The sequence below is a fragment of the Tenrec ecaudatus genome, chromosome 10 (genome assembly GCF_050624435.1).
Source record: "Tenrec ecaudatus isolate mTenEca1 chromosome 10, mTenEca1.hap1, whole genome shotgun sequence".
NCBI classification, from domain to species: domain Eukaryota; kingdom Metazoa; phylum Chordata; class Mammalia; order Afrosoricida; family Tenrecidae; genus Tenrec; species Tenrec ecaudatus.
In genome coordinates, this window is record NC_134539.1 from 42,107,232 (window position 1) to 42,395,589 (window position 288,358).

General features: G+C 45.3%; 2 protein-coding genes, 1 non-coding gene and 1 pseudogene across 4 annotated transcripts; 3 read left to right on the top strand and 1 right to left on the bottom strand.

Annotated features, from left to right (window-relative positions):
- The first annotated feature begins 19,011 nt into the window (after nucleotides 1-19,011).
- NIPSNAP3A (nipsnap homolog 3A) lies at nucleotides 19,012-31,540 on the top strand. Its single transcript, XM_075560257.1, has 6 exons — nucleotides 19,012-19,178; nucleotides 20,942-21,152; nucleotides 24,139-24,297; nucleotides 25,533-25,682; nucleotides 30,053-30,139; nucleotides 30,226-31,540. The coding sequence occupies exons 1-6, from the start codon at nucleotides 19,119-19,121 to the stop codon at nucleotides 30,300-30,302; spliced, it is 744 nt and encodes a 247-aa protein (XP_075416372.1). The 5' UTR covers nucleotides 19,012-19,118; the 3' UTR covers nucleotides 30,303-31,540.
- A 3,162-nt stretch (nucleotides 31,541-34,702) lies between these two features.
- ABCA1 (ATP binding cassette subfamily A member 1) lies at nucleotides 34,703-162,652 on the bottom strand. 2 transcript variants are annotated; one of them, XM_075560258.1, is made up of 50 exons: nucleotides 162,369-162,652; nucleotides 138,259-138,422; nucleotides 127,467-127,560; nucleotides 122,092-122,233; nucleotides 120,737-120,855; nucleotides 104,807-104,928; nucleotides 102,953-103,129; nucleotides 93,706-93,798; nucleotides 90,114-90,354; nucleotides 89,184-89,323; nucleotides 88,752-88,868; nucleotides 84,272-84,469; nucleotides 82,938-83,143; nucleotides 81,773-81,949; nucleotides 79,925-80,147; nucleotides 77,961-78,182; nucleotides 76,907-77,111; nucleotides 75,824-75,937; nucleotides 74,040-74,211; nucleotides 72,704-72,835; nucleotides 71,648-71,790; nucleotides 71,275-71,412; nucleotides 70,242-70,462; nucleotides 69,375-69,447; nucleotides 68,262-68,464; nucleotides 66,854-66,902; nucleotides 66,536-66,649; nucleotides 65,225-65,373; nucleotides 63,545-63,669; nucleotides 62,631-62,729; nucleotides 59,628-59,817; nucleotides 58,172-58,266; nucleotides 56,957-56,989; nucleotides 55,678-55,783; nucleotides 54,816-54,890; nucleotides 54,033-54,202; nucleotides 51,605-51,782; nucleotides 49,608-49,723; nucleotides 49,355-49,499; nucleotides 47,431-47,554; nucleotides 46,066-46,195; nucleotides 45,688-45,808; nucleotides 44,776-44,838; nucleotides 43,014-43,120; nucleotides 41,957-42,098; nucleotides 41,187-41,321; nucleotides 39,973-40,076; nucleotides 39,264-39,356; nucleotides 38,080-38,323; nucleotides 34,703-37,510 (listed from the first exon to the last, which is right to left on the bottom strand). In XM_075560258.1, exons 2-50 carry the CDS (start codon nucleotides 138,322-138,324, stop codon nucleotides 37,370-37,372), a joined length of 6,786 nt encoding a protein of 2,261 aa, XP_075416373.1. In that variant the 5' UTR covers nucleotides 138,325-138,422; nucleotides 162,369-162,652; the 3' UTR covers nucleotides 34,703-37,369. The 2 variants fall into 2 exon arrangements, with proteins under 2 accessions (XP_075416373.1, XP_075416374.1); XM_075560259.1 differs by lacking the exon at nucleotides 69,375-69,447 and adding an exon at nucleotides 69,269-69,347 and having other exon boundaries at nucleotides 162,369-162,626.
- Nucleotides 162,653-174,893: 12,241 nt separating this feature from the next.
- On the top strand, nucleotides 174,894-176,823 carry LOC142458501 (heat shock protein HSP 90-alpha pseudogene; annotated as a pseudogene).
- A 655-nt stretch (nucleotides 176,824-177,478) lies between these two features.
- Nucleotides 177,479-177,612, top strand: LOC142460607 (small nucleolar RNA SNORA51). Its single transcript, XR_012786782.1, has one exon. It is a non-coding gene; the product is annotated as a small nucleolar RNA SNORA51 (small nucleolar RNA).
- Nucleotides 177,613-288,358: the final 110,746 nt, after the last annotated feature.

Genomic DNA, 288,358 nt, shown 5'->3' on the forward strand with positions numbered 1-288,358 from the left:
GTAGTGGGGACTGTGGGGAGGAAGCATTAAAGAACTAGAGGAAGGCTGTATGTTTCATCGGTGCTATACTGCACCCTGAGTGTCTGCCCAAGTTTCTGATTGAACCACACATACATAGACAAATTTAAACTAGCCCATAAAGGTAAATTAATTCAACTGAGATTTGAGACAGAATTAACCAAATAAATCACTTTCTAAATCAAAACCACCAAAAGTTGTCAGAAAAATATAGCCAACTCTAAAATCATGACAATCCATTGTCACAGTGCTCGACACATAATCCAAACGAGCTCTCTATCCTCTATTTTGCTGGTTGCACATAAGAAGGCTTAGCAGCTGCTTTAGTTTTATTTTCTAGGCCCTACATCAGGATTCATCCTCTCGCCATACTCATTCCATTTATGTGCTCAGGAAATAATCAGAGAAGCTGGATTATATGGAAAAGAATTCAGCATTAGGATTGGAGGAAGGCTGATTACCAACCTATAACAAGTACATGACACAACCTGGCTCACTGCAAGTGAAGAGGCTTAAAGTACTTGTTGCTGAAGAGCAAAGACTGTGCCCTGCAGTATGGAGCACTACTCAAGGTAAAGAAGGCAACAGTCCTGCACCTGGACCAACAGGGAACACCAGGTAAATGGAGGAAAGATTGAGGCTATCCAGGATTTCCTCTTGTTTGATCCATAATCAAAGCTCTCAGGTTTTCCTTTTTTTTTTAACTAATAAATAATTTTATTTGGAGCTTTTATAACAATCCATACACCAATTGTATCAAGCTCATTTGTACGTACGTTGCCATCATCATTTTCAAAACATTTTCTTTCTGCTTGTGCACTTGGTATTAGCTCCTCTTTTTTCCCTCCCTCCCCAGCCTCCCACCATCATGGACCCCTGATAAAGTATAAATTATTATTCTTTTCATATCTTACAGCATCCACTGTCCCCCTCCATCCTCATTTCTGTTGATCATCCTCCTGGGGGTGGGTTAGATGTCCATCATTGTAAGTGGTCCCCCGTCTCTCCCCTCATGCTCCTGGGATCACTACTCCCATTACTCTTCCTGAGGGGTTCGTCTGCCCTGGATTCCATGGGTTGAGCGCTCTTATCTGTAACATTGTTCATGTTCTGGTTTAGCCATATTTGTAAGATAGAACTGTGGTCATGACAGTGGAGGAGGGTGGGGAGAGAAGCATTAAAGAGTTAAAGGAATGTTGTGTGTTCCATCGTTGCGATGCTGCACCCTGGCTGACTCATTCCTTCCTTGTGACCCTTCTCTGAGGGAATGTCCAATTGTCTACAGATAGATTTTGAGTCTCCTCTCTGACTCCCATCATTTACATCAATATATTCGTTTGTTAATTCTGTATCTTAAGAACCAAGGAAATACTTCTCAGTCTTAAGAGGAAAAAAAAAAAGCAATCACCTGAAACTATCTCTGAAATTACCCAGATTGTTAGAGCAACTATTTATAACTATGTTTAATGAGATAAAGGAAAACATGTTCACAATGGTTCACAATGAATAAATAACATAGAAAAGTTTAGAAAGAAAATATAAATGCAGAATATAACAAGGTAGCATTATGAAAGTAAAAAATATATATCTGAAAAGTTTCATAGTATACTGTTAGAAAAACTGTACTAGGAAAAATATTTCAGAGATTTAGCTGCTGAATGAATGCTGTACCAGTAAATGAAGTACAGGGAGAGAATGGGACCAAGATGATGTCACTACAATTTCCCTGAAACTTCATTAAGGAAAAAGTTCTATTTTTAAAAGGCAAAACTTTTTAATAGGTTATTTACTACTCCTACAAGAGGTAAATTTTCCAAATAAATTTTAATGGTCCCTGTGAAACGTCATTGTCTATATTGAACTCTTGTCAAGGTGTCAGTTGCTATTCCCGAGGGAAGGGTGCAAGCGGAGACGGGGAGGGAGAAAAAGGAAATGCACCAAGAGACGTGCCGTAATCACGTTTCTCTGATGGTGAAGAGAAAGGGAACAGCGCGCTCCTTTGGCCCTGCAGGTGTCTGCGGTATGTTTTGCCTGTTGTTCAGGTACTTGTGAGACAAACACGAACATTCTCTCATTCCACAGAGTGCAGACTTCAGCCAAAGAAGTCTACTTTTTCTGACAGCAATTTCTTCCCTGCAATCCAGATTTTTCAGACTAGTAAAGTTATAAAGAAGTTTCTGATAATGAAACCATACAGTCACACGATAATCACATATGTGTCTTGTAATAGTCCTATTCTTAAAGCAACCTAGTTAAATAATGATTCACATTTCCCAGGGATTTTTCTGATCTGAAACTTTAATGAACATTAAGAAGTTGAAAAGCAATTCAAATAATAAAAGTATGATTTTGCTGAATGGTTTCATTTCTTATATAGCTCATATCCTCACACCAGATTTGGAAGAAACAACCATTTTAAATATGAGAAAATATAAGGCAAAAATGACATAAATTAATAGTGGTTGAGCTATAATAAAGATTCCGTTGTAAAATATAGTATTAGGATGTACACTGTCATGCACAAGAATGTTTAAAAGGAAGAATAATAGTTGAGTCGCTATAATGAACACTAGTGAACATTCATGTTACATGGCTTTCAATCCAGAGCCGCATCCATACAAGGTAGCCATCCTAGGGAAATAAGAACCGTGACACAAATAGACATGCTAAACCAAAGGAATTCACTGCCCTCAAGTCAACACCAACTTCACACTGACATCAGCACACTCAGCCCACAGAACATTCACCATAGCAAAAAAATAGAGATCATCGAAATGCTCTTGGACAGACAAATAGAAAAACAAACTAGAGTACATACACACAGTGGAATACTTACTAAACCATGCTGAAAAATAACAAATCTGTACAACACCTCATAATGAGGATGAATCTAGGGGACGTAATGCTGAGGGAAATTAGTGAATCACAAAAGGACAAATTATATATGAGGCCACTATTGTGAAAAGCCAAGGAAAAGTGGACACACAGAAAGAAACATTCTCTGAAGGTGGCCAGCGGTGAGAGGAAGGTGCCCTGGTGGTGGAAACGTGATGTGTCCAGCTGCGTCCAAAGGTCAGCAATTTGAAACCACTGCCTCTCCAAGAAGAAAGGCAGGGCTTTCTACTCCCATAAACAGCTAATCTCAGAAACTCTAGGGGGCACTTCTACCTTATCCTACAGGGTCACTATGAATCAGCATCAACTTGATGGCAGTGAGTTTGGGGGTTTTTTTGTTGTTGTTTAGCTTGTTTATTATTTTTGGAGGGGTGAGAGGGGAAAGGAGAAGTCACTAACTAGAGGGTAGCTGTGTATTCGTTTGGGTGAAAGGAATCACAATATATAACAAAGAAGACAACACTAAATGACCAAGGCATAGGAAGGCACGATGAGGAGCATGGTAGGCAAAGGCATCAAGAGTAAATCTTAATGCATACTCAACCTGTAATACCATCTGTAATGCAAATGTAAACATAATCTTGCAATAATACCCTTGAGCTGTGTCCCTGACAGAGGAGGCAAATAGTATTTAATCAGTAATAATGTATTTTCATCGATAATATTATTATTAATCAGCAAAATTCTAGACAGATAAGTAAATCAACAGTTTGAGAGTGTTTAGGAAAAAAATAGGTCAATGTGAGTTTTATGTCTAGTTCTGAAACATATCAAACTGTTTCTGAATCAAAATATTTTAAATACATAATGATATTTAGAATAAAGCAAATCTATTTTAAAAGCAATATTTAATAAGCATATATGCCATGTTAGGCTGAGTTCTCTAGTAAAGCAAAAGTAGTGACACTGTTAGTATATAGAGATTTAGACCAAGAAGTGGCTCACACCATTGTAGAAGCAGGTAGGGCCATTCTCATTCAGCCGATGGGTCAGATGTAAGCTGAAGGCTTCTCCTGGCTCCTGTTCTGTACCTCCTGTTGCTGCTGATGAAGTGGAAACAGGAAGATGAAGCAGGAAGACCACAGGCTAGTGGATGCTGTGATAAATGAATCCACAGCTCTCAGGCCACTTATGGTCTCTGGGATCAGCAAGCAACATAACCAGAGCTCCATGAATCAGATGCAGCATCCAAATCCAAGTAGGAATCAGCTAGATTCTACCGACTGTCAATTTCTACTGAATAGGCCACACACTGAATGAAGTCTCCCTCCATCATATCAAACCTGTGACCAGACTAAGGAGGTCTATGCTCCCCCTAGCTGCTTGGCTGCTTCACAAAATATCCCATCATGGAGTTGACCACACTAGGTCAGAGCATATCATAGGAGAATCCTGGCCCACCAAAGTTGACATAAAGCCTAACAATCCCATATGCATATTTCTAACTAAAAAATATATAATGGTGAAAATAAGTGCCAAATGGGAACCATGGTCTAAGAATGTTGTGATGCTTTCCGCACAGAATAGTTATTGCGGCTCAAAAAGATGAAGCATATAATAATAATGCTTTTAATGATAAATAATTCTATCTTATTTTATATCAGACACTATTTTTTCTGTCAAATTCTTCCAAATGAAACAATACATAGGAATTATAACAGGGAGAAAATGAGATTTTACCATACAGACAACCCGCATGGGGTGTGGGGAGACTGTACCTTGATAGGAATGGGATAAAAGAAACCAATGGAAATATTTTTTTTAGTAAATGGTTGTGCAAACCTGGATGATACCAGTTTTGAAAAGACAGAGAAAGCTTGAGAGCAAGAGAAAGAGAAAAATTGAAGGACTTTTAAATAAGATCAAATGAAATTTGAGATATTAGAGACATGGAAACTGTTGGAAGTGCTTAGAAATCAAAGGCAAACATTTCAAAGTTTAAATTCTATTAGGAAAGATTATAAAGCTACTAAATAGGGCTAAGTCTAAAAGATGGTTCTGTTTTTTAAAAGTATCTTAAAATGTCACATTTATTACAAAATCAATAAAAACATGATATGGAACTTCTAAGTCAGTTGAAAGAATAAGAGAATGCAAAGAACATTCAATAGAAAAGAATCCATCAATTCAATAGAAAGCAATAAACTTGGAGAGGAATGCAACAAGCTAAACAACAACCAAAAAAACCAAACTCACTGCCACCAAGTTGATGCTGATTCATAGTGACCCTCTGAGATTAGCTGTTTATGGGAGTAGAAAGCCCTGCCTTTCTTCCTTGGAGAGGCAGTGGTTTTAAATTGCTGACCTTTGGACGCAGCTGGACACATCACCTCTCCACCACCAGAATGCCAAAATAAATAAAAAGAGGCACAGTATTATTCCCATTAATCAATATTATGAAGAATTACATGAGCAGATTTTCTAAGGCTAAAAATTGTTGGCACCACTAGGCTAAATCTAATTAATGTAACTATATTCTATTTTCAAAAGAAAATCCAAAACCATAACACAGAAAAGTTGCAAATAGTGTGATGAACAAAACTACACCACATACATACTAAAGCCAAAAATGAGCTACTCCTTTAGCCATGTCAGGTACATTAGAACTCGAAACCAAAGGACTAAAGAAGCCATTATTCGGTGGAAAATATTCTTAAGGATTTTGCTATACAGTTTCAAAATGAAGACTACACAACTGAGTTTTTAGAATTCTGAAAGACAAGTTTTTAATGAAAAAGGAAAAATCTAATATTCCTTTGTCAAATTAATAGGTTAGGTAAAAAATAAATATTAAAATATATAATTTGAATAGCAAATAAGATTATGTGTGTGTGACTTTGAGTTCAAAAATTGGAAAATATCTGTATATCTGATGATATATTTACAATAATGGATGCTACCTTAGTTAAGAAAGTAAATTTCAATGACTACTAAAAATTAATGTCATTCAAACTTCAATATATGACCTTAACAGCATTAGAAATCAATACTGGAAAGATTATAAAGATTTCTCACAGCAATAGAATTTCAAGGGTCTGTTTTAGGAAGTAATTGCACATATTGATGAGATGTTTTAAAATGTCTTTAACACTTATTTTTGAATGCCTACCCACTCACTGCGACCAAGTCAATTCTTACTCATAGTGATCACAGGGTTTCTGAGTCTGAATCTTTCCTCAAAGGAAAGGCTGCTAACAGTCCAACAGGTTACCCAACAGAGTCACCAGTACTCCATATTCATTCAGCATTTAAAGGGAGATTTCCTTACCTTTTAGATATTCTAAATGCATACAAATGATGAGCCCTGACTGCTCACCACAAGGTGAGCAGTTCAAAGCCACCAGTCATTCCTCCAGAGAAAGATCAGGCTAGTAAGGATGTACAGCCTCAGAAACCGGAGGAAGGGGTCTTCGGGAAGATGGTGACTGAGTAACACATACCAGAGGGACTACGCAGAAATAAGCCCAGGAGAGTTGCTTAGAGGGACATTCAACACTGCTGGGATGCAGGAAGAACATCATAAGGATAAGTAGGCACAGACCCACAAGATTTTGAGGGGCTGGGGGCTTCTGCTTACCACAGTGGAGGCCTGCTAGGGCTTGACCTAAGCACCACCATAGTCTCTGCCAGAGCCAGTATCATTTTGAGCCCGAGCAAGGGCTTAATCTCAACACAGCCACAGCTTGCCGCAGCCTGCCTCTGGGAAGGGACTAAACCCTTGCAGCCCCATGGGCAGGGATTGGGACTCAGCTACATTGTTACTTTTGTTTCCCTCTCTTCTCTCTATGCCTCCACAGTCTCAGCTGGCTAACTTTTGAATTTTTTTCTCCTCTTTGCCTTTTTCCTATTCTCTCACACTCCACTGTCCTCCAGACCACTCCTCTTAGACTAGGGCACTTGTGTCTGCCCCACACCCGGCTAAGTAGCTCCAACCTGTGCAGTTAGCCTGAGGCTGGGGAAAGCCCTGCCAATACTCCACCCAAATTCTTACCGGGGAATTCCTGCCTGTGTGCCTGGGGGAGCAGCTCTGTTGTCCCACGTCACTGAGGGAACGTCCTTCCAGGCCTAAGGCACCTTGGAAAACACTTGTCAACTTTCCAAGCTGCTGCAGGAACCTCTGTTCAACCTCTGCAACACCAAAGCAAGCAACCCACCAGCCTTCTGGAGCACTCACCTGAGAGGGAAGCCACAGGAGGATAAAGTGGTAGGTTAATTCCATAGTGAAATTAGCTGTAGGCAGTTCAAAGAAGCATTCCTACAAGTCTCTCAGAGAGAGCCAGTACTCTTCGACTCCCTGGAAAATGGCATCTGGCTCCTCGAAAACAATGCAATGCAAACAGCCATCAGCCCCAACGACCTCAACGACAAAACAGGAGAAACAAAAGGCAATGGCAGAAGATGTCCTGAACATAATGACATATATAGAAGAAGCAGCCATTGAGCTGCCACAGAAAGAAATTTTCAGAATGCTCCTTGGAGTCATACAGTATATGAGGAAAACAATACAGAAAAAGGATGAAATGACAGAGGAGATAAAGTCAATACACCAAAAGGAAATACAAGAGCTTAGGGAGGAGATTTAAAAAACAAGTAGCAGACACACAGACCTCAAGTATCAACTTGTGGAAGCACAGAAGTGACTTGGAGGACAGTCAAGCAGACTTTAACAAATGCGAACAAACATCTAATAAGATCATCGGAGAAGCTGAAGAAAACTTAAGAGCTATGTCTGATGCTATGAAGCAGAACAACATTAGAATTATTGGATTACCAGAGGAAGATGCAACAAAGAATTCATCTGCAACAATAGTAAGAGAATTCTTGGAAGAAAATTCCCCAGCTAAATGAATGAAAACCAGGTAACCATTCACGAGGCTGAAATAACACAAGCAAGACTGAATCCCAGGAAGCCACCAACGCACATAATAGTTCAACTATCCAACTTTGAGGAAAAGGAGAAAATCATGACAGCAACTAGGAAAAAACAATCACATATAAAAGTTCCCAAATAAGAATATGCTCAGACCTATCTGCAGAAACTATGAAGAAGAGAGAGTGGAGTAACATATTCCAAAAATGAAAGGAAAACAACATGAACCTGAGAATATTCTACCCAGCCAAATTATTGATCAAGATAGATGGAGAAGTAAGAGTCTTCCGAGACAAGGAAAAACTCAAAGAATACATAAGAAGAAAACCAGCCCTACAAAATATCCTTGCCGACCCAGTATGGGCAGAAGAACAACACTCACCAAGCATAAATAAAGAAACCGCCACATAGAAAAACCTCACCCAGAGGGCAACAAATAGAAAACAGGCCCCAAGATAGCATTGGCTTAAGGATGGAAAAAAGTCAAGAATGATACACACACAGACATGCACAACACATTAATGAGAAAGGAAGGTAGGAAAACACCCAACACAAAAGGTATTAGATGACATCACAGAGTCTGCAGATGGAGATAATTACCCTGATTATCAATGGCCTGAAATCAAGCATGAAAAGACTGAGGCTAGCAGACTGGCTTAGCAAGCACAACCCATTAATCTGCTGCCTATAGGAGACACATCTCAAGGCCACAGACGAAAATAGGCTGAGAATCAAAGGCTGGGGAAAGGCATATCAAGCAAAGAGCAATTAAAAAAAAAGGCACGGGTTGCAATCCTAATCTCAGAGTAAATTAACCTCAAAGTGCAAACCATAATAAGAGATAAGGAGGGACACTATATAATGCTCAAGGGAATGGTAGACAAAGAACCACTTAAGCATTGCAAACATATATTCCTGAATGAGAGACCCATTGAATACGTCAACCAAACACTCCAAAAGATGAAAAAAAGAAATCACAACCTCAATAATTATAGTGGGTGACTTCAATACACCGTTCTCTGAGAAAGATAGATCACAGGGAAAGAAACTCAACAAGGAGGGTGGAGATCTGAACACTACAATTAAACGATTTGACCTGAAGATATTTACACAGCTATTCATCCAAATACAAAAAATTCACATTCTTTTCAAGTCTGCATGGCACATATTCAAAGGTAGGCAACATGCTGGGGCATAAGGCGAATCTATATAAATTTAAGTACATTGATATCATGCAAACCTCTCTCTCTGACCACTGTGCCATAAGGCTGGAAATCAACAAAAGAAAGATGAAGAAAACAAGAGCAAACAATTGGAGCATGAATAACTCTCTACTGCAAAAGGAGTGCATACTTCCACATATGGGATATGAAATTAGGAAATTTCTAGAAACCAACGAGAATGAGAACACAACATACCAAAATTTATGGGACACAGCAAAGGGAGTTATCAGAGAAAGTTTCATAGCAATACATGCACACCTGAGAAAGGAAGAGAGACTCATGATTGATATGCTGGCACATTATTTACACAACTAGAGCAGAATCAGCAGACAATCCTACTAATAGCAAAAGAAAAGAAATTATAAAAAATCAGGGCAGAAATTCAGGAGAGGGAAGATAAGAAAACTGTGGGAAAAATTAATGCTGGTTCTTTGAAAGGATAAACAGAATCGAGAGACCAATGGTAAATCTAACCAAAGAAAGGAGGAAGCAATTTTCAATTGCAAGAATAAGGAATGAAAGAGGGGACATTACAATAGACCCTAATGAAATCAAAAGGACAATTACACAGTACTACGAAGTATTGTACTCCAATGAATTTAACAACTTGGAAGACACGGACAAATTTGTGGAAAAACAATCCCTCCCTAGAGTATCCCCGATGGATGTCAAGAATCTCAACAGACCCACAGCAATAGAAGAAATATACAAGGTTATCGAGGGATTACCAACAAACGACTAATCCCCTGGGTCAGATGGCTTCACTGGAGAATTCTACCAAGCATTTAGGGAAGAACTAACACCAAGCCTACACAAACTCTTCCAGAACGTAGAAAAAGACGACAAACTCCCAAACACCTTCTATGAAGCTAGTATAACTATGATACTCAAACCAGGCAAGGATCCCACAAGAATCGAGAACTACAGAACAATATCCCTAATGAACATCAATGCAAAGATCCTTAACAAAATATTGGCCAATAGAATACAAAAGTATATCAAACAAATAATTCACCATGACCAAGTGGGATTCATACCAGGGATGCAGGAATGGTTCAACATAAGAAAGACCATTAATATGATTCATCACATTGACATGAAAAACTATAAGAACCATATGATAATATTGATAGATGCAGAAAAAGCATTCGACAACATCCAACACCAATTCCTATTTAAGACACTTGAGAAGATAGGAATGGAAGGAAAGTTCCGCAAGACAATACAAGCTACATATGAAAAACTAACAGCCAAGTGATAGTCAATGGAGAAAAGACTAACAAAATCCCACTGAAAAAGGGGACCAGACAAGGATGCCCCTTGTCCCCACTTCTATTTAATATCATGCTGGAGGTTTTAGCTAACAGCATAAGGCAAAGAAAAGACATCAAAGGTATTTGTCTGGGGAAGGAAGAGGTGAAACTATCATAATTTGCAGATGATATGATTTTATATATGGAAAATCCCTAAAGCTCCACAAGGGGAGTACTGGAAGCAATAGAGGAGTTTGGCAGAGTGGCAGGATACAAGATCAACAAACAGAAGTCCATCGGACTGTTAGACACATCAGATAAGACCACAGAAGAAGAGATCAAAAAGGTGGTACCCTTCACAATAGCCAAACACAAATTGAAATATCTGGGAATATACCTGACTGAACAAAAGATCTATATGGGGAAACTACAGAACACTATTATAAGAAACCAAGAGTGACCTCAACAAATGGATGAATATCCCATGCTCAATATAGTCAGGATGTCAGTTCTGCCTAAGGCACTATATAAGTTTAATGCAATCCCAATACAATTACCCTCATCTTTCTTCAAAGAAATGGAAAAATTGATTACCAACTTCATATGGAGAGGGAAGAAGCCCAGAATTAGCAAAGAACTCCTCAAGAAGAAGGACACAGTCAGGGTGCAGTGTAACAATGAGGAAACATACAACTTTCCTCTAGTTCTCGAATGTTTTCTCCACCCCACTATCATGATCCCAATTCTACCTGACAAATCAGGCTGGATCAGAGGATGCACACTGGTACAGATAGGAACTGGAAACACAGGGAATCCAGGACAGATGAACCCCTCAGGACCAGTGGTGAGAGTGGCAATACTGGGAGGGTGGAGGGAGGATGGAGTGGAAAGAGGGCACACATTACAAGGAGCTACATATAACTTCCTTCCTGGGGGGACGGACTGCGGAGAAGTGGGTGAAGGCAGACGTCAGATGGTATAAGATATCACAAAATAATAATAATTTATAAATTATCAAGAGTTCATGGGGGAGGGGGAGCAAGGAGGGAGGAGAAAATGAGGAGCTGATGCTAAGGGCTCAAGCAGAAAGCATATGTTTTGAGAATGATGAGGGCAATGAATGTACAAATGTGCTTGACACAATGGATGGATGGATGGATGGATTGAGATAAGAGTTGTATGAACCCACAATAAAATGATTTTTAAAGTAATTCATGCATGTCTTCAAAACCAAAATAACAAACTCACTGCCATCAATTTGATTTCGACACTTATAGGGCAGAGCAGACAACAATTCTTTCAGGTAACGGTGAGAGTCCACTCCACTTCTAGGTGTATACACTCTTGAAATCCAGGACACAGACCTCAAAGGGATCTATAGATAGAATTCAGGGACTATGGTAACTTAGTTGAAGTTACCCACTTCTAACTGAAATTAAGCATTTTCTTTCATTATCATTGTAGAAAACAAGTACCAATGCCTATTATTAGCAGGACCTGTGATTCTTTTTGACCAATAAAAATAAAACTCTCACTGTCATCGAGTGACTCATTGAAACCCTATAGGGCAAGGTAGAATTACCCTTGTGAATTTCCAAGACTGTAACTCTTTATGAGAATAGAAAGCCTGTTTTTCTCCCACTGCATGGCTAGTGGTTTTTAACTGCTGACCCTGTGGTTAGCAGCCCAACATATAACCACTATACCACCAGGGCTCCTAATAAAAATCAAAGTTATCGTTAACTTCCAGGGCAGTTTTTGCAAATATATTTAAATATTTTATACACATCACTACTTCAAAATTATTATATCGTTATGCCCCCATTATATCTTGTTACTTAGTACTTTAACAACATGCCTATTTCTTTATGGAGCATTTGATTTTATATTTTGATGTAAATTTGTTGCTGTTTTTATTGTTGTTGTGTACCCTTGAATCAATTCGGGCTCAGAGTGATCTTATATGGCTGAAGAGATCTACTCCTATAATGTTTCCTAGGCTGCAATCTTTGTGAAACTGCTGGTGGGTTTAAACCATGGACCATTTAATTAGCAGCTGAATATTTAACCCTCGACCCACCAAGACTCCTTTCTATGATGCTAGTTCAATATAACTGATTTTCTTTGTAACCATATATATTAATTAAACACTTTTAAAATGCAGGGCAACTGATGATTGTATAGCCCACCTGATGGGATGAACAACATAACTGTATGGGAAAGGAGGGGTATATTGGAATGAGTAAGCTATATAAATAAAAAGGTTATTTTTAAGGGAAAATGAAATTCTGTAGTAGATCAGAAGGGAGATACCAGTACTACTGCCATGCCATCTTAGAGAACAACTATTCCAAAAAGAGAAAACAGAAAATTACATAAAGGATACCTCTAGAATTGCCTAAAAGTTTTCATTCTATTGTGAGAAAATATATACCATACTTTGGGGCAAAGAATTTGGTGACTGATAGTAATTTGGTGACATTAAGCCATAAAATAGCCTATGTTAGAGTTCTCCAGAGAAACAAAACCAGGACACTTATGATTATATGTATATACAAAAAAAGAGGATAGATATATACAGCATGAAGGAATATAACAGCTAATTAGTCCACACGGCAGTACAGAAGACTCACTTCAACTCACTTCCATGGAACAGTTAATATACTGGAAGTCCTCCAACTCAGGAGGGCCACTGGGTCCAAGGCCAAGGAAGCAGACAGGTGAATCTTCCATAGAGCAATGCAGGCAGTCCAGCCACAGCAGGGCTGGTCACCAAAAGTCACAAGATGACAAGATCTGACAGTCCCAAGCTCAAGCGATATATACACCAGCAGCGTGGTGAAGCAGGTCTCGAAGGAACCTCAAGCTCTAGCGACACAATCCATGGGTTGGCAGTCCCACAGGTAGGGTAGCTTACAAATTGAGGCAGAGAACTAGCAGCCGCATGCCGGTTCAATTACCAGAGAGTAAGAGACAGAGAGAGACGTGGGGCTTGCCGAGACATTTTTCTCTGTGCCCTCCAGTCAAACTGTGACCTTATGAGTCCCAGATGCTCCTATTGGCTAGGTTGAAACAATAAACCTACCTATCACATAGCCCTAGTGACACCATAGGGCTGTTGAACTGCCAACCAAAAGTTTGAACCCCTGCAGGGGAAAGATGAGGCAGTCTGTTCAATAAAGATTTAACAATAAAAAGAGATTTACAGGCTCAGGGATTCTGGGGGATAGTTCTACTTTGTCCTATAGGATTGCTATCGTTAGAGTTGGCTCAATATCTCCTAAAAGGAACAACAACAAATGTTCGGTATAAAAAAAATATTTAAATAAACTAAAAAGGAATGGAAGAAAAAACATATTACTTAAGATTATAGAGTTAAGTCAAATAACAGTGGCCAAACTAGAAGATGATTTCTTGTGTATAAGACGTCCAATGATGGGCAAGCAAGGCCTACAGGTATTCCAGGTATTGCACTTCCTGTAAGAAACCTAGACTTATCTCTCGTTCACATAAGTCACTTTATAGTCCAGTACATCCACATGCACACAAGCAGAAAGGAGGAAGAGACAAAGATGGAACTAATTCTTTAATACTTATCATATAAATATATATACATAGATCTATTTCCCTATCATTGTTATGAATATGTTTACATATGTACATGCCTGTATTTAGACCTCTATAAACGTCCTTTGCCTCCTTGTTCTTTCCTCTGTTTCCTTTTCCTTTCCTTTGTCCCACTATCATGTTTGCCCTTCATTCGGGTTTCAGTAATTCCTCTCAGCTACATTGCCCTTGATCAAGCCCTACCGGGCATCCTACACCCTCCTCCCATCGATTTTAGATCACCTGCTCTTTCCTTGTCCTTGGGTTTGTTGGCACTCCCCTTCCTTTCCCACACCTTTCCCTCTCCCATGTTCTCCTGGAATAGTCGGTCCCATTGTTTTCTTCTCCAGATCGGTTATCCCATCTATCTTATCTAGATAGATATTCAGGGAGAACAATAAGCACAAAAACAAGACAAAGAAAACAAAAAACTAAATATCAACAGCAAAAAAAGAAAAGCCAATGAATAGTTCCAGGTCTGTTTGTTGACCTTTGTGAGTGTTCTCTGGCTGAGTTAGATGGGGTGCTACAACCAGGCCCCAAAGGATATTTTTGGTATTTCTCGGGGACTTCATGGCTTTTCTGCCCTTGCTGCTCTGTTGCATGCCTTTAGTGTTTTGCCCCCTATGGTGGGGTCAGATCAGGCACAATTATCTCTAGTATTTTCCCCAGTAGTGCTATGGGTCAGTGAGGGACATCATGTCTCATGGTGGGGCCTCTACTCAAGTACTCCCTCAATGCAAGAACACTTTGTTCTAATAACCTGGCATTCTGTGATGCTTACCTTCCTGACACATTCACTGAAGACAAAATGGGTACATAAGCACATGTGGTGAAGAAAGCTGATGGTGTTCGACTATCAAAAGCTATAGCATCTGGGGTCTTAAAGGCTTGAAGACAAGCAAGAGGCCATCTAGCTGAGAAGCAATAAAACCACATGGAAGAAGCACACCAGCCTGCATGAGGTGTTTTGGGATCAGGTATCAGCCATCAAAGACCCAATACAAAAATTCATATTGATGTGAATTGGGGGGAGGGGGGCCGAGTGGGGACTCAAATCCCATCTGTAGACAAATGAACATATCCTTACAGGGGTTCACAAGGAAGAGATGAGCCAGTCAGAGTGCAGTAAAGCACTGACGAAACATACAATTTTCCTCTAGTTCTTTAATGCTTCCTTTCCCCCACTATCATGACCCCAATTCTACCTTACAAATCTGATTAGACCAGAGGATGTACACTGGTAGAGATAAGAGCTAGCAACACTGGGAATCCAGGAAAGATAAACTCCTCAGGACCAATAATGAGAGGAGGGACACCAGGAGGGGATGGGGAGGGGAGAAAGAGGGAACTGATCACAATAATAGACATATAACCCCCTCCCAAGAGGACGGACAACAGAAAAGTAGGTGAAGGGAGACAGTGGTTGGTGTAAGACATGAAAAAATAATAATTCATAAATTTATCAAGGGTTCATGAGTGAGGAAGGGTGGAGCGGGGTGGGAATGAGCTGATAGCAAGGGCTCAAGTAGAAAAAAAATGTTTTGAAAACTATGATGGCAACATATTACAAAAGTGCTTGACACAATGGATGTATGTATGGATTGTGATAAAAGCTCTCAGAGCCTCCAATAAAATTATTTTTTAAGTGGGGGACTAATTCCTCCACCACTTTAAGGTCACTTATGGGAAGTCACAAATGCATTGGCACTTGCAGCCCATTGGACATGACTTAGTCCCACGGCCACATCAAACAAGACAAGAACTTTCCCTACTGAAAAACAACAACAAAAAAGGAACTTTAAGAATGCATAGTGAGAAACAGTTAACAACTTCTGCTACTGCACATTACTTCTTTCATTCTCCCCTATCCTACTGCATTTTTCTGCATTGCATGTCCAGCCCCTGGTCTATCTCCTGAGTCCTGGGTGGGTATAGGCAGCACCCTCAACTGCTAACCAAGAGGTCCACTCATAGGGGTTACAGGATAGACGACCTGGGGCTCTATTCCCCAAAGTCAGCCATTGGAGACCCTATGAAACAGAGTTCTGCTCAAACACATGTGGGGGAATCAGAATGGACACCCCAACAATGGAGGAGATCTTGGGTTGTGATTTTTTTCTCTCTTCTTTAATTCTTTTTTTCACCAACTTAAATGATAAATTTCAAGAGGTGAAGGACTTTGTCTTTTGTTCACCATTGTACACAGTTTCTGGAAAAGTGCCTGGTGATGACAAAAACAATTGATGTGTTGAATTTGTGAAGAAATCGTTAATCTCAGGGAAACAAACAAAAAGCCCAAAGCGTATAAAAAAAATCATCGTTTAGCTTTACTTGATTAGGGATAGATGAGACGTCTCTGGAAAAACTGGTGCATCCCTTCTGAAATTACCAACTTTAAAAGGATTCCCTTCCCTTCTTTTGAAGAGATAGATTTAGGTGAAGTATTGTAATAATCACTTATGCCTAATAATGGAAGCAATATTACTTCAAGGGTTTCTATCACATCATTATTTTGTTCGTCTGGGATGACTAGAGAAACAAATCCAGAGAGACTCATATTTATATGTGGAAGAGCTTTATATACAAGAGCAACTGAATATTGAGAAAACATCCCAGTCTAGTCCCCATTAAGTCCATAAGTCTGAGATTAGCTAATATGTCTGATACCAATCTATAAAATCCTTTTCTGACTCACAAAACACATGCAATGACACTGAATGCAGGAAGATCACATGCCAGTGGGTGCAAAGTCTTTTGGATCCAGTGGCAATAGAACCATCTCAGAGCTGGCAGGGTTTTCCCCATGGCTCCCATAGGGCTTCTCCAGCTGCCAGGGCATAGCGTCATGTGTCCTGTCAGTAGAACTTTTCTCAGGGAGTGAGCAGGGAGAGAGAAGTGTCTCCCACCTCCAAGGAGATACTGCAGTTCCCAGAATCCTCAAGAGAAGACCATGCCCATACAGAGACCTCATTGGTTATATATTGATTGAATGGCCAGACACCACCCCTTCATTCACAATCCTCTGAAATTGACATCAGATTATGTAACTACCACAAGTATTAATTAGAATAGTAAAACATTGAGACTATATGTCAGTAATGTGACTAACAAAGAATGTGACAAATGATGTAACCATTGTTAGATGTGGGAAGGGAAGTGTATTTGGGGGGAATGGTACGCAAGACACTGAAATCCTAGAACTTAGTAGATACTCAATATAACTGAAAAAAATCAAGAAGAAGAATGAGTCTATTATTTAGGATTATAAAATTTTTAAAAATACTTTAAATATATTGAACGTAGTTATTCTAAGGACCAGGAATCAGGGATAGGAAGTATTGTATCAAATTTCTGCTGTTTTGCTTTAAGACTTAGAAAATGACATCATTTCAAACTATGCATGTTTACATCTGGCTTTTAAATTTTTCACTTGGGGCCCTCATTCCTTTGAGTTCCTGGTATATTTAAGCTTTATTAGGAGCATTCTTAGGAGCTTTTCAAAGTCATGCTGGAATTGGCAATGGGATTTGAGAATGCACTTAATACAAATAATGAAGGCCGAGTTGGTTGGCATTTGCCACATGTACACAAGCTGTCCAGTCCCTGGACTATATCCTCCAAAAATCCAAACTCACTGGTAGCCAATCCATTCTGACTCAGAGCAACCTTACTTGACCTTTAAACCGGTCCTGCCATGACCCACAAAGCAAAACGGTAAAGAACCCCAGATTTTACAATTTCTGCACACTACCCTGGGCAGGAAAATTCCAGGTTGAAGCACTGGTATGGCAGACTTGAAAGAGGCAGAGAGGACCTTCGAGGAGCCTCCTGCATTAGACGGGACTACTGATGGGGCTGTGGCACCTTCACACAGCATTCAAAGCAACCTGCTCTGAGGCCATCTTTGCACGGGGAGCCACTGTCTTTGAGTGGGACTCCAAGGACAAGACGCTTGGTTGCTATACAGTACACTGGCATCCTTCTGGAACAGGGAGATTGTGTTTCTGGCAAGTCTTTGACCCATTGTGTTCTCCTGTTTGGGTTCCCTTTCCGATTCACTGGAACTTTAAAAAATTCGAATCTTTTCCAGTGACACTTACATGCCAGGACTGAGTCAGGCAGAATCAGTTCAAAGTCCTGCCAAATTCCTACACACGTGAACAGGATCTTGTTTGCAATCCATTTGTTATCTAGGGACTGCCTGTATTACACCCTATCTCACTTATTCACATTCACACACAAAAATACCAAGCTCGTCGTTATTGCCGTGAGGTTGATTCTAATTTACCGAGGCCGCATTTGCTACAGAGTAGACTTCAGCCCTATGGGTTTCCTTGGCTACACAGCAACCAGCCAGACCTTTCTCCCCGGGGCCTGCTGATGGAAGTGGATCCTTTCATCAAAAAGCAACCCATTTGTACCATTCAACTTCCCTACGAGTCAGTTAGTTCTGACTCAGAGTCATCCTATAGGACAGAGTAGAGCTACCTCTGTGGATTTCAGAGATTAACTCCATGCAGGTAGAAAGTCTTATCTTTCTTCCACAGAGAATCTGGTGGTTTTGAACTGCTGACCCTGTGGTTAGCAACCAACGAGTAACCCACTTGGCCAAAGGGGAATGGAGTCACAATGAATCCGCAGTGACTCCATGGCAGTGAGTTTGCACCAGCCAGCATGCAGGATCCCTGTCCAGGACAACCACCAGGGATTACAAATCATCCTCCCTCCAAAACACTCCCTAGTTTTGTGTGCACACATCCAATCTCCAGACACCCACCCCTCTCCATGGACATACAAACATGCATGGACTCCCACACAGCAACCCATTTTAGGCAACTGCCGCTGAAGCACATGCGGTGGTGGCTGCATAACGGGACGGATCTCAGCATTTGAGTGAATTCTGATACCCTTTCGGACACAGGAGGCAACGAATCTGGAGCAACTGAAAGGTGACCAGCAGGTCCCGTGACACAAAAACGCTCTTCACTCAGGTCCTAGAAGCCAACAGGTCTGGTCTTGAGGCCACGCCTCCTCGGTCGGGGGCGGGGCTCCCTCCTCGAGGCCCCACCCACAGGTCCTAGAAGCCAACGGCAAGTCTGGTCTTGAGGCCACGCCTCCCAGGTCATGGGCGGGGCTCCCTCCTCGAGGCCCCGCCCGCAGGCTGCGTCCGCGGCGAGTGCAGTCGCGGTCCAGGAGTCCGGGAAAGGCCGCTGGCGGGCTGCCCGTGTCCGCAGCGCTGGAAGCTTCGCCATGCTCGCCCTCCGAAGCCGCCTGAGCAGGGTTCTGGCCGCGCGGCCGGCCGCGCTTCAGGTAGGAGCCTCTGGGGCGTCTCGCCGGGCGCTGGGGTGGGGTGGGGTTCGGGGCCCGCGCACCCTGACGCATGCGCTCTCCGCGCGGCGGTCTTCCGGCTGAGGGGACCCCGCGGCTTCGGTGAGGAGCACGGCTTGTCAAATGCCTCCTTTTCGGCCGGCCGCAGTGGACTGCGCGCTTCTCCGGCTTAGGTGCCGGGCCCTTGCGGCACGGGGCGCCCTGCTGGGTCGCCGGCCCGGGGAACCCTCTTTTGGCGGTTCCCCTATTGATTTCCGGTTTACGGGGCACCGTCCCCTGCTGCGCTGGCGGAAAGGGAATTGCAGCGGTCGTGCCCGAACCAACGACCCTCAAAGAGCGGCGCCGTGCCGAGCATCTGCAGAGAACCCCGAAGGGGAGGCCCGGGGTCCGGCTGGGGAAGAACCGGGGTCGGGAACCTGCTAGCAAACCCGAAACCGCTGCGTGGTTTAGCCTGGGCCGTCCATCTGCTCTAGGCTGATGCAGCCGAGAGGTGTTTGATTGATTGTTTCCGTTTCTGCGTACCTCGAGGTGCATTCAGACTTTTACCTGAAAGAGCAACTCCTCTGGGAGCAGATGCTCCGAAGACGAGCGGTTGGCAGCACTGTCTCCAAGGCAGGGCTTTGTTCCTGTGATGAGGGTGCCCCAGGACTGGGCCGTGTTTCCTTCCTTGTCTGTCGGGTCGCCGTGAATCGCAGGTGACTCGATGGCACCTCCTATCCTTCCAGAAACCTAGTCCTCAGAATTTAAGTGCTAAAACAGGTTGAGCCCGTTGTCGCCGCCATGGCGTCGATCCATCTGGTTGAGGATTTTACCTTCTCTTCTACAATGTCAAGCATGGAGGTCCATCTTCCATGGCTGGTCCCGCCTGACAACATGTCCAAAGTACAGGAGACAAAGCCTTACTAGCCTCGTTTTTTTTTAAATCATTTTATTGGGGGCTTGTACAACTCTTTATCATAATCCATACATACATCCATTGTGTCAAGCACATGTGTACATTTGTTGCCATCATCATGCTCAAAACATTTGCTTTCTGCTTGAGCCCTTGGTATCAGCTCCTCAGCTTCCCCTCACTTCTTCCTCCTCTCCCCTCCCTCATGAACCCTTGATAATTTATAAATTATTATTTTGTCATATCTTACACTCTTTTCTAAGGAGTGTTCTGACTGGATTTCAAGATGGATTTGCTCTTCTCACAGTCCATGGTATTCAATATTCATCAATACCAGAAATCAGAGAAATCCATTCATTTATTCATTGCCCAACGTACTCATGACAGAATTGATTTATGGTGTTGGTGAAGAATATTGAAATACCATGGCTTGGATCAGGTGCACCTTAGGCCTCCAAGTGACAGGTTTGTTTTTTAGCTTTTTTACAGAGATCTTTTGCAGTAACTCAACTCACTACCATCGTGACTCATCGCGATGCGGGATGGGATGCCAATTGGTAACATGGGTTACATTCTATTGAGTGGCCCTCGTATCCAGATTCAAACTTGGTTGTTACATATTGTAATAAATCCTACTTCACCAATAAAGCCTCTGGGTGGCACAGGTGGCTTGCAGTGAGCTACAATCATAGAGGTCGGTGGCTCACACCCACCTAGTTTCTGTAAACATCACAGCCAAGTCGACCCCTTGGAGTGGTTCTCCTCACTAACACACTGGGTGGAGACAATGTGTTTACGTTTGTTTGTCACATATCCCAAATTATTTAAATGTGTCTTGTCTTCCTTCCTTCAGGTGTGTTCATCGTTTGCCTCAGGCCCCAGACAGTCCGATGGGACATTCTATGAATTTCGTTCTTACTACCTTAAACCCTCAAAGATGAATGAGTTCCTAGAAAATATGAAGAAATACATTCATCTTCGGACAGCTCACTCTGAACTGATTGGCTACTGGAGCGTAGAATTCGGAGGCAGAACAAATAAAGTATTTCATATTTGGAAGTACGGTATGAATCATCCAGTCTTAGGGTTCTATACAGATTTTAATTCTGTTAGCTATAACATGAGATTTATCTCTTAAATTTCTACTTTGTAAATACATACAGGTAAAGTAAAACTTGTAGTACACCTTTAATAAGCTCCCGCTCAACCCATTATGTTATCAAAAAGAGGAAAATATGGATTCTTTTAGCTCAAATCACAATGTTATGAACTAAACTTAGTCCTCAAGTTTTAAGAATGGTTTATTATAACAATGGCTTATGAGAACTGAAGCAAGGCTTGTAAGAACCCAAGTGTGGTAGTATCACAAAAGGGAAAAAAAGAAGTTATTTCTTCTCATTGTACTTTTGATTGGATCTCTCAAGGTCTTAGTAAAGTAATTCAGGTCATAGAGCTTTGGAGAAGTAGAAAATGATAAGAGGATTGCTGTTTACTTGTAAGGTCTCACCCAATTCTGAGACTAAATCGTTCTGTCATGTTTAGGGGAGCACTTTTATCTCATTTCTATGCCCAAAGCTGCAGAAAATTCACTGTCGTTAGACTTAGGAGATGAAGACAAAGGAATCAGATATTCTGCCCACATTAAAACTGACCTACTTCTAGCTTAGTAGTAGAACAAGTGACAGGAAGGCCTAGAATATTTAGTACTTTAGTCTCTGCCTGGCAATCAATATGACTTGGTATTTTCCGGAGAACTTTTAATTTCATTTAATATTTGGTGATCATATCCAAAGTTAATAGACTTACATACTTTAGTATTAAAAATACTCGTTCTACTATGGGATACCAAAAAAAAAAAATCCCCTGGATTTCCCTTTACCCACCCAAAGCTATGTATTTACATTTTTTTATGAAACAACAACCTTATCACCTTCAATGTATTCTCCAGTATACATAATACATTTGTCAAATCCATTCCTGGAAACATTTTCTAAACTCATGATGACACGTCGTCTGTGTCATCAAATTGCTGTCCTTTCATGTCCCTCTTCATTCGCAGAAACAAAAAAGTTGCATGGAGCAAGGTCAGGTGAGTAAAGAGTGTGTGGCAACGGGCATGCTGTGTTTTGCCAAAAACAGATGGCTGCATGAGCAGGTGCTTTGTTGGAGTGGCAAAACCAGTCCCCATCTGCCACAAATCAGGCCTTTTTTGTTACACACTGTTATACAATCTTTTCAGAACCTCTAAATAGAAAGTTTCATTAACAGCCTGACTTTGGGGGATGAACTCCAAATGCCCTGTCCCTCTCACAACAAAAATACATATGAAATCGTCTTGGTCTTTGATTTCACTTGGCAAAGTGGCAATGGAATCTTCCACTGGCTTGATTGATGTTTGGGCTCAGGGTCATAAGAATAGCATCATGTCTCTTCACCAATGTGACCTTGGACAGAAACGCTGTTTGGAGCTGTTCATTCAAAGAATGGCTTGTTTCTAGTCGACGCTGTTTTTCCTGGTCAGTCAGAACCCGAGGCACAAATCTCACAGCAACTCTTCTCATTCCCAAATCTGCTCAGATTCACTGAACCGAACTCCAAGATAGTTCAGATAACTTCCCCATCTCTTCAGTTGTCTGTCGTCGTCAGTCTTGGAGCAGAAGTGCACGAATTTTGTCGACATTTTTGTCCATTTGGGAAGTTGATGGACATCTAGAACAAGCTTTGTCATCAATCGACATTTCACACATGCACTTGAGTTTTTCCCATAGTGCTGTCTTTACAAGTTGTGCTCAACATCACAACAGTTTGTGGCATTTTTCCCAAGCAGGAAAAAATTTTTCACAGCCACACACTGTTCTCTTAAATTGGCCATCACAAGAAACGAGGTTCAAGCAAAACTGCTTTTATGAAAAAACTCAGTAACCAGAGAGAACTTTCCCAGGCAATGCCACTGGGTGCACTAACTCCATGCTCTCCTAGCATGACAAATGCATGCATTAAAAGTTTTGTTCCATCCAGTGCAACTCCTTTTTTTGGAGGACTACCCATCATATCCTTAACATGAATAGCTCAATCTCTAAGGTATATACCTGATCCCTCACATAAACACTTCTATTCATCTTATGAGGATCTAATAGTAGTTCAGCCTTTAGGCATTTGCATTTTTATATACCTGTTTGTATAATGTAAACAATAAAATGGGGAAATGGGTGACAGTAAGAGGTGGCCTTATGATAAATACTTGAGTATAACCTGACCCAAATATCAGCCGAGGCACCTAATTTTACCACAAAAACTGCATTAAAAACATGCTGGAAAACTACATATGGTATTTGGAAAGAATGTGGTGAAAGGAGAAGAGGCCTAAAGTGTGCCATCATTTATGCTACATTTGATTCAAAGTGTGCCTTAATCAGACTATTCCCCAGAACTAGCGCCAAAAGAGAAAACAGCCTGGTCTCTAATCTGGCACTATAAATTTCATGCATCTATTAAATTAATTTAAAAATTGAGGACTAACTAGCTATCAAGTACTGTTTTCAATTCATTTAATTATAGCAACTCTGGAGATGAACATTGTATTATTTCCCCAATTCACAGATTAGGGAACTGGGACACACAGAGTCATAACTTGAGTGTTAGAGGCTAAAATATTCATTATCTGGCCTGCTAATTAATAGTATACATTTGTATTCTCCTGTTAGACACTGAGCAACCTCAGGGCGAATAACACATCTTTAATCTTAATCTGTCTGGGATACAGTGAACTCTGAAGGCCAGAGTGGGGTAGAACTGCCTTATTTCTCAGGGTCTTGGAAGTTTTCTGACTGGGAGAGTCTCGCCATTCTATCCGGTCTCAGTGGAAGTTACTGGGTTTTCCTTTGCTGACAGGTTTCTGCTTTCTGCAGGTTCTAGCTTTTTCTGGTTTTACTGTACAGTACAAAGTCCTTGAATGTCTGATCTATGTATGTTTACTGAATTTAACGAACTTCTCAAAACAGGACATTTTTTAAATCGAAGATTTTTATTTTTCTCTTTTTATTTACATAGACAATTTTGCTCATCGAGCTGAAGTTCGGAAAGCTTTGGCCAAAGATAAGGAATGGCAAGAAAAATTCCTCATTCCCAATTTGCTTCATATGGATAAACAAGTGTGTGACATTACTTACCTGGTACCATGGTGCAAAATAGAAAAGCCTCCAAAAGAAGGTAGATAGTTCCTTCGTCACTGTCTATTGATGAGTAAAATATCTAAAGATCTTAACCTATGAAAAGTAAAGGTCCACTAGAAAAAAAGTTTGGGGAGATGGTCAGACTTGAAAATTTGCAGTTCACCTGCATTTGTGGGGTCGCTGTGAGTAAGAATCAACTCAGTACCAATTTGCAACAAGAATGTGGCCATTGTTGAGATAAAAATAGTTTTGACCCCTTCTAACCAAACGTGGACCCAGTACTGTCGAGTCTGTTACAATTCATGGGAACTCTAGGTCAGTCAACTGCCTCATAAGGTGTTCATGGATGTCAATCTTTACAGAAGCAGACTGAAGTGTCTCCTAGTGAGCAGCTGATGGGGGTGAACATCAAATTTTTGGTGATCAGCTGATTACTTTCCACACTAGGGCATCTCTTAAAATACTATGCATCAAATAGTGAAATATTTTTCCAAATGGGATCGTACTGATTTTTTTGAAGCTTAAAAAAATTCCACACTTATTGTCATGGAGTCAATGCGGACTCACAGTGACCCCCTGTGAGTTTCTGAGATTGACTGTTTATAGGAGTAGAAAGCCAGTTTTTTCTCCGGAATGCTTATGGTGATTTCAGACTGGACCATGGGATCGCAGACCAATGTGTAACCACTACACTACTCGGACTCCTCTATTTAGCTGTGTTTTATAAAGTTGAAAGGATGAGGAAGGTTGAGAAGTTGGAATTGGGAGCAGCGAAAATGTGTAGGTAGGTGGAAAATGGTGTATTGACGGGACAAAAGCATAGGAAGCCGCTGGGTGAGGCAGAGAATTCATGCTCAACTACTAAAGGTTAGTAGTCCCAACACACCCATAGGTACCCTGAAAAACAGTCTTAGAAGATCTGCTTCCAAAGATGTCGCAGCCTTGTAACACTGCACAGAGGTTCTCTTGCATTGGGATCAACAGCAAACAACATAAATATGAGTGAATCCAGAGGTGAAAATGTTGATGCACTTGGCTTCTGACTGAAAGATTAGAGGTGCCAATGGTCCCAGAGGTACCTGAGAAGAAAGTCCTAGCACTGTACCTCTGAAAACCAGCCCTCAGAAACACTGGGGAACACAATTCTCTGATGCACAGGGGGGTTTTGGAAAAACTTCTGCTTATGTTGGTTCACCTTCCACTGGCATCAGACTAAACGTGATTAGAAGGTGCTTGATTATTTTCTGAAAAATATTTTTCTCCCTACTTTAGGAGTCTACGAACTGGTTACTTTTCAGATGAAACCTGGTGGACCAGCTCTGTGGGCTGATGCATTTCACAAGGCAGTTCATTGCCATGTGAATCTGCAGTATAACAAACTAATTGGAGTTTTCCACACAGAATATGGAGAACTCAACAGAGGTAAAATTTCTTTTCTCATCTGATAACTGAAAAGTATGTTATTACCTGCTAATCAGCTTTTATATTTGTTTCTCGTTATGATATAGGCCCCAATTTTTGGCTCTTTGTAATTGTGAAGACTCCAAAACTCTTTTTGACATCTCATTTTTTTACATATTATGAAGCCTTTTTCAAATGCTTAACTGCTTTCCCTGGTGCATCAAAATGATGGTACATTTTTTAAAGCTAGAAGGAATCCAAAGAATCTACCCTTTTCTTTGTATTTTTCTCTGAATGTACTTTTATTGATTCGGAACAAAACAGAACATGTTTCTGAAGCAGCGGTACTGTAAACTCTCTAGCTGTTAAAAATAGACAAGCACAAGGGAAAAATACTCATTTCCCACTGCAGTACTAAGAGACAATTCTTTAATGTTTTGGTCTGTTTCTTCCTAATTTACTTATCTATGAAGAGGCTTCAAAAACGTGTGATCCAATTGTTCTCCAAATGCATAGAGGCCCAGGTAGGATCTGATGGCATTTGTAACCTGGAACTTCCTTATATGTCTGTGTTCTCATTTAGTCATACTGTAGGGCAAGAAAAGGCTGGGAACCTTTTTAATGATGTAAAAGCTGCACATGCACTAAGTGAAGGTACTTGGGTTGAAGAATTTGTTGTGAGCAAGGGTTGGTTCAAGGAGCCCTGGTGGCATTTTCAGATAAACTTTGATGTGCTAACTGCAAGGTCAGCAATTCAAACCCACTGTAGGAGGCTACCTGGTCCTATCAAGATTTAGAGGCTCGGAAACCCCTGTGTTGGGTTGCTATGAGTCAGAATGGTCTTGATGGCAGTAGATTTGGTTTTGGAGTAGGGGTTGGTTCAGTCATTTGAAAGTGGGGGCAAATTTACATAATGCTCAACGATGACAGTCGACTGTGCTGCCTGAATGTGTGTGGCCCCTAAAAAGTCTCACTGTGCCTCTTCGGTGAGTCTCCCTTCCTAGCACTTCGACCTGTGATTTCCCCTTTCCAGTTAGTTTTGAGTCACCCAGACTGTTAAAAATGCTGCTCTGGGGCCGTTTCGCTTCATCAGCCATGGTGGAACTGATAAAGCCCTGTCCTAAAGAGCCAATAGGAGTTGTCCGTAAGGCGGACATTCCTAACTTGGGGACTGCCTCTATGTGAGTGTGTGTGTGTGTGTGTGTGTGTGTGTGTGTGTATGTATGTGTGTATGTATATATATAAAAATGTATATGTATATATGAAGTAGCTTCAAAAAGTTCATGGGGAAAAATGTTAATTATTTTTAACCTAGAAAAGATATAGAGATAGAGATAGAGAGACGCATGTAAATATAGTATTAGAAGATCAAGAAAAATGAGTAATCATATACTTCCTAGGTTCATATGGGCTTAATTTTTTTCCCCAGAAAAATTTGGCAATATAAACAAAAACCTTCATTTTTGTGTGTTTTTTGCCATTGTCTTCCCCAGCAACATTACTTCTAGAAAATATGTATTATGGTGTACATGTATAGATAAGGAAAATTTCAAAGAAAAAATATTTAGTGCTACCTATGTATTTGTAAGCTTCTATAAGGACAAATTAATTGTCATTAAAAATTAATAGTATTGACAGAAAATACATTGTTTAGTAGATGCTTTTACCAACACATCGTACAATATTACTCACTGTAATCTGAATGGAACACAGACACTCAAGTTGAAGTGAAGGGGAATGGAACTACACAGTAATTTTTATAGGTTTGCTAAAGGATATTTTTATATGTGAGGCTGTCTTCCAAAAATTCATAGAATAATAGAATCAAAGATTAACATATAAGCCTTATTTCTCGACAGAAGCTCCATCAAGTCACGTATTGTAGCTATTACCAGCCACGCAGTCCATTCTAAGAACTGAGGGTCTTGGGAATTTGACTACATCAATGGTTGTATATTTGTCCATTATATTTTTGCACATTGTTAACTGAAGATGAACGGCGGGTGCCCTTTAAAGATTTTCTAAGGTTAGGACACAAAAAGAAGGCAGGAAGAGCCAAGCAAGGACTATAAAGTGGATGTCTACTGATTCCCATTGAAACTCTTGCAATAGTGCCCTTGTTTGATGAGAGAAATGCGTGGAAAAGGTGAAGGCCTTTCGATGAGGTTCTCCTGGATGTGTTTTCTTCAATGGCCTTGGCCAAATTACTAAAAACACTCAATGAGCAAACTCTTACCATTCTTCAGCCTTCCAGAAAGTCAGCAAACAAAATGCCTTGAGAATTCCAAGGACCGTTGCCATGATCTTTGCTCCTAACGAGTCTGCTTTTGCTTTCACTAGACAATTTCCACCTCTTGCTAGACCTTGCTTTGTCTTCAGAATCATGCTGCTAAGGCCATGATCAATCTACTGTTAAATTTTTCCAAAGAAAATCTTCAGGATCTTGATCCCTCTTGTTTAAAAATGTTATTGAAAGCTCTGCTATCATCTGCAGCTGATCTGGGCACAACAGTTTTGTTGCCCAGTGAGCAGAGAGTTTAATTTTCAGTCAGGGTTGTGTGAGCTGGACCAGTTGGCCTGTCTATGATGCTGGCTATTGTGTCTGCTGTGAATTGCCACACTTCCTGCAGTGGACTTCATCTTCAGGATCGTCTAGTCTCTTTTTAAAACCAGTTATCCACTTGGAAACTAGATTTCTTTGGGACCTTTCCTCATAAATTTTTTCATAAAGCACCAGTGATTTCACCATTCTTCCACCCAAGCATCACTATAAATTTGGTGTTTATTCTTGATCCAATTTAGCATAATTCAGGTTGCTCTTCTAGAGGATTTTTTTTTCAAACTGAGGTCTTACCCTTCTTAGTGCTTTAAACAAGATCCTGTTCAGAGGTATTATAACAAGTTAGTATGAGTTTATTTTGGCCTCCAAATATTTTGAAATCCATGCCTGGTTTTTGAGCTGTTTGATGACCCCTGGTATAACCAAGCATAGAGCAGAGCATACAGGGGACAAGTCTTGGGAAAGCGCCCTGGCTTTACCCAAACACCAGGAGGTAATGAGTTGCTAGGCCTAGGAGTTCACGACCTTCAGCTCAGAGGACACTAGGGTCAATTGGCATAGAAACTCCAAAGGCAGTGATCTCAATCTTACTTGTGTGTGAGTAGCAATTGAGGCCATCAACGCTGATAAGTGGCCACACGAGGTGCAGCTATTAGTCTTTTCCTAGCCAGTGCAGAGGTAAAAAAAAAAAAAATTAAAACAAGGAAACAATTATTCCAAAGGATTTATAGGCCAGGTGAACCCTCGCCTACACAACTCTGCAAACCAAAGATTCCGTTGTCAACCGTGTTACTTTACTTCGACTTCCTTGGCCTTCACTTCATCAGTAAAACCAGTTTGATGGTGCCTGGTTACCACTGTTGACCGCTCTCATCACAATAGGAGATTCTGGATAGAATGGGAGGAAAATGTGGACCAAAACTCAAAATCATAAAAGATATCAGACCTACTGGTCTGGTAGAGTCCAGTGAGACCCCAAGAGTGTGGCCCTTCGACATCCTTTAAGCCTGGAGGTGTATGTTCCTCTGTGACTCCATCTGTACTGAAACAGTAGGTTAACCCGTAATGTGAGCAGTGACATTCGGAAGGCACCCACCAGAGGACAAGCAGCCACAGGATCAAAAGGGCAGCATCTGCCCAGGGACACCAAACAGAAGGGATGAGAAAGAAGAAGGGAAATGTCAACACAAGGACGAAAGTAGAATGACCACACGAGGTACAACTATTTGCTCTTTTCCCGTCCAGTGCAAAGGTGAAAAAAAATCAGTGAAACAAGGAAACAGCAATCAATGTCATAAAACAAAAATAAGTATGAATTGCTGAATGGAAAACTGGTTTGCTCTGTAAACATGCACCCAAATCTCCATTTTAAAATTAGTTTTTAAAAAGTAAAAAAATAAAAATCTTGTTACTAAGAATAGTATTAGTATAACCGTAAACTGATTTTATGCTTTTTAAAGAAAATAGATTATTGAGATGTCTTCTCTGAGAGGTTAAGATTATGCGTATTTTTACTTTCTCTTTGTATCTAAATTGTTCTACAGTGAACCCAATCTCTTTATAATCTTGCTTTTTATAATAGAGTAGAAAGTTATAAAACTTGAGGTTAGCTTTGATTATGCTTTCAGCTGTTACTTTATTTACCTTCCCAGCCTACTCTTCATCAATAAAACCAGTTTAATTTATAAATTTATTTCCCAAATCTCTGACAATTGCTCTCAAATCTTGACAGTAAGATATTTTTTACTTAAATAACAAGACTTACCATCTTTGATGTATTTTTCTGTAGTTCGTATCTTCTTTAGAATCTATTTTTGGCTTATTTCTGCAGTTCATGTTCTCTGGTGGAATGAGAGTCCAGATAGCCGTGCAGCTGGGAGGCATCAATCTCACGAGGACCCCCGAGTCGTTGCAGCTGGTAAGCTAGTTGACTAAGCATGCATTATTTTTAGAACATACTTGATTAAGTCATCAATTTTACGTGTCGTATGATTTTTTTTCTAGTCCGGGAAAGTGCCAACTACCTCGAATCACAGCAGAATATGCTCCTGATTCCTACATCCTTTTCACCGTTGAAATAGTTCGCTACTGAAATGAGACATGTCACTAACCCTTGTCTGAGCTATGTGCTAATGGTGCTTAAACTCTTCCAGGAGATAATCTCTTTCCTTTGGAGTAGGTGGTAAGTTAATTGGCTACGTCCCTTGCATTACTGAAGGCTACCCGTCCTTGTGATTAACACTTCAGGACATCGGTCTTTTCATTTCTTCTGTGGCATTTCAATATCTGTTCTACATTAGAAATAGCTATCTCACAACATATGTATTAACTCCCAAGGTACAGCAAATTAAAAAAAATTTTTAAAGCATAGATCCAGGAATGGGTTTGGGGCTCTCACTAAATCCCACCTCCAATTATAGAATAATTAGTTCTTAACATCATGGCCCTGCTCAATACTGTCCCCCGGGAAGGGAACACAGAAGATACGGGTGTTAATAGTAAAAAGTGGCAAAGAATTTAGATGGTGCCCAGCTATCAGATAAAAATAGTGTCTGGGGTCTTAAATGCTTGTCTCCAAACGAGCAGCGATCTAAGGGAGATGTCAACTAAGTCCACATGGAGGAAGCACACCATCATCAGTCACTGGAGGATTAGAATCCATATAACCGGAAGTCAAAGGAGGGATCAGTGTCAGAGTCTAAACTGAGAATCCAGGTGCAGGAGGCAATGGAGGACAGTGGGAGCCCAAGATTCACTGGTGGAACTAGCAGGGACTAAATTTCCAGAGAACTCCACACCCCCCCCCCCCCCGGTCTAAAATTGAGGGATGGGAGGAAAGTGGTCACTTAATGAGTGCGTGGGGGAGAGGAGTTTAGAAGATGAAAGGCATACATCTGACCTGAACAATTAAAACTTTGTCATTAGATCCCCCTTTAATGCAGGCAGAGCTGATGTGGTTTTCAAAGTGTTCTGTATTTTTGGTTTGTATTCAGTTTTTGATTTTGCATATTGGAATGTATCTCAGAGGTTTATGTAAATGGAGGTTGTGCTCATGAAGCTGTATTATATGCTTTCCCGTTTTTCAGTCTATGAAACCCAGGATTGATGAATCGATAGGGACAGCAAGCAGACTGAGGGCGTGGGGGAAGAAGAGCTCAGTGGTGTTGGGAGGTCAAAGGGAGACGATGGCAAGGAATCCGTGTAGAAAAAGATTGTTTGGAAACTGATTGTGGGAACAATTGTACAATTCTACTTGACATGATTTAAATACAGAATTATATATGTATTGGATCCCAACTAATAAAAATTTAAAAAAATAGCTACCACGGCTTTGTGATCTTGATTTTGCCTCTATTTTAAAATATTGCTTTTATATTTTCATAACTTCCTTGATGAAATATTTTCTTACAATGCTTTCATGCTTGGGACAACTTTCAGAATTACTTATATACAGTCTCTACCTTTTCAGGGTCTTTGTTTATCTGAGATTTTTTTTTAATTCTTTGTTCAGTGAAGTTTGATGTATAGTATCAAATAAGATTCACAAGAATAGTAGATGAAATAAATTTCTTTACATTAGGGAAGTGCTTATCATTTGAGGCATCTGTATTCATTGTGGTTTTCACATTAGTCACGCTAATGAAAAGTATGTAATTGGATCTTTGTATTAAGAAAACTTTTCAAAGGCTTGTTGGTGCATATGCTGAAATGTGTATATTTATAATAAATTTTACTAAGTTTTACTTCATTTTGAATCACTATTTAGCAAAGATTCTTCGGACATTTACGCATTTCAAAGAGATTTTTACGGTTATGGACATGCTTACTCATGCTAATTACTTTTGTGCTGTGCGCTTTATCTTCTTTTCTAGAGCTGCTGCTATAAGCCACCGGCAGTCATAAGCTACCGTTGTTAGTCTGCATGATAAGTTACATCAAGCAAGTCGTAGGCCTAGACAGCGGGCCAGTTTCTTCAGCACCATCACAGGTCCAGTGGAGCTTCCTGTGAAACCTCTCTGATGTCTATTTCGCTTGTTTCGTTTCTTCGAGAATTCGTTTGAGTATCTCCATGTTTCCCTGTTAGTCTCTATTTACAGCTGTATTCTATTTTGAAGCATAATTAGCTATGTGTAGAAATCTTGGAAAAGCAAAGTTTATCACCTCACTTACGGGTTCTCCAGGACTCTGGCTTCTCTGAGCCGTGATGCAGTGTGAGCCTGCTGGTGGATGCGCTAGCTGGACAGGCTCCAGGCTAAGGCTGGCTCCTCCCTCTGTACACTTGCTTTCTCAGGGCGTCGCTTCAGTAGCTCTTTCCTGTTTCCTGAAGCCACAGCTTTCCCTGCTCTCTGGTCCTTCTGGCTATTCTCCCCAATGATAAAAATAAACACGCGTTTCTCACCAGCTCCTGCTCCATTTTTCCTTGGCCGTTAGAGGAGGCTTCAAAGAGTTAATGAAAAGTTCTGATTTTCCAGGAATATTTTGAAGCCACCTTGTGTGTAATTCAAAAATATAAATGCAATTCTATTTTCTCACATTTTCTACTGAACTTTAATTACTCCATCAGGCAACTTGCTCATCAGCTCCTTTCTCAATCCTCTCTTTACAATTGACCTTTCTTTTAGAAGCACTTTACTCGTTTTGTCCTCCAAAACATTACCCAAAGCTTTCTTTTCTTAGCTGCTTCTTCGTCTCCTTTGTCCTGACCATTGGAAACACTGTGGGTAACCAGAAGGTTACCAGTTTGAAACCACTAGCTGGCTCAGGGGAGAAAGGCAGCTGTCCATTCCTGTAAAAAGGTAGTCTCAGAAAGGGTCACTCTGAGTTGGAATCAACTTAGGTTTTGCCTTGACTTCCTAGGCTAGGGTATTCCAGGACCAAATCCCGTGACCGTGTTTTCCATTGTATTCACTTTGTAGGTCACGTTTAAATCCAACCTAGGTGCTGGCAACTCCTCCCTCTACACCTTATCCAAGAACTTCCTTAACGTCTTCACCTGAACGTTTAATAGACATCTCAAACTTCAGATGTCTAAAACTGAATTTCTGGTCATTATCCAGACACCCTGTCTCAGTTAATGGCAACTCTCCATTTGCACAGATCAAAATAACTTCTGGGTCATTTTGACTCTTTACTCTCTGACTTCATTACATTATTTGTTGGCAAATCCCAAAGATCCAGAATTTGATTATTCATGAAGCCAATCACCATTCCTCACCTGGACTATTGGGACTAGTCTCTCCGTCCCCTACCCACCTATGGGTAACCTCAGCAGCCAGCGATCTAAAACAAGCCAGGCCAGGCCCCTCCTCTACTTAAAACTTCCCAGTAACTTTGTTATTTATAATGACCAAGCCCTGTGGTGACTTTAAGTTCCAAACTGTCTCCTCTCACCTTTCACTATACTTTCGACTGACTCTCTTCTCAGCATCTGATCTGGCCTTGAATATACGTGCACATTTGCTTCAGGGTCAGTTCCCTGCCCCCCACCCCGACATCTGCATCAAACACTTCCTCTCCGCTTTGAAGTCTGCTTCACGAGGACTTTCCTGCGCACACTGCTCAAAATCACATCACACAGCCACGGCAGCATCCATCATGGTCCCTTGCCTTATTTTTTCTCTTACTTAGAATATTTTAATCGGATGACGACTGGAATGTACATTTCACGACTGGTGATATTCCTAAGTATTTGCTGATTAAATCAACATGAGATTTACACTTGAGTTTAAACAATAAAAACACTGTAATTCCTCCACATTTCATGTTACACAGTTATAACAAGGCCAGTACATGACATGGCTGTTTTAGCAGTACCTCACGATCCAGGCTGGACAGTATCGCTGGAAGACATAGTAAATGCCTCAGTAGAAATTTTGCTGTAGCACATTGGTTATGAAGATAATTCCATTCATTTGGCTTCAATATGAAGGTATTTGAACTTTTCTTTTTTGAGGACGAGAAATAGATTTGCAACCACTGTCTTAGCCCCTGCCACGTAATTTCCAGGGCATAAGCAAACGTGTTCCTTACAGACTCAAAGCCAGAACTCCAATATCAGCCCCACGTTTTAGCCCTCTGAAATGCCTTCTGTAGGTCACCAGGCATCACTCTGTCAGAATATTCGAAGATCAGTTCTCTACCTTACTCTTGTTGTCAGCACTGTTGGGCACAATTAACCATGTCTGCCTTCTTCAAAGGAGCCTTGGTGGTTAGTGGGTTCGATGTTGGGCTAAAAACCTCTTAAAGGTGCTTAACTCCAGTTACTCGATATCATAACCAAATCACCCAGATGCAAAACGTCCTTTTTACTGTCAGGGAGTTTCCACCGTTCATTGTAGTGATTAAACGGTCAATTAAGCCTTTTCTAACGTTTTGATCCAAACTGCTTCCCCTGGTCGGGTTCCTACTGTGATAGCCTTCTGACACTCGAACAGCAGGTGGCGCTACGAATGCGCGAAAGTGAATCTGGACCAGCAGAACGGACACCGCTTTATTTCATGACTCATTACAACGTAGAAATAGGCCTTTTTAATACTTCATATAAAGTTATTGACAATACAAAATTGTTTCCTTTTTTCGTTTTTAATGAAAATGATTTAACTTAGAAATCTATTGTGATACCTTTGTCTAGTTTTGCAATCCTTAGATATTCCAGTGCAAAAATAGACCGCATAAAGTGCTTTGAATGAAGGACCACTGGGAAAGAAAAAGCACAAAAATAGAGCTTGATCCTGGGGTTTAAGAAGAGAAAATCGCATACTTCATCCTTATTGGAAATATAACCATTCTATAAAACAGGATGCAACGATTTCAAAAGGAAAAAACGAGAACATGTGACTATAGTACTCCATTACCAGGAAAAGAAGCCCTAGGGCAGAGTGCTTCAACACGCCACCACCACGGGAAAGGGCAGTTTCAAGCCCACCCCTGGCTCCTGGCACAATACCCCCGGACAGATCCCAGCCTAAGAAAGCCTATGGGGCAGATCTGTGAGTCACACGCGGTCACTGCGAGTCAGAGTCGACTCAATGGCACCTACATAACAAGAGCATCTTTAATTGTAACAAGGGTACAAATCTCAATATCAAAGTGGTTCAGTATTAATGACACATGGCTCTTTGGAACAATTTTACCTGATATATACAACCACGAGAAGAAAATGTAGACCCACCCCTTTAGTCAGTGATTGCAGTGACTGAGTGGAATACAACATTTAATAGTTACAAAGCTTACGCTTTCATAGTGAAACAGTAGTCTGAGGTTTCGTTGTTAACAACGAAGTGTGCTGGGCATTTGATCTACGGAGGGCTTTTTCGTTGTTATTGTCTCATGTTTTTCTCATATTCACAGTTGTTAAAACAAGGCTCCCAAAATGTCCCAAAGAAGGTACAGCAGAAATCTTTTGAACGCTATTTTAGAATTTCTGAAACTCATAGTTCTATGTCCACAGGAAGTATGAAAAATTGTACTTGATTGTGCTAGCAATAATAAAAGCCTACCATAATCAGGTTTACACAGAAAAATTTTAAAGGTTACCATCAGGATAGTCTAGAGCATAGGTTTCCAAACTCATTTATGATAGAGTAATGCTAACTGAAGAAATAAAATTTTTGAGATTGTCAAGGGGTTTTAATGGGTTGTCTTAACATCTGCAAAACCATTTACACAGAGCTACTGTAATAGCATAATCACGTCTCCGTGCTGCCACACTCTGAAAGAATGCACTGTGTCGCTTGCACTTTCTTGGTATTTGCAGTTGTTGCTATTTTCACAAAATGGGCTCCTGCCCAAGACCTTTATAAACAACCAATATCTGTAAACCGGTTAACTGAATCCCGTGGCACAGAAATCTACCAAGATCCCCTCACTCCAAACACCACCCGTACTCCCTTAGCGACAGCTTACTCAGAAATCCTTGCTTAACAGACGGAGGTTAAGAGTAGTGTAAATGGCTTTAGGGAAACCTCAATCTAACAGTCCTGCGATCTTGACCATCACTTTGCTTTCAGCCTATGCTCTGATGAGGAAATCGAGGGCAGCAGCATGGCCATACACCTCTGTGTCGCCAGGTTCTACAGAGGTTTCGGGAGTCACTGACAAGTCAAAACTCCCAATAATACTAAAAGTACAATTATTTCATCAGAATACAACTCCACCTTTCCGTGTTCTACATTAATTCAAAAAGCCAGACACAATACTACACTTGACTTAAACCAAGGTCTTGAGATGCAGTGTACCGTGTTATGAGACATAATCAGGACAGATGGGCACACGCCGCCCTGGGCCTGAAAGCTGTCCTTCAATCCCGTGCCCTGGCCCCAGCAGCCCGCAGCTCCAAGAGTTGACCTGCGGAGTCTTTCTTTCTTACTAGGATCTAAGTATCCATAAGAGCTCCAGAAAGCCCTAGAGACCCAGGGCCCCAAGCAAGGGGCAACCTAACAGTGGGACCAAGTCTCGGTGTCCAGAGATGGTCACATCTTTGCATGCTGCCACCATCAGAGCAGCTCATCGAAGAGGAAGGTGGAGCAGGACTTCCCCACACATGGCACCATTTTGTCACCTGATATTTAAATGTCGACAGGCTCTGAGCAGAACAGCTTTCCCAACAGTGTGCGTGGACACACCGTGGTGCTGCAGCCTTTCTGGACAACTTGGCACGAGTGATTCTGGCACACTCACTGCCAGCAATGGCTGCGTCGCCAGGAAGCCAATCTCATGGCACGGCATGGCTTAAGGAATGAGGATGTGCATGCCTTTAGATTTTGATAAATAACCACTGGCCAGCATTACTCGTTGAGGGTGGTTGCGATCGCAGTGAGAATGCACAAAGGAACGAAAGGGGGTGACCTCAAACCCACGTGTCCGCTGGGTTCCATACGAGAGTTTCACATAAGTGTAAGGTAACAAGCTAAGTTCAAGTCTTTTTCACTTGAGGGCCATACAAACACAGGCTACAAAGGCACTGCCCCTGTAATGGAATTTTGTTTTCATTGCATTGAATTGCATTGCATTGAACAGTCTCAGTACAGTATCCAGTTTACTTCTTCCCACAGAAACGGCTGGCTTGGTCCCCTCTGGGACACGCCACATGTCTGCAAAGAAGGTCTGGTGCCTCCTTTCTGCCGGCTGCTCTGGATGAGCAGATTCTTCACACATAACTTTCCTTCACTTTCTCATCTTGTAGAAAGGACGTCAGCACTGCGACGTCCACCACTGTCTGGTTTTTGTGTAACGACAGGTCTTTTAAGTGGTCATCATCACTTTGGTCCTTGGCAAAGTTCACAAATACCTGTCAAAAGAAAGATGACTCTCTATAAAGACCCATCAACCCGCTTTTTATCCTAACGGCAAATTTCCTCTATGTTGAAATTAGGTCAAGTAGGAGAGCATATGATGACACAGGTTAAATTTGAAAGCCTTGTAGGGGGAGGGCCGACGCTTGAAAAGGCTTTAGTCACTTAAATTGGCCTCCTATTTTGTTCCTTGTGTCATCAATCATGAATTGACTGTGGGGCACACGGGCTTGACTGGGGAGAAGGAAGAAGCGAACCTTTACTGAATGCCAACTAAGGACCAGCTCTGTTTGGCATTTTATGTCATCTAATTTAAATGGGTTAAGACACCTGGCAAAATGCCTAGCCCATGGTAGGTGCTCAATAATGTTAGTTTTATGATGATGATTATTATTAATTTTCAACAGCAATCCTAAAAATACCACAGCGCCATCTCTCTCCAGGCCGTAGAGGCTTGGTAAAAATCCTAGGTAACACCCAAGGGAGAGGTCAAGTGCAGGCCAGCTAACTGGTTCCACACTAGGGGCCTAAACAAGGACGTCTCCTTTGGACGCTCAAAGCTTACTTGGTCTAGCGTTGTCTGAGAAACAGAGTAGTCTTCTATGTGGAGTTGTTTTTTGCTCTGAGAGAGGATGCTGAATATCCTGGCCAGTGAAGATAAGGAAGACGGAAGCTGGTATTGCAGCATATTCCGGTGTTTCTCCTTTAGGACACTTCCTGGGAAGGCGAGCCCAAAGAATTCCTGGACAGGCTTCAGGTCTGGGTTTGAGCCTGCTATCCGTACAACTATGGTGTAACCATCTCCAAACCTGAAATTGGGAGAAGTCCAAATGAACGATGATCCCCAGGAAACCTGACAAAAGCGTTTTTGAACACTGAGAGCCCAGCGTGCCAAGACCAAGGGAGGTCCCTTACAGAACCCGAAAGGTTTCTGAAGAGGAGCTGGGACCACAGATTGAGTGCCAGTGTGACGTGAGGGGTAGTGTGAGGACTTTAAATACGCGGTCTCTCTCTGACCCACGAAGCGCGATACTACAAACCCACTGAAGCCCAGGGAGTCCGGCACCACCACAAAACTCACAAGGGGAAGGGTGAGGAGATCAACTCATTGGTGTGCAGCTCCAAACTCTGTTTCTAACCACAGTGGCGCATAGAAATCGCTCTATTCTGTCTACCTAGTAAAGTTAAACCAACTCGCTCCCACTGAGTCAGAGCTGACTCACAGTGGCCCTACAGGAGAGAGTGGAACTGCCCCTGTGGGATTCCAAGGCTGTAACTCTTTACAGGAGTAGAAAGCACAACAGCTAGTGGTTTCCAACTGCTAACCTCAAAACGCAACCCACCACGCCCACCCCCAGAGCTCCTTGCCAGAGAGAAAGTTTCCCAAACCAAACGCACTGCCATCGAGTCAATTCCGATTCCTGGCGACCCTAACTGTAACACTTTATAGGAGTAGAAAGCCTCATCTTTCTCCACAGAGCAGCTAGTGGTTTCAAACTGCTGACCTTGAGGTTCCTAGGAAACAGTCTCAGAGGCATGAAGCAATTTTTCCCAGGGTGCACAACCAGTAAATGGTAAAGACAGAATTTGCACCCGGCTCAGTTTGTTGTCAAAGCCTTTTCTGTTTGCACTCTACCGTTTTGCCAGTTTTACTTCCCTGTAGTTTAGCTCTCCTGCCTGGACCCTCGTGGAAGATTAACCATCAAGCTTTCTCAGTAGGAGTGATCCCAAAGAAATTATCTTTGTTACCTGTTTTTGAGATGCTGAACACTGCCAAGACACCTGAACTTCCCGTTGACCATGATGGCCATCCTAGTGCAAAGAGCTTCACACTCTTCCATACTGTGGGGAACAAAGCAAGGCCTTAGTTAGAAAGATGCTCCTATAACATCAGGACATCACCATGACAGGTGGCGTTTCAAAGAAACCGGTCCCTCGCTTCCCAGGGCATAAGAGCATCCTATTACAAATCCATGTAGATGTCGAGATGACTCCATTTGTTTACTGCAGTGCTGTTTACAACTGGGGGGTGGGGGTGATGCTGGAAGCAATCCAAATGTCTGAAAAGGGAACTATTAAATATGCGGTATCTCCATCTAATGCTATCCAGGTACAAGACCTTAGACATCCATCCACATTTACTGACATGAAAGTGTTCACAAGAATCGCTAATTTAAAAGCAGTATGCAAATATTCATTTACAAATGTACATATGCTTATTTATATTTCTGTTTGGAAAAAAAAGGCTCTACAGGTACACCCATCTGGGGATGTATATCTGCATTAAAAAACCTCTACAAAGACAGACCATCCAATGGGAATAACAGTTTCGTCCATGTGGTGCCAATTCACGTGATTTTAATTGTTTTTCTCTTTGCCTTTCTGTATTTCCTAACTGTTCTTAATTTATATTACTTGACACATTTAACAATGGCACCACACCGAAGCTGAACCAGACCTGTGAGATGTCAGCACCACTGATCGCCCCTCCTTGACGATGCTCAAGGCGCAGTTCCACAAGAACCGCCGGGCTTTGGGGTCCATGCCTGTGGTCGGTTCATCCTGTAAAAGAATAAAAGATGTGTGTCTTTTTACTATTTTCTGGTGAAAAACTTCAAAGATTTATTTTATTTTTTGGTTGTGACAGCATCTTGGATATTTTCTATATTTTAACTTACTATTAACATCTAGTTATATTTGTATGAAACCAAGAACCAGGCCTTATACACAAGGATAAGTTTCATACTTGTTTATACACAGTTCACATGTCCAGATTTCTGATTAAAGCAGGAAACTATTCTGAATGAATATTTATGAAATGAACAGATCTCCCAAAATGGGGGCAAAAAAAAAAAAGAAAAGAGCGGAGGTCATTTCATCTTTGCATGACTTAAATAAGCTTACACTAAAAAACAAGGTCTGCATGTCTGAAATCTCTACTTCAGTGAGCATAAGACTTGGGAAAAATTCTGATTCCTCCCTTTTCATTCTAGTTCACTCACCTACTGCTCTAAACGAAGCAAGTCTCAAACTCATGAACTCTGGATTATATGAAAGTCTAGCCCTGACTTATTCTAACTTGCATGCTCTGCCGCTCTAGAGAAAAATAAAAGGTCAAGGGGCTGCTGAATGGCTCCATCCCCCCTTTTTCACCATGAGTAACACAATGGCAACATCAGCAGTTTGAAACCACCCGCCACTCCAAGGGAGAAAGACGAAGTTTTCCACTCCCGTCAAGATGTAGTCTTGACACTGCACAAGGGCAGTTCTGCTCTGCCCTATAGGATGGCCCTGAGTTGGAACGGACTCAATGGCAGTGAGAACGTCTAAGAGCCAGTAACTCAGGTACTACCTTAGGGGACTTGAAACAATGTCTACACCCTCCACCCTCAAGGGGTGAAGAGGGAGAATGTTCTAGAACTAGCTCAAATCATCTATCCTGCCTCAGCAACCTCAGCGATGCGCTGCTTGGAGTGTCTCTATTTGGGATTATCTAAGGGCCACCAGGTGTGTGTGGAGAGAAACGAACAAGGGACTGTCCCTTGGTTTCTCTGCTGTTTGGGGCGAGGCTTGCCATTGCCAAGTACCTACTGGCGGAACCTACGGGTCTTAAAGAAAAGTGACGTTTCCCATTTGTCCCAGAGCAATCGTTTCCTTCCCAGCCACACTCACCAGAAACACCACGGGAGGCCCGCCAATCAGAGCCATGGCCGTGGACAGCTTGCGCTTGTTGCCGCCGCTATAATTACCAGCATATTTTTCTCCGTATTTCAGAAGGCCTAGTTTCCGAATTGCCCATTCACCAACCTAGAGTGATAAAAAAAAACTCGTCTCTTGTCTGGCTTGGGAAATTATTTATTTTATTTATTTACGTTAAGGGGGGGGGGGGCGGGGATGTGGCAGTCTGCCTCAGAAACTCTTGGGGGCAGTTCGACTTTGTCATGTAGGATCGGTCGCTAGGAGTCAGAATCGACTCAATGGCAGTGTTCTCAGAATGAGGAGGGCAATGAAGGTACAAATGTGCTTTACACAATTGATGTATATATGAATTGTGAGAAGAGCTGTATGAGCACCTAATAAAATGATTTTAAAATTTTTGTTTGTTTGTTTGTTTGTTTTTAACGGAGTAGGAGTGGATTCTATAATTCACTTTATAACCCCAGCCTGGCAGCTGCTGTGGAACCAAAAAGAGGGATTGTGTGTGGGGAGGGGGGAAGGGGTGACATTCCCTATTTACCCCAAAGCACATGCCTGCCCAGACACCTTTACCAGACACCCCCCCCCACCAGAGAGGCCCATCCCAGAAGTAGGTGCAAGGAACCAGCCACCCATCATGCTGCATCCAAGGGGAAGCGAGGCCACAGTCAATGTTTGCGGGTGAAAGCCAAACCACATCATCAGGTTGCCCGAGTAGGCAGGCTGGCACTCCGAGCCCACCATACCTTGCCAACTTCTTTCTCCGGGACTCCTCTCAAGAGAGCGAAGAACTCCACGTGTTCTCTGCCCGTCAGCAGCTCCGTGATGGCATCAAACTGCGGACAGTAGCCCATGTTCTGATGGACCTCGTGGATGTCGGATAAGATACTGCAGGGCAGAGTAAACCCGGTCAGGTGGTAAGCATTTACAGATCCTTCTGCTTGGGCAGTCTGGCCTGGGCGCCTGTAAAGTGCGCTGGTGCGGGGTGGAAATGTTAGCGAGCACACCTGCTGCCATTTAAAGGCGTGCTGAGTGCTGCCTCCTGTCCTCAGAGGCAAAGGGAGACTTCCTGGTCGTCTGGGTGGCCTGTCTATCCTTCCCAAACCTTGCACGTGGTTCCCACAACATCCCCATTTGCGGACTGGGCCACATTTCCACATTTTCGAACCCCCTCCACTGCAGTACCAGCTTTACCAACAAAGTGATCATATACCATCCGTGAAGCTTTAGCCCCCGGCTCCAGCTCAGACCTTGGCTCTGTGGCCCAGTCATAGCATCACCTGTTCTTGCTGCAGCCAAGTGTTCTTTCTGTGCGGTCATTCAGACCCAAATGACACGGAGGGCGCTCTCTGGTTTCCTGCCCCCCACACACCACCTCAGTGATGATGGTGTCCTCCAGTCCAAGTGTCCTCTGGTTCTTAAGGTTTCTTTCTGTTTTATTTTAAAGACCCTTTGGGAATTGCTGGCATGCAAAATTACAGCTACAAGCACAACTGTCCACATTCACAGGACATAGACGTTGCTGTCGCTGGCACGCTGCCGGCAGTGGCTGCGTGGGCTCAGGAGTGCCGCACTCCACCGGCTGGGCACTGGCAGTTCTACTCTGTCCTAGTGGGGAAATAGCGATTTTTGCTAGTAGCAGAGTTATGGGTGATTTTTATTTTCTTCCTTAGACTTTGCTTCATTCCAATATTTTGATGAACTCTACGAAATATGGTTCTAAATAGAATAATAAACAATATCTCCATTTAAAGAAAATTTTAAAAGGTATCGTGGCAAAAGGCCAGCCCCTCCTTTTCTCACCTATTTTTGTTAAGAAAAGCGTCGCCTCTGGTAACCGTGGTGTCTCCAGTTAACATCTTGAACGTTGATGATTTCCCAGCCCCGTTCACTCCCAGAAGGCCAAAACACTGAAAACACAAAATTGGGTAACTTGTAAAGGTACACTACTAAGAACCGGACTATAAATGACCTTTCTAAGGGAGAGACCGCAACTCAATTTTTATGTCATTTTCCTAAAAATTATTCTGTGTTTTATAGGCTATGTAAAAGAATTAGGCCCTGTGGGTCATTAAAAGACATGGTGGATAAGACTGTGAGCAATGGGGATTCCGGAACATTTCATTGTGTTCCTGTGAAACTGCTACAAAGACCAGGAGGCAGTCATTTGAACAGAACAAATCAGGGCAAATGTGTGCCGGGTTGTATCATCTGACCATATTTACTTAATCTGTTTGCTGAACAAATAATCTGAGGAACTGGACCTTGTGAGAAAGAACATGGTATCAGGATTGTAGCAAGACTCATTAACAGCCTGCAATACATGGATGACACAACTCTGTTTGCTGAAAGTGAAGACTTGAGGCACTTACTAATGAGGTTCAAAAACTGCACCTCGATAGAAGGAAAACCAGACTCCTCACAACTGGACCGATAAACACAGCCTGATAAACGAGAGAATACTGACGGTCTTAAGGACTTCATTTTACTTGAAGCTACAATCGATGCCGATAGAAGTGGGGACGAAGACTTCAACTGATGCATTGCTTTGGGAAAATCTGCATCCAAAGACCTCTCTGACGTCTTACAAACAAAGCGCTGTCACTCAAAGAACTCCGCACACCAACCCAAGCTCTGCTATTTTCAGTCACCTCATAAGCAAATGAAAGCCAGACAATAAATAAGGAGGAGCAAAGAATAACGGATTGTTTGAAACTATGGTGTCGGTGAAGAACACTGCATCCTGAAACTATGGAGAAACAGTCTATCTGTCTTAGAAAACAACAGAACCAGAGCATTTCTACCCAAGGGTGGCAGGCCTCTGTCTCGCGTATGCCAGACATGCTTTCAGCAGAGCCCAGTCCCCGGGAAGGGGCGTCAGGCTTTGCAAAGCACAGGGTCAGTTACAAAGAGGAAGAGCCCGCAACGGGATGGACTGGCACAGAGGCTCCCACACTGGGCTCACACAGCAGTGACCATGAGGCTGGTGCAGGAGCGGGGCACATTCTGTCGGGATCCCTAACGTCGCCACTGAGTTAGAATGGACCGAAGGGCACCTGCCCACAACCACAAAGCTGTGCGCACATATCCATGAAGAGTGCAATATTTTCAATGAAACCATGCAGCTTATTAAACATATTTTACAATGGGTCCACTTCAAGAGTAAGCATATTTGTAAGTGTGAATGTTCACGATGAGGCCACAGTTCATATGTAAAAGAAGGTCATGAGCGCTAACCAGCCAAATGTCACCATTTACCTGGTTGAAGGGCATCAACTAGCACACACACGGGCAGGTAGCTTTTAAACTGATCTCAATTCTATCATAATGAACAGATCACAGGAGCGCATTGTGGAGGTTCAGGCTTTTCTTAAACTGCTGTAAATTACTCCGAAATCATTCTTGTTTGACACCAGGGTCCCCGCGCTCTCACTGGCTGCCTATGCCATGCGACATACTAGCCAAGGCTTTTAAGGGCCGCTTTGCCCTCCCGAGACGTTCTTGTTTTGATTCGGAGAGTGAGCGGTTAAATGCAGAGAAACACAACTTGCACCAAGGCCTTTACCTCGCCACGAGGAATCCCAACGCAAATCCTGTCCACGGCAGGCTTCCTCTTCCTTCTGTAGATCTGCAACAAACCAGAGGCAAGAATTCAGGAGCCTCAGTTGCTCACAGTTATCCCAGGGACAACAGAAGAGGAGCGTGTCACTCAAACACACCGGGAAAGAAGGCTCACAGCCAGTCACAAGTGCTCAGAGCCTGGGCGAGCTGTGTCAGTTAAACCACAGACGTCCTCCTGGGTAGAGCTTTGCCACCCAAATACGATTTATACGTAGGCAGAAAGAGATTATTGGAATCCTGTCCCGGAGGGAGATGTGAACCCGCCCTGCTGCCGCGTGTCAGAGAGAGTTCAGCTAGAGATCAGCAGAGTTCGGCTTTCGGGACTCACGGTCATCCAGTTACATGCTGACTCATAGGGACCCTATAGAATGGAACAGAACCACCCCTGTGGGTTTCTGAGACTTTTAACTTGTTATGGGAGCAAAAGGGCCTCATCTTTTCCCTGTGCAGTAGCTGGTGGTTTCAAACTGGGAACCTTGTTGTTTAACCACATCACAGGGGCCTCTGGTGTTTGGACTGAGGCTCAAACCCAACCAACTACCCTCCTTACCGCTGCTTTGATGAGGCAACAATATTAGTGTTTTCTTTATTAACAGACACATAAATGTAAATGCTCGAGACAAATATATTTGAGATGGGGAATTCACATTACTGAAGCATTCTCAGTAGGCTAGCTTTAATTAAAGAGTCTCCACGGTACACTTTAGATCAAATTTAATTGACAGCAGCTTGGTATACACACACATTTGGGGAAGCAAACTCATTTCCTGCAGCAAGTCAGCAAAGTGCTAGTTTCTGAAGTAGAACACAGGAAAAATTCAACACCAGCACCCGGAGCCCTCACGCACGACCTCACCTTCGTCAACTCTTTGATTTCTAAGATGTCATTCTGGCCTCCTCCATCGAGAATTCTCTGTCTTTCTCGCCTCACATCTTCATCCTCATCATTCATTGGAAGGAGCTTTGTCTTTACAGCTCTTAGAGGGGGAAATGGTAAGAAACAGAAACATTTTGAGCCATTTTCCAAGATATAATCTCTCAAGGAAATTCTGTAAGGTCTGTTCTCTACAATTTCCAGGATCTGTAGAATGCTCACATTAGTAAAGTTGGTTTGATTTAACTAGTTTTAAGTTCAGAACAATCCAACCACCACTGCGGGGTATTTCCCAGTGTTGCTCTCTGAAGCCTTCAACCCGGCTGAACTCTCTCTTGAGCTCCGAGGGACAAAACTTACCTGGGTCTAATGAAGAACCTGTACTGGATCAGAACAGTGATGAGGAAGAACACCACCCCTTCCACGGCCATAGCAAAGAGGTTTCGGCCCACCAGGTCCCAAGAGAGGGGCGAGATGAAGCGATTCTCCCCTGTACAAACAATGCAGACAACTAATCAGCACGGAGGTTTCGCAGACCCGGGACCTTCCTCAAACTCGGGGCCAAATTCACCTAGCTCCCTAGAAACGCTGGTGGACAGGCTCCAGGGCAAAGACAGAAAATAACGACGCCCGTCACTCTCCAAAGCTGATGTGGACCAGGGACTGGGCAAACACTGAGCCCAGCCTCCATCAGTATTTCAGAACCAACATGCAATAGACCAGGAACTTCCTCTAAGCTTCCGACTGTTTCCTTTTAAGGAGACATGCTAAAAATCCTTTAAGAAAAGGCACATAAGTTCCTCCAATTCAGATAACCCTTGAGTTGATATTTTAATAAATGCTAATTTTCATTAATAAAGAAAAAAACTATTCAAAAACACTTGGACTAAACGATGTCTCTTTCCAGAACATCATGTCATCCAGTGACTCAATTAAGGAACCCTGGGAGTGTTGTTGCTTCAGTTGAGCTGCTCACCACAAGGTCTGGGGTTCAAACCCACCAGCGGCTCTGTAGGACAATGATGAAGCCGTTGGCTTCATTGAAGACTCCCAGCCCTGAAGGCCCCAGACAGGATCCCTATGAGTTGGGGTCAACTCAATGGCAGGAGTACTGGGGACAAGTAACTCAATTAAGTGACCTCGTTAGTATGTAAGCGGTCTTCAAATTCCTTATACATCTCCTTTGTCCCCCCAAGCTAATAAAAACATTTTTTTAAGTTCTTCTAGGAGATGATATGCCCCATATAATTATATTAAGCCAGTGGATGTGTGAACAGCAATGTGGCCTCAGATAATTATTTTTAGACTCTAAAAACAGAAAGTACTGTAGTAAATTACCTTTTTTTAGACTGTATAAAAGACAATAATAAATGGACCCATCTGCAAGTTCCTTATTTATCTCGCAGAGTCAACGTTTACATATTTCCGTGATTGTCTGGTTCACATCTGACTTCCAAAGCTGTGGTTTGACTTTCCCACGGACTCTGGCGCCCGTGAGCACAGTGTTCAACTGAAACCATCACCAGTCTCCCAAACAACGCTCATTTCCCTCAGCACTAACAGAAGAGGCGGCGCCCAACTGGCTGCTCCTCAAGATGCTGACTACCTTGGCAGGTAAGCCCACGGCCAGCAGACAAGCTCATGCCAGAACAAAGGTCAGAGGGCCAAGGCCCACGCCAACTGCCATCTCCATTAAGGCACCCCACCACCTCTGTGGACACTCACCGAACCTTTCCAGGGCGTCAGCCATTGCTTGGTTTTTCACCATGTCAATGAGCCCTCGTCCCAGGCAAAAGTGTGGGAAGATCAAGAACACAGACTTCAGGATGTCGTTGATGTTGTTCAGTTTCTAAAAAATAAACAAAATCCGACATAGATCGCTATAGATCGCTGTGGGACGGAAAAAGAGAGTGCAGAAGAGAGGCCGAAGGTCTCTGAGGAGTTCGACTAAAATAATTGGCAAATGTATCCGTGTCTAAAAAGTGGTAATCAAGAGAAAAGTCGATTCCCTGGAGACAAATAAGACCTTTGAAGTTAGACACCAATAAATAGCAGCGGCCAGGGCTGGTGATCCCTGACATTTAAAATTAAAAAAAAAAAACCCAAAAACGTGCTCTTCAGAAAACTTAACATAATGCTCTGAGCAGGGAAATAAATGCACCCAGAATTTAGAAATAGGACAATGTTTAATCGGCAGCAGATCTATACTAACATGGCTGCTTAGCATTTTTTAAAAGCATGTGGTTTACATCTGCGTCCAGACTTGCATGGAGAGGACTCTGCTGGAAATATAAAAATCTGTTTTGAATATTTGAGAATGTATCAAATCCCAATACGTTGCTCATCACGGCTATCAATCACCATTAAGTCAAGTCCAACTTATAGCTGCCCCGGGTGTGTCAGGTAGAAATGTGCTTGATAGGGTTTTCGGTCACTAGGTTTTTCTGTCAAGGGGCTTCTGGATGGACTAAAACCTTCAACCCTTGGGTTGGTAACTGTTTGCACCACCTCAGGAAACCAGTGGCCACACAGTCAACAACTTTGAGAGTTGCTTTCTGTGGATGTTATACGAGGTCCCCGGAGAACCAAATGTCAATGAGAAATGGTCTCCACTCTGAGGAAAAGAGGCATGTCAATAGGAAATTGGTGCCAAATTGCACTGGAGGGGACAGGGAAAGGAGCGAGATGTCCCAAGGCCGTCAGGAAAGCATCAGATCTGAGCGGAGCAGGGCAGAGAAAGCGAGGTCCTCCCAGACCCCGTGGCAGAGGACGTGCACCCAGACCCCGTGGCAGAGGACGTGCACCCAGACCCCGTGGCAGAGGACATGCATTTGATTGGTCTGTGCGAGTGCAGTGGGTCTACGGGGCAACTGCAGCTGAAACTGAGAGTGTACTTGGAAAGGGGGTGGTGAGAACTGATGGGTAGGGGGAAGGTCATGCATCTATAAAAGGCTTTGTGTGTCAATCTAAGCGGTTTGGACCACAGGAACCAAGAGGGAAATTCTTTAAGAAATTGCTGTCACTGGAAGAATTGATAAAGTTACCAGTTAATTGCGGGTAATAAGCCAAACAAAGCATGCGAGCTACTCCTGAGGTTGAGAGCTGACATGAATGGGTGGACCACAAGGGCATCCAGGGTGCCAAGGACGACAGGGAGAATATTAAGTTCAGAGGAGGAAGACTACAGCATGTTTGGTTTGCGAGATCTATAAATGAATGGAACCAGTCAGCTAAACAGTAAGCAAGTGAGCAATGAAACTAGAGCCCAAAGGGAAGGATCAAGGCTGAAGGCGTGGATGAGAAAGGTCAACGCATTCGAAATCTAAGGAAATGTGTTACGGGTCTCCGGAATAAGTGGCATCACCTAGTGCCAGTGTCTAAAGCGGAAAGCCAAGAGGGCAGAGGGTCAAATCTTGGGAAAGGCACCATGTAAGGAGAAAGCAGAATAAACGTTGCCAAAGAGAATTGACAAGGCTGGATCAGAGCGAGCAGGAGAGAGGGGTTTCCGCGTGAATCCAGGAAAGAGAGAATTTGAAAAAGGACAGGCGTGGTCAGTGGTGACCAGGTCGTAACCAATGGAATCAACGCTGCCCCCTGGTCCTCGGAGACGCGCATCCCGACCAACAAGGCCGCTCCCTGCAGCACTCACGTTGTTGGTGAAGAGCTCGAGGACGAAAGTGGCCACACTGCCGTTGATCCCGATGAACAGGTTCACGCTGGTGAGGACCACGTAGGCCGTGCTGGGGATCTTGAACACGAAGGAGGCTGGGTACATGAGAGGTGTGATGGACCACCTGGGGAGGCACACAGACCAGCGATGACCGGGAGTCCTCCACCTTCTCTGTCACTGCGCGTCGCCTGCCTGCACCACTAAGCTCCCGCAGCCGCAGGCCCTTGCTTACCCGTACAGCAGAAGTAGCAGGGCCAGCACGGGCAGGTTGGTGGATGACACGTAGGACTTCTGCTGGAAGCAGATGAAGATGATAATGACCAGCGTGGCGGGGACCACATAGTTGCACTGAAAGTGAAAACACGGAAATAAAGTTCAGAGCTCAGTCGAACGCACCAGTCATCCCAGGTCCTCACCGAAAGGACGAGAAAGGGTGGATAAACATATCGGAGAAGAACTCGGAATTAATGAAGTCGCCTAAACTATCAATCAAAACACTGGACAATGCCCTCTGACAAGCATGTTCCCCTTGGCTGATTTTATAAACTGCATGCCCTTCCTGCCTTTCCAGCAGCGGAGCCAGCGTGTCACGCTCAGTAAACTCGCTGAACGATGGATTCCCAGAGTAATTTCCATTTCACAGGCAGCAAATAAGCTTCCATTATTGCTTGCCGAAGATGGCTGTGTCTGTTTCATCATTAATGCGATATGATAGCCTGCCCGGGCTCAGTCTCACATGTAATCTATTTATGAGACCAGCACTCACAACATGAATGTCAGAATTGTTTCATCACGCTGAGAATAATTTAAAAGTCTGTCCTGACAGGGTATCAAACATTAATATGCAGCGATAAAGACCTGACTACAGGACAATTATGAAAATTCATAGCTGGCAGAACAAAGCACAGCCAACGCAGTGATCAGTGGGTCTGTCAGCAGATAGAAGGGCCGCAGTGCTGAACCAATCCATGTGTTTATCAACGACCACGATGAAGACATCGCGAATTTCAGAGGCTCCAAAGCAGGGAGTGGCCAAGAAAACACAGGTGGACAAGCAATGTCCTTGTGCTCAGACACCACGCCTTTTATCTCTGAATCTCCTGTGCACACTGAGTACTTAGTGAGCAACCGGTCTGCGTTTGCTGAATGGATGGCTCAAGATCAAAAAGATTTTAATAACCAGGCACTAAAGATGCAGCGTAATAAGAACAAATGTGAAGTTGGGTTTTTAAGTCAATCAATTTATCAGTATTAGCATAGAATGAGAGAGAGCCGATTTAACAATCATTCATATGAAATGAAGGCTGACGATCCCTGGGTGGTTACCAGTAAGACAGCACTGCTTCCAAAGTGTGTTTGCCTTGGGCTGCAGTGTGAAACGTAGAGTGCAGACCCACACCCTCTAGACTCATAGCCTGCAGACCGTACCCTGAATGCAAGGTGCACTCTGGACTTTGCTTTCAATGGGACATTAGCAATATGGAGAATGGTCATCAAGAAGCGAACAGACCCGAAGAGTGACAAGTCTGAACACACACATCATCATCATCGTCGTGGTCGTCATCACTGCTCACACTTGGGCCGTGCTTTAGTGACGAAAAGGTGTTGTTTTAGGCCTCGTCTTATGTCTGGGGAAACTTGGCTTAAATAAGAATTATCTTCCAATATTCCAGGGATTGCCCAGTGAGAAATGAATTAGGTTCCCTCTCCATGGCTTCCGACTGAGGAAAGTCACAGGGAGATATGTTGCAGTCCCACGTTACCATAATTAGAACTTCAGAACACCTTAAGCTCTCCATATTAGTCCAAATAACATGTTACACCTGGTACAAAATATACGGAATTCTCAAACGATATAGATGGGCTTCCTATTAAGGCTAAGCATGCCCTGGTTCTGGGGATAAAAACCTCGCAGAGAAGTTAAGAGGCATTGGCTTAGAATTCTGACGAAGGCCCTTCTACCTCCACATTTCCTTTAAAAACTTTTCACTTCGGAAATGGGCTGGTTGGTGATGGCGGTCATTACAGTTAGCGTGGACACATATTGACTCTCCGGCATGCCGTCAGTGCCCTATCCTGAAAGTTTACGACTGCCTGTCTCCTCCCTCCCCACACATCTGTAGAACAAGCGGAACGCTTCCTGGCGGAGCCAGGTTCTGTTACTCCCTTGAACATCCAAGACGTGCCCTGGTGGAGACTTCCAAAGAGCCAGCAGGCCAGCGTGCTTACCATATCCCAGACAAAATTGGAGAGCCAGTAAATGACGGGCTTCACCCCGCTGATGAACTGCAGGTGCTTCGCCTTGCTGACCCGCTCTTGGATCAGGAACACGACAAAGCTGGCCGGGACGAAGGACATCGCAAAGATGACACAGATGGAAACAAGCACGTCCACTGAGGTGGTCATCCTGGAAACCGAACAAAACAGACCAAAAAGGTAGTAAGAACCGGAGGGGCCTCTGATGTCATTACAGGCTCAATCAATATAGATGCGCACACATATCCACAATCACACATATCCTCTCTCTTGGCACACCCATACACACACACATATATACATACACACATAAATACACACGAAGATCTGAAGCACAATCCAGGGAAAGTATCTGTTCATAAAATTTATTTTATTCACAGTTAAAGGATGACCACTTTCTGAAGGACTGAAAATTCAAGCACAAAACATCCTTCACGGGGATAAAACAGCATCTACCGCTAGATGTAACTGCTGAAAGAAGTCTGAGAGCAACAGAATAGCATCCACTGAGCCTGCCCACCCAGCATCCACTGAGCCTGCCCACCCAGCATCCACTGAGCCTGCCCACCCAGCATCCACTGAGCCTGCCCACCCAGCATCCACTGAGCCTGCCCACCCAGCATCCACTGAGCCTGCCCACCCAGCATCCACTGAGTCTGCCCACCCAGCATCCACTGCGCCTGCCCACCCAGCATCCACTGCGCCTGCCCACCCAGCATCCACTGAGCCTGCCCACCCAGCATCCACTGCGCCTGCCCACCCAGCATCCACTGAGCCTGCCCACCCAGCATCCACTGCGCCTGCCCACCCAGCATCCACTGCGCCTGCCCACCCAGCATCCACTGAGCCTGCCGACCCAGCATCCACTGAGTCTGCCCACCCAGCATCCACTGCGCCTGCCGACCCAGCATCCACTGAGCCTGCCCACCCAGCATCCACTGAGCCTGCCCACCCAGCATCCACTGAGTCTGCCCACCCAGCATCCACTGCGCCTGCCCACCCAGCATCCACTTAGCCTGCCCACCCAGCATCCACTGCGCCTGCCCACCCAGCATCCACTGCGCCTGCCCACCCAGCATCCACTGCGCCTGCCCACCCAGCATCCACTGCGCCTGCCCACCCAGCATCCACTGCGCCTGCCCACCCAGCATCCACTGCGCCTGCCCACCCAGCATCCACTGCGCCTGCCCACCCAGCATCCACTGAGTCTGCCCACCCAGCATCCACTGCGCCTGCCCACCCAGCATCCACTGAGTCTGCCCACCCAGCATCCACTGCGCCTGCTCTTGAAAGAGCAACAGGATGTAAATTGTCACACACAAAGGACTAATGTGACTTGGACACTTAAGAAGAGCAGAAAGATCAGAGTGAAACTTTTCCAATAACTTCACTTTTTCAGGCTGCAACAAAATTTTAAAATACAGTACGTAGCAGATCAATCTAAGCAATTAAAATTTCCTGCTTAAGAACTGTCTTCTAAGTCCATTTAGAAAGGTCTTGCTATCAAATTCCTAGTGGATCTTCTGGTATCCTCTAGAATAGCGGTTCTCAACCTTCCGAATGCCACAACCCTTTCATACAGTTCCTCATGTGGTGGTGACCCCCAACTATAAAATTTTTGCTGCTACTTCATAACTGTCAATTTGCTACTGTTATAAATCGGGCGACCCCTCAGAGGGTCGTTTGATCCCCAAAGGGGTCGCCACCCACAGGTTGAGAACTGTTGCTGTAGAAGGTAAGCAGAAGTGCTACGTGAAACTCCCGTACAGGAAAGACACCGTGTGTGTGTATCACACACTTTCATATCAGCTACGTGCCAGGCAATGGACTTGACCACTGACAGGAATTATCTCATTTAATATCATACACTATTAAGTTTTGGAGACCAGATTTATGACTCCAAAGAAGGTATGATTTATCCAAGAACATGCTGGCTTTGAACTTGACAACAAGTTTAGAATTCTTATCCAAAGAATTAGGGCTCAGGGAGTAAATTCAAGTATTAAAAATACAATTTGGCTAATAAGACATGTTTCACCAAATACAGAAGAGAGCTCTCAAAATAAACAAAGCTGATTATTATTAAACATCTGTGGTAGTGGTGAGCTAAATTGTTTCAGGGCTTTATTAAGCACGTGTTCAGTCGTTTTCTCTGAATTTACTAAGTGTAGTATTTTTACAAATTAGTGTCATTTCTCATTCTCAGTTCAAGAAGCCCCTTCAGCCAACTCAGAACCTGATCTTTTCTGCCTAGAGCCTGGGTCAACCGAGAGGCGCCAAGATGCAAACTCTCCCACCCGTGGCCATACAGCCAGCTACACACTGCTCCCTCTGCTCCCCCTCCCAACGCCCTCTCGTCTCCCTGCCCCCACACCACCCACCCGGGCAAGGCTGCACTTACAGGGCCACTTCGGAGAGCTGCTGCTTGGTGAGATTCAGAGGGTGGTTGAAAGCAGTAATCCCATACTCGCTTGGGTTCTCTCCCTTCTGCAGGTTGGCCCGGAGAATGGCATTGTTGATGACGTTCAGGAAAGAGCTGATGGCATGCCAGCCCTTGTTGTTAAACCACACCTGAAATAAAGCAAACCAATAGCATGTAACACCCAGCCTGGCTTCCAGGGGCAAGTGCACGTACAAAGTACACACAAAACAGGGAGGTAATCTCCGTCTCGTACCATGCCAACAGGAACATGGCAAAGTAAGGAGAGTGGCCAGGTAGACTGGGCGCTGACCACGTGACCCGGCACTGTGCCGAGTACTTTGTATGTTTACCTCATTTCATTCCCCCAAAACCTCTGTGAGAGCTGTGTGATTACGCACTGCCCTGGGGCTCGGCGTGACTCGTATTGATTCTCTCCTGGTTGCTGAGACTGTAATTTTTTAGGGATTAGAAAGCCTCATCTTTCTTTCTTGGGACGGCTGGAGGTTTCGAACGGTTGACCGTTCCCTATACATACCTCCTAACCTCTCTATATACCACTATACATACTTCCTAACCACTGTACCTACACTATACATACCGCTATACACTACCTACATACAATTCTACTTCCTTAGAAAAGTTTCAAGGATGCGCTCCTATCATGAACAGTCCCTTAAACGTTCTCATGGGTTGATTAAAACTTCAGGGAATGTCAGCATCATTATCCACCTAGAGTTTACTGGAAGACAGACCAGGCTTTACCTTGACGTTATTTCTGGTGTCCAGTCCCGTCATGAACCTCCCCAAGCTGCTGAGAAACCGATCTGCAGAACTGTCCTATGAACAAGAGAGAGCCGGGTTGGCTGTGATGTTCACACAAGGAAGGAGCAGTTTGAGTTTAAAATGTATCGAAAAAAAGTCAACCTCCTCCCTCATCCACTGAAATTCCATGTGAACCCAGGGCACAAATGGTCGCTGACAACCATGTGCATGTTCCGCAAGGCTCGAAGGAATCCTAGGGACACCTCATGATTCAAAGTGCCCGGATGTGGACATGCAGCGATCAGTGGTGGAAATGGCTCAGCATGGTCCCTGGGCATCATCGCCAGAGCCACCGCCACACTGCGGGTGCAGGTGAGTCAGCTACATGACAGCGCTGTGCTTTCAAGGCTGAGGCACAGAGCGCAGACCACAGCGAGGATGCTGGCGTCCGTGTCATCGGACACCCACGTGCTCACTGAAAACCAAGAACAGAGGTGCAGGGAAACGAAATGGATATTGATTCGATCTTAAAGACCAGCCCTGGCAGCTTTGAAAAACAAAAATAGCACCCAAAAAAGTGTGATCCATTTCCAGTTGAGGGAAAATATATTTGAAGTCTGTGGACTGACCCACTGACTGGATTCAGAATAAACTAGTGATTTGGAGAATGTTTAAATCTCCGAATGTGTTTCACATTTACACTTTCATGCTTTTAAATACACCCTGAGTACTCTCAGCCGGGGTCAGATCACTCAGTGCTAATGAGGCGCTGCTAGGTGGTCAGATGTACCTACTAAGTGTCCCCATCCACCTGCAGCTCTGGGGCCCATTTTTCCGGCATGCCTTAGCATGGGTACTGTACCTTGGCCAGCTTCAAGTGTTTCTTCATTTGCTCGATGGCATTATTGACTTCTTCGCTCGGAGGAAGTGCTTGGGAACGACTGGCGCCCAGGGAGAAGCCGCCGTACCTAAAGAGCAGCATGCCATTGACGCACAGGTTAGGAGGTGCACAATGATGCATCACTCGGCAGCAGGTGCCAGGCGTGTACAGGCGGCCTTTAGGAAAATCTCCTACTCAAAGGAGGGCCAGAGGTAGACTCGGGGAACTTTCTACCTCAGCCTCCTCCGCTGGGTTCCAGCAACTGCTTAACTTTAAAGGTTTCTGCCCAGGGCACTGATAGAAACTAAGGGGGGTGCCAGGAGGGGAACTTGGGCCTGATGATATACAGAGTTAAGACTTCTGAGAGACGGAGGAAAAATGATTATTGATCTTACAGATGTGCCTCCTGGCCTGGCAGCTTCATCCTGAACTTGGATCAGGAGCAAGCAGAGGTGGACTCAGGGTGAATATGTCTGTGTGTGTTGGGGACTGGAGAAGAGTGAGCCACATAGAACTAGCCAGTAAGAGCCTACTTTGGGGCTCATCCTGAGGGTAAGGGCCACTGTAGGCATCTGTGTCTGCCCTGATCAGGATTCCACAAGTCCTGGCGACTTGAGGAAAAGGCAATGAGGAAAGCTGGAAAACAGTGACAAGTGGTGAGGTCCCCCAGGGAAACTGCTTACGTGTTCTCATTGTCCAGGAGGAACAAAAGCCCTCCAAGGATTCTTCCCTCCCTCTTCCTTCCCTAGTCCCACCCGGTCCTTCCCAACCCCAAGAGACTGGTAAGTGGAATTGGAAAGCAATGGGGATAACTCCGGAGCTAGTCTTCTCGCTCCTCTGCAGGGACTCCTTGAACCGACGTCAAAGGCCTGAAAAACTGTCTCCAGGTCACTAAGATCCTCAGGGAATCCGATTTGGGGTAAGAGTTAACACTAGGTTAGGTATTCCCTTGATAATAAAATGCTTCCTGTGAAATCCCTAAGCAACACCCCCCCCCTCCCCGCCTGAGATTTCTGAACTCCTCGAGGCAACCTGTTTGCCTAATTCTTTATAGGCCTCTGAAATGACAGCTGGACACCCAGGGAAAATGCTCACACCCCGTAACAGGTGGGCCTGGGGCCTTTGTCTGCCCCACATGAGGCAGCACCTGAGAGAATGTGAATTCCAGATAGTCCCCAGTTCTCCATCCAAGATTTCTGCACCAAAATGAAACCCCCAAGCTAGAGGAAGCAAGGAAAACCAAAAGCCGAGCTCAACTTACCTAAATTCATTCACCCAGACCTTGTTCTTTAAGCTACAAACGACAAAGATGAAGAAACCAAAATCAGTTCAAAGCTTTAATCCCGCTCCTAATGAAGCAAAATGGAATAAACATCTAGCTAAGGAAACGACAATGGGACAGGCATGATCCTAGGATCGGGGGGGCTTCGTAAGTTTCTGCCAATTAAACAGAAACTAATTGGTATGACCTTTTTTTCCTGTTCATCTTAAAATTATTTATATGAGAATCATGTTTTGGATTAATTAAAACAATTTGAAAACCACCTGTCGATCAAGAGAGGGTGCACATGGCCATGAGCAGCATGTTATTGAAAATGTAACTTTTTCAAGTTGAAGGAACCCTTCCAAGATGGATGGCATGCAGAGTGGCATCACGCCTCTTTCGGTAAAACACGCTGCCATTAGCTTTAACCATACATTGGTCCTACAGGGACTCCAGGGCAGTGAGTGTAGTTTGGTGGGCGTCTGTTTACTTGTTTGTTGTCATTTAAGAAGCACAGGTCGCACTGTTGGAGAAATCCTGAGTCACTAGCGGTAAGGTTGGTGGTTCAAACCCAACTACTGCTCTGTGTGAGAAAGATGTGGCAGGCTGTCTCAGAAAGATTTATAGCCTCAGGACCCTACGGAGGGTACACGTCTGAACTGATTCTATGGCAGTGGGTTGCTTTCACTTGAAGTCATGCAGAAATCCGAATGGAAAGGCCCAACCAACCAAGTAGAATAAAAGGGCAAGTAGAACTTCAGCAGTCGACTGTGATGTTTCAGGAATCTGCATGGCTCTTCCATGAGCTCAGAGCCATGGCAGGCTGCTGATTCAGCCAAAGGATCTGCTCATGGGGTCACATAATATCGTAAATTCCATCCATGACAGACTATCCAAGACATTCGGTATTTATCATCTCATGTAAAGCTCACCACGGGATTAGCACATTTTACAACAACAAAGGGCAATCGGTTGCCCCCCTACCAAGATGCTCATCAGAGGCTGGATTCGAATCTGAACCCGGATTTGTTTGCACTCTGACCCACACTACCTTTCATCATGTCTTCTCGTTTGGGAAACTGCCGTAACCTTCTAGCACCCAGAAGCAGCTCAAAGCTGCTGCTTCCCTGACCGCTCCAGTCTACTCTTCTCAAATGCGAGTTGCTCTAAGCAGTGACGGGAAAGGTAAAACCACATGTACGGACTACTCACCTTTTGGCAATGATCTGCACATAGGTCTTCACCAGATAATCGGAAATGTTTCTTCCCGTCAGGTTCTGCAGGATGTCTGCCGTTTTCTGTTTTCTCTGTCGCCACATAAAAACCAAGCACATGCGTCTTAATGGAGCAGAATTGGGACAGAAAACAAACCAAGAACGAGAGCGGCACCTGCCCTTCACGTGTGCACCACTGTGGGACGGGAGCTCAGGCTGTGGGAAACTGAGGACCAGGAAGAGAGTGTATGTGGACGGATTCTCTGTGCCCATGATTGAGGAAGCCTGGGAGGCCAGGACTCTGAGTGGATGGGGTCTTCACATTTGTGAGTTGTAACGGAGTCCCAGTCACATTCTCCTAATTAAAAACCATTCCCACAGTCTCCTCCCATAACAGTGCCACTTTAATGATACCTCGTACAAGCCCATGGCCTTTCTCTATAGGAGCAGACGTGTTTCTTTTGTTCTCTCTGCTCAAGGACCAGACCACTCCCCTCTGCTCAATCTCTGTGTGCCCTGCTGCATTGGAAGAAGAGAGTCCTTGGATGCCTTGTCTGATGTCTGTATAATTATTCACTTCTATTACACAGCCATCCTTTAGGACCCATCCGGTTGTGAGCTGGTTCCCACACTTGGCAATGGCCTTCACTATGGCAGGCCAAGCCTTGCCCAGAAAACGATTCTAAACAACTGAGCAGCGTGCATCGAAATGTGCTTCTTTACAGTCACAAGTGGTTTTTATGGAGAAGCATCTTTGACTCTATCTAGTGAATTATTTTTTATTCCATGGAGAATCGTGATGAATAGATTACCCATTAATTCAGAGATATAATCAGGGTTTCTCTTAAATATGCTTTTTCTCTCCCTACAACCGGAAGTCTATAAAGAAACAGAGCTAACAATAATAAACCTCTTCCTGAAGTTATTCTCAGAAAACATGACTCAGAACTCCTTCCGCACTCAGCATCTGAGAAGTGGTTGAATTGACAAGACCAGAGGAGTTTTCTGGTCTAGCCTCTCCCATCCACACTTGAGGGCAAGGGTGCAGGGAGAATAAGTGGTCTGTCCAAGACCATCAGCTCATTTGTGGGAGAACCAGGAATGAAAGCCAAGTCTACCACGTTCCCGACTAGTGCTTCTGAGAGATCGCCATTGTACGAGAGGCCTTAAGCGTGTCCTCCCCAAGCCAATTACCTACAGTGGTTTGCTTCTGCTTTAATTCACACAAATATGTAAACCTAGGCTGGCTTTTCAAAATGCAGAAACACACTCCTCCAGCTGTAGAACGACCAGTCCACACTCCTGGCCCTCAAAGAACTGCATGTGTCTTCATATGCCAAAAATTAAGACCAAGGAGGAAATCAACCCCATTGGGATGATATTGCTTACATTCCTGATCCCTAAGTAGAAGCTACTGGGTCTGCAACTGCTCAGAGGCACTCTGAGAGACTCACCTGTGGAGGAGGCAGGCCCCCCGCCCCCGCAGGACACACGGGCAGCATCTTCTTAATTTTGTCACTACTACACTGGCAGACAGGCGAAGGGCTCTCCATCGTCCAGTTCCCATTCTGGAAGAGGTCCATGATGGTCTGGGGGACCGAGGCCGTGGTCCACTCCTCCTCTCCCACCAAGCAGGGCATTTCTCTGCAAAGGAATACCAAGCCGGGGGCGGGGGGGTGTCATCCAAGACTGCCAACTCTTCTCTCGTGTCTGGAGCACAGGATTAGTAAGGAACTCCCCCAAACATGCACCGATTCCCTCATGATTTGGAAAAGGCAAGCACAATCCCATTTCACTGACCCCGCCACAGCACGAGCAGTTGCAAAAGGTGTACAGAGAAAGTCCCGGAACTCAAAGAAACCCTAATTGCTCCGATATTGAACATCATTCATTCCAATGAGCCCGCACACTGCTAATCACGCATTTGTTCACTTGACATGCATTCATGGAGCATTTACTAGGTGTCAGAGGTGTGTAATTGAGAACTGGGGGCAAGCAAGATTGAGTACTTATTCTCCTCCCAGAGGAGAAAACAGACAAACAAATGAATCAAATAAACTTAAAAAACAAACAAAACAAAACCCTCCTATACCGCTGGGACTAATATAAGTGTGGACAGTCAAACACAATGCAAGGTCAGGTAAGAGCGACTGGGAAGAATTGGGGCTAATTTTGCTAGAAAATAGTTCCCGAAGGAGGCAATGCTGCAACAGAGAAGGAAGAAGCCAGGCAAAGACTTTGGAGGGAAGGAGCCTTACAAGCAGACGGTTCAGGTACAAAAGCCCAAAGAAGGAATGCGCTTTCTCTATTCAAAACCAGCAGAGAGTAGTGCGTCTGGAAGACAGTGCATTAAGAGGAAGGGTGATGAGCCGATAAGCAAGGGCCAGATCATGGAAACCAGGTCGACACTCCGAATTGTATGCTCTCTGCGTAGACTTCTGGTGGATAATTGCAAGATCCAATATATGTTTTAAAATAAGTGGCAAGCTGGGGGACTACCTCCTCTATGCCAAAATGAGTGCTTGGTGCATGAGAAACTCGGTGATTTGTAAGCATCTCAGGAAGCCAAAGCCAAGGCCTATCTCCCCTGGCTCAGGCTATGAACTCATGTGTTCTTCAGTCAGTCACTCGGCCCCTCACGACTTTTCTCAACAGGTGAAAGTATAAAACGATTTGTTTCAACAAGTCCCTTCAATTGCCTTTCCTGTTCTAAAATTCTATGATTAGAGCAAGGCTAGTCTTTGTATTATTCTTACATGTAATAAAAAAAAAATCAACTGAGCAGTGGAAGGCTGTCTAGTTCTCGCTTTCACTTGTCTCCACTAAATGAGAAGGTCACACTAAGACATGCACTAAGCCACCTGGAGCTCATCCGTAACACCTTCAAAAGCTGAGAGATGGAGACAAAAGGCTACAAGTTAAATTCCACAATTTGATGGGGGTCCCGATCAAATTTATCTTGGTCCTATCACTTTTTTAAAAACTCAAATTCGATTTTCAATTAAGGGGTTTACAGAATGCTGGGAGGCCGTTCCTTCCGGCTGCCTTTAACAAATGCCCTGTGGTGCCTCCATGCTGTGAACCCTCTGCTGCCAGGCTAGCTCTGTCGGTGCCCGCCTATCCCTGTGGGTTATAATACCTAGCCTGGCATCAATCCACGACTCCATCGGGTTCGTGGCAATCTGTGAATCCACTTACTTATATTAGTCTCTCTTGCCTCTAAAGTGTTTATATGAAACCCCATCAAAGGCACTATGAAATCCAGACAGGCGTGTCTGTGTCCTTGTCCACTGGGATCATCCTGCTGCTCGGAACCAAAGTTCACCACTCCGTACGTACTAATGAAAATTTAGTGACTACTCATTTAATAAGAATGAACCAGGGCCACCATAACTTGGAATCTCCTCCACAGCAAAGACTTTCAACAAGGGACCTCGTAAGTATACATCTGAAAATCTCCTCTGGAACTTTGCATGTCCAGTTACCACATTCCTTGCTCTGCCTTTTCCAGGACCAACCATCTTCCCCTCTTTAACAGCTGAAACTCACACGTCTTTCTCTAGTCATCCGGCAGCTCCCCAATGCTCTCAGCGATGCCTGTCGTTTAGCCGCCACAGCTGCAAAATCAGTCCTGAGACGCCTGGACCCACTCACTGCACCAGCCCTGGGCTCCCGCTTAAGCGTCTCAGTTCTCTTCACACGATGATCCCCTGGCATACCTTCAGCCACACATTTGAGGTCATTTGATATATCCCTGAATTTCTAGCATGCCAACTTAAAAAAAAAGTGAAGGTAAAGTATGTAAAAAATATGCAAATCTCAAAGTGTAAAGTGAAGGTAAGTATGTAAAAAATATGCAAATCTCAAAGTGTAAAGTGAAGTATGTAAAAAATATGCAAATCTCAAAGTGTAAAGTGAAGGTAAGTATGTAAAACATATGCAAATCTCAAAGTGTAAAGTGAAGGTAAGTATGTAAAACATATGCAAATCTCAAAGTGTAAAATGTACATTTTGTGAACATTAGTATGTCATCTTGCTGTTGAGTGAAAGGATCAAGGATCGAGGAGCTAGGCTGCAAATGTCACAGAGTGGCAGCCCGTTCCTGGTGTACGCTTACAGGGCTGCTGCGGGGGCGAGAAGGGAAAGGAGTTGACCACTAAGTGGAACGTGCTATTCAAGTTAACTATTAAGCCTCTAAAATAATGAATAATATCTATAATGATTTATTCCAAAGGACATTGGAAGACACACCAAACGCTTGTTCCTACATAGTTCGGTGAGGCTACTGTATTGTATTTCATGTGCTCTTTCCTTTAAGATAAAGAACAAGTCAAAAGAACAACTGGTAGCCGTGAAAAGGTGGCGTGCAGCAGGTCCATGCAAGGTGTGGAGATCAAGCCAGGCAACAGGCCCAGGAAGCCGGCCACGCGGGGCTCCGGGCTGAACATGGGACTTACGGAATTGGGTCCCCTGCCATGCATCGGGTTCCGAAGCCAGGGTCCTTAGTGAGGGCGTTCAAGAGCTGCTGGGTGCTCACGTCCTCAGGAGCATCATTACTGTACGGGGAGCCAGAAAATACAAAAAAGGATGAGTTTAACTCACAAACACAAAGCAAACCCGTACTCCACAAGCCTACGAGATACAGGGTCAGCAGCTTGGAAAGGAAAGTGTAAGCTATTTTCTCTGTGAAGTATAAGGAGCATGCGTGTTTAGAGAGAAAGAGACCACAACACACACACACACACACACACACACACACACACACACCTTCCCTTTAATGTCGCTGACCCATTTCCCCTCCCAAGGGAATGGGATACATAAAGATACCTGTCTAACAAGGTGCAGAAATACTTGAGGCACTGGTTTAGTAAAAGTTAGAGTATTTTTATCTAAAGAACAAATACTAGCTAGATGATAAAGACATGCATGGTACTGTGCTAAAAATGGAGCATGAACTTTTTTGAAGGTGGTATGGTTTACCAATATATGGAAATCGTTTGACTCAGCCACGAAGTTAAAACCCAATTACGAAAATCCAAATCTATTGTCGCTTAATGGTAAATTTCGTGAGAGTACATTATTCTTCCTAACCCACACCAGCCTATCCCTGACAAGATAGTATCAAGAGGAGAGGGACTCAAAGAGGCGATCAAGGACTGGCCTATTCGTCCAGGTTTGTCCACTGCTGTTCTTCACATCTGATAGGAGACTGCGGTATGTGGGAGTGGGTGTGTCTTAGCCACAGCTGACGGAACCCATTCTACTGTGTGATCCTCCAATCCAACCCCTGAGCCCCTGACCCCTGACCCTCAGCACAGGGACCACGGCCCGAGCACTGCTCTCTCTGTGGGTTCAGAGGGCACGCACACACCTGATAAACGTGTACTGCTCGTTGTACATCCAAGGCTGCAGCTCCAGGCTCGGGTACTTGCCGAAGGGCGGCACGATCAAGCTGAATACCAGGGCGATGCACACAAACACAGCTGGCAGCACAATCTATAGCGCAGGGAGAGGGGAGAAAGGAGACGATCACGGATCCGCAAGAAGGCCAAGGGACATGTCTCAACAAGTCCAGTTAGCTTCCCAGAGCCACCTGCACAGGACTGAGGAGTCAGGGCCCACAGCCAAACTCCTGCCAGGCATGTGTTACTTTCTGCATTCTGTTGTTGTTGAGTAAACAGGCAGGAAAACACCTACGAATTCCCAGTTCCTACATGTACAGGTTAGGGAAACTGACCATTGTTCAAGTTGGGCGACGAGTCACGCTCTCCCTTCGCTCTCCGTCATTAGCACGACCTCACTGCCCTACCTAAGGATGCTATCTAACCGTGTCACTTACTGTTTCCATGTTATGACACACATAATGTCTTCCCCTCAAAGAGCACGGTATTCAAGGCAGACGTTCTTACTAGCTCAGCGCGGGTCAGTTTTAAGATGACTGCGAGCAGGGAAGAGTTGTGGTGACCACTTCAAGGACAGTACACTCCACGGTCCCCGGAAGTCTCGAGTTGAAGCGCTAGACCACTCCAGTAGTGCTGACCTCTTAGCAACATTCAGTCTTCGAATGCATGACGATAGAACACCCTCCCACTTATGGAAGCCTCCTTTAATCTTTTGCAGCAGTACTGGATACATTTTCATGTCCTTGGTTAGATCAAGTTTCCGAGACATTCCTATGTCAAGTGCATCTGGCGCAACATCTTGCATTTCAGAAGTGGAATTTGCGAAGCTAGTTTTTCTAAACATTCCTAACCTGGTTACGCATCTTTCATGATCCAAACGCTAAAAAATATTTTTCAAAATCCTCAGCACAACCCTGTCACAATACTGTGATGATCGCTATTTTACAGGGGAAAATGGAAGCAGAGAGAAGTCATTTGCCAGGAAATACATGACTGGCAGGAAGCAGAACTGGGATAGGAAAGCAGAGCAACCGACCCCAACACCCATCTCTTAACAATGATGCTCTCTCCAGCCTCCGAGGGTCAGGGAGCCTGCAGCCAGCCCATAAAGCATGAGTTCCTGAGTGTGGCAGTTACATAATCTCCTGTCCACTTGCAAAGGGGGGAGTTTAGCCTGTCAATCAGGTCACAGCTTGATGACCTCATTATGGAGGCAGGACAGAGATAAATAGCTCGCTGGAGGCCAGAAACACGCTCACTCTGCTACACGTTCCAGTTGACAAACCACATGGAGTTACACGGATAGACCCAGAGCCCTGGCGCTAGGGGAGGCATGTAGAGAGCCCTGCCAGCACCGAGATGCTTCCACTGCCACTGGATCCACAAGACTGTCCACCCACCGGCCTGTGTTCGTCCTGTATTCGTCATCATTGCCTGTGTTGTGTGAGTCTGAAGAGGAATTTATACACTGGTATCGGACCTATGGGCTAATGTCAGACTTATGGACTTGAACTGGACAGGGCTGGCACGTTTCCTTAATATATATTTATTCTTTGATATAAAGTTCTCTCTTAACACATAGGAGAATTATGAATTTGTTTCTCTAGTCGACCCAGACTAACCCACTGAGCGTAACCAGCACTTCTCACCTGAGCAAAGAATCCCTTCCGACTCCTCTTGGCGATCAGCAGCCTCTTCCACAAAAGAGCCACAAACTGTTGCTGGGTAAGCTTCCAGCCCTTCACTTGGTAAGAGCCCTTGCCATCCATGCCACTGAGCAGGTCTGTTTCTCGCGATTCTGTGGAAGCCAACAGGGAAGGTCACCTGTCACCTTAGACATGTCCAACGCGGCCACGCCCCACCCTCCAACATCTTCAGCCACCTCCTTGGAGGCTCTCGTTTGAAGCTAAATGTGTCTAAGAAGTAAAGGGCTTTCATGACAAACGCATGTTCAAGAGAAAGGTATGAACCCAGGACTGAATGGCAGTAGCCTCTGCCTTTGAGTTTTTGTCTAGCCAGAGTAGAAAATCAGGGGGCACAACAGGAGTGCCACATCGCCATCCAGGGGAGCCAGTCAGCCTTAGAGTATTTTATGACACAGGCCATGTCTGTGTGCTGACCTGCTTGAGAACCTACCACAGCGATCTCTCCCCCATCCAGCACGCTTTTAGTTTTAAAAGGTGAACATGTTTCGAATGATTTCTGAGTAGTCACAATAAAGTCAAAGGAAACACAAGACATGCACACTCATGACAAGTGAGTAGGAGGGCAAGAAAGGTTTTGATTCCTAACAAAATTTACACACACATTCTTGTCTTAAGCTCATAATTGCTAACAGAAATAGCCTGGCATCTTACCAATACTTGCTAGATTTCTTGCCTCCCTACTGCATGCCAGTCAAATGCACAAGGGCACATACAGACCAAATATCTAAGTCCATAAATTCAATTCACCTCTCAGAATCTTTCAAAATCATCCCTCCCTCCAATATATATTTATTCAACCACTAAGCCTGCAATAGAGCAGCCCTGGTGGCATAGCAATTACAAGTCTCACTGTTAACCACAAGGTCGGGAGTTCAAAACCACCAGCTACTCTGAGGGAGAAAGACTATGAGCTTTCTACTCCCATAAAGAGTTACAGTCTCAGAACTCCACTGGGGCAGTTCTGCCCTAGTTCTATAGGGCTGCCATGATTCAGCATCAGTTCGATAGCAGTGACTTTGGTTTGGATTGGAACTCTGAAACACCCCCCCAAAAAAAGAAAAGAAACTCCTTGGGTCCCCAGGGGCGAGGGGACATGTGATGGAGCTGGGAGCTTTCCTTTGTACATATGCTGAAGCCGGGGAAAGACAAGTGGCTCTTCTTGTTTGCCTTCTCCCCTCGGTCCCCTGCAGGGATCTACTATCCTGGCTCTTGAGAAGAACCGAGAACAGGCCTTTCCGGCGATGGCATGCTGACCTGGGTCGATATCAGAATCATTGGGGTCCACGCCATCGTCTTCTGTGAATGGACGGAGACAGCTCTGCCTGTCCCCAAAGGCCCGTCTGTTCCGTCGTGCCGGCAAGGTGCCATCTGGAGGCCAAGGGAAGGTAGTCCACGTTTCATTTCATTTCACTTGTAACAACAGCAATAGCAAATCCTCCTTCCCCCCCCCCCCCCACCCCCTCGACTGCAAATCTATCTGCTATAAATGAGAATGGACTAAAACCATTCAAGGAGAAATGCAAAGCGCTGGTTGTATGTGGCCGCCTGTAGGGGGCTACTCGCAGAGGTTACCTGAGGTCTCCGTGTCCACTCCAGTCTCTTCAGCCACTTTGAGGAATATCTGAAAAGTAAGAGTGGGCGTGATTGTAGGTGCAGCCACGGTGACAGCATCATCAAATGGCTTGTTAGCCCTTCACGACAGAGGAACGCACGTTTATCACTGGCACTTTGCCAGAGTCACTGGGGAGAAAAGCCGCTTTTGCTGGAGACCATTTCTTCCTTGGCACCGAGAGCTATCAATCCAGATAATCACTTTCAAATTAAAGCTGCGACAGGAGGACAGCGCAGCAGCAGCAGCAGCAATTTGCTCGGAAGCCACGGGGCTTCATCCAGGTGTGGCCCCAAAGCTGCGAGCAGGTTAGCACTGGGGCAGGTAGTTAAGGTGCAATGATCAGGCGCCCACGGGGTCTCCACAGCCCAGAAATGTCAGGAGCAAATGCCATGGCCGAGAGTTCAAGACGAGAAGAGAATCTGCACCAGACCTCTCTTGTGTCTGCAGACCTTGGCAAGGCAAAGCCACGGAAGAAGCAGGACACACAGACATGGACTCCAAGCTTCTACCTTGTCATTGTCTAGATAATCCCCCAGAGGTTTCTGTTGCAACATGGGGAACCACTGGGCCAGACAATTTCCCTCTCTGCCCCCTCCAGGCCAAGGGGCTGCGATATTCTGCCTTCAAAGGAGGCCCTCATGAGCAACGAAGAGAGCGTGGGCCCCACAGCCCCACACGCCGAGCTCTGAACCCCAACATCTGAGTGCCAAATTATCTCGCCTTGTTCTGAGGATTACATGAGGTTAAAATGATTATTTTTACCATACCAACAACAAAAAACTCTAAGCTTGCACAAACATGCTCAAACCAACCTCCACCGCCAATGAGTCGATTCTCACTAATAGCAACCCTGCAGGACGGAGTAGAACTGCCTCTGTGGGGTCCTGAGACTGCACATGTTTACAGGAGCAGAAAGGCCCCATAGTGCCCTCACAGAGTGGCTGGTAGTTTTGAACTGCTGACCGTTTTGTTAGCAACCCAAGGTACAATCCATAATTACACCACCAGGGCTCCTGCAAGGGGGGTTAAGGGTTTCATGGATGGAAAAATGGAATGGAAGGATACTGAGTTTTTTTACAAACTTTTTGAAGCCCTCTGTTTTTTCCCACATATTTTCCAAGCACAAGGATCCAGTTGACAGCTGACCACGATACAACTACACCAAGAAAAAAAACATACTTTTCTCCTGTTGTCTCCTACTACCATCTTAAAGAGTAAAGGGGTTCAACATGACCAACGTCATTGACCTGAGAACTCAAGAGCCAGCTCCTTGGGACCCCTGTTCCCAGCAAGAATGCAGGCTGGGTACCTGGCCTTGGGAGTGATTGTCGGCTCTCCTCTATCCTGACATCGAGTCACGGAACTTACCTCTTCCAGGGTTGTCTCTGAGATGCCATAACTGGAGATGCCTAGGTCTGAGAGCCGGTCGTCAATCTCATGGAAGAGTTCCACGAAGGCTCCCTCTTTGGCAGCTTCATAGGGCAGCACGTAGGTCAGCTCGTGCCCAATGTCTTCCACCAGCCGGGCCTCGGCCACGTGCTTCCTGATGAGGCTGGAGATAGCAGAGACATCTGCAGGGACATGAGTGCAAGAACAGTTCAGGCAGCTCAGAGACCACAAAGCAAGGGCCAGCCGGGCCCTACCTTCTCGCTGTGCCTACTCCCCAGAAGCCTATGGCTCATACACTCCCCCACCCAGATGCTTCAGTCACGTCGCATGTCCGTGGCCTGAGAGCTCCTGAAGGCATGTATTACTTATTTATGTTTGCATCACCCAAAGCCAGGGGCACGGAAGGCACTCAATGCCCTGCAAATGGGGACAATCATGAATGACTGGTGTCGCGCGCTACCATGCTACGCATCTTCGTTGGAAAACGTGAGCAGAGAAACCTTTAAGAAGTCTTCGTTCTTACTTAAACTTTTAAAGAAAGTTCTGGCTCCCTCAAAAGAGGGCAAATCCAACAGTCCACGGAAGCAGAGGTCTTCTTGGGAACAGCCAGTCATTCAGACAGGCCAAAGATGGTTTCTGTCCAGGGTTTTTGCTCCACACATGCTACTGATGACAACACACTTGTGCTGAGGAAACCCTGTAGAATGACCCTGATCTCCTGGGCTCTCCCCCTCCTTAGGTACTCAGTTCAAATCCCTCTGCCACTGGCTTGGCCCTCAGCATCACCACTGTCTCTACACTCACTGCTTTCAAAGTTCCTCCAAAGTCCCCCTCCCACCCCCTTCCTTATCGCACCAATCCGGAAGGCTACCCTGCCAGCTCCCAGACCAAGCCCAAGCCCCAGGCGCCCCAGCAAGCAAGAAGCCAACCCCGCCACCAAGCTGCACCCGCTCCCACAGCCACCCAGCCCCAGCCCAGCAGCAAACCTTGAGTCCGCACCACCAGCCTCTGCACCTCTCCTCCTCCGCCTCCACTCTGCCCAGCTGGGTGTAGCTCAGGCACCACCTGAATAAAAAACCCCAGAGTCCTTACCGATGGTCAGCGTGTCACTTTCATGGTCGCTGCCCAGGCCAGCATCAGAACTGCTTTGAGAAACACTGTCCTCCTGATGGCAAAGAAGGAGGTGAGAATGGGTAAGGGGCCGGGCAATGGGACAGGTGCTACCACTGCTGCTGGAGGTGGCTGCTAAGGGGCTCTGGTTTGTAAGACATGGAAAAGAAAGCTTGTCTGATCGGGCATGCAACTGCACAGCATGTCTCCAGAAGCCACTATTCAACATGGTGTGCCCTGTGAACGGGCTAGCCTCCTGGAGATGGCCAGCACAGCATCACAATAGGAATATGTCCCCTGATCAACGACGGAGCCAGCCATTTGCTGACTGTCTCAGGCCTGGCATATACCTGGCCAGTGGGCTAGTTTAGTGCTTCCCTAGCTGTAACCATGGTCAGGGGCTCTTAAAGGAGATTTAAAGGATCGAGAAGGAAGAAAGGCCATGCATTCCTCGCTCTTCCTTCTCTTAGGGTGGTGGCTGCCCATTGGGATGCTAGCTCCAGGGTCAGCCATTCGAAAACATCAGCTGCCCCGAGGGAGAAAGACAAAGCTTTTCTACGCCTGCCAGCAGTTCCAGTCTTGTAGCCCACAGAGGCAGGCCCACCCTGCCCGTGAGGAGTCAGCAGCGACTCCACGACAGGGAAAAGGACCTCTTCTTTCACTCACCCCCCTGGGAGAGTCCAAAATGGGACTCAACTGAGATCACACAATGGAAATGGAAGGGCCTTCAGCCTGCCTGCTACCAGGTAGGAAGTGATGCGAGAGAGATGGGGGGACAGGGGAATGGCTGGCCTCCACAGGGCAGTGAATCCAGACTCCCTGAGCCCAGCACGGCTCTGCTGCGCTCACCTTCTTCAGGTTTGACACAGTGCTGCTGCTGTTTCTGCAGGAACCCAGGGAGGACTCCACATCCTTCTTGACCAGGGTCAGGTAGTAGCCGGTCCCCAGCTGGTTCTTCAGGAACAGGGAGGAGCCCACACAGCACAGCTTCCCATGGGAAATGATGGCGATCCTGTCCCCCAGAACGTCTGCTTCGTCCATGTGGTGTGTGGAGAGGATAATGGTGCGGCCTGCCAGGCAGACACAAGGGCAGGGTCGGATGAGGCCTGTCCACTTGCAGTGAAAGTGGTGGCAGCCGCTACAACAGTGCGCATGGGAGAAAGACCTGGAAATTCCCTTCAACACCGTGTGGCCGTGAACCCTAAAGAGCAACACCTGAGCGCAGGCAGCTAGGGCGTCCGCACAGAAACCAGAGCAGCAGCATCCACTTAGGGACTTGCTGTTTGCCAGGTGCCGGGCTAAGTGGTTGACACGCATTCCCATGTCACTTAATGAGATCCGCACGTCCTTAAGTAAGGAAAAGAAAGCAGATGAAGCGATTCTCCCAACGTCTCAGGAATACTCACACCTGGCTGCGAAGTCTACTACGCCCCAATATCTCTCACAGCAGGTAACCAATTATGTTATCTTCTGCCTTCCATTTTTCCAGCTACGCTTTTGACAAACATGACCTATCTGTGCTGCGTTAGGGATGAAGACATGAACAGAGACACAGGAGTCTCAGGCTACCGGGTGCATGATCACAATAAATGCAGACAGGTCCTATGCTGGGGTGGGCACCGGGGATCGGGGAAGCCCAAAGGGATGCCGTTTATCCTGTTGCTAATCTTGCAGCACCCAACGTAAGGAGGGTAAGATTTAGGTGCCTTGTAACTCAGGCCTCTCAGCTCCATCCCTCAGTGGGCACTGAGTGTGAAGAAAACCCTCCTGGAGAAGCGATTCCATTGCCCTAGGAGGAGCAGCCATGAGATGCAGCTGTACGTCTCAAGAGCTCCTCCCTCCCGCCCATTCCAGGACTCAGAGTAAACACCTTATCAGTTACCTTGTCGATATTTCAGCAGCAGCTCCCATATCCCTCTGCGGGAGTACGGGTCCACACCAGCTGTAGGCTCGTCAAGAATGACAACCTTGGATCCACCCACGAAAGCCAAGGCCACAGAGAGCTTCCTCTGCATTCCTCCTGCAAGAGCAAGAGAGCGAGAAACTCCAGGAGCTGGCCCAGACAGAGTGGACACCGAGGCAGGACAAGACAAACGGAGACGTCCGCCTCGGGGCGCACTGCGTCCTATTTCTGTTATCAACCCGACCACCACCCCCGAGACTGAGGGACAGCTGTTATTTTGTGTGTGTGTTTGTGTGTGTTGATGATGTAGGGAGGAGGGTGTGGGCAGCAGAAAGGCAGCCGTGGCACTCACCTGACAACTGACTTGTTTTACTTTTCAGCTTGCTAGGTGGCAGCCCGACATCCAGGGCCATCTGCTCCATCTCCACTTTCACGTGTTTCTCGGAGAGGCCTTTCAGGCAGGCGTAGAACCAGATGTGCTCTTCGACGGTCAGCCTGGGGACAGAAGAGCCATGGGCTCAGTCAGACCAGTGTCCTCTGCAGGATGTCCCACCACACAGAGCTTGTTTTACTGGATCAGCTGCTGAGAAATGACTCTCCAGAAGGGGTCAAGGTGGAACAGCAGTGAAGACCCACATGCGCTCGGGAAGCCAGAGCTGAAATGTCACAGGTCACTTCCAGTCACCTCAGAGCAAGGGCTAGGTGCATCAGGACACCATGTATCAGACACCTGCAGCTTTAAGTTGTAGCCTCAACGAGGTGGGACTCAGAGGACTCTCCCCAGAGCCCGATCAACCCAGAAGCTGCTTCAGCAGGAAGCTGGAGCAGCCCTGCTGCAATTTGAAGCACCTAAGGCTCAGAAAGCAGAGGTTCTGTGTGCAAACACGCCCGGACCCCTTAACCTTAGGGAAGAGGAAGTTGGGGCCTGGAGAAGACACAAGCTTGGCACACAACCATAGCGCTCAGGCCCTTCTCAGCTCCACCCTGAGGGCTCTGTGGAGGCCCTGCCTGCCAAAAGAGCAGCCGGAGCAGGAGCAAACTTCTTGAGCAACGTAGACAGGGCATTGATGGGAGGGTCCTGAAGTACTGCTAGGTTCGAGAGGGATGTGGGAGCTACCAATGAATGAGGAGGGCACAATGGGTAGAGGCTGGGCCAAAAGACCCCAGGAAAACAAGAAATGAAGATCACCATTTCCCCAGACCATTCGCCCAGGTAGACTAAGACAGCATGGCCCACCCGCCGCTCACCTCCTACTGTTGCTAAAGTCAAGGGGCCGCCAGATCTGCAAACGCCCAGGGAGGTGCAGCCTACCACCCCACGGTCATCTCCTGGCTGCCAAGAACCCCCGACACACACATTCATTCAGAGAGGGTCTCCTGCTCCCGGCTTGGGGCTAGTAGTACTCACATGTCAAATAGCACATTATGCTGGGGACAGACGCCCAGGTTCTGCCGGATGGTGCTCATCTCGGAGCGAATGTCTTTCCCCAGGATGTAGGCAGTGCCCGAGGTAGGAGGGAACAACCCAGTCAGGATTGACCTGAGGACAACATTTAAAAGCACAGGAGTCAGGGGGGTGCTGCTTGCTGCCCTCTGGGTGCCCTGTTCCAGGGTGCAGAGTTAGGGCAGGCAGAGCCCAGGGTGCTAACTCTCTCACTCTCGGTCCTTTCTTAATGGATTCCAGTGGGCCCTCGGGTGACGAGGATGAGGTGTAAGGGTTGGAGGTGACAACTTTAGTGCAAGTATGTCTTTAAAAGCACATTCCAATTTGCAATGGAACATGCACTTTAAAACACCTATTTCGTGGGCTTAAAAGTCATCCAGAAAAAAATGGAAACAAATTATTCGAAGCTAAAAATAATTCTTGTGTTAGATGGTAGGATCTTTGAGTAACCTTTTACATTTTTCTGCAAGGTGCTGACTCTATTGATTTTGCTTTCAAAATGCAAAAGGAAAGTGAAACAAGCCATGACGAGTGTCACTTCCAAGCACGTCCTTGGAAATGGTGTGGAGGGACCACACGAGCCGCGGAGGTGAACTCGGGTATTCTTTGGCCCTCACCGCTTCCTCAGCTGCCCGTTACAGGGGCCTGTCGGTTCCACTGAGGGCAACCAGGGGAAGCTGCCAGTTGGTCCTCACATCTGCTTAAAAGCAGAGTTCCTGTAAAATCAGCACCCCCTTCCAACAAACTTATTCTTTCCCCCTAGACCAGTGGTTCTCAACCTGTGGATCACGACCCTTTGGGGGTCAAATGACCCTTGCGCAGCGGTTACCCAATTCCTAATGGTGTAGCAAAATTACAGTTATGAATTAGCAACGAAAATAATTGTATGGTGGGGGGGGGGATGTCACCGCAACATGAGAACTGTGTGTAGCAAAGGGTGTTGGCATTGGGAAGGTTTGGAAGCACTGCCCTAGACCCTTGCTTCCCAGTTCTGACCGCATCAGCTCAAAAGGCAAACCTATCTCTGAGCTGTCCCGGACTCACTTCTAAGAACAGAGCATAATTCTGAAACCACGTGAGGAAGACAGCCACAGGCCCGCAGCCTGGGGCAGGCTGAAGAAGTCATTTGAAAGCCACTTGGAAAGCATTCTAACAATGAGGGGATATTGGGACACCCATCAAATCCGGTGTCTTCCGCCCTTGTTCCCAGCAGAGCACACAATTTCCGCAGCGGTGAATTCCTCACTGTCCCCCCTTCCTGCTCTGTGGCACATTTCGGGAGGGCACCCCATCTTCTTACATGGTAGTGGTCTTCCCCGCTCCGTTGTGGCCCAGGAAGGAGGTGATCTGGCCCTCATAGAAATTCAGTGCCAAGCCATCAACTGCCACCTTCATGCCGTCTCGGTAAACCTTCACCAGGTTCTGGATGGACACACCCAGCTTCAGATGTGTGGGCTCATCCTCCATGCAGACTGTGAGAGGAGAGCAGAAAGGAATGAACCCACAGGAACTGCTGCGCGGACGCTGGGGCGGGCTGGGTTTGCCTGCCAACCGACCTGCCTCTCTCAAGCAGGCAGCAGGCAAGTCGCCAGTGTTGGTTTCTGTCAATTAGCTGGGCACCAGTGATGGGCACCCAGTGATAAAGAAAACACAACCTCCACCCTTGGTCACTTACCACGAGCAACCAAATATAAGATGCTAAAAGCTGCTGCTGCTGCGTCTTTTGTTTTTAATTCCATCCAGCTGTGGAACAGCTGTCCCAGGGAATGCCGCACAGCGACAAAGGAGAGCAACCAATTAATGCGCAGAGCAACTAAGGTGGATCTCAAAGGAATGATGTTGTGTGAAAAAAGCCAGTCTCAAAGGTCACGTGCTCTATGGTTTCCAAAAGTTCATGGAACACTGGGGTTGAAAAATCATGGGATTTTTCTACAAACTTTTGAAACGCCTTCATATAGCTCCATTTTTAAAATCTACCCATGTTCTAAAATGCCACAGAACTAAAGGCCTAAACGAGTGCATGTCCAAGCTGGTGACATCGATAGTCTGTGGCTTATATCAGTGCCAACCCCTGGGCTTGAAATGACACCACAGCTGGGAAAGGTGTCCCTGCCGTGGAGCACTGGATGAAGTGGATAAGATGCCATGCCAGTACACATGTATGCAACTGCCTGTGGAGATAGAATCGTACAAAGCAAAAAGTTGTTCGAAATACCCTAGAATCTCCAAGAAGACACTGACCTGAGAATTTAGGGGAGCTGCTCAGGCAACAGGGGGACACTTCAATTAAATCTCGAAGAACGAGCGGGAGGTCGGAAGGGAGGGAAGTGGGATGAAGGGGCTTCCAGTCAGAGGAAACCTTACGTGCACCAAAGGCACCCGGATGTGCAAGGGCCCGGGACGTTCTGGCGACCTGGAGCAATTCTCGCTGGCCAGGCCGAAGCAGGGCAGCAAGAGGAGGAAGGGGATACGAAGGCAAAGTATCAGCAGCAGAAGCAGCTGGAGTGGTGAACAAGCAGGCTGTAAAGAGCCACGTGTGCCATGCTAGGACACCCTGCACTTTCATGGCTGGCAGCTGCGGAAAGGCACCCAAGAGGCCAGCAGAAGAGAGGATTATAAATGATTGAGGAAGCCACACTGGGCACAGAGCTAGAGCTCCTGTCCCACAGCTGGAGTAAGCAGCGCAGGGCTGAGCCACTGCTGACCTGGGGCATCTCTGCCTGCCCCCGGGAGCCAGGAGAGGGGTGGGGAGCTGGGTAATCAAGGGGAAGCCCCCAGACTGTGCTTTGACATCTGTCTAGGACTGCAGGTTATGATCCCACAATCAACCGCTCTTCCTGTAGCTCGTGGTGATAGCATGGGAATGCATGCAAAGTGAAGGTGGGGCTGACAATGGAGTGGTCAAAGCCGAATGCCCAGAAGCCAAGAAAACAAAGGAAATCGCCCTCAGAGATCAAGTCACCAGCACTGACAGGGGAGAACTGGGAACTGGGCATTCCGCATGATGTCTCTGTCCCGAGACTCTATAGGACAGCCAGTGGGGGGGGGGGGCGGCACTGGGGTTCGGGGAGAGACCACACTTACTTTCTGATGCTCCCTTCTGGCTGGAACCATGGTGGCTCTTCTCATCACTTTCCTCGCCGAACCAATAGGATTTGGTGCAAGGGAAATACCAGGGTCTGGGAATTCCATACTGGCCTGAAAGCACATCACAGAAGTGAGCCAAACTCTGCACCACGCCAGGAGATCAGGCAGACTTCCTCCCTTCTCGACACACTCTGCGTCCTTCAGAGATGAGGACTGGTAGAGAGGTTCAGGGAGACGGGAGCCAACATCTACTGACACCTTCTATGCACCGGGTACCCTCCATTTGGCGGCAGCGCTGTGGGAGGAGCCATTGAGTTGGTTCCAACCCATCGCAACCCTACGTACAACAGAACGAAACGCCGCCCGGTCCCGTCCGTTCTCCCAATTTGCCTTACGGTGGAGCCACAGCATCAACCCATCTGGTCTAGGGTCTTCCTCTCGCTAGCTGCCACCCTACTGAACCAAGCAGGCTGCCCTTCTCCAGGGAGCAGCTTCTCGCCTCAGTAAATCCTCCCAATACGTCCATGAGGCACAGGTTGTGCTCATTTTAGAAATGCACAGTGTAATGAAAGATAATTAATCTGCCAAAGTTGCTCAACCAATGTGAAGGATTTGAATGCAGGTCTGTCTGGTGCAAACGGGCACGTTCAAATGGCGGGAAGTTCAGGTAGGGCTGATGTGTACACTTGCCAGGAGGAAAATTAAACAGTGAACCATCTGGCTAAACCTCACCCATCAATGATTTGGTCTTACATGAGTCTTTATCCATGATAGATTCATCTTGGACACTACCTGCCTAGGGTTAAATTTATTAAAGTATTGAATACATTTTGCATGTACCTGGCACCTCAAGCCATCACTGCAGTACTGGTAGCCGCTCTTGTACTACCTGTGTCTCTTCAGTTCAGCTGTCTCTCCTCGTTGGTTATGGACTTGCCCTGAGTGGAGTGTAAGCCCTGGCTACTTGCCAGGGAGCCCTAAACCCTGCAGGGCGATTGCAACATAAAGGGAGGAAGGCACTGGAACTACGCATCGTATTTCCCTCACTGATGGCCTGGGCAGAGTGAAAGCTCACAGTACCTGGAAAGACAGCCTCGATGTACCACGTCATCACTCCATAGATGAAGGTGTCGAACAGCATCATGGACACGGAGGTCGTGAGGTTGAAGCCGTCTCCCTCCACCAGGCTCTCAAACAGGTTATCCCACTGCACCCCAATGCCCTGCTCCTCAAAAAGAGCAAAGTACTCGCAGCCAAACCCAAACGCCACAGGAGACAGCAGGCTCTGTGAGAAGAGGCAAGAGTCGCTCATCCATCTTCCTGACTCTCATTTCTCTCACTTCTAAGGCAAGCCTGTTGGGTACCTAGAGGTGTCCTGGCCACCTGGAGAAGCTGTTATTTATGAAAGGGATGAATTGTAGTACGTGGAAGGATTCACCTACAAGGTCCCTTTAGCGGAGTGGGATCCCTTCCAGCATATAAACTAATTCTATTTGCAACCATTCATTATGCACACACACACTTCAGAGACACATCTGTGAGGACATACAGCACTTGTATACTGCCACAGATGTCCCCAACACACACACACACACACACACACACACACACACACGAGGGCTTCCCCTCCTCTGTAGAGGGATGGGCTTGTCCGTGTTGGGGACTTGGTGAATTGAGGGGAAATGCTCTGTTAAGACTTGTTCAATTCAGAAAATTATAGTCACATCGAAGGCCAGACTGGGCACAAGGAGGGCAAGGAGCCATCCCTAACCCCAAAAGCTTTAGTTTCCCCTTGACCATGACTTTGGGGCATGATTAGCATGGCCCACAGAGCTGGTGAGACCTCGGGCAGACATGGCATTGAAAACCCAAAATAGCTCTTCCACAGTCCCCATTGCCATTTCCACAGCCAGGTCCATGATGATTCTCTGAAAAATGCCCTTCATCTCAAGCAGCGTCCACTGAGAGCACTCAACTAAGAGCACGTAGAGAATGGAAGGCCTGGCCTTCTCCAAGTCCCGCTGGGAAGAGACGCTCTCCTCTTTTGTTCGCAACTTTGCTGCCTCCCTTCATGGGGGATAGCACGGAGGCCAAGTACTTGGAGTGTTACTGTCTATGGCCCACAGGTACTCACCGCAAAGACTTTGAGGTTGAAGCCCACGTATTCCTGCCAGGCCACACACAGCACGTAGGGCAGGTAGAGAATGAAGTAGAAGATGCCCCCACAGGCTGCGGCCATGTTGGCTTTGGAGAAGAGTGTGCTGATCAGGAAGCACTGCAAGATGGTCACCACGGCGAACACGGTGAGGAAGACAAACACGATGCTGGGGTCGCTGTAGGGCAGCAGGTTCCCTAGCTGGGAAGGAAGAGACCCACTCAGTGGGTTGCCTCAGCAAGCCCCAGCATGCCCTGGCAGGACGTATGAGGGGAGAAGAATCACAACGTGGTTGTTTTTGTTTCTTTTTTTCTGATTAAAGATAAAGTAGAGGAGCGATGCTATTCACGATGAAGAAACCAAGGCCCAAAGAAAGGGAAAGACTCGCCCGGGACCACACAGCCAAACAGTGTTGGAGTTAGGAGCAGGACAGAGTCCTCGGCTTTCGATTTCATATCAGTGGCCAATTTTTTCTTTGTTTACTGAACCTGACCTGGTTTCTCCTTTTGTCAGAACTATGACCAACATGAGAGAGTTGTGGAAGATGGTACCCCACATGACTTCTCTCACCAAGGCCAAAGACAATAGGCAAGCAGCATTAATCACCTGCAGTGGATTCCGCTTTGCTCCTGCAGACATGACTCAGTTTCTGAGTTCCTTTCTGCTAGTGGAATATGGCTCAGTAGCAATCGTTGTCTCAAAGCAACTCTCTCGGGCACCAGCCACAGACCTCCCGACCCCAAATCTGAACCCTTACAGTTAGACATGAGAGACGAAGGAGGATTCGGTGTGAACAAGACCTGCTGCACTCAAACACTGGCTCTGCCACTACCTTTGGGGCTTTGGTCAAGTCTTTCGCCTCCACTAGCCTCGTTACCTCGTGCATGAGGTGCTTTCAACTATACTTGGAATTCAGTAAGCGTCCACTTATTAAGTTCACAGAGCAAATGCAGCGAGCATTGAATCAAGTGTTAGTTCCTGTCCCTCTGTACTCCCCACTCCTCAAAAGCACTGATGGTTATGCGATGCATCCTTAAATAAAATGGATAGATATACCGTATGTACTCACGTATAAGCCAAGTTTCTCAGCACATTTTTCATGCAGTTTTGTGGTAAAATTAGGTGCCTTGGCTGATATTCGGGTCGGCTTATATTTGAGTTTATACAGTGTTAACAAAATGAGGTCGGCACAGAAACATACTGCCCAGATTCCCCACCAAGTATGACTTTAGCACAGACATCTGCTCCTCTCTTTGTCACAGCCACAGAGAGGCGCCTGACCTGGGGCACACTCTTCCCAGGACAGCCCATGCCCAGTGACTGTTAAGAAGGCTGGGTAGGGAGGTTAGGGAAGAGAGCCTGATACGGAAGCAAACAGGCCCAGCCATCTCGGCTCAGTGTGGGGCAACTCCAACAAGACTTGTAACATCGCAGAGTGCTGTGCCCCTTGTAAGATTGGCCCTGCACTGCAGGTTCAACTTCTCCCTCTGCCCAAACCTGCTGTTTCTTTCTCCTTCCATCAGACTACCTTTACACCAAATTCTGCCTTAGCCTCTGCTTCCAGAAAACGTAACTGACAACAATCTGCGTCCTCTGGTCACTTACAGTTGTCAGGAAAGCTCGCAACCCTGTACATCTCAGGAAATGAAAACTCTCAGATGCGGCCATAAACCACGGCCCAGCAGGCAGTGTGGTTTACAACGTGCACTTACGCAGGAAGCGCAAGCCCTGGTTTCTGGTTCTGCTTGGCGGTCAACTAGCTGGCCTGACCTCAGGCAAGTTACTGCCCCTTTCTGCGTCTCACTTTCACCAGCTGTGAAACGAGGGCATTACAGTGCATCACCTCCAGGGCCCCTCCCCTTCCCTCTCAAGAAGTCTTCTCTTAGCCCTGCAGGCCTGTTCAGGATCTCCCCTGCAGGGAGGAGGGCGTGAAGCAGCCTTACCTTGAGGATGACCACCAGCAGGCTGGCGCTCACAAGCAGAGGGATGAGGCTGCTGATGAACCAGCTAAACCAGAGGATGCCGTTGTCCAGGCCCATGATCCTCATGGTCTCCTTCAGCCGCGCTTCCTTCTCATACACAATGCCCTTGATAATCACAGCCACTGAGTAGATCCAGGCCAGCGTCATGAACAGGGGCATGGACCGGCTCATTACCCGCAGGAAGCTGCAGGGCCCAGCAAAGGGTGGGGAGAGAATGAAGGAGAGGCGTCAACCAGGCTCATGGGCCAACCCCTCTGAGGCTGCATAGAAGAGCCAACCCTATGGACTCACACAACAGGCTGAACACAATCAATGTCACTGAATGTTAAATAGGCGAGTGATATGCTCTATGCTGTCATCACACCAAGTGGTTTTAAAATAAAGAGAAAACATCACATGCACCCTAAAGAAGGGCAGGCCCCTGGATCTCTGAAATGCCTAAGTTACAGAATGCTTTCTGTAATGTATAACATCATGATAAAAACTAGACTGCCCAAATTTTTCATTGAGGGTCCACATTAGCTCACCAGGTAACTGTGACATGCCAATAAGCTAAGTCTGGGTTCCTTTAAAATACTTTTAAAACAAACAACAAATCGCATTCTCTCATGAAAGTCAAACCTCTCCGAGGTCAGGTCACTATTAACATGCTAAGCCCAACCCGCAACACTGCTAGTGCATAAATACACACCAGGCAGCCTCATCAACAATGCAAGGGGAGGTCCAATGTTCACGGGAGCATGGAATTGAAAGACAATGGATTTTTCCCACCAACTCGTTTCAAGAATATTTCAGATTCCAACTGGAACAGGACATGCAGTGCTGGGAAGTAGGAGGAACTTAGGATTTGGACCTCGAGATTTGAGAGGTTCCCTATGCTGCTTCACCACTCACAGGGCCATGTGACAATATACAAAGCCTCTTAGAGCCTCTCCAGTCGCACTTTCGAACAAGGCTGTTGCAGTAACCCTGGGGGAGCCTTTGGCAAAGACCTCCTGAGAAAAGCCCCAGTTCTTTCTGAAGGTGAAAAGCAGGCTACTTTCTAGCCATCTGGAAAGACTGGAGGTGGTCAGGCAAGGAAGCAGACGGTTGGCTGTGGGGCAACGGGCAAACACAAGGAGAGGCTCTCCTGGCTCCTCACCCCTCTCCACACAGGGCAGCAGGAAAAGATTGTGCACATATTCCAGATGCCCACATCGAGCACACCTCTGCCACTCCTCTCTTACAAGAAACCATGCGATTCAAAGACACAGTTCCCAAGCGTACCCTGCCGCTTCGTGAATAAGCGCAACAAGAACATTTAAGGAGTCTAAGACAGAGGGGTTTTGTTCCATTTTATTTGGATTGTGCTAACATTTGGTGCATGACTTATGGAGGAAGTAGACAACATGAACACTGAGCTAGCTTTCCACGTCTACACAGTTGTGTCGGTGTCTGTGGGAGCACATGAGTACAGTTGCCGGTATTGGGCACAGAAGACTTTGAACTTGAACAATGGGCACCTTGTGACCAAAATGGAAGGCAGAAAGAAAATAATGGCGGTCGTAACCATGGAAGGAAAATGCGGATTACGGGTGTGTGCACGTGCATGAGTCTATGAGGTGGCTGGACTGTGGAGCACCCACATCTGGCATCCCACTAGCTGAAACGGTCACAGATTTCAAAAACCATTTGTTGACCAGCAGCACCCACATGAAAAATTACTACAATCCATTAATATTCCTCCCTCGGTACTTCCCCTCTCCCTCCCCCCCCACTCCACCTGGGACAGGAGTCACTGGTTAAAGACGGTCCTTAGGAAGCACTCACATGTCATCGACGTAACATGGGTAGGGCATCTGCTGCATGTAGACCCCAGTCTTCTTCTCCATGCCCGTTTGCACCCTGATGATGGCCTGTTCCACCACGTCCTGCAAGTAGGCAAAGCCTCCCCAGACATACCGCATGTCCTCGAAGGGGTCCGCCCGAGGACCCGGGTCCCAGTACCTGAATCCAAAGCACAGGTGATCCAACATTCCTTAGACACATGCAATTAAAAGAAATCAATCATTCATTCACAATCCCACTGCCTTACAGTCTGGTCTCAGCTGACAGGCATACTTATTCATCCTGTTTCTTTGGGTTTTAACTTTTTATTTTGAATTAGGTGCAGGTTTACAGAGCAGACAGGTCCTCAGTTTCCCAGGTCACCTGAGCCGGATTCCATCAGCTTTTGCCCGTCTCCCTCTTGTTGAGGCCTGGCTTCCCATTGCCAAGTTTCCTCCTGCCTACGCTCTGATCTGTGACTTCACTTGCCCTCCTCTCTCCTCCACACCTCCGCCCCGCCCCCCGGCAGCCATCAAAGTCTGTTGTTTTAGCGTGAAAACTTTCTCTGGACTCTTTATAAGAAGAAGCCCACGTTTCTAAAAATGAGTACCTGAAATGAGCACACTATTTTGGGGGGTATTTTTCCTCTTTCTCTGCCTCACAATGCATCAAGTGGCCATATTAAAAATGACTTAACCATTCCCGTTAATGGCTGGTGGCTCCTTTTCATAAAAAAACCAGAGAAAGCCCATCAAGCAAGCGCGGGACCCCTGAAGTCTGCTCTTTGCCTGTTGACATTCTTCCTGGGTGTTCATTCTCTAAGTGGAAATGTTGAATCGAAAGATCATGACATTTTATGACCTTTGAAATGCTAATAGCTTCCTGCAATGTTTTTGCACCAGTTTCACCATAACTATGTCGTTCACTGGACTTATTTTGGGTTGGAATTTCTAGCAAACTGTCTTACCAAAAGATCCATGGTTTGAACCCAGCAGCCACTCCATGGGATAAGAATGAGGCAAATCTTCCAAAAAGATGTACAGCCTCAGAAACCCAGTAGAGCAGTTCTACTTGGTGCTACAGGGAACTCTGCGGGGGAATCCGCTCCACAGTACTGGAATATGGCTGGGACCCCCAAGCCTGGCTCGGCTCCTGGGACTCAACTTACGCATCTTTGATTTTGTTTGTCCTTTCCACGTTGTCAATGTCCATTCGGATCTTATACTTGACATGAGGGGGCAACGCGACACTGTTGGGGGTGATTCCGGTGAAGACGATGCCGGCCCAGAACCTCCTCTCATCCAGCAGCCGCATGGACTGATTGATGAGCCGAACTTCCGTGGCCACCGGTTCCAGTTTGTTCAGGTTGACACACTGAAGGAAGAACAGCCTTCATGAGAACTCGGGGGGCCAGAGGAACAAACAACAGCCATGACACAGCCAACCCTGGGAGAGACGTTGCAACTCACGGCCGGCTTATTTTTCTCCTTACTCCTTTTTTATTCCTTTCCAATGGTTTTTTGGAGATAAAATTCACAGCTCAGACCCTCCCTTAGTTGGACCGTATTTCAGAAGAGATGTATATACTCCCCACAATCAGTTCCAGTGTGTCCCCCCTCACCATTAACCCTCTCTAACATAAGGTTCCAATATTCAACTGAGAAAGCATCGCTTTGGTTTTTAACAATAATTTAAAGAAAATGCTAGAAAGATTTAGAGATCAGTTTCTTGTTTTGGTAGTTTTGTGGAGACTGAAACGAGGATTATTTCTCATTTTCCTATCTTCTCAATAAATTTGAGTCATAGCAAGGAAGCAAACAAGCAAATAAACTGACTTAAAAAACAAAAAAAAACCCTCTTACTAAGTGATATAAACATTTTTTATAACGGAATTTTTTTTAATGTAACCTATCCTTCATTAGCTGTTAGATACAAACCCACTGAAACCACTGTCGCTGAGCTGATGCCCGTCCACAGCCACCCTGGAGGGCAAAGCAGAGCTGTCCTCAGGGGCTTGCATGCTGGGAGGCTTTACAGAAGCAGACTCGTTCTGGGGATGACTGGTGCATTTGAACCACCAACCTCCCATCTAGCGGCCGAGCGCTGAACCTCTGTGCTACCTGGCCTCCTAGTTCTTATGTCAGCTTCCTTACGATGCCGTTTTAAAGGAACACTTTGGAGCCCTTAGATCCCAGGCCATCAACACATAGGAAGCACTTTTAGGCCACCTTGAATCTCCAGAGGACAAAGGACAGGAACATCCTTGAATCGGGGTAAACATTAAGCCAGCATTAAGTTTTCTTTTATTGATGAACTCGGCCATTTAACTAACACGTATGGAGTGTCTTTGGTACACCAAGCCCTGTTAGGTTCGATGAGGTGCCACTATAAGTAAGACCACACGTCATTTCTAGACTTTTCTCCCACCTGGATATTAGTCCAACATCCTAGAGAACCAAAGCGAAATGATCTTTCCTAAATGACCCAGAAAGAGAGGCTCACCTCCATGAAGTGAGAGATGGTCTGGATTGCCTGATTGGTCTCGTTGAAAGCCTCTCTCCAGGTGTAAACGGAGCCATTGATGTCTTGGGCGTCCTCAGGGTGCTTGGCCAGGAATGCCACGATGTCTTGGGCCGTCCAGCCTAAGCCCTCCAACTTCTGTTCCCAGAACTGCTCATTGCCTCTGCTGTCCAACAGTGTCTGTGGCGGTCAACACCAGCAGTTAACACCAACGCCTCCCTGGTGGCGCGCGTACAGTTAATGAAACCCTGTCACACACATTGTCTCTGATTTGCACAGAAGAGTAGCAGTGGCCTCACTGGACCGGGGAGGTGGCTGAGACTGAAGACAGAGTGTAATGTTTTGGCCAAGGCCGAGTCAACACGTTCACGGCTCCCAGAGCTGTCTGAATCCACAGCCCATACACTTATCACCACAACCCGCAGCCCAGCTCTGCAGATTAACGGCAGCAAAAACCCTGTAGTGGAATGTACTCTGCACAGCTATTGTGTTGAGTGGCTTACACGCCTTTGCTCTCTTACGTCTCACACAACTCCAAAAGAAGGTCCGCTTAACATTTCCCATCGTGCAGAGGGCTCAGAGAAGTCAAGTCCGTAACACAGCTGGTAAGTAGCAGAGCCAGGAATTCAAACACAAATCCTCCCCTTCTAGTGTGCACATTCCTCATGCATCACATGGCTGCCTTCCTTTGAGACCCAGCCTGATGAGGACGCATTCTATGAACTCAATTACGACCAGCCCAGTTCTCCTGCCTCGCTTAGGAAAAGAACGATGCTGCTAAACCAGGGGAAAGACCATCGTTCCCAGTTGGAGGATCCCTGGGGCATGACAAGACAGGAGCCTGGCTGCCATTCTTGACCGTGAGCCGTTGGGTGCACTGATGGACTCAGGAGGAAAAGAGGGGCACACACGTCTGGTGGCTCAACTAGCTGATTCGGAGGTACTCGGGTAGATCGCAATGAGGGAAACTTCAAACCCTGCAGCACATGGAAAAGGAGAAGCATTTGCTACTTCTGCCACAGCTTCTGGAGGGGAACGCAAAGCCTAGCAACTGAAATCTCCAAGGTTCTTAAAATTGATATTCTTTAAATCACTTATTTTTACTAACATTAAACACTCTCTCTTTTCTCGCTCCCTCCCTCCCTCTCCCTCTCTTTATGTGGCTTTTGAATTCATTTTAATGGTAACATAATGATTTTATAAATGGTATGTATTATAATTTCATTAACCAATCCACAGAGCTAAACTTTCACATATTTTCCAGTTTCTCACAATAACAATTATCACAGTAATAACATTTCCATTCATGTAATGACTTATTTAAAATTACTTCTGGAGGACCCATCCCTGGGGGGTGGGTTGTACAAGAAAGAGAAGTACGGTTTTTTATGGTTCCTGAAATTTTCATCCCAAATTGCTTTCTAATGGGGAGCAACAATTTAGACTGCCATCAGTATGATTGTGTATGCATTTTTGTTCATGTAATCACTACCAAACTGTACCTTACGAAAAGTGTTTCTCACGGGAAGGAGGGTTAGCAATTCTGACACTATTTTCTCTAAATACTGCAAAAGAACAAATAAAAGCAAAGAGAAATGTGCCGACCAAGGAGCGACCTCGTTTGGCCCGAGTGGCACTAAAGCAATATGGCCAAAGAGGACACTGACCGCGGGGTCATTCTAGGGGACCAGGACACGCAGGCAACGCCTGGGGGCAGCAGCCAGAGGGAAAGCTTGGTCTGACATGAGGGCCAAGCACCATTCAGAAGATAGAGCAGGTGGCTGTTGGTGGGCACTGCGACTGGACAGAGGGAAACGTGGCCTGGGTCAGCGTTGTGATGCCACGCGTACAGAGTCAGTGACAGCAGAGGGAAAGGAGGGGCCACCGCAGAACCTTCTGGAATCTCCTCACGTGCCAGCAACAAGGCTGCAGGGTGCCAAGGACTGAGAACCACAAGCCTATGGAGGTAAACGCGCCCACGTGATAGAGCACAGAAGGCTGTGGGAGGGTGTGGGCCTTCCCTAGTCTGGGTCCCCAGCCTGACCACCTGCTCCTGCCCTCTAGGTGCCACTTTCCTTTGGCCTTCTGGGCATCCCCTCCATCTACCCAATCAGAAATCAGGAGTCATCCTCGCTGGCCCCTTCGCTCACTCCGCCCTGTCAAGCAGTCTCCGGCTTCACCTCCTGTCTGATGCCTTGACCAGTGTCCCGGCTCAGACCTGTGTCTCTCACTTGGGTAGCCTTCCTCCTGGTCTCTGACTTCCCTCTCTCCCTTCCTCCAGTCGTCTTCATATCAGCATCATGGGTCTCCGTCTCCCCTACTTCAAAGTGTCTCCGGACCCCCACAGCTTAAAGACAAAGGTCCTCAGCGGGGCACTGGACCCTCCAAACATGCGCTCTGACTTTTTCTTAGAACCCAGCGCCTACATTTCCTCTCCCACATCCCGAGACCTCCCAGCAGGAGGCTTCGAGAATGCCAATGCCAGTCTTACCAAGGCCTTCCCGTGAGAGTGGAGAGCACTGGGCAACGGGAGTGTCCTGCGTAAACCCTCAAGCTGAGACCAGGGAAGCATCTCTGTGCCCACAAGCCAACAACACAAGGCCATTCCCCGTGTCATCCCCTGAGACCCAGGCAGAGAGAACTGTCCAAGCCTGATCAAAACAAGTTCCAAAGAAAGAATCATCAAGAATTTATGAATTCTCAAGGGTTCATGGGGGACAGGGGAGCGGGGAGGGAGTGGGAAAAACGAGGAGCTGATACCAAGGGCTCAAGTAGAAAGCAAATGTTTTGAGGATGATGAGGGAAACAAATGTACAAAAGTGCTTGACACAAGGGACAGATGTATGGATGGTGATAAGAGTTGTATGAGGCCCAAATAAAATTATTTAAAACACAAAGAAGACGCCCAAGAGCACACCTTTGTCTGTAACACTAGCTATGGTGCACCATGCAAACCCAAGAAGAAAGAAGAGGTTGGAGCCTACACTTAAAGGCAGAAGATATAATTCTCCTATTTAATTATTCAATAATCCTGTACCCCCCTTCTAATTTTTTTGTTCATGTTTGACATACCAAAGTCCTTTTTATGACCGACCCCAATTTTAAGAATTCTGCATATGTGCCACAGAACGAGAGCCATCTTCTTCAGTAACCTCTCTCCTGGGGGACGGAGGGACTTCCCTCCATCTCAGGAATGTTCGTGCTCCCAATCCTAACTGTCACTCTGATCGGTGAGGTGTCAATAAGGAAAACAAACACACAAAAACATCCCCTCTCCTGGTTCTTCATGACAGCAGATAGAAGGAAGAGGCTGTCCTCACCAGGGGCCAAGGCAAACGTCCACCGCTTCTGTGACTCGGCCCACGGCAGGGATGGTGCGCTTCAACACGACTCAGGCTCACACTCCTCCCCTGGAATCCCATTGTCTCCAGAGCACTCATCCCTTTCAGTGGCACTGAGACACTACACACGGGTCCCCTCCACACAGAGGCCTGTGTGACATGAGGCAGGCACGGCATGTGCCCTGGGCACCACCCTGGCTGCGGGTGCCCATGCAACAAGTTACGGCGGATACCTGACAGCCCCCGTGGGTCCAGGCAGACTGCCTCGTCTCGCTCTGCTGAGTGCCGAAGAAGAAGAAACCAGGGAACATGGCTTTGAGCCCCTCACAGGTCAGCTGCCATCAGTGACAGCAAGGACAGCGCCGTAAAAGATGAAGAAGTGAAGTAAAAGATGAAGAAGCTTGACATCTACTTTTGAGCTGTTTTCATAACGAAGTTATCTACAAGATGGGTGTCGGATGTGTGGACCGAGGCTTGCCAGAGGGCCTCTTTCTGTAGACCTGCCTCCGCCTTCACATGGCGATGCCTGCTCAGTGCCCATGTGCTGCCCCGGGGAGCAGCAGGCCCCGAGCGGCCTGCACACTGAGACCAGGCTCGTGTGCCACACCTCGGGGCAAGACCTCCTGTGGTCGTTAGGTGCCAACAAATCAGTTCCTACTCCTAGTGAGAAGGAACTACGGACAGCGGGACAAAGCACCGCCCGGACCTACGCCATCCTCACAATCATTGTGGTTCTGTTCATGCCCATCGGTGACCCCTGGAACCACAGGCTGAAACTGAGACAGGGGATGAATGAACAAGATGCTGGGAGTGGCCCAACGGCTGGAGCCCAAAGTGAAAGTCGGTCGGCACTAGCCAGTGCTCACCAAACCCTGGTGTGGCCAAGCCCCAGGCCTCACTAGTTTCCTGAGGCTGCAGAGAGTTGAGCACCAGAGACAAGACACTGCTGCCGCTGCGCACAAAAGGGTGCCGCCCGTGCACCGTAAGCTAAGCCTCCGGAAAGGCGGCACCCTGTGTCTGGAGCTGCGCCCCAGATTCAATATGTCTAGATAGGTTACATCTCAGGTATTCTTATCAGTTGCATCCGGGGAAGAGATGGAAACTGACTGGGGAACACTCACCCGGACCAGGTCCATTTCCTGGCTGCTCTCCATGAAGGTCCAGATCTTGGGGCTGAGCTCTTCCCACATGCCTTCCAGATCATGGAACACAGCCAGTTCCTGGAAGGTCTTGTTCACCTGGAGACGGGTGGGGAGAAAGGGGCCGAAGAAGAGAGAGAAGAATTCGTCCCCTTCATGGAAAGATAACAGAGCCCTGCCGCAGAGCCCCTGCAGCCCCAAGAATTGCTGCTCGCAACTACGGCTCAAACGCACGAGCCAGGAGATGACTCTCTGCTGTCAGCTCTGATCCAAATACTCCAGGTTCTCACTGGGTGACAACCCCAGCAGAGCCACGGGCATGGCTGGCAATCTTCCACCTGCAGCCGCCTTTACTTCTTTGTCCCTAATCCTGAGAGGATTACAAGAGCGGTGCCGTGGGGCCAGGCATCTTACCTCAGCCATAACCTGCCTCGTGACTGGAGTGTCAGGTGTGTACAGGATCTTCCCCACGAGCAGAGGCTTGAGAGCTTTCCAGATAATTCGGGAAAGCGGACTGGACTCCAAATTCTTCATCAAATCATTGCAGTAAGGGGCTGCCGAGGGGAAGGAAAGTACATGTACTCATACAGGTGTTCACAGGAATGCCACACAGGAAGGGGAACACACACGGGGCTTTGGAGCCAGATACAGAGTCCTGGGTTTGATTTCCAACCCTATCACTTACTTACTAGTGAGTGACTTCACCTCTCTGAGCCTCAGTCTGCTCCCCTAGGAAAATGGAGCCGGGCGGATCTAGATCAGATCCCAGTACTTGCTGATTAGCCATGGTGTGACTTTGCTCAAGTCACTTAACTTCTTTGTTCCTATACAGTATGGCTCTCCAAACCTTCTCTGTAGCTTATCCTAAGAGCTAAAGGAGATCAATATAACACAGAACGTCTTGGATGTCCCGAAAGGTTTATTTTCAATACCTGAAATATATTTTTATTATAAAGCTTATTGCCTCAATGGTTGTAATAGTAATACCTTCGAAAAGATCACCATCTCATCCCCTGTGATTCTGGGGCCCACGGCTTATACCCTATAAACCAAGAAGAGTGTTTTCCAAGCATCCAATCCTTTAGTGAACATTCCCATGCACCCTGAAGATGCAGCAGGCACCTTTCAACCACAGGGGACAATCGGCTAAACAGAGAAAGACTCTTTCTTCCAGGGGTTCGGAATCTGGTGGGCAGAGAGACACGCATACATCCAATGCCACCACAGAGCTTGATAAGAGCAAGCATGAAGTCCTACGGCTAACCTTCCTGAAGAGGTGACACGGAGCTGCGTCTAGCTGTAAGGTGGGGTGTGGCCAGGGATTGGGTCCGGACAGACACTCACTCGTAGAATTGTCATAGAAGGTGCCAGCATCTTCCTCGGTGCCATTGCCCCCAAAGAGGGCTTTGTAGTTGTTGTCCTCATACCAGTTGAGGGACTTGATCTTCAGTCCCCCACCCTCGGGGTGACCACAGACAATTCGGGACACTGCTTGGTAAATCTGGGTGGAAGAGCTGGAGCTGTTCACGTTGGTCAGATATATCACCTCCCGCCGCATGTCGCTCCAGCTCCGCATGCTGAACAGCTGGTGCCAGGGATGGGAGGGAGCGGAGAGGGAGGGCGGGGAGAGAGGCAAGGGGTGGGGACAAGGAAGAGAAAGAAATAGCTTATTTATTTGATCTCACAAAAGTCACATCCCAGAACATAACTTGTCTGATGCCGGCTCCTCAAAGCCATGTGACAGGTTCTCTAGAACCTTGTACGGTCCAGGGAGCAGCAGCAGCAGCATCACATGGGAGCCTGTTTGAAATGAACATCCAGAAGCCACACTGCAGACCTGCACAATCCGCATAGGCATTGGAACAATCGGTCCAGCTGATTTCCATGCACTGTCGATTTTGAGAAGCAGAGTCTAGCAAGGAGCAGCCCCTGGGAGATGAGTTTATCTGGGAGGCGGGGAGGGGAAGGCTATCTTCTGGTTTATAGAAGAGCATTCTTTCTCCGAACAGCTCTGTCTGGCTGCACATGATGACATCAGCAACCGTTCACAACCTGGTTTGCTCAAACTCATTTCTGAAACATCTTCCAAACGTCAGCGTGGGAAGTCAGGCGCCCTCGATCCCCTGAGAGAAGGAGCTGTGTGTGAAGTCCCCCGCCACTGGTCTCAATTAAGTGTGGCTAATGAGAAAGCATTAAAGCAGGAGGGCAGAATTGGAATCTCTGCTAGGGTCCCGTTAGTTACCAGACCCACTTTCTCATCACGATGACGATGCTCCAACAGCGTGGTGAGGAGCAAATCACACAACGTTTTCTAAGCCCCGAGGATGCCTGAACTGGGGGAGGCGGAGCCTGTGGAGCCAGGCGGCCAGGCCAGGTGACTTATACGCAGAGAGCATCCATGGAGGGGCTCTGCCTCATTCGCATCTGCACTCCAGCTCCTGGGCGGGCTCTGGGCCCAGCGGCTCTTACTGTCAAGCTCTTCAGAGTAAATCATGAATAAATCCCTGTATTCCTTGAACTGCCGCTGCAGGTTCCCACCACCTGGGAAGACCCGCACTACAATGACTTCCCAACTGATGTTCTCACTTCTTATCATGGTCCCACCCTTCCCCCTCGTCTCTCTTCTCAACTCAACAGCCCGAGTGCCAACTGTGGAGAAAGTTCTAGGCCACATGATGACCAAACCCTCAGCCGGCCGGCTTCCCATCTTGCTCAGCATAAACCCCAATCCCCTCTCTGGCCTCATCTCTGACCACCCTCTCTCGCTTGTTCACTTGGGGTGGCCACTCTAGCCCCCTTCCTTAAGAGTCCGGTAGCCCCCGTCTCTTCTTGCTTGAAACGCCCTTCTCTGACCATGTTCATGTCTTCATTTCTTCAGGTCCCTGATTACCCCCCCTTATTAAAGAAAGCATCCTCAATCACTCGGCTTAGCACCCCATCACTCTCCCTCACACCAGCTCCCTGTCCTGCTCCCCACTCTGTCTAAGGTGCACTTCCTCTGCCCTTTCCACACCACTGGCAGGCCCTCGCTTCCTTCTTTCTTGGCAGGGTCTCCTTTTCATGCTAGGTAAGCGGTCGAACAGATGTGGGCAGCGAAATCATGGGCCTTGACACACAACAGTCCTGAGTGACTGTGGGCAAAATGCTTACCGTTTTCTGAACCTAAGTGCCCTTGGTAAAACGGGCACAATTCCATTCATAGCTGCACTATGCAGGAAAACAGTGTGAAATTGCCTGAACCAGACCAGCTTGTGTTTGGGTCGAAACAGCCAACTCACTTGCCAAACATGGACGGGATAACAAGCCTATTCATTATCGTTTCCTGTTTATCTATTATCCCCCACGATACAGCAAGGTGGGCAGTTGATGGCGGGTGGTTCCACTGAGATGAGCGGGTAGTCCTTGCTTGCCCTGGACTAGGGGGCAAGCAGGGCATGAGGAAGCAGCTGCCAAGGAAAATGTATACTGCGCAGCTGAAGCGTTCCTGCCACATCAGCAATGGGGCTATGACACACTTGCAATTATATTTTTTTAACCCCACACAAAAGGCAGGCCCGGTGATCTAAGAGGAAACAGATGCAGCCAGACCCCCGGGCTGAGAAGCAGCCTCCTCGGTTACAATGCCTGCTTCGCTTTCTCTAAGGCCAGAAATGAAAGGCGGACAAGGGGAGAGGGCGGGAGGCTGCGAGGTGACCTGCCAGAGCACACCCCTTTCAGCAAGCAGGGACGGGGAGCGTTTCACACTGGAGAGACAGAGCTGTCTTCTCCACGTGCAGTCAGTGTCTGTTTCTCTTTCCTCCTCCTGGAAGGAGCCCAGTTGACCCAGTGTGTCCATCTTGGGCAGGGTCACCAGCATGCAAACCTGGACCACCAAATGGCAGGCGGGAAGAAGGCTTCTCCAACTGAAAGGGGAGACCCAGAAGCCAAGCCTCTGAAGTCACAGGCACGAGAACAGAATGGAAAGAAAGAAGATACCAGAAAGAAAAGTGCTGAAATGTCAAGGGTGTTTCGCCTCTGTGAGTTCTGTCTTTTCCAAATACTTTCTACTATTCTTGCATCCCATCAAAAACATCCTGTCCATTTGGGTATATGAAAAACTCCTACCACCACCCCCAAAGAAGGTGAGTTACAAATGCAACTGGAAGAACGTCTGGCCCAAAGCTGAGGGAAAATCCCCCCGCGTGGAATTCCTGTCATAGGTCCTATACATTAAAAAGCCTGCATTGTTTCCTGAACCTGAGTCCCTGGCTCTGCTCCGTGCCCACTGACGCCGCGCACAGTGACTGCTTTCCAAGCCGACTTTATAGCAAGGCTCAGACTCAGAAAGGCAGACTGCAGGCTGGCCGAGAGGCAGAGGAAAGGTTACCTGACTTTGCAGGCACCTCAGACCCCGCCACAAAGAAGATTCTAATAGGTGTGTTCACACGGGTCTGAAAGACAAAGTCAACCTAATGTTCCCCCGAGACTCTATTCCCCAGGTTGAACCTCATTAGCCAGCTCACTGATCACAACCACCAGGTGACTTCCCCCAATGTTTAGGTGAAAGGGTGATTGAGGAGGAAATGCGGAGTAGAGGCTGGCTGCAGAGAATCAGTAAGAACACGGCAGGAGTGGGTGAAGATGGAGGACGTGCCATTATCTAGAGGAGAAAGAAATAATGGGAGAAAGTCTGAGGCTCGATATCTGGCCTGTAGCCCCTATTAGCTTTGCGAGGTGCAGATCTCGGTTTCTTTGTGTGGAAAGTAAGGAAACCAAGATAGATCCGTGACTCGGATCCCTCATGCTTCTAAAATTGCTTTTCCATTGTATCTGATATTCAAATCAACACTGCTTCTTTGGTGCCCAAATGGCTGGTTGTCTCTGATTTAGCGCAACTGCAAGAGGAGGAAACTGATGGTAGAGGCTCTTCCTTCTCATGCCCAAAGACACCACTTACCTCCTGGGCCAGAGTCCCAAGACTATGTAGCAGAGTTTTAGTGCCTTCAGCCAGCTCCTTGCTCAGGAAGAGAGATGTGGTGTTGAGTTCTGCCTGGAATGAGAAAACATGGGATGCTTTTGCTTTGGAGTTCCAGTGTACATCCAGGATCTACTGGAAGTAAACAAGGTGATTAAAGCCGCTCAGTCTTGAGTTGAAAAAAGAAGCAATTTCCCTGAACCCAAAGAGAAGATGATGCAATTATTCTGTGTATCTGCATGTGTTTCCTTCAGATAAGAATTATTAGTACTTAAATGATTGCCCTTATCTAGACATATAAATATATATTTAAAACTACATTATCCCGAAAGTCTAGAGAAAGCTACCTTGACATTTCTCTTATGCAAGACTGTTAATAGAGTTATACTGAAGAATACAGGAAAATAAACCTGAAAGCTGCTGGGAGCAGACGAAATTTGTTATCACCACTGAGAAATAGCAGCCTGGGCTGTTTCTTCTGTTAAAAATAAATAAATCACTGCACATCCACACGTTCAATCTAGGATCTCCACGATCATCATTATATCCACACAACCTTGTCATGAACATTCCTGAGCACATGTCTAAAGGTTCTATTAAAAAAAAAACTCGTGTTACCTGATACCTGATTTGCTCTTAAAACTTAATATCAGCTAAGTCCCAAAATTCCCACTCACAGTTGTGTGGCAGATGAAAAGTTTTCTTTTTCTATTTTATTAATGATTTTTTTAAATTTCCAGTAGCTGCGGGGTTCCCATTTCAGACAGACTCTGCACTCATTCAGACCACACTCACCAACCCCTTTCAAGCTCTGCCCCACCCTTCACCCTCATTTTTCTTCTCCCTCTGAAGATCCCTAGGCTCCCTTCACTCAAGTCAGCACCTGTCTGAGAGAGAGGGCTTTCTTTGAACACTGTATTCCGCTAGATCCTTATGAGGCTGACTGCAGGCAGCCTTGCATGGAGAACAATCCATGGGCAAGTTTTTTTTTTATTCAACTTGTTAAGGTGAAAAGGTGTCTATCTAAAGACACTGTAAACAGTATGGGATTTGGGGGTGGGCAAAGGATTGGAAAAATGGCCTTTTTAACAACTTAATAATAAATGGAATTGCATTTCAGTTAAGATGAATCAGGGGCCACCTAGAGCGACTTAATAAATCACAAAAACAACCCGTTCAGAGAAAAAGACACGTGTCCAATCATTGTTTATCCTTACACCAAGCGAATGCACCCAAACCCACACTACATCTTATCTACAAGGAGACGTAAGTACATTTGGTAGCGGATGGAAACAGTCAACCTCAGGGCGGTGTTGGCGTTACCTTAGGAAAGTGATATGGATGTTCAGGAGGCATCAACTGCATCTATCGAGTTTAGTTTCTTCAAGGGAAAAAAGCAAGTATAACATGATGACAAATGATTGTGTAGGGGTGTTCTTCGTGCTAGTCTCTGTATTTTTTATATCTCTTAACTATTCCATAATCTTCTCTTTACCTCAAAGGAGGAGAGAGTAGAAAGAATGTTTACTGGCATGCATGTCCATCAGCGCTAAAGGATGTCTAACTTTCTTGAGAAAATTTAACCCAAGGAAATAACTCGTGCCTTGGAACCGGCCACACAATGAAGGCTGTGAACCATGTGCCTGCACCTCTTATGAACGCTGGTTTCTTTCTCATTCTTCCTTGACAAAGGCAGGCAAAGCCTGCCAGAGCTTTCTTCCCAAAGAGCTGCAGTAAACAATCCACAACTTAGAAGCCCTACTATTTTTCCAGCCCCCCCGAAAAAAATACCTTTGGCAGGAACTCATCTAGGTCCCCACTGAGCACAGAAGCAAATGGGTTCCCTGTACACTGTAAAGGATAAGGAACAGGGAGAGAAGCAGGGGAAATCAAGGCTGCAATGAAGGACTGAACTTCCTGTACTATGCTAACCGGAATCCCGTATTATTCTGTATTTTTAGGGCATAACTGAGTGCTGTAGGATCATTCGGGGGAAAGACACAGATGCTTATTATATTGCACACATGCTTCCACCCGGTTTGACACAATGTGCTAATCAAAATATAACAGCATTCTCAAAGCCTGCACTTTGGACCAATGGCTCCCAAATGACAAAGATCATTGTACTCCATCCTAGCAGGGTCGTAGGAATGAGCCTTTCTGAGCTCACTGTCTTAACAGGTAAAGGTAAAAGACTAACAATGTGGTGAAGAAGAAGAAGAAAGGCAAACGCCCAGCCAAGTCAATTGGGTCTTACTGTTTGAGTAGGTGTTCTATTTGGGCTCAGTGCCTTATGACAGTTCTCGGCAGGTAAGACACGAAAGCCAGGTGCTGTCAAGTCAAATTCAATTTATTTGAATTTTTTTAATCACTTGAATTCAATTAAATTCAATTATTTGAAATTTTTTTGAATTATTTGGATTCAATTCAATTATTTGACCTCTGGAGTGTCGGAATAAAATTGTGCTTCATGGGGTTTTCAATGACTGATTCTTTCAAGAAGAGATCTCTGGACCGTTCTTCAAAGGCAGCTCTGCTGAACTAAACCTCTCACCTTCAGGTTAGCCCCAAGCAGGTTACCATTGATGCTGCCCAGGGACCCTACATAGTAACTAGATGCTCAATGCAAAAGAATGTGTGAGGAGGGAGAGAGGGAGAGAAAGAGAGAGAGAGAGAGAGAGAGAGAGAGAGAGAGAGAGAGAGAGAGAGAGAGGATGGTTGAAGTCTAGTTTCAAAAGTATTCACACATACATGGGTGAGAGGTCAAAAGCCTTGACAGAAACACTTTAACTACATTTTGTATTTGCCTCATCAAGCTATTTGCTCCCTGGGACCCCTCAATGGTGCCCTTTCCGCTGAGGATGAAGCCCAATAGCATACCAAGGTCATGAACGTTTCCTCTGACCTTCACCTACCGCTCCAGCCATGCCTTACCATCTCTCCCTCATCAGTCTTCCCACGGCTACATCCACTGCACTCTGAACCACCTCCTCACACACGGGTCCTCCAAATGCTACCTTCTCTCGCACCACCACACCTGCAGATGGCACGTCTTCGGCCTGAGCACTCTTCTTCTGGATCTTTACTGGCTAACTTCTATTCTTTAGGTCCCAACTCACAAACTGCTTTCTTGCCTCAAAGCCTGGGTTCCAAGGCCCTGCTGAGTCTTCATTGTGCTCAGGAGGATGGCTCTTGCCATCCTTCTCCTCCTCTCAGAAATGAAATGCATCGGAATCTGTACCTTGCTCAGCGTCTCCTCCCAGCCCAGTGTACAGTACAAGCCAGGGCCCCATAAACATCCTCTGACTAGAGAAGTTAAGTCTCTGTGTACTCTATAAAAAGGAGGCTGGAAGATAGTATTACGGATGCATTGCAATCACAGTCAAATAAAAGTAAGAGGCAAAATATCAGTGAAATTAAAAATCGCTGAAAACTCTCTTCAATGTACAAAATTCTTATCCACACTCAAGTTTTTCAGGACCTTGACTACTATATGAAGTGAGTTCTGGTGTGTAAACATTTGAGTAGTATTTTTAATATCATGTACCCTTTGGTGTTCTTCCCATGGATGCATGTTACAGAGCATTCACTAGGTCAATTCACACTTTCCTTAAGCACCCTCAAGTGGAGGAAAGTCTTGGCTTGGCTTTGACTTTACCCAAGAAACTCAGGCTCGAGTCTCGGAATAATGTGCTTCAGTTCAAACTGAAAACAAGGGAGTCATGTACCAGGTACAAAGACCATCACCGCCCAGAAGCAATCACTGGCTCCTTCCCATGAGATTTACATCACAAGGATGATTTTGCTCATCCCTTGTTCGTTTGCGCCTCAGATCAACACACAGTCCAGCTGTGAGATCGCTGGTCTTCCGGGGACATCAAGGCACGCTCACTTCACTGCAGCCTCACGAACTGAGTTCCACCTTTGCAGGAACATGCTACACCACAGACAGAACTTTCTCTTTCAGGCTGAAGGTATCAGAGGTCAAGAACATCTAACCCCAAGGCTGGGCAGGATCCAAGTTGTTAGTAAATCTGTACAAGCCTGACCTTTCCTCCTCAAGGATGGAACAGTGTTCTCTCATCACTGTGATGTTGGGGAACAAAGACGTGTGCTTGAGTCCAACCCCCTTGACCCCCCTAACATTCTACTTCAACTCATAGCTGTGGTCAAATACTGTTGGCTTGAGAGGCCATCTGAGATGTCTGGAACCCCCTAAGAATCCCTCAAATCTCCAACTTCATCATTTCAAGTATGTTCTCGGTACCCACTGCAATGAAAGCTCCACGTACATCTGGTCTTCCTCGTGCACAGTTGAATCAGTGTCCGTAGTAAATATGTTGCTTTTGTTGACTGAATGTCTCCGGTCTTCCTTTGGTAGCATGGGCCAGAGATACGGCTTATGCAGAAACACTATCCTTCCAAAGTCAAGGCTTTGGCTTGTGCATTAAATACCCTGCTGAGTAGTCTTTCTTAGAGAGTGTGAGCTGCTTTACAGAGGATGAGCATGCTGCTAGAATATGGGCAAGGAAATGAAAAGGCCTGAAGAGGACTCACTGAGAAACAAAGATCACAAGGAAACATTCCAAAGACATGGGAGATGTATCTTCCAATCAAGACAGTTGTGCGGCGGGCCTCCCGCCCCCCACAGAGGTCCACATCCGGATCCCTGGATTTTGTGACAAGTATAGTATAACTTACAGGGTGAAAATGGCCTTTGTAAATGCAATTACAGTTTTCAAAAACCCACTGCTGTTGAGTGACGCTGACTCACAGCGATGTCGAAAGAGGGACATCGTCTGGGATTATCCACAGAGGCCAGTCTACTCACAAGAGCCCTCCTGGCAGAGGGAAAAGCTGCAAAGATCTGTCTTGAAGTTGAAGCCGGAGAGCTGTGAAGCTTGGGAAGAATGGGACCAACAATTGCAGTAGAGAAGTCAGGCAAGAAGCCTCTAGGAGCCAAGGTCAACCCCCAGTTGACAGCCTGCAAGGAAAGTGCGACCTTAGCCCTAGGGCCACAAGGAACTGAGTTATCAGTAACACTTTGACAGCCTCTGGGAATGATCTCACCCCCCCCCCTGGATTTCAGCCTCATCAAGTGGACTCCATCGTATCCTGACCCCTGACCTACAGCTGTATGAACTAACACATCCATGCTCTTCAAAGCTGATCATATGCAGTATGTTGAGGACAGAAACAAGATCATTCCTCTGGCCCAAATCAGCTGATCTGCTATGAAAGCTCTGCAGGGCGACCTCGGTCTGAGGCGTGTGTACTTCAGGACAGTGGGTCCACTGCTGAACCAGCTAGTGCAGCCAAGTGCACCCCGCTGGGCAGGGAGACAGTAGAGGTCATCGCCACAGGGCCCTGACCTCCTGCGCGAGGCCATTCTTTCAACAAATACTATGAGCACCAAGTAAGCGAGCCTCCCTTCAGAATCCAGCTGTTTTTCGAGAGAGAGAGAATTGTATGCATCGGCCTATCCCTGCACTCATAACAAGCCATCGGTGTGAGGACTGCAGTGAACTATCGCTCCTACAACACAGGCACAATAATCACCGAGCACTTTTATATTAATGCCTAGCTTTTTAACGGGAAAAACAGGGAGTGCTTAATGGAAACCGCCATTAATCCCAGAGAACTTGAAAGATGCAATAACATCCGGAAACCCCAGTGTTCATTTTCACGGCGGTTACAGAGTGACAGGCCCTGGCTCTATGTGAGCAAATGTAGCTGTTCAGGGACATGTTCTTCAGGACCAGGCTGCTTGGTACAACTACGATTCCTAACACGGGTACCCAGAAGAAAACTTCGGTCTTGCAAATAACGGTTTTCAGCATATAATTTACATTACCCATATCAATTAAATTATTACTTCTGTTTATTGAGTATCAAACATGTGCCAGGCCCCAAACTAGGCTCTTCAGAGTGTAGATTATAGTTCTTAACTGTATATAATCAGGAACTAAGATTTTCAGGAGCTTAAAAGTTTATCCAAAATCACAGTCAATAAACTGCTGAGTCGGAACACGAACCCAGATTCAGCTGACTCCCGATCCATGCCCTTTCCACTCTGCCACAATTTCCCCGTGTGTTCAAAATAGACACAGCGCTCAGCGATTAACAAACTCCATTCCTGCACCCTGAAGTCAAATTTGTGGGTCAGCTGAAACAGGGGCATAATGATGGAGTACTAGTTATGCATTGGGGTGTGATCCCCATGGGTCAGAAGTTCAAAACCACCAGCAGGTCCTTGGGAGAAAGCTGGGCTTTCTGCTTCAGGAAACAGCTACAGTCTCAGAAACCCACAGGGTGGTCAGTGAGTCAACAACGACTCGATGACAGTGAGTTTGGATTTTTGTTTTATTGAGTTGAATTAATTAAACCCCACTCGTGCTGTCAGGGGAGTGTTGGACTGGTTTGTGGTTCAGAGCCACCGTCCGCTCCATCTATTCCTGGAAAGCGTGGGTGGGGAAACTTTTTGTCTCCTAAGGGTTATTTTTTGAGTGTATGTATTTAATCTTCAAAGCTTTTCTTTATCCCCATTCAAAGATAAGGGCACCTCACTTACAGACCGTAGGCACTGGAGCCCCATATCAGGCTCCTTGGGGAGTTCACCACACCGCTTCGGGGTCTCTCCTTCTAGGGGCTCGGCCAGTAATTTTCCCGGTCTGCTCACTTTGACAAATCACTCACATTGTAAAACTTAAAGTCTGTTCCTGTTTTGGGGGCCATGACAGAACTGGTTCAAGGCCCTTCATTAAAGGGCCAGCAAGACCTGTCCAGGAATCAGATTTTTCATAACCCAGGCACTGCCTTTTCTGTTATCCAGAGGTGACTAAGAAAGGCCCCAGAGAAAGGGTCAGACTATACCTTTAGCTGAAAAAAGTGAAACACTATCCCCAAAATAATGCAGAGACAAATGCGTCTCTCTTAGAACGAGACTTGGTATGGAAACACCTATTGACAAGTTTCTCTCCCCAGGATGCTGCTGCTTCTGTTACAGTTCTTGGAACAATCAATAGGCTGTGTGCAGTGGTTTCATGTGTCACACCTGTCTACCATCACAAATGTTGAAATTTCAACCAAGCAACAGGAGAAAAGGCTGCTTAATGTGAATGAAATGTCAGCCCCAGTCCTCCTACTAAGGCTCTGCTTATGTCAAAGTTTAAGAATTACATTTTGTTTAAAATCATTTTATCGGGGGCTCCTACAACTCTTATCACAATCCATACATCCATCCATCGTGTCGAACACATTTGTACATTCTCAAAATATTTGCTTTCTGCTTGAGCCCTTGGTATCAGCTCCTCATTTTTCTCCTTCCTCCCCGCCCTCCCCTCCCTCATGAACCCTTGAGAATTACACTTTTAAATGCTTAGAAGTCACTTCATCCTTAAATCACATTTACATGCAACAATCCAAATCCACTAACATTCCTAATTCTGGAACCCTATTTTCTGGCTCTCTAGAGAGAAATCTCTCAGCAGGAGCAGAATCTGAGGTATTCCACACCCCAACAGATGTGAAGGAAGACAAGTAACCATCACCTCCAACAGGTCTGGCGGTGAACCTGCGGGGCCCAAGGCACACTGCCCACCACACAAGGTGGCATGGAAAGGCGCGTTTCCACTCACCCCGCTGTGCTTCCTCTTCCCAGCCAAAGATTTCCAAGCAGAAACCTGAGCTGTCGGTTGCTCGATTACAGAGCTATTTATTAATACTCTACTTGGAGTGTGATTCAGTCATTATGTGATTTGTGGGATTTTACTGGGTTGAGCACACAATAGGTGTCTAATGAGTCGTGAAACGTGAGAGAAAATGAATGAACATCAGAATAAATTTGCCTATCATCTCCAAACACACATCATCTTTCCAACCCTTGAGCCTTTGAGAAGAAAGGGTGAGAACTTCCGCCCTTAAGTGAAGCTCAGTCATGAATCCAGCCAATCCAGCCCAAGGAAGTGGCCTGCCCTTTGCCACCTCCAATCCTCTGCATTTCACAAGGACTGTGTCATCACACTGATCTCACCGTTTAGGTCCATTACCTCGGGCTGCAGACCGAACTACATCTCACTTGAAACTATAAATGGAAAAGTATTAACTCATAAAATCACTAGTCACTGAACAAAGCAACTGCTTTTTTTTTTTAATTGAAAGAGAAAATATTTCTGGAGCTAAAAAGCCAAAAGCATTAGGCCTACGCCTCTCGCACCGGTGGCCATGCTCACCATGCACACCCCCCTGGCAGCACCCACGCACTCACAGATAGTCTCACTGCCCCCTTCGCCGCAGACAGAAGCTGCAAATGGTCCGTATCAGAGTGGAGCGGGATACAAGAAGCTCTTGAGGGTCAATGAAGACTATAAAGTGTAGTCAAGAGAATAAAACTTAGGCCACATTCTCAGGGATAATCTAGTCATGAGATCCAGAAACAGCATTGGAAGACATAGTTGCTCTGTAAAGAAATTACGCTGCATAAAGTCCCAGAGGATTCCAAATGTCTTTTCCTACAATGAGGAACATTTCTATCCAAGCAAATATTTCCTCCAGGACTCTTTTCCTTCCTGCCTTTCAGGGAACTTCCTAGCCAGAACACTGATTGTTAAATGATACTATTGGAAGGCCAGTTAGGGCCATTTCACCAGAGTTCTCAGGAACCCCTGAGAAATACCCCTTTTCGGGAACAGCCCTCCCATGACCCAAGTGCTCCTGCTTTTCCACCTTCTCTGGTTAAGATGTGTCCCGTCTCGTGGCCTGCTTCTCTAAACTTTTGTTTCCTAAGCTGATCAAACTTTGGTTAAGACTTTGTTTCTTTGAATACTTCTCTATCATTGGTGAGGTCCCACTTAGACGAAGTGCAGAGTTTTTCCTGAGTAACAGCCCACAGTGTCCCTGTTCCTGTTGGGATTTTTATCCCCATCATTGATTTTTGAGCCTTCTTTTTGTTATCAGGATAACTCTTTATTCAAATGAACTCTGACTTTTAATGAAGATCTAGGTAACACACACACACATTTTCTCTGATTGACACAAGCATAAGACATTTTAGACTTGACGCTAGAGCCACCCCCCAAAAACTGAAAGAAGTTTTAAGAATATTGAATTAAATCATGTCTCAATCACTCAACCAGTCCCGTGACTACAAAAACAAAAGCAAGCTGTCCACGGAAAATACTCACACTCCCAAAGCACACAGTCTGAGGCTTCTCCACGCAAGTCTACTCACTAGGATCGGCTTCAGGATGTCCATGTTGGAGCGAAGGATTCTCTCAGCTGCATCCAGTCTCTCCCTTGGCAGGCTGCAAAGCTTGGCAACTTCCTGGTCACTGAGTTGAACCACCTCTCCTAATTTCGATCCATTGCACAGATTGGCCAGATGTAACTGGTATCCATGCAAAAACACCTGGAAGCATTTCATCAAGAGAGAGAGAGAGAAACAAAATAGGATTGCAAAGATGGAAAACTAGGTCCTCAAAGCCCTTTGGGATTCTTTACACCAGGACACTTCTGAAGATCTTAGAATGGAAATCGCCATGATTAGCCAATGTACAGTGTCCCTTTACTGAACTTGCTGGTACAGCAAGGACATTTCAAACCTCGATGATGTGTTTGATTCATCCACCTCTCACACTCTTGTGCTCCTTAAAGGGGAAGTCCGGAACCCAATTATTTTCTCACCTTGGAAGATCTCGTATCTGGCTACCTAAAACAATTTTTATTACAGAAACAATAATACCCTCATTATTGTGGACACTATGACCTCTTAAGCTGGGAGTGGGCCAAACTATGAAAATATTTCTGCTATTTATGTGTAGGTGTTGCTACTTAACTGCTGCATAAGAACTATTTCAAGTAATTTCAGATTTTGGAATGAATCACTTTACGTGCCCCAGGGCATTTGGCCTGTCGTGGTTTCCATTAGATTTCCACCTACTGCCAAATACTCAGGCATCCTTCAACTTGACTCCTTTCTCTAGCTCTTGCTGCCAAGCGATCAGCCTTCCTTCAGCATTGACAGTTCAGAACACTGACCACAAGACTCCTTGGCCACGCAAGGACCACCTCCCCGCTTACTCACTGCCATTGTGCCAAGGACCTTGTGCTTAGGTGTCCAACTCTTGGCCCACTCTGCCACCAGAGCTCCTTCCCTCCCCACTGAGGATTCCCCTTATTTTCAGGGGAGCAGATGGGACCGAAACCAGGCAGGCAGCTTTGGGAATCTCGCTCAGCGCAATGATTTCTTTATAAAAAGCCTGTTGTCGTTGGCCCATCTCACAGCCACACAATTGGTAAACATGAGACATACTTTCCTGGTTTCATAAGGGCAAGCAGTGAGCACATTTTTCTAATTTTTAAAACTCTCTAGATCGTGTGAAGCAAAGGCCATATTTTCAGGCATAACCATTTCCATGTCTGCTTATTATGAAAACAAACTAATATGCAGACATGGCGAGGGTGGGGTGGCAGCCCTTCCTTCCTGCCAGAGAAGAAACTTGAGAAGCTTCTCTGGAAATCAATAACCTGTGTCCGCTACCTACTGCACAGGCTCTGTAGGATGACCAATGTCACCAGAGGACATGTTCTGTGAATGGAAAGACACAGAGCCTATGTAAACACTACATGAATCAAATACTAGAATTACTTCCTCATCTCAAATATTGTTTTCATGTTTTAAAAAATATTATTATTTGGTCCCTATTTAAAAGAAATGTTAAGATCCTTAACACCTCTCTTCTAAATCTCAAGGCATATCCATTCCTGCGATTCAAAATTGTGACCTACTGGAAAAATAAGGGTAAAAAATAATGTCAAATGTAACCCTTTGAGGGCAAAGTCATCACAAATATCCACTAATGGGCAGAAAATCAGTTTTATGTCAACCAGCTGAATATTCCACACACCCAGAACGGTTTGACAAGGGCCAGCTTGAGCAGAGAAGTAAATTAGGTGATAGGGAATGCGAGGTAGTAACCTCTTCTTCCACCACTGCGGGGACAGGGCTGTGTCTGTCTCGCTCCCTCTGCTCCAGCGACACAATGGCCATCAGTCGGCCCGCTGAGGCGGCGGGAGGGGTGCCTACCTTGTGGAGGCTGACAGCAGCCCCCATCACCCTGTGCACGGTCGGCCTGGGCAGAGACAGGTTGTGGTGCAGGAATCCCGAGAAGGTTTCATTTTCCACCAAGAAGTCACGAAGCTTCAAACCTATCAAGAAATCATGTTTTATTTTCATTTAATAGGTAACTCAAGAAAGTCAGCAGGATGGCGCAGGTGGAGGGAAAATATCATATTATGGATTGCCTGGCTTTCAACCAATTGATGCCCCCGGACTTCTGGCTTCAGCGCACAGAGAAATGAGGTCAGGAGGGCTTCGCCTAACCGGAGGAGCACGGGAAGATTGCTTTCGCAGAGCGTGTCGAGCGACACACCATGTGCACTCAGAGACTCAAGCTGTGCGAAGATGCTGGACACACACGCACATGCTCACACACACACGCACACAGAGTCTGGCTTCAGGCAGAATGCTGAACCTTTTAAATGATCTCACCCACCCCACCTGAGGTCTGTGACAAGGCTGCCACTTCTTCTGTGTCCCAGGCCATCTCACGTGGCTAGAGTCGAGGTGGATTTCCTCCGGAGGCACACAGTGCAGTCTAGCATCTTCTGGGTTTGCTAAAAATGCAGTAACCTGATGAGGGACCCCAAGATTGGCACGGCTAACAAGCTCGCAGGTGGTGCGGATGCACTCGCTCTGGGGGGCCACCCTTGCAGAACCAGTGGGGAGCACGAGGTGATTCAACACTCTTTCAAAGACAGGATCTCGTTTCTGTTCCAAGACACAGGTGAGAGGCAGTCCCAAGGCCCCGCACTGCTGTGTCTTCAGAAAGCACACAGCCAATAGGGAAAAAACCACTCCTACTGAACGACTGGATTGCTAACGGGTTCCTTACAAAATCCCGTTAAAGAACATGCTCTCCAAGCCGCAAAAACAAAGTAAACATGTTCTGAGAGGGTGTAGTGACGCTGACAAAGCATGGGTGTCCAAAGCGGAACCCCGATTCCCAGAGGTGGAGGCTGCGTATGGAGGGCCACTTGGGTGTCATGGGTCCTTCTACGGAACCTGTTTTGGTTTCTGAAGCAGAGAGTGTCTGACCAGAGGCTCTGCAGGGTAGCCGCTCCCCGGAAGGCAATCGCTTTCCATTTCACTCCACTGTCCACGCCATACCCTACCACCCACCCTGTGAACAACCCACTTCTCTGTAAGAACCATAAGGCCACGTGGCCAGAGGAGGCGCTGTGCCCCGCTCTTACCACTTGAAGAGCAGACAACAGGCGAGGCACTCACCAACCTCTAGGAGGCATATCTTCCAAACCCAAGTCATCCCCCGCCCCCAAAGAGATCTTGAGGTTTCATTTGAGAAGTGGCTACAGTGGGAGGCTTGAAGAGGACTGGTGCTTGTCCTGGGAGCTAGGTTGTCAGGTGCGGGGATCCATAGAAGGAGGGCCCCCAAACCCAACCTGTGCCCCAAGAATCTGAACTAGTGAGTCTAGAGCGGGGCCTGCAGGAGGCCTGGGCATCGAGGCGCTTCACTTACACCCGGGGGTTGTGCCCACTAAGGTGCCCGGGTGACATGATGGGATGCACGCAGGGCTGTGAACCGCAGGGTGGAAACTGCAGGCCATGCCGCAGAAAGGGGATGCTTTCTGCTTCCTTCAAGGGTAAAGATGTGCAGCCTAGAACTAAGAGAGTGTGTCTCTGTGACACAGAATCAGTGTTTCCTTCCTGTATTCCCGGTGCCCAGACCAGGGCCTGGCACAGACTCACTGTTCAGTCAGTGAGGGCAGCGAATACATACTAAGGGATGGACTTTACAGGAAAAAGACCGGGCTCTTTACACCCAGGAAGAGTTAATGGTCTGGGAAACCCACAGGGGCAGTTCTACAGGGTCGCTGTGAGTCAGAATTGACTTGATGGGTGGGCAAGGGGAAGTGAGCAAGGGTAGGGAAGACTCAGAAGTGTCCAAGTGGCAGCCCAGGTGGGTTCCCTTCATCTGAGCAAGTCAAGATGAGCCCAGACATGTCAGGACCATCGTGGCTGCACCGGGAGAGCCAATAAACACCCTAGTCTCTAGAAGTCTGCGGGAAGGGGGCCCCAAAGAGTTCATGGGAAATTAAAAGAAATGATCATGGACCTTTTCCATGAGGCTTTCGAAACGCCCTGGTTTTTCCGGGGATAGAACATGGCTTCCAAAGTACCCCAGTGCTTGCCCCTGTAGCAAGGTAACCGGGAAAGAGGGTATAATCACCAAGAGTTTCCATGGAGTCCTGCTTTGAGACTCGCTCTTTTGATGCAATGGAATAGGAACCACAGTGGGAGGCAGGAATCTTGCGTTCTGTAGCCATTCATTTGCATGGTCTTTCTACTTAGCCTTGCTCCAGCTGCCTTACTTGTCCAATGAGGAGGGGAAATGACCTTGCTTAACAGAATGTGTGTGTGTGTGTGTGTGTGTGTGTTCTAACCAGTTGGGCAACACACCCCTTCTGGGCAGCACCAGTCACGCGCTGGGGGACTACAGAGCAAGGGCGGGCTGTAGAAGCGTGGAAGGCCAGCCCAGGCCACACTTGCAATGTGTCCAAGTCAAGCAGCAACACTCTGGAGACCAGTGAGTGTGCTCAGTGTGTTTATAAGACTCCTCTCTTATGTCCACAATGAGAGCAGCTGATGTGAACAAACTCCAACCACCTATCAGTGAGTCCCTGGTAAGACACAAAACCCCGGGGTCAAGCAGCAACACTCTGGAGACCAGTGAGTGTGCTCAGTGTGTTTATAAGACTCCTCTCTTATGTCCACAATGAGAGCAGCTGATGTGAACAAACTCCAACCACCTATCAGTGAGTCCCTGGTAAGATACAAAACCCCGGCGGCTGATTAAACAGTCGGCAATGTTTTGAAATAATGGAATAGGTACAACACTGGGAGGAGTAGTGGGCTTACTGGGGAGGCAGAGTGGGCAACAGGGAGGGCCAAAGATCCCTGGCTACAAAGAAGATAAAATAATGATTTATAAATTAGCAAGGGTTCATGAGGGAGTGGGGAGCGGGGAGGGAGGAGGAGGGGGAAAAGGAAAATGAGGAGCTGATTCCAGGAACCCAAGCGGAAAGGGAGTTTTGAGAATGATGAGGGCAACGAATGTATAAGTGCGCTTTACACAATTGATGTATGTGTGGATTGTGATAAGAGCTGTGTGAGCCCCAATAAAATTATTTTTAAAAAGAAAGGAAAACCTGCCATCGAATCGCATGGCTATATGCGCACATGGCTTAGACCACACATCACCGTCGCCACCAACTGTAGCCAGTGCAGACGCAGCAAAGCGGCATGGCGTGGCGTATTGGTTCCCCACCTTGGCTGCTCATTAGACTTGCCTGGGCACTTTTTTAAAAGCCACACTCCCAAGCTACTAATAAGAACAAGGCATCAGGCTTTTTTAAGCTTCCTGAGTAATTACAGCCAAATTTGAGAAACAATGGTGGGGTGGAAAGATCAGAAGTAGGGAAGCAGAAAAGTCTAGGCTTAATTGTGAGCTCTGCTGCTCATTAGCCCTGTGGCGCCACCAAGAAAGCACTTGGGTTTCCTAAGCTCCTTATCCTACCTATTAAATGAGCAGCAGGAAGGCAGGAAGGTCTCCCTTTGAAAGACGTGAACATCCGAGGTATTCTTATGCACATATAGTAGGAAGCGCCTGGTACTTGGTAGGCAGGCTATCAATTGTATTGTTATTGAAAAGGTTCTTTCCCTCCACTTGACTATGGTAGCACAGCAATTTGGGGATAAGATGAGGGCACAACCACTTGAGAAAGGAGGAGGGAAGCGAAAGCCAGCCGGCAGCAGTGGATAAAAGCCCCTGGGCATTATGAGGTCTCCTTGCCTCCTGGTGGAAGTGAGGCTGAGGTCCAGTTCTTGCAAAGGTCCAAAAGGCAAACATCCCTAAACATGGCAGCTGGTGAGAAGGTAGGCCATCAAGATGGCAGGGACCAGTCACGATGCTTGCATAGAGAGGCTCTCAGGATGTGAATGCATTCACTTTGTGAATGAGCCAGCTAAATGAGCAAGAAAACAAATTGTGGGTTCCTCAAACCCACAGACCCAGGGAACAGAAAGAGAGCAGGAGTAGCTATGGTGGTGACCAGAAGAGGGTGGCTGTGCCCGCTAGCCTCAGCCATCTCCATCACGGCAGCTGACAGGGAGACACACAGAGAAGCCAAAAATCTAAAGAAATCCAGATGTCTGAAACAGCCCTTCCCTGCTCAGCTTGGCTAACTCCTACCCCTTCTTCATGGCTTAGCCATGAGTCATCTCCTCCAGGAAGCCTGTCCTGACCTCCCCACTCCTGGCTGGGCCAGGAGGCACTCCTCTGTGCCCCAACATACGCTGGTTCCCAGAGGTCCCACACAGCGCAAGCTGCCTTTGTCTGTCTTCCCAGCAGAGTGAAAGCACCTGGAGGGCCAGGATTTTGTCCATCCAGAGCCCAGCAATGGCTGGCTCAGGGAAGGCATTTGGTAAATTTTGGATGTACAAATGAATGAATAAATAACTGAACATGAATGAAAGAATGATTTCGGGAACTGATGTGATCTGGGAAACGGGCAACTGCGGAGAAGGAAACACCGTTGGCAGTGGTTGGTGCGAATGTGACTCCAGGCTGAGTGTGGAATGAGCCAGGTCAAGGTAACACTAGCGTTTCTCTCAGTGGAATGAGCAGCCTCACCTGAGGTTCAGTATAATGCCTGTTACCGTGGAATGTACTGCCAAAGGCAGGGCTAACCGCAGGGTTTCCAGGAATAACTGTACCCACTAACTTCCTGTTGACCTGATGGGAGCGGACAGGCTTTCAAAAGAGATTTAAAAACAGAGAAGGGCTTTTGCCAACTAACTCAAGATGTTGAATTTGTAATCTAGGGTATATAGAGGCATATGTGAGTGTGTGCAGGGGTGTGTGTATAAAAACACATATGTACATGTTGTTCTATGTATTTGCCTTCCTGAATTCTTGAGTCAGAATGACTGAGTTTGGGGCGCTTAATAGTGCTTATATGTAAAACGGATTGAAAGTGGTTAATGTCTGTTCAGCATGAGGCGGAGGGGTGGATAAATCTAGCGCTTTACCGAGAACGCACAGGAACAGAAACGATGAGCCAAGGTGTAACGTCAGCCGTGAGGATGACCAGGTTTGGCCAATCTATTCAGGTGGATGAGGAACAGTCAGTGAAAAGGGCAGCCCCTGGGCCCCTGAGCTTTGCCCAAGTGAGTGGACATGGACCTCAGGCTTCTTATTAGTAAAATCGGTCACTAAAACAATCGCTGCGGTCGTTGTGTGTGTGTGTGGCCTTGGAAAGCACACCGGGAGAAAAATGAAATGTGCACTAGGCTCCACATCCGAAGATGTGAATTCAAGCCGAGCTCTACAGCGTCCTCTGTCCCCCCTGAGCCCCACTTTTCCCTTCTTAGGTCCTCTGGGTCTTGGTTTCCTTGGGCATAGAATGCAGCGATAACAATCACAGAGAGTTGGGAAAACCGTCAGGAATTCGGAAGCATCTTTTACAAGGGAAACACTGACAAGCACCAAGCATTTCCTTGGGTCACCCCAGAGAGAGGAACACTGCCCAGAACAAAGCTAATAGGCATTGTGCGCAACCCTGTATCTTCCCATCTGAATTCCTGCCCTTGCGGCCCAGGCCCAAGGAGCCTGAAGGTGAAGAATCCAGCAGCAGGACTGGTCAAGGCTCCCGTTACTCATTCCGACGCAGAACAAAGTATTTTGCCTTTTGCCAGTACGAAGCAAAGAGTGCCTTGGCTATCCATGGTCAAAGAGCTCGGTTTGGGGTGCAGGGAAAAGGGGCAAAGGAAAAGAGAGAAAAAAAACAGGAGTGTTTGGGGGTTGGGGAGAGTGGGACCCATGAGCTCCCCTGACTCCCTCTGGGCCATGCCTCTGACCAAGTGAGGAAGATGCTCACTCAGCAGGTGGATGGTGTGACTGGAGGAGGCCTGCACCAAGGCAGGCTTCCAGCCCCTCCTGTTCCCTCCAGCCTGCCAGAAGTGCCCGCCAGCCTCTCTCTCCCCTGGAGCAGAGGAGGAGGGGAGAAGCTGGAGAGAAGAAGGGGGGCAGAGCAGTGGCAGGAAGGCGGAGGAGGGAAGCCCTCAGCAGGAGCCGCTGGGGTTACTCTGGGTCAGTGCCCTGCCATCCCTGATTGAGTTTCAAGATTGCTGTAGTCCCTTTTGTTCAACATGAAAAGGAACCACAGCGAACAGCTGCTTGAGAAATGGCGGAGGAAGCAAAGGGAAAAAGGAGAAAAGCGATCACATCAGCACCCCCCCCCCCCCAAGGCCCAGAGGATCTCCCAGTCTGGCCCAGTGGGCAACAGCTGAGAGGGGAGAATGAGGGAGACCTCAAGGGGTCAAATACTTTGGGGGCTTTATGCTACCTCCACTGGTCTGGCCTTACAAGCAAGCCCTAAGCCATTTCTGGATTACAGAGGGCTGGGGGCTTGTGAACAGATGGCTCACTGAGGCTTTTCTGGGGTGTTTTCCTGAGGTTAGAAGCTACTTTCTTTTGCTGTCTGCTCCATAGAGTGGCTGGACCCTCTCTAGACTGGGTTCCAGAGAAGGGGTAGGGCAGGGTGAAGAGGCAGCTCCCCGAGGGGCTCCTAAGAACACGTGTGGAGCCTCCATCTGAAACTGGGCTTTTCAGCCTAAGACGTCCCCAGAAGAGCTCAAGTTTAAGAGGCTGGTTCAAATCTCAGCTCCAGCATTTACAAGTTGTTCGATCACTCAGCCTTCCTGTGCCTGTTTTCTGTAAATGGAGGGGGCCGGTGAGGAGAGCACTGGAGATGACATTACGTGGACAGTATGCCCCTGGGAGAGTGACCTGCACACCCTGCAAGGGAACCTGCAACTGGAAAGCACACAAGCTCAAAACAAATTTAGAAAAATTCTGTAAGTAAAGACTTCACAAGGGGAAATAGAACATTGAAGATAATGTTCCCTGCAAACACCAAATAACTTAGAATCCTGTCTTGAGAACAATGGATGTACCACACTTTTCTAAAACCAAGCAAAACTCACTGCCATTGAGTCAATGCTGACCCAGAGCAACCCCCTGTGGGTTTCTGAGACTGGAACCGTTTACGTGAGTAGAAAGCTCAGTCATTCCCCCTTGGAACTGCCGGTGGTTTCGAACTGCCGACCACGAGGATTGCAGCCCAACATGAAGCCACCATACCACCAGAGCTCTGATACTTTCCGACACCAGATATTCCTTAGCTTACCTGACCCCATTATTTTTCACTTTGAGTATTTTGTTAATACCATGTATTTGCATTAAAGGATGGTTGAATCCAGGCGCATTTCTGACATTTTGTTATAAAATTTGGATTCTGACACATGTTATGTGGGGCATATCTATCCCTCTGAACCCTGGGGTAGGATTATGTAGGACATATTTGATACTCTGAACTCTGAGGTAAAATTACAAGGGATGTATGTCCCCTCTGGACCTTGACAGATACATGCAATTTAGTGCACCCGGAAATGCAGGATTTGCCTGAGTGTAAGATCATTGAGAATGGCTACTTCCAATGAGCAGAAAGGGAACCCAGAAAGACAAGAGCTATTTTTTTTTAAATCATGGAAAAATTGAATTAAAAGATAATAGAATCATAATGAGCTAAAAGACGAGGCTTAGCAGTATGAAACTAAAAAACTTTTCAAAATTACACCTCCAAGAGGTATCGCTCTATGCAAAACCCTGTGAAAACAGTACTTTTCAGCACAGACCATTTCAAACAGTTACATGGAACCCCTCCTGGCACTTGTGTGGGCTGTCCGTGGGAAAATGGGGGCCTGATAAGCCCCAGAAGAGGAAAATATAATTGGGTGCTCTCTATCCCGCAGGTCAGGAACATCTGTTTACTTAGCAATAAAATGACCAACCTGCTCGAGTTGTAGGCACCAAATATACTACTAGAATAAGAGTGCAAAACGGTATCAGCTGGGCCCACAGAGACCACTGGACAAAGTACCACTTGTAGAGGCAACACTCAAGAAAGGAAACAGCACGGTGCACTGGACAAGTCTGCTGCACAAGACCCATGGACAGTCTGAAAGAGCAAGGATCCAAACACGACCACTACGGTACCCTTGCCCCAAGCCACGGGGTTCTCAATGGCCTCATCTGCATGGACAGAGAATAAAGGAAGACCAGGGAAGAAGTGACGCTTCGGAACGAGGATGCTGGTCAAAGACATGGCCGGAAGAACAAACACATCTGTCTTGGACAAAGTGCATCCAGAATGCTCCTGAGAAGCAAAAATCTCAAGGCTTCCTCTCAGATACTTTGGACATGTCATGAGGTGGGACTAGGTGAAGGGCATCATGCTGGGCACAGGAAAGGGTCAGCCCCCAAAAAGGAGGAGTCTCAAGGACCATGGTTTGTCACAGTGGCTGCCCCCCAGGGCTCAAACATAGAACAATTGTGAGGATGGCCGCGTTTCATTCTGCTGAACACAGGGGACTCGACAGCACCTAACAACCACAAGGCTATTCTTCTGTGCTCTCGGGCAGTAACAGGGGAGGGCTGGAAATGAGAAGATTGCATGGGAACCACAGTGAATTCCCAAATTGCTCTCACCACCCACCTGGTAAATCAGTGTGATAGTGAACAAACAAAGTCTTCATGATGTTCACAGTTTGAAACCTTTCAAAGGCAGTCTGACATTGTGGGGTACATGCTGTCCTGCGATGCTTTTCCATTCCTGTCTGGGTAAAGCTGACCTTTGATTCGACGTGGGTCAAGCAGGATTTCAACACAGTGGTTCAGCATTGCATCCCCTGATAACAGCCCAGTTGGGGCCAGGCCACTTCCCTGGAAGGAACCCAGTGGCTGAGCTCCAGGACACGGCCTGGCTCTGACAGCTCAGGGAAAACCGTCGCTCGTTAAGTGAAAGGGTTTCCGAATATGAATTTCTAAGAATGTACACTGGGACTTTTACGAAGTGCCTACAGAACACGCATAGCGATCACTACAAGCTTGCAGGGAATTTCCAGTTTGATCACATAATAAAAGATGTTGTAAGGACAGAGTGTGAAAGAGTGGAATTCAAATTCTATCCCTGCCCTGACCAGCTGTGCTACCTTACCTAGGTTTCTTAACTTCTCTGATTTTGGCTGCTTCGTGCTATTGTCTGCTTTGAAGTCATAAAAATCCTTACCTCACATGACAGTTATGAAAAATTAATGAACTGAAATACAAGAATGATGTTCAGGATGCACCAGCCTATATATATAGGCTAAATATTTTTACTTTTATTTGTTCATTTATTCTCCACAGAATCCCAGAGGGAGGTCCTAAGATTATTCCTGCTTTGAAAAAGTGAGGAAACTGAGGCACAGATATGTTAGGGAGTTTTCCAAGGTCACACGATGACTAAGGAACGAAGGCAGCCCTTGAACTCACCAGCCCAATTGCCCAGTGTGTTTTCTCACCATTCAACTATATCAGCCAGGGGATGCTTACAAGCTGTAAGTCAGTCCCCTTTCCTCAACTGCCACCCAAAGCCAGGTACCTTGTCATGTCACCAAGTCCTACTCAGAAGCTCCTATCTTGATGCCTTTCAAAGACCAAAGCACAGCAAGGACTCACAAAATGAGTTCTCAGTATTATCAGTACATCAAGTGCCCAGAAATTGGGGCCCTCTTCCCTGAGCCGAAATCCAGTGTAACCCTCAGGACTTATGTCATCAAAGTCTTGGTCAGAGGTGCACTTGATTTGGGTCATGACTGTGTGGGCAATTGTAGCCATGCCATTGACTCCACATGGAATTCTGGTCAAAGAAACACCGAAGCTCAAAATTCAAGTCAGATGTCAAGATGTATCAGGTCTGCCCAAATCTCTCCTCCTAGCCCCAACCGCCCTTCCCAAACCGTGGCCTCAGGATGTAACATGTCTTCCAAAGAGACATCTCGATCCCCATAACAAAATGTCCCAAGTTCTTCTTTGTTCGTTCCTAGCCAGGCTCTCACATGCTCAGAGGCCTCTGCATCCTGGAGACACAGCATGTCCTGAGCCCCCTGAAACTGGCCCTCATTCAGGGACCAGGGAGTTTGGGTGCAGACCTCACCCTCTCTAGGGGAAGCTGAGATAGGCACCCCAGGTCACAGCAAACAGCCACAGAGGATAGGTGCCCTCCCCAAACCTCAATGCACCCACTGGGTTTCTGCAGTTAGAGGCACAGGCCGAGCGAGCTCTAACAGGGGAAAGGACCAAGGACCAAACACCTGGGGCATTAGGAGCGTGTGCGAAGACAGGAATAACTGAGTCCCATGCCTCCAGCTATAGCACTGTCCACAGCATTTGGGCCACGCCACAGCTGACAAAGGCTAGAAACTTCCATCAGGCCACTCAAGCCCAAGCATTGTCCCCGGCATCATGTACACAATGGTGAGGCTGAGGGAGCAGGTGTGGGGATGCGGCAGTGGGCAAGAAGCTAGAGGACGGTGGGCAGGGGGGCCCATGCAAGCAGTGGAGGACTTCTCGCAGAGCACATGATATGAGTCCCCGCAGGAGAGCAAGAAGTCTGGCCCACTTGTGTCCTTTTATTTTTCTACGTCCTGCCAAGCACTCAACCATTCTCCACAGGCACAAGCCCGAGGAGCCTGACCCACGGAGCCACCTAGAGATGAGGGTAAGTCTGTCGTCAAAATATCAGGACTGGGGAGAGCAACCTTTGAGTTTCAAAGTCAATCAACTGCAGGCCTCGAAGTTCAATACAGCTCTTGCTGAAAGTGCTGGGAGCTAACCTTTGTGGAAGAAAGGCAGCCAAAAAAACTTTTGCCATTACGACAAATTGAAAAAGTTTTAAAGAACTTCTGGCCCTGTTATTAATTTAGAGCCCTATTGATCTGAGTTCACACACAGGAGCCAACTCAACAATTACATGAGCCTGGGATTTTACACTTTTCAGAGCATTTTCATTTCATCGCAATGACATGCTGTTAAGTAATACGTACCACAAAGAGGTACGTATTACTTACTGTTATGGATTGACTTGTGTGATGACCCCAAATTATGCGGATGTTCTTAAGTACATGTGCACAGAGTAGGGTGGACCCTAATCCTAAATAAGTGAACACTCTGAGGTGTGATCTTTCAGAAACAATACATTTCTGTTGATTTTAAGCCACTAAATCAGTGGTTCTCACTAAATCAGCGGACCCCTTTGGGAGTTGAACGACCCTTTCACAGGAGTCGCCCGATTCATAAGAGGAGCAAAATGACAGTTATGATGTCGCAATGAAAATAATTTTATGGTTGTGGCAGGGCAGGCATGGTGTCACCACCACATGAGGAACTGTATGAAAGGGTCGGGGCATGAGGAAGGTCGAGAACCACTGCCCTAAATGACGGTACTTTGTTCCAACAACCTTGAAATAAATACGCCCAGCATTCGGCTGCTTCTTGAAGTACAGCCACAAGGAAGATTCAGTCCTGCCCTCAAGACACTTAATCCAGCGGGCAGCCAACATCACACTTAGTTCCAGGTGACCTCGAATCCAAAGACGGAGCAACTTTCTGCAATTAGGCATTTTCAGGGAGCTTCTCCAAAGTTCCAATTTAGAGGCAAGGAAACCTGAGTCCCAGAAAGTTTCAGTAAATTGGCAAAGGTCAGGCAGTGAGCCAGGGATAGAGGGGAAAGAAATCAACTCAGATGTGTTGTGTGTCAACTATGTGCCATGACCACTGATCGCTCTATCCGTCATTCACAGATGCCATTGATATGATGCTCAGGGATCCTTCAAGGCAACTAATCTCTGTTTTGCCAGGAAACCGAGAGCCAGAAATGGTTCCCAAGCAACACACCTAGTGGGGTTGCAGTGCCAGAGATTTTTCCTAAACACACCTGAATACAAAGCCCCAAACTCCTCTTATTCCCAAGCTTCCAGTGTTGGCCACACTTGGATGAGGACAACGGTGCTTATCAAATTCTTAAGAGAGCAGAAAACAAGAAGAATCAAATACAGTGAGTGGGTACACGGGAGTCAAGAATGAATTTTGGCAAGATGCAATGACATATGGAATCTACGTAGAACAGAAAAGAGGTAAGTATTCCCCCCTCTAAGTTCAAGAACCCACCTGCACAAATTAGGAGGTCGAAAGCAAGCCACTTGCAACATCACGTACTTTAAAAAAAAATGACAATTGTGGTTGATTGCACATGGCTTATGAGTCAAAAGCATGACTGATATGTCTGCTGGTAAAACCTAGCACAATCTCAGCTTGCATTAGCAGAAATCTGGTGCTCTGACACAGAAGGAAAAGTCCCTCTGTACTCGGGGCGAGCATGCTGTTGCAATTCCTGGTCCTCTTCAAGGAGGAAATGCTGCTGTGGCTAGGGGCTCCTGAGATGCCTTCCACGCAGAGCCATGCGATGCACAACAGAGCAACGTCCTCATGACCGATGTTCTGACAGAGGCAGCCACTGTGCCAAGTCACCTCACTGAGGGCCTCGCTCTTTCCTCTCTCCTTCCTCGGACCCTCAACTTTACCAAGCAAGGTGTCATTCCCCAGGGACCAGTCCTTCCTGAGATTACACCCACGACCTGACTTCTAAGGGACATTCTGGCTGTCCTTCTTCCAAGACAGATAGGACAGAGGCAGAAATTGAGAGAAAAACATTCCATCAAAGAAAGAGGAGAGAGGCTGTCTGGAAAAATCAAATTCCTAGAAAAATGAAGGAAACTGCATGAAAGCTGTCTTCGAATATTTCAACGAAATAGAACTCAATTCATTCTCTAGAAGGCATACAGCAGAGTAAAAAATATATACTTTCTGGCCATGAGGGGTTACCTACCTTCAAAATCAGTGGTTCTTAACCTTCCTCATGCTGCAACCCTTTCATACAGTTCCTCATGTTGTAGTGACCCCCCCCAACCATAAAATTATTTTCATTGCCACTTCATCACTCTCATTTTGAATCGGGCAGCCCCTCTAAAAGGGTTATTCAACCCCCAAAGGGGTCGTGACACACAGGTTGAGGACTTCTGCTCAAAATGATCTATCTTGTGAGCAGTAGGTTCCCATACTGGATCAGCAAGATAAGGCTTCAGGCTAGACCATTTCCAAGATCTTCCAGTCCTGCGAGTGACAGTGCTGGAGGGCTGAGCCTATCGTGCACTGAGTACAGGAGTTAGTGAAGATAAACGTAGGTCTCTAACTAGGGCTCCACACAGCACGTCTCAGCAATGGGTCCCTCTGAAATCTACAGTATCCTAGTCAAACTCAGACAAAGCACACCAACTTCAACTAGGAAGAAGCCGCAGTTGAGTGCATTTGTCTCTATGCCGAAGCAATCAAAGAGAGGAGGAAGCAATTTAGGGAAAGCACGTGAAGGCACTGGAAGAACCAAAAGATGTGCAACCAGTGTTGGTCTAGCACCATGGAAACAGGAGAGGCCTTCATCCTCAGAACCGTGCAGACAGAGGCTCCTCTTTGCTACGCCCACTCGTGTCTCCAGGTGCTCCAAGAGGAAAGGCAGCTCTGTTTCTAAGGGGAGACCTGACCCTGCCCGTCAGCCAGTCTGTTGCAACAGCTGAGCAAGTGGGGAGGAGGCTCAACAATACACCATCATCGAAGATCGACACCGTCTCTCATGGAGTAAGCACCTACTATGTGCCAGGTAGGAGCACGGGTGACACAGTGGTTATGAGTTGAGCTGCTAACCACGAGGTCAGCGATTTGAAACCACCAGCCGCGCCGAGGGAGAAAGATGAGGCTTTCTACTCCCACAAAGCGTTACAGGCTGGGAAACCCACAGGGACAATTTTACTTTGTCCTACAGGGCCACTTACAATGAGCTCTCCAGTTCAAAGCCATCAGCTCCTCTACCGGAGAGAGATGGGCTTTCTACTCCCGTCAACAGGTACAGTGGCACAGGGGCCAGGTCTACCCTGTCCGACAGGGTCACTAGGAGTCCGAATTGACGTGATGACAGTGCGTTTGGTTTATGTTCCAGATGCTGGGTTTTCCATCTGCATGGCAAGTCAGCTGTTACATCACAGCTGGAATAACGATGCCACAGAGAGGTCACGTGGCTTGAGCAAGATGGTACTGCCCCCCAATAGCCATATGTGTTTCCTCTGAGTCAGACGCTGCTCTGAACACAGTGAAAAGCTATATCCCAGTTCTTCCGCACAGGAGTCCAATGCACAGGCTTCTCCTAGCAGCCCCTCTTAAAGACGAGGAGAACTGGCCCAGGAGATGTGAATTAACTTAGTCGCAAAGTCCCGCAAACTATAACTCAAGTTCTGCCTCGGGTTCACCCGGCATACCATCAGCCGGTGGACCGGGGAGGGTGCATGCTTCGCTCTCTGGCTGTTGGGACCTCTCTGTGTGTGTCCTGCACTGGCTAGACTGGAGGTCCCTCAGAGCTGCTCCCATAGCCCAGTGCGTCCCCCAGGCGTGCCAACCTCCACAGTTGCTTCTCTCTCGGCCCCCAACTACACCTCCTCTGCTCCATCCTCCCCCTCCCCTAGTTGTGCTTGCCCACCCTTTGCTTCCCTGCCCAGAGAAAGCAAAGGCCCATGTGCCCAAGCAAAGCTGCAACCAGAGTCATGTTTAAACTCCTGTACTTTCGGCTTTCTCAAGTAGCTCACAAACCAGGAGGCCTTGCGATGCAGGCCAGCCTACACACAGCTCCCGAAACACAGGGGAGGGACGTCCCGCAGCCGCCGCTGCAGTCACCGCACGGGGAGGAGGACACTGCCACGGGGGCTGACAAGAACTGCTAGCGAGGGGACCAGAAAAGTCCCCCGGGTTACGGAACACGACGCGGCGTTAAAGACTAACGATGAGGCTATGAAAGGCCTCATGACACACCTGCCTGGATCTGGAGAACATTCTGTTGCGTCAAGTCAAGTCAAGTCAATCACAAAAGGACATTGCATGAGACCACTGTTATAAACAAAACACAATTAAGGAACACACTGTCACATAATTCTCCTGTTTTCACACCAAAAGAAACCGACTTCGAGGGTTAGCAGGGGGGTGGGGGGGGAAGAAGACTGGGAAATAACAGGCTAGTGGGTAGCCAGGTGTTAACTTAGGCGAAGGGGAAGAGCATGGTGGACACGAGGGGGGGACACAAACGGGGGTGAGGGGCGGGGAAGAAAGCAAGCTACTGCCAGCTTGGATACCTTGTTGGAGTTGCTGAATGTGAAAGCGCTGACCTGGCATGTAAGCCCTCACCTAACTCACAGCAAAAAGGAAAAGGACCGGGTTTTAGTAGCTTCTTTATTGCTTTCACATCTTCACAGATCATGCCCCCCAGCACGGCCTGCCCCCTCCCCCCCAGACTGCTCCCCTGGCCCTTGTGCTCCTGCTCCCCCAGAGGCCATGCACCAACATGCCTGCAGCCAGGGAACACCTCACTCGGCAAAGGGCCTGCTCGGCTGACAGGTCCTCAGTGACAAGCCACGGACTGCCTGGATGCTTACCAGATCAGAGGTGAAGATTTCACTTTGAAAAGGTCAGAGGTCAAATACCCATCAGATGAAATCAAAATTTTCCTTTTTAAAAGAAATGGGGAGCTTTCCCTTATTCACATCAAATGGCAGCTATCATTGCTCTTAGAGGCACAAAAGTACCCATTGGTAAGAAAGTTGCCCTTTGTTCACCACGGCCATGCAGCCAAATGAGGGGCGGGGGTAGGGAGCTGCCTGCAGCTCTGGTGAGAGTGTCTATGCACCTCCTCGCCAGGGGTTCTCCTGGGGCCCCAGGGAAGTCAGCTGCGTGCAGCTTCCCAGTGTCTTCTCCAAGGCCTAGTAGAAGGCCGCAGCCTAGCCCCCTAGGCAGTCGTCCCACAGGTAACAGCTAAAAGGAACACGCCCCCGGGCAGCCGCCTTGCTGGTGACAGGTTGATTTTCCAGCTGCAAACCAACATTAAAAAGGCTTTCACTCACTTGAGCTGGAGTTCTCGATCTGCTGTAACATGCTGAGAACTCTGTGTACATCCTTGATGCTGGTGTCTTTCTGGCTGTATAAAAGCAGCCTCTGAGCGTCTGAGAACAGGCGAGACACACTGCAGGGAGAGTAAAAAGAAGATGCCGTGGTTAGGCCAGCTGTCGCTCCCACTGTATTGAACCAACTAATAACGCCCGGGCTCTGAGCTCCTCCAAAGACAGGCCTGGGCCCCCTCCCACCTTTCCCTGTTTCACGGATTCCCTATATTCCAACCGTCTACCCACCATCTGGCCCTGGGCACCCTTCCTTCATGGCCACACAACCAGAGCCCACCACTCCTTCAGACCCAGCCCACTCACCTTTCTCCCAGGAAGCCCTCCCTGGCGCACACACATGCACACACGTGTACACACACGCACATGTGAGCCAGCATCCCCAGGACCAACTTATCCAGTAGGTACAGGCCTAAGACCCACAGTAGATTTAGGGGCACATGTTTTCATTTCTTTCATACTGTAAGAATGAATATATCATAATAAATCCAGCCTGGATTCTAGCGACCGTTTTACCAACACAGTTGTAATGTGCAACTTTTACTGTTTTTGCATGGATGAGGATGCCCATGAACGCTACCAAGTCTAGCCCACCGTCTGCCCTCACCGTAACTCCCTCAGATTGCCTCCGTACACTCCCACAGCCCGCAGCTCATTCTAACCCAGGGTACGGTTCTGTACATTTGAACCTTCAATGTCTCGCTTGGCAAACCTTTATTTAGTCCATATTTATGCCAAGAGCCAAGAACACAAAAGCCAAGGAGGCAGTATTTTGGCCCCCAAGGAACTCACACCCAGGTAAAGACAGACCTGCAGCCAGCAGTGACACAGCAGTCTGACAGAGGCAGTGAGGAGGGAAGAAGAGGGAGTCTGAGAGCAGAGGGGACCGATGCTCAAAGCCTCAGCTGGAAGCTCCTTGAAGGCAAGGTCACCTACGGTGCCCCTTTTGACAGCCCCAGCACCTAGATCCAGCCATTGCACATGCGTACTAAGTCTTTGCTGAGTCAACAGATGGACAGATGTCGACACATCTCCTCTCCCTATCTGCCATTCGGTTTGGGGATGAGCATCGCCAATTACATGACTTTCAGCTATATTTGATCTTTACCCCTAAAATGTAACAAAGAGAGGTCTGTGATTTTAACTCTTGGTGGCAGTTCTTCCTCCCCTCCTTCTGCAGATTTTATCACACATCTGTACAGAATCATCTTTAGTCAGAGCCACCCATTGCAATGCAGGTGAGGCGTGAAAGAAAGCATGAACCGACACATGTGGGAAAGAAAACCCCAGCTGGTACTTACATGGATTTGTTAAAGTTTCCAACAACGCCGGGAGCCTCACCAGGAGTCGGATAACGAAAGCAGGGGTTGTTGGCATTACAGATAATCCCCTGGACCCACGGAAGTGTCCCTGCAGAGGGCATGGCTTTGTTTGGAAAATGGCCTGTAAAAAGGAAAGAAACACACAGAGAAATATCACTCCAGTGCTCGCCAGCGATTGTGAGGCTTGATAGGAGTCCTTACCTCGATTGGCTCAACACACACAATGCCCGCCTCCCCACACGGACCAACTTGGCCCTGGGTTAGACACTGGGCATCGGATAGCAGGCCTCTAGGACTGCGGGCCAGGTTCTTAATCTACCTGGGTATCATCTGTAGAGCAGGGCTCATGATCCCAATGAGAGGGCAGTGCCCAAAAGAGTAGATTAGACCAGAGAATAAAGGCACTTAGGTCTTGCACATTTCTTCACCTCCGATGCCCACCCTGCTTTGCCCTTCAGAGGCACAGAAGGGCCTTGACGAGGGAGGAAACCAAGCCAAAATACAAGGACCAATGAAGAATCCCCCGGGAGCCAGCTGGCATGCCCGGGGGTTAAACCCACATTTGCATGTTCCCAGCCAACACCCCTTATCTTAAACCTGCGGTTCTCAACCTGTGGGTCACAACCCCTTTGGGGATCAAAGGACCCTTTCACAGGGGTTGCCTAAGACCATCGGAAAACACATATTTCCAATGGTCTTAGGAACCGAAACACTGCTCCTCTATCTGTCTCCAGGTGGGTCCACCCACAGGACAGGCAGATTTGCTCACATATGAGCGCCTGGCGTGAAGACTGTTAGCCATGCTGCACCATGCTTCAAGACAAGATTTCATTGATTTGTCATTAGAAATAAATATTTCACAATATATAATTACACATTGTTTTGTGATTAATTCCTATGTTTTAATTATGCTCAATTTGTATCAATGAAAATATATCCTGCGTATCAGCTATTTATATTATGATTCATAACAGTAGCAAAATGACAGTGATGAAGTAGCAATGAAAATAACGTTATTGTGGGGGGTTACTACAACATGAGGAACTGTATGAAAGGGTCGCTGCATGAGGAAGGTTCAGAACCCCTGTCTTAGACCAACAGCCTCCTTTATAACCCCACTCTGCTCAATCTCCCTTTGAACTGTTCTCTGATAGGTTCCTCTTCTCGGCCAGGCCAAAAGCTCCTTGTGGCACCCAATAAACATGCCTACTGGGGATCAGTTGTGACCTGCGGGATCCCTTCATCGGGCACCCCAACAAGGAGCCCCATCCAATAGGTCCCTGTCTCAGTGTCCTCTCACTTCAGTACAGAGGAGCTGCTTCAGACAAGGTTGATCAGATCTGGGACTTCAAAGACACAGTTTGGTGTGTGGCCGCCATTAGTGAGCACTTCTCTAAGGATCGAGATGCCTGTGCCCTCAGCCTGAAGAGGGCGATTCCTAGAGATAGGAAGGTTACCTTTCATCACACAATGGGACTTCAACAGTTTGTGGATAAGTAGAACTTTAGATAGTGGAACTTTCCCACATACTTTTTGAAGCATCTTCTTATTGGGGGTATTATCTGGGACCCCAAAAGAGTTAGGGGCCACTGAGCACTAGGGAAAGGTCCTCGACAAGATGTATCGGCACAGAGCCGCGACAACGGGCTCAACTACAGAAACGATCTTGAGGGTGGTGCAGGGACAGGCGGTGTTTTGCTCTTTGGCACATTGGTCGCTGTGCGTGTGAACCGACTTGAAGGCACCCAGCAACGAGAACTAGCGTAGATGGTAAAGAAGTGAGTCATTTCTTGGGCATTAAGGACAACTGGAATTCCTGTCCAACCTCTGCAATTCCCCAAGCAGAAATGTTGACCAAGTCACCAAATCCTCAATTTCCCAGTTGTAAAATAGTAACAGAAACATAATTTACGTTCACGGAGCTGTGGTGGTACGTGAGTGCTCAATGACAAGCACTTCAGCAAGCGCCCAACTCAGAGACACGCCTCAGTGAATGGCTTATCAGGATTCCCAAGAACAAACTCACTGCCACTGACTCACAGTGATGGTATAGGACGGATTAGCGCCCAACTCAGAGACACGCCTCAGTGAATGGCCTATCAGGATTCCCAAGAACAAACTCACTGCCACTGACTCACAGTGATGGTATAGGACAGATTAGAACTTCCTCTGTGGGTTTCCAAAGTGAAAATCTTAACAGAAGTAGAAAGCCTCATCTTTCTCTAACGGGGCAGCTGGTGGTTTTGAACTGCTGACCTTGAGGTAGCAGCCAAAGGCACAGGTCCCTATGTTACCAGGATTACCAAGTCACCCATTTGTACACAAACAATGCTAACCAGACAATGCTAGTCTCCCAAGATGTGAGCCCATCACCAGGGCTTGCCATTTTGCAGTTCAGTCCTGAAGCCCTTTTATCTGCTCTTTCTTGCAGCCAAAGTCTAACAAGAGAGGAACAAAGCAAAGATGTGACCAGATCCGATTCACTGTGGCCACCCTCTGCAGGGACTCTGTCCTGTTGAACATTTACTTAGCTAATCTCCTTATCGCCCCGGTAATAGTTCAAGGAAAACCAAACAAGGCCCTTTGCCTAAATCAGTCGCTCTTCATGGGGAGAAGATTTATGTAGCCCAACAAAATGCTTGAAGGAGGTTCTCCCCCTACATGTTGATGGCAACCTATGTACAAGGGTACTTAATACAAGTGAATGATGGATTGTTATAAGATTTGTAAGAGCCCTCCAATAAAATGATTAATTGAAAAAGAGAAAGAGAGAGATTATCTCCTGATAGCTCCAGGAGGTACTGGTATGACAGACAGACAGAGTTGTGCTGGTCAAAGGTAAGACAGAGCAATGAAGAGGGAGGTAATGGAGGTGGTACACTGCTGCAGAAAGCAAAGACACCCATAGGCTGTGCCCCGTCAAACAGAAGCAGAATAGGGACTTAAACAGGATGATAATGAAATAGCATAATGGACTCCCAGAGTCAGAACAAGTCAGCCAGGTTTTATGAAAAAGAATCAGAACAATCCTTTATTCCCAGAGCTAAGGCCCTGGGCAAGCACCACCTTAGTTCTTAGCTTTCTCCGCTCTGTCTTTCCAGTCAGCTCCCTAGGAGCAGACAGGAAATAAGGCTACCAGAGGGCATCAGTAACGAGAACCGTCTTAACTCTCTTCTGCAAGAACAAACACTTCCCGTTTCTGAGAATGCAGTCTGGAGACAAAGGGATCTGGGTTCCACACTCAAGACTTGTCCAAGATCACAGTGCTACCAAGCAATAGAGCTAGATTTCAAATACTCCCTACTTTGTCTGATGGTCACGTGCTATTTCCACGAAACCACCTTGTCTGCTTGTCATAATTCTGGAAATAAGGAACTTCCTAGCAGATGCATGTAGTTGTGTACCCCAATATGTGTACTCTGATAGGGTCTCAGAACAAAGTTTAAAGAAAATCAACCTTTACCTCAGCGATCAACAAAATCTCTTAAGGGTTCCAAAACAAGGACAATTGCTTCACACACCCATACATAAATGAAGATGCAGAGAAAAAAAATAATTTTCTACTCTTTTCCTTTTTGGTGAAATGAAAAAACTCGTATCTATTTTTAAGGCTTTATGATTCAAAACTAAACAAAAATCTTCAGTGTCTGAGTGTCAGCAGATTAGCAGGTAAATTATGGATGCTGTGTGCCATCGAGCCGATTTCAACTCCAAGTGACGCCACAGCATAAAGCAGAGACACCGCATAGGAGTGCCTCGGCTGTGCATTTAGCAGGCACACTTCACCAGGTTTTCCCACCTCAGAAAAGCTGTTGGGTTTGTACCATCAACCTTCCAGTTAGCAACCCACCCCGTAACCCTAGAAATGTGCTTGGAAGGAGTCCTGGTGGAGCCATTGCTAACGAGCTCAGCTTCTAAGTAAAGGGTCAAAGGATTATTGATTCAAACCTACCAACTGCTTTGGGGAGTAAATACCTGGTGATTTTCTCCCATTCAAATTACAGCCCAGAAACCATGCCAGGCAGCTCGACGCTGCTGGAACTGAGTTGGTGGCACACGCGTGTGCTGTGAAAGGGACAAGCCCATGAAAGGAAGGCAGCTGAAAAGTGACCCTAGATCCATCGTTACCCTAAAACAGGTTTGTGCAAGTCCACGGGGCTGCTGCAGGTGAGAGGAAAGCCGATTAGTGGTTGGGAAAGTGAGTGAAGCAATAGAACAGAGCTTGTAGATGATAACCCTGCCCCAGCCTCCCAAGCAAATGTGGGAGAACCCCCCCTGTGAATGATTCTTTAGATGGAAACAGCCCATTCAGTGATCCCACAAGGGAAAGAGACTGCCCTTGTGAACTGATAACATACACAGCGCATGTGTGAACTAGGTATACCCATCCCTGACTTATCAACAGTGTTAGGTTCCAAAGACCATGCTAGTGTGCAAAAATTAGCATTATTCAAAAAATAGAAGATAGCCACATTAGAGTACAAAATGAAGAATGACTACATTATTATGTAACTGCCAAATTAAATCATTGCATAAATGCCAAACCACTAAGAATCTTTACTGAGCCAAGTTGACACATAACTATCACTATCATAGCCACTTACTCCAATCTGGCACCTTGACATCCATTAATGCCAGACATGCGTTGTTTACACGCAAAATGAAGAATTTTTACTATTTTTGTAAATGTGAAATGTCAATGAGATAGTCAATAAGTGAAGAATGGGTGTATTACTATTTCCCTTTTAGAGACGAAGAAACTAAGGTACAAACTACATCACAGCTGTGGTGGTCATTTGCCCACGGGAGTCTAGTAAGTGTTGCAGGCCATATTCAAACCCAGGTAACCGGACAACTAGAGCTTGTGAACTTAGCCTCTTGATTACGATGTCTACGCCCATGATGAAGGACATTACCAACGGGCATGTTTGGGAGGGACATCGCCTGTGCTTTATTTCATCCCTATTACTTCCTAGCTGGGTGACTTTGAGCAAGCACGTCAAAGTATCAACCTTCCCTGTGCCCCAACTTATTTATCAAGAAATGAAAGCAAATGATGTTAATAATAATAGTCTACTACGCAAAATTGTTTGAGAATCAAATAACACAGTATCAGCCAAACTAAGAAGTTCTATTAAAATGCTTTAAAATGTTGGTTACCATTATAATTACTATTGATGCCATTCCATACTTTGGAAACTAGTCTCCCAAAAAAAAAAAGAAAGAAAGAAAAGGAAATCTTGGTGGTGCTGCTTAAGGTTAGCACCCTTGGAAAAACCAAATGTAGCTCACGTCTGTTGCGTAGACTCCCCATGCCAATGGTGGGTCTCAAACAGGGTGTCACAAATACTTACATTCTTGTTGTTCATAGGGTGGGTAGCTCTGTCGAACAGATATCAGGATCAGGAAGATAAACAGGGGCCAGGCCACCTCCAGCAACAGCTGACACTGGGAGGAAACAAGACAGGAGCACTGTGGATTAAAAATATCACCCGGATGCCTAATTCTATTGAGCTTTGGGAAATACACAGAAACGTTCATTTAAAAATTTAAAAATTGATCAACCTCTCCAGCCTCTCCTACTCGTTGCTAATAACTTAAGCTTTGTTTGCAATTCTCTGCTTCCTCTAACTCATGCCTCCACAACTCAACCAGGCACGGTTTCCTTGACTTCAATCTCGGGCTGAGCTATGAGCCTTTGTCCCCACAGGATTCCATGCCTCGCCCTCACATAGGTTTTCAACTAGTTCCCTAGAATCATCCACTTCTATCGCTGGCTTCCACCTGCGCTGTGAGTACACTGGGTCCTGGTCATTGCTGCATTTCCAGCTTTAGCACAGGGCCAGGCAGGTAATGGCCACTTACTGAAAGTAGAGGGCAGCCTGCTGTGCTACGTACACCCACCTCTGCTCCTCTACACACACTGAAGTTTGGTCCCCACCCACCCACCCCTGCCCCTTGGGCCAGGAAGGGTTCCAATGGAGAATAAACATTCCCACACAGGGCAATATTGGTCTGTGTGCTCCCTAAGTTGGAAAACTGGCAGCATTGTCAAGTCTTTCCATCTTCTCCAGTGGGTTGGAAGATCACGAATTATAATACCGTTTGATCCACCAGTAAAAGCAAACCAATGGATAAAAAGAAGAACTCACAAATATAGTCTAATTTAACCAGTGGTATTCAGACAGCTAGTTACAGGACCTCAAATCTCTTATCAATTGCATTTCTTTCAGTTCCTCATTCTAAATTTTAATCAGAACACCACAGAAGCCCAGGAAGTCATATGGCCTGTGGCTAACAGTAATTGTGATGTGCCTTCAGAGTCGCAAAGCCAATGCCGCTGCATAATTCTTCTTTTTTTTTTTTAACAATCGAGTTTTTGCTTGATCCTCAAATCCACATATTTTTTATTATAGAAAATTTGAGAATTAAGGAATATTTTAAAGGTAGAAAAATGTAAATACAAATCACCCTTACACTACTTCTTAGAAATATAATCCCTAGTAACTGAGTGAACAATGGTTCTCTGTTAATATATTTGTTTTTTTCCTATATATATTAATTTTCCCCTATGAATCCAAGATTGTACAGCACATACAATTTTGTATTATGCTTTCTCATTCAACATAACACTTGGGGCATTTTCCATGACATAAAATACCTATTAAATTTGATTTTTCAAGACTCCTTGATAGTTTATAAATAAGTAACAATGAATTTAACTCTCCTACTATGGATTGGCACTTCAGAATGCCTGAGTGTCATTTATTATATTTTGTTTACTTTGGCATTTCCAATGTTCGGAATTTCCAAAGACATTTTATGTGGTTCACATTAGGCTCTTTAAAAATAATAAAATCTTCTTTGGGGAATGAAATACAGCAAATTTATACCAATAGATATACTGATATGAAAACATGGGGGATTCTTTTCAATATTTTCCTGTGTCTTCTAAATTTCCTATAATAAGCATGTATTATTTTTCTAATGGACAGATAAATAAAGCAAGAAGCCATTGTTGCCTTACAAGGCTGGAGAATGGTTGACTACACATAACACAGAGAAGATAAAATAAGACAAGCAGGGCCCTCTCTGAAGAAAGTATGCTGACAACAAAGCCCTGAAGTTCCAAGACGCTGAGCTCGGGTCTTGCTAAATAGTTCTGTAATCATCCCAAAGAGCAGCACACACTGACCACTCCACGTCTGAAATGACATCGGGCCTGTTTTGCCAGCTGTACCCACTGCTCCCTTTGCAGGCACTCTGTGCTTCCATCAGCACGTGGCACAGCAGGAGCCCAATTTATATAGGAGCTTCTCTGGTGGTTACAATTGGGGCTGCTAACCTCAAGGTCAGCAGTTCAAAACCAACAGCCACTCCCCAAGAGAAAGATGGGGCTTTCTACTCTGTGAACGGGCTACCGTCTTAGAGACCCACAAAGGCAGTTCTATCCTGACTTACAGAGTCACTAAAGAGAGTCTGAAAGTTTTGAGTGGATCGCACCTAACGACACTGTCTTCTCACTAAAACTGCCAAAAGACGTCTGTTGGGTAAGGTTCAGAAGACATGTGTTGAGTAAGGGTAAATGAAAGGAAATTGACAAAATAATGGCGATGGAAGGGTAAATCAGTACAGCCCTTTGAGAAAACCATTTGACAACAGGTATTCAAAAGGCATGTTTATTGATCCCATTTGATTAAGTAATATTTCTGGGAATTTGTCCTGCAGAACCAAATTTAAGTCATCAACAAGCTATCTAAATGAGGTTATTCATTCTTTGAGACATTATAATTGCCAAATGTTGGAAAGAACTTAAATGGACAGCAATGGGGAAATGCCTAAATGACGGTACGTCTACTTGGCATTATGCAGTCATTACAAGAATGGTGATGTCACCAAAATCACCAACCGTGCAATATCAAGTATAAATAGGGCACAAAATTCTACGCATTCTAGGCCTACACGTAGGTAAAACTTGAGCAACCGAGGAAGGCGAGCCAGGAATAAGAAGGACGCCATGGAAAGTGTCCCCAACTGCCTTGACGAACAGCGGCCGCCTTTGTGATGAAGCCAGACGGATAACACCGGCTCCGTGACTGAACATTCTGATCACAGATTCGATCAAAGAATCTGAGCAAACTGGGGTGGGCGCTGTTTGCAGAATTTCAAGCCCCCATGCAATCCAGAATTTCTGGAACCATGAAGGCTAACTGAGTTCCCCAAACTATTGCCCGGAGGTCATCTTTAAACCTTCAGCCAATAAGAACCCTGAAGTCTTCCCCAAACCGGCCATTTCGCTTAATTCCTAAGGGTTCTCTACCTTGAGCACTGAGTTCATTTAAGAACTCCCATATCTATTCAGAATCAAGCTGATAAGAGCAAGAAGAAAGATTAGATAGGAGATTTAGAGGGTGGGGAGGAAGCAGTGAGTTTATGTTAAAGGAGGAAGTACAATTGGGGGATGAGGGAAATGAGGAACGAATACACTGGAGGAATGTAACCATGGCACCAAATTATACATGTGGACACTGTTCAATGGGTGTTTGCTCTGTGTGCATGTACTCAACCTGGCTCCTCAGGAGAAAGACGAGGTTTTTTCTGCTTCTGCAAAGAGTTAACGGTCTTGGAGACCAACAGGCGCAGTTCTCCCGTCCTACGGAGATGCTCGCTCAGCGTCAGAATGGGCTAAATGGCACCGAGTTTGGTGCTTTGGGGTATTGCTATCTCTATTATACAAGTGCAGAAACTGAGATCCAGAGAGCTGATACATTCCTTCAGGATATAAGGCTGTGAAGGGTAGAGCCAGGATCCCAGGCAGTCTAACCTAAGGGGCCTTGCTCTTAGTCCCGATATGTCAGCTTCCTGGTGTCCTCTGCCCCAGGACGACTAGAAGGCAACCTGCCTATGACCAGAGACTCTCTAATCCTCAAAGCCCTTGCCGATGTGAGACACTAAACATTCTTAATGAAGAGACCGTCTCCAGAGCTCGCATCCCCCATATTCATGAGTCAAAATGTCACCCATGTCCTGTGCCCTGTACCTTTAAAATGATTACTCTCATAAACCCAGTCACCTTCCCAAGTCAAAGAGATGTTCTGGGTAATTCTTTTCCTATTAGCCACCACCCTTTAGAAACTTGACTTGATTTCGGCCAGGAATGCCATTCTGGTTCTCTGTGAAAGTCACAATTTCCCCATCTCACAGGTTTATCACGAGGTCCTTAGCATAACAACAACACCACTGCCACTGAGCCAATTCCATCTCACAGCAACCAACCTGATATGGTAGAACGGACAGCTCCTTAACAGCCAATGGGCTTGAACCACGAAACTTACAGTTAGCAGTCCAACACTTAACTGTCTATCCCACTTGGCTTCCCAAAAAACAGCTTGGAAATAAGGCTGATGCGCTGTCATTACAAACTCCTCCTGGAAACTCTTCTAAGTCTTGCTTTAATAGCCAATGGGGTGGCCGGATACGGATGAATCAAAGGGTGTTTCTTCCCCAAGAAAACTGCAAAGCTTTCTTTAGGGGATGAACATCCATATTTAATTTCTGGTGTTTACGTGAATTGCTACACTAGTTGCTCCGGGGAGCACCGAAGGATCGCTTTGCACGTTATCCATCTTGGTATTCCTCATCTAAACCTGGGACTAAAATGATCAAACATTTCTAGAGCAGAGTTTCTCAACCTCAACGCAATTGACACTGCAGGAAAGCCCACTCTTTTGGGGGAGCCAGTCTGTGCAGCATCCCTGGGCTCTACCCATTGGATGGCAGTTGCAACTCACCCCACTCTCCGTGGTGACAATCAGATATTCCTCCAGACAGCACCGAGGCCGACACTTCCCCAGGTGATGGCCACTATTCTGGAGCTACTATAAGGAGTAGCACTGGTTGGTGTAATGGTTATAAATTGCACTGTGAACCGCATGGTCAGCAGTTCAAAACCACCAGCAGCTACAAGGGATTAAGACTGGGCTTTCCAATTTGGTAAATGCAGTCTTGGAAACCCACAGGGGGTCACCATGGGTCAATGGCAGTGAGTTTTGCATTTGAGAGCTAATTTTGAATCATTGTTGTTCATAGCTGTGGCAAAAATCTCACAGACCACTGATAGCAGCTCTCGATCTAGTATCCATGCCTGACTCCTGGCAGCGGTGGAAGGTCTTAGAGCATAATTCAATCATTCTGGGAATCTATATAATCTACCTAGCACGAAGCTATGGTGCCCTTAAAACTCTCCAAGACACAAAAAGAGGAGCTGATACCAGGGGCTCAAATAGAAAGTAAGTGTTAACCAAGATGGCAGCACATGGACAGAGATGCTTGATACAATTACTGTGCAGATTGTTATAAGAGCTGTAAGAGCCGCCAATAAAATATTTTTAAAATTTTCATGATGTATCCTTATTAACCTGAGGAAAAGGCATGAAATGAGAACAAGAAAATCAAAGGAATAAAAACTTGACTTTGGGCAAAAGTAGTCAAAAAGTCTTGCACCATCCTGAAGTAAGTTTCTGTTTCTTAGCATTGTGTTGAAAATTCTTGAGAACACAGTGAAGTATGAAAAGGAAACTAGAAGAATAAACTCTTTTTTATATGATTGAACTATTGAATTATATGTTATGTGAATTATATGTCCATTAAACTATTTTTAAAAAGAGGAGCAGAAAGGAGGAGATGTAAGTATGCTTTTCCGTTTACAGCATGGTCACAAATCTAAAAGAACCCTCCCCCCAATTCACCAAAAAGCTGCAGCTGATTTTAAAACATGATAAATTCATCAGAAACAAGATAACTTCCCCAATAGAAGAGCCATCCTGGAAGCACATGATAACCAATTCAACTAATCGAATGGGTGAATAATCCTACTTAGTAACAACAGATCCACAAAGCAGTAAACATCTTAGGCATTAATCTCATGGAAAGTATGCAATTCTTACACAAAAGAAAACCACAAAACTTTAATAAGAGCAAGCATCAAACCAAGTTCACTGCTACAGAGTCGATTCTGACTCACAGCAGCCCCCGAGGCCAGGGTCAAGGTGCCCCTGTCGGTGTTGAGCCTGTAACTTCGGGAATAGAAAGTTTCACCTTCCTCCAACAGAGCGGCTGCTGGTTTCCAGCCGTGGGGGAGCAGCCCAGTTCACAAGCACGAAACTACCGGGGCTCTGCTGAGAGGACGAACGGAAGTTGAAAGAGATTGCGAGCAAAGGCATCCTGCCATGTTCCCAGATGGCCAAGGATTACTATCCAAAGATCATCACGTTTCCCAAGAGCACGTGCAGATTGAACAAAACTTCACTTACAATAGTAGGATGCTTTTTAGAAGTTGGTATGGAAACAAGCCTCTGGGCAAGCACATAGATGAACTATCAGAGAAGATTCTGAGAGGCAAAAGGGGAGCATGGAGGACAATGAGCTCCCTCAGATCATCATCAGGGCCATCAAAGTAAAAGCCAACATGGGCTCGATCAGCCCCAAGGTGAATGCCTAGCAAATGACGAAATGACAGCCCACCGAGTCGCCTCCAACCCACCGGGACCCCCTGCACAGCAGAAGGAAACACTGTGCCCTCCTCACAACTGTCCCTATGCCTATCCCCTCTGATGCCACCACTGGATCAATCCATATGCCATCGACGGCCTTCCTCTTCTCTGGCGCCCCTCTCCCTTACCAGACACGATGTTCTGCTCCAGAGACTGGTCTCTCCTGACAATATGTCCAAAATATAAATATGACAATATGTTCAAAATAGCCCTCTACAAAAATAAGACATCCCTAACTGTCCTAGATAACTAAAAACAGGATTCGGTGTGAAACAAAAATGAGTTTGTTTTATTTTCCTTCGTAGCCTTGACCACAGGTGGTAAGTGAATTGTTGCTAATGAGATGACTGTATTAAACAGCAGGTTCCTTCACTAAAGCTGCAAGCGGGATGCAGAGAGCTTGCTGGCCGCTTCTTTCTCCACTGTACACCCGGCACAATGTCCAGCACGTGGGAGGCACTTAATCAAGACTTACACAAGCAAGACAATAAATAATTATTTGTTCTATCCTCACCCCATAAAGGGGGAAACTACAGTTTAGAAGAAATGAGTCTCCCAAGGCCGCTGAAGCACATGGTGACCAAACTGTGATCAGAATCCTAACGGTCAAAGTCAGCACAGAGGGGAGACTCCGTGGCAAGTGAAGCTGGAAGTGGTGGGATGGGAGGGGGCCACAGAAAGTCTCCATCTAGCAGAAGTCTCTGACTCCTAATGAGGAGTTTTCATTTGCTCGTAACTATCCCTTGTCCCTCAGCAAGGCCGGTATTACAACATGGCACACACAAATTAGAATGAGTTGTGTTCCCAGCCACACGGCTAGTCAAATCTAATTTGGGGGAAATAGACAACAAAGGCCAAAGAGAAGAAGCCATATGGTTACACACGGTCCCATCTGCTCCCTGGGACTTTGGCCTCTGGATCAGCCCCCAAACCAGATGAGGGTGCTGAGGACTCCGAAGCACCTCCCTCTTGCTGTCCCAAACTCTGTTTGTGCCGCATGAGTACCACCCCCATGAGCTACTTTGGACCCAAACTGAGCTTTGCACCTAACTTTCGCAACTTAATTTCAGCAGATTATTTGCCCAAAAAATACAGGGGAATGCTAAGCCTCACTAAGGGTCGCTGGGGCTGTACAATGGGGGCCCGGGAGCGAGGAGTGTGGGAGCCATCAGCAAACAAAGGCAGAGAGGAAAGGGCAAAGAGTTTCCCTTCACCGTGGAGGTGTCAGAGGTGTATTATTCGGCTGCAGATTATTAGTCTTTCCTTTCTTCCTTAGCAGCATCACACCAGGCTTCCATAGCAGGGGAGCTTCCTGGAGACTCAAGAATGAATGAGCGAGCTATGAATACATTTCCCGCTCATTCAGCAGATACTGACTCAGCATGTCTCAGCTTCTGGTCTAGCCTCTGCGACCTAGCTGCTGCCTACTAGGATCTCGGGAGAAAGGGAGCAAGCAGCCAATCTTCCATACATTGTGGGCCAACTCTGCTCCCTGCAGAGCTAGCAAGATGAGCTCTCAAAGTGGCACCCAAACCTTAACAGGTTCCAATGTCTAAACACCAGAACTTAGGCATCAAAGGAAGGCATGTCAATCTAAGAAAGGGCTACCAGAACTGAAGGCCTTTAGTGTCAAGCCCACTGCACCAGGAGAGCTCCTTGCAGAGAATGCAAAACCTGATTAAAAATGGGGGTGGGGGGGTCTATAGGGCCTCCATCACGGAACTAGGGCAAGCCAGGTTTCTCTAGTTCTGCTCAACTAAACATCTCTGCCTTAAAATAAACCCTTCTCCTTTCTGATTGGGTGAAATCCACATCCTCTCGGAAGAGAGGCAACTCGGGCATCTCAGAAAACCTCTGTGTCGGGTGTTATGTCTCCAAGTCCTCCTTCAGCAAGAACGCCACCACGAGGTTCCAATTTGTTTCTGCCAAAGCCTGCCTCTCCAATACTGACACAAACTTTAACATCCAGGAACTCCACTGAGCAAGAAGCAACAAGCCCAAGATGACTGCAAATTGGACCAATCTGGATGACCCAACTCCACGTTCTGTGTCAGAGCTGAGCACAGAGAAGCTACACTCTGTCCTATTTCTTCCACCTCTAGGCTGGGCCCTGGGACTGAAGAGGACTTCGTGAAGGAGAAGACAAAACCTCATGCAATGGGCTGGAAAAGAAGCTGGCCTAAATCTTGGCGATGCCAACTGGTGTCCCAGTTCAGTTACTGGTTGGCTCAAATTAGAGAAATCTAATTTTCTCTGTGCCTCAGTTTCCATATCTGTAAAGTATGAGGATAGGATCTTTGAGCCCCCATGATATTGCTAAGATGATACCATGTCTTCCACTCCTTCCTGACTGATGGACATAGCAGGACAGAGACAAATTTCTGTCATACAGATTGCTGCCACCAGGTAGAGAAGAAGCAGGGCACCCAGACCCACTTGGTAGCCAAGAAGTGCAAAGAAGAGATAAGTACACAGGGCCTGAGAAGTACCTTCGGAGGCAGGGGAAAGCCAGAAAGAAACCACAAGCACGAAAGGGCTGGGGACAGAGGATAGCAAAAAGCAGTAATACTTTACTGAAACGCACAGTGGATTTTAGTATCGGACGACGGGGTCTGAACATGACCTCTACTGCTGACTTGGAGTGTGGGTGTCAGGCAAAGTTCTTAATCTCTCTAAGCTTCAAGTTACCCAAATATGAAGTCCAGAGAGAGCAGTGTTTTGTGAGAACTCAAAAAGAAAAACCGCCTGACACAGGGCAGTTCACTCTTAGTGCTTGTTTTTGTTACACTAACATGTTCTACTGAGTGCTGAGGCAGGATCCACAGACCCAGGCCCTGCTCTCACGGATGATCGCGGGATTCAGCATACACATTTGTAACATGAGGGGCCAGTGTTTCTCAAACTAGAATCTGCCCATACCTTCTCGAAGGGTTGCGAGTTCTCTATGGGGATTTGTGTGTTTTCATTTCAATGGCCACCTATATAAATTATAATCAACGGATCTGTAATTTTTTGAATGCCCATTTGATAATCAAGTCCTGGCACAGGATTTCAAGGCCCAAGTTTATATTTGTGTTTCATAGATTGGATTGGCACCAATGTAATTGTAGCAGGCGAATGAGAAAGGAATGCTTGATTTATGAATGATGAGCCTGGGCCAAATGAAAGCCAAGCGGCATCAAATGAAGCTGTGCTCGCAGGAAAAAGGACATTGGAGCCACTAAACAAACTCACTGCCATCAAGTCGAATCTGGCTCATAGTAGCCCTATATCAAGGATTTCTGAGGCTGTGAATCTCTACAGAAGCAGACAGCCTCAGCCTTCTCACTTGGAGCTGCTGGTAGGTTTGAACCACCGATGTGTGGTTAGCAATCCATGCTTCGCTGACAGTGGCAGCACACTGTCTTTTGGACTGGCCAGACTCAAAATTCACTGTCGCATTCACTACCACATTCATGGAGCAATTTATAATCTGAACAGCTACACCACCAGCTGTCTCATCAAAGTAAAGATGTTAATTTGCATTACATTGGTTTTATAATTTTGTGTACATTTAATTGGTAAACATGTATGGGTCATATAGTCGTAGCATAAGGGGTTTTACATCTATTTTCATGCGTGTACAAGTTTAAGTAACATGGTAATAAAAGGAATTTACGGAGCACAAGGGCACCTTGACATTCCTGTTCTTTTATGAAGGGCCCAGATATTATTGTAGCTTAAGAAACACACAAGTAAATTAGTTCCAAGGTCCCATCTAGCACCTTTGCGTCTAAGAAAGATTATCATTTGGATTTCAGACATAAGAAGCTTCACTAGTCTTGCCAGTCAGGGGACAGGCTGACTACTCAGGAAAAAGAAGGCAGGAAACAGAGTTGGAGGCCAGCTAGCAAGAGGTGAGGCTGAGTGCAGGACACTAGACAGGAATGCTCACCGTGGAGGTTCAGAGACAGAGAAGGCAAAGAGCAGCTATGTAAGCTTCAGAGTGCCCCTTGCCCTCCCCCCCCCACCTTCCTTTGTGGAAATACATTACTCACCTGCGCATTGAGAAGGATTGCTCTCCGCATTAGTAGAAATGTTCTTAGCCTGAGTACCAAGTAAAAGCCTTAGAACCCTCCAAAAAATGGTTGTTTTAAAGTCCCATTATGGTATTCCTTTGGGACAAAGCTAAGCTCGAAGGAGGGTGTTTGCCTGACACTAAGAGATTCCGGCATTAGTCTCTAAGAGCCTCCTCATTACCTCAGTGCACACTCCCACCTCCCAGAAAGACAGGAGTCCTATGGGTGCTTTGGAGAGCCATGTGGATAGCCATGTGGGCCAAAAGTTAGAACAGGTGGGCAGGGGCAGTTCTGTGCCAGCTTGCAGGGATCAGAACGGAGGCCTGGGTGCTTGCACGAACCATTCCTGCCTGCCTGCCCTCCACAATGAGCCCGAGGGCCACCCTAGACCCACGGGTAGTCAGCCCCCGAAGTCCTGTGACCACCAGGGATCCAAATCCATTCCATCAGTCTCTGAAAGCCAAAGGGTTCCCTTTCTCCCTTCCTCCAAAACCCAACTCAAAATCATTAAGAAAATCAGGAAAAGCCAAGCTTACTGTTTGTCTTCTTCTGAAAGTGAGGTTCTTCCACAGCAGCAACCTCAACTGCGACCCCCAAGCCATGTTCCCGCAGCCAGCGCCCACGGCAGCCTGAGGGTGGCTCCGGGTCCTGTGGAGCAATAGCAGGCGCTCCCAGCAGGGCCGCGGTGGCTGGTCATTAACTGGAAGATAAAGCAGGGAGAGCACTGTGAGTTAGTTCATCCTGCAAAGCCAGACGCCAATGAGAGCTACTGCGCCAGCCAGCCCTCCCCCGAGACCTCCAATACCCAGGTCTGCCTCAAGACCACCCCCAGCTTCAGACGCCCTGCACTTCCAGCCACTGACTGCTCCTCAAGGAAACAGGCCTTCCTGGCGCTGGCTGGTGGCCGGCTCGCAGCCAATCGTTATACGGTCCCGATCACTTTTGTGCCAATGGTGTGATCATTTGGGAATGAAAACTGCACTTACGAAAACAGATTTGAAGAAAGAATGTTTACGTGGCCCAAACACACCAAGGCCGGGAAATGGCATCTTGGAATTCCACAGCCTGTCTCTCCTCTCTGAGTATCGGCTGCTGCTAATTTTATTTTGATTTTTTTAGCCTAGAGACCAGCTCCACTCAGGCTCGCCTCTGAGCCTTGCAGGAGACTAAGTTGTCATCTGGCAACAGAGCTGAGTTCTTCTCATGATGCATGGCACAGTCGTCCAGGAAGCAGGTTTCCAATCTGGAAAGCCACAGCGGGTCTGCGATGACTGGGACTCAACCCCATGGAAATGGCACTGACGCCTGGCCACGGGCAGTCCCAGGGCTGGTTCTCTGTGGCAGGAAAACAATGCCCTGTGGAGAAACAAGTCTGCCACGGCAGGCTCCTCACATTGTCTGCGGAACGGACAAGCTCCCACCGGTTGGCATATGCCCACTTCTGGCCTGGTTCTACCTGCATCTGTCAAGTGTCACAGTGCCTCCTGTGAAGGCTGTTTCACCACGTGAGGGCAGGTTCCCAGGAGCAGGGGCCGCAATCCTGCGTGTCCCTGCTGCCCACCCAACAGATGGACGTCTGTCATGCGGGGACCCCTCAGTGGTAATGCCCAGGCTGACAGCGAAGGACACGGCAGGCGATTTAAAGTGGAAGAAGACGGAGAGAGCGATGCGCCAGCCTCCATGGGCATTCAGCAGTCCTGAACTCTCAGCAGCTCCCAGAAACCAGCTTTACTTGTAAAGTGTCTCCGCTAATCATCATGGATGGGGTAGAGGGAAGGGAAAAACACAAGGAACAAATGGCAGCAGGAGCTAAGGCCGCAATAAGAACTCCTATGGGAATAAAACCAAATCCCGGGCTTACATCGGAGTCTTCAATCTCAGTGCAAAGTTCAGTCCCTCACAGGACATTGCCGCTTTGCCCGCAGAGCCACAGGGCTGCAGATTAAAAACTCCTGGAGGAGAGAAGTCCATGAAGGGATTTTCAGGGTCTGGAGAAGCCATGGCCCTGCCGCTGTGTGCTGTCTTCATTCATTAAAAAGCCAACAAGCCCGGAGTCCCTTTAAAAGATGCACGTTTTCGGGCCTATTTCTTCATCGCCCACACTCAGCACAAGCTTCTAGGCCAGCGGTTCTCAACCTGTGGGTGGCGACCCCTTTGGAGGTCCAAGGACCCGTTCACAGGGGTTGCCCGATTCATCATAGTAGCAAAACGACAGTGCTGAAGTAGCAATGAAAAAATGTATGGTTGGGGGGGTCACCACCACATGAGGAACTGTATGAAAGGGTCGGGGCATGAGGAAGGTTGGGACCCGCTATAGGAAACAGAACCACCACCCCTCACCCCAAAAAAGCTTCTCACTCCAAAAAGGAGGGAGATTAAGCGGCATGCATCAGATTCCACGGTGTTGTTTGGGGACGTCCACCGAGCCAGAATGTCCCGGTGCCACATAAGCCTCCACGCGGCTTAGGAGTCTGCGTTCCAGGATCTGAACTAAATAATTAGCCAGGCGCGCTCACGGCTCACACACGAGCCGCTCTCCAGGCATCGCCTGGTGGACTGAGACGCTGCATGCATCTTGTCTGACCGATAACATGCCACTGGCGAGGTTGAAATACATGTTTGCTATTTAAAAACAAAACTAGTGACCTAGCACAGAAAGTACAGACCTGCTAGTCTCCGCTTCCCCATGCCGCGCTCTTAGACCAGCTGTTCTCAACCTGTGGGTCGCAACCCCTTTGAGGGTTCAACTGACCCTCTTCCAGGGGCCACCTAACTCATAACTGAAGGAGCAATGTAAATAATTGTGTGGTGGGGTCACCACCACCTGGGGAAGTGTGTTAAAGGGTCGCGGCGTGAGGAAGGTTGAAAGCCACTGTCTTAGCCAACCCTATGCTCCCCGAGCCTGTGTTCGCTTTCTCTTCAGTGGGGACAACAGGAGCTGGCCTGCATCATGGTCTTGGGGAGCGAGGGAGGAGGATCATGAATGTGAGTGCCCAGCACAGTAAAAGGCACATTGTAATTGCCAAAGAAATATGACGTCCCTTTTCCCTACTTATCTTTTTATGGGCTTCTTCCTGTGGGGAAATGAGTACATCCCATCTATACATTGCTTTATTCCCAACAAACCCATCATTGGGTCTGGACAGGTGGGAGGCGAAGTAGGAAGGGCAAAATTTAGATCAGTGTTTCACAACCTTCCTAATGCCGCGGCCCTTTCACACAGGTCCGAAGGTTGTAGTGACCCCGACCATAAAGTTATTTTCGTCGCTGCTGCATCACTGTCATCTTCCTACTGTGATGAATTGGGAAACCCCTGTGAAAGGGTCATTCGACCCCCAAAGGGGCCGAAAACCACAGGTTTCGAATCACTGATCTAGGTGGTCTTGTGTAGAACTGACTCCCTCAAGCCCAGTGGACGAGTGCTCAGAGGACGGGAGAGCCCACCTTACAGAACCTCCAGGAGCAGAGAGAGGTCCGGATGTACTTCCTTGAACAATATCTTCTAAGAGTAGAGCTTCCAATTTTCCAAACACAGATCCTGACCCCAGGGACCTTTCCAGACACACACAGAGAGACAGAGAGAGAGAGAGAGAGAGAGAGAGAGAGAGTGTGTTTACAAGAAGCAGAGCCCCCAGAGCAGCAGCAGTTTATACTCTGCCTTCACCTTGGATCCCTTCTGCCCATTCCCTCCCTGCACCTGGACACACCCCTGGCTTCCTACACAACTCCTATACCCCTTCCCAGAGACACAGCAATCAATGCTGGGAGGAATTCTGTTCAGAGGAGGGTTTGGCAATGCCCAAGCCCGTCAGATAACCGAAGCCAAAGGAACATTTCCACATCAGTTTTTCAAGGAAATGAACAAATAGACATAAACCGAAAAAGAGAGAGAGAGAAAGAGAGAGAGGGCTAGTACTATGTACTGGATTTCTCAATGTTTCCAAAGCTAGCAGCACACTCATATCTGCCCTTATACACATTTCCAGGTACTGGCTGGAAAGGATCCCACTTCACAGTCATCACCAATCAATAGGCTGTTGTCATCTCACTGCTGGTTGACCACAGAGCCACTTCATTGGTCTCCCTGCTTCCAATCTTGCACCATGTGGTCCCTTGACCACAGAGCATCCAACATCCCTCTATAATGCCAAGTATCTGAAAACACTACTACCCCAGGTCAGAACTTTGCCGTGTTCCAAGCCACCCTGGGACAGAGGCCAGTCCTCACAGTGCTCACAGTGGTTAACCGGGTCTCCCAGAGGAGCTCCCTGCGGGACTTCAGCCTCCTCACTCGCTCATCATTCTCCACCTCCTAAACCATGACCTGGGGACTCCTTACAGTCTGAGTGGTCCATGATCTACCCTGCCACCGTGACTTCCCTTGTGTATTCCCTCCTCTCAAACCACTGTTCAAGAAATCGGAGTAGCCTGGTTAACTCCCCCTTGACCTCAGGCCTCCACATCACTGTCACTTCTTGAGTTCTTTCCTAATCACCTCCCCTGAGCTGGCATCTGGCTCAGGAGCCTCTCCTGGGGGCTCCCACACACACCTCTGTTTCCCTCACACTCTGAGTCAGGGCGGGGACCCTACCTGCTTCCTTCTGTGCGGTGCGTTCTAATATACAACTGTACCCTGCCCCATCATGCTGTAAGCTCTTAGGAAATGTAAGCTTAATTCATTAAGAGATGGTGGCTGGAAGATAGAAATAATGCCTCAGAATTTGAGGGTGGCGACATCCCTGGGCCTGTGGTAACCCATTCTCCAAGCTTCATTAACTGATTTAGGCAAATTGTCCCCAGAGAGGGAGATCTGTGTTCAGCAGGCTTCCACCACATCCTCATTGCAAGAATAAACACGTCCCGGGTGACCACTGGAGCAGCTGGAAAAAGGTAATTGAATCTAGGTAAGTTCCCCCTAAGGACTAAAGTTTACCTCTGGGCCAAGCAAGTCTTCACCAGACCAAAGGAGGCAAGAAATTGGCTTTCTCTCCATCTTTGTGTTCAAGTCCTACTATGTGTTCCGTCTGGAACTGGTCATCCTTATGCAGGTGGATCACCACTTGCCAAAAGTTAACAGAGGTTCCACACACCAACCTTGCTTGTTGTGTCTAACTGTCCAAGTTTGGGGTGGACTTCTTTGAGAAATAATCGCTTCAAAAGTCAATGGTATTTGAAAATTGTCCACAATACAGCAGAGATTGCAAGAGTATGATCTTCTAAAATAAACAAATGAAATGTTATTCAACATCATTAGCTGCTGCGAACAGGAAATGAGAGCTACCGTGCAATATCACTCTACACCCACTAGAACTATGGCAATTTAAATATTAACAAGGGCGAGGTGAGGAGATGGAGCAACTGGAACTTTCAAACACAGCTAGTTGGACCATGGCTTTGGAAAAGCGTGCAGGCATTCCCTGCAAAGTTTAACATCGACTTACCATACTTACTAGCTACCCATCCCGTTCCTAGATATTTACCCATATGTTCACACAAAGATCTGTATGCTTGTAGAAGCCTGATACACACAACCCAAACTGCAAGCAACTTGCATGTCATCATGGAAGAATAAAAACTGGAACCCTGCTCAGCAACTCACATATACAGCAATAAGGATGGATTTTAAAAGCCTCCTTCTAGGGGATAGCAAACAGACACAAAAGCGTGCATATAATTCCATATAATGCCATTCTGTAGTTTGTGGAAAAGGAGAAACAACTGGAACAGAAATCAGATCAGTGTTTGCCCCCCAGCAATCCGGACTGAAAGGAGCACGGAGTGATGGAAAAGACTACTCTGGATCAGGATGGAGAGGGTGGAACACTAGTACAGACACTTGTCCAAAGTCACACCATTACCAACCAAAAGAGGTATGTGGTTACTGAAATATATATATAGCCGAATGTGTGTATGGGTGTGAATATGGAGATGCATGCGTGTAGAGACAGATGTAGCTACAGGAATATGTACACACTAGTACAGGTGGACATACATATAAAGTCACACGTAGCCTGACACCCATGGCACATTCTGTTGAACAGAGCATTATCTGAGTTGGGCATCACGCCAACAACATACCCCAGTCTGCTACTGCTTGATGAGAAGCATCTCTAACACGCACCTGCGTTAGCAGTGCTCAGCCACATGCTGAGAGGGATTCGCTTTTGTGTTGGGTCCTCAATCCAGGTGAGTTAAGTCATTTCTCCACACCTGAAACAGGTTCCTCTCGAATGTTCGCTAGCTTTGTAGCTTTCGGTGGAATTGAACCTTTCACAGAATAGGGAATGTTTTCTTGGTTTTAGAGCATCATATGATTGTCAAATGTAATGTGGCTAAATTTCAAACAATTTCAAGAACTTCACTGATCTTCTACCTGTGTGTTGTCTACTAGTCTTTTGTAGCCCTTCCACATGGGCACTTCTCCTGTGCCTCAGGGGCAGCCACTGCCCAGGCTTTGTGTGACGTGTGGGGCCATGGTGCACTTCACGATGTTACTTCTGGGAGAAAATTAAACAGAGACAGAGGCTACACCATTCAGTAGATGCATGCTACCTGGCACTGGATGCTACCGCCTGGCAGTAGAAGTGCGCAGCTATTTGAAAACTCTCCAGATTGGATGTCCAGCAGCGGACATGCACAAGACAGATGAAGCGGAGCAAGTGGGCAGATAAGGGCCCAGAGCACAGAAATCTCAGGGAAGTGGGGGTGGACTGTGCAGGGCACAACTCCTGTAAAAAGCTCGCGAGTGACCATCAGGGTTGGGCATTTGTTTACTGTTCTCCAAGCCAAAACTGAAATGCTAATCCGATTCCATGATGTCGCAAAAGGGGAACAATAATCTACAGTATAGGTCTCAGGGCGAAGAATGGCCCTGTCTTCACCTGGCACCCTCTCCCATCCCACCTTCCTTCCCAAAAGGCTTGTCCAAGTCTCCGGGTCCAGTGACTGCGTAAGCTTCAAAGAGAACTAAGAGAAACATAAAGAAGAAAGGAGAGGTGGAAAGTATTCTAAAAAGGCCAAGTAGGATTCCATACGCCCCCGCTCCCCCCCCCGCCCCCCCCCCACATCCCGCAGTCAAAAGAAAAACAGGAACTAATTCCCGTGACTGTACCCTTTAAAAGCATTAAATCTGTCTACGGAAATGTAGTGAGAGGGGGAAATGCACGTTTGCACTGCTTCCAGAAACTGTTTACAGTTGCAGAAAGGTTGGTCCATCTTTTTCCTTCCTGAAAGAACATGTGAGGCCAAGAGTCACGAGGTCTTAGTGCAGGGCTCCCACGGAAGGGTGAGAGTCCCCGCACCACTTAGACTGGGCTTGGTTCCGACAGTTAAATTACTCCTCAGGGACCTCGCAGATGTCACTGTTCTCTGAGGACGCTGGCCCCTCTGGGCAGAGGAAGAGACTCTAGCACAAGGCCATACTCAATTTATTAGTGTCAGTATATTTAAGAGTTTGATGGCATCTTAGAGGTCCACCCCCACTTCGCGTCTGCCCCAATCTTAGAAATGGAGAACCTGTAGTCCCTCTAAAAGGAAGTGACTTACTTAGACGTAAAGCTCACCCCGGGTTTCTCAAGACATCCCTTGTTCAACAATGCTATCTGTCCCCTCCCACTACACGATTACTTCTACGGTCCTATTTATTCTCTTTTTTTTTTTTTTGGTAAGTTCTACCCTAATAGTCCATATACTCAGAATGTACAGTCAGTAACTAATTTTTACCCTAAGTGATTAGTAGTTCTATGACAGCTATTTCTCTGAATTTTATACACACATACACACACACACACACACACACACATGTATGTCTATCTATGTGGTTCTGCCCTGTCCCAGAGGGTCACTCTGAGTCAGAATCTACTTGATGGCTGTGTGTTCACTTACAAAGCAGGAAGCACATTTAAGGATTTAACTATATTCCATATATATATATATATATATATAAACTGTTGCTGGTTTTAATGCTCAACTGACTGCCTATTGATGCAAAAGCAAGTATCCCAGATGTTGTGTGTGTTATATGCCTCCCTCATCTCCAGAAAGATACCCAAGGTCCTGTGAAACTAGGCTATTAAACTTGTAAGCCTAACAGAACATGTTTGCCCTAGAAAAGGTCTGTCCTCTGCTGCACTGAACATATGGCTCTAGATCAGTAATCATGTCACAGAAAAGCCCACTGAGGTTGCTGAAGGCCTCAGGATTCACTGGGACAGACTTAATGTGCCCAAGATTGAAGAGAGGACATGGCTGATATGATGATGGGAAGGGACCCGAGTCACCCAGTGATTTCTCCTAGGCTCTGACCAGTTTATTAAGCCTGACACTATTTTGATTGCCCAGTTTTACTTTTCTGGCCTCCAGTTGTTATTGAGATCTGTACAATTAAGAATACCCTTGCTGAGATGCAGCCAGAGACACTTCTGGAAGATCCATCACGATGGCTGCCCAAGGAGAACCGCAAGTCCAGTTCAAACTCATACTGGAGGGTGGTGGTGGTACTGGAAAAATGACATTTGTGAAATGTCTCCTGACTGGTGAATTTGAGAAAGATGTAGCTACCTCAGGCATCGAGGTCCATCCCCTTGTGTTCCGCACTAACAGAGGACCTGTTAAATTCAACGTGTGGGATCCGGCAGGTGGAGAAAAATATGGAGGACTGAGAGATGGCCATTATATTCCAGCCCAGTGTGCCATTATAATGTTCGATGAAGCCTCAAGGGTTACCTACAAGAATGTGCCTACCTGGCATAGGAATGTGGTTGGAGTATGTGAAAACATACTCATTGCACTGTGTGGCAACAAAGTGGGTATTAAGGACAGGAAAGTGAAGGCAAACTCCATTGTCTTCCACCGAAAGAACCTTCAGTACTATGACATGTCTGCCAAAAGTAGCTGCCACTTTGAAAAGTCCTTCCTTTGGCTTGCTAGAAAAGTTTGTGGCCACGCCTGCTCCTGCCCCACCAGAAGTTGATTTGGACCCAGCGGTGGCAGCGCTCGAGGAGCATGATTCAGAGGCTGCGCAGACGACCGCTCTCCGGATGAAGATGACGAGCGTGAGAGGACAAAGCTGGAGCCCAGCGTCAGAAGTCTACTTTTATAGGCGACTGTCCTGTGATGTCAGCGGAGCAGCGTGTTTGCCACTCCTATTACAGAGCTCCGCAGAATGCGCTTATCTCTGGGATGAGGAAGGAGATGAACGGGCTTCAGAGGGAGTGTGGAAGTTAAAACCTTCTCTCTCTCTTTTTTAGACCCGCATATCTAGCTGTTTGGGAACGCATTTTTCATTCTTGAAGTTCAAATACAAGACTTACACACACACACACACACACACAGAATATCCTTGCCAGTGTTCCTGAAATGATACCGTTCACTCCCCAACATAGAAAACCCCCTGGTGGGTTACTGGGTTACATATTGGGCAGCTCACTGAAACGTCAACAGTTTGAAAGCACTAGCTACTCCACGGAAGAAAGATGAGGCTTTCTAAATCTGTAAAGATTCTCAGACCCAGAAATCCACAAGGGCAAGTCTACATGATCCTGTAAGGTCACAATGAGTTGGAATCAACTCAAATGAAAGTGAACTTGAGGTGGTGCTCCCCAACTATCTTTGGGACCCACAACTCTAGTAAAACTTCCATTTGCTGGCGAGGCCAGCAGAAGAGCTGGATCAGGGGTCTTTAGACCTAGAATTCATGCCCCTGTCCTCTCTGAAAGCCCCTTGCTGCTCCCACAGTAGCACGGTAATACTCAGACGTGAGACGACGAACGAAAAGGAGCTTAGAAAGCCTTAAAGTGAAAGTTGAGGGTAAAGAAAGCTATTCCATCACTCTAGAAGAAGCGCTGTCGTACTGCCCATTAAAAAAAAATCCATAGATCCAAAGCATATGATCAAGTCCAATAATGTGGAATGAAGGGCAATTTTTTTCTCCATATTAAATGTGTTAGACTTACCCAATTATTAATAACAATAAGATTGCAGATAAAGACACACCTTTCTTTCTCCCATAACCAATGCCCTGGATAAAATTATTTACTAATAAACTCTCTTGCGACCATTGAATCAATACTGACTCATTGTGACCCCCAAGCCTGTAACTGTTTATGGAAGTAGAAAGCCTCATCTTTCTCTCGAGGAGCTGCTGGTGGTGTCGAACTGAGGACCACGCGGATCATAGCCCAAAGCATAACCACTCTACTACCAGGGCTCCATTTTCCAAAAGAGAGCTATGAAATGAATACATAACAATGGAGAGCTAGGAGGGATCCACAAAGGCTTTACAAACCTGTATGAGCTTTCAAGAAGCATAATTCTTCATGCTGCCAGCAATTTCTATTTTAAAGGAGACTCCAAAGGTTTTCATCTATTTCTATCATGTCACTGGTATTTGGACAATCAAAAGATTCAATTTATCACCCTCCACACTCCTGTTACTTCTAGCTAAAACAGTCTCGGGACCTGTAAACCTGTCACGACTCAGGGATCCTGAAAGCAGCCCTGTCCAGTGCCCACTTTCTTGTTTTACAGTCAGAGCCATGCAGAAACCACGTCAAAGAGCCCTTCTCCGCCTGCTGATGGCCACTAAGCAAACACAGCGCACCGGTCAACGGGAGCCTTCAGCAAACAAGACAACTACAATACGTGCTGTTTCCCTGGTCAAGGGGGAGGTAGACCGCAGGAGGAAAGAACCTTTCCTCTAGAACAGCCCGTCAACACTATATGGCAGAGAAGGATAAACAAAGCCAAGATTTCAAACCACAGATATAATGCATAGACAAGGAGCGACCTGCAGGGATGAGACGACTCTGTAATTCACAACCATCCATGAACTACAAAGCCCCGGCAAGGAAGCCCAAGTGAGCAATCCTGTATTTGTAGAAAAGTTTCATTGGGTAACATACCCTGCTCTTGTTGGCTGGTTTTCTAAGAGAGTTTGGGGAGAAATAGCTTAGTGACTATAGAAGCAAAGATCATTCATGAGCTTACATCTGTGAAGGGCTAGCGCCTTTAGAGTGGGCCGTCTCCCAGCCTCAAGAAGCTGTATTTACCAAAGCACTCAAAGGATATGGGGGACAGACAAATCCAAATTTCCTCACTGACGGGGCCCTTCCTATGGATCTAGTCTACTAAGGAACAGACTCCCACAAGTTCGTCCCCCTCGACCCCACAGGTACCCTGGTAGTGTAGTGGTTACATGCGGGGCTGCTAACCCAGAGGTCAGCGATTCAAAACCACTAGCTGCTGTGCAGAGAAAGGCCAAGCTTTGTACTCCTGTAAAGAGTTACCATCTCGGAAACCCACAGGGGCAGTCCTGCCTTGCCCTATAGCGTCACTATCAGTCAGATCAATGCAACGACAGTGAGTTTCTGGTGCAGGAACAAGAGAGGGTTTGGAACCAGGGAAGACTGGGTCTGAATCCTGGCTCTGAACCCGTAGACCCTCGTTATGAAATACCATCTATGAATCCTTGGTGATTCTTGCAACGACGTGAACATCTGGATGGTCAGCAGTAGCAATTACAATGATCCCTATGGCCTCCTTCCTAGGGCAAGGTATTCACCAAGGCTGTGACAAGGACTGAGCAGTTTATTAAAGGACGATGATCTCTTGGCTCTTCTTTCGTCTACACAAGATGTTGTTTTCCCAAAGGCATTTACAAAGCAACCTGCAGCTCTCCGCAGGGCCAACCTCCACGGGAGGTGATGGTGGTATCACCCTGTCTTTGTGGCCACATCTGATCATTGTTTGCTTTAAGTCTTTTGGAGAGCCTACGCCACCTCTCTCATTACCGACACGCAATCGTGTGGGCCACGTCCTCTTTTCCAAATCAGAAGACCGCCTCCAATTCCCTAGTACCTGGCCACATTCCCTCCCCACCCCATTTCCTAGATCCTTTATAATGAATTACCTATCTGAAATCCGGGCTTCCAACTTTACAGCCTTACTTGCATTCTTCTATGGCGGACCAATCTATCAGATGACCCTGATCAACTCAAAGTCTCTTGGGAAGAACACACATTTTCAGTGACTTCGTGTGAGCATGGTGAGTCTGCTTTGTAAGTTCTGTGAAGTGTGCTATTATGTCTCAGCATCTTCCTGTTCTCCACCACGCTTAAGCCCTAGGCCCAGAACATTTGCTCTGTAAATATTTGCCCAATGAGAGCCTCTGAAGTCACACCTCGGGGATGAAGAGAACGCGTTAAAGCGGGTTCACAACTGTGCAAAATTAGAAATGTAATTGAAAGTAAATGTTCCAATGGCCCCAAACCATGACAGAATTCCCAGGTGTGTTCAAAGGAACACAAGTTCAAGTGGCTGTGGATTCAATATTATTTTCCTGAAAGTCTCTCTAATTTGTTGGGAAGAACATTCATTTTCATTGACTTCATGTGAGCATGGGCGAGTCTGACATTTGCCGGGCTTGGAAACAGGCCAGCTAACAAGGACACTGCCTCCTAAGGGTTCAACCCTAAAAAATACAAGGCTGCTGGCTTTGCTCGGGAGTCTTGGGCCCTAAACACTCAAGAGCTCAAAGTCGAGGAGGATGCACCCAATGAAAGTGATGTGCACCTGAACACAATGTTTCTATCTAAGCACGTCCCTCCCTCCCTATACTTAGACCAAACTGAGTTAACGAATCTCCAGGTTCTAGTTTACTTCAAGCTCATAGACTATGCACCCCAAACCGGTCACCATTTTCCAGAAAGTCTTTTCCACCCAGCTCTTGACCACTGCAGGCAGGTGGCATGTGTCGGCGCCACCTCAGCTTGCAAAGGCCGTTACCTCAATAATAATCACGGCTCTAGGGAGGCACAGAGGCCCTGCCAGCCTTAGAAACGAACCCTGTCTCCACCACACCCGAAGCACACCACTTGGCTCTGTCCTCAAAATAAATTCAGGAAAGAGGAAGAAAATCACACGTCTAAATCCACCTACTGGTAATTCTGAAAAACAAAGCCTTCAGGGTGTGAAGCTTCTTTAAAAAGACCTCGGGGCAGGGCGGGGAGACTGGTAAAGTCAATTCTACTATTTGTGGTTTGGGAGGATTCTACCAAAGATAATGGATCTGTGTTATTCCAATGTTATCAAGACTCGGTTTTCCTTTTACAAAGTCTTACTGTCTTGAAGATTTTCTCAAACATTTTGTTCACGAGAGAAAAAACGTGCTCAAGGGAAGAGGGTGTGGAAAGATGGTCTTGGGTAGAACATCTGACAGCCTCGGTTTTTTAGTTTTGCCATTTAATAAGGCATTTATGGTTCACACCATCCAATCCCCAAAGTGACAATGTGCTAAGTCACTACCTGGTGAGCTCTGGGTCGCCACATGGAGGAGCTGCCTCAGGCTGGAATGCCACTCCTCTCTACCACATCCAGGGGAAAGGAACATCCACACTCCTTAATGGAGTCCATCCGAAGTGACAGGCACCTGTCCATTTGCACAGCAGAGCAGAACGCCACGAGGCAGTCACATGCAATGTGACTGGCACTGCAAACTGGAAAACGGCCCTCATTCCACTACATTTTCCACTATATTTTTAAGTCCTCCAACAGAGCTGACCACTGAATAATCGCAACTGACCCAAGGCTTTCCTCACCTTGAACTCACGATCCTTACTACAATTCACACGACTATTAAAGTCAAAGCAGAAAACCGCCCTGCCTTGAGGCACAGTTCATGTTAACCAGGCATACTTAGGTGCAGTGCTTTATACTTTTACAAAAGGAAGCAGGCCCTGAGAAATCCTCACCCTTCAGGAGTTCTCCGGAGATTGTCTTTCCATTCAAACTTCCAACCAAGGAGCAATTTTCACTTGAGGAAGATTAGGCTGCTAGTTTGGAAACCCTTGGGGTTAAAATCAGATCAACAGACTAACTATTGGGGTCTTAAAATGGGACGAGCAGTCATGTACTCATTGGTCTCTCTTTGTGCAGAGCAAAGAGGAAAGAAAAGCAAAGACTCGAGAAGCACTTAGTCCAGTGGACTGACGAACGGCATGAGCCATGACCTTCACGAACCTGAGCCCAGAATCAAAGGGTGATGCCCAGGTACCACCACCGACCACTCAGCCAGCGATCACAATAGACAGGAACAGACTGTGAGCGACTGCTAGACCCCCCCGGACTATGGCCCTTACATTAGGCTCTTCTAACTTGGAATTACGACTACTGTAGCCTCCTGGGATGCCAGCTTCAACATTTCAGAGACAATACATACCTAAGAAGCTGAGAAACCATCACACCGATCTCTAACATCAAATTTATATTTCAACTTCCACATGCAGGTGAAGGGCATAAATGGGATGATGATGATGATGATATTGTTGTTCCCTGTCAAGTGCATTCTGACGCACAGTGGGCCCCGATAGAATAAGAACTGACCTACTGGCCTTCCTGGGCTGTAGTCTCCAAGGATCCCCAGGACTTTCACCCAGGCGTGCCTTCGTGGATTCCAATTGCCAGCCTTTCTGTGAGCAGTCAGATCAAGGCTTCTCGCAAAGTGGACCACATTGACAAATTAGACTAATGTGCTTTGGAAGGACAGAGGGCACAGAGATGCATTCCTTAAAGGGTTCTGGAAAGACAGCAAGAGGAATTGAGGAATTCAGCCAAGTGAAGAAAGCGCAATTCTTTTTTTTTTTCACACTGCCTTTGTGAGATAGTATTTTACTTAGTTCTTTTTTTTTTTTTACTTAATTCTTATGTCATGATAAAGTTTGCTAGTTTTTCATTTCCTTTTTTAAAAAATTAATCATTTTATGGGGGGGCTCTTACAAATCTTATAACAATCCATCATTCAATTGTATGAAGCACATTTGTACATCGGTTGCCATCATCATTCCCAAGACATTTTCCTTCTACTTGCGCCCTTGGTGTCAGCTCCTCTTTTTCCCCTCCCTCGTGAATCCTTGATCAATTACATATTACTGTTGTTATTTCATGTCCAGTTGTCTCCACCCACATTTCAGTTATTTGACTCAGTGTAAATCCTTAGCTCTGACAGGAGTCAAACATGTGAACCATAAACAAGTTATTTACCCTCTTTCTGCATCTAGTACAAAAGGAGTCCTGGTGGCATAGTGGTTACAAGTTGGGCTGCTAACCACAAGGTCAGCACTTCAAAGTCGCCAACCTCTCCAAGGGGGGAGAGGGGGAGAGAGAGAGGGGGAGAGAGGGGGAGAGAGAGAGGGAGAGAGGGGGAGAGAGGGGGAGAGAGGGGGAGAGAGGGGGAGAGAGGGGAGAGAGGGGGAGAGAGGGGGAGAGAGGGGGAGAGAGGGGGAGAGAGAGGAGAGAGAGGAGAGAGATTTTACTCCTGTGAGGGAGAAAGAGGGGGCTTTCTACCCCTGTGAAGAATCACAGTCTCAAAGGCTTACAGAGGCGGTTCTACCCTGTCCTCACGGGTCACTGTCAATCAGCCTGGACTCGATGCCAGTGAATGAACCATTTTAGCCATTAACTCCATGAAAAAGAAATCTCTATTTGGTCTTCTCTTTAGCAGCTCTGTAAAACTTGCTAATTTCCTTTCTAAACAAATGAAGATCCTTTTGGAAAGCAATAGCTGTTCTGTAGATACATTTTAACAGGAATAATTTGAATTGCTTCCAATTATTTAGTAAGTGACCTTCCACTTCTGAGTAGAGACTGGTTTTGGAAGGAGCCCTGGTAGTATAGTGGGTGTGAGTTGACCTGCAATCCTCAAGGTCAGCGATGGAAACCCCCCTCCAGACCTGGGGAGGAAACCAAAGCTTGGTACTCTCTAAAAGAGATATCATCTCAGAAAGTCACAGGGGCAGTTCTACCCTGCCCTAATGGGTCGCCATGAGTCGACTCTTTGGTAGTTAATTTGAGTTTGAATTTTCACTATATATTTCAGGAAAACATATACCAATCATGAAAATGTCCAGAAGTCAGAATCCAAATGAGTATTTGACTTCCAAAGAGATTCCCACCACGGCAAGTCAGAAACAAGATCAGGATCACTCATGAGTCAGCAATGACTCAATGGCAGTGAGGAACAGAAAATCAAAGTTTTTAAAATTATTGAAACAGAAGTAGGACATAAATAGCAATAACTAGGTGCCAATCGATGGAATGGCAGTGAGTCTGAGCTTTTTTCATGTGCCAAGCTTTATGTTATCTTAACTTTTCACGCATACGTGTGCAGACACATACACCTAGGCACACAAATGCCCATTTCAAAGATGGCGGAGACCTTGATTAAATATAAATAATTAAAATATGAAGAAGCTGCTTCTTCTCAGCATTTCCTCCATCTAGAGAGACACCCTTCTCAAGACAGCATTTTTCATGTCCCTCATCCTTCCTCCAAGAATTCTGAGCTCTTCAATTTAACTCATGTAAAAAGGGCCTTTTTGGCCTCCCTGAGAAACTCCAATTGTGTTCTTTTCAAATGTTCTTCTAGTTTTGGAGAAATCTGAAGGGGCAGGGCTGTAGGTAGATGGGGTGCAGATTCCCAATGTCATTCTCCTAGGACAGTCCTTGCTACCTTAGAAGAATGGATAGGTACATGGTTATGATAGAAAACAACTGAGCCACGCAACCTTGCTGGGCTCCTCCTACCAGTGTAGTTTTCAATTGTCTTAAAGCCTCTTCATAATGAGCCTCTGTGATCATGCTGTGTACTGTGTGACCGTGCTGTGTACTGTGTGACCGTGCTGTGTACTGTGTGACCGTGCTGTGTACTGTGTGACCGTGCTGTGTACTGTGTGACCGTGCTGTGTACTGTGTGACCGTGCTGTGTACTGTGTGACCGTGCTGTGTACTGTGTGACCGTGCTGTGTACTGTGTGACCGTGCTCTGTACTGTGTGATCGTGCTCTGTACTGTGTGACCGTGCTGTGTATTGTGTGACCGTGCTGTGTACTGTGTGACCGTGCTGTGTACTGTGTGACCGTGCTGTGTACTGTGTGACCGTGCTGTGTACTGTGTGATCGTGCTGTGTACTGTGTGACCGTGCTGTGTACTGTGAGACCATGCTGTGTACTGTGTAACAGTGCTTTGTACTGTGTGATCGTGCTGTGTACTGTGTGACCGTGCTGTGTACTGTGTGATCGTGCTGTGTATTGTGTGACCGTGCTGTGTACTGTGTGACCGTGCTGTGTACTGTGTGACCGTGCTGTGTACTGTGTGACCGTGCTGTGTACTGTGTGACCGTGCTGTGTACTGTGTGACCGTGCTCTGTACTGTGTGATCGTGCTCTGTACTGTGTGACCGTGCTGTGTATTGTGTGACCGTGCTGTGTACTGTGTGACCGTGCTGTGTACTGTGTGACCGTGCTGTGTACTGTGTGACCGTGCTGTGTACTGTGTGATCGTGCTGTGTACTGTGTGACCGTGCTGTGTACTGTGAGACCATGCTGTGTACTGTGTAACAGTGCTTTGTACTGTGTGATCGTGCTGTGTACTGTGTGACCGTGCTGTGTACTGTGTGATCGTGCTGTGTATTGTGTGACCGTGCTGTGTACTGTGTGACCGTGCTGTGTACTGTGTGACCGTGCTGTGTACTGTGTGACCGTGCTGTGTACTGTGTGATCGTGCTGTGTACTGTGTGACCGTGCTGTGTACTGTGTGACCGTGCTGTGTACTGTGTGACCGTGCTGTGTACTGTGTGACCGTGCTGTGTATTGTGTGACCGTGCTGTGTACTGTGTGACCGTGCTGTGTACTGTGTGACCGTGCTGTGTACTGTGTGACCGTGCTGTGTACTGTGTGATCGTGCTGTGTACTGTGTGACCGTGCTGTGTACTGTGTGACTATGCTGTGTACTGGAGAAAATCTGTCAAGATTACCCTTGGTGACCCACAAAGTCTTCAAAACTTTGTGAACACCTCTTTATCTTAAATGTAAGGGGTTCGAGACATCCCTCTGAAGCCGCTATTTTGATTGGAACTTTTGGAAGGCACTCTAAAGAGACTAAGATAAGTGTATGACTGAGGGAATTTGGTTTCATCCATCCACGGATCACAGAAGCGTGTTGAAACTCTCTGATTCTGAAATAAATTTGCGCATTTATGAGCTGAAGCTATAGTAGCAGTACTTTTGGACTTACCCTTGTATTTGACTATGATGCCCATGTTCTTTTGCACTGATATCTGTACCTACGTTCTACATGCTGTCCTGACACTAAAAATATATTTATTTATTTAGGGACTAGGTAACAGCTGCTCTGGGGAAGAAAGATGGGGCTTTCTACTCCCATAAAGAGTTCCGTTCCCAGAAACCCACAGAAGCAGTCCTACCCTGTCTTGTAGGGTTGCCATGAGTCAGAATTGACTAGATGGAAGTGAGTGTGAGTTTGGGGTTAGATAACAAATACTCTAGCTTCAGAGTACTAAAGGAAACTTTTATACATGAATCGACTGAAAGAAAATGTCTCAAAGAAAAACCTCATGTACTACTTAGCAACAGGAAAAAACACTGTCCTCAAGTAGACTCCAGTCGATTCTGATTTACAGTAACCCTAAAGGACAGAGCAGAACAACTCCCTTGGTTTTCTGAGGTCATAAATCTTTATGGAAGATTTCCTTGTCTTTCTTCCTCTGAGCAGCTGGTGGGTTTTCACTGCTGACCTCTGTGTTAATAGCCCACTGTTTAAACCACTGCCCACACCCCCAGGCTCCTTCACCAAATACCAGTTTACCCTAAAAGACCTACACTTTAAGATAGGCCAGATAAAATGTTTTGACTTCTCAGTGCTTCTTATAAGAACGTTGTAAGAGTTTAAACAAATATCAAAAGAGTTCGAACAAAAAAAATAAAAGCAAACATAATGCACATGAAGTTATTCTTTAGTTTTTACATCTATAGGTAACTTAGTGAGTGATCTCACTATTAAGAATACTAAGATATGGATAACATGTGCATCAATAGTCTTAATAAGATAATAGACGATCAAAATACTTGAATGTGGGAAGTCACAGGCTGTATTTCTCAAATCACAGCTTCCTCAAAAGGAAGTGAAACTGAGAAAAAGTAGAATTATTAATGCTATAAAAAGTAATCTGCTCAGTGTCACATGAACTGTATATTTTAAAATGGGTAATTTGACAAAACGCAATTTCATCTCAGTAAAAAATGGCAAAAAATTTTTACCTCAGTTAAAAAAAACAACTGAAGTACACATTAAAATGTCCCAAACAAAAAAAAAAATGTCTCAATCTATCAAAAATGTAGCCTGTCCCACCTTAAGTAGCCTTTTAGAATCTGAACACACACCAAGGTTTCTATTCTCTGATTGTTCGAATCAGCATTTACTGCTCCTTTCACATAAAGAGAAAGCGGGTAAAACAAAGACATCCCCCTGAGGAAGCACACACAGGAGAAGACAGGTAAGGCTCAGCCCAAGAGGTGCCTTGGAAAAAGGGCCTTTCAATCCCCCACGTCCAAAAAACCAGCCACTGAGAGCCCTGTGGAGCACAGCTCTAGGGACACACACACGGGGTCATTGTGACCTTATCAACTCCACTGCGACTGACTTGTAATGAAAAGCATCACACATCTGGCAGAAATGGTGCTGCCCAATCCTATCTATCAGAGTAAAAAGAGGGGACACATTCATTCTCTCCAGGTGTGGGAGAGGAAAAGTAGGGTGCTGAAAGTAGTTTCTACTGTAATGCTAGCAAAAAGACTCGAATTATCTTTCAAAATGGAGAAAGGTGGGATTTGTGGACTTGAGTCTTTGTTTTGTTTGAGAAACGAAGTCCAGAGTCTGATGCACTTCCATTTTTTGATGGCTTTTTGCTTCGATACTATTTAGGGTCTCAAGGAATGTAAAGTAAGCAAAGGTGCCAAATGAAAGCACTGTACAGAGGAGAATTCCATTCTCTGCCACTTGTGTTTCTAAAGTGCATCAGATCAATAATATCAACGCTGGCTGCCTATCCAGGGAACTGAGTTCAGGTAAAAGCACCCATTTTTGTCATTTGCTACTATCTTATTTTCTTAATCAAACCTTTCCCCTGATGAGGATAATCTCATGAAAATCAAACTGTCTGAGCGGTAACTATAGTTCCATGTATATAAACCCCGTGACCAGGTTAATTTATATGTCTGAATCTCAGTATGCCCACATGTAAAACAAAGATAATAACAACAAACACATGTGATTTCCCTAAATAGGAGCTTAGTTATTAACATGCAATATGTTTAGAAACACATACAACATAAGTAAGTCAACCATCAATGTAACTGTGTTGAACCAAGGAGAAATGTTTTTTCCTATGAGTTTACTTTTAATTTGATTCACCAAACAATAAGAAAGGCAGTTTCCCATCACTGTACTATTTACTTTCAGAGAAACTTTACCCAAAAAACTAAACTTGATTTTGAGATAGCAAAAGCAGGAACAGTCACTTCAATTGGCCCACACCATGACTAGGGCCGGACAAGCAGGGATTGGATTGCATTCTAGCCATTAAAAAGAACTCGCTGCAGTGATAACCGACTCTGCTCCCGCTATCATTTTGGCCCTTCTCAGTTCTTCCTACTTTTCCAGTCAGATTCCCTGTCACTTCAGTTTCTGTGCCCCACAGGAAAACCTCTGCTATCACAGCACCTACTCATAAGATACCTGACTGAAACGAAAGTACAATTATCCTTTTTAACCAAGTACAGAAATCAGACTTGAGTACGTCCTATTGTCCCTCCTTTCCATCGTGCTGCCATCTCGGCAGGCTCACCAGAATCTGGCGGGCCCACGCCCAACATGAGGGAAGTTCAACGCAGGCAGCAGACGGTGCTAGGGACTACGGCCAATGAATGCACAGAAGCATCCTCAGAGTTCCCGGATCTTAGCCCCTGAAATTGCACCACCTCTTTACAAAACATGAGAAAGAGCCTGGTGTCTAACTTCCTGGGTTCAAATTTCAACTCAGTCCCTTGTGAGGTGTGTGACCAGGGATAAACTGGTTAACCTCCCTGCGTCTTAATCTGGAGAATGGGGACACTAAATGGCGGCTTGTTAGAGGGCTTAAATTTGCTTTGGTAGAAAAGCACTTAGAACAGTACTTTGAACATCATACTATGTGGTGTATATATGTACATGTATGTACTTTTGGGCATGAACACTTGCTATGCTAGATATGTAGCATATGAAAACCATCAAGTCAATGGTGACTCACAGTGACCCTATAGGACAGGCAGAACTGCCCCTGTGAATTTCCAAGACTAACTCTTTACGCGAGTCAAAAGCCTTATCTTTCTCCTGAGGAGCGGTGGGTGGTTTCTAACTGCTAACCTTGTAGTCACCAGCCCGACTTGTAACCACGACCCCACCAGGGCTCCTTACAGAGCTAGGCAAGCAGAATAAATACAACTGTGATCCATTTGCCATTTGGTTTATTTCCACATGCAGAGATGAAGGCGGACTCGAGAACTCCTCCCCGCACATTTACATAAAATGCATCTCCAGAAAGTGTCTTTAAAAATTGATGCTGAATAATTGATCGTCAGAAGCACTGCACTTGCGTTGTTTCTTTGATATCTTGATGGTAAGAATCTGGATTTCAATTCGAGAGTCTTTTAGAAATGCAAAAACTGCCTGCATTTTCTAGATATCCAAGAGGTTCACAGTTAAAAAGAACTTAAGGCAATTTCCATTGTATTATTTTAGGTGCTAAATACTGAAATAACAAACATACTAAAAATCTGCAGTTACCATGAACACAGCGTAAGGCATACTAGAGGTGTAGTGGTTACGCACTGGGCTACCATCTTCATGGTCAGCAGTTCAAAACCACCAGCACCTCCTGGGCAGAAGGGCGAACTTCCCACTCCTGTAAACAGTTACAGTCTTGGAAGCCCACAGGTGGTGCTGAGTCAGCATGGACTCCAAGGCAGTGAGACAACATAAACCACCTGGTTTATAGGTAGACGGTGTACTAAAACAAAAACAAAATCTTAGCATTGAAAAATATTTCAATCCCCGTCCATATACGCTAAGTAGTACAAAATATAACAAAAAGCTAAGTAGCGGAGTTTCATTCCGTTTCATTCATTTTTAATAATATTTGCATCAGGACTGCCTTGCCTAGAGGTACGAAAACGATTAAGCCTTAAGCACTCTCTTCCTATACTACATTAGTGCATTTTCTCACATAAACTCTAAATACTCCTTAAACCTAAATGTGCCCAGGGCCCATTACAGACCTGTACTTAGAAGTAAATTGAAATATTTATAAGCTGTGAGATTTCAAATGCTTACCTAGAGATGAGACTCTTACATGACAGGCATGTGGTCACATCAGGTGTGACAGTCCAGAACACAAGCCTGGTCCTTGCAGCAATGCTGGTCCTAAGTGTACTGTGGCCAACAGTAAACCTGGCATCCTCTTTTCCTTTATTTCCCGGGTTCTTTGCTGCATACAGAATGATTTGCTCAGTATCTAATGAGTCCCAATAAATCCCTGTCGTGAATTACCTGAACGTTGTATGGCTGTACTTGGGAAAGACTGAGAAGGAAAACTTAATACTTGACAATAAAGACTGGGTCTAAGAAGTTCTATTAAGGAATACTTGTCAAGCCTTCCCACTTCCTTCCCTTTGGGAGAAGTCATTCAAAGACCGAGTCCTAGTATATCTGTGATGGATATAGATATGAGAAGGAATAAGTTAAAGTGAAAACATTAAAAAATCCTTGCAGCGGGCATCTCAGCTCTGTCTGAAAAAAATCAACACAGGTTTGAGGTTCAAATTACTGGTGAGCAAACCTGTGAAAACACCACTTTTGAACGTAGAGAAAAATTAGGGCGGGTTGGGGAGGGGGTTAAGAACTGGGGGAAGTAACTTGCTGATTTGAGGGATGGGGGAGCAGGGAGGGAGGGGAAAAATGAGGAGCTGATGCCATGGGCTTAAGTGGAGAGCAAATGTTTTGAGAATGATGAGGGCAAAGAATGTACAAATGTGCTTTACACAATTGATGTAAGTATGGATTGTGATAAGAGTTATGAGTCCCTAATAAAACAATTAATCAATAGATAGATAACCTCATGGGGACCCTACAGGGTTGAACTGTCCCTGTGGGTTTCTGAGACCCTAACTTTTTACTGAAGTAAAAAAGCTTAACCTTTCTCCCACTGAGTTTCAAACTGCTGACTTTGCGGTTAGCTGCCCAACTGGAAATCGCTACCACCACCAGGGATTCTTGGGAAAGTTGTACTGGGTTTTGAAAGGCGACAGTATCAATGACCAAAGGACTATATGGCCCATTGGTCTTCTATCAAATACTGGCTTCCTTTCTTGATTTCTTTCCTCATTTGTTCTCACCGCAGCACACCCTAAGATCTTGCAACCAGGGCTCAGTGTCTGACTTGGTTGTACAAGCAGTCGCTAGGGGTCAGAAATGACTCTAAGGCACCGAACACAAAGATCGTGTTTATTTCATACGTTTTCTTTTCTTTCCCCATTCTTGCTGACAAATGCTGGGGGGAGGGGGGGTGGCGCCTACACAACTACACAACGCTGGTACAAGTGGACACCCCAGGAACTTTCTCTGATTTAGCGACGATCTGGAAGTCAAGAAACAAGCTATCAGAAAACAACCAGAGCAGAAAGCCCGGGGTGTTGGGTCCAGTCTGGTACCACCCATGCTAGTGGGAAGGCGAAGTTTTCCCGGAGACCAGCCCGGCCAGGCCCCGGCCCATTCCTAACCCGCCCTGGCAGGAGGCGCTGCGGGCCAGTCCCCGGGGACCGCGCGGCCCGCGCCCTCACTCCCTCCTCCGCGAGCGAGCGCAGCCCCGCCTCGCAGCTCCGAGGTCTCCACCGCCCGCCGGGGTTACTCTCGGTCATTCCGCGCGGTCTTGCCCCAGCTTCCCGGTGCATGCCCGCCGGCCCGAGGTTGCCTCCAGAGACTATGCAGAAAGGGGCAGAAAACGGGGGGAAGGAAGGAATGGGCTCCCCAGTGCATTCCCTGGAAATCTGTTCTCAAAAGGAGCAAACCCTGCATGCGCTAGGGACCTGGGCTCCCGGCACGGACCGGGACGGTCGGCAGGATTCCCGGACAAAAGCAAAGCCCACTGCAAGTCTCAGGCCAGAAGACGCTCAAGGGACCCAGTTGGGGTCTACCCCAGTTCCTAGGGAACAAGGGGGCGCCGCTACGGTCCGGGGGCGCACCCCCCCCAAGGTCGGCACTCTACTCAGATCTGGTTTGCCAGGATGAAGGGAACCAGGCGCTGGGATCTGTCCCCGGGGGCGCGGGCTGACCCACGGCTGGAGAGGTTTCCAGTCTGCTGGGGGCTCCCGAACAAAGGGAGGTGCTTCTTGCCAGACTGTCCCTCTCGCCGACCAACCGGCAGCCGAGCACGCAGCACGTCCTGCAGCTGCGGACCCCACTGCGCCCCAGGCACTGCGCCCCAGGCTCTGCGCCCCAACTCTCCATGCTGAAGATGCTCTGTAAGCTCCCGGGGGCTGAACCCGCCTCCAGCTCAGCAGCGTGGCGCCCCAGGGTCTCCACAGCCCGCCTGCCCCCCCCCAAAATGTCCCCTCCCCACTTCAGCCGCCCCCGTTCCATCTTCTTTGCAATAAATGGGGGCCCGAGAGTCCCGACCAAAGCACCCTAAGCCGAGGGCTTTGGAAAGCTTCCAGGGGTCCTATTGAAAACAATAGTGCCCAGTCAAGTCCGGAGAGTACCTCTTACCTGTGCTCTGCTTTAGGGTCTGCGTCTCCGGCCCCCACTCTTTAACGGGCTCTTGGAGGGGCGTGCGGGAGGGAGGGGCGCAACAAAGAAGAAAGGAGCTGAAGGCCCCCAGAAAGTGGCTCCTGCGGCGCTGGCCCCGCTGCGTCCCTGCCCGGCCCACAGTCAGCTGGGCAGAAGGGTGTCTGTCCGCTCGGCTCTGGCTGTCCCGGCCCCACTCACTCTCCCTCGGAATTACGGGTTTTTGGTCGGGACTAGTTCCTTTTATAGATTCGGTCGCGCTGAATGCCGGGGTTACTAGCGGTCAAAGCCTGTGCGCTCCCTCCTCCCCCGCCCCGGCCTCTGTTTACGTAGTTCAATCACTCAGCAGAAAGCACGTGGAGCCCGGGTCCGCCCCTTAAATGGGCGACGTCCCGCCGCTCCGGGCCGGCTTGGGGACAGGGTGGCGGGTGCTGGCCTAGGAGAAAGCAAAGCCGGCTTGGGGCTGCTCCAGTGGGCTCCAGTCCACATTCCGGCCGGCACCACTGGCTCTTCCTCTAAACTTGGACTCTCTGCGATTTGTTCTTCCTATTTGCTTTTGTGAGTGTACTCAGTCCTAGGAGTTGAAGGAGGGCGAGCTGGAGGCAGAAGCCCTCTGGAAGCCAACGCTTAGCCTCCAGGAAGGCCCCTGTGGCAGGCTGGTTTCGGATGGCACCTCCAAAGCTGTCCTGGGTGCTCAGTAGCCGACCTACTTGCCTTTAAGATGCCCAGCCTGGGCACCCAGATCACCCAGATCTCCAGAGAACCAAAAAAACCCACTTTCTCCTTTTTTCATTCTTTTTTTTTGGAGAGGGGGTTACTGTATTGGAGGGGACAAGGGGAACCAAAGAAAGAAAGAGTGTGGACCAGGCCCTTTTTCTTTCCATGGCGTTAGTCAGGATCTCTAGCATAAACACTTAGGGCTTGTCTAGATTTGCAAAGTGCAGCTGGACCATCACTCCTGTGAAAATATACAAGCACTCCAGGTCGCCGATTCCTCTCTCGGACTAATGCAGTAAAGCCCAAGAAGGCTTAAAATGTGTGAGAGGAAGCGAGGTGAGAGTTCATATAGAAGCTCGCATATTAAATATTTAAAATCATAAGCCAAGCCAACAAACCTTAAGGCGTCTTCCAACTTAGACAAAGCTGCCTTTGTGCAGCGTGAAATGGCAGGTTCCCATTCAGATGCCTCGCAGTTTGGTACCAGTTGGGGCAACAGTGTGGTGGCATGCTGGCCCTTGCCCGGTTTACCCTTTCTCTTCCCCCATCATTAACCCCAACAACCTCCACTACTAGCACGCGGACGCACCAGCACCCACAGTCTATAGGCACCTCTGGGTTGCATCTGAAACCCAGAGGTACACACCCCAGTCATTCTTTCAACATTCAGGACAGCATCAGAATCGGGCCCTAGAAGTTTCCACCTCCATCAAGTCGATTCCAACACCAGCAACCCTATGTCGAGCTGCTGAGACTAAATTTTCCAGGGGGCAGCTGGTGTGTTTAAACTGCTGACTTTGAAGCGGCAGTCCAATGTTACCAGGGCTCTTCCTTAGGATTTAGGGCAAGGAATTCGGAGTCCTCACCAAGACACACCAGTCCCTGGGAAAAGGGCATCATGCTAAGTATCATAGTACAGTAAAGGGGTAGCAAAAAAAAAACCATAAAAGAGCCTCAAGGAGATAGAATGACACAATGGCTATAGCAATGGACTCAAGCATCAAAACAAGTGTGAGGCCAGGCCAGCAATTCATGGGGTGCGGCTCCCGGTGGAACTGCACACCCACAGACTCTTCACCCCAGCAGTGTCTGCAGCTCTGTGTTATCGGAGAAATTGTTGAAGTTATCAATGCAATCATCTATACCCCCGGGGGCTGATTGACAATATTTTTTCCTTTTTGTCTCCTTGGGTTTTTGTTTTGCTGCCTTTTGATTTTGGTTTTTGTTTGTTTGCTGGCTGGTTTGTGGCTGTTGTTGCTGGTTTTATGGTGGTTAGTTTTTATCATAATACAACCACCAAAGTAAAGTATAGTCGTGCATAACCCGTGGACAAGCAGATAGATTCTGGGTCCCCACTTAATTCTAGCTCCAATCCAAGAAGAGGTAGTTCCGATAACTGGGCCCTGTTCAATACTTGCCTTCATGAAAAAAATCAGTGAAGAGAAGAGCACGGCAGCAAAATGTGGTGAAGAAAGCAGATGGTGCCCGGCTAGGCTATCAGTTGGAATAGTGTCTGGGGTCATAAAGGGTTGTACTCCTCTAGGTGAGGAGTCAACTAAATTCACATGAAAGAAGCACACCAGCTTGTATGACCCGAAAGATGACAACAACAAAATCCAAATATGATGACGGGAAAAGTACCAGAGCTTAAATTGTGAACACCCAATTTGTAGAAGGGTATGGAGGACAGCAGGAGTCCACAACCCATCTGCAGAGTGTCTGGTCAGATGAAGCCTCTGGCAAACCCCCTGTAGCCACAGGCAAGGGAATCAAGCAGCTTTTCTATCATACAGAGATCCTTGTAAAGTTGATTATGCTGGATCGAACTTGATAGTTGGTCAGTGGACCTCCATTTTGACCCAACCTGAATTTGTTCCAGGCTCAAACATGGCTTGCTTGCTTGTTCCAAGACAAAAAATTTCTTCCCTGGCTGTTTAAATATTGATGGTGGTCTTTTCTTTCTTACTCATTATTTGTATTTTTAACTTTATATTATTATTATTTTACCCTTGCCATTTTATTTTTTTGTTTGTTTTTTATTGTTTCTGTTTGGTTTCCCAGTGTGTGAAGCACAGAAAGAGTAGATGCATGGAGATAACTGATGCAATGGTTTATTGTGGGGTGGGGTGGGGAGATAGGGAGGGTGAGGGGAATTGGGGAGCAAACAATGAATGTAGAATCGAGCAGGGAGCACTAGAACTGATTGTTATTGTGTATACATACAATACTTTTAAACACAATTTAACCATGAAATGTATGATATATGAATACTATATCAAGGAACCCATGGGAGGGTGGGGGGAAGAAATCAAACTTGAGCAATGGTTATCATAAGTGAAGGGGAAAGAGTCGTTAGTTTATGTCAATAGTGGTAGAATAATTTGGAAGAGGATATCATTAATGATTGTACAACACAAAGAGTATAATCAATGGCACGGAATTATATGAGTGTAAGTTGTGGAACTGGAGAATGTTCTGGTGTGAATAGTTTTGCCACAGTTAGAAAAAAAAATAGTTACTTGAATGACAATGACTACAAGGAAGAAGAAAATGTTCTAGAATTGAATTCGGTGATGATTGTACAAGTCTTCTTGAGATGATTGAATTGTTGTATGACATTTGGATGAAGTGCTAATAAAACTGCTTAAATCAAACAATTGTGAGATGATGCAGACTAGGTGGTGTTTCGTGCTATCTTACGTAGGGTTACTGTGAGTGGAACCGATTCAAAAGACGGTACCTACCAAGCATAAAAAAATATGCTTTTTTAAAAATCACCTGAGCAATTTGAGGTACCTTTGATTTTTTTTTTTTAACTTCACTGCCCTGCGCCATCCTCCTAATTGTTCCTAAGCCTGAGCCCATTCTTGCAGCCACTGTGTCAGTCCATCTCCTCAAGGGCCTTCCTCTTTTTCACTGCCCCTCCACGTGACCAAGCACGAGGTCCTCCTTCATGGACTGGCTCTCCTGACAAGGTGTCCAAATATATAAGACGAAGTCTCGGCCGTCCTTGCCGCACGTGGGCACTCTGGCCGCACTTCTTCCAGACAGATTGGTTTGTCCCTCTGGCAGTCCGTGGTACATTTCATATGCTCCACCACAATTCAATTCTTCCAACGTCCTTATTCATTGTCCACCTTTCCCATGCCTATGAGGTCACTGAAAATGCCCTGACTTGGATCAGGCACACCTTTAGGCTTCAAAGGAACACCCTTGCTTTCCAACACTCGAGAGAGGTCTTGCTCAGCAGATTTAAATGAGTGAGGAGTCTTCAACTCATCATCTGGACACAGAACCCGAGGAAAGGGAAGCAGCGCCCAATGAGCCCTCCACAGCTCGCCACCCTCAGAAGCCTGATGCTAACTTGTGCAGCAAGCCACGCGGGTTTCAGAGTGTAAAGTAAGACCACGTGGTCCCTCAGTTACGGTACTAGGTGGAAGCGCACATTGCCTTAGTGTCTAGCCCACCTACGTAGACCCAGGTGGTCAGGAGGGGCCTTTCCCCCTCCTGATTTAGTCCTTCACCCACAGCATAGAGTGGGGTGCTCCTGGAAAAAACTGCCATCTCCACCTAGACAGCCTTCCAAATGGAGAGTGAATTTGTCCCCAGGCTTCTCGTTTTAAAGCAGTAAAAGTTATTTTCTATGCACAAACGGTCTGGGGACATCTAGTGTGTTCAGGCTTCGGATAGTGATGTTTATTGTGCCAACCTGGCCGATAAGTACATGTGGGAATAACTGAAGGGCGGAGAGCTAAATGGCTCAGTGAGCATCGCCTTTCTAGTTCTTGGGTCACTTGCTCTCTTGCTCTCTGATGGTCGGACCAGGGTGCAGCCAGTTCCCTGCTTCAGCTGGCAGGCTCACTTCCTGCAAGACATCCTCAAGGAGAAGCCACATGGACCTACCCTGATGCAGCCCTGGGTGCTGGAGCAGCCGTGTGGAGATCCCTGCCAGCACTGAGATGCTTACACGCTCACTGATTCGATTCAGCTTTCCTGCTGCAGTTGGCATCATAGTGTGTGTTTTGTGAGATGGAGGAGGACATTGTAGATTGGTGTCAGACATATGGGCTAATGTTGGACTTGTGGGCTTGGACAGCATGAACTTGGGATGCTTTCTTAATGTACTCTTACCTTTTATATAAAACTCTCTCTTACATACATATGTTTCTGTGGATTTGTTTCTCTCGTCTACCCAAACTAACACAAGGTTATAATTTTAAGAATTATAGAACAATCCTATTTAGCGATTGGTCCCTTTTCCCATGGTTTCCTCATTCACTGCCATGAAGTCAACTTTGACCCCTAGTGAACCTATAGGTCAGGGTAGAACTGCCTTTGTGGGTTTCTGAGACTGTAACCATTTAAGGCAGTAGAAAGCCTCGCCATTCTTCCTCAGAGCAACTGGTGGTTTGGAACTGCTGACCCTGTGGTTAACAGCCCAACTGGCTATTTTGAACTCAATGACAACTTGTGAGTACTTCCCAGTTTGGACATGATGTCCTTACCATAACCTTTTTGCCCCAAATATGCCTCATCCTGAGGAAGGGGTGCAGCTTCAGGAGGGTCAGAGCCAGGCCGTCTGAACTCTATGTTCAAAGACATCAGCCCTTCTTGCATGGGTCAAGCCCTGGTCAAGACATCAGTCTCTGGAATGAAATTTGGCCAAATCACATGATCAAAAATTTGGGTAATGTGTCTCTGACTCTGTTTCTTTGTCTATAAAATTCGAAGACTATGCCCAAGTGATTCAGTGCTTGCCTGCTCATGGCCTGCTAACCTCAAGGTCAACAGCTTGAAACCAGCAGCTACTCCTCAAGAGAAAAACCAGGTTTTCTACTCCCGTAAAGTTAGTCTCAGAAATTCAGAGGGGCAGTTGTTCTCTGTACTCCAGGGCCACTCTGAGTCTGAATCAACTCAATGGCAGTGAGTGAGTGTCACCTGCCACACAGAGTAGTTTGATATCAATTTTTGTGGAAACCTTTGAGCTTCTTGGAAGAATGGCACAATAAGCAGAGCAGTGTTGTTAGCTGACTCATAAGGTCATTTTTTGTACTAGCCATAGACTAAAGTTTTTCCCACACCAAACTCCAAACTGTGGGGCTAGCAAAAAACTAAGAGGGATCTATCTCACTGACTCACCATTGATAAAGGGAAGCTCCCAGAAGAGGTCACCATGCTTGTGTGATATCAAAGAGTGATGATTGAGAGTTGAAGCCCCCTACTACCCAGGGCCATGCTGAAAATTCCACTACCCAAATCCTTCTTCTAGGAACTTAAAGGCTAAGAGCACCCCTATTAAATAAAGAATCCCTTGGGTGGTAAGGACTTTAATTCCAGATTCTAACGTCTAATGGGTAAACAGGCTGTGTGGGAATCAAAGATAGGTTTCTAAGAAGGAAGGCAAGCTTTGGAGGAAAATGAAAGCCACAGAGAGAAGACAACCACTGATTCGAATCTACCAGCTGCTCCAAGGGAAAAAGACATGGTGATTTGCTTCTGTAAAGATTACCGTCCTGGAAACCCCAGGGGCAGTTGCTGTAGGGAAAGAGAGGCAGGCCCTCGACAGGATGAACGGACAGGGGGCTGCAACAATGGGCTTACGCGCAGGCGTCATGGTGAGGCTGGCGCAGGACAGACAGGGTTTCCTTCTGTGGTGCACGGTGGCTCCTCAGTGACACCCAAAGGCGGCAACAGCGTTGATTCCTGTAGCCATCAATGCCAACATCCACCTTCCTGCCCTAGGAGGGCATGTCCCCAAATGCGTAGGAAAAGCTTTTTTGCTGCTCTTTTTCTGTAGAAGCAAATCATATAAAACGCTGTAAGGGTGGCTGTAGGCTTGATTCTGAGACGGCTGTGGCATAGTGAGATTCCAGAATCAACTTTCAGGCAGCTGTATTCTTCAAGACCCTGCTGAAGGTTGGGTCACTACAGAGAAGCGGACTGTTTTCATTCCCACTGAGATGTTCAAATTAAATATTACCGAAAAAGCACTGCTTGAAGGTTGTTTCCCATGTGGAGTGAAAGTTATTTGAATTTATACAAACCATTAACAGTATATGTATGCATGTTTATGTATATGTATAGATAGATATTGACACCCCCAAAATGAATTTTTTCAAAGCTATGTATTTAATATTTTTTATAAAACAACTTTATCACCTTCCAAGTACTCTCCATTATACTTAATACATTTGTCAAATCTGCGATCCCATTCTTGGAAACATTTTTCAAACTCATCTCTGTGGATGGCTGACTGCACCTTCCTCTTTTTTTTCTCCACCTCTTTTATGTTGTCAAACCACTGTCCTTTCATGTCCCTCTTCATTCATGGACACAAAAAGAAGTCACCCAGAGTGAGGTCAGGTGAGAAAGATACATGGGGCAAGAAAGGCATGCTGTTTTTTGCCGAAATCTGGTACACCTGATGGCTGCGTGAGCAGGTGCGTTGCGGTGGTGGCAAAACCTGACCCCCATCTGCCACAAATCAGGCCTTTTTTTGTTGCACACTGTTATGTAATTTTCTCAGAACCTCTAAATTAGAAAGCCTGAATAACAGTCTGACCTGGTGGAGTGGAATGAACTCCAAATGCACTATCCCCCTCACATCTCATCCAGTTTTGGGGGGTAGCCCCTCATATTTTTACAAGTAATTTTCATTACACATGTATTTGTTGGTTTGCATGCACCATGGGAAAATTAAGTATAGATGTCAAATGAGAATAACAAAGAAATAAAAATAATTCTTCAAATGAATTTGTTATGATTAAGATAACCTGTAGCTGGAATCTTGATTCTTGGAGAGAAATATCTGTAAAGTGTAAGAAAGGGATAATAATTCTTTTTTTCCTATAAGGAGCAATTTCTTTAAAACCTAAAGTTCATATCTGGGTCAGCTTAATTCTAATACATGATTAGTCAAAGAAACATCAAGCAATCAATGTTAAAATTTTAAAAAGTTATCAGGGTGCAGTATAGCACACATAAAACACAATTTTCCTCTAGTTTTTTAGTGCTCCCTCCCACCCCACTATCATGACCCCAATTCTACCTTACAAATCTGGCTAGACCAGAGAATGTACACTGGTACAGATAAGAGCTGGAAACACAGGGAATCCAGGACAGATAAAACCCCTCAGGATCAATAATGAAAGTATCGATACCAGGAAGGGAAGGGGACGATGGGGGGGTGGGGGTGGAAGGGGGAACCGATCACAATGATCTACATATAACCCCCTCTCTGGGAGATGGACAACAGAAAAGTGGGTGAAGGGAAACATCGGTCAGTGTAAGACATGAAAAAATAATAATTTATAAATTATCAAGGGCTCATGAGGGAGGGCAGTAGAATGAGGACCTGATACCAAGGACTCAAGTAGAAAGAAAATGTTTTGAAAATGATAATGGCAACAAATGTACAAATGTGCTTGACACAATGGATGTATGTATGGATTGTGATAAGAGTTGTATGAGCCCCCAATGAAATGATTAAAAAGAAAAAAACAGTTCAAGGAGTCACCATCTGTGGAGTAGCCCATGCATGACACGGACTCTTGATATCTGCAAGTTCAAGTCTGTTTAATTGGACCAACGCGATCATCCTTTGTATCCATGCTTTTCCTATTGGCACATCAGCAGGAGATTCCAAACAATTACTGCTTCTGGACTTGGGTCAGATGCTTGTTCTGTCACTGGGATCCAGGCGTTAACGTGGGTTATAGACAGATCTATTCCCCTGAATACTAGTGAATCAATAAGTTATCATTCTTTATTTTTAGGCCATCCTTTCAAACTGCCTCCCCTCAAGTTCTCCTTTCCTTAAGAGCCAAACTGCTTGAAAGATTTAATAAGCACCCATCCCCCAGGCCATTACAGCCCGTGTCTGCCCACTCCACTCCGAATCTGTGCTGTCAAAATTAACGAATGGCCTTCATAAAACAAAAGACGGAGAAACAGGCTCTCCTCTAGTTACAAAACAGTTTGAAATGGAGAAAATATTTCAGACACAAAGAAAGACCTTGGAGTTGGCAGTGCTGCTGATGCCCTCCTTTAAGTCCTCGGGCTGCCGGATCTTGGGTATCTGACACTATTAACTGCACCCTCCTTCTTGAAACTAGTTCTCTTCCATTTCAGGAATCTGCTCCCTTTCTGACTCCACTCTCTTTGTATCTTCGTCCATACTGGTTTCTCTTCTCGTTCCTACATGCTCACCTAGAAATTATTTCCACTGCCTTGGCTCCCATGTAAAACCTGTGTCTCCAGCCCTCTTCTCTTTACCGAGCCCCAGGACTGTGCTTACCAATGCCCAGTGGATTCAGAGCCAGGGGTGAGCAGGAGCTGGCTGACAGCCTCGGGAGAATTAATGGGATCTGTTTCTACCCAGTTCCACAATACATGACTTCCTGCGTGGCTAGCTTAAAATTGGTCCATGGTGAGAGTATCCTCACCCTGGAAATCTGTAAACACAACAAATTAGGGTGCGTTTTGTTGTTGTTTTTCCCTGCAGAGCCACTTAACATCTAGCAGCACACCCCTGAGCAGGAGATTCTGTGAGCAGATCCCAAACCAAATTTGTTCTCATCTCCTTAAATCTCCTACCTCTACCTGCCTTTTGTTTTTAATATCATTCCACGGTAGCATCCTCTACTCAATGACTATAGGAAATCCAAGTCCGTCTTGCTGAGATTTTTTTTCATCTCTCTGTCCTCGTCTTTCTACTCTTAATCTAATAAGCTTCCAGGTCAGGGCAATTGCCCCTCCCAAATGTCTCAGAAATCAGCTCCTTACTCTCCATGCACGCCACCCTAGTCCAGGACAAAACATCTGGGTTTCTGTTCTATAGTAACCTCCACACTGTTATCACTGCCTCTAGTTCCCTCTCCCTCCTAGCCGTCTGCATTTCTGCAAATGCAGTGGTTTTCATATTAAAAAAAAGCAGAACAAACAAAATCTATCTGATTATATCATTTCCCCCCTTCAAACATGTTGCTATCTTCAAATTCCTTGAGAGGTCTTCAAAGTCCTTAGGAAGCGTGACATGTGAAGATTCTAAAGCAGTGTTCTCAACCTTCCTCAGGCCGCGACCCTTTCATACAGTTCCTCATGTGGTGGTGACCCCCCCACTATAAAATTATTTCTGCTGCTCCTTTATCACTGTCATTTTGCTACTGTTATGAATCGGGTGACCCCTGTGAAAGGGTCGTTTGACCCCCAAAGGGGTTGCAACCCACAGGTTGAGAACAGCTGCTCTAGCGCCTAGCTGACTCTAAACCCACTGGGAACAAAGAGGGTTCAGCTTTGGGTTATTCACCTACAGGTCAGTGGTTGCACCCCACCAGCTGCTCTGAGGGCGATAGAGGAGACATAAACCTTGGAAACCCCTTGAAGTTCCTCTCTGTCCTGAAAGGTTGCCCTGCTTAATACCTGTGGGTAACAGCCTCAGTGTCTATCTACCCCCCTCTCCCCACTCTCTTCCATTCCCCATCCCAACTTCCCCGATCCCATGTCTCACCACTGCTCATGTAGGTCCCATTGCTTGAAAACTCTTCCTCATGTTTCCACCCCTGTCCTTCTTTTAAAAATGGTCTTGAAATGAAATAGGAGCAAGAGAAAACTTGGTGGAGACTTCTTTAGACTGGACATTGTGAGGTGGAGGGGATTAAATAAATTCTGTTATACTATTAATCTAGAATCAAACAAGGACAGAGAAGAGATTCAGAAACTACTTCCCACATTGGATGGAAAGGTATGAAACAGAGAAATAAAATAAAGATGTTTTTAAGTATCCAAGCTAAATTAGAAAATAGTATACCCAATTCTGTTCCAATAGCAATTATTGGCTCAAAGAGCAATCAGAATCCTAAAGTTTAAGCAGAAAATAATTAGACTCTGGGGATTAAATGAAAGCAGGCATTTATTGTCACAAAAGTGATGTAACTGCATTCTTCTCTCCTTATTCAGAGTGCTTTTTTTTTTTTTGACACTCGTTAAAGAATCCATATTCCTGACCGTGACTTCTGGAATGAAAAACTGTTTTTGTTTCTTAACCAGGAACGTGTCTTCTTTTCAACATATTAAGAAGAGAGTAATAACTCTCTTAGGAAATATAAAAATCCTAGGATATATTCCAGATTTCCATTTTTTCCCTTAGGCCTCTAAAGAGTCAAGCCTCTCTTTTCCTCTCCCTTCAGGGTTTTTGGAGGATTCTTTGAAGTTAGGTTTTCCCTTACTCGCCCTCCACAGTGGTCTTGAGTTGATTGACTTGTGGTTGGGCATAGTGGTTGAGTGTTGAGCTGCTAACCAGAAGGTCAGTAGTTTGAATCCACCAGCTGCTCCTGGGGAGAAAGAATTGTCTTTCTACTGCCATAGAGAGTTTGTCTCAGAAACTGACAGGGGCAGCTCTACTGTGGTGTGTTAGGTCGCTCTGTGTTGGCATCAATTCAGTGGCAGCAACTTTGGTTTTGTAGTTTATACCCGACATGGTTTCTAAAACTGACAAAATAGACTAAAGCTTCTCTCCTCCACAAAGGTGTAGAGGCGAGGTGTAGAGATGTGCTATGGCCACACTACAGGGACATCCTTTTCTTTCCCTATCTTTTTTCCAGGCTTCTGATAACATATGTGTCCAAGGATCAATGGACACCTGCCTTCTGATCCCACTGACAAGGATATAAATTAGTAGAGAATGGGCTTCATTCTCTGAGGCCCGGAGCTTCCCACAAAACGGACCCCAGGTTTTCACTTGCCTGGCTCCACTATTTACCAGAGATGAACAGGAAGTCTCTAATCCGTCTACTCACTGCTGGCCGTGGGAAGCTCCAGACACAGTGCTAGGACAAGAGAATAGCGCTGAACTAGGAGTCTCATGTTGAGACATCTAAGGCAAATTAAGTGGGAAGTGAGTGAAAGGGGGAAAGGTTGTCATAATGAAGGTCATACAAACTGAGCATACCAATGGCCTGCAAATTAGCCTACCATTTCTGACAAGACTGTAATAATAGGGATCAAAAGATTTACAAGGTTGCTATGAATCAGAATCCAATCACCAACAATGATTATTGGCTTGGTTTTGGTTATCAAGGATTGTCACTAATTTGACTTGTGGAAATTTATCCTAAGCAAATACCAAAGGTATAGTCAAAGATATATATTCAAGAATATTTTTCAGACAGGAAATCCAGGACAGATAAGGCCCTCAGGACCAATAACGAGAGAAGTGATATCAGGGACATAAAGGGGGAACTGATCACAAGGATCTACATATAATCCCCTCCCTGGGGGAAAGACAGCAGAAAAGTGGGTGAAGGGAGGCGTCAGACAGTAAAACATGACAAAATAATAATAATTTATAAATTATCAAGGGTTCATGAGGGGAGTAACAGGGAGGGAGGGGGGAAATGAGCTGATACCAAAGGCTCAAGTAGAAAGCAAATGTTTTGAGAATGATGATGGTAATAAATGTACAAATGTGCTTGACACAATGGATGGATGTGTGGGTTGTGATGAGTTGTACAAGCCCCAATAAAATTATTTTTTAAAAGACTATTTGTCAGTATATGATCCCAAAAAGTGAATGTTGAAAAATATTTAATCATCCAACAGCATGAAAATTCTAGATTAAAATGTGAAAAATTCATGGGATAGTATACTACAGAAATAAAAATAAACTGTCTTCTAAGAGTTGTGATCTGGGTGACTGCTCATAATGCTGATGATTAAATAAGAAAGCAAAGTTAGACTTTCTCCTGTATCTTGCTGCTGTTGCTTTTCAGAGCCACCAGGCCCTTTATCAAGATGACCGAGGAGACCCAGCCTCAGGACCAGGCCATGGAGGGTGAGGGGCGGAGACATTCACCTTGTAGGCCAAGATTGCCCAGCTCTTGTCCCTCAACAGCCACACTTTCCATTCCAACCTAGAGGTCTTCCTTAGTCAGCTAATATCCTATTCCTCATATATTCTGGACAAAATCCAATATGGAAGCCTGACTGACCCCAGCAAGCTGGACTCAGGGAAAGAACTACACATGAATTTCATTCCCAGCAAGCAGGACCAGACCCTGACCATTGTGGATACCAACACCCAAATGGCCAAGTACAACTTGATCAACAAACTTGGCACCATAGCCAAGTCGAGCACCAAGGACTGCATGGAGGTCTTCAGGCCAGGGCTGACACCTCCATGACCAGCCAGTTTGGCATGGGCTTCTACTCAGCCTACTTGATGCCTAAGAAAGTGACAGTGGTCACCCAACCCAACAATGATGAGTGGTGAGCCTGGGAGTCTTCAGCAGGAGGGTCGTAGAGTGAGGACTGAAAAAGGTCGTGAGACGAAGGTTATCTTGCATCTGGAAGAGGACCAGCCTGAGAATGTGGAAGAGAGGAGAATGAAGGAGACGATGAAGAAGCACTCTCAGTTTATTGTCCACCCAATGACTCTCTTTTCAGAGAAAGAACAAGATAAAGAAGTGAGTGACGATGAGGCTGCAGAAGAGGAAGGGAAGGAGAGAGGAAGAAATGGAGCCTGGTGACAAGTCTGAAATAGAATATGTGGGTTCAGAGGAAGAGGAGGATGGGGACAAGAAGAAAAGGAACATCGGAGAGAAGTCCAATGAGCAGAAGGTCTGCAGCAAAACCAAGCCCATCTGGACCAGAAATCCTGGTGGCATTACCAATGAAGAATACAGAAAGTTCTTGACCAATGACTGAGAAGACCACCTGGGAATGAGACACTTCTCAGTTGAAGGACAGCTAGAAGTCCAGGAGATGCTGCAGCCAAGCAAAATTCCAAAAGTCATCAGGAACTTGGTCAAGAAGTCCTTACAACTCTTCACCGAGCTGGCCAAAGATAAAGAGAACTCTAAGAAAATTTACAAGCAGTTCTCCAAAAGCATTAAGCATGGAATGCATGAAGACTCCCCACATTGGAAGAACCTTTCAGAGGGGTTACGTGACTACTCATCTGCCAAAGGATCGAGATGGTTTCTCTCCAGGACTATGGCCCCAGGATGTAGGAGTACCAGAAACACATCTACTGCATCACCAGGGAAACCAAGGACCAGGGGGCTTACTTGGCCTGTGTTAAGCACCCCGGGAAGCACAGCTTAGAGATGAGAGCTTTAGGATCGAGTCTATCATTGAAGAGCACTGCGTCCAGCAGCTGAAGGAGTCCAAGGGTAAGACTTTAGTGTCCATCACCAAAGAGGGCATAGAACTGCCAGAAGACAAAGAGGAGCAAAAGAAGCAGGGGATAAGAAGACCAAGTTCAAAACCTCTGCAAAATCATGAAGGACATCTTGGAGAAAAATAGCGGAAAATGTGGTTGTATTAAACAGATTAGTCATGCCTGTGTGGTACACTGTCACAAGCACATGAGGCTGGACAGCAGATATGGAGAGGATCATGAAGACCCAAGTTCTGTGAGACAACTCAACCATGGTCTACCTGGCTGCCAAGAAACACCTGGAGATAAATCATGACAGCTCCATCATGGTGGAGCTTGTGGATGAAAGAAGGCTAAGGCTAAATAGAAGAAGTCCGTGAAGAATCTGGTGATCCCACTTAATGAGACCATGCTGCTCCCCTTTGACTTCAGTCTGAAAGATCCCCAGACACATGCTAACCAGATCTACAGAATGATCAAGTTAAGCCTACTGCTGAGGATACAACTGCTGCCGTCACTGAAGAAATGCCCCCCCACCTCCTCTCGAGGCCTGGAAGAAGTTGACTAAGCATCAGCTTAACACACTTGTTTAATACTGTCCCTGCATTCCCTCTGATAATATATTTCCAAGGATTTCCCCCCTTTGTTAACATTTTAAAAACTGATCTGTTATAATAACTTAGGGGTAGAGGATAAGATTTCTTTCTACTTCTAAGTGATACTGTGAGACTTTAGGTACTAAGAGCAGAGTTAGTCATTCTGTTGGCTTACCTAATGGATCTAGGCGACACTTGTTGTGAGGTGTATGTAACTTAATGCCAACACTGTGGTCTAAAGTGTTAGCTATTGAGCAGATTTTTGTGAGTGGGAAGTTGAGATGCATGTACCTAAGAGACATCTTAGTGAGAACATCTCCTCTTTCATCTCTAGGGTCTAGTTTCTAAGCCTACTCTCGCCCTTGGTTCCCATCGTGAATGTGCTAGATCTTTGGGAAGTAGTGTGTTCTACGGAGACAACTCGGTGGAACTCAGTACATATAGGGCTTGTTTTCCAAAGAGAAAACATATTGTTTCGAGTAGAAAATTACATGCCTACCTGGGCTACTGTCCAGGCAGCTCAAAGTCACTAGGCTAAGCGTGTGAGTGGACATGTAGTTCCCAGATTACTGCTCTGTCAAAGTGGTGACCAGTACAGCAGTTACATTAAGCATAAAAAAGAATACCTCTGTGTGCTTCCCACACGCTGTGCTCTTGCACTGACTGTATAGAAAAAGGAGGCAAAGCAAGGGCCCTGTATGCACCTCCACCCATTCCCTGTCTGTGCCTGGTTTGTATTGTGAACAGGGAAACATGGCAAATAAAATAAAATAAAAATGAAACCAAAGCTATAGTTATACATAAATACCATTAGTATTAATCAATAGAATACATTTCATCATCTTTTTAATTGAATATATGTGCGTAGAGAAGACTAGGAAGAAGTTCACCTAATGTTAACATTGGTTTCTTTCTGTGGATGTTGGGCATTAGGAGTGTTTTTCTTTCCTTACATGTTTATATTCTCAAAATGTGTAGGATAAACACACGCTGTTTGTGAACTAATAAATATGGTTTTGAAAACAAGGAGTTGAAAATAAGCTATGAAGGGGAAAAAAAGAAAAAGATATGGGAGCAGTTTGTTTGCAACAGCTAAAGGCAGACCATAAGCTACCATACGGAAAGAGTAAGCCCTAGTACATTTTAAAACGCGAATGCACATCAGCAAAGAACAGAAGAGAGGTGAAGATGCTGAAGGCAGCGGGAACAGGTTCGTGCTCTACGGACTAGGTCTAGTTCAGTAGGTCTATAAATTATAAAATAAAATAAAGTGAGAGGATTTTAAGCCAACTCTAGGAGTCTGCTGCTAAGTGAAATTACTTTATGTACATTCAAACCTCCCTAATTGGCCAGTCTTCTGTTGCATTCCTCCTCTTTGGAGAACATGGCTATGTGTCCTTGGGTGTGTTCCATCCCCTCTCTTTATCTCTGTTCACATGTCTGTCAAATGCAGTGAATGATAGTGCTTACCTCACAGTGAGCCTTAGATGAGTCTGTGCTTGTGAAACACTCAGGACTGTAAGTGCCATACGCTAAGTTCAAGAAATGGTAGCATCTATCATTACTATTACCAATTGTTACCTTACTGTTCTTACTTCAACCCCAGCAGTAATATAACTGTTTTTCAATATCTAACAATAACTTAATAAATATCCCTTTCTAAAATTCTAATTAGTAGATTTTTAAGTTCATGTATTCTGTTAAAATAACCAGAACTACTTCACCATCCTGGAGTTCAAATATTTTAAATTCCCTATTAAATCACTCAAATCCCCACCTGCTTATTCTCTGGAAGTTCAATATCTCTTTCAAATTCTCCCACATTCCCTCCCTCGCCTAGAATTGCCTAGGAACCCCAATAGCCTCTTGCGAGATCTAAAAAAGGCGATCAGTTTATCTTCCACTCCGTTTTTTGGTCAGCATTTGTTCTGTCACTAATACACAGCAGAGCCACTGAAGACATGGCCCTCAAAGTGTTCTGTGAACTTGTCCACTTCTGAGATTATGTTCACCCTGGTCTTGACTTAGGGACAACCTTTCTCTAGACCTTGCCCTTGAACTCTGGAAACTCATAGATCTTAATGCCTAGTAGAGATGCCACACTGGCCATCTATTAGCCACATCCAGCTTTCAGACACAGGGTTCAGGCCCAAGAGCATCGATATTGAATTTTAGTTAGTCAATAAAATTAGGAATACTGTAAGAAAGTCTTTCTTTCTCCCATGGAAAAGAGATCTAATCACACAGGCCTAGTCCCACACTACAGCAAGTGGCTAGCCCTGACACGTAACTCTGTCGATGGAGTATGCTCTTTCTCCTTTGCCTGTTAGTTTCTGTTAAGTGTTGAATTGTTGGTTCCTACTCCTAGTGACTGTACAGCACAATGAACCATCACCTGCACCGCCCTTGCTATTACTACATGTGAGCCCACTGCTGCAGCCACCGAGTCAATGCATTCCGTTAAGGGTCTTCCTCGTTTTCACTTTATACCATGTCCCAAATACATAGAATAAAGTCTCACCTATTGCTTAAAAGTTTCCTGGCTGTACTGCTTCCCATCTAAGGCTGATTTGCTTGTTCTTCTGTAAGTTCGTGGTACTATCAATTTCTTCAACACTTTATTTCAAATGTGCCAAATCTTCTGAGGCCTTCTTTATTTATTGCCCAATGTTCACGTGCATATGAGGTGATTAAAACTACCCTGGCTTGAGATGCCACTTCTTCATCCTCAAAGCGACATCTGTGTTCTTAAGTATGTCAACACGCTCTTGTACAGAAGATTTTTCTAATGCAATCCATTACTTGATTTCTTAATTGCTGCTTCCATGAGCATTGATTATGAATCTAAGTAAAATGAAATCCTTGACAACTCCAATCCTTTCTCTATTGATCATGATGTTGTCCATTGGTCCAGTTGTGAACATTTGGGTTTTCTTTACATGGAGTTGTAATCTACACTAAAGGCTACAGTCTTTTTGCCCACATTTTTACTAATTTCTATTTTTGATAACAGCTTGCTTTATTCAATTGCTCTATTTGCCCAACCTTGGTAAGCTTCTGGGTTTTAGCTCCTAAGCTAGAAAGTCAGGGGGGTGGGGGGAGTCAGAGGAGACTGGTGCATTTTGCAGTTTGAGAATGTCTTGGTCTAAGTAGTCAAGCACAGAGTATAGTAGGCAGTGACTTAGAACAATTCATTTACGATCTAGCCAACCCATCATCTCTGTATCAGGCTCCCATGCTGAAGGCCAGAACCCTGAATTTCTGTTGAACAGAGAGTGATGTAACTTTCTTTTTAGATTTGTACTGGTAATTGTAATTAAATACAACCTGTGTCTCAAAGCAATCAAAGGCATTGCCACCTCTATCAACCAACCCTCCTCCTACCACCCCCTGACATCAAGTCAATTTTAGCGGACAGGAATCCTATTAGGACAGAGTAGAACTGCTCCTTAGCATTTCCAAGACTGCAAATCATATGGGACCAGAAAACCTCATCTTTCTCCAACAGCTGGTTGAAAGTGACACCACTTCCCTCATCAGCATTAAAGTCTAGTAAAATGAACAGGGAAGAGTCCAGAGCAATCTTCTCTTTGGGGAACGAAAATGAGACCATATCCAAAACCATAAGATCCCAAAGTTTGATACAAGTCAACTTGTTTATTGAATCGAACCTTGGAGATAAGCAAAGGGAGCATTTCACTGGGGTGGATATCATGGCAATGTTGGGGAAGAGACAAGAAAATACGTGGGCAGCTGGGGAGACAACAAAGCACTCCCAAATGAAGCTGCACTGTATGGGAGAGAGAGTTCAGAATAAACTAAAGCTCATTAGATGGTGGCCAGATAGGTCAATTCTTTTTTCTTTAGACAATTTGGTGGCTACCTTCTGTTTCTATGAAAACACCAGTGTGTCCAATAAAATATCATATAGTGGAAATTCAGCTTGCAGTTTCACACTCTTCATTTTTGAAAAGCATGGGAAGGCAAACAGAAATGTGAGACTATGAGTCTTTAAGGAAACCGTAGAGTCATAGTAATTTGACTCTAAAAACAGATGCTTGACAAGCAGTTATATTTAAATCATCAATCTAAAGGACATAATTTCTAAAGTTAGTAATAAATAACTTTTTAATTTTACCCACCCCAGATGCCATGTGTAAATTATACTTTATGCTAAATGAGATGCATTATTTGACTTTTAATCACAGAAATGCCTTGAGATTATAGTCATTCAGCCCAAGAATTGCACTTATAACTACCAGAGATGACAAAAAGGTGGAAGAATGATTGTTAGCCACACACAGTGAGGGTTGAAAAGTCAAACAGTGGAGCTGGCGTTTCACAGTCCCAGAAACATGCAGCCAAGTATTCTCTTTATAGTATTTGGACCTTGAGCTTTGGGAAACACATATTTGAATAAATCTACTTTATGTGGAACATTTTTATACTAGCCTAAAAAGAAGCCTTTATAATCACTGAAGTAGAGGATGGACTTCAGGCCTCTGCTCAAGCCCTCCCTCAATGCAAGGACACTTTGTTCTAATAACCTGGCATTCTGTGATGCTCACCCTCCCAGCATAATCACCGAAGACAAAATGAGTGCATAAGCAAATGTGGTGAAGAAAGCGATGGTACCCGGCTATCAAAAGATATAATGTCTGGGGTCTTAAAGGAAGACTTGAAGTTAAACAAGCAGCCATCTAGCAGAGAAGCAAGAAGCCCACATGGAATAAGCACACCAGCCTGTGGGATCATAAGGTGTCCACAGGACCAAAACAAACAAACCGATAAAAACCATATTGGTGAGAATAAGGTGGGCCAGAGCAGAGACCCAAAACCCATCTGTAGACAATGGGATGTCCCCTGACAGAAGGGTCACAAGGAAAGGATGAGTCAACCAGGCTGTAGTATAGCAATGTTCCTCTGGTTCCTTGAGGCTCCCCCCACTTCCTCTCTCCCCCACTATCATGACCTCAGTCTTGCCTTTCACTTCAGGCTAGATCAGACCATATGAACAGGTACAGATAAGCAATAAGAGCTCACAACACACACAATCCAGGAACATGAATGAGAGTGTCACTACCAGTATGAGGTAGGGGGAAGGTGGGGAGAGGAAGGGAGGCTGGGGAAACTGATCACAATGATTGACACATAACCACACTCCTCCCTCCCAGGGGGAAAAAAACAACAGAAACCATGGGGGGAAGGGAGACAGCAGTCATTGTAAGATATGAAAATAATAATAATTTATAATTTATTAAGGGGTTATAAGGAGGGGAGGAGGGAAAAAGGAGGAGCTGATAGCAAAGGCTCAAGAGAACATGTTTAGAAAAATAATGATAGCAACATATGTAAAAATATGCTTGATACAATTGATATAGGGATTGTTATAAGAGCTATAAGAGCCATGAATAAATTGATCTTTTAATTTAAAAAAGGAAGCCTTTAAACTTTGTATGTACGTTACAAAATAATGAAAATAGAAAATTTAAATACATAATGCATGCTCAGAGTCAAACGTTTAGGTAACAACAAAAGTGTAAATAAAAAATGGCTGCGAAAAAAATACAAAGAGGAAAGTGAGAATCACTTTCAGGTCAGTGCTCAGAGATGACTTCTGTTAATGCAGTTTTGTTTTCTGTAACTAACTACGTGTGCATCCATGGACATACACTTTACATTTTAAAAGCAATAACAATACATGCTGCTTCTGCAATTATTTTCATTACATAATATATCATGGACAGTTTTACATATCAACAAATATAGATTTTTTACCATTATTTTAAGTGTATATGTAAAATTTTGGTGTACATAGGTATCATCATTTCGAAACAGATCCCTATGACTAGACATTTAGCTTGAATTTGGTTTTTATAATCTGGAGGGAAAAAAAAAGCAGTCATGAGCACGGTTGACCCAGAGTACTTAGACTATCTTTACAAAAAATGTGATTGTAAAATTATACAATAGGTTTTATGTTTTTATACATATGGTTAGATTGCCCACCCCAAAGTTGACAATAATATATACTTTCATGAACAAGGTATGAGAATGCCTCATTTTAAAAAATTATTGTTGTGAATTGCATTTCATCCCCCCAAAAGTTATGTTGAACCCCTAAACTACTATACCTATAAATATGTCTCTGCTTGGAAATCATAGTGTACTTCTGTTATGTCAATGAAATAATGCTGGGATAGAATGGGCCCTAAACTAAATCACTTCTAAATGGTGTCTTATAAAAAGAGTGGAATAGAAACAGAGACAGGCATACAGGAGGAAGACAGATATCATAAGAGTGGTGATCTTAGCCAAAAGGCCGAGAAGCGATGCCATTTTGTTGTTGCTAGGTGACGAGGAGGTAGACCTGATTCATAGCAACACTGTGAAACAGAGCAAAGCACTGCTCTGTCCTGGGCCCTCCTCACACTGGTTCTTACGTTTGAGCTCCTTGTTGCAGCCACTGTGTCCTTTCATCTTGTTGGGAGTCTTCTTTTTCATCAACCCTCTACGTGCCAACCACGATATCCTTTTCCAGGGACTCTGATAACATGTCCAACACATGTCAAATGCAGTCTCATCATCCTTGCTTCTAAGGAGCATTTCTGAAGACCCGCAGTACTCTCAGCATGCTTTACATCACCACAATTCCAGTGCATCATTTCATCTGTGGGCCTCCGGATTCATTTTCTAAGCTTCACATGCATAGGAGGCAATTGAAAATACCTCATGACTTGGGTCAGGTGCCTCTCAGTCCTCCAAGTGGCATCCTTGCTCTGGAAAGAGATCTTGTACAGCAGATTTTCCCAGTGCAGTATGTTAGCATTGGGTTGTCAGCAGTAACCAGAACCTGGAGAGAGCCCCACAGAAAGAATCAACGTGGCTGACCCCCTGAAGTAGACTTTCAACTTCTAGATGTGTGAGAAAATAAAACTCTGTTCTTCAAAGTCAACTATTTACGTTATCTTTTATTATGACTAGGTAATTTATTACTAAGTAAGGACAATCAGAGAAGAAAATGTATCCCACTTTTCCCTTTTGGTATATAGTTTTAGAAAACTTTTGATTTAAATATTTTATTTATAATTTTTAATTATAAATTTAATGGGAAGTTCTATGAATCCTAACGCATAACTAGATTACTAATCCCACCACAACGAGGATACAGAACATCTTTCTCTTTCTCAAAACTCCCACATAGTTCCTAAAACCTCCCCCTACCCCAGCTCCATATCTCTTCTCCGTCCCTATAATGGTTTGTTTTTTTAAGAATGTCATGTGAGTGACACACTATGAAAACCTTTGAGATTGATTCCTTTCATGTTCATAATGCTTCTGGAATTCATTCAAATGGTTGTATACATCAGTAGTTCATTTTTATTGCCATTTCATTATATGACTTTATCTGTTTGCTAATCCACTTATCAATTAAAGGGCATTTTTTTCCCAATTTCTGAGAGTTAGGCAGAGAACTGTTATAAACATTCACATACAGGTTTCTCTTTGAGTATGTTTTCATTTCTCTGGTAGAAAGACTCAGGAGAGCGGTTACTGGATCATATGATAAATGAATAATTAAATTTATGAGAAATTGATTAAGTTTTTTCTAGGATGGTTGCTCCATTTTGCATTTCCACCAGCAATATATGGGAATCCCAATTGTTCAGCATCCTTGTCAGCATTTGCTATTGTCAGTACTTTTTATTTTAGCCATTCAATTAAGTGTAAATTGCTTTGACTTTACCTAGCTTTTACCCACTTACCAGCAGTCCTGACAGTCTCTTGAACCATGGACAAGCAAATGTATTATTCTGAATTATATTTAATTTGATGGCTGTATCCAAGGTAAACTTTTCCTATAGATCGGGTGGACGAGAACAATAGGAGGGCATACTCTTTAAAATAATCAACAATTGCAGATCAAAGAGCAGCATTTTCCCAAGGCCAAAGTTCAGAAGACAGGGATTCTGAATAAAAAGGAAAACACACTAAGAAGTTATTTTGAAAAAATAAATGGTTCAAAAGTGTTTCCTTGATCAGCAGCGAGCCAGTTTTACCCAGCCACATGAACAGCGCATTATCTAAAGTGTACTCTTGAGCTGTAAAGACAAGGAGGCAAGCTCGATCATGTATTGAGGGCCTGTTCTGAGCCTTTGTGTGAAGAAGGAGCATGGGGGCGGGGGAGAAACTGAGCTAGTCACTCATTGCAGCAAGAGATGACACATGCCGAACAAAGGAGAGGTCATAAAACTGTAGCCTGAGCCACTGATCTAGCTATCTTGTGCTAGGTCAGCAACTTGGGTAGGGAGAGATGAGGGACACTTATAAGAAAGACGGAATTTGTCATTAATCGCAACTTGAACCCTTCAGTTAAACAAGAGGTTTGTGCATGTGTCATAGAAGTCTGATGGCATCTGTCATAGGAAGTCTGATGGCGTAGTGGTTGTGCGTTGGGCTGCTAACCTAAAGGCCAGCAGTTCCGTACCACCAGCCACTCCGTGGGAGAAAGACAAGGCTTTCTAGTCCCCTAAAGAGTTATCATCCCCCTACAACACACACAAAAAGAGTTACAATCTAGGGCACTGGGCAGTTCTATCCTGTGGAATCAACTCTATGGCAGTAAGCTTTGTTTTGGTTTGTTGTAGGTTGTAATTAAGTTATTCACAAATGACTGTTTAAAAACCCCAGATGCTCATTAGTTGTGTCAAAAATTCCAAAGTCCATTTGTATCAAGGGCAGGAACTATAGATCCTTTACAGGTTCCACCTGCATCCCTGACCCAGGGGCCTGTGTGCACGTTTTCTCATCACTAGTGGTCAGTTCATAGTTCCTTGTCGTCATCAAAAAGCCAGACACTTATGACATAGCCACAATTTAGAGTCAATTTAAGAGAAAGGATTAAGAAAATTCTCACAATGACAGCACTGAAAAGTGAAGTTCTTTGCATAAACCAGAATAGAAGTCTCCGAATGCCTGAAGTTACCTGGAAGTGCTTCACCATTGCTCTGGGAGGTTTCCCAACAAACCTTTATGGAGCTCCAACTATGTCCGAGTCCTTGTGTGAGAGCCTTCCCATGCTTCGAGAGAACTCACACCCGCGTGGGGAGACACAGCGAGCCAGCCACAGGATCATTTGAAACAAGCCAGAAGAAGGTGTAGGCTGGGTGGAAAGGAAGTACCCATGAGCCACAATGCAAGCTGAAAATCAGAGAAAGTTTTCCAAAAGGAGCTGAAATTTGTGCGATGGCTAAAAAGTTGAGGCTTTTTTCCAGGCATGCCAACGGATAAAAGCACAGAGAGAGCAAAACAAGGCCTGTACAGACCAAGTTCCTCATGGGGGCTGGAGCCTAGCAAAGCAGTTTAGTGGAAAATGGCAGTGAGTGGGTAGAAAGGTTGGCCAGGGCCAGCTCAGGAAAAGTCTGGGAGTTGTGCCAAAGGGGTTGGATTCACTGTGTTCCTTTCTGCTTGTCTTTTGGCCTGAAATATGCTTATCTGCATTAGCTGGACTCCTTCTGTACTTGTCCCATGAGTGGAAACATGCCTGCTCTTGAAACTGCCGTGTGAACTGCGAAAGAACCAAATGAAACCGAGGGACTGGTTCAAATCCCAGTCCTGACCACTGAACGGCGGAACCACCCTGTTGCTTATTCACAAGTTATCCATCGTCTCTGGGCCTTAGCTTAATCATTTGCTAAATGAGAATAACAGGGATGTCTTCCTTAACAAGTTTGTAGTAAAAATTAATGAGCTAATCCGTGTAAATGTACAGGGAATGTGGCCAAGAAGGAATTGGCATTCAATAAATATTAGCTAGTGTGGCTTCTAAGTGGTTTTGACATAGTCAGAAATCAAGAGCATTCTATCTCAGCTGCAATTATGCCCATGAAGGTGGAAGAGCATACAGGTGGAAAAGTTATGAAAATGTCTTACACATAACAAACCCCCTTTAAAGGGTGAGTTGCTGGGCTCTGAAGATGAGGACCATCGTCTCAGGGGACACCAAGGTCAATTGGCACAGCATAGTCTATGAAGGCCAGGTTCAACATCCTACTTTGATGAGCAGCAAGTTGGGTCTTAAAAGCTCATGCATGAGCAACCATCTAAGATACAACTATTGGTCTCTTCCCATCACAGGAAAGAAGAGTAATGAAGCTTGAAAGACTTGCAAACAACCCAATGGGCTAACAGACAAGCAAACATTACTCTCCACAACCCCAGACCAGAAGAACTAGACGGTGCCCAGCTGCCACTACCAACTACTCTGTCAAGCACCCTATCAGAAGTTGCTGCACCATGTGGGAGAGAAATGTGGAACAAAACTCAAGTCATAAAAGATACCAGTCTTTCGGGTCAGACAAAGACTGGTGGGACCCCAAAACTATAGTTCCTCAGTCAACCTTCAGGGCTGGAACTGAACTCCCCACCATGCTGGAATGATAGACCCCTGAAGATCAAAAGAACAGCATTTGCCCAAGGACAAAAGCTCGGAGGCTTGGGAAAGGAGGAGGCGTGGAAACAGGGGAGAGACGCTGGGAGAAACTGGACTAAGTGAGGGTTCATTGGCAGAACTGCACTGCGTGAGTGGAGACCAGAAATGTGTGTGACTCGTGGAATGTGAAACCGAGGCTCAGCTCTGTCGACCTTCTCCTCGCTCATCCTAGAAAGGGTTTAAAATAAGGAAGAAATCAACCACACGCATTCCCAAGTTTCTTTTCGCCATGTGCCTGCCCGCTGCCCTCCAGGTAGGCTGCATGTGTTGATGTTATCTTGTCTTGTCACGGTCCTGTCCATTCCCCGATGGACAGTGCCCTTCCTGTAAAACTTTCTTCTGAAATTCATGCTGCTCTTATCAGGCTGTGCTTGTGACCTCGGCCCCGCCTGGCTGCTAATCAGAAATGAATGTACAGGTTGCAGCCAGCCAACTTGTGCCACCTGGAGCACAGCCTGGACCTGGAGAAGCCTGCCTGTTCACCCACAGAAGTCTCTGCCAGGGAGGGTGGGGGTTCCTGCCTCCCCAAAGGGGACACCATGCTATCACACCCCCGCTGGAGAAGTACCCCACTGACCTTTCTGAACATGCAATCTGCCAACTCGGTGGGGAGCAGAGAAAGGTAAAAGGCGTCAGTTGTGAAGCGCAGCCCAGCAATCACGAGGGCAAGTGGAAGAGGTCACAGCCACAGAGGCACTTTCAGGTTCCCTTGAAACTAACCACACACAGATGCAGCGAAGTGCCAGTTTGGGAAAGTCTTTCATGCTCAAATATTTGATCTAGAAGGCACTTGAAAAACATGCTGGCTCAAGAACAACAACAGCCAAACACCAAAACAAAGCTCATCAATTGAAGAGTTATCTCTTACACCCAGATGATAAAACCTCTGTCAGACATGCATTTCCACAGCATAACCTGGCCACACCCTGTCATTCCATGCACCCACGTCGTGATCCCAGCCTTTGGGTCATTTCCGAGCAGAAGTGCAGAGCTCAAACAACAGAACATTCTCGCAGCCTCGGCCTGGCTAATGGCACTTTCTGGTGAAAAGAAATCTGGTTAACCAATTAAAAGGATCTACATATAATCTCCTCCCTGGGGAACGGACAACAGAAAAGTGGGTGAAGGGAGACGTAGGATAGTGTAAGGCATGACAAAATAATAATAACTTATAAATTATCAAGGGTTCATAAGGGAGGGGAATGGGGAAGGAAAGGGGAAAATGAGGAGCTAATACCAAGGGCTTAAGTGGAGAGCAAATGTTTTGAGAAGGATGAGGGCAGCAAATGTACAAATGTGCTCGACACAGTGGATGTATGTATGGATTGTGATAAGAGCTGTAGGAGTCCCCAATAAAATGATTTTTTTAAAAAAAGAAGAAATCTGCTTATCTTGGTACGAAAAGAACTTCAACCTCTGCCTTGCTCACAGAGCCCATCCGAATACGAGGGAAACTGCAGATCAGAGGAGTCCCGTGGCCTGTCCCAGGTAGTTTGCCCCAAAAGAGCTAAAGCCCAGGAAATATGGCTGACAGCCTTTTTTGCATAACAGGATGATCAAGTCCTGTGGCTCCCAGCAAGCTGAGAGTGAATACCGCATCGCAGAGTGGTCCAGGTTCCCCTGCCTGGGAGCAAATTCCCGCCAGTTGCTGTCTTGTCAAAGTCCATTCGCAGGGAAGCCGCATGTGTCCGAGCATCACTGTCCGCCACAGGGCCTGCCATGGCTGGTTTCTCTGGAAAGCGCTTATTACCAGGCCTTTCTTCCGAGGCAGCATGGATTCCAGCCTCAAACCTTCCATTTGCACCAGCCAGGGACTCCAAGTGCACATTGATTCACATGATGACAATCTCCTAAACGTTGTCAGCTCTGTGCCCCTCCTGCTCCCTCCAGAATGTGTCCCCTCCCAGGTAGAAGCGCTTCCCCCGTTCTTCTGCTGCAGACAGTCTGCAAGTTGTCAAAGGCCCTATAAAGGCATCAAAGACTGCGGTCCCCTCCGGCAGTCCCTGCTCCTGACGGAGTGCTCCTGACAGAGTGCTCCTGAGCCGGCCCTGCAGCCCCACGAGTTTGGACTGTTTTGCCGACCATTGCTTGCACCAGAATAAGCATTGTTGTCTGAGGACTGTGGCTGGGGTCCGTGGGAGAAAGGAGGGTGTCGGACATGGTGTCCCCACTGTGACTCTGGCTATGCTGGCGCTGGGGCAGGATCGCAGCCTCCCTCGTCCTTGTCAAACACGTCTCCTCGCTGTATGGTCAGAGCAGCATTCCCACGGGGTGCGCAAGCAGGTCCTCAGCCAGGAGGTCAAAATGAGCAAACGTTGAAATCATTATCCAGGCCAGGTTCACTTTCCTAGCCTTCCACATTCTTATCTCCTCCTCACACATCCCCAAATGCCTCTCCAGCAAAAAAACAAAACAATCACACGCACCTGGAACAATACAGCCAACACTTTGGTCAATCAGTGAAGAAAACAAAAAGTTTCCAAATGTATGTGCTTGAGCTTGTACAGAGATCGTTGGAAAGGAGGCCCTGCTTGGCGCGGACACCAGAGGCCTGTCAATTCCATCACACAGAAAATAGATAACCTTTCACCTCTATTGGAACCTTATCACAAACTCATCTCCGAAGTGCAAATAAATCCATTATGAGGAGGGAGGAGGTCATTTCTAAACAAACAAGGGCTCCCTTAATTTACAGATTCCCAGAAGCAGAAGCTAAGAAGGAGTTAGGAGGGGGTGCTCTTTATTGAGGGGACAATGGTTGTTCATGTGGGAGAGCTCAGTTGGATTCACAGCCAATGCACCATCAGGGGGCTAAACAAGTTGCAGCAAAACTTGCAAGTAAGACAGACTAGAAAGAAAGGTTTGCAATCTGCTTCTGACAATCAGCCAGTGAAAATCATTTGGATGGCCATGGTCTAATCACACAGTGCATGAGGTCTCCAGGAGCGGGGGCCGATCGGATGGCAGCTAACCACTCCGCCTGAAACCCAATCACAGGATACACTAGTGAGGAGGTCGTGAACGTGAGAGCGAAGAGGATAAATACCAGTACAACCAAACCAAACCAAACTACTGCCATGGAGTTGATTCCAACGCAGAGCGGAAACTATAAATAGCTACAGGAGTAGACAGCCTCCTCGGTTTTTCATAAGCAGTTTACAGGTATGAGGGACCCCCTGTTAAAATAAGAGGAACTTGCATCAAGGTCAGAGGTCTGATTTGGGCTAAAGGAGTCCACCTGGGACACTCCCTCTGGGATCAGTCAAGGTGAGGCGGTGAAAAGCAGGGCCAACTCCACTCAGCCCCACCGCACTTCAAGAATTGGAAAACCGGAGCATTTGTCCACCGACTTCCATCATCATTGAGAACTACCCCTTGCCCCTTGCACTTCTGGACGGAACTGTTTGCGGCCCTGCAAGCTCTTCATGGTGCCAAGAAAGTCCATACACAGAAAACCAAGGCATTGGAGGTTGGAGAGTGTCCACGCACTGGAAGCTCTGTACTGTCGCTGGCAGTGAGCATGAGCAGGCAGAAGAGAGAAGGGCATCGATTGCATCTGTGACATGCCAACGACATACCAACCTTTTCTTTACTATGGACCAAAACTATGAAACTCATGTGCATATCCCAGTATGGCTACGTCCCAGAGCCTCCCTCAACACAATCTTTCAAAACTCAAAGCCAGAGGACGAAAAACACATGCTGATACATTTTTGTCTTCTTACTTGGTCCAGGCTCCCCCACTCATTTTAATACCCTTTCTTACGGAAAAAAACAAGTTCTAAAAATTGGCGATAACTTAGCTTGTCAGTTTTGCTGCTCTTAGTGCAGTTGTTTGCACATGCGTTTGACACCTAAGATTGCATCTGATTGGCTGCGCTGTATGTCAATTAAGTGACGGGATTGATGATAGACTTACGTTTATTTTTTAAATGCCATAAGATCTACCCACACTACATTTGCGATTGACTAGTAGATCGCGATCAACGTATTGAGCACCCCTGATATAAATGTAAAGCTAAGAGTCAGAAGTTAAAAGTTTAGGAAATTGGTATTTGCAGCATCACTTAAGTCTTGATTGTTTTCTTGAAAGAAAGAAGCCGGGAGTTTGACGCATGCAATGAGTCCCACAATGCAGATACCTATCTTAAGTAAAATTCAAAAAGAGAGAAATCCCTTTGGCTATATGCTGTTGTTCTTTCAAATCAGATCCCAGATTCCATTGTTTCAGGGAAAGGAAGAGCCACAAAAGAAGGTCATTTTGGACTTGTGGACTTCCAAGAGTCCAGTTTAAAAAGGATTGACATGGTCCTCCAAAGGAATTTGTGCAGACCCATTTTCTTCCTGCTGCTCTTGCTGGTGCGATTGAGTCAGTGAGCCCACGTACAGCAGAAGGAAACACGGCCTCAGCCTGCAAAGGCACCCTCACAACTGCTGTCGCCACGGTGTAAGGACATCTCCCCAAGGGCCTTCCTTTGTCTGCTGACCCGCTACGTTACCTAGCAGGAGATCCTTTTCCAGGGACCGATACCGCTGACGTCCAAAGTACATGTGATGAAGTGTTGACATCTGGTTTCTCAAGACTATCCTGGTCTCTGCAAGCCTGTGCGTCTCCCAAGACAGATAACCAGGCATTCTCTGATGATCACCTTCCAGACACAATCACTGAAGACAAAATGGTGAAGAAAGCCGATGGTGCCCCACTATTAAGAGAGATAGCATTTCAGGTCTTAAAGGCTTGAAGTTAAACAAGAGACCACCTAGCTGGGAAGCAAGAAAGCCCACATGGAAGAAGTACACCAGCCTGTACGATCACGAGGTATTGACCAGATCAAGTATCAGGAAGCAGAAGACCCCAAATAACCATATCGCTGCAAACAGGGGAGGCCAGAGTGGAGACTCAAAGCCCATCTGTAGATAGTTGGACACCCCTTCACAGAAGGGTCACAAGGAAGGGACGAGCCAGCCACGATGTAATATAGCACCAATGAAACACACATGAAATATATAACATTCCTCTAGCTCTTTAAAGCTTCCCCTCCCCTCACTCTCATAACCTCAGTTCTACCTTAAGGATCCAGCTAGAGCAGAGCGCACACACGGGTACAGAGAAGAGTTCTTGGCACATGGAATCCAGGACAGACAAACCCTTCAGGACCAGTAAAAGGAGTAGCACTAACATAAGGCTAGGGGTAAGGCGAGGCGAGGAAAGGGGAACCAATTGCAATGATCGGCATATAATACCACCACTTACCCCCACCCTGGGGGTGGGGTGGGGTGGGGGAACAAACAATAGAAACATAGGTGGAGGGAGACAGTGGATGGTGTAAGATATGAAAATATTAATAATAATAATTTACAATTTATCAAGAGTTTATGAGAGGAGGAGGGTGGAGGAGGAAGGGAAAAAAGGGGAGCTAATACCAAGGGCTCAAGTAGGAAAATAATATTTTGTAAATGATGATGTACATATGTACAAATGTGGTCGAAATAATTGATGTATGGGTTGTTATAAGAGCTGAAGGAGCCCCCAATGAAATGATTTATTTAAAATTTTTTAAGAGTTCCATTTCATTTCTTTTCTAGAGTACATTCCACATTTAAAACTGTCTCGTATCACTTTGAGGGAGGACTGATGGAGCTGTGGGTTAAAAGTCTGGCGGCGAGGTTGGCAGCTCAAAGCAGTAACCCCCCCTCTGGGGAGAGAAGAGGCTACCTGCTTCAGTAAGATGTACAGTCTCAGAAACTCGAGTAAGGGTCAGTATGACTCTGGATCGACTCAATGCTCATGGACTTTTGTTTTTTGTCAGCTCCATTAGCAAAGGAAGGTCCACAAAGATTTTCTGTGGCCTTTTCATTATTGTTGATTCTGCTCTGAGGAGGCAGCTCTTCCTCGGTTGTATTTTGAGTGACTTCCAACTTGAGGGGCTCCATCTTCTGGCACAATATCAGACAATGTTCCATTGTTTTTAAAAAATATTTTCCATGACTAATCTCCCAGGAACAGACCACTTTTTTCTTCTTCTTAATCTCTCCTGGCCTGGAAGTTTGATGACACCTGTCCAGCGTGGTATTTGACATGCCAGTTCAAGTAGAAAGTGTTTTGAAAATGATGATGGCAACATATGTACAAATGTGTTGGACACAATGGATGGATGGATGGATGGATGGATTGGGATAAGAGCTCTAAGAGTCCAGAATAAAATGATTTTTTAAAAGAGAAATGCCAGTGACATAGCTTCCAATATGATAGCAACATGCCAGCTGCCTCAGTATAGCAAATTGAACAGATAAATGGTGGCTTTCTCTACATCACTTCTCTGACACTGAATTGCACTACAATGAGCACTGTGTGTGTGTGTGTGTATGAGAGAGAGAGAGAGAGAGAATTGTTGGACTACATTTCAGAAGTATATGAGTGTGTTGATGGTAGAAAGGGATTTAGACTTGAGTAAAAGTTAAAGTGAGGGTTAGAATCACAAATGTGTTTTATGTGAGTTTATTATCAGAGGTCTCTAAGTACAAAGACTCAAATCTCTCTCGTGTTGCTCATTCCATGTTTCCTAGAACAAACTTTGCTTTTTCTTGGCATCTTCTTACTGCTAAGCATATTGGATTAAACATAGACACTTATCTCCATTCCCTCGCCACACCTGATTAACAATAAGTCTAATCCGTCCTCAACACCAATCACCTGTCTTCTGCCTCCTCCACAACACTGACATTGTTCTTGACCTAGTCACTGCCGAAACGTCACACTGCTAAGTAAAACTATCTCACATGAAAATGTGTTTGTTATTATCAGCTACATATAACCATGATAACAGGCAAAGGAGAGAAGCTCGGAGAGAGAGAGAAGCAGAGATCGGAGATTGGGGGAGGGATTGCAAGGAAGCTGCAGGAGGCTTCTGCAGAACTAAGGAGATCTAAAGGAGTAGGGTTTGGGGACCAAACAGGTGGGTAAAAGGCACTTTCATGAAGTTTTGCTAAACGGTGTACAATCACATCTTCGGCTCCCCATAAAATCTTCAGTACAATACCATCTTATTCACTGATGTTCTTGAAGTGGGTGCACAGTTATCTATAACACCCCACTGTTCTGCGAGGAACCTCACAGAGAGTGTGGCGAAGAGCAAAGAATTCTGGGGCTCAGTTGGCTAAGCCACCCAGCAGCCTCTCAATTCTCGAATTATTTGATTTCTCCAGAGCTAGTTATTGTCCATCATTCCCTTCGTGACACAGTCCTCGCTGACTTCTATGATGCCACACTTCCTGGTTTTCCACGTGCTTCCCAGATCTTTCATCATCCACTTTGTCGGGTTCTCTTTCTCTTGCCCATTCCTTAAATACTGACAAACTTCAGGGCTTCTTCCTTAAATCTCTTCATCCTGTTCATCCAAATATTTCATTGTGAGCTACAGATTTTATATCCTCATGGCTCCAAATCCCATTTTCAAAGCGCAGGCTTCCACTTGCATGTCCCACAAGCATGCTAAACTCGAAATCGAATCGCCAACATCCCTTCCTCTCACATCCGAACTGTTCCTCTTGCTTTGCTCCCTACGAGTGAATGATGCCACCCAGCTTCCCAGGGCAGAAGCCTCTTCTTCCTCTCTGACTCCTTTCTCTCCCTCCCACCAGCCAACAGTTCATCAGCAAGTCCCAGCAGTCGGAACGCTTCAGACTGTCTTTTTCCCCATCCCCACCACCATTATATTCACTCACTCTCATCACCTTTGCTTGGATTACCCCCAAAAAACGTTGACTTGGTCTTCTTGCTATCCGTCTTACATTTAAGCCCTCTTCTATACTGATCTCTATATTCTCATCAAAGGGCTCTTTCTAAAAGGTAAATGTGGTCATGTCACTCCTTGTTTAAAACATTTCAACAACTCTCCCTGTGGCCTGCAGCCTAAAGTCCAGATCCACGGAATGATTTACAAGGCTTTTGGTTACGACCTTTCCAGACTCACAGGGAGGCACTGTTTCCCGGGTCCTATATCCTGGCTCTATCCAATTGGTTCTATAAATTTGATCAGTTCTTCCTCATTTTATTCCACCTGTACCATTGTGCCCACCAGGCTAACCCCCTTTCTTCTGGCGAGGTCCCTTCTCAGTATTTAATAACATGTGTTTCATTTTTAAGAAATTTTTCCTGACTCTCGCTGTTCAGGTGGGTGATCATCTTAAATTCTACCCACCCCCTTTCTACAGAGTGCTTTTTCCATTGCCTGGGAATTAGGGATTTTCTTGCATAGGCATCAGAGCATACCTGTATTTTGACATTCGCCCAGCTGAGAGGTGGTACCTCTTCTCCTGTCTCGGGAATTTGATGGACCCTGATTCAACTCATGGCAAGGAACAGAATGCAGTAGAAGCGATGCTGTGTGATTTCTGAAACTCCATTAGAAAAGCCCCCAACTTCTGTAGTTCTCTCTAGGGATTCTCGCTAGCAAAACCCCGTCACTGTGCAGTGAAGAACTGGGGAAACTACATAGGCAGCCCCCCATTAGGTATTCTAGCCATGGCCCTGGCCAAAATCTCGGTTGACAGCCAGCATCAACCCTCAGTCAGGCCTCGGAAGACTTGGAATAGAGAAAAACTGATATTTTGAGCCCCACCCAAATCACAGATCCGTGAGCAAAATAAACAATGAGTTTTGTTTTCAATACTAACTTTGTTTGGGGTGATATTTTTAGGCTACAGTGCATTTGTTCCTTTCCAAGTAGCATTTGTTCCTTTCCCAGTAGACCCTGTGCCTTTGAAGACCGCCTAGCATAGTGCCTGGTGCACAACAGGTACTTAGTAAACATTCACTAAATCATTGCAGAAGAAAGAATAAAAGTGTTTCCAGCTTTTGAGAAAGCCAGTTCAGAGGAAGGAGGAGTGAACATCACTGAATAGACACAGGCCACGTTGAGACTGGAGGAAGGAATTAAAAGAAGATAGATTACTATAGAAATAGGTCCTGGAACTCACCTACATTGGACTACACATAAAATCTTAGTTTTCACTCTTCATTGAAGTTTATTATTTTTTTGAAAGTGCCCGTGGGATACATGTATGCAGGGAACATCATCAGGAGAGTTCACCAAAAAGGAATAATAGATTGTATGTTCACAGATGGAAGAAAGCATCACTGCTCCAAGTCAAACACACACACATGCTGCGGTAGTTATATAAATCTGGTGTCAATTTGGGACTTGATAGGATTAAGAGTCAAGGGGTGGAGTCTAGTCTGTTCATCGGATCATTGTCAATGAGGCCTCTGTGTAGGCATGACCTTTTCCTGAGAATTCTGGGAATTTCTGGATTTCCCCCCTTGGAATCAGGAGAGACTCTCTGCTCACTCCCTTAGAGATGCTCTACTGACAAGACACATGGCATTACTCTGATAGACCCCTTCCCTGGGAACTGGAGAAGCCACGTGGAGACCCTGCCAGCGCTGAGATGCTTACAACGCCACTGGATCCAAAGACTTTCTACCCACTGGCCTGTGATTGTCCTGCATTCTGCATCATTGCATGTGTTTCGTGAGTCTGAAGAGGACTTTATAGGTTGGTATCAGACATATAGGCTAATATCGGACTTAAGGATGTGGACTGGACTGGGTTGGGATGCTTTCTTAATGTACAATTACACTATATAATTAAACTCTCCCTGATACACATATGAGTTTCTTTGGAATTGTTTCTCTAGTCTAACCAGACTAACACATGCAGAGCAGCTTTACAGGATAACGGTTCTGATAGAACTAGAAAAAACACCTACTCCGGTCTCATAGTCTTTATTTACATTTAAAAAGCACTTCCTTTCTGGAAAACCACTAGGTCTACATTTCAGTCTAGCTAAGCCCAGGCGAGATAGTCGTGGGTCCATGTTGCTGAGCGCCTCTGCAGGTGTCCGCATGCTTTCAGCTCACATCTAGAAGTGGCTACTGTACTGGTAGAGATTTTCAACTTTTCTGAAAGTCTGACCAGAGAGGACAAGAGGCATTGTTCATTGTAATTCACAAGGGTAGCTATTTGGTGAGTCATTGTGACAGGAAAAAGAATTTCCAAATCCTTCCTCTAAGAAGTATCTCTGACAGAATTCTATCATAATTTATGTCCTGGGTTCCAGAGTTCACCAAGGATAGGAGACAAGATGTTCCTGGATACACAAGCAAGGCAAATCACTCAGTTCTCTGATACCGAGCGCTATATAAACGGAGCGTTGTAGTTACAGCTGATGTGCTCCTCTCTTGGGCTGTCACTCAACAAACAACAGAAATTGATCATATTTATGTATTTGATATAGGAACGGGTTTCAAAAAATTCATAGGAAAGAATTGAAGATAATGGAATTTCTCCAAATTTTTTTGAAGCATACATATGTATGATCTTTAATTCGCTCACTTAATGAGTGGGAAAAGAATTCAGAATTATATTTTGATTTCTATAATAAATCAGAATGCCTGTCTTGTGTCATGCTATTTAGTGCATTATTTTCATTTTTCTCATATATTCAGGATATGCCTAGATACAAATATGTGGACCGCCTATGTGTATCAGGTACTGTAGCAGATACTTGAGAAACAAAAGCGAGCACGCCCAAAATGCCCTCAGGGAGTCTGAAGAAGCTAAACATTTGGTGGGGTGAATCTTAAGATAGTTTTAGAAGAAAGCCCAAAGAATTTTTGCTTATTTGGCATTTCGCCCTATCGTGGAACAAATAAATTTCACAGCTTTAAAGGTACAGAACAGTGCACACCAAAACACTTCTTGAATTAAGTTATCTTAAAATACCACAAGATCCCTTGGGCACCATGTAGTATTCTTCTTCCCCCTGACCTGGGAATTCTCCATGAACATGGTGTTTACATGTTAAGCAATAGCAACACCCTCTCGTCAAGTTAAATTACATAAGGAGAATGATAAATAGCACAAACCTGTGAGAGGTGAAGAATCCCAGAGGCCTTCTGATTTGGTCTCCCTCATGCACACACATCACCCCTATAAAAGCTTTGCAGAATCCTAGGGTCCTGGGTGAAAATCACGGGCAGAATGTCCCAGAGTCCCTGGAACTCTGGAAGCTCGGACAGATGACGTGTAGTTGTCTCCCTAAGAACTTGAGGAATCTGGCCTGTCACTTCACGTCTCAGCTTCTCAATCAGCCAACCTGTAAGCACACGGTGACCTTGCCCTTGTAGACTCTGAGCTTGGGTCTGTGTGTACACTCTGTGCTTATTCAACCTCAAACCTCCTTTCCTACCACAAGGTCTGACACAAAATGACAGGAGTGGGTATGTGAACAAAGAGGCTGGGAGCAACTGAGGAAAAGGGAAAACCAGAGGTAGGAGGAGTGGGATTGCAAGCCCTGATCCTTCCTGGCCCAGACACGTGAACATGCATGCACAGGCACAACCACATATCCCTTACCCGTATTCCGGGCATGCGAGTGACAGCTGTGGGATGTCCTGCCTGGGTCTCTCCTTGTTCTTGACAATGTGTGTTCTGGGGCCACTTCTCACAACGTGAAGCATTATTTAAACCCTTGTAAAGTTGACCTATTCTTATTCCATCATCCCCTAACTTCTCACATTTTCTCCTTCTCCCTTCTATGCTTAAGCTTGGCATTCAATGCATTTGCTTCCTCGCTAACCTTCAGGTGTCCTGCATCTTGAGAGCAGGGGTGGGAACCCTTTTTTCTGGCAAGGGCTGTTTGAATATTCCACTTGGAACTTTATTTGATGGCCATCATGGTCAGACCTTTCATTAGCTCACCCTTGATGTGAAACCTGGAGCTGCTTGTCTTCGGTGAGGCCGGCGACGTTAGCTGGCATTGACTTCGACAGCCGGATATGGCCCCTGCTTTAGAGCTTCGCCCACGTGTGTTGTGCTGCACTGGGTCTGCTCTGGATTGTTAACGTCCTTGCTGGAATCAGACATGTGATATTAAAAACAGAACTACCGATCAAGTGTGACCATCAAAGTACAGTGGGACAGGTAGCTCCATTCGAGAAGGCTATTGTGCATCTATTATTAAGCAACCACTTTATCCAGTTCACATGAGTGCTATTTTAAATTGCCTAAAACCCCAGTGTCTTCTTTTCATGAACTAACAGGAGGTCAGCTTTCTAATCTGTGTCCGCCTATTGTTTAAAGCACAGCCTTAGGGCTTTACATGAATCTTCATTTAAAAAAAAAAAGAAAAGAAAACCAGTGATTAGTTTTGGATGATGATCTGGCCTGCTAGTTTCTTGATTTTCTCAAAATCTTTATTCTGATGTTCACGGTATTCAAGATCTTTCAAGATTTTGCGTACAGGCACGTGCAAATTCTATCCAGGTTAAGTAGGATCGTTTAGAGTTCTAAGACACACCTTATTTACTTCCCCAAGTTGACCTTGGCTCATTAATCACTTGTTTAACTAACAATAAATACTATTCCATTGAGTTTTCTCCATCTTGGCTCCCCAAAGCACTTTAACTTTACTGAAATCGTGGCACACCAATTTTAAAGCGTTGCTCTTTTCTCTCACTGTCGATCCCATCACAAAGGGACCGGGGCTAGTTTGGCATGCCTTGCTGTTAATAAACTCAGGCTGCTTTCTTTGCTATGGACTTACAAGCCATCTGTTTCACTATCTGATGCCAGAGTTTCAGCATCAAATTCTCCAGTTTCAAGAATTTACTTTTCCCCCAATCTTCAAAGTCAAATATGCTACATGTTAAACTGAATTTTGTTGTATTTTTATTAAGGAAGCTTAAGTAATTAGAATACAATTTTAAATACACTCACTGAATGCCACCAAATTGACTCATAGCAACCCTATTGGACAGAGTAGAAAATCCTTTGTGGGTTTCCAAGACTGGAACTCTTTAGAATGCCCCATCTCTCTCTGTGGAGTAGCTGGTGGGTTTGAACTGCAGACCTTCTGGTTAACAGCCCAACATATAACACACTACACCACCAGGGCTCAGTAACTAGCATAGAAGTTTAAATACATTACTTTCAGATGTCAAAATACCGTATATATTTGAGTATAAGCTGACCCGAATATCAGCCGAGGCACCTAATTTTACCACACAAACTGCATTAAAAATGTGCTGAAAAATCTGGCTTACAGTCAGGGTGCAGTATAGCAACAATGAAACATACAACTTTTCTCTAGTTCTTTAATCTTCCTCTTCCCACCCACCCCCCACTATCATGATCCCAATTCTACCTTACAAATTCAGCTAGACCAGAGGATGTACCCTGGTACAGATCAGAGCTTGAAACACAGGGAATCCAGGACAGATGAACCCCTCAGGACCAATAATGAGAGTAGCAATACCAGGAGGGGAAGGGGCGGTGGGGGGAAAAAGGGGGAAACCGATTACCATGATCTACATATAACCCCCTCCCTGGGAGATAGACAACAGAAAAGTGGGTGAAGGGAGACATTGGACATTGTAATTATCAAGGGTTCATGAGGGAGGGAGGGGGAAAATGAGGAGCTGATGTCAAGGGCTCAAGTTGAAAGAAAATATTTTGAAAATGATGATGGCAACAAATGTACAAATGGGCTTGATGCAATGGATGATGGATGGATGGATTGTGAAGGAAAAAAAACAGTTCATGGAGGAAAAAAACTTGACTTATGCATGATTATATATGGTAGGTGCTTAATGGTGCATCAGTCCTATCATAACTCGAGAGTTGAGGAAAGATGGTGATAAGTGGCTTTCCTGGGTCACAATGCCATTATGTCATCACTGTGGTTCCTTGCTGTTGGCCTGGTTTCCTTTCAAAGCTCCTGCATCAACTACAGGTGCTACACACAAAGGCAGAGCCCAAACCAGTAGGCGTGCACAAAGAGCTTCATAATTGCACAAATGGCAAAATTACCTACTAGACAGAAACTACATCAAGATAAAATCAGCCAAACAACCACTTCCCTAGAATACCATAGATGGATGCACAGCAAGTGCTACCAATGGAGGTGGAAAAACTTTATGAGCAAGCCTTGGAGGTTTATGTTTCAGTGTAGGAAGCTGACCTCTTGGAATTTTTCTAGTTTTATGTGTCTGCCTGTGCTTCCCACACCCTTCTTGTTTGCTGTCTTCAAAACAAACCCTAACTGAATTCCATAACATGAAGTTTCCTCTTAAGTTCAGATCATACAAAACTTCTAGAGAAATATACAACATGGCCCCTCTCCCAGAGAGAATAATGCAAACCAAACTCTATAGCTCCCCTAGTACCATCACCATACAGGAAACAACTGCCGACACCACCCCCACCCTACCCCCAATTCCTAAACAATCATTGAGCCTGCGGGCCAAGAGGAAGAGAAACAAAAGTTGCTTTGATCAGGAAAAGTATTTCAGGAAGCCTTAAGAAAATATAAGGAGGCTGACATAGTACTTTTTATTTAACTAGAATATTCGGGGACGGGGTTCTGCTTTGGGGTTTTGCTTTTAATTTCATTGATTAAAGAGTTGTCGTGTTGCTGAGCAGGAGCCCTGGTGACATAGCAGGTGGGCTTCTAGCAACATCAGCAGTTCCAATTTACCAAGCCTTCCATTCCGTGGGGGTAGAGATGAGAACTTGTGTTCCCATAAAGATTTCCAGCCTCTGAAACTCACAGACGGCCGTTCTGTTGTCTTATAGGATCTCTTTAAGTAGGAATCAACTCAGTGGAAGTGAGTGAGATGTACTGAAATACTTCATTTCCATTTGCATGCCATTTGGAGACACAGGGTGAGGTAAGTCATTCATGGACAACATTGCTAACTGGAAAGTTGGGAATTCAAGTCTACCCAGCAATGCCTCAGAAGAAAGACCTTTAATCTGCTTCCAGAAGATCAGCCCTTGAAATCCTAGTTCTACCTGCCTCAGGTGGAGTCATCGCGAGCCAGAGTCCACTCGGTTCAATAGGTGAAGGGATGGAGAGGAACTCCTGGCTTCCAAGGGAGGTAGGACAGATAGGGGAAAGGTTGATTACAAAGGTACCGCAAAAGCATTACTTTGGGGGAGTGATGGGACTGTTTGGAATCTAATTTTGGTGGCGGTTACATGATTCTATGTATTAATCAACATCCAAAGAACTAACTATATAGCAAAAGTATTACATTTTACAGTTCAAACTTTAAAAAAAAGAAAGATACACATACCTATCAATATAGAATTAAGCTTTGTGTGATAGAGACCCCCTGGGCTGGGTGGATGTTCAGGTGACCAAAGTTCTGTTTCTGCTAGCTCCATGCCCCTTTCTAGCACGATGATTTTTTGCTACTAGAAATCATTTAACAATGACTCGAGGGCACTTGCTTGCTTTGGGAAGTAGAACACACAGGTTTGGGGAGATGTTAACTTCCCTTGGTGTTCCACCGTCTCTGGGACCTCTGGGTCACATTAGAAGGCATGGCACCACAGCCTCCCATAGCTCACTGCTTCCTCTTCCGTAGCCTCTCCTGACACCTCACGCTTCCAACAAGCTAATGTATTTTTAAACTAATTTTACTGAAGCATGAATGTGTTTATGTATTCAGACCTTGCATTGTAGGCAAAGTAGACAATTATACTCTTAGATATACTTAATGAGCCCCATAATCAGGGTCTTGAGGGAGCAACAGATAGTTGTCTGCAACTAGATCGGCAACATATGAGGGGGTGTATTAGTCCAGGTAGACTAGAGAAACAAATCTAGGGAGACTCATATATGTGTAGGAAAGAGTTTTATATCAAAGAGTAATTGTATATTAAGAAAACACCCTAGCCCAGTCCAGAACAAATCCATAAGTCCAATATTAGCCCATATGTCTGAGACTAGTCTATAAATTCCTCTTCAGACTCACACAACACATACAATGATGCCGAATGCAGGAAGATCACGGGCCAGTGGGTGGAAAGTCTTGTGGATCCAATGGCAGTGGAAGCATCTCAACACTGGGGTGGGTCTCCACGTGACCCCTTCAGCTCCAGGACTCTGGCTCCATCATTTTAGGTCCATGGGGCTTGTCATCAGAAATGCCAAGCAGGGAGAGTGTGGTCCACCTCCAGGGAGGAAGACAGGAGTTCCCAGAATCTTCAGGAGAAGGCCATGCCCACACAGAGGTCTCTCTGGCTATGACCTGATTGACAGACTAGACTCCACCCCTTTGAAAGTTAACAGGAGATGATGTAACCGCCACAGGGGGCATCAAAAGGTTCCTGGATGAACAAAATAAAAAGGTAATGGACCTTTTCCATGAATGTTTTGAAGCTCTGTCATTGAATTATCGATGCTGAGTCTCCCACCTATAGCTGTTCTCTGCAACTTTGGCTCTGCCCGAGTTTCCTGTAAATGGGTCCTATGATAGAGGGGAGAAATCTTCCTATCATGCTAGTCTTTAGTGTCTCTTTTCTTAAGGTTTAATGTATTTTTCAAATTTAATGCATACTTTTACTTTTAGTGCCCTTTTAAATTTAACTAAGTCTATTGCTCTTGGTTACAACAAATATTTCTTGTTAGGATTTTCCCTCACTCTTTCTATGTGATGAATTCGATTGTGCATGCCTCATTTCCAATTCATAGTCTCTTTCATTGGTGGCCCCTATCTCTAATGCAAGGAGCCCTAGTGGAGCAATGGATTACTAGCCGTGCTGCTAACCGTAATGTCAACAGTTCTAAAGCACCAGGCACTCCACAGAAGAAAGATGAGGCTTTCTACTCCCGTAAAAATCTCAGAAGCCCACAGTGGCCATTCGACTCTGCCCTATAGTAACTATTAGTGTCAATTCACGATGAGTCCAAATTGACTCAATGGTATTAAGTTTTGACCTTTAATCTTGGTGTTCTGGATTATCTGACTGCTCTGTGTTTCCTTAGCAACTCTTGTATCACTTCTGAGGGTCCACATTTATACAGTGTTGTAATTGGTACTTCTTTTACCTTTTTATTATGGAAACAAATACACAATCCCTGGATGGGTACCCTGGTTGACTACAATTATCAAAGGAAAACCCTGTCCAGTGGAACCTTAAGGAGGCATGCCTAAGCATATCACATAGAGAGAGACTGCAGTGCCATCCGGGCTCACAGTGGCTCCATGTACAACAGAAGGAAACGCTGCCCAGGCCTGAGCCATCCTCACAAGGATCTCACAAGGATCTCTCTTCCACGTTCCTTGGCATAGACAAGTGAGTGTTTACCAGGAAGTTGGAGTAGTTACCACATTCTGCTTGCTTCTGGGGCAGGGTAGGGGCACCATCCCAGCTCCAGAGCTTCGATGGAAATTATAGATCTCTGCAATAAAGGGAAGGAGGCGGAGGCTTCCCATCACTCCTTCTTCTCCTACTATTAGTTCTATTAACCTGCTTATTGATTAAATCCCACTTCTCTGCCCTACACTCTATCCCCACTGTCCTTGACCCTAAACATGTCTCCACTCATTCTATGCATGGACCAAAGTCACCAGTGTCTCCATTGCTAAAGTCAACTAGTCAAAAAACAAATGTACTAATCAAGGAGCTTGACCCACAGAAACCAGTAATTAGCCGTATTAGATAGATGAATGGATAGAGAGATGGGAAGCAGGGAGTGAAGGAAGGGCCCAGGGATATGGAGGAGGGGGAGGAAATCTAGACAGAGGGAAGGACAACAAAGAAAGAAAGAGGTCTTTCTGGTAGCATGTGGCTAGAGTACTTGCAAATCTTGGTTGATCATGCTATGAAGTGGTGTCAACATCCCTCTCTGTCTTGGGAGAGTGACCCCAAAGCACTAAATTCTCTCCTAGTCTATACTGAGGCCTTCCCCAGCCTGCTTAGCCCTGTGCAAGGTAAATTCTACAGCTTGCCCAAGGAGGCTACCCTTCGGATGTGAGAAGCTGTCACAGGACATTGGAATATATTCTACTGTTCATAATTAAATTGACTTTCCTTCCTGATAACCTGTCTCTTTTGAGCCCTTTCCTCCTGGAAAAATATCACAACACAGCAAGTGAGTATTGGTTATGACACCTGACCTACCAAACGTGCACAGAAAGGGCAATCACAACCTACAGGTCGTCCTGGAACAAAAGTACTTTGGTGAAGGAACCAAAAGTTGCCAGAGAGATGTCACCAGGCCAACTTGGAAGACCTTTGTAACTTAGGGGAGTGATGAGCCGTGTCCTAGAAAGGATCATAACTCTACCCTAATGCATATTCATGACCACTCTTCCCAAATCTGTTACATATTCATAGTCCTCCTCGTATACACATACAAGTCTCTTCCTGGTACACACATACAAACCTGCAAATCTTCTCTGTTACAGGAACTTGCCTTGGCAACTCCAGTCCTGAGTTACAACCAAACTCACCACCATCCAGCCAACTCTGAGTCATGACAACCATGTAGGACAGGCCTCTGGGTTTCTGAGACTATGCGTCTTTCGACCTTGTGGTTAGCAGCCCAACATGTAACCCACTATACCACCAGGGCTCCTGACACATTGATGTGGATAGTCAGTATTGCAAACCGTAGACACACACATATTACCACATGGCTCTCAGGGATGGTATATAGACACCTGGTGCATTTTCCTGACAGGACCCTCCTCCACCATCACCACCACCTCATACTAGCGACTCCAGGATTTACCAGGACACTCGGTCACAGTGGCTTGACTAATCTAGTCTTTCACGTAAGAAAGGCCCACATGTCTTCTCTTAGAAAATACGTGTCCTGACTTGTCTGCAAGTCTGAAACCCTGGGTCTAGAAAGCCACACTGCCCAAAAGGGAAGCAGGACAGGTTTGTCCACTGATCAACTCAAGTAACGAGATGAACTTGGAAACAAAAATCCACTCTTCAAACAACCACCACGACTCCTTTTTGGTGGAACTTTCCACATTAAATGGAGTTAATCATTTTGGTGAACCAAGAGTTGTTTTTCTAAATGGCTTTTATTTATTTTAGATGTATGATACTTGAACTTTATCATCATTTAGACAGGTGAAGGAGTGTTTTTGAGATTTTCTTCTTATGAGTGTAAGTCCTATAAAAAAATTCAAGTGTAGGGGGGCTGCTGGGGGGCAAGTGGGTGTTTATAGTGAATGGTACTGCTTGTTCCACTCCTTATTACACACACACACACACACACCCTGCCACCATTGAGTTGATTCCTACACACAGGAACCTTATAGGACAGAGTCAAACTGCTCCTTTGAGTGTCCAAGGCCATCAATCTTCATGGCGGCAGAAAGCCTCCTCTTTCTTTCTTGGGGCAGCTGGCAGGTTCAAACTGTTAACCTTTGGTTAGCAATCCAACTGGTCATCCACACCGTCATCAGCACCTGGAAACCACCAGCCGCTCTTTGGGGAAAGGTGGGGCAGACTACTCCCATAAAGGATCACAGTCTGAGAAACCCACAGGGCAGCTCTACCGTGTTGCATAGCATCGCTTTAACTCAGAAGCAACTCAATGGCAATGCGTTTGTGCTTGAGTGAGTGATACTGGGGTCTACACACGGGCCACTTTCTGGATACAACTCAATTGTCTCAGCCTCACAGATAACCCCGTGATTAAAACAGCTGAGAAAATAAAAAACCAATTGCCTATGCAATGTTTTAATTGACTTTCCCTAAAGGCAGAGTAACTTTCCTATCCTTGGGTCAAAGTAAATCAAGACTGCCCACTACATGGGGGGATGAGGAGTGTAGAGTCCTGGACACAAACACTCCCAACAAGGTGGGCATTACAAAAAGGTCATAAAGTGGCTGGCAGTGATTGTGTAGTCAACTAGGAAGGTTGAAAGCCCATAAAACTGGTACTTAAGTTTACAGCAGCGGTTCTCAACCTGTGCATCAGGACCCCTTTAGGGGTCAAACGGCCCTTTCACAGGGGTCGGCTGATTCACAACAGTAGCAAAATTACAGTGATCAGGTAGCAACAAAAATTTTATGGTTGGGGGGTGGGGATGTCGCCACCACATGAGGAACTGTATGAAAGGGTCACAGCATTAGGAAGGTTGAGAACCACTGCTCGACAGGTAAAGACTTCTTTTAAAAACATATTTATTAGAGGCTCAGTCTATGCAGATGTAGCTGCCTGTTTAATAGACTTTGCTGATTACTAGGAAAGCATTCCAAGGCCAATACATCACCCGAGAATCAAGGTATAAAGGTGAAGGTGGGAACACAAGTCCTATAAAGTGTTCATTCCAAGTACTCTAATTATAAAGCAAAACAAAAAACACCTTTATAGCCAATTCAATTAATGACTGTGAGCTACCAAAAGAACAAAAATTAGATTTTCAACATGAAATATGTTTAATAAAGCAAGAAGAATATATTCCCTGTAGGTAGATTGCTTGGCATATATGTATGTATGTATGCATGTAGGTATGTATGTAGAGAGAGAGAGAGAGAAAGAAACTTAAAAAAAAACTCACCCATTCAGGAATTTGTCTCAACTGCCAATCCCACTGGTACCTGGGACACTGGGACACTGACAGATTCATCTGCCCATTTGGCTAGAAGATGCACACAGAGAGATTATTTGTTTAATTGCTTAAATCTGCAGCTTCTATCTTCATCCACTGAGGAAACTTGGTGGTGCAACAGTTAAGCACTCGCCTGCTACCCACAGGGTTGGAGGTTTGAACACACCTCGTTATTCCAAGGAGAAAGCACTTTGCTTTGGTTAGCATGCTACCACTCGCTGCCGTCAGGTCTACTGGACCCATAGGGACTCGACGTGTCTCTGGGCTGCAAATCTTGATGGGAGCAGAAAGCCTCATCATTCTCCCGCAGAGCAGCTGGCACACTTGCAACCCAACTCATACCCTACTGTACAACTAGGGCTTCTCAAAACTAGAAAACTCTGCCAGTGGTTCTCAACCTTCCTAATGCTGCGACCCTTTCATACAGTCCCTCATGTGGTGACCCCCCCAACCATAAAATTATTTCCGTTGCTACTTCATAACTGTTATTTTGCTACTGTTATAAATCAGGCAACCCCTGTGAAAGGGTCATTCGACCCTCAAGGGGGTCACGACCCACAGGTTGAGAATTGCTGCTTTATGGGGTCAACAACGTCCGCAACCACTACAAAGTTTATGGTAGGAAGCTGTGTTCTCAGCCTGCACCTGCCCTGCTTCGGTGTAAGGCTTCTCCAAGTGGGCTCCTCAGACCATGTTACCATGACTGGTCCAACTGCGTTATAGGAATTGGAGACCCCCTCCCTACAAGCCTGTTCCTCAGTGCCGACAGTGAGCATTGAATTACCAGGGAAAGAAATACAGACAGTTATTTGAAAGTGGAAGGATACACTGCAGTTCATTAAACAGGTCAATTTTTCCCCTTGTCACTTTTTTAATGAGTAATTTTAGCAAATAAAAGCATAATATGTGACTCATACATTTTGAAACCCTCTCCAATTTCATTTCCTTTCTCTTCCCTGAATTTTGTGTATATTAATTCCAAGTATATTTTACATGCTTTCTTTCCATATGCAAATATTGAGAACCAATAATTAGAGCTCTTTGGTATTCTGAACATTATATAAGTACCATATTGCTATTATACCAGTCATTCTGCAACCTTGCCTTTCAATTTATACATGCCAGTAAATGTAGTTCTCATTCATTCGTTTTTCACTGCTTGATAGTATTCCACTTAATAAATTGATGTATTTATATTCCTTCTGTTTATTTATTTTAAAAGCAGTATTTTCTATTTTTGACTCATAATTATTGTTGGTAAGGATATTTTTCAACAAGTCCCCATATGCACATATAAAAATGTTTCTCTCAAAAAATGATTAGGGCAAAGACTGTACAGATGTGCTTTATACAATTGATGTATGTATATGTATGAACTGTGATAAGAATTGTATGAGCCCCAATAAATTGTTAAAAAAATGTTTCTCTCTGTGAGTTACCCAGTCTAGACTTATTGGATAATCTTAATGATATTGACAGACAGAACTGCTTATTATCTTTGCCAACGCTAAGTAATAGTGGCCTTTTTAATGTTTCGAATCCAACAAATGTGAAACAGTGTCTGCTTAAAATTTGTTTGTTTTCCCCTGGTTACAAATGAAGCTAAATATTTTCTCACATTCTACTTTCCTTTGACGGCAATTCCCATGTCCTATCTTTTACCCATTAGTGTATTATGACACGTTCACCTTGTTTTGCACAAGTTCAGCATTCAGCATATTACTGCTGTGTCACTTGGAAGCCTGGTGGACGAGGGAGTTACATGTGCTTCTTAGGAAAACCACATGGCCGCCTGCTCCTACAAGAGTTAAGGAGGTGGAAGCCCAAAAAGGCAGTTCTACCCTGCCCTGTGGGTCACGAGGGGTCGGGGTGGATTTAGTGACAATGAGTTTTGCTCCTCTAGGCTAGAAGCATAGTTTCCCAGGATGCTTTGCTTTTTCACTGGTGTTTTCTGATGTGTCTTTATTTTCTGGGTGTGTGTGTTTCTTGTTTTAAATGTTGCCAGATTCACCATCTTTTTTCTCAATTGTCTGAAGCTGTTGTGATTTAAGAAACCCATTACTGGGCTCAAGCAGAAGGACCGTGGAGAGTGGCGCGTCCAGCGGTGTTTCATTCTGCTGTCAGGTGGCGATGAGTCAACCCCACTTGACAGAGTCTAAGAGCAGGACTAGACGGAGTGCATACAAATCTATGAGGAAGTCTAAAAGTTTTAAAGCTTTACTTCCAACATTTAGGTCTTTAATTCAGTTTAGTTCCTGGTGAATTAAAGACCTATTTCTTTGTTTGGGTGTGGTGGGAGATAAAAATATTTTTGCTATTGTTAGGCAATCATTCTATTAGGTTTCTCAAGTTCAAAATGTCTCCATTCTTGGTTTCACATGAGAAATAATTCACACCGAAGCCTAGTTCACGATGCCAGTGAGTTTCATAAAGGGTAGAAGTTTCAGGTTTCACAGTTAACTGAACACAGAACTGCACCCTTACACGTGGAGACCTGAGGATGGAGGGGTTGGGGTGCGGGGGTGAGAGAGCAGTCCAGCAAGAGTCTCTGGGTTCCGGCTTTTTAGGGCCTTTGGCTGGGAGTGGTGGTTGATCTTACTGATTGACCTCCATTGGCTGAATTAAGCCCACCTGGCCTAGATTGGGTCCCACCCAGATGTACTGGCTCAGGGGCCTGAATTGGGGCATGCCTTTAGGGACTTCCAACTTCCTGTAGGGAGCCCCTAGGCATGGAGAGGAACACCCCCGTATCCTGCCACCTAGCAATTCCAGCACCATTTATTGAACAGTCCGGCTCTCAAAGATCTGCCAGGTAGCAGGCACCTCTGAGCACGCTGGCTGCTTCTGGAGTCCCTGCTCTGATCCCTATTGACATATGGCGACAACGCTGTGTTTCTTATGACCAGTGCTATAGCTTTGTATCTATTAGGGGAAACGCACCCTCCTTGTTTGTTCAAATATGTTATTCATGGGCCATTAAATTTGCATATAAATTTTAGGATCAGCTTGTTACGTCACACAGACATATTGAAATTGGTGAGAATTTGATTTGAGTTGCTTTTAATGTATCGCTTTGAAGAAAATTAGTCGTTTTGCAAAATAATGTCCTTTCCCGTGAACATGAAGGAGCCTTCTAATTATTTAAAAGTTTTCTTAATGTTTCTCAATAGTTTTCAACTCTTTTCCAGAAAATTCTTGAACTTCTCTTTTTAAAGATGTGTTGGTTTGTTTTTTTATTACTACTATGTTATCTCTTGACAAATTAATGGCTGCCCTTTTTTGGACGTGATAGTAATACAGTGGATGCTGTATTTATTCCCAGAGGTCTTTTCTTAAACAATTTACTATTTTCTCAGTAGATCCTCTTTGGAATTTTCTTGCAGACAATAATATTGTCTTTCATCTTATACTGTGCCTTACTGTGCTAGCCAGCTAGGGATTCTTGAACTGAATGTGTAAAATACAAGATACGTTACTCTGTGCCTGGCTATGAAGAGCACGCTTGAGAATTTTGGAAAAATTTAAAGATTACCAAATATCATGAGTCTCGCTGTCTCTCTTATCCAATGCTCCAGACTGAGGGGAGGTGGTGCTCCGAGCACAATACACGCTCTCGCCATCTCTAAAGTCACTGTATTTCCATTTTGCAGGACACTCTGCTGCTGGGCCCGGCCACACAAAGCACAAATGAGAAAGAGCATACATCTGGTTAACTTTGGCCAGGCTGGCCGGTTTCCTATTACCTGCAAATGCCATGCAGAGGACATACAGGCATAAAACTCAACACACAGAAGGGGGGGGGGGGAGCCTAGAAACACAATAAAGCGACCTAAAGTCAAGCTATTCTACAACCAAGCCCCTTTGAGGGCTTTGGGAATCAGTTGTTGACAAAACAAAAGGAGTTGATTGCTGCCATATGAAGGTTGTTTATTTGCAGGTGTAAGAAATCAGGGTTAGGGTTGGGATGCGGGTAAACTTTCTTAAATGTTACTATCTTAAGCCAGCAGAATTTTCTAGCAGTTCTCACCCTGTGACTTCTCTCCTGGAAAGTCCACTCTGGCCATGAGGGCCAGAATCTGGCCAAAGGAAGGGCTCCTACCACCGCCAAGGCAGTGGCTTGGACCCCAGTTGGTTCTGGAGCAGGCTTGGGAAAAGGCGGAGTTACTCAGCAGGACGCCCTCGGTACAAGTCTGGCAGCAATCACTTATGCCCGAGGCCATCTCCGGTTGTCTCTTGTAGCAAGATCAGCAATCAGTGGCAGTTTTCATTCTCACCCCTCAAACAGTACACTACAGCTCTTATTACAAACCATATATGCATCCGTTGTGTCAAAGCACATTTGTACTTACGTTGCCACCGTTTTCAAAGCATTCTCTTTCTACTTGAGACCTTGGTCTCAGCTCATTTTTCCCTCCCCTCCCTCATAAACCCTTGATAATTTACAAATTATTTTTTTCATGACTTGTACTGTCTGATGTCTCCCCCACCCCCTTGTCTGTTGTCCATTCCCCTGGGAAGGGGTTATAGTAAGTCATTGTGATCGGTTCCCCCTTTCTCCCCCGAACTTCCCCTTCCCCTCCTGATATGGCTACTGGCAATAGTGGTCCCGAGGAGTTTCTACATCTTATCTGTAGCCATGTACATGCTCCCGTCTAGCCTGATTTGTAAGGTACAATTAGGGTCGTGAGTGTGTGTGTGTGTGTGTGTGTGTGTGTGTGTGTGTGTGCGCTGCATGTTTCATCTTTAATATCAAAATGCTCTGATTGTGTAAAAGAGAATTTCAGCGTGTTCTTTCCACGACCCCCAACACAGTAGCAGGGGTTCAGAAACGGTTCACTGGAGTTGCTTGAAACCGACTCTCCTATTTACAGTGCTGAGTCTCTAGGGAAAGCACACCAGACTACAGGAGAGTGGCAGCCATTAACAAACTAGAAAATACAGCTGCTCTGCCGGGTGCGGAGAAGGCGCCGTGTACAGTGGGCGCAGCAGGAGCCAGCTGCTGAGCCTGCGGGAGGCCTGGCCACGGGTTCGGACGCCGTGCGTGTATCGTACTGGGGTGCTTTTGCTAGTGCAGGGAAAACATGGCCCCAACGGTACAGCAACGCTCTCCTTTGCAGCTCCCAGCAAAGCAAAGCAAAGCACGCCAGCGCCGCGCCCAGCCCAGCTCTCGCCGCTTTAAGCGGCCGCAGGGCGGTGGGCGCCTCGGGACCGCCCACCGGAGGGCGAGACCCGCGCGGTGCCTGCTGGGAGTTGTAGTTTCGGCCCGCACACTGTTTGATTTGCTTCTACCGACTCTGCGTCCACAGTAGATTGGAGGAAGGGCACAAGCTGGGATAAAAGTGGATAAACAGTGTTCTTCGTGCCGCGAGTCTGGACATCGTTGATGGTTTAGAACGTGTTTGACGGTGGTGCAGACGGTGCATACGCTTGCGCATGTGCTGGTCCCCGCAACCCCTGCTTACCCCCCAAAGTCTGGGGAAGACAGGCCTGGAGCCCTGTCGCTGCTGCTCTGCGTGCTGTGAGCACGCGAACGTGTGCTAATACGGCTTGGGGCTCTTACTGGGGAGGCTGGGAAGGTTCTAATAATACACTTTTTTCTCGCACCACTAGCCCACACCCTCCTTTTGGGGACCCTCCCAATTTGCAGAATGGCAGCTTTTGTCCACCGGTCTTCCTGGAGAAACCTTGTCCCTGCTGGGTTGTGAAATCCGCTAGAACTGCCCTGCCAAGGCCTTTTGGCCTGCCTGGAATTCAAGCTGCACCTGCCCTGCCAACTCCAGGTCATGCGGGGCAGCAAGAGGCTTGAGCAGAGGCCAGACAAATCACTGCCCCTGGTCAGTTGCTAGCACTTAAGGTTACCCTACCCTCCACTTTCCCTGCTAAACTACAACAACCAGCTAGCTGACAGATCAGATAGATGATGGGTGGGTCGATAGATGGATGGATGGTGGTCGATAGATGGTGGATGGGTAGATGGGTGGGTGAGATAGTTTAGATGGATGGATGGATGGGTGGATGGGTGGGTGGTAGGTAGGTAGATATAGTTAGATAAAGCCTTCAATATGCCAAAGGCATATTTTACAGTGTCTCAGTCCACAAGGTTGATGGTTCAAATCTACCATCTCCTAATCTGGAGAAAGATGAGGCTATCTGCTCCTGGAAAGATTTATAGTTTCAGAAACCCTACACAGGGTCACGATGAATCAAAATTGGCCCGGCAGCTGTGGGTTTTCTTTGGCAGGTGCCATGTGAAAGGGAGGCAAATGATGGCTTGGGGGAGGCAATGGTAGAGCTCTACCGTCTGTAGGATGTGCTTTGGCATCAGTGCACAGCTGCTTCACCTAGGCCTGCTGTTACCTGGGCTTTGGACTTGACAGGCCCTTGTTCACCACAGCAGTTGTCCTTCCAAGATAAACATTTTGCCAAACACAGAGCACTCTGCCTTTGGAAATGTTGTTTGAGACTATTACAACTCTGGGTTGGGTCCTAGAGTCAGTTCTTAGCATCAAGGACGACTCCTTCTCTCCCAAATCAGGTTGGACACTGGAAGGCACCCACCATGTCATCACCTCGAGAATCCCCAAGAATCGCACTGATCATGTTTGTGGGGCGATTTTCTCTCGGCCTTTCTTGAGAGGCTGTGGTATTGCCTTTTTCACAGTGGTATCTGCAGTGCCTAGCTATGTTTGGCCTTGGAATGAAGGTCCAGGGAACAAAGGAAATGAGACAAAGCCTATGCATCCAGCTCTTGTAGGTGATCACAGTCTGTTTGGAGAGAGAGGGATGAAAATAGAGGTGGAAGGTGATGCAGAGCCTGGGAAGTCCCTGAAGGCTGCCTGCATGGAGTAGGCAACGGAGAAGTCTCTGCTAAGCTCAGAATCAGCCCCCACTGAATGAGCAGCTTGCACCAAGGTTTCCACGTGAGTTAGGGCAGAGAAGGGAAGGGTTTGAGCAGCGCAGGTGCCAGATGCTCCCCTCTCAGGTGGTCGTCTGGAAAAGCTGCCCTTCCAGGGCCTGTGGCTGGCTTTCCTCAGACGTCGTTGGAATGCTCTTCTTGGAAATGCCTTTTGAATTTACAGCACGTTCTTTTGAAACTCCTCGGTATTGGAACATGTTGTTCCTCTGGGAATCTGAGATTGGGGAAGAGCCTGAAGTCATTTGGATGCAGGTCTGCCGCCGAAGGAAGATGATCACAATGAAAACCTGGGAGGAGCCGGGGAAGGTGTTTGTTGACACAGCACAAGAACAAATTATCAAGGATTCATGGGGGGGGAGGGGCGGGATGAGCTGATGCCAGGGGCTTAAGTGGAGAGCACATGTTTTGAGAATGATGAGGGCAATGAACGTACAAATGTGCTTTACACAATTGATGTATGTATGGATTGTGACAGGAGTTGTCTGAGCCCCCAATAAAATGATTTTTTTTTAAGAATTCCAATCTAGATGTGTGGACATTTCAAATGTGTGTGCATTCCCCTGAAAGAACATGGTCATTGTTTACATCTGATTCCTCAAAACCTCCGGGATTTCAAAAAGTTTCATAACCACCACTGCAGAATAATGAGGTGGTTTTTCAGTGGCTTGTAAACTGGATCCAAAGGAAAGTCATGCGTTAGGAAAGCAGAGGAGAGCTGGTTTCAGCTGAGCCCATGATTTCAAGAAAGGCAGGGAAGAGAAGGCATCCCACAAAGCGCAATTCCCAGGGGTTCTTGAAGAGGTACCATGATGCCTTACAGTCCTGCCCACTTCAATGAAGAAAAGAGGTGGGCCTTCCAGCTAAGAGCTCATAGGCCTCTTTCCAGGACACAACCCACAATTGTACTCAGTCTCAATCTCTTCAGGCTCCACAGCTCCCAGAGCCTCAATGTCCCCCAAACAGAACAAAGGGGAGAACTGGGCAGTGCCTATGTTGCTATCTTCTCGGAGTGAGCGCACATGACATTCGAACAGAAGAAGTCCAGACATGTTAAACAATAGCAGCATCTCTGCACTAGACATGTAATGCACTCTGCCCAGCAGACTCCTTCAGACACCACAGCCCTGTTGGACTTGTGTGGGTGTTCGTGTTCTTGTCCAAAGAAATTGACCTCGTGCTCTCAAATAAGATGGGGAAAGTTAAACAAGGCCAGCAACGCTTGCTCAGGGTACTGAAACTGGTTAGGAAAAGTCTACCAAGAGCGGGAAGCCTGCAGGTACCACCAAACTGCACCTGCGGGGCCGGGAATCAGCTCAGACAGGTAATACCAGAGGCCAGAAATAGAAGCTGCCACAGAGTAAAGGTTCTAGGAGAGGGCCGAGCCCATCTCCAGGAGGGTCAATTGGAGTCATCAGAGTTCAAACAAAAGAATTATTTGCCTGGGACTGAATCCCAGGCAGCCGCATTCTAGGAACCTGGATACAGGATGACCAGCCCTGGTGGTGTAGTAGTGGTTAGTTATGGGGCTGCTAGCCACAGAGACAGCAGTTCAAAACCACTGGCTACTCTATGGGGGAAAGACAAGATTTTCTACTCCCGTGAAGAGTTACAGCCCTGGAAACCCCAGGGGGCAGCTCCACCCTGGCCTCTAGTGTCAAAAGTGTTGGAAGAGGCTCGATGGCAGTGAGTTTGGTTTGGATTTGAGGCTAGGCCAGGAGCAAGAAGCAAGGTCGTCAGGATTGGTCACAGAGCTTGCAGCTGCCCCTCAGTAGGGGCAAGCGTAGGGACCTGGAGTCTGGGAACAGCTGAGGATCCAACTGAGAATTCCCTCCGGCTTCCTTTCCGTCCTTCTTCTCCATCTTTGCTTTCCACCCCACAGTGTGCCAGGAGCTCAAAATACCACTCCCTTCTGGCGCTCAAGAAGCTTGCAGACTTGAGCTACAGATTGCCCATGTGCAGAAGAAAATGACCAAGTGCTTAGTCAGGTGACAAAGAGGGAAAACGTCCTACAAGGGAAGGACGAAATCCATGTGTAGGGGCGAGGGCAGGGGAGCCGGAGGTATCGATAGTTACGGCCTCCTGGGCGGTTCCATGGGACACTTTCCAAGACATTCCACAAACAGGAAAATAGAAGGAACTCTCCCACACTTTTCCTGACTGCAAGGGAGGGGAGGCCTTAACCAACAACAAAAGCAGCCCTCAAGTTTGCCTTCCTAGCTTCAGAAAATGCTGAAGAGCAGGAGACCCACCTGTGTCCTTGACAAGGAAGAGGGGTCAGTTGAAGGACACCCCTCTTGTGTTAATTTGCACAATGGGCAGAGTCGGGGCTGGCCACATGGGACTGAGTTCAGACACAGGAAAAGCGGCTGCTGTAGACTCTCCCTGCTCCCAGACTGTATACGCAGGAAAAGTCCAAACGTATTGCTACAAATTGATAGAACCCTTTAGAAAACGCTATAAAAACGAGAGCTATATTTCTCCACCTACCCTCCACTGGGCCCACGCATCTCTGAAGACAACCTGTGCATCTCTCTAGCGCCCCCCCCCCCCCGAGGAATTCTGTGCCCTTGGCCTCACAGTGTGTAACGACAGTTTTGACATCCTTGGGAGACCGAAATGTGCCTCTTCAAGGTTCTTTGAACTTGGGGAAACAGAAAACAAGTCGAAGGGGCAAACACATGGCTGGAAGACGGTCGAGGTAAGCTGCCCCATGAAATTCTCATGGGACAGCCCTTGCGACCCTTCAAGAATGAGAAGGTACACTGTCATGTTGGGTGGGGAAATCCTTCATTGCAGCATTGCTGGGCATTTTTCTCCCCTGCATTTTCATGAAACTTCTTCCCAACAAGGCCCTGCGATCCTTCTGTGACCTTAGAGAAAAATCTATCGAGATTACCCTTTGCGTTCCACAAACCAGTCTGCTTTGAATCTCACTGGCCCAGCAAGTCCCCTGGGGAGCCACTGTTCTCCTGGGACCTTGATCTCTGGATTGCATTGGTAAACCTGGTACCCATCCCCAGTTATGATTCATTTCATACAGAGTTGTCTACCTCATTTGCTTTCTTGCTTAAAAGACTGATGGAAAGATCAGCTCTTTTGAACTCTCTGATCTTTGAACAGCGCTCTCGGAGTCCAGCGGAAAGCTTGCTGAGGCCAAGCTGTTCCCTTACCATTGGACATATTGAACCATTTGCCACCCCAGCTTCAGGAATTCCGCGATCTTCTGCCTCCAGTGCCTGGACGTCAGCCAGTTTTTACCATGAGAGAGGTCAACAGTCTTCCTTCTCTCGGCTCAGCTGTGAGGTCTTCCAGATCTTTCTCAAAAGACTTGATTCTTTTGAAAACAGCTGTTTTAGTCTGGCAGCATTCCTGCAAAATTATTGCACAGCTTCATTGACTTGAGAAGATGCTCACTTGAGATTTGTTAAAAATGTGAAAGTAGCGCTGACCTCAAAAGCATTGTTGTTTTTTCCCCCTACAACAAAAAAAGGAACTTAAATAAAAAACACCCTAACAAGATTAGGGGCCTGATGGTGAAGTGGTTACAGGTATCGCTGCTATCCAAATGGTCAGCAGATCCAAACCACCAGCTGCTCCAAGGGAGAAAGACGAGGCTTTCTGCACCTGGAAAGAGTTACACTCTCAGAAAACCCCCAGGGAAAGTGCTGCCATATCCGATAGGGTCGCGGTGACTCACATGGACTGGGTAGCAGTGAGTTTGCATTATGAGTAGTTAGTGAGAGAACGTAGCTACCCACTGATGGCAGACATGTATAGCATGTTCTGCTTGGAATAAACCCATGCGTTCATGGGCTGAGATCCCAGTAATGATACTTCTTGGATTACCCTCATCGCCTCCATGTTTTGGCTAAGAGTATTCGCTCTTTCTGGAATTCCCTCCCTTCCTTGTTTGCACCTATCCAAGTCCAGGAAGGGGCACCGAGTGCAGTGTCGTGCCTTCCTGATGGAATGCTTTCCTCTCTCTGGTCTCCCACGAGCTCCCACACAGCAGTTAGGACTCAGACACCTGTTCCATGGGGCTCTTTCCTCTGTGCCTGTTTGAACGCTGATCTACCTGGTCCTCAGAGCAGGCCTGTCACCTTCCCTTTCTGCAGGGCTTACATAATTGTAGGATCTTGCTTCTATCTCCAAAACATTTCTACCCTTGGATTTTGCCCTGGCTGTAGTAGACGATCTTTAACACATGCTTCACCTTTTCATCACCCTTTTTTACTGGGTAAGGGCTTTGCCTCGGTTGGAAATCTCCCGCCTCCCAGCTCTTAGTGGCTGTCTGGCAAACGCATCCCTCTAGTACTTTTCCCTCAGAAGCCTGCCTCAATCCCAGCACGAGTCTCTAGATAAAGTGCCCTTTACCTTCCACATTGTGACTTCACAAGTCTTTTAACATCTTGGCACGAAACCCACTGCGTTGAAATGTTTTGCTTACGCACTTGGCTCATAAACGACACCCGGGCATCTTTTACCACCCAGACCAGGCTTAGTTCATCCTTGAGCCTGGAACTTAATAGATAATGCAATGCCTGTTGAAAGCATGAATGAATGATACGATATGACGTTTTCACGTGTGCCCCTTCCACTACCTTATAAAAGATTTAAACTGAGAGATATGGGACCATTCATCTCTTCTTCCTAGTAGCGAGCTTAGTGCCTGGCATATATCGATACCACAAATATGTATCCATTGAATGAAGGGATGGATAAAATCTTTTCTTTCATCTGCATTCTGGTGCATCCTTTCCATTCTTTGAAACCTGGACCACTTTCCTTGTATTTCTCCCATGGCATATTCTTTAGCTGGTTCGTATTTCATTGAAGGCAGAAGTCTCACTTCCCTTCTGCATTTCTAGCACAGAGCCAACCCAAGCATTCAGGAGGTGCCCAGAGTTTTTAATTTCCAGGGAAAGATGAAAGTGCCCACGATCCCAGCCACATCCATGCTTCTACACATACCGAGAGCTCCACATACACAAACTGCACGTATCAAGCCTCTTAACCCATCACTTTTGCCACATGGGTGCTGAACGCTGCTGACTCCAGGTGGAGAGGAAGTCAGAGTTGAAAAGAGACCAGATGATTATATCTACTGTGTAGGAGAAAACATTGACTACATATTTTCAAAGTAATAAAAGAAGCCTATCAAGAAAGGATGAACACAACGAAGCAGAAGAGTCACAAACAAGATTTTAAAAAGTCACATGTGCCTTCAAGGAAAAAAGGGAAAGGCAAATTAGTGCATTACCCCAAGAGAGGGTAATATCTTAAAGAAGAGGTGGAAAACATACTTTTCCCCTTGAAAGACTGCGTGTAAATGTGGAGACTTCAACGTCAATGAGTCAAAACCCAACCCATTGTCTGTCACTTTGATTCCAAAGCATAACATCCAGTTAGGACAGCAGAGAACTGCTCCAAGGGTTTCTGAGGTGGGAAATCTTTAAAGAAGCAGGCTGTCTCATCTTTCTCTTGAGGAATGACTTGTGGGCTCAAACCGCCAGCCTTTAGGTTTGCAGCCCAATGTTTAGCCACCAGGACTTCTTTCAAAAGCTTGCTTGCTCACTGCTATTGACTTGATGTCCACCACAACACGCCTGATCACACAGCCATGGCAGTGCGCCAGTTTTTGTCAAAACCCAGCATGCCTCTCTTCCCCCACACACCTTACCTATCTGACCTCTCTCCATGTGGCTTCTTTATGTTTCCATGAATGAAGAGGAATATGAAAGGACAGTGACTTGATGATGTAAAAGAAGTGAAGAAAAAAAAACAAACAAAAACGAGGGAGGTGCTATCAGCCATCCAAACAGAAGAGTTTAAAAAATGTTTCCAAGAATGGAATCGCAGATTTGACAAATGTATCAAGTGTAATGGGGTATGCTTTGAAGGTGATAAGGTTGTTATGTAAAAAAAAATTTAATGCATTGCTTGAAAAAAATAATCTGTTTGGGGGGTACCCCCCATAGAAGACAAAGTAGACTGCCCTTGTCCGTTTCCAAGACTGAAACTGTTCACAGGAGTAGACGGCCTCAGCTTTCTCCCACGAAGAAGCTTCTGGTTTCAGACTGCTGACCTTGTGGGTCACAGCTGGCACCTGGAACAACTATGCTCTTCCCGGGGGACTGCCAAAGGGGAAGACCCTTCTGATTGGGTGGCTGCATAGAGAAGCGCTAGCCTCAGTGTGAGACGAGGCTATGTTGCGGTGTTTTCATCTTCTTGAATTTCGCCTGAGCAATCATTTGATGCCTTTCCTTTTCAGTTTCCCTTCTTTCTTCCAACACATATTTCTCCTGAGTGTTCACGATGGGTAGGAGCTCCCTCTGCTAATGGCTTTCCCTGCTCACTTCACACAGCTCTCACAACAACTCTACGAGGGGGGCTTCCAAAGTTCATGGGAAAAATGGAATGAAAAGATAGAAGGATTTTCCCACACACTTTTTGAAGCCTCTCATTTATTGTAGGTTTCATATTTTCAAGTACAAGATGACAAAACTGAGACTCCAATTCATTAAGTTTGCCCACCGTCTCAGAGCTGGGATCAAGATCTGAACCCAGGTCGTGTAAATTCTAAATCCTATTCATCATTGCTTAATCACTTCATTATAATGACTCACTGGAGAGCTCAGTGGTTCTTTGCTCACAGACAGTTGAGAAAGACACACAAGAAAATCAAGTATGAGTTCAAAGGCCGCCAAGGTAATAGGAGCATAGAGAGGGTCCTCCCCTTGGGAGGGAGGGTAGAAATGTCAGCAATGGCCTCCCAGGAGAGCAGCATTTTAAATGGAGATCTGGAAGACACCAGTGCTCTAGACCAAGGATAACAAGTAGATGAGGAAGTTCCAAGACCCAGGAGCTGGGAAGTAGTCTGACCCATTCAAGAAACCTAAGCAGTTATTTGATTTTCATTTTTAAAAATCATAACCTTAGTCATACTGTTTTCAAAGAATTTTTTTCCTGTACAACTCACAGTGGCTAATTGTCATTGCTTTTATCCAATAGTGCTGAAGTTTAAGAATGAGGGCCCATTGAATTGTATTACAGTTTTCATGTTTATTTCAAATGCTTTCGAGGGGATGCATGCTGATGTCCAAGTTAAGATGCCAACACCATGTGGCTCTGCTCTTCTGGGAAATTTGGGCAGCGATGGAAGTGCCCAAGAGGCCTGGAAAGCAGACAATTTAAATGGTGGCTCAATTTATGCTTAACAGCAACACTAAAAATGTATTAGATAAAAGAAGTGTCATTTTCATTAGCTGTATGCTTCCATAAAGTATGAATCACTTTATTTATTCGTATGTCAGTTGTGAGAACTGAAGTCCTATAGTGTTGTTGTTATTATTATTATTAATTTTAATAAATCATTTTATTGGGGGCTCTTATAACAATCCATTGTGTCAAGCACATTTTTACATATGTTACCAATATCCTTTCTACTTGAGCCCTTGATATCAGCTCCTTATTTTTCCCTCCCTCCCCCACTCTCCCACCCTCATGAATACTTAACAAACTATAAATTATTATTTTCATATCTGTCTTCTGTTTACCTTCACCCGTGTTTCTGTTGTTCATCACCTGGGGGGGCGGGGTGAGGGTCAATCATTGAAATCAGCTCTTCCGTTCTTCTTCTCCCTACCTTCATGGTTTTGCTATTCCCATTACTGTTCCTGAGGGATTTGTCTGTCCTGGATTCCGTGTCAAGAGTTCTTACCTGCACCAGTGTACATACTCAAGTCTAGCCGGATTTGTATGGTAGAATTAGGGTCATGATATGGGGCGGGGAGAAGCATTAAAGAACTAGAGGAATGTTGTGTGCTTCATTGTGGTGCAACCTGGCTGGCTCGTCCTTCCTTGTAACCCTTTTGTGAGAGGATGTCCAATTGTCTACAGATAGGCTTTGTGTCTCCACTCTGACCCCCTTATTCACATCGATAAGATTTGTTTGTTTGGGTTTTCTGATGCTTGATACCTGATCCTGTCGACACCTTGTAATCACATGGGCTGGTGTGCTTCTTCCATGTGAGCTTTGTTCCTTCCCAGCTAGATGGCCCTTGTTTATCTTCAGGCCTTTAAGACCCCAGACTCTATGTCTTTTGATAGCTGGGCACCATAAGCTTTCCTTCACCACATTTGCTTAAGCACTCACTTTGTCTTCAGCGATTGTGTCAGGAAGGTGAGCATCACAGAATGATGATTATTAGAACAAAGTGTTTTTGTGTTGAGGGAGTACTTGAGTAGAGGCCCAATGTCCATCTGCTCCTTTAATACTTAGCATATAAATATATGTAGATAGACTATATCCCTATTGTTATATAGTAATATATTTACATATATACATGCTTGTATTTATACCTCTATAAATGTCCTTTGCCTCCTAGTTCTTTCCTCTATTTCCTTTCACTTTCCTCCTGTCTTGGTATCAAGTTTGACTTTCATTTGGTTCTCAGTAATTCCTCTCAGTTACACTGCATAGAAATTCCATTTTAATAAGACAATTTTACCAGCTGTTCCAATCATCAGCATTATACTGAGCTCGAACTTTCTAAGCCTTAGATGTAAGGTGATCCATTAGACTACTCTCTCCACTTCCAAATAAGTTTGAAAATTTTCCATAATAGCGAGCTGGTTTTTTTATCTTGTCTTTAAATCAAATAGCGATTATAGATGCTTTGTTTATTTAGTGAATAGATAGTGTGCTTTTGACCATTCGCCCTGCAGATTGCTAAGTTTTAGAGCTACAACAATGAGGAAAGCAGACATGGTCCTTAACCTGCTGGCGTTTTGGGCCCAGTTGGAGGGCGATCTGTTAAAAAATAAGTAATTTCACAAATAACCCTGCTGAGGAAAAGCAGAGGATTCTACTAATGTGTACCACAGGGTCGCCCCTCTTGAATGCATGGTCAGGGAAGGCTTTCGCAAAGAAAGTGAACAGACTCACTGGAATCGGAAGGGTAATTTGGGAGCTCACTAGGCAAAGATGATGGAGGAAAGTATTTTAGGCAAATGAAATAGCACAAAAAAAGCCCCTACTGTGAGGAGTGTGGCACATTTAAAGAGCTGAAGCTGACAAAGGAGAAAAACAGGACTTTCTACTCTGGTAGAGATTCACTCTCGGAACCCCCGTGCACAGTCCCACCTGACCGATGGGGTTGCTAGGCATTGGAATGGACTCGGTGCCTGTGAGTTTGGTTTGGGTTTGAAAGTTGGCCAAAAGCTGCTGAGCTATGAGGCTGGAGGGTCAGGTAGAGGCCAGAGCACAGGGGCTCTGTCCCTCAAATGAAACCAAACACACTGCCATCAAAGTTATTTCAACCCTCTGTGGGGTTTCTGAGGCTTAAATCTTTAGGGAAGCAAACACTCTCGTCTTTGTCCCAAGGAGCAGCTGGCAGATTTGAACTGCCCGTGTTAGCATAACCCACAGAATAACCTGGGGTCGGTTGTTGTGATTGTTAGGTGCCATTGAGTCATTTGTGATTCATGGTGAGCTTATGCACAACAGAATGAAACACCGCCCGGTCCTCCGCCACCCTCACAATCGTTCCTCTGCTGGAGCCACTGTTACAGACCCTGGGTCAACCCATGTCATTGAAGGCCTCCTCATTTATGCTGCTCCTCTACTTTACCAACTTGATGGCCTTCGCTAGGGCCTGGTCTCTCCTGACAATGTGTCCAAAGCATATCAGAGGAAGTCTTGCCATCCCTTGTTCTGAGGAGCATTCAAGTTGTACTTCTTCCAAGACAGATTGGTGTGTCCTTTCAGCAGTCCAAGGTATTTCCAATATTGTTTACCAGCAAGTCAATTCAAATGCATCAATTCTGCTTTGGTCTGCTTTATTCAATGTCCACGGACATTTTGTCTTTGTCTTTACCCAGAGTGATGGGAAACAGGTTTTACAAAAAACATAATAAGAGTGGACTTTGTTTTTAAAAAGAAGGCCCTGACTGCATTGTGAGACATGAGTGTGGAGCAGGAGAAGAATTAGATTCAGCAAATAACAGTAGTGACTGTGGAGATGCAGGTAGGTAGGCACCATAATTATTTATGAGGTTAAATCAATAAACTTGGTGATTGGCTAGAAAAGGTAAGCGAGCATGGAGTTCTCCAGGCTTGAATGACTGGCAAGATTGTGGTACATTTATTTAGCCAGGACTGGGGAGGCTGAGGAGCCTTGGTGACATTGTAGTTACTTTGTCATTTGTAGCTATTTTGCATTGACATTGACATGCTTTGGAACTCCCAGCTGCAAGGTCAACCGGTTGAAACCTCCAGCCACTCCAGAGACACAGGGCTTTCTACTCCCACAAAGAATTACAGTCTCAGAGACTCACCGGAGCAGTTCTACTCTGTCCTATAGGGCTGCTGTGAGTAGGCATTGCTTTGATGGCAGTGGGTTTATTTTTGTTTTAAAGTCCTTCTATTTTTCTATTTCATATATATCCTGTGCTGGGCACTATGCAAGGTTATTTACATTCAGTAACATAAACAAAACAAAACAAAACAAAACAAAACAGAAACCCTACTCCAGTTGTAGTCTCAGAAGCCCACAGAGGGGAAGCTCTATTCCATTTTTTAGGGTCGCAATGAGTCGGAAACAACTCAAGGACAGAGTTTGTTTTGGTTTATATTTTCAAGTGTCCACTGTTTACTACCTGTGTATTATCCATTTGTGCATCGCCGTCTGAAACTCTATTGTTCCCAACTCTCTTCCAATTATTTTGTTCATATGACTCACTGGGCAACTCCCACGCACTTCTCCCTTTGTCTTTCTTAGGCCATAGTAACCTGCTTAACAGGTCTGTCTCAGCTTCTCCCTACCCGCCACCCCCCCATGGTGAATATAAGGTCCTCTTGATTTGCTCAGGGGGTTACAGGCACCCATGTCCTCAAACTGTACATGGCTCAACTTCTCTGATACAGTATCCCAAAGTATCCACTGCAGTCATACGTGTTACTGACTTCACTTACCTTCCTGGGCCACTGTTGTGGTTTACCAACTGTCATGGGGTCAACTCCCAAATCCCTACCTTTTATTTCCAGGCTTTATCAGAATATTGCTTTATTTTCTTCTCCTTTTTCTCTTCTCTGAGTGCCCTTTTGATACTGATTCTCTTTTGTAGCAACCAGGAGTCAACACAGTGTTTTCATACATGGTCTCCCATTCAATCCCCACAACCCCTCTCCCTGACTCCTCTCACCGTGCCTGCCATAATCATCTCCGTATTGATGGGATTCATGAATGAACTATGTTGCTGGTAAAGCCGGGTGCCTTGGTGAGAGGTGGGGGAATATTGGGCCCTAATTTCAGTTTGTTTGTTTGTTTGTTTTCAGATGAATTTTAATGTCTCATTTTCATAAGTAACAGCTCACCTATCAACTGTTCATATTTAGTTTTACCTAGTCACCCATTTAGAAGAGTATCGTTAATTCTGTGAAGGAACCCTAGTGGCGGCATAGGTGTTATGCATTGGGCTGCAAACCTAAGGGTCAGCAGTTAGAAACCACCAGCCGCTCTTCAGGAGAGAGGTGACGCTTTCAGTCTCAGAACCCACAGGGGCAGTTGTGCCCTGTCCAGTAGGTTGCTCTGAGTCAGGATCAACTTGATGGCCGTGTGTTATTGGTTTTTGTTTCTTTCTTTTCGGGGTGTGGGGGAGCTAATTCTAGCGAATGACTGTACAATAAATATGAATCTGACACACTCAAGTGAAATCTTATTCAAATGGGAGTTAATATTATACCAAAGCACCACTAAAAAGTAATTCAATTGAGGATGAAATCTTAAAGACATTATCTCACATTGCCTCCACAGCACAAATCTGGACTTTTAGCTCTGGCAGCCCATTGGACATCGCTAGATGACTATTTTTATGATATTTTGGAGCCTCATGTAGGGTAGGGTTGTACTGGACAGTATGTCTCAGCCTAGATGGTGACAGATTGTTGTTTTGTGTGTTTTGTAGCGCTGTTTATTTGCAAAGTGCATGACAATCGTATTCATGAATATTTCTGCCAAGCCCTCAGGTAAGCTCAGCATTACTGAAGCCAAGTATCAAAGTCAGTGTGCACTCTGAGGAAGTTGCTGAGAGGACCCAAATGAAATGTCAATGAGCAAGAATGCACAGTATTCAAAATGGTACCATTGTTCAAGACACATTTCAGCAGAAATGCCAAGACCCCTTGCTGTAGCATTTGAATGTAGGGCCTTAGAAATGAGCCCTAATATTCAAGCAACAGAGGGATTGTTATATTAGCATTTGTTAAATGTTAGGGCTAGGCTAGTATTTTAAAACTAGTACACACAGGTCTTGGTTTATACAGGCAATATTTAAGTCAGTATTTTGCATATAATAACTCATTTGCATTCTTAGCACACATTTCTAAAAGGTTAAGATAAAAGGTAGTTTCTCTATGACAGATAATCAAAATGATTCAACAAAATGGATTCAGATGGCCTCAAGTTGCCTGGAATTTACCATCTTAAATATCAAATTTTAGTTATTAACTAGCCATAATAAAAATCACATATCATTACCTATACATGGGCCAGCGTACTCTTAAAACTTGTTCTAACGGAAGAGCCTACTTCATAAAAGAGAGTGCAAACACAATCAAATGAAGCGAGACTCTTTGTTACCCATTAGATGCTGTGTTTAGCTCAGGGGGACAAACATCTGGCTGCAAAGGCTTAACCAAATGCAGCTTACTTTTTTGTAACAGGAAGGGAAGAGGTTAGACCGGTGTAGGATTACACCAAAAGCAATGTAAACACAGGCTTACTTATGAGTTCATAGTAAACAATTCCACATTTTTTCCCACCACATCAAAGATCCTGCCTCCATAGATGACTGGGATCTATCTCTCTGTCTCCCACCCCCAGAGCAGCTCCTACAGAATCAAAGCCTGTTTTCAAATTTACTGTCTGTGGCATGGATGGCGTAGCTAGTAAGCAAGGCTTTCCTGGTGTTGAATTACTAGTCTGTAGTGAACAGATAAAATTGTTCACTATGGATTAGTAAGGAGAGCATAAATAAGCCCATGCTTCCCTTACTTATTGGGTCCTCTGCCCTTGGCGAGACACCAAGGGTGGCATGGAGAATTTACGATGCCATCAGGCACCAGGTTCCCTCGGTCATTGTACTTCACCAGACTCCACACGTGGGTACAGTCTCGTGGTTTTAGGTGAGGGCCCTACCTTTAGTTTCTCTACATCAGTGTTCAAGAGGAGGTGTGTGGTGGGGGTGGTGGTAGTGAGAGGCAGGGGGAAAGAAAGGCTAAGAAGAGGCAAAACAGGTTGCCGGAAAGCAAGGCCTTTCAGCAACCCCTCATGACACCCATGACACCTTCCTGGTCAGAACTGAGTCAGAGGGCTCTTCCCCTGACTACCAGCACCATTAAATGGGGAGTGGTGTGATTGTCTTAAAAACCGAGCATGGTGTCGATGAAACACACTATATTCCTCTGGTTCCTTGAGGCTTCCTCAGCCCCACCACCTTGACCCCAGTGCAGCTTCTCAAGTCAGACTGGACCACAACCTGTACACAGGTAGATGTAAGTGATGGGCGCTGACGGCACACAGAATCCAGGAACAGGATTGGGAGTAGTGACACCAGAAGGGGAGAGGGAAGAGGTAGAAAGGAAAGGAGAAAGGAGGAACCAATCGAAATGATCGACACATAACCATAGACCCCTCTCCAGGGGGAAGAACAACAGAGAACATGGGGAAGGGAGACAGCGGTCGGTGTGAGAGATGAAATAATAACAATGTACCATCTTTCAAGGGGTTATGTCATGAGGGTGGTGGGGGGAGGGAGGGAGGAAAAGAGGAACTGATATCAAGGGCTCAATAGAAATTAAATACCTAGAAAAGAATGAAGGCAAGCTATGTACAGATTCTCCTGATGCAAGCGATGTATGGATTGTAGCAAGGGCTGTCAGAGAACGCAATAAAACGATCTTTTAATAATAAATAAATAAATAAAAATTTAAAAACTGGGCATGCTGTCCTCCCAAACAAAAATGAAATCCTGGTAACAATGGGTAAATGAATATTTTGGAATCACCTAGCAGCATCACACAGGTGTTTTAAATGTGCGTTCCAGAGATACATGAATGTGTGGTGCAGGGCAAAGAAACGCTGACTGGGGACTCGAACAAGTGACAGGGGCTAGTACTGGCGCTAGAACGGTTCCACGGACACTATCATCCTTTCAGGAAGTCTGGACGAGTGGGAAAAGTATGGGCTGGGTCCCTCAGAGCCTGGATTCTGTTCTGGTTCTTCCATTTTCTTGCTAGTTGACTTTGGGCTGGTTGACTTCATGTTTTTAACCTCTGTTTACTTCCCCATAAAACAGGGATAACAAGCTCGCTTTGTTCTCAGAGATGTTACAAGGTTTCAAGGTAGAATCGAGCATGTATGTAAAATGCCTTGTACAATTGTGATGGGGGTGGTAAACTTTATGGAGAATCCACTTAAAATTCTCCCAAATGTGCACAGGAATCTTATTCAAGTGTGTTCGCGCAAGTCTGGCGTGTAAAAGCCAAAATTCGGGAAGTTTGTCCATCGACAGAAGAAGAGATCAATTTTAGTTTATTTATGCAGTGTGAGATAACTGATAACAATTGAAATAACTAAATTTGATAAGGCTGGGTGGCAGATAACAGAGTATTTGTTATATTAACCACGCTGTTTTCTGTATGGTTGAAATATTTCCTAATTTTATCCATTAAAAAACAAAAACCTGGGTAGTACTTCCAATATTTGGTCGGCAAACCTACTGTATCAAAATGACCCAAGACATAAAGGGCTCCAGAATCTTCCCAGAAGAATGGAATGAAAAAATATGTGAATTTTTTCCCCATAAGCTTTTGAAGCCCCTTTATCCTATGTGTTGAAATGCGGTTCTTGGGGCCCTTCCCAGAGTTGGAATCAGAAACTCCAGGCGGAGGCCCCGTAAGTTGTGTTTCAAACAAGCCCATACGATGATTCTTAGAATACTGCTGGCACAGAGTTGGAAAGGGGAAAGAGCTTGGTGGAAAACAGACAAGAAGGCTCTGGTTGGGGAAGTTACTCTTGTAGAGCCCGGGGGAGAGTTGAAACTAGATCTACACCTCACAGGCAAGAGTGGAGCATTCTCAATGTTGAGCACAGACAAGGAGTCGTGGGGAGGACTCAACCGTGAGGAATGAAGAACCCCAATATCTGTGGCTTAAACAAGAAAGGCTTGCCTTTGCCTTTCTTGCGGAAGAAACCAGGATATGATCAGTGCAGGGCGAGCGTAGGTTTCCACAATGGTAAGAGCCCAGGTTGGCTCACTGTTGAGCTGCCATGCCAGGCATGCCACATGCACCTCAGAGCCCGTGATGGCTGTTAACAGCAGTGTCACGACTGCGTTCCAATGATCTGAAAAAACAAGAAAAGGGTATGCCTCTCCCTTTGAAGAGTACTTCCTGAAAGCAGCCAAACCACAAACATCAGAACTTAGTTATGTGCTCATATCTACTTGGGAGAGAGGCTAGGCTATTTTGGTCTTCTTCTAGATGACTGGGTGCCCAGCTAAAAATGTGTGTGTGTGGGGTTATGGGGGAGCTTTCTACTCACATATAAGCAGATAAATAACCAGATTATTAAATGAGAAAAAGGTCTGTAGCAGGGTGATACCGTTCTCGGTGGGGGGCGGGGGGGTTGGCGGGCACTGGAATCATGCAGAGGGGCTTCAAGAGCAGATGCCTCCACTTTATCGTGGATTACGGGCTATAGCACGAAAAATTTAATTGCCAGGGTGGCAGTGAGTAATTTCTTTTTTCTGAAAAAAGGGGTGGTAGGCCAAATAAATTTGGAGACTTACTTTCTAAATAAATATTGCTACAAGGAAGAAACCCCCAATTCAGTAAGCACACAGAAACATCCTTAAGTCATCGGGGAAATGGAAAGCAAAACCAAGGAGCTGTTCTACTTCACACCCAGCTAAAGTGCTGTCAAGGATTTAGAGAGGCAGAATCTGCATACAGTGCTGGTGAGACTATAAAATGGGACAGCTACTTTGGAACCCAGTCTCTGGTTCCTGACATGATTAAATAGAGTTACCCTATGACCCAGAAACTGTAATCATGTTAACGAAATGAAGTCCTGTACCCACATAGAAACCTGGATACAAGCGTCTGTACGGCATTGCGTAGCATAGCCATAAGGGGGAAGCAAGTTAAGCATCCATCCATGGTCATGAACTGAGTGTGGCCTCGTTATGGAATGGAATAATTATCATGAAATCAGAAAACGGGGTGAAAGCACTGATACACACTGCGACTTGCATGAGCTTTAAAACTCAACATGCCAAGTGATAGGACCCAGTCACACGAGTGCACTTTATGTGATTCCGTTCATACGGAAGTCGGAATAGAAAAACAAGCAAGAACCTGCCAGAAACGGAGAACCAGGAAGAGGAGAAGAGGCACGCAGGACAATCTGGCAGACATGCCCTTGAAAACAATCTTCAAAGGAGTTATTAGTGAAATACAGATTCCACCCCTTACACTGCAGCCCTGCCAGCACAGGCAGTGCACATAATATCCCTGATCAGTAGAAACTAGAATTCCTATTTGAAGTGATGAAACCGAAATTCTGAGATGTTGACTTGCCAAGGTCACAGCTAATTACCAGCGTCATGTACAACAATACTACTTTGTAGAGAGCTGACCTGTTTCCAAAGCGCAATTACCCACATTATCTAATTTACTCCTCACTATTTCCCTGTGAGGTAAACAGAACGTGGCTGTGAGTTTGGTAAATGAACTATTCCAAAGGTTTGGGTTCTTCGCCTCGTGTTGTTTTGTCTCCCGGCTACCCCCCTCCTGTTTTTGTCTCCTGGTTTCCTGATACATCATGATAATAAAGAAGCCATAAAGGACGTGGCTCACCGGACCCCACGTTGAGTCAGGCACACCCTCCAATCGTAACTGATATAAAGTTTTATTATTTTTAAGTTTCAACAATTGGTGTGTTCGAGAGGAGTGTGATCTGACCTAGGTAGTGTATGAGAGTGACAGGTACAGGAGCCAGAGAGAGAGGGTCAAACTGAAATGAAGGGTCCGTGGCCTGAAGGAAAGAAACTCTTAACTACTGCTTCAGATCATGGACTGTGGCCCGGTGGTGGACAGGCTGAATCTCCCTGCCAGTTGCATCACTTCGGATAGTAGTGACTGTTCAAAAGTGACTCATTATCCCTCACCTTCGCTTGCTTACCTTCCGGACCAAGATAAACCCGGCTTATTTCATTGGCTTCAATGCGATAAAGGACATCAAATGCCAAGCTCATGTTCAGCGCAAGATTTCCATTGTTGATTACTAAGGACCCTGGTGTCATCGTGACTAAGTACTCAGTTGTCAACCCTAAAAGGTTGGTGGTTGAAACCCACCGGTGGTTCCCTGGGGGAGACCTTGGACTAGGCCCTTGTAAAGATTACAGTCTAGGGAACCCGATGGAGTCCTGGTGGAAGATCGGTGACACCCTGGGCTGCGATCTACAAGTTCCACGGTTTCTAATCCGGTAAACAGTTACAGTCTTGGAAACTCACAGGGGCAGTTCTACCTTGTGCTATAGGATCACTGCGAGGCGGCATCGACTCGATGGCAGTGAGAGTCATGCGTCACCGAGTCAGAATTGACTTGATGGCAAGGGTTTGGTACCGCATCACTCACTCACTGCCATCAAATCAATTCTGACTTACAGTGACTCTACAGGACGCAGCAGGCCTGCTCTTTGACTTTCCAAGGCTGTTGGTCTTTGTAGTAGACAGCCTCATCTTTCTCCTTCCGAGTGGCTGGTACATGCTAACTGTTCACCTTGATATTAGCAGCCCATTGCACAATCCACAATGGCACCAGGGCAGCTCTATTATTAAATCAAAGAGCTCTTGTGGCATAGAGGATTGCAAGTTGGATTGCAAATTGGAAGGTCCATGGTTTGAACCCACTGGCTGCTTCTAAGGGGAAAGATGAGACCCTCTGTTCCCATAAAGATTTACAGCCCTGGAAAGCCAAGGGAGCGCTTCTGCTCCATCCAATGGGGTTGCTCTGCGTGGCAATAGACTCGAAGGTGGTGAATTTGGTTGGGCTTTTTAATCTAGTTACATAGGGAAGAGTCAAGTGAGGTGGAAGTCAAACGCAATAGCAGGTTCACATAGTCTCTAATGTGCACAAGAAAGTAGCCTTAATTAATTGCTTTGAGTTTCTTTCCATTTATATACTCTATATCAATTTTAAATGTATAAAACGATAATCCCTCTATGGAGACCCCAGGACTCTTCACAAACTGACTGCAATTGACTTGCCTTCTGAAGCTGCTGCCTTCAGGATGGATGATTCCAAGTTGTACATTTTTAAGTTCCTGTATTTCTCATAAATGTACTGAGTATCTACAAACCTAGAAAATTAATACAAAACAATTAGTCATCACTCTTTACCCTTAATGCTGATGAAGTAAAATGATCAAAGGGAACACTCCAATGAACTCTCAGCGTTTCGTTTATGAGAAGCCTTGGCACAGCTTACGAAGGTGACAGATGTTCTGCTTCCTAGAACCTTTTTGTTCCAACCCTCAAAATCTATATTTCCCTTTAGTTTATTGATTTCTTGTTATAGAGCGGGAATGGCTATTAGATGTTTGTGACCTCGGGGGTGCCAGAATTTGATGGGGGAAATGCATCAGTATTTAGAGAAGGGTTAATGGACTGGGTGGAAGAGAACCCAAGAGAAAGCAACGTTTCTGTCAAATGATTTACAATTTGACTGAAGGATCGAGAGATTCATCAGGAGCAGAAAAAGGGGGAGCAAAAGAGAGAAGCACCCAAGCTCTGGTAAACCCTTAGATGGATGAGGAAGATCCTTTAATAGATGAGAAAGCACTTCCCCAGTGGCCAGCTGGCTCGTCTCATCTCTCTTTTTGGCCTGTGGCAGAATGGAAAGATTCAGTGTAACAAACTATGGAATGTGTGATGGTGAGCCAGCTGAAACAGACTGATAGCGAACTAGAGGTGCTAATCTTTTCGGTTTGAATAAGGGGCTATTGGCTTCTCTTGATGGGTAGGAGTGGGCCTTCGCCACCAAAATGTACTTGGAAATTGAGTTGGCTGATTATGGACGAGTGTCCCCAGTACCACTTTATCCAGCAAGACCAATAACATTTCTATAGCATATTTATCGTTTCCAAGTATGTTCACTTGCCTAGGGACTGGGCTGTTAAAAGCTCAGGAAGTACAAATATTGCTTTCTCCCCACCCAGAGGAAAGCAGGGTGGTGAAAATAGAGACACATGGAAACAGTCATTGAACGGACTCAGGGACCACACGAACATCAGTCTCCACAACCCCAAGACCAGAAGAACTAGATGCTCCCCAGCCACCACTGACAATGGCTCTGAAAAGGGTCCTGGATGGAGTAGGACAAAATGTGGAACAGAACTCAGAATCCTCAAATAGACCAGGCTTACTGGTTGGAGAGACACCAGTGGAACCCCGGAAACTAGGGCCTTGCGTCCCCCTTCAGGGATTTGAGTCATGTTAGAATACTGAGTACTCTAGTGAGCTATGCACTGGGCTGCTTTCTGTCATGTAACAAAGTCAGTAGTTTAGAGCCACCAGCCACTCCTCAGTAGAAAATTAAATCTGTCTGTTAACAGTCTTAAAAACCCTAGGGAACAGCTTTTCTCTGTCCTAAAGGGTGGCTATGATTTGGAATCAACTTAACTGCAGTGGGTAGATGAACGGAGAAAATTTCCATTGTGGAAGAAGGAGTCTTCCATTACCACAGTAGACACGGTCTCTCAGCCGCCATGAGCAGAAAGCTCTCTTCCACATCCATCCTCAGACTCGAAGCACGTCCCCACTGCCTTCTCCTCTAACACAACCTCCTGGCCTGGAAGAACCTCTTCTATTATCAGAGACAATTGAGCTTCAAATTGTGGCTACACAAAGAGATGAGGGAGTTGCCCTGCCCCAGCTTGGCCAAGCAAAGCAATTCCAACTGCAATTAGGCCCCGGTAAGAGTTGCCAGCTATTACATAGACTTGCCTGTATTTGAATCCTGGCAGCACCAATTATTAGTTGCGTTACTTTGGGCAAATGACTTACCTTCTCTGTGACCCAGTATGGGTATCTGTAACCTCATGCAACAATACATACAGGGTGATGGTGAGAATTAAAAGTGTTCATTTAGAGTGCTTAGACTACTTCCTGGCTCTCAGAAAAGGGATAAAAGGTCTGTTAAATAGAGTATTTTAAATGAATGACCTTGCCATCAGATATCGGTAATGGTTGCACAACTGCATTCATGTCATGGGTATCACTATATTGTACATGTGGAAAAGGTGGAATTGGCTAATGTGGCAGCTTTACCATAGTGATTTAAAGATTAACTACTACTTTCAAAAGTGCCTCTGGTGTGCTAGGTTCTTAATATTTCAACTTCAGATGTCCGTTGCAGGTTTATAACTCTGTAGGTTGAGGGAATAACGTGAGCTAGACTTCCCTTTCCGTGGGTAATGGAAAACCTAATTATCTTCCCAAGAGGTCTCTCAATTCCCAAGGCAGAGCTTGTATTTCTTGATTAGCTCAGGCCCTAAATGCCTGCTCTGCAGAATTTTTCTGTTTGGGAACTGTTTTGCTTTTCTGCACAGTGTCCCACAGATGTTTAACTAAAACAATACCCACACAAAGCTTTCCAAACCACGCACACACAAGTGGCAACCTGTACTGAAACTTATAGTCTGCGAGAGTTTAAGTCACAACAACAAAAAACATCCCTATCTTTTAATAAGGTTATTGCTCATGTGTATATTTTAGGATCTTGCCGCCTACTGGGTTCCAGAATCTTCCTTTCTCTTCCTTCTACCTCCTGCCTGTCCTTTTCAAACTTTCATTTCCAGATTCCCAGAGTCCAAATTCTTCGCATTCCACCTTGAAGACAAATCTCCGCTACACTGTTTTAATAACCTGGTTAAAGCTTTAAAAGACAACCACAGCAGCTACACAAAGACCATCCTGAAGATTTTTCACTAACCACTTTAAGGACTTCATTGACTAAAGATTGAATTCATCCTTGGCCTGTGTTCTTATACTAATGCTACCCGTAGATGAGACTCAATGAAGTTAAGACATCTACCCAAGGTCATCTAACTGGGAAGAGCGCCAAGATCATGTTAATCTGGTTTTGAATCCCTCACTGTTTGTCCTTGGCCCTGGAGCCCTGGTGGTGTAGTGGGCTATGCACTGAACTGCTAACTATAAGTCAACAGTTCAAACCTACCAGCAGATACTTGAGAGAAAGATGAGGCTGGCTGTTCTTATAAAGATTTAGTCTCAGAAGCCCAATGGGTACCAATGGGTAGTTTTCCTCTGTCCTATAGGGTCATATGAGTCAAAGTTGACTTGATAGCAAATGAGGCTTTGAGTGGGTTTTTGGTGTTGGGAATCTGAAAGTCCATGCTCCTGGCCGCCATCTTTTCATAAGTTTCCTCAGTGTCCAGAACTCCAGTGGGATCTGATGAGCACACAGAAGGGCAGGACTCTCCATTCCTGGGTCTCTAGTCACACAACCGGAGGCTCCCTTGGCTCCTTGAACCCATATTTCATTGACAATTCATCCGGAATTTTCAGTGAATGGACAACCCTCAAAGATTCTCCTTTCATTCTAGAGTCAGTCTGAAGGGTGAATCCTTGCTTCACCACTTCCTATGAGAACTTAGATAACTCACCTGGTTTTTTTCTTTTATAATATCTTAGTTCCCAAGCATGATAGTGGGATGAGAGGAAAGTCAAGGGAAATAGAGGAAAGAGCTGGGAGGCAAAGGGCATTTATCGAGGTCTAGATAAAGACATGTACATATGCAAATATATTTATATATGAGGATGGGGAAATAGATCTGTGCATATATTTATCAGTTTAGTATTAAGGTAGCAGAAGGACATTGGGCCTCCACTCAAGTACTCCCTCAATACAAGAATACTTTCTTCTATTAAATTAGCTTTCTATGATGATCACCTTCCTGGCCCAACTGCAATTCTACCTTGCAAGTCTGGCTAGACCAGAGGATGGTACACTGGCACAGATAGGAACTGGAAACACAGGGAATGCAGGGCGGATGATCCCTGCAGGACAAGTGGTGAGAGTGGCGATACCTAGAGGGTAGAGGACGGGTGGGTTGGAAAAAGGGGCAACCGATTACAAGGATCTCCATGTGACCTCCTCCCTGGGGGACAGACAACAGAAAAGTTGGTGAAGCGAGACATCGGACAGGACAAGATATGACAAAATAATGTTATAAATTATCAAGGGCTCATAAGAGAGGGGTTAGCCGGGAGGGAGGGGAACAATGAGGACCTGATGCCAGGGGCTTGAGTGGAGAGCAAATGTTTTGAGAATGATGAGGGCAATGAATGTACAAATGTGCTTTACACAATTGATGTATGTATGGATTGTGATTAGAGTTGTATGAGCCTCTAATAAAAGAATTAAAAAATATCTCATTTCCCTTAGCTGTTCTGAATGAGATGATAGTATTTGCTGAATAAAGTTCCTAGAAGAACATGTGTTCAAAGTGCTAACCCAGTAGTTGAAACACTAAAGTTTAAAAAATATTAGCCGTAGTAATAACAAGTAGATTCATCCTTGTTCTCATGTCCAGACAAATCTAATGGCTACATTTCTCCATCCCACTGGGTGGAAGACACTGTTCTAAAGCCCAAGGTCTGGCCAGAAAACCTTGGATTGAGTTCTGTCCAGTGATAGCTGTGACCGTGCGCAAGATTCTCAACCTATTTTAGCCACATGTCCTCCTCCCAAAAAATGTCCCTAATTTTACACTCAACTCACACCATTATCAGGAGGATTGTAGAAGGCAGAAATGGAAAGAAGCTCAGTTATTGCTTGCTACCTTACTTTCATTTCCCCTCATAAGCACATTAGCAGATTACTTTTGGGGACCAAGAGCAGTACCTTATACTAAATGGTTAAAAAAATAAATAAAAAGACTCTTGGAAGGATTGTTCAGATCAGCCTTGTGTTAAATTGCTCTTCTGTGTTCAGCCCTCACTTTTCCCCTCATATCTATTCATATCAAAACGAAAGTATGCATATGACCCCCTGTTCCTACTAATCACACATTTTCTTTTATTCCTTAAGAATAACTCATCAATTGACTATTCTATACAGTCCTGGGGCCAATAACAGAATCGAGAAATTTAATGTGGGGGTTTTCAGCCTTGAGTCCATTAGTACTTTGAGGAAACAGTCTCCAATTTCGTCTCCAGTTGCTCTTGCAGTGGCCTCTACCTCCTGGCCACCCTATGTGAGTCAGAGAACGCTGTGTTGCACCCGGTTTTCAATGGTTGCTGTTTTCCTAAGTAGACTGGCCGGCCTTTCTTCTGAGCCAGCCCCTGGGTGAACTAGAAGTCATAACTTTCAGTTAGCAGCTGAGCAGATTAACCATTTGCTAACTCCCATGACCTACATCCTCAACCATAAGTCTGGAAAATGTTATATAGCTTTCAGAAAAAGCCAACACAAAGTGTCCAATAACGGAACAAATGCCTAATGTTGATGCTCATTCTTCTTAGCCACATTTCCTGCAGACCGTCCAGAAATGAAGGCATATTCAAACATTTAGGATCCTTGGTTTACCTTTAATCTGAGCCCCATGCTTTACAGTTGAAGCTATTGGTCCGGAAAAGGGAAAGATTTCTTCATTTCTCTTGCTCGGGGCAGTTGGCTGCCCGATAGGGATCAGCGTTAAGAAGAGAGGAGCAGGCTACAGGAAGTATTTTACCAAAGTCGGTTTCCTATTCCCCAGCCTAGACGGTCTTCCCTGCCCCCAGATGGGTGGGCTGTCAGGAGGGGAGGATCCCCCTTGAAGGAGGAGATAAGAAGGGCAGACCTCCAATTACCAAAGGTGAGGGTTCTGTGGTTGGAAACTCAGACTGAGCGTTACTGCCCTTGCGGTTTCAGGGGGTGAGCGCGCCTTTGCTTTCCCCGCCGCCTCGTGTCCGGCAGTAACCCCTAGAAGCGCCGCTGGCTATCTTCAAGCCAGCCTTTGGGAAAGAGGGAAAAACAAAGGATGTGCTCATTCGTTTTCAAGTCAGCTGGGTCGTGAGGCTCGGGCTCCTCCCTAGGAGAAATGAGAAAATAAACGTGCCCACGCGGCTTTTCCAGGGCGTTTGCTCCAGTCGGCCACCCTGAGCTGGGCCTTCAGTTGGTCCTGCATTTTCGATTGGCTATTTGGGGTAATGGGGTGCGGGGAGGCGGACCGAGCTAGAAGGGGCGCCAGCTGGGAGGGAAGGGAGAGTGTGGTGACAGCAGTTACGTTAGGGGAATGAAAAGTACCCAGGTGGCCGGGGGTGGGGAGGGAAGGGTAGAGACAAAGTGGCACGTGGGTGTAGACTGCCTCACCGACCCAGAGATGACGCCCTGCCAAGTCAGATCCCCAAATCAGGGCCTGTCCGCAAAGCCTACACCCATCCTGTCACTGGGGAACGGAGACCACCAAGACACAAGCGCTCCGGACACGAACTGCAACCTGCACCCCACCCCCAAGTCTAGTCCCCCGCCCCCAAAGCGCTAGCTAGGGCACCCTGCGGCGGCGGGGAGCGAGCAGTGCGCAGGCGCGCCCGCGCTCGCGACTGACCTGGAGTTACCCCGCTGGGAGCCGGCAAACTAGGTGAAAGGTAACCAGCGGGCGCTGCTCCCAGCGAGGCCCCGGCGCGCGTGCGCGTCCCGGAGTGCTGCTGGCTGGGCGTAGGCTGCTTCTCGGTCAGTTCCAAGTTTATACAAATTGCTCCCCACGTACTCCCAAGCTGTGGGGGCAGTACCATTTGGGAAACTCGCTTTTCCCAACTATTGATGGGGAAAATGAAGTCCCAGGAAGGCGGGCGGGAGGAGTCTCTGGTTTAATTCTCATAACCTTTTGAAAGAAGCAACATGATCTCTTAAATTAGGGCCGAGGCAACAGGCCCAGAGAGTGTAACTTGCCCCGTAATGCCATCCAACCCGTGAAGGGCGATGTCCACAAATGGTCCCTGATGCGGTTTCTTGCCCTTGTAGAAACTGGCATGTGAAATCAGAGGCCTGCCTAATGTATGATTGGCAGGACTCACCTCTGGAAGGGAGGCCCCTGAGCCATTTCCATTAGCCCAGTGCCAGAGGAGAAGCCACAAGTATATAAAAGGGGCCTGACCGAAACGGAAGGACAAGAAGAGGAAGGTCAAGGTCAAGAAACTAACTTCTGCTGAAGCTGCTGTCAGGTACCATTGACTTGACTGGATTCGCAGCAAGCCTTGTCCAGCAGGGCGAAATACTCCGTGGTCCTGCTCCATCCTCACAATTGTTCTTACTTGTGAGCCCATCAGTGCAGCCACTGTGTCAACCCCTCGTGTCCAAGGTTTTCCTCTTTTCGCTGCCCCTCCACTTTACCAAGCATGGCGTCCTTCTTCGGGGACGACTGGTCTCTCCTTACAACATGGACAAAGGATGAGACAGAGGAGCATTCTGGTTGTACTAAGAGAAACACGTTTGTTCTTTTGGCAATCCACGCTGCTGTCTGCCCATCGTTTGTGCTAATCCCATAGTTCAAATGCTTCGTTCCTTCTTTGATCCTCCTCATCCAATGTCCAAATTTCACATGCATAAGAGGGGATTGAACACTACCACGATTTGGGTCAGGCACCCTTTAGACTTCCAAATGAGACACCTACCGATTTTTCAACACTTTGAGGAGGTCTTGTGCAGCAGATTTACCCACTACAATGTGTCGATTGATCTCTTGGTGGCTGCTTCACTGATTGTCCAAGTTAAAGGAAACATTTAACAACTTCAATCTTTTCTCCACTTATCATGATGTTACCTACGGGTCCCATTGTGTGGATATTGGTCTTCTTTACATTGAGTTGTAATCCACACTGAAGGCTGCATTCCTTGATCTTCACTAGCAAGTACTTCAAGCCCTCCTCACTAGCAAGGTTGTGACATCTGCACATCACAGGTTGTAAACAAGCCTTCCTCCATTCCTAACGTCCCATTCTGTTTGTAAACCAGCTTCTCTGATTATTTCCTCAATATAAAGATTAAACAATTATGGTGAGAAGACACAACTCAGATGCACACGTTTCCTGATTTTAAACTATGTAATATTCCCTGGTTCTGTTCACACAACTATCGCTTGATTCCTGTATAAGTTCTGTGTGATCACAATGAAATGTTCTGGAATTCCAATTCTTCTCAAGGCTATCCATAGTTTATGATCCTTACAATTGAATGCCTTTGTCTAGTTAATAAAACACAAGTAAAAATCTTTCTGGTATTCTCTGCTTTGAGCCAAGATCTAGCTGACATCAGCAACGATAACCCTTGTTCCAAGTCCTCTTTTGAATCTAGTCTAAAGCTCTGGCAGCTTCCTGTCAATGTACTGCTCCACCTCTTGTTGGATGACCTTCAGCAACACTTTACTACATGTGATATCAATGATACTATTCTGTAATTTGCACGTGCTGTTGGGATACCTTCTTTGGAATGGGTGGAAAGATGAATCTCTTCTACTCAACTGTCCAAGTAGCTCTCTTTTAAGTTTCTTAGCATAGGGTAGTGAGTGCTTCCAGTGCTTTCTCAGCCTGTTGAAGCATTTCAGTTGGTATCACATCACTTCCTGGAATCCTGTTTCTTGTTAATCCTTTCAGTGGGAGTTGGACTTCTTCCTTCAGTGCTGTTGGTTCTTGCTCACATGCCACCGCTTGAAATGGTGGAATGTCAACTTGTTCTTTTTGGTACAGTGTATTATTTCCCATTTCTTTTGATGCTCTTGTATCTTTAAATATTTTGCTAGGGAATCTTTCAACGTTGCAACTTATGGCTTGATTTTTTTTCTCGAAGTCTTTCAGTTTAAGACATGCTGATTGTGTTCTTTCTTTTTGGTTTTCTAACTCCAAGGCTGTGCACATTTCATTATAATGTTTTACTTTTTGTTCTTGACCTGCCCTTTGAAAATTTCCCTTCAGCTCCTCGACTTCCTCGTTTCGCCCATTTGCCTCCGCTGCTCTGTGGTGAAAAGCCAGTTTCGGAGTCTCTTCTGACATCCACTTTCTTATTGTCTTTCTTGTCTTTCTAACGAACTTTTGTGCTTTGCATATTCGATGTTCTTGATGCCCTCCCACAGTTCACCCGGTCTCCTGGGATTGGTGTTCAGTGTATCAAATCTGGCCTTGAGATGTTCTTGAAATTCAGGGGGGATAGGCTCAAGGTGGTATTTCGGCTCTTGTGGACTTGTTTTAATTATTTTCAGTTTTAACCTGACTTTAAAATGCAGCAATTGATTGTTCTGCTCCACAGGCAGCCCCTTGTCTGGTTTGAGCTGTTGCTATTGAGCTTTTCTATCATGTTTTCTGACAGCTGTCATCCATTTTATTTCTCCGTCAGGCGTCTGGAGAAGTCCATGTGTACAGTCCCTGTTTTTGTTGTTCATCACGTTTGTGATGAAGTTGTTGGTCTTAGGCAATTCTGTCCGCTTTGTTTTTATCACCAAGGTCATAGTCTCCAACTGTGGTTCCAGCGCATACATTTTTTTCCAAGTGCATACATTTGAACAGTTGTCTTGGCTGGATTTTGTTCTACCCAGACAGATATTATCCTATCACAGGCAGCAGTGTACTTCAAGGTAGATCTTGAAATGTCCTTTTGGAAAATGAACGCAACCCCATTCCTCTTGAAGGTGCCATTCCCAGCACGGTCAACTCTACGGATTTCCTCATTCAAAACGGTCCGTCCTAGTCCATGCAGCTCACCAATGCCTGGAACATCCACCCTTATGCACTCCATTTTTGACAACTTCCAGTTTTCTTAGGTTCCGAGTTTGTACACGCCACGTCCGTTTGTTAATGGATGTCGGCAGCTGTTTCTTCTCATTGGAGGCATGCCCCAGGAGCAAACAAAGGTCCCCCAGGCTTCCCTCCAGCCTTGTCACGATGGCCGACTCTACTTTGAGAAGGCAGCTCTTCCTCAATCACACTGGGAGTGCCTTCTGAGCGGCCCATCTCCTGGCACCGTCTCTGACAATGCTCTGCTTCCGTGTGTTGGTTTGTCGGTAACTGCAAATGCTTCCATACTGTGCGCAGGGCGTTCGGTGGCCGAGTCCTCTGAAGTGAAGAGCAGACCTTTCCTTCTTTGAATAGTCTGGTCTTAGTCTGGAAGCACTTCGGAAACCGGTTTCATTTGGGTGACCCTGCTGGTATTGGAAAGACCCGTGACATTACTTCCAGCTTCACAGCAACACACAAGCCACCACAGTATGACAAAATGACAGGCCAGCCCTGGGGTGGTGACTCCAGGTAAAAGAGGGATGCTGGAGTTTAGGCCTCAGGCTGCTAAATTCAAGGTTAGTGGTTCAAACGTGCCAGTCCCTCTGTCGGAGAAAGATGGGGTTGCTTGCTCTATAGCAGGGGTGTCACACTGGTGCCCCCCCCGGCCCCATGAGACCCCCAATGTGGCCCGTGATGCTCTGAAGTAAAGTGAAAATAGAAAAACAATGTTATAAAGAAAATAGCGCTTAGGCAAGGTTGAGGCAATACCATACACACAATTCCCTTCTTAATCCTTTAACTACTGAAGACGAGGATACAGGTGGCCCAGTGCCTTTCCTGGAGGCCTGTGGACGTGTATAAACACGCTGACTCAGTTCCGGCAACGTTTGGAAGGGATATGTCTGCCACTCTCGGTGTCACGTAGTGTAAACAGAGTCCAATTGCGAAAAGGTTAGAAAGAGCACTCTGGGTTGTTCTGTTATGAATCATACTTAGCACTAGTTAGCATTTTTAGAGGGAAGTCGTTATGATTTCACATCATGTTTGTCAGCTGTCCAACATTTTGGGTTTTTTATTAGTTACTTTGTTATATTTTCTGGTCACAACATAAGAGGTAAGTGAAAACTAGTAGGAGGAAAACGCTGTCAAGTTTCAGGTAAAAAAAGAATAATTTTAGTTCTATAAATACATCAATAGCAATTCTGTGGTGTATTAATTATCATATCCATATTCCTGAATCCTCACTTCAAAATAAAAATTTAACAAAATTTTAAAATGTGATGAGGCCCACGTGGCTCTTGCCTGCTGTACCCAATGGCCCACATTTAATTGAGCTTGACACCCCTGCCCTGCAGGGTCACTGGGAAACAAAATGGACTCAGTGGTAGTGGACTTGGTTTGGGTTCTATTGACCATTGCCCCAGAAGCCTCTTGCTTTCATTCCGCATGCTTACCACCCACCCTGTTCACACACCTGGAAAGGATGGGCGAGCCAAAGGACAGGCAACTGCTTCTGATAATTCTGCCCTGAGTCCTAGACAGCTGCCAGGGAGGTTCCCTGCCTTGTTGCATGGTGGATGCCATCCTTCTCTCCCCCAAATCAGAGTTCCCCTGGGAGACAAGGACACCTCCCAGGCAAGGACCCCTGGGGACCTCCCCCCCACCTCCCTCCTACTCCTTGCTGCATCTTGACACTTCCCTCCATTCAAAGTGCTTCAGCTTTGCCTCAGAACAACTGCCCAAAGAGAAATGCAAAGGAAGCAGACCAAGCTGAAGAAGTATTCAACCCTCTGCCACCCTCATTTCTTTCCCATAATTACCTCCCTTGAGTGGCCCAAGTTCCCGTCAGGGAATTGGAATGTCACTTCATTGTGCCCCAAGACTGTGGCTCCCTGCCTTGGCTGATAAAGACAAAGACTGCCATTGGACGAGTTTTGCCCTAAGGTAACCCTGCTGGCAGCCTCTCTCAGGGGACCAGGGGAGATCTTGTCAGCCCGCCTGCCTCTGTGAGCTGCCTGCCTGGTGGTGACAGCAGGAGAGCTGCTGGGGGACTTCCATCACCAAGCTGGTGAGGGACTCCTGTATGCTAAGCTACGTGGCCACCCTGGGTCCTGTGCAATCTAACAAGAATTCCCAAATGATTCTCTATTGTCCTATGCAGTAAGTGGCAAGTCCCCCATCTTGCAGAGGACCAAACTAAAGTCCTGAAGGGGCGACTTTACCACATTTGGCCTCAGCTCTCCAAAGGAGCATGTTCTTAGAGGTGATTAGAACTACTTGGGGGGGAGCGGGGAGGGAGGGGGAAAATGAGGAACTGGTGCCAGGGCCTTAGGTGGAGAGCCAATGTTTTGAGCATGATGAGGGCAATGAATGTACAAATGTGCTTTACACAATTGATGTATGTATGGATCATGATAAGAGTTTTATGAGCCCCTGATAAAATGATTAAAAAGAAAGAAAGAAAAAGCCTTTCGTGAGTCTTCTATTCCCTAATTATACCAGATTGTAGAATATGTGAATTCCACAGCTTACAGCCAGTTAAGTAATAAATAACTTAATAGAGAAATGAATGAATGAGGCTGAAGAACGAGATGGGAGAGGACTTCAAAAAGTTCATGGAAAAAGTGGACTTGAAAGATAGTGGAATTTTTCTATGGACTCTTCAAAGCCCCCTCAGAGTAACTACTCAAATAAACATTTCCCAAGTGAATGGGAAAAAAGGAGAAAAACATAAAAGTATAAGGCATGAAAGAATGTCCATGTGAGTGTAAATATTTTAGGAAAAATACTGGCTAGCCTTAAGCTCCCAGAAAAAAATTATAATTCTGTTGGAATTTTTAATTCTTCTTTTTGAATTATTGGTGAAGGGTTTACTGGCCCCAGTAAGTTACAGTACATGTACAAAAAGTCAATGCAACCAAGCCCTGGCTTATAAACTGCTCCTACGTTTTTTTTTTAATTATGTCTTTTATTGGGGGCCCTTACAGATAACAACCCATAATTCAATTGTATGAAGCACACTTATATACATGTTGCCATCATCATTTCCAAAACATTTTCTTTCTATTTGAGCCCTTGGTATCAGCTCCTCTTTTTTCCCCTCCTACCCCACACTCCTATCCTCTTGAATCCTTAATCAATTATCTATTATCATTCTTATTTTGTATCTTACACTGTCCATTGTCTCCCTTCACCCATATTTCTATTCTTTAACTCCCTGGGGGTGGGGAGAGTTTATATATTTAACCTTGTGTTCAGTTCCCCTTTTCTATTCCCCATTTCCCTACCCTCATTGTATCACTACTCCCACTACTGCTCCTGAGAGGGTTATCTATCCTGGATTCCATATATCAAGAGCTCTTAGCTGTAACAATGTACATACTCTGGTCTAGCAGGATTTCTAAGGTAGAATGGGGTCGTGATGTGGGGCCGGAAGTGTTCAGGAAGTAGAGGAGTGTTGTATGTTTTGTCGGTGCTGTACTGCACCCTGGTTGAATTGTCCCTTCCCTGTAACCCTTCTGAGGGGATGTCCAATTGTCTACAGATGGGCTTTGGGTTTCCACTCTGACCACCCCCCTTGTTCACATTGATATAATTATTCATTTTGGATATTTGATATCTGATACTTAATCCCATTGGCACCTCATCATCACACAGGCTGGGATAGCTGGGCACCATCAGGTTTTTTTCACCACATTTGCTTATGCACCCTTTTGTCTTTGGTGACCGTGTCAGGAAAGTACCATATATACTCGAATATAAGCCAACTCAAGTATTAGCGGAGGTACCTAATTATTACCTGGGAAACCAGAAAAACTGATTGACTCGAGTATAAGCCTAGGGTGCAGAAGCTATTGGTGAGTTTCAATAATCAAAACAAATGAAAATAAAATCACTAAAACTTGAGACATCAGTGGGGTAATGTATTTAAATATTTATTTTAAATAAAAACATAAATAAAAGGACAATAAGTTATTTAACATTAGTAAACCAGCACAATAAGTGGAAAATAGGTTCAACAAAAACAATAAGGTATCAACAATGAATGATACCTTAAGAGTACTATTCCCTGAGCTCAATCAGCAACCAGGCTAAATGTAAAGAGTTAAAATTCTTCAAAACTAGATTCCTCATCATCATCCATATCCCAATGCAGAGCTTCAGCTGGTGTGAGGTCATCATAGACGCTGTCCTCACTGAGATCGCCGTCATCACCATCACTGCTGTCATGTTCATACAAAGCGCAGTCTTCACTGCCATCCATAGCATGACTAATACTACATTTCTGGAAGGCATGTCACACCATGTCTTCTGGAATGTCTTCCCATGCATCTCAAACCCACTTTGCTATTAACTCTATGTCAGGCTTCATGAGATTTCCTCCTTTAGTTAGTCGAGCTTGACCAGATGACATCCATTCATGCCATATCCTTCGCACACAGTCTTTAAAAGGCATATTCAAAGATACACGTCATAGGACGGCTCTGATTGGTTAGATGTGAGTAAATAAACATCCAAAGCCCTGCAGTGTCAGCGGGGCTTTGAATAAACAGCGGAGAAACAGCAGTCACCCACAAGATAACAGGCACTTGTCCCATTACCTGGACGGGGGGAGTAGTGAGATGTTACACCTCGCTGGGGTACCACTGACCCGTGTATAAGCCGAACCCAAGTTTTTCGGCACATGTTGTACATGGCTTATACACGGATCTATACGGTAAGTATCACAGAATGCCAGGTTATTAGAACAAAGTGTTCTTGTGTTTAGGGAGGCCTTGAGTAGAGGCCCAAAGTCTGTCTGCTCTCTTAATACTTAACCTATAAATATATGTACATTGACCTATATCCATATCATTATGAATTAATATATTTATATATATACATGCCTATACCTATACCTCTATAAATAGCTGTTGCCTCCTAGTTCTTTTCTCTATTTCCTTTCACTTTCCTCCTGTCCCACTATCATCTCACCCTCCATTCCTCTCTCAGTAATGCCTCTTGGATGCATTGTACTGGGTCAAACCCCACCAAGAATTGCATGCCTTCCATGCCATCAATTTTAGATTCTTACTGTTCCCTTGTCCCTGAGTTTGTTGGCTCCCAGTCCATACTCCCCCTCTCCCATGTCCCCTTGGAACCAATGGTCGCATTATTTTCTCCTTGGGATTGTTTATCCTGCCTGTCTTATATAGGTAGACATATAGTGAAAGAAAAATAAAAAAGAAGCAAAACAAATTTAAAAAAAATAAATGCCTATAAATAGTTCCAGGTCTATCTGCTGACCCTTATAAATGTTTTCCTATCAGGTCTCATGAGGTGCCTTGCCCTGCCCCTCAATCAGAGTCTATTTTCAGAATCCCTCAGAGACCTCATTACTTGCTTCCCTGGATGCCCTGTTGCACTCCCTTTGTGTTTCACCCTGCTGTGTGTGAGATAAACTGGGCACACTTACCACACTGTGTCTCCAGTGCTATCCCCCATAGTGTTGTGGGTCAATGAGTGGACATCGTGTCTGGTGGTGGGGCAGGCCCTACTGTCTGTCCTCTCTGTGAATTAGCTGCTCCAAGCAGAGATGTCATTCTCTGGGATTGGTGGGCCATAATGAGGTTCATTCTCTCTCTCTCCCACTTAGTTAAACTACTCCCTGTTGAATTGCTTCTCATGTGATTTTGGAAGGTGAATTGTACTGCTTGCTTCTATCAATAAGGAAGGACTTTCATTCTGTCCATCAAGAGCTTTATGACATACTACATAGACTTCAAAATGACTAAGATGCGGTCTATGCTCCCAAGTGGGAAAAACATGTGAATTAGAATCTGAGGTCCAAGGTTTGAGTCCCTGCTATTGCCAGGGTCTGTATCCTTCTACACATTATTTAATCTCAGTGATCCTCAGTTTCCACATACATAAAATGGGGCAGAAAGTTATCTCACAAAGTAATTTTAAGGTTAGCAAGATAATTCAAAGATTAAAATAAGTAATATTTGTTTGTATTACAAAGGTGAGAATAGATTTCAAAGAATGGTATGTGCTACTTTCTCAACATGAATGCTGAAGACAAAATGGGTGCATAGCCAATGTGGTCAAGAAAACTGATGGTGCCCAGCTATCAAAAGATAAAGCATCTGGGGTCTTTAAGACTTGAAAGTAAACAAGGGGTCATCTAGCTCAGAAGCAACAAAGTCCACAGGGAAGAAGCACACCAGCCTGTGTGATCATGAGGTGTCAATGGATCAGGTTTTGGGCATCAAAGACCCAGAACAAAAATTCATATCAATGTGAAAGTGGGGGAGTGTGGAGGGGAGACCCAAAGCCCATCTGTCGACAATTGGACATCCCTTACAGATAATTTATAAATTATCAAGGGTTCATGAGGGATAGAGGGTTGGGAGGGAGGGGGAAAATGAGAAGCTGATACTAAGGGCTCAAGTAGAAAGAAAATGTTTTGAAAATGATGATGGCAACAAATGTACAAATGTGCTTGACACAATGGATGGATGCATGCATGGATGGTGATCGTTGCTGTATGAGCCCCCAATAAAATAATTTTTTAAAAGTTCAGCCAAGATGAATGTGCAAATGTTTAATGTTCTTCATATAAAACAGATTTTCTTATAAGCCTACCTTTAAAACTCTGAGTGAATGCTTAGCTGTAATTTAATATAATTTATTTAAATATTAATAATGCCCATGGTCAGAATTTTTTTTTAAGTGGCATGTGCTATTAATTCAGAGATAATACTGTTCAGTATTAAGTTATCTTGTCCCAGACATCAAGCATGGGCCTCTGGAGGGACGTGGAAGAGAGAGTGGAACACTGGATTCTGGCTGGAGGGTTTTCAGGCAGCACTGAGGAGCAAAGAGTGTGGCTGCCTCGGTCTAATAGGGGAACTCAATAAGTGTCTCTTGGGCCTTGGGCCTGCACCTTGGGTCTGTCTCCTTCTTTCCTGCTTAGATCAGGATGTGTCACTTGGATCCCGTGGCTGCAAGAGAGAGGAGCATCCCACAGAGGAGCGTCCAGGAGCCGCTGAATCCAACAAGACCTCTGCTGTCTATGTCCGTTGTGCCTCCGTTCAGCTCAGGTCAGTTTGAGTTTCTGGGGGCCAGAATGTACAGATCCTAGGAATTCAGAATGGACTCAGACGTGGGCCCTATTCTTGAAAAGTTTACATGCTAAAGGGATGTGATACTCATACCAATACCCAAAATATGCAAATGGACAAATGGCCTCTGAGGCAAATGGAGTGATCTGAAAGTTTCCGAGGGAGGAGAGCTAACAGGATGGGCCATGAGGAAGTCCCCAGGGGGATGATTTTTAGCTGGACTGTGAAGGAGGGAGCTTTCCTGTCAGGAAAAAATAAACATTGGGTAATACTCTCTCAGCAGATACACAGGGTAGAATCCCACTTTGGCCATATCAAGTGTTTCCTTTGCTTTACCGAGATTTTAAAGGTTGGCAATAGGAAACACTAGGGGGTTACAATCTGGCTGTGCCAGATGACAAGGGAGCAGCTTTATGAATTGACTTGAGTTGAGGTCAACCCCATGACGGTTACTGGTTATGATTTTACAACCCAGGGTTCGAGCCAGCCATCCTCTAGTTTGTGTCCTTAGTTGAAAATAAAGCTCCTAAATTCCGAACTTGCTGATCATTAGCGAGAAAGAGGAAGCCCCTCCCTGAGATGCCGTGGTTGTTCGATGCCATCGAGCAGAGTCTGGCTCACAGCCACCCTGTGCACGACAGAACAGACTACCGCCAGCTCCTGGACCATGCTCACCTGTGTTTGAGCCCATCCGTGCAGCCACTGGGGCAACCCATCTCCTCTTTTTGCTGCCCCTCTATGTTGTCGAGCATGATGTTCTTCTCCAGGGACTGGTCTTCAGAGGGATGCAATGATTGCAGCAATGCGCTCACACAGAGCAGCAGAAACAAGGATGACAAAGGACTTGGGAAAGGTTTTGCTCAAATGTCCACGGGGCTGCCCTGAGTCGGAACCTATTTCCCAGCATCTAGGGGGAACAACACCAGTCCTCACTCAGAGCCTCATGGTCACAGCTGGATGGGCGGATGCAGACAAAGCATCGACAAGGTGCCAGGGACCTGAGTAAATAAATGCTTCAGCACTGGCAGCTGCTTTCGCCTTCCCCCAAGGGAGTAAGAAACAGCAGAGAAGTCAGGGCGCATGTGGCCGAGCCCATCCATTTACACATAGCCACAGAGCCTCGTTCAAACTTACAGGCTCAAGAACAACTTGTGAACCTTCCTTCCAATTTATAGAAAAACTTGTGCAAGTGCCGAACCCTGAGGAAAACACGCACACACACCCCTCTGTTAATTAAGCACAACCCTATTCTATCTGAAGACTCTAATTATTCTTCCTGTCTGGAGACTTCCCTTGTTCCCACGGGTAACCTGTCAGAAGCCAGCCTCCTTAGGGGACAGATACAGAAGAGCTCGGATCTCAAACCCTCTCCGTGGAAGATGAACTTTGGTCCACCCACCCACCCACCCACCTACAAAATTTGTTTTAAATAAGTTGAGCCCCATTTCTTCCCCAAGCCAAAGAAGACAGCCAGGTCTCTGAGGAATTCCCTGAATAAGCCAAATTGCTGAAGTATGAAGGCAGCCTCACAAAGCATCCTAGTCTCACCCCGTCGGCTCCTTGTCCCATTTCACCCTTGAAGTCTCTGCAGTGCATGCTTGGAAAGTTCTAATTCCCAAAGGTGGGCTGGAAAATATATACTTGAGAACAATGAAAGTATTATTTAGTTCTTTGCCAAAAGTTAATCTAAATTTAACATTTTTTGCTTACCTTATTTATTTGGCTGAGTGTTAAGTGCATTTTTAAGAGAAGCAGCCATATTTTATTAAAAGATAATACAGGGTCAAGTTTCATTAGTTATGGGGAACAATCAATTTGCTGACCTTCTTGCACAAGTGTGTATGTTCAATCAGGAGCGAGGCCCTGTAAAGCCAATAAGCCAGGACGAACAATGAGTGCATTCATGAATTGTCATTTCACAACACAAATAAAACTAGGAGATAATTGTCCTGGTGCGGCGGACTCTGTTGATGCTCTACCTGTATTTGTTGTTGACCTATCTCCTAGCTGTGAGTGTTGGCTGCTAATGCTTCACAAGGGCCCTTTTCTTTAGAATGGAGATTTAGTTCCCATATACCCTGTGGCACCAGACTGACGGTGGACTTAAAATTCCTTGCCTATTACTTCGGTGGGACCGCCTCTGTGAAGGAGTTTGTGCTCCCACGTCCCCTTGGGCCAGGCCAAGGCTATGCATCAGCTTTGCTTGATTCTTCATCCTTTCCTCTCCCGTTCCCTTTACACTTTAGCAAACACTCCATCAATGAGGCTGTTTTTACCCAAATTCCTTCTCTGGCTCTGCTTCTAATAACCAAGACAAGAATGTATTTATTAACCTGCAAAATGGTACAATCACTATGGAAAACAGTATGGGGTTTCCTCAAAAAATCTAGAAATGGAAATACTCAACGATCGTTCAATCACACTCCTAGGTATATATCATGAAAATGTAAGAGCAGAATAGACATATGCATAATTGTGTTCATTGCAACATTTTTACAATAGCAAAGATGGCAACAACTGAAGTGCCAATCAGCAGAAGAATGGATGAGCAAACTGTTTGTATACACATAAAATGGAAAACTACACAATTATGAAAAACTGTTATACAGAGGGTCACTGTGAGTTAGAACACAACAGCGAGGAGGTTCATGAAACCGGAAAATGTATGCTGACTGAAATAGGTCAATCACAAAAAAAACAAGTTCATCATGAAAAGATAAATATTACATGGTCCCATTAGTATAAAAAATTTAAAAATAGATATATAAAATTGGAAAGCAAAGTTCTTTGATGGTAAGGAGAGATGGGTCGGAAAAGGAAGAGAGAATCACTTCCCAGACAGTAGATACTGTTTTTGTTGATGGAGAAGACAAGACAAAGTATGAATGAAGTCAGCACAACTTGACCAAGGTAATAAAGATGCCAAGAAGATTATGAGAAGAGGGACAATTTTTATAAATATGTTATTTGACAGGAAACACACGAAGAAGCATGTGGCTACATAGATAGGTGTGAATGCATAGCTATGTAAAGAAAAGCCTGTGTGAGTAAATGCATGTGTATGTACAGCTGTATCTCTAGGCATATGTATATTCAAAGGCAAGTTTTAAAATATTGCCACAAAAGCATATCAGCCAATCAACCACCAAGTTGATTCTGACCAGAGTTGCTGTAAATCTTTCCCTCCGGCTGGTGGTTTCGAGTCACCAACCAGTCCACCACTTACCCAATCGTGCCACCAGACCTTCTAACGACAAATATCAAAATACAAAGCTATTGTTTCTCAACATATCCTGCATCTAAGGCCAGTCACTTTGGGACGGCACTGCTCTGCCTTTCCCAGAGAATTCTGCACCATTCAGTCCACACCACACCAAGATGGCAGCATGGGCATCCTCGGGGCTCTCAGTGGGGTTGCTTTGAAATGCTCTTTGGGTTTTGGAAACAAAAAGAAGTTTGAAAGAGCAGGATCAGGGCTGTCAGGTGGACAGGGTGTGGTTTCTGACAACATTCTCATAGGGAAGCCCTTGGTACCCTTGGGACAAATCTCCAGCGCAATGTCCCATGTTCCTCAAGCCTCTTCCTAACAGCCACCATGGCCATTCTGGATCCTTCGAGAAGATACACGAAGACTATTCCTTTGGAATAAAGATAGATACCTTGCTGTGATAACCCTCAGAGCTGACCTCTCTGCCTGAATTTAATTGGCCCAGCAGATCCCCGTGGAGGTTGGTGTTAGGCAAGTGTCTTAGAACATGTCTGCAGCCATACACGGAGTGCAGAGACTTGCTAACTGGACGACCATTGACAGAGCAGATCATTCATTTTATATTCCGCAATTCATACGCAGTTTGATCTCACTCGCTGCAGTCCACGTCCTCCCTATGTTTCCTGTTTCTCCCCTTTTTCTTACCCTTCTACTCTTTGTCTTTGGGTAAATACTGCCTCCATGGAGGGTACAGCGTTGGAGGGTTTCTAGACAAACCCAAACAATTTATAGGATTCCTTTCCAAGGCTAAAAGACTTGGGACCTTAATATCAGGGGACAAATTAGTCAATTAGAATAACACAGTCAACAAAGATCGTGTTATACACCTTAGCTCGTGAGTGGAACCTCAGGAGCTTAAGGTTGTTTTTTTTTTTTTGATCTTAAGATTTTTAAAATCTAGTTCGGGATCCTGTGCTATGCTCATTTAAGCACTTTAATTTTTAAAAAGAATTTTTCAAATTAGAGTACTTATGTTTCCCTCTTATCTAATTCTAATTCACATCCCACGTCAAGGAAATTATTACATAGATATACTTGCACCTGTGCAAATATTTACAGAGGTGTTCCTTGAAGAATTATGTTTAATATCAAAAGATAGAAAAAACACCTATAACTCAACTTCCAGCCAAACAATATAGACAGGTCTATGCAGTGAATAGCAACACCAGGGAGGTATGGCAGGGCAGCATTGGCTTAGGGACAAAGGTAGAAGGCATGGAGGGATAAGGAAAAGGCTGGATGGATGGAAACCGTAAGCGCAGGGAGGAAGCTGGAAGCGTGCTGCTGCCTTGTGAGAACTGCAGTCAGTGCGACAGAACAAGACCTGGACGGATTGTTACATGGGAAACCAAGTCATTCTGTAAACTGTTATGCAAATAACAGTTTTGTTTTTAATTTAAGGAACCAATTTAAATTTCCATCAAGAGATAACTAATTAAATAAATGAAGGCTTAGCTACACTAGGGAATCTTGTGCAGCCGTTAAGAGAATGGGACAGATGTGTAGTTGCATAGTGAAGGGATCGCCGGGATAATGTACTAACTGAAGAAAGGGTGAAGCATGAAGCAGTGACGGTGTAGCTGAGGGCACCCAGATCCACAGGCATGTACGCTCACCCTACCCTGGGATGCCTAGATAACTCCTAGACTTTCTGTAGATTCTCTGGAAGGATATACAAGAAACAAGTAATGGAATTGACAAGAAACTGTTAATAGTGCTGTTTCTGAAGAGAGGAACCGGGTGTCTAGGTTTCCTTTCAGTCTATATTTAATTTTTAAACATATGTATACCTTAGAAAGCACCAGTTAATGTAAAAAAAGTTATTATCCCTAATGTAGAAGAACTGTAATGTACAGAAAGATAAAAATCACTTATAATCCATACTAGTGCTTTTTTTTGGTGTATTTCCTTTCAGTTTTCCTTCTGTCTGAAGACACTGGCATTTTTCTTACAATTAGGGACATAATATGCATAACTACATAGACTGAATTTTTTCCTCAGTATTTTCCAACATTGTGGATCTTTTTACAAAATATTATTTGTATTAGCTATACAGTTTCTTTTCCATAAGTAATAATGTATCTAACTCCAGTGGCCATTGAGAGTGTGTCTTTATATGTATGTAAGTAAGACTGTTAGACATCTGTTAATATCTTTGTCCATGCATGTCTAATTATTCCTTTAAGATGGATTTTTAAGATATAGAGTGACTGGTCAACAGAAATGGATAGATATTTTTAAAATTATAGTAATGAAATATTAAATTCCCCATTCTGTATCAGTGAACAGTTCCCCTCGCAGTACATGTCAGTGTTAAGGAGGCTGTGCCGGCACTGAGTACAATAAAACCTAGGCATTCTTGGATTTGTTATTCTCAAATTCCTACTTCTTAGGATCTTCCTGTGGCAGTCACCTAAGCTGGTGTCAATTTAAGGATTAAGAGTGTAGGGGTGGAGTCTAGGCTGTCAATCTGGAGATAGCCAATGAGACTTCAGTGTGGGCGTGGCCTTCTCCTGAGAATTTGGGAAATCTGGGACTTCCTCCTTGGAGACAGAAGACACCTCTCTCTCTGCCACTGCCTGGGAGACATTGCAGAAGACAAGCCACATGGATGCAACCAGACCTCGGAAGCTGGAGAAGCCACTGAGAGACCCCTGCCAGCACTGAGATGCTTACAACGCCACTGAACCCAAAGACTTTCTACCCACCGGCTTGTGACTGTCCTGCATTTGGCTTCATTGCATGTGTTTTGTGAGTCTGAAGAGGACTTTATAGATTGATATCAGAAATATAGGCTAATATCGGACTTATGGACTTGATCTGGACTGGGATGTTTTCTCAATGTTCAATTCCTCTTGTGTATAAACCTCTCCCTTATGTACATATGTGTCCTTATGAATTTGTTTCTCAAGTCTACCCAGACTAACACTCATCCCAAAAGTTTCACTGCAGTTTGGTGGTGAGTGGACTGTGGGTCTTTCGGACTGGGTTTGACCTCATCGCTCAGCCCCTCGTGAGTCAGTCGAGTGGAGGACCAAGGTCTGCAGCAGAGCCTCGCTGACCTCAGCAGCACGTGGTCCCTTCTCGTAATGGCCGTGGGGTTTTACCAGACAGAAGCAGTCGTTAGCATACTGCATCACATAATCATTGCAGATTCCAGGAAGCTGATGACCTGCTTTATTTTCTGTAAGGATGTCATTATATAATGTCATGTATAATTCCGAGGCAGAATTTGATAGTGCTGCTGGTAACCGTTGAACTACTAACCACAAAATCTGCACTTCAAGCTCACCAGTCACTCATTAAGAGGAAAACAAAGCTATGTGCCCCATAGCCTTGGAAGAGCGAGGTGGAGTTGCTATGACTTGATGGCAGTGGGTCTGGGATATTTGGGGGTTGGGTTAGTCTAACTAATATTTGCAGACAAAGATCTGAAAGGGTTGCTTTAATTTTCAGTATTTTTAATGCATTTTCTAAAGGAACTACAGTGATAGTTCACAATTTCAGAATTTCCAAATTCTGGTTAAATACTGCTTACAGTTGTCCAGAGATTTCTATGATTTTAAGTGAAAAGGAACTTTAGTATGATTGCTCTCAGCATGCACAAAGGCCCTGGCAGTAAGTGCCCCTGCTCTCCTCAATATGTCTGTTTCACATCACATGTTACGGGTACATTTGGGACTTTTATAAGCAGGGTTCTAGTTAGCCCAATAAATGTGCAACCCAAGGATCTGAAGGTTCCAAGTTCTAGTACTGGCCTAGATGGTTGCGCTCAGGCAAGTGACTTTTCTGGTTTCAAGTTCCTCATCTTTAAAACAGAAGTTTGTTCCCAAACAGCAATTCTCACCCATGGGTTCCCAAAACCCCACTGGTATTTTGAGACATAGTTATAATATTCACACACTAAAATATTAAAAATGTCAGCAGCCCTAATGGAACTGCTAGACTAATTAACAATGTCGTGATGAATGGAGAAAAGATTGTCGTGATTTCATTTTACCGGTATCCACAAGCTATGCTGAAGAGGCAGCAGTCAAGAACTCAAAGGATGCCTCGCATGGGACAAATCTGCTGCAAAGGCCCACTTGCAGGTGTAACAGAGCAAAGATGGCACTTTGAGGACTAAGGTGCACCTGGCCCAAGCCAGGACATTTTCAGTCATCTGATATGCATACAAAAGCTGGACAATTAATAAAGAAAGTCAGGGAAAAATTGACGCATTTGATTCTGGTACTGGCAAAAAGATACCAGAAGTTCCATGGATGGCGAGCGCTCCTTAGACACACAGGTGGAGAAACGTTGTCTCGCACACACTGGGCATGCGATCCGGAGACTGGAGGTCCTGGAGAGGACCTCACACTTGGTAAAGTCGAACCCAAACTCACTGCCTTGAGTCACGCCTGGCTCATAATGACTCCCCGTGGGTTTCTGAGACTGTAACTGTTTCTGAGAGTAGAAAGCCCAGAGTTTTACCCTCAGAGCTGCTGGTGGTTTCAAAGTGCCGACCATGGGGATCGCACCCCAACGGGTAACCACTACCTCACCAGAGGGGGTCATCCGAAAAGATGAAGACACTCAACGAGATGGGTTGACCCAATGGCTGCACCACGTGACTCAGGCACTGTGAGGCTGGTCGGTCCAGGCAGTGTTTCATCCCGCTGGACATTAGGGTTGCTATGAGTTGGAGCCAACTTGATGGCACCTATCAACAACAATAGAAGATGCATAGGATTTCTGAGTGATTCGGATCACTCGGTCTTTATTCCTAATCACTGTCGTCTGAAACGCTGCTGAAACTCGTCCACCATGGAAGACATTGCTGGTATTTGAAGTATCGGTGACACCGCTTCCAGCATCAGAACAACACATTAGCCACCATCCTCGGACAAACTGACAGAGAGGTGGGTAAGTTCTCCATGAGATGTACTGACCCAGTTCCCGCGACAGTGAACTCAAACATACCGACAATCCCAAAGATGCTACAAGCCTCACAGCATTTCTGTGGTATACACAAGGTGCTGAGGGCCAGAGCTGACTGGACGGCTACCACAAATGCAACAACAGAACCCTGCCTTTCCCCTGGAACCGTTCTGACAGACTGACAAAGGGTACCCTTCGCTTTGTTTGGTTTGTGATAATGCAGAAAGAATGTGTGGCTTCATTTGACCTCGCAACTCTGCGATGCTGGTACTAAGGTCACACTGGCTTACGGATCAGGTCACTGAAGTCCAGAAGGTTAAGGAACTCGGTCAAGTAGGATACAGGGAGTTAGTGGAGGATGGAGGCTTCACAGCAACACCCTCTAGCATTAACTGTAATCACCTCGGACTTTCTACAAGTTCTGATTGGCTACCCTATTTCTGTAATTAAAATCGGCAAATGATTATATTTTCCTTGTTTGGCAACAATCTTTTAGGACCTCAGAGCTACAGAAAGGGAGCGCTTTCAAAGGTTATCAAAAGGATATAAATGTTTGACCGGCATTGGATTAGATAACACCCCAGTTCCCTCCTCATTCAAATGTCTTGTGAGATTGAGGAGCAAATACAGATATTAAAGAAAATACACCCCCATGAAACATCATTCAGAGTACTACTACATTTAAATTCTAAGACAATCGAAACACGATTTCTTTGTTAAATGGTGCAAACAAGTTTAATTTTAAAAGCTGATAATCCAATGAGATTCAGGGGACTTGACTGTTAAGAAATTTGAAAGTCAAAAGCAAAGGAGTCTTAGAAATGCAATTTCATGGTTGATTTTTAATACGTTAATATTGTGCTGGAGAATAATCACACGGAGTCCTTCCAGAGAGAGAGAGAGAGAGCCTGTCAACACATCTGAGCTGCTTTATAAACATTCTCTTCATTCCCCATCGCAATTGTGCAAGTGTGAAAGCCAGGATAAGTGGAGTCAATTTTGATTGTTTAATAGCAAGCAAGAGGGAAAACATGAGGGCAAGGGCAAGGTCTGTCTTGTTTACCTCTGTGCCAGCCATTTCCCACATTTCTCAGTGCCCAGCAGACACTCAGTCGAAACCTTGGCAAAAATCTTTATGCAGCTGCCCTCCCAGCCTACTCATAGAACCACAATATGATGTAATGAGAGCGCCGTTCATCCGACAAAGCCACGTGCGGTAGTGCAGTGGAGTGCTGCAAAGATATGAGAAATACTTTTCAGGCTGTGATGCCCAGGATCTGAAACCCTCATCTTGTCTTCCAATTTTACCTGACTTTTCATCAACTCCAAGAATCTTTGTCCTGCTCAGAGGCTGGTTCAGCTGGTAACACATGCAGTGATAGGAAGTTCACCCTGACAGTCTCAGTGAGACAGTGCCAGACTAGCACTTGTGTCAGGAACTGATGTACTTTTAATTGTCTTTTGCCCAGTGGTGGGTGAATGACTTCTGGTAACCCTGCCTAACGTTAACGTTGGAAGCAGACTCACCCTCCCTCGGATTCGCTGTGCAATGAGGAAGTCGTTTGCCGAGCAGACCTCCACAACAAAAGGACACAACTGTACTGCACGTTAATTGTGATGACTCAAATCCTTGTTTCTTGCTCAATACTTGTATCTTCAACAAGTGATAGCATGCACACTGTTGAGGTCACAACGATGAATAAGATGCAGTTCCAGCAATCATATGACTGGAAGTCTGGGTAAGGGGTTAAGAGGGTGGGAAATGCTGGGTGTTTTTTTTTAAGTTAACAAATAGCTATTATTCGGGGAAGAATAGTCAGAGTATTCTGGGTCACCACCAGAGGGGAAAATTATCTCTAACTGGAGACTCGGGGGAGAGATTTCATGTGAGAGGTGTCGTGAGGACTGGGATCCTGCTGCGAGCCTTGATTGAGCTCTAGTACTACTAGTAACGAGGACTAGTTGGGTAGGGGTCGGACAGCTAACCACATGGTCAGGCATTTGATCCAAACCAGCTGCTCGGTGGAAGAAAGATGAGGCTTTCTGCCTCTGTCAAGAGTTCCAGCCTGGAAATGTGTATGGAGAGTTCTACCCTGTCCTGTAAGGTCACTGTGAGTCAGAATCCACTCAAGGGCACTGAGTTTGATGTGGCTTTGGTACTGTTCACCAGGCTCGGTACCAGGCACTAAGGAGCAACACGTGTGTGCTCATGGACAAGATCTGGGGAAAAGAAATTCCTATTTTTAAAAAAGAAAGAAAGATATCAACACGCCTTGTCAAGTGGTTTTTCAGAAAAAGGATAAAATTACTGGAGAACAGGGGACCGAGCATCTCGTTCTGCCTGGGAACCTTGTGAAAACTTGACAAAAGAGGGTTAAGTAGAGCTTCTAAGGGAACTTGCATTTGACTATCTACAGGACAGTAGACACTGTGCCGGGCAGGGGGTGGAGGGCAGTACTTACATGCCTCATCTCCTTGACTGTCACAGTAACCCATGAGGTACTTAAAAGTTTCTCCACTTTACAGACAGAGCACAGATAGTTTTAATAATATCAAAGTTGCCAAAAGTCATCCTCATGTAGCTACTTAGCCATGAAGAAATGGGAATCGAGTTCAGGTGCCTGTTGGCTAACTCCTAATGCCCCGAAGGAAAGGGAAGATAGATGAAGAAAGGACTCTGTCCCAACAGCTGGATCTCGGGCCAGGAAGCAGGACAGGAGTGAATCGCAGCATGTGACCTGCCTGGTGGTGCGCACAGGTAAGCGTCAGCTGCTCGTAGGAAGGTCGGTGGGCTGCATCTACACAGCCCCTCTGCCTAGAAAAACCCCTGCTGACCCGCTTCAATAAAAATTTGACATATTTTGGACCTATCAGAAGAAACCAGTCTCCGGAGAAGGACATCATGCTGGGAAAGTAGAGGAGCAGAGAAAAAGAGGGAGGTTTTCAATGAGATGAACTGACACGGCAGCTGCAACCATGGGACCAGGGATAGGGGCAATGGTGAGAATGACAGAACCTTGGTGTGTATAGGTCAGAACCAACTAGGTGGCATCTAACAGCAATAAATGAAATTTTTAAAAAAAAACACACACACACAAACAAAAAATGTATTGTCCTCAAAACAATTCTGATACATAGTGACCCTGTAGGAAGTGTCAGTTCTAACAACAAAATTTGCCTTTTAGTTCAGAATACACACACACACACACACACACACATACATACATATATATTGGAGATATATATATATATATATATATATATATATATATATATATATATATATCCATTCCTTGAGACTGGGTGGTCAGTTCTTTCCAAAGTTTTGCTATTCAATGTAACCAACGCCATCAACACTTATGTGGGACTGGAGAAAGAGGAGTGTGGTTATATAGAATGTTTTTGTTGTTATGTGCCGTAGAGTCAGCTCCCACTCAGAGCGACCCAATGTTCAATAGAACGTGACACTAAGTCAGGTCCTGAACCATGCTCTCAATTGGTTCTTGTGTTTGACCTCACTCTGCAGTCACTGTGTTGATTCTCCTTGTTAATGGGTTTCCTCTTTTGCGATGCCCCTCGACTATACCCCAAAAGGTGTCCTTTCCCAGGAGTTGGTCTCTTCTAGCAACGTGGCAAAAGTACATCAGACAAGTCTCTCCGCCATTATTTGTAAGGAGCATTCTGGCTGTACTTCTTCCACGGCCGATTTGTTTGTTCTTCAGACCATCCACTCTTCACCAGCACAATAATGCAGATGCATCAAATTTTCAGTTGTCCTAATTCAATGTAAGATGTCCACTGAATAGAGAGCCGTTGTGGGCCATGACGCAACCACTGGATTTTACTCCAACCCTGAGAAGAATCCAGAACACGTTGAAAATGTAAAGAAAACATTAAAAAATAACACCTGAGACAGAAATGCGGACATGGTTATAGATAATATTTTCTTGTATTTCTTTCCATTTTTTCTGTGTGTATAAATAAGGCAAATCAATATAGGTCATTCTTTAAAAACTATGGTCATACCATAGAGTTTTATATCTGATTTTTACCACCTATAATTTTAATATAATTTCAAATGCGTCCTACAGAAGAGTTGCCAGAATAGTCCAAAGAATCCCCATACACCAGAGTAGCGAACAACTATGACTACAGGGACCTAGTTCAGACATGCATGGGTTTGTCCCACTGTTTAAACTTGTCTTTGTGATCAGTGATCCACGGACAGTGGCAGACAAGTTCTCTCAGCAATACACTCGTCATAGTCTCATTATTCAAAAGCCAAGCTCATTGCTATTGAGTCAAGGCTGACCCATCGCGACCCCACTGTGAGTTTCTGAGAGATAACATTACAGAGTAGAAAGCTCGGTCTTTCTCTGGGGGAACTGCTGGGGGGGGTTCCAACTCTGACCACGTGGATCAAAGCCCAATTCATAACCACTGTTCCCCTAGGGCTCCTACTGTCTTATTAGGATGCTTTAAAAAAAATAAGTCCAACCAAAGGAGTGGCTTGCAAAAGAATCCGCCGACCAGTTCAAATCAAGGGAGAGAAGTTAGCTCAGAAGGTTATGGAAACTGATGTTTTTTATTGGGAGGGGACTGTCCAAGGGTACTCTTGATAGATAAGGATACAAAATGGTCATAGAGGTGTATTAGGAAGAAGTTTTAAGAAAACTAAACACTACATTAGTGAGAAAAGGGTCAGGAAATTTTCTTGGAAGATTTTTAAAATCATTTTATTGGGCCTCATACAACTCGTATCACAATCCACACATACATCAATTGTGTAGAGCGCACTTATACATTCGTTGCCCTCATCATTCTCAACATTCGCTTTTCGCTTGGGTTCCTGGAATCAACTCATTTTCCTTTGCCCCTCCTCCTCCCTCCCTGTTTCCCCCTCCCTCATGAGCCCTTAATAATTTATAAATTATTGTTATCTTATCTTACACTGCCCGGCGTCTCCCTTCACCCACTTTCCTGTTGCCCATCCCCCAGAGAGGAAGTTATATGTAGATCCTTATGATCGGTTCCCCCTTTCTACCCCCTCTTCCCTTCTGGCATCACCACTCTCACTGTTGGTCCTGAGGGGTTCATCTGTCCTAGATTCCCTGTGTTTCCAGTTCCCATCTGTACCGCTGGTCTAACCAGGTTTGCAAGGTAGAATTGGGACCATGATAGTTGGGGGGAGGAAGTGTTTAAGAACTAGAGGAAGGTTGTGAGTTTCGTTATTGCTACACTGAACCTTGAGTGACTCACTCCTCCTCACTACCCCTCTGCAAGGCATGTCCAGTTGTCTATGGATGGGCATTGGGTCCCCATCAAACGCTCCCCTCATTCACGATGATATGATTCCCCCCCCACCGCCTTTGGTGCTTGAAATCTGGTCCCCTCGGCCCTTCATGATCACACATGTTGGTGTGCTACTTACATGTGGGCTTTGTTGCTTCTGGGCTAGATGGCTGCTTGTTTACCTTCAAGCCTTTAAGACCCCAGATGCTATATCTCTTAGCCGGGCACCATCAGCCTTCTTCACCACACTTACTTATGCACACATTCATCTTCAGCGTTTATGTGGGGAAGGTGATCACACAATGATGGTTTTTGTCCTTTGGTGTCTGCTACCTGATCCCTTCAATACCTCGTGTTCACAATCCCTTCAATACCTCGTGCTTCTTCTCTGTGGGCTTTTTGCTTCCGAACTAGATGGCCGCTTGTTTGCCTTCAAGCCTTTAAGACCCCAGATGCTACATCTTTTGATAGCTGGGCACCATCAGCTTTCTTCACCGTGTTTCTTTATGCACACGTCTGTCTTCAGTGATCATGTCCGGAAGGTGGGTATTATGAAATGACCATTTTGCTGAGCAAAGTGCTCTTGTATTAAGGGAATGTGTGCGAGGAGACCCAATATCCACCTGCTATCCTACTACTAAACTTATAAATATATGCACATAGGTCTATTTCCCCCTAATCATAAATATATTTACATATGTACATGTCTGTATTTAGGCTTCTCTGTATGCACTTTGCCTCCTACTCCTTTCCTCTATTTCCTTACTCTTTCCTCCCGTCCCGCTACCATGTTTAGCCTTCATTCTGGTTTCAGTAATTCCTCTCAGTTACCTTGCTCTTGGTCACTCCCTACCAGTCCTCCCATCCCCTCCCTGCCACTGGTTTTGAACCACTCATTGTTCCCTTGTCCCTGGGTTGTCCAACACCTCCTCCCTTCCCCTACCTCTCACACTCTCATGTCCCTCTGGGACCGTTGGTCCCGTTATTTTCTTCTCACATTGTTTGTCCAGCCTATCTTATCTAGGTGGACCTGCAGATATATGTGCATAAAATTATATGTGCATAAAATTAGGGATGTGCATAAATAATAATATGTGCATAAAATTAGGGATGGCTTTGACAGCACCAAAGTGGCACATAAGAACATGGCGACAATGGCAGCAACACCGACAAGCTAACAAAAAAGCCACTGACATACAAAATTTAAACGAAGAGAAAAAAAGAAATAAAACAAAACTAAAAGAAGAAACAAAAAGCCTGCTAGTAGTTCAAGGTCAGTTTGTTGACATTTAGGAGTGTTTGTTTTCCAGATGAGTCTGATGGGGTGTCACGTCCTGGACCCAGAGTCCATCCTTTATACTCCCTCTGGACCTCCTTGCTCTGCTTCCCCCGCCGCTCTGTTGCACGCCCCCAGTGTTTTGCCTAAGTGTGGTGGGGTCAGCTCAGTCACACATCCCACATTGTGTCTCTGGTGATGTCCCGTGTAGGGCCATGGGTCAGTGCAGGATGTCACATCTCACCATGGAGCCGGCTATATGGTCCTCTGTATACATTGGGCAATCTGAGCCGGGCTATAGTCCTCTGAGCTTGGTGGGCCCAGGTGTGCTCTGCTCTGTTCTTTCTCCTTCCTTTGCTTCAGCTTCCTTCTGGGTGTGGTGTGGTAGGTCAGTTCCTTTCCCACACCAGACCATCTATTTTCATTTTCTGTGGCACTCCCTTCCACGGTAGGGGTTGGGCTAATTCTGGTTAGGGCTGGTGTCTGGTCCAGTTTCTTTGTGGATTCCTCCACGCGTTATGTTGCCCTCCTGGTTAGATGTATCATGGTGGGGTCTGTATGCAGGTTCCAGTTCTGTGGGGGACACAACCAATACTCTCCCCTGGGTGGGTTAGTGTCCTGTTCCCCCCATGCCATCCACTCAGTTTCTCCCTGACCCACTTCTCCCTGCACCTGCCACTCTTACCCTTCTTTATGTTGGACTCTCATGTACCTCCCTAGGTATGGCTTGCCCTCCCTCCAACTATTTATGCTTCCACCTGTTTATTGTGAGATAGGTGTTTAGTCTTCTATTCCTAGCGTGCTTATTGTACTTACCTCAGGGGACTCATGGTATACCTGTCCTTTTGAGTTTGGCTTACCTCACTTAACATAATTCCTGCCAATTCTTCCCACGAAATAACGTGTTTCATGTGCTCGTCCATGCTTTTCAGTGCTGCATAGTACTCCATTGTGTGTATGTGCAAGAGTTTACTAATCCACTCATCTATCGATGGAAACTTAGGCTTTTTCCAAGTCTTTGTGATTGTGAATTGTGCTGCAATAAACATTGGAGCGCAGATGACTGGTCATGTTTTATTTGTTGCTTCCACCGGGTATATGCCCAGCAGAGGGATGACTGGGTCATAAGGTAGATCAATTTCCATTTTCTTTAAGTATCTCTAGATTGCTTTCCACAATGGCTGTACAAATCTACATGACCACCAACAGTGGAGGAGGGTTCCTACTTCACCACAGCCCCTCCAACACTTGTTGCTCTCTGATTTGCTGATTTGGGCTAGCCTCAGGGGTGTTAGGTGGTATCTTATGGTTGTTTTGATTTGCATTTCTCTTACGGTTAATGACCTGAAACACTTTCTCATATGCTTGTTGGCCATATGGGTCTCCTCCCTAGTGAAAGTTCTTTTCAGTTCTTTTGCCCACTTCCTTAGGGGGTTAACTGTTTTCCTCTTTTTGCAGGTCATGATGGCGTTGTAGATTTTAATAATGAGCCCTTTGTCTAATGTGTTATTACTAAAATTCCTCTCCCCATGTGTGGGTTGTCTTATCACCCTCTTGGTGAAGTCTTTCGAGGTGTGCATGTGCTTTATTCTTATTAAATCCCATTTGTTGATTTCCAGTTCACTTGTGTGTGTACCCTTCCCTATTGCAGTGAGCCTATGAGTTCCCTGGGCCAATGCTCTGAGGTTAATCCCAATTCCCTCCTTGATGGTCCTAATGGTTTGGGGTTTAACTTCTAGGTCTGTGATCCACCTTGAGTTTATTCTTGTGCATGGGGTGAAGTAAACATCTTGTTTCATCTTTCTACATGTGGATATTCATTGTTTCCAGCACCAGTTGTTAAAAAGGGCATCCGCTTCCTACTTGATGGTTTTGGGACCCTTGTCGAAGATCAGTTGTCTAAATGCTGATCATTTTACTCCTGGGCTTTCTATTCTTTTTCACTGGTCTGAGTGTCTGTCATTGTGCCTGTACCACGCTGTTTTGACCACTGTAGCTGTGTAATAGGCATTAAAATTGGGTAAGGCGAGTCCTCCAACTGTGTCCTTCTTCTTGAGGCATTCTCTGCTAATTCTGGGTTTCTTCCCTCTCCATATGAAATTGGTTAGTTTTTCCAATTCTTTGAAGAAGGTTGATGGCATTTGAATTGGTGCAGCATTGAACTTGTAAAGTGCTTTAGGTAGGACTGTCATGATCAGGGGATGTTCTTCCATTTGTAGAGGTCACTTTTGGTTTCCTGTAGTAGGGTCTTAAAGTTTTCTTCTATAGGTCTTTAGTATTTTTTGTTAAATATATTCCTAAGTATTTCAGTTTGTTCTTAGCTACTGTGAAGGATACTTCCTTCTTAATCCCCTCTTCCTAGGTCCTATCTGATGTGTATAGAAAACCTGCCGACTTCTGTTTATTAATCTTGTATCCTGCCACTCTTCCATGTTCCTCTATCGCTGTGAGTACTCCAGCTGTGGAGCTTTTGGGGTCTTCAATGTACAGGATCATGTCATCTGCAAATAGCAATAGTTTCATCTCCTCCTCTCCCATTTGGATCCCGCTGTCTTATGTTGTTAGCCAGAACCTCCAAAATGATACTGAATAGGGTGTGGAGAGGGGGCATCCTTGTCTTGTACCCTTTTTCAGAGGGATTGTTTTGCTTTTTCTCCATTGACTATGATGTTGGCTGTTGGTCTTTCATAGATAGCTTGTATAAGCTTGAAGAACTTACCTTCCAATCCTATCTTCATGAGTGTCTTGATTAGGAATGGGTGCTGGATATTGTCAAATGCTTTTTCTGCATCTATGGATATTATCATATGGTTTTTATTATTTTTCTTCTTGATGTGGTGTATAATATTGATGGATTTTCAGATGTTAAACCATCCCTGAATCCCTGGGATGAATCCTACTTGGTCGTGGTGGATGATATGTTTTATGTACTTTTGTATTCTATTGGCCAATATTTTGTTAAGGATTTTTGCATCTATGTTCACTAGAGATATTGGTACATAATTCTCTATACCTGTGGGGTCTTTGATCTGTTTGGGTTTCAAAGTAATGCTGGCTTCGTGAAATGAGTTTGGGAGTTTACCATCCTCTTCTATGTTAGGGAATACTTTGTGGAGGATCGGTGTCAACTCTTCCCTGAATGCTTGGTAGAATTCTACTGTGAAGCCATCTGGCCCTGGGACTTTTTTGTTGGTAGGTTTTTGATGACCCTCTCTATTTCTTCTTTCGTTATGAGTTTGTTGAGGTTCTTGATCTCTGTCTGAGATAATCTAGGGAGAGACTGTTTTTCCAAATATTTATCCATGTCTTCCGTGTTTCTGAATTCATTAGAATATAGACCTTCATAGTACTTTATGATTATCCTTTTAATCTCATTTGGGTCTGTTGTTATTTCCCCTGTTTCATCCCTCATCCTGTCTATCGATGTTTGCTCATTTCTATCCTTGGTAAACTTTGCGAGAGGACTGTAAATTTTGTTCATTCTTTCGTAGAACCAGCTTTTAGCTGAATTTATCTTTTGCATTGTTCTCTTGTCTTTGAACTGGTTTAACTCTGCCCTGATTTTTATTATTTCTTTTCTCTCACTATTGGAGGGGTTGTTCTGCTGACTCTGCTCTAGTTGTTGGAGGTTTTGTGTTAACGTATCTGTCATACGCCTCTCTTCTTTTTTCATATATGCGTTTAATGATAGCAAGCTAACTCTGATAACTGTCTTCGAAGTGTCCCATAAGTTTTGATACGTTGTATTCTCATTCTCATTAGTTTCTAGAATCTTCCTAATATAATCTCTAATCTGGGCCTGTACCCATTCATGTTGCAGGAGATCGTTGTTCATCCTCCAATTGGTTGCTCTTGCTTTTCTGGACATCCTCTTATTAATCTCCAGCTTTATGGCATGGTGACCTGAGAAAGATGTCTGGATAATATGTATGTGTTTGAATTTACTCAGGCTGGACTTGTGTCCCAGCATGTGGTCTATTCTTGCAAAAGATACGTGTGGACTTGAGAAGAATGTGAAATCCTTTGCATTTGGATGGAAAGCTCTTTAAATGTCTATCAGGCCCTGTTGCCTAATTACATTGTTTAGCTCTATGGCCTCTTTGCTGAGCTTTCCCAGTGATCTGTCTTTCTCTGATAGTGGAGTGTTAAAGTCACCTACAATGATTGTTGATTGCATGATTTCTTTGTTCATCTTTTTAATAGTTTGACGAAATTCACCGCACCATTATTTGGAGCATAAATATTCAATATGCTGAGTGCTCCTTGGTTTACTGAAACATTGAGCATTATGTAGTGTCCCTCTTTGTATCTTTTTATGGTTTGGATCTTGAGGTCCATTTTTTTGGAGATTAAGATAGACACCCCTGCCTCTTTGAAGTTAAAATTTGATTGGTAAACTTTCTACCAACGCTTTATTCTTAGGATATTCTTTTCTGTGCACTTAAGATGTGTCTCCTGCAGGCAACCGATTGATGGGTTATGTTTTCTGAGCCATTCCTCAAGTCTGTTTCTTTTAATGTACGAATCGAGTCCATTGGAATTCAGAGTTATCATCACTGTCTGTGGATTCATAGTTGTCATACCCTGTTTTGTGTTTGGGTCCTTACCTATCTCACTTCATGTCAGTGTGCTGTGTTTGAGTGGAGAGTTTCTCTCTTGTCCTCTTTTCCATCTGAGACCCTGTTGTCCTGGTAATTGTTGCTGGCATGTTGGCTTCTAGATGGAGATGGGCTATGTGGGGGTCTCCTGTTTGTTCTTGGTGGAGGTTGCTCCTCTGGCCATAGTGAGTCAGCCAGTATCTTCCACAGGGTCAGGTGTCTTGTAGCACATTCTTTGAGTCTTTCCTTGTCCTGGAGGACCCTTATCTCACCAGCTGTCTTAATGGATAACTTGGCAGGGCACAGGATTCTGGGGGAGGCGTTTTTTTCTTTTAACTTTTGGAAGATGTTACTCCATTCTCTCCTCCTCTTCATGGTATCTGTTGATAGGTCTGAGCATATTCTTAGCTGCACTCCTTTATATGTGACTGTCTTCCTTTCTCTTGCTGCTCATAAAATTTTCTGTTATTCCTCGAAGTTGGATATTTTTACTATTATGTGTCTTGGCATGTTCTTCTTGGGATCTAGTCTAGCTGGAATTCTTTCTGTTTCCTGTATAAGTGCCTGGTTCTCCCTTGTTAGGGTGGGAAAGTTTTCTTCCAGAAATTCCTTTGCTATCTTGGCTGTCGAATTGTGTGTTGTGTTGTGCTCCAGTACACCGATTATTTGAATGTTATTCCTCTCTATAGCATCTGTCATTGATCTCAGGCTATCTTCTGTTTCTTTAATTTTCCTATCTGACTATCTTTCTCGCTTGCTTAGGTCTGTTTGATTGTCCTCGAGGTCACTGATACGGTTCTCTGCCTCCTCAAGCCTAATCATAAATTCTGTAACCTTGTGTGTGGCTTCGGCTACCTCCTCTGTTAGCTCATGCAGTTCCCTTTGGTGGGTGGAGTTCATCCCCACTATTGTGCTTCATAGCCTCTACTGTGGGCTTCCTCTCCTCTATCATTGCATCCTTATTCTGGGTTGCTTTCCTCAGCTCCTGTATTACTGCGAGCAGACTTCTAAAGGTTTCCTTCTGTGGCAGATCTGTATCTGTTTCTTCTATGAGAGACGTTAGCTCAGCTACTATGTTTTGTCTCTTTGTTTTTTTCTGTTGAGAGTGATTTGGTCTATTGATTTTTCCTCAATCCTTTCATAGGCCCCATGTTTCTGGGAGGCCAGGGGAACCTTATCTGTGTTACAGTTAAGAACTCTTTCAGGTGGTTTCCTATGACCTAATATAGGGATGGGTCAGACTGTTCTGTAGGAAGAGTTCCCCGAAGGCTTAGTGACCCACAGTAGTGAGATGTTTCAGCAACTCGAGTGGGGGCTGGAGCCTCAGTGAGTGCCCTCAGGCTGCTTTGACCTGGTCTGTCAGGGTCCCTTTAGCAACCCTTTATATTTGTTTTGTAATAAAAAGGGAAAAATTTTTTAAATTAAAAATTTTAGGAGGAAAAGAAAAAATGGAGAGAGAACAAGAAGGCAAATCTATAAAAGAGGAGAGAAAAGAAGTGGTAATAGTGAAAGTGGTAGGAGAAAAAATAGAAGGAAAACCTATAGAAAAGGGGCAGAAGAGAAGTAATAGCAATAATGAGAAAGGAGGAAAAGAGAAGAGAGAGAAGAAAACACAGAAAGTACAAGAAAAAAGAGAAAAACCAGCACGAGATAAAATATTTATTATATATACATAAATTATATAATAAATGATATATATTATATAATAAAAGATTTATATATACACACACACATTTCCCCCCTTTTTTTCCTTCCAAGACCTAACGATGCTTAGAAGGTGGAGATGGGTGAGGCCTTTTGCCACGGGACTTGGTGCTGACCTGGGCTCCGGAGCCGGGTTATGTGGGGGGAAATGCTCTTCAGATCAGCAAGCCCTCCCAGGTCCAGTTATGCCTGTACAGTTGAGCCTGTGGGGGAGAGGCTACACAGGCAGGAGAGACCCCACAAGGGTGGAAAAGGCTGGGGCCGCAAGGGGTGCTGAGAGAGGCACAAGCCGCAGCGCCCGCCTCCTATGCCAGCTAGGAAGGGCTGGGCCAGGCTTAGAAGCTGGCACTGGGGACCCCACAGGGCACTGCAGTGGTGAGAGCAGGCCGGAGCACACAGACGGCTCTGGCGGGGACCGCAAAGCCTTGTCCTATGCTCCCTAGCAGGTGGGCATTTATCGCTTGAGCCGTTGGCCCTGTGAGCTGCGCAGGCTCCTCAGCGACGTGGTCCGAGCCTGTTCAGACAGCAGCAGTTCTGGCGGGGAAGCAGCGGCAATGACACCTGCCCTCTGTCGTGGGAGGAATGTGTCACGGCAGGCTCAGGCCGCTGGCATCCCCACAGTGCCCCGGGGAGAGCAGACCTGCTCCGGCAGGAGTGCAAAGCCCTGTCGCTCGGGCTCCCAGTAGGCAGGGGTGCCCACGGTTCCACCTGGCGCTGTCAGAGCTGGAAGGGATGCCCTTGGCAAGCAGACTTAGCGCTCCGGGCCATGGCTACAGAACTCCACGGTGGCGCAGGCCAGCCTGAAGTGGCTCAGGTGGAAACCCAGTGTTGGGGGTAGAAGCAGGAGGTGCTCTGGTGCGGCTTGTGCTGGCGGGAAGTGCACAGCTCAGGTTGCCGGCCAGGAGTGAAGGGGGAGCTAAGCTGACCAGGGCAGGTGGCCTGGCAAGCAGGGTGCCAGTGGAGAGGTCCTAGGCAGCAATGGGGGTGGATGGTCCCTGTGGGTGTTGCCCAGGCATTCCCCAGTAAATTGCAGGTCAGTTACCTGGGCTTTGGGTGAATGGAGGTGGGCCCAAGGGCAGGTCACTGCCAAGTTGGGATGAAGGAAACTGCGGGAAAGGGAAGCTTTTCTCCTAGTGGGGTCCCGTGAGTGGGCAGCTGCTGTAGGGGGTCCCGCGGCCACTGCATGTGTCTCGGCAGAGCAGGCAAGCAACTGTGGGCACTGGGTCCCGGTCTGGGGATGGAGTGGGGCTATAGCTAGTCGCGGCCACAGTGGTAGCAGCCTACTGAGCCGAGATGTCCCACGAATTGGGTCCTGGATCACCAAGGCCCCAGCTCAGGACAAATGCGTGGGGTGGGGGTGGGGTGCTGTCCCCGGGGGATATTTCACTCACCAGACTCCTACCACTCGGCTACCTGGACACCAAACCCGCCTTGTTCGAAAGAGCTCTCAGAGTGTGAGGGTCCCCTGGTCCGCCATCTTCCCAGAAGTCTTTTTTTTTGTTGTTTAACATCACAACCCCTGCCCATTCCTCAAAGGTAGCAAGGGCTGTCCTATGAGCAAGTCATTGAAAAAAGCCTTACCCTATTCACCTTAAGGTATCTTTTTCTTCCTGAAACTCGAATCTTGAAAAGGATCACAATTTGAATCCCTAGAGGATGCCAAAATCATCATGTGAATTGGAAAGTGACTAATTTGCTGGGGAAGAGATAAGAACGATCGAAAATCCACCTTCATAAATATACAGACCTTGGTAGAGGATGTACTGAGAAACAGTAGCTTCACATTTTGACATTTTTATTTAATAAATGTTTCTATGATTTTTGTGACAATATCTGTTGACTTACTCTCATACTATTACTCAGATTGACAACATTTTGCCTGTTTTAAAATTGTTCTATCTCTTTAACTTTTTTTTACAAACCATTTGTGGATAAGGTAGAGATGTTACTTTTTATTTCCTAAGGATAATGCTACTCATTCTCTTATGATTTAATGACCAGAGGCAGGAATTTAATATTAATGCAATCCATAGTCTACAATTTATATTGAAACTTCTTCAGTCATCCCATTGATATTACAGATTTATTTTCTGGGTCTGAGTTCAAATCTAGGACCACACATTGCATTCAATTCTCATGCCATTTCAATCTTCTTTCATTTGGAACATCCCCTCAGCATTTTTGTGTGTATGTTTTTTGGCTTTAACAGTTTTTAAGCATATTGGCCAGGTAATTATATAATATCCCCTGATTTAAATATCACAGAAATTGACATTCATCCTTTTTAATCCATCTCACAGAGGCCTCTGACAGCACCTGACACTGGATCATTGATTGTTTTTCCAAAAATGTCCCTGTAACAACTGCCCCTCACCCCAGAAGATTTTACTTGAGAAGATGGCACTGAAACGGCAGCTAGGGGAGACTGGCATGTCTGACCAGAGCAAATAGGAGCAAACAAAGGGGGAGGAAGAGAGTAGAGCCCATCCTGGCCCATCAGGCCTGGAGAACAATATCCCCACTCTGAACAGCCAGTGGACAGAGTGGACAATATGGCTGATCCCACTACGAGACACGCCATCCCTTGATGGCCCAGGGCCCTAAGGGGGACAACACTGGAGACTCAATGTCAGGACTGGCCCAGACTGACCTTGTGGCACCGAGGCAAACCACTAAAAGTGTGCGGTAGAGCAACCGTGGGAGCAGAGCAGGGAGCCCCTGAGGGAGTACAAAGGACAGACTCTGGGGCCAAAGCATGGTGCCCCATTGGACTTGACTGAAGGACACACCTAGAGATAAAAAAATCAGACCTTGATCTATTTACAGGTTTTTCTTTCTTTAATTTTTTTTCTTTTAATTAATTTATTTTTCTATGGGTAATTGGTTTCCTTTTTTGTTGTCATTGCTGTGTTCATACTCATCGTCTGTCTTGCTATGGCTTGATTTTTGGTGCATATTATTATCTCTACAGCTCTATCCAGATAAGATAGACTGGATGAATAGTCTGGAGGAGAAAATAATGGGACCAATGATTCCGGGGGGACACGGGAGAGGGGAAGGAGGGGGTAAGGAGGTGGTGCTGACCAACCCAGGGACAGGGTAGCAACAAGTGATCCAAAATCAGTGGCAAGGAAGGTATGAGAGGCCTGGTAGAGATTCAGCAAGGGCAAGGTAACCGAGAGAAATTACTGAAACTCAAGTGAAGGCTGAGCAAGATAGTGGGACAAGAAGAAAGTAAAAGGAAATAGAGGAAAGAACTAGGTGACAAAGGGTATTTATAGAGGTCTAAAGACTGGAATGTACATATGTAAATATATTTATATAAGAGTGTAGGGAAACAGATCTATGTGCATATATTTATAGGTTTAGTATTAAGGCAGCAGATGGACATTGGGCCTCCACTCAAGCACTTACTCAATCCAAAAACACATTGGTCTATTAAATTGGCATTCTAGATGCACACCTTCCCGACACGATTGCTGAAGAAAAATGTGTGCATAACGTGCAAACGTGGTGAAGAAAGCTGATGGTGCCTGGATATTGAAAGATATAGTGTCTGCGGTCTTAAAAGCTTGAAGGTAAACAAGCGGCCATCTAGCTCACAAGCATCAAAGCCCACATGGAAGAAGCACATCAGCCTGTCTGACCATGAGGTGCAGAAGGGACCAATTATCAGACATCAAAGAACTAAAAAGCATATCAGTGTATGCCCACCTTCCTGATACAATCAATGAAGACAAACGTGTGCATAAGCAAATGTGGTGAAGAAAGTTGATGGTGCCTGGCTATCAAAAGATATAGTGTCTGGGGTCTTAAAGGCTCGAAGATAAACAAGTGGCCATCTAGTTTAGAAGCATCAAAGCCCACATGGGAGAAACACACCAGCCCGTGTGACCATGAACTGTCAAAGGGATCAGGTATTAAGCATCAAGGAACAAAAAAATTATATGATTGTAAATGTGGGTGAGTGCAGAGTGCAGACTCAAAGCCCATTGGTAGCCAACCAGACACCCCTTACAGAAGGGTTGTGGGGAGGAGATGAGTCAGTCAGGGTGCAGGGTAGCAACTATGAAACATAGAACTTTCCGTTGGACAGGGCAAGATATGACAAAAATAATAATTTATAAATTATCAAGGGCTCATGAGGGAGGAGGGAGCGGGGAGGGAAGGGGAAAAAAAAACAGGACCTGATGCCAAGAGCTTAAGTGGAGAGCAAATGTTTTGAAAATGATGAGGGCAATGAATGTACAGATGCGCTTTACACAATTGATGTATGTATGGATTGTGAAAACAGTTATAGAAGCACCTAACAAAACATTTTTTAAAAAAAGAAAGTAAACGTTTAGAAAATAATGATGGTAACATATGTACAAATATGCTTGATACAATTGATGTATGGATTGTTATAAGAGCTCCCAATAAAATGATCTTTTAAATAAATAAAAAAAGAAACATATAACTTTCTTCTAGTTCTTAAATGCTTCTTCCCCTCCACTATCATGATCCCAATTCTACCTTACAAATCTGGCTAGACCAGAGGATGTACATAGGTACAGATAGCAACTGGAAACACAGGAAATCCAGGACAGATGACTCTTTCAGGACCAATGGTGAGAGTGGAGATGCCTAGAGAGTGGAGGGAATGTGGGGTAGAAAGGGGGAACTGATTACAAGAATCTACATATAGCCTCCTACCTGGGGGATAGACAGCAGAGAAGAGGGTGCTGGGGGTAGGGGGAGACATCGGACAGTGTAACATATGACAAAATAATAATAATTTATGAATTATGAAGAGTTCATGAGTTGGGGGGAGTGGGGAGGGAGGGGGAAATGAACAGCCGATATTAAGGGCTCAAGTAGAAGGCAAATGTTTTGAGAATGATGATGGCAACAAATGTACGTATATTCTTGACATAATGGATGTATGTATGGATTGTGATAAGAATTTTACAAGCCCCCAATAAAATGATTTTTTTAAATGTCCCTGTAAAACACACCTGAAAAAAATGATTCACTTAGATCAGCAAAGTGGTTTATTACATCAGTAATTTTGAAGGTAGAAGATGGTGGGATTTTCAAGGTAAAGAGACCCCTCGGTATTCTGGCAGAGAATATAAAGACATTGAGGAAAGAGGGAAATCATAGCGATTGAATCTATTTCAACCCATCCGGACCTTATAGAACAGAGAAGAGTTGATTCACAGGACTTCCAAGGCTATAAATTTTTACAGAAGTAGACTACCTTGCCTTTCTCCTGAGAGATGATTGGTGAGCTTGAACTACTGACCTGTGATTAGCAGTCCGACAACAACAAAATAAAGCCCACTGCTATTGCCTTGATTTCGATTTTTAGCAACCTTGCATAGGGTGTCCAAGGCTGTAACTCTCTGGGAACAGATAATCTCATCTTTCTCCAACAGAGTGGCTGTTGAGTTTGAACTGCTGGTCTGCAGGTAGCAGTCCCACGCTTATCCAACAGCCACGAGGGCTCCTTAATGAAGGAAAGAGGGGATAAGGTCATTTTTAAAAGCCCTCCAGGTGAGTCTGCTATATTTACTAAGGAAGTTAATCCGCCCTCTTCCCTGTGGTGCAATTGAAAATCAATATTGTTCTAAATACAGATAATTATCCCTGTGGGCTCATCCACCACCTACTTCTTAACACAATCGCCCCCAAGACAGCCCCTTGTTTAAAAATAAAAAGTTCCGTTTTTTCAAGACAGTTCATGAGGACCCTTACAAATATAAATTCACATTTTTAACATTGTGTCCACGGTGTGACCTAGTAAGGCCACCTCTGAGCATTAACTCCAAAAGAAATGGGAATAACCCACAGAGGAAGAACGTCATAGACGATTTTCACTGAAGAATTATGTATACTAATGAAAAGTAGATGAAACCCATCAGAAGGGACTTATGAGAGCTTCTAGCACTGACTGCACACTAATCGAGAGTCAGACTCTGTGCTCATCAACCCGTCCAGCTAATTTAATTCTCACAACAGCCCGGGGAGGGGAGTATTCTATTTTATGAACGCTGTTATACAGCTAGAAATTCAAGACCAAACGTAGCAAATACACTCTCCAGTGTTGTGAAACCATTAAATAAGACAGTTATGAAGCACTCGCAACAACATGGGAAGATATGGCAGGAATATTAAGTGGAAAAATAAGTGGATCATATGATACCAATGATATAAAATGTACATTGAAATGTACTTAAGGCATATTACAGATGACCAACCATTGCCTTTCAACAGTAAAGTATTTTCTTCTTTCTAACTTTCTAAGCTTTTTGTAACTAGCATGATTTATCTTAATATGATGAGCATGATATACTAACCAAACAAATTATGTAGAAGCTCCTTTAAGTAGATTAAACATTACTTACAGTGCACATCCCTGAATGAGTGTGATCGTGGATTTTCTTCCTCTTGCTTTGGAGTTTGCTTGCCTTCCTCCTCCCCCCCACCCCCCTCACTAATAAACCTAAATTGCTCTTGAGAAAATTTTTTAATTATTTAAAAAAAGAGAAGAGAAGAGGCTTTAAATTCAATAACTCATTCAAATAATTGAGGGTTTCCTTCGCCCACCATTGCTGCAAGATCCCTCCTAACTGAAAATAATAGGCCATTATCAGGGTTTGCCTGGAACAAAGTCTCCTAAACCACAACCAGCAGGAAGTCCAATTCACTGAGCTGTGCATTTGCAAACTGAAGTTAGGAGTCAGTGTGAGCAACGTTCTTCTGAAAGGAAACCACACAAATAGCCCAAATCTGCAGAAATGTTTCACCAGTGCATCATAAACGTGGACTGGTGGAACGGAGGACAAAATGAAATTCGGGATTTGGGAAAGAAAAGAGCATTGGACTTTCAGAAAACAATCAAAAGGCTCCAGAGATCCCAGGAATAAGAGTTCTCGATACGGTATGCCTGTCCCCAGCCAGTGAGGTGTGACTCAGCTCACGGGCACAGGAAAGACAGTGGACCTTGAACTACCTCATCCATGCTGCCAACAGAGAGAATCTTCCCCCTTCCCTCCAGGCTCAATAGGACCACCTTACGTATCATCAGAAGTACTGCAATATCGACCTTGTGCTTTCCCCAAACGTCCTCTCTTTGCTCTCTCTAATGCTTTCTTAACTGAAAAGACGAAGTGGTCATTTAAAACACAAATATGAGGGGGTACCCAAAATAAACTGGAATTGCACTGGGCAGAGTGGAGCTTTCATAGTATGCATTTTTCCCACTAGGCAAGTGAAGTGGTTGGCTTACAAACTTTCATAGGTGGGGGAGCATATTCATAGAACTATAGGATTCAGGTGTAGATGTTACTTAATTGTAATTGTGAGGCTAAAGAATTGTGTACAGGTATCAAGTTGACAAGGGGTGGATTGAGATAGTTAAGGTTTATTGTGCCAACCTGGCCAATAAACACGTGTGAGGTTAATTGAAGGGTGGAGAGATTAATGTCTCCATGACCCTCACCTTTCTAGTTCTCAGGTCTCTTGCTTTCTGATGGTCGGGCCAGTGTGCAGCTGCCTTAGCCAGTTCCCTGCTTCAGCTGGCAAGGCTCACTTCCTGCAAGACATTGCTGAGGAGAAACCACATGGACCTACCCCAATGCAGCCCTGTGTGCTTGGAGCAGCCGTGTGTAGACCCCTGCCAGGACTGAGATACTCACATGCTCACTGATTCAGCGTTGCTCCTGCAGTCAGTGTCATTGTGTATGTTTTGTGAGATTGAGGAGGACTTTGTAGATAGGGGTCGGACATATGGATTAATGTTGAACTTGTGGGCTTGGGCAGCACTGGGTTGGGATGCTTTCATAATGTACACTTAGCCTTTATATAAAACTCTCTCTTATACATATGAGTTTCTGTGGATTTGTTTCCCTTGTTTACCCAGACTCACACAGGGAGCATTTGGCAACTTGCTCTGAGATAGTGCACCCAGTGGCATCGCCTAGGCATGGAAAGTTTCTCTCTGGTCACAGTGAATTTTTTCATAAATGCAGTTTCACTCAAACTTCAGTTTTTTATGGTTGTTTTAAGAGAACAGCTTGCTATTGTGAAATTTTGTTTCCTGTTCTAGAAAAATGCTACAGAAACTGCTGTGGTGTTGAACATAGCTCACAAGGACAGTGCTATGGGAAAAACTCAAGTGTACAAAGGGTTTTCTCATTTCAAAAAAAGATGAAATGGCAGTTGCTGACAAACCTCATTCTGACATCTCTCAATTTCCCAAATGGACAAAAATGTTGACTCATAACGCATTTGGAGTTCATTCCACCAGGTCTGACTGTTAATCATGTTCTCTATTTAAAGGTTCTGAAAAGATTGTGTAACAGTATGCAACAAAAAAGGCCTGATTTTTGGCAGAAGGGAGACTGGTTTTGTTTCCACCACAATGCACCTGCTCATGCAGCCATCTCAGTGCACCAGTTTTTGACAAAAAACCAGAATGCCTCTCTTGCCCCATATACCTTACTCACCTGACCTCACTCCGTGAGACTTCTTATAGTTTTCACAAATGCAGAGGGACATGAAAGTACAGTGATTTGATGACCTAGAAGAGGGAAAGAAAAAAACCAGGGAGGTGCTGTCAGCCATCCACACAGATGAGATTGAAAAATGTTTCCAAGAATGGAACCACAGATTTGGCAAATGTATTAAGTGTAATGGAGAGTACTTTGAAGGTGATAATGTTTTGTTAATAAAATTTGAATACCTAGCTTTGGCAGGGTGATCCATTTTTTTAAGGGTACATCCTTGTAAGACCATTTTATCACCCGTCTTAAATTCTTTGATTGGCAAGCACCAGACATATTCTTCTCCGTGGTCTTAGAAAAAATTCTGCAGGGTTGAGAACCTGCCTTAGAAGCTGCCTTCTTTCCACTCTCATCTGGGGCCACCCTGCCCTCAGCAGCTTCCCTCGAGGCACGTTGGAGAAATTGGCTCTTCAGATGTACTTGTTCCCACTTTGAGGGCTGAAAGAGTGTGGTCTGCTCTTTTCCTGGTTCAATATCACCTTATTTGTGCCAAAGGCCTTTCCTACCACCCCGTCTCAGCAGCTCTCCCCCTCCCAAATCTGTCCTCAACTCTCTAGCACTTCTTAGTTCATTTTCTTTAAAGAATTTAGTACCATCTGTATTTGTACATTTCTACTTTACGTATGTATTATTATCAACCATCCAGAATGCCAAGCCTATATCTGAGTTATGTCCTGTAGTTTTCATTTCCTAGTGCGCCTCTAAAATAATTCCTGGCACTTACTAGGTGCTCAGTACTACAACCAAAACTCGGTGACTGAATGAATTACTTAAATCTTACCCCTTTTTCCTCAGGTGGCCTTGAATGGGTTACTCACACTCTAAGACTCACTTTCTACATCTGTAGAAACCATGAGAATACTGGTGAAGATCAGTAAGGTGAGTGTCTAGCCTAGTGACTGACACAGAGCAGACTCTCCTGAAAAAGCTCTCATAATGATGCTCATGACGGGTGGAGCCAGTTCATAGAGTTCCATTTTAATCTTGGATGATATGTAAGATAGAAAAGAGGGATACTGCCAATAAACAGGTGAGTATACTTTAGGAAAGTGCCTACTATATTTTTGTCCTGTGTCAAAACTGACTGTGAACTACCTTGAGATTTATAAAGGGAGCTTATGTAAAATGAGTACTACTCTAAGAATGAAGCCTGGCTCCTATCATCCTGGCGTTGGCCCTGGGTTACTGCTCTGTCCCACTTTCAACATCAATGTATAAAAGACTTGGACTAGATCATTGCTAAGGCTTTGCTGATTCTAGCATGCAGAACATGTAATCACTTCATCTGCTATTCATAGCCTCCTTTGTTAAGGACGTTTCCTAATTATTTTCTCTTTGTAATGGTGGCTTAAGGAGCCCTAGTAATAAAGTGGGTTAAGGTTGGGCTGCTACCTGCAAGGTTGGTGGTTTGAATCTACCAGCCACTCCCCAGAATTAAGAGGAAGCAGTCTGCGTGCATAAAGATTTATAGCCTCAGAGACCCCATGAGTGTCTACACTGTCCTTTAAATTCACTCTGAGTTGGGATTGACTGAATGGCAATGAATAGTGGCTTCTCTACAGTGTTTCTGCTTATGAAATAATCACTGAAACCCCCCATCGATTGCAGGGGAAGCCATTTAGGGTCTCTAAAGGCATTGTTTCAAATTTAAACTTCCAAACTGACTGCCAGAGAGTCATTTTTGACCCATAGCAACCCGATAGGAGAAGAGCTATTCGTTTGTGTCTCTGAAGTTATAAATCCTTCCAGTGCGTAGTAGATGCCAAGTAAGTATTTACTGATAAATAGTGCAAGAGGAATGCAAAAGAATTGAGTATCACTGTGGAGTCTACTTTGGATACTTGGAGGACTGATAGACAGAAGAGAGTTAATACATGAGGAAAATTAGCTTAGGGTTGAAGGGAAAGACTTCAGTCTGGTTTGGGACTTGTTGAGTTGGAGGTGTCTCTAGAACAATCTGAGAGCAGTTGGCTATTTAAGGCTTGAGATCTAGAGAACAATATGGACTGGAAATTAGGTTTGGGAATGATGAGAACGCGAGGCAGATGCTGAAGGAATGGGGCAAATAGACTAGATCTCCCACGCACAGAGTACTTTCTAAGGCTTTTTCCAACGACTTTCCAATTCCTCTCTTTTCCTACACACCTACCTTTTCCATCTGCCTCTCACATGAGGATCAGCCCCACCCTCTTTGGATGCCAGCAGTCTCGATTCCCCACGTGAATCTCCGAGAAAGCATTCTAGCTGATTGTGTAAAGCTTCTCTGATCTTCTCTCCTTGTTCATGATCTAGTCGTCACAAAGTAAAATCGAGAAGTTATAGACAACATACATTTGTCATCTCTACCAGTTCATTAAGAAGCTCACAGGGGGTGACATAAGACAGGGGACCAGGAACTCCAGCCTTTGGGGGGAAAAAAGAACAACAGAACAAAAATAAAAAACAATTTTTCCAGGAATGCAAAATACATATTCTAAAAGCTCTTTTTTAGAGACAGGAAAACTGATGTTTACTGACAACAGCAATGAAAAGGGTGATAGATCATCAATTGCTCACTACTCTGTGCCGATAAATAAAAAATTAGCTCCAAATTTCAAGTGCTCTCTGAGATTTCAACTTTAATATAACAAGCGCAATGATTTAACCTTGTCAATTACAGGTTCCCATGTGACTATCTAGCTCATAAAATAATATGACCTTGCATTTAGCAGAGGCCATTTTATTTCAGCAAAAATCAAATTGCTTTAATAAATTTATTCCTCTGTACCTCAAACCATCCCTTGATGGCAGAGAGAAGGCATAGATAGTTATCTCCAATGTTGTTGGGCAAACCGAGCTGCTGAGTTATCAGACAATGGTCTCAGGTTACACCCAAGACAGTCCAAAAGTATTATTTCAAAACTCAAAGCAGACGTCAAACACCCATTTCACTGTGTTTCCCACTAGGCCAAGTTGCCTTTCACCCCTTTAGTGTCCCTAACTAATCACTGTGCCATAAAAAATAATATTACTGGATGGCTACCAGTAATACTGGACATCCCTTACTGAAGGGTTGTGGGGAGGAGATGAGCCAGTCAGGGTGCAGGGTAGCAATGATGAAACATATAACTTTCCTCTAGTTCTTAAATGCTCCCCCCCCACTATCATGATCCCAATTCTACCTTACAAATCTGGCTAGACCAGAGGATGTACATAAGTACAGATAGCAACTGGAAATACAGGGAATCCAGGACAGAAAGAAGACTCCTCCAGGACCAGTGGTGAGAGTGGTGATGCCTGGAGGGTGGAGGGAATGTGGGGTCGAAAGGGGGAACTGATTACAAGAATCTACACATAGCCTCCTCCCTGGGGGATGGACAGCAGAGAAGAAGGTGGGAGGAGACGTCGGACAGTATAATATATGACAAAATAATAATAATTTATGAATTATGAAGGGTTCATGAGGTAGGGGGGAGTCGGGAGGGAGGGGGAAAATGAGCAGCAGATATTAAGGGCTCAAGTAGAAGGCAAATGTTTTGAGATTGATGATGGCAACAAATGTACATATGTTCTTGACACAATGGATGGATGTATGGATAGTGATAAGAACTGTATGAGTGATAAGAATTGTATAATCAATAAAGTGATTAATAATAATAATATTATTACTGGAGCCTTTTGGTTAGAAGGAAAACAGGCCTTCTAAGAATTTTAAAGAAAGGGCTTCTATACTCTTCGTAGAAAATCAAGGCCCAGAGAAATTAAGTGATTTTCCCAAAGTCACATAGATACTGAGAATCAGAGCTAAGTATAAGACCAGAACTTTTAACTTCAGTAATAGAAATTGTAGCTCTTTGGATTTACTTTTGTTATAAAAATAGCAATACTTGACATTTGCTGAGAATGCATCAAACTGCCAGAGACAGTTCCACGCATCTCTGGGCACGACTTCATTTAGTCCCACAATTACACGTGTCCTCGTGTTATTGACAAAATACTGTGGGTTCGTGAGGTTAAATCACTTGCTTAAAGTTACATCACTAGTTAAGAGTGCAGAACTGGAACCTAGACCTATTTGACTTAACTCCACATTTCTTGCCCCTAAGCAGTACTGCTCACAGTGTTCAGAAATTCAGATTTTACAGGACTTTCATTGATCATTCTTACCAATCTGTAAAGCGCACCACAAGTTCTCTGAGACGTGCTGTTCCAGCGTTTACATGGACACCCACTGATAGGAAACCTAACGTCTAAGAAGATAGCTCCTCTCATATTCGGGCCACGGAAACCCACTCTACACCCCTTCTATTAGCTGAGGCAAGGCCTGAAAGATAAAGATAATCAAACAATTTCCCCAAAGCGTACAGGAAACTGGAAGAAAAGGAACGAGGACAACTCCAAGGACAGCAAATACAGCTCATGTGTTTCATTTTGCAAACTGCTGCAACTTCTCTAGCTTTCTTTCTTATCTCACGTCCATGTGAGTCCAACAACAATTTAAAAAGGTATTCCCATGCGTAAATATAACTTTGAAGTCCTCAAGACCAAGAAATGCCTAACCGTTTCTGGGACACTAGCAATTCATAAACTCTAAATGAATATCTCTCCCTTGTGTGGTCTTCCTCAGCAATGAGGGCCGTAGCTTGGATCTTGTAATTACCAGCCATCAGAGTCTTCCTACTCCATCGGTGGGCTTTAATGAACTTGTAATTTAGGCCGAAGAGCTTCCAGAAAATCACTCAATGACAATGGTGAAATTTGGGTTTTGGGGGAGACTACAGTCACACATTTCCCTCAGGCAGTATCCAAAAAGCTGTTTCACTGTCATTAAACATGACTCAGATACAACTATTTGGAAATCATTTTCTATTCTTAAGAAGCAAATAATTCCGATTTTAGTTACTCTATTGATCAAAATAACACGCATAAGCACTTAACATTTAAACATCCGTTTAGTCAGGCTCGTGATGAAAGGCCACAATCCGCTTCCTGCCCGGTGCTCTTTCTCTGCTAGTCCCCAGTCTGGCTCCATGCTTTAGCTCCCTCGAGGCTTCTTTGCATTGCTTTATTGACTTTGACAGTTTTAAATGAGATGTTTGCTCTGTCCTTCACTGAAAGAGCCCGGGCGGCACTGTCAGGTGAGTGTTGGCCTACAGACCACTCCTTGGAAGGAAGACGAACTCATCACCACCTGAAGATGTATGGCTTCCGAAACCATCTAGAGGGCCATTGGGAGCTGAAATGGATTCATTGGCAATGGGTAGGTAGTGATGTTCTTTACTGATTCACCACCTGTAGACATTATTCATTGACTTCCTTCAGCGGCAGATGAGTGTTTGGGTTTCTGACTTTTCCATCCTGCTTCTGGGTTCCCCTTATTTCAAATGAACTCACTGCCCTCCAGTCGGTGCTGACTCATAACAACCCTGTCGGACAGGGTGGAACTTGAAGCTTTGCATGCCTTTCCTTCCCAGAGCTGTTGACCTGGGACTTGACTTTGTCACGTCCCTGGATTCCTTCCAGTTTCCTGGAACTTGCGTCTCGTCGTTCTGGCATAACTTATTGCACTACCTCCTAGGAAAAGGGAGGTGAGGACGTAAATTCTTTGAGACTACATCCAGTACCTCAAACAGTTTACCTCCCCGTCTTCCTCTCCTCAAAGGTACGGAAAGAAGACTCACGGGAGGTCTGGTGGTGTAATGGTACTGCATTGAGCTGCCCCTTGGAGGGGGAAGGACAGGTTTGACTACTTCCGTATAGAGTTACCATCTCAGAAACCTGGGGGGGGGGGGCAGTTCCACCCTGTCTTCCAGGGTCATTATGACTTCACATCGACTCATGGCTGTGAGTTTGTTTTTTGTTTTTATGGGTGACTGATAGTGTTACTCTTCTGCCCTCATACTTGATTAAACACTTGCTCAGATTTAGAATTAAAGATTGAAATAATTTCCCCTTGAAATGTTAAAAACATTACCTCACTATCTTCTATCTCCTTTATTGAGAAGCCCAATGTCCTGTCCCTGACCTTTCGTCTATGGGGCCACCTTGTTGATCTTTGAACATTTTCAGAATTGTCTGTGGTCCTCTCAGCATTGTGAATTTTCACAATTTGACGTGGACATTTTTTTTTCATTCGTTTCTTGGGTTGCTAATAAACCCATTCTGGAAACCTTGTTCTACAATTCTGGAGACTTTTATTCCGTGACATCCTTTATATTTTCCACCAATCATTTTCTCGGTTTGCCTGTCCTGGTGTAACCCCTCCTAAACTGGTCCCTCATTTTCCTATCCTTTTTCTGCTTTCCATTATCTTTATCTTTCTTTATCTTCTTTACCCTCCTCCCTCCACTAGCTAATTTTTTTTTACAATTTTGTCTTGTGTGTTTTCTACTGATTTCCAATGTCAACATGCAGGAAGGAGTTAACAGCAAAGCTGAAGCTGCTCTATCTAGGAGGCACTGATTGGCTCCTTCAAATTTGCTTTCTGGTGTGTTCCTCTTGTGATAAAGTGATATGGTCGTTTTTCCGTGCCTCGAGTGCTTAAGTTTGTTGTATTAGCCTGCCTAGATTGTTTGTTCGCACAATTTGATTTATGGGGAACATCTGTTTTCCTTTTGACAGCTTGGAATTTGGTCACGGTGGCTGCTTGCTCAGAGAGAGATGGCCTCTTTTACCAGTAACAAAAATCCTGGGGCCCGAGTGCTAAGGGGGCTTTTCTAGGCAGCAACTTTACCCAGGTTTCTGTGTTGCACGACTAGAGGCAGAAGTGTGTTTTGGGGTGACAGTCCCCTCAGCCCTGAACTTTGGAAGCTTGTGCTTGCTCCGCCATCCTGCAGTGTTGCGGTCCGTTGTAGCAAAGAGTAATCCTGAGCACAACTTCATCTGAATTCTGGGTCAAATCTAGAGGGCCCCTAAATGAAAGCCTCAAAACATTCAGCTACTGTATATTTTTTATTTCTGTGAGGTGTGTTTTGTTCTGTAGCCGAGCCTCCTTGTGTAAAACATAACATGCTGCTCCTATAGAAGAGGTGTGCTAACTCCTCTCTTCTCAGAAATGTTCAGCTCTAAATTTTTAGCATTACTTCGTACATTAACTTTTATTTCCCTCTCTTTTTTTCTTTCTTTTTTGATCTATCTTAAGTATTTAGTGATGTTCAATGGTTAATTCATGATTAATGATACCCAAAGCCAGACCAAGTCAACTGCCACTGTGTCTACTCCGCTTCATAGAGGTTCTACTGGACAAAGTAGAATTGCTCCATATGCTTTCTGACCCTACCAATCTCGATGGAAGCGGACCGCCCTCTTTGGCTTCTGAGGAGTAGCTGGTGGGTTTGAACCTCCGACCTTGTGGTTAGCAGCCCAGTACCTACTCCATGGTGTCACTAGGGCTCTTAAAGATTAAAATAATGAATTGAAAATTTCATAGAAGCAGTTTTCAAGGAGAGGGCTTTTGGAATGATGGGCTCACTGTTGGGAAAGCTGACTTCCTTAGCAGGGGATGGCAGTATCTATAAGCCTCTGGAAGCAGTTTTTCCAAAGGAAAGTCTTCTCATTTTTGACTTGTGAAGTGCTGCTGGGTTTCTGTGACAAGAGTAGGACAGTGGTTTGCAATGTTCGTTCATCATCTGCTCATGGATCTCTACCTCAGGGGCCTACCCCATAAATGCCCAGCCCTGAACTCCCAGCTCCTCACTAGCAGACTGACATCTTCTGCCTCCTCTAGGGCAGTTGTTCTACTCAATCGGGCACAAACCCCTTTCTTCCTTCTCGTGGCCCCAGAAATTAGTCTGCCTCCCCCCTACCCCCACCTCCTCTAGGTCTTCTCTTTTGGGACTCTTCCCACTCTGAGACCTGCTGAAAGGTTTAGAGTAAGTTACAGTCTCCTCGGTCCCCACCCGATTCTCCGCTACCCTGAAATACGTACGCCCTTTTGTTTCATAGGTGCTACTATTAATCAAGCCAGGAGAGCACATGTATGCCCCCCACTCCCCCAAAAAATGAGACACTAGGACAAAGATTTCCAAACTTTTAAATCCTCAAAATTGCTGCCCCTGATTTTTTATTCCAACACCCTCTACCCACTACCCACTACCCTCACCCCAGTATACTATTTGTACCTTGTTTCTATTGCCCAAGTAGCACAGGTTCATATTAGAAATTTACAGATAACATCATCATTGCACACACTCAAAAGGAAATTAAAGTCACCCACAATCCTCCAGCTCCCATTAACATTTTGGTTTATTTTTGTCCGGATTCTTTTTTTTTTTTTCTTGGGCTATTGTGTCTTGGGAGCTTGAATCTGTTGAAGATGAATGGTGTAACTTTCTAGCAGACTGCACAGTTTGAAGTAAAAAATAAGCATGCAGAAGGCCCTGTCTTGAAGTGAACCTGAACTTCAACCTAGACTTTTCACTACTCCAACCTTCTGAAGGAGCTCTCACAAGTTTCAGCATGGCTCAACGTGTCATGGTAACAGAAAGGTGAAGCAGTCCCGGATTCTCTTATATGCAAGAATGTTGTCTCACCCACATATATAATGTACATTTTGCAAAAACTGAATTTCTCTGTGCCTATATTTTTAAACTCCACTTTTTGTTTAATAAATAATGGGTATCTGTTAGGTAAATAAATAAAACTCGCAAATCCATTTTAATTAAGTTTTTATCTGTTTAGGTTCACCATAATTTATTTAATGAATACCATCAATTAATTATATGCTGTTGTAAGAACAACAGGAGTAAGAATACTTCCATAAATACATTTTCATATTTCTCCGTTAATCTTGTATGCGAAAACGATGGCACATCTAAGGTTCCTGTATGCTAACGAGTGACTCTGCTGGCAGGTGGTTATACATTGGGCTGCAATACACAAGGGTGGCGCTTCAAAACCGCCAGCCACTCTGCGGGAGGAGGACGGCTCTTTAAATCCCATAAAGAGTTACAGTCTCAGAATCTCACAGGGGTTAGCTCTCCCCTCTCCTGTAGGGTCACTATGAGTTGGCATTGATTCAATGGTAATGAGTTTGGGGTTTGGGGGGCAGTTGGTATGTTAAATCACCAATTAAACCCTACACTAGTGTTCATGCTACTAACAGTGTGTTGATGCTCCTTAAGCCATGTCAT

What these genes read in the sequence shown, in the direction of transcription:
- ABCA1 (XM_075560259.1), bottom strand. Translation starts at nt 138,324, where the DNA reads ATGGCTTGGGGGTCGCAGTTGAGGTTGCTGCTGTGGAAGAACCTCACT. An exon ending in CTGCTGTCAGCCTCCACAAG is followed by an intron (nt 103,130 to 104,806) that starts GTAGGCACCCCT and finishes AAATGCTTCCAG; the next exon opens with GTGTTTTTGCATGGATACCA. An exon ending in CAGCTCTCCGAAGTGGCCCT is followed by an intron (nt 51,783 to 54,032) that starts GTAAGTGCAGCC and finishes TTCGGTTTCCAG; the next exon opens with GATGACCACCTCAGTGGACG.
- NIPSNAP3A (XM_075560257.1), top strand. Translation starts at nt 19,119, where the DNA reads ATGCTCGCCCTCCGAAGCCGCCTGAGCAGGGTTCTGGCCGCGCGGCCG. An exon ending in ATTTCATATTTGGAAGTACG is followed by an intron (nt 21,153 to 24,138) that starts GTATGAATCATC and finishes TTATTTACATAG; the next exon opens with ACAATTTTGCTCATCGAGCT. An exon ending in CCCCCGAGTCGTTGCAGCTG is followed by an intron (nt 30,140 to 30,225) that starts GTAAGCTAGTTG and finishes TTTTTTTTCTAG; the next exon opens with TCCGGGAAAGTGCCAACTAC.